Genomic DNA, 288,358 nt, shown 5'->3' on the forward strand with positions numbered 1-288,358 from the left:
ATAAATTAATTACAAAATCCAATATAATTCTCATATGAATTAAATTATTTACAAAAGTAAAATATTAATTAGAAATTAATTTAATTAAATTATGAATCATCATACTAATAAAATACATTATTTAAAATTATCATAATACTACACTTACACAATTACATAATTAATATGAACTAAATTCTCTATGTTAAGAAACATTTATACAAACTTTAATATAAAAATAATTGTTTTATAACCAAGCCCATCGAAGTTATGAGGGGCATCAGACAGTTTTTAAAATGAAGTCACATTGGACCAAAATCCCAAGGTCCGATGTATGAATAGTATTGGAAAGCATGAGGTATAGTCATCGGAACCTTAGGAAGAATGGATATTAGAACATCGGAGGTGAAGTGAAATATCGGAGATCGGAGGAATGGAGCCATCGAATATCAGAAGTATTATGAAAAATATCTGAGGTTTAAAAAGGTTCTGATGTCCGATGAAATAAAGAGGGAGATGGGACCAATGATGTTGGGCATTGGAGGTGAGTAAAATTGGAGGTTCTGAGAGTAAGCCATACCAGAGGTGAGAGAAAAGAATTTTACGATAAAAGATGTCCTGAGGTGTCACAATAAGAAGGAATGAGGGGGATGTGTGTAATAAGTTCCATGGAGAGTGGGGCCAGCCCAAAAACTACAACCACTTTGCAAATTCAAGTCCCAACATTAAAAACTTCAGCCACTTGATATTAAAGTATTGTGATTCTCTGAATTTTATTAAAATTGAAATTTGAATTAACTTTCGAAATCCAATAACACAATTTTAATTGTTCTACGATTTGGTTTCGGTGATTTTGTAGGATCATTATCGAAAAAATGAATTAATTGATATAAGTTAACTAAAGATCCATATTTACAAATAATTTACAAAAATTACCATAATAGACAGTTTGTATATCTTTTAGTCCTGGCGATAAAAATTATCAAACTTCAGCTAAGCACCATTTGCAAACCATGCAACCAAATGAGATGAAACGAGTATCGATGGAAAGTTAGCAGAAAATCGAACACAATGAGGAAATCAAAAGGGAAATCTGAAGAAAATGAAAATTTAGCAAAATGGTAGCACACTTAACCAAATGAAAAATATTAGAAATAAATTTAGCCAAAATTTACGGAAAGAGTATGCATTATTTATTTGAAATAAATAAGATAAAAATGGCTGTGTTGAGTTTTCACCTCAACAATATCTTGTGGCAAGGTTTGGAAATTCAGGGTATCCAGGGGTTTGTCATGGTAGTGGGATCAAAGGGAAGTCACCCTCAGGAGTGTGAGCTAGTATCTGCAGAGGGGGTCATCGGTACATTTGATAAGAGTGAGACAATTGAGAGGCTCTGTGATTATCCTTTTTGTGTGGTCTTCATTGGGCTTTGTGTTTATCCTTTTTGTTCTGGTAATCCTTTCTATCAGTGTCCATCAGTTGTTTTCATGGAGGCAATGAGTCATACCCATGAGGTGGCCTCGGTTTCGAGTTCCTGGGGTTGTCGTCCCCCTCGTTCGGGTAGAATGACGAGGCGCTTGGTGAAGGAACGGGGGAGGAGCCCTCCACAGACAGATTTCCCATCTCCAGATTGTGGTCTCTGTGTCAAGGAACATGTTGAACTTAGGGAGGGGTTGGCGGTTATGCAAAGATGTCTACATCAATAGCAGAAGGAGGCTTATGAAATGCAGGAGAGGTAGATGGAAAAGAACCTGAAGATTCGTCAATTAGAGGATGAAGTTGACACTCTGCGAATGCAAATTGAGGACCTCCAAATCAAACTGGAAGAAAAGAACTCTTGGTCTGATGAAGACACTACTGGAATTGATCTCAATTATCCAGCTGCAATGGAGGATTAGCCAACCCCTTGTGTTTTTGTTTTTTGATGATGAAACATAAATGTATTTTTCTTTTGAATTGGTGTTATAGGGTATATATTGGTAAACAATTAGATATGTGGTTTTTTGTCATTTTGGAAAAGAATTGGTTCTGGATGAATAGTCTGTAAATATTGTTTGCCATGGATGGCATTGTAAACAATATGTAATCCTCCTAGTTTTTGACTGCGTATAGGCGCGGATTAATATAATACTTCTACTCTTTACTGCTAAAAAAAATGTTTATAAATTTTTAAAAAATTTAAGTTTTAATTAATTTTATTTTTAAAAGTCAAATTTTCTTTAAATTTTATTTTTACTCTTTTTGTTTTTTTAAATGTTCATTTCAAAAATAAAAAATGTTTTTTTAAATTAATTTTAATATGTTTAACGTTGTATGGTGTGACATGTATGAGAAAGGTGGGGGGGGAGGCGATGGGGGAAGGAGGGGATTGGGTCGGTTGCCACCTCCCCACTTTGTGATTGCATCAGGGGTAGTAGCAACACACCCCTTGCAATAATTAATGTTGTCGAGTGTGGCCATTAAGGAAATCCTTATGTTTTAGATGAAGAGACGATGACAAAGAATGAGTAGCTCGTTCGAGAAGTTGAAGCATGTGAAATACATGGACATCTATCATAACTACATGAGGCTCAACGCAATATGGGATGCAAAAATAGATCTCTAGATGGGGAGAAGTTTGGCAGATGGAGATAATTGTGTGTGGCACTCTAGTTTTCGAATTTTATGTCTAACTGGGTTGAGTTAGAGAGACTTTGACAAGAAACATGTGTTTGGATGACTAAAGTGGTGATTTCTATCTTACTTCTATCATTGGGTGAAATATTTCTCCTTAATTATGTTAGATTCTCATTGATTCTTATCTTGGGCTTTGAATTTCACAAGTAGATATATTGATTACTCTCTAATAGTGGCCCTAGAAGTGCTTCTTTTCCCTGGTTGGGAAATAGCTATTTTTTGGTAGTTATGGCAGGTTGTACGTTAACTTGAGTTTGGGTTTTGGGCAGCTCGACAAAGGTGGGGGATCACTAGCTCCCCTCCAATGTATGTCCAATTCCATATGATTATGATTCTAGGCTATCCTTTGTTTGGAGTATGTTTCTTAGTGCCTAAGCGACTATCCTTCTTGGAAGGTGAGGAGTTGGAGCCTCGATAATTGGGTGAATTTATCTTGTTGTTATGGTGGTACATATGTGATTCCTATGGGTACATGGGAACTTCCTCGTAAGAAAGTCGAATGGTGGTGTGAGGTAAGCTCTCGTGCTACCCATCTTGGAGTTTTGGGAACTCTGTTTTCTAGGCACACTTGGGCCATTTTGGCCCATCTATTTAGTGTTTGTTTCCTGGAACCTTAGCAAATTTTATGTTGGAAAGGTAATCAATTTGGGGCTTGGTGTTGGAAGGAGGCATGGTGGGTGAAAACATGTGGCTCTATTTCTAGTTTCTTCCTTTCGTCTTGGTTTGTGGGATTGGCTTCATCTTTATTTTATTGCAGTTCCTTTGTGATTACTTTGTGTTTATGGGAGCTCCCTTGTCTACAAGACAAAAGGTGATGTGAGGTAATTTGGGGGTTGGAAATGTGGTCACAGGGTTTATTTATTTGTGTTGCTGTACTTGCTCTTATTCATGTTGGTTCCTATGTTATTTACATTGTAGTTATAGGTATTATAAATTCTAAGTAGCATTTATCCTGGGCCCTCATATCTGCTTCTAGTCACTAGGTAGAAAGGATTATCTTTGGTTTTTCAACTATCTGGTTCCTCATGTCGTGTCAGTAAGCTCAGGTTTGAAGATGGACCGCTTCTTGTCAAGAGTGGGTTTACCAGGGGCAAACTCACATGCATCATAGGAATGAATATTTCGCTTCTCGTTACTGGGAACTCATTCATGGTCTTCTTTAGGATGAACTCACCAGTATTGAGGGGGAAGCCTCTTCTCATCTATCCTCCCTTTCAAACACAAAAGTATTAGCTAAATAGGCCAACTAGGTCTTGGATACTTGGAATACAAGAGGGAGGTGTAACCAGTATATGTAGACAATGAACCTTTATTGGCAAATGAAATTTTTAATAGGGCGAACTAACCTGGATCGACATGAATCTCGTCTGGATAACATCCAATCCCATGAGAACTTACACAAGCATCTCAATAGTCTCAATAGGAGGATGGATAGGATTGAGCACCACCTTGGCGAACCCCCAGCGGTAGGACAAGCTTTGGAAGACTTGGTAGCTCCCATTTTGGTGACAAGATCAGATTCAGACTCCCTAGTATGATTGCAATATGACTGTGGTGTGTGATTCCAAAGTTCTAGTTTTTTTTGTATAAGGCCAATTAGGCCCTAGTATTAGTAGTAACCTACTTATTTTTGTATCTTTCTAGTTTTTGTTAGCTTTTTCATCCTTAAGGAGAGTGTATTTTTGGCTCTGGTCTGGTGTCCCTTGTGAGACGCTAACCTAAATTTTGAAAATTGCTATGCAATTCCCAAGTTTTTCAAATAATAGAATTTACCCCACAAATTATTTAAAGTTTATTTATTTATATTGTTAATTCAATTTTGTTTTTAAATGTTTTTTCCTATTCATTGTTCTTTAATTCTTTATTTTTCTTTATATAATAATTTTATTTATTTATTTTTTAATTATGTCGATAGTGTGTCTATTGTGGAACATGGCTTCTAGAATTTTAATTTAATTATCAATAATTATTAGGTGGATGATAGGGATTTAACTTTCATGAAATATTATAGAATATTTTCGGTAGTAATTACATATCAAAGGTTGAAATATTTCTCAAAATACTTATGCCATTTATGTCCTTTTAATTAAATTGATTAATTAAAAAAAATGTTAGATGAACATGTATCATATGAACACGAGTTATGGTTTTTTAGGCATGTAGTGTTAATAAGCCATTGTATTGACTCATGGTACCATAACAAATCCTATTTATAGGTTAAGAATCTTCATGGTAAAGTGGGGATGAATCTGCATGGTTAAATTTTTTGTTACATGTTTTTTCAAATGTATGTATGTATGTTTAACTCATAGATTATTTTAATAATAATAATAATAATCTAAAATATGTTGAAAATGCAACAAGAAAGTCTCAATTTTTCTTTTTTCCTTAAATAAAATTGAGAAAAATTGAATTTCCACATCAACAGACAACTTGGAGGAGTTAAACAAGGTGACATAGCACTTGCCACTCAGTTAAGAAAACTCAACTCGAGTTAATGAGTTTAAGTTCAGTTTAATTGAGTTGCTTCCTAAAAAATAGGAGTCTAGCTCAATTGATTTGAGTTAAGGGCACGAAGTTCAGTTGTGTGTAGTGGGTTCCTAAATTTTAGGGGCCTAGGTTGAATTCATTTCAGTTGTAACAATTTAATTAGTTAAATTGAGTTATGGTCAGTTAAACTAGATCTAACTATTGGAGGAACTACTGGAAGGTCAAGTTGTGGAAGTGGAAATTCAACCACACTTGGTGATCAACCAGATAATTGATAAATCGGCCTAAATTAGTTCATGCATGCAGATAATTTGAGTTACCTATTTGAGATGGAGATTCCAAGGCTGTGTACTATTATTTGTAGATTATTTTGAAGTGTACATATGGTGCATGCAGTCAGAGGAAGACCCTAAAGGAATTGTGCAATCCAAATGAGGGAATTTCCTAATTAATAGGGGCCAATTTCCCATAGGAACATTGCAAGGAATTAGTAGCTTGGAGGGTTTGAAAATTGGCTAAGTGTTGGCCAAATTCAATCATTCAAGTAGAGTGATAGAAGGGTGTCCTCAAGCTTGAGAAAGCATATGTATTTCATCTCTATTATCTGATTAATGCAATATAGATAGTAAGGGGTTTTGAGCAGTTTCTTTCTCGTAGATAAATCTAAATGCATGTGTGATGTTTCCTTTTGCATGTCTATGATTTTTGTTCTAGATGGTGAATTAACTTTTGCAGATCATTAGAGTAGCTTTAAGTCTTGTGATTTAGTAAATTTCATGAGAAGTTTTGAATCTACACATTAATTTCTACATGGTATCAGAGCCGGATTTACATTAGAACCAATTCTTAAAGTCCTCATGTACAATGATCATTGAATAACTAATCAACTATTAGAAAGAAGAGTTGAGCCTTAGTTCATGGCAGATCCAAAAGACCCTATGTGCAGACTTCTTAATGGAGCTAAAAGGCTGCTAGTGGGAAAATCAGTGAGCCAATGTTTAGTGACACAAAAAGGAGTTGTGACCAATGACATTGGTAGATTAAGGAGCAAATATATTTCCCAGGGGGAGATAAATACTCAGAGGGAGTCTAGTTTCAGAGGGAGCATACCTATAGAAGCTAGTACTTCAAGATCCGGGGAGATCATACTCATTATTGCAGTAGTTGCAACAACAGTGAAGAAGTAGCAGAGCAGTAGAAGCAACAGTATGACTAGATCAGAGTTCGCTTTGCATGCAGCTATACCTCTTGGTGTGAGGTTAGGTGATGTAGAGCCATCATCCCAGGAGTGTAGAAATTTTGGGCAAGGTCCATTGAGGTGTTCTCCTCATGGATCATTACCTTGCTACAGGGGCCCATAGTATTCAATAGCAGGAGGATTAGTGTCAGTCAAATATTGAGGAGTGCAGAGGAGTGTTGACAACAGAGCAGGAGGCTTAGTAGAAGAGTCAACAATAGCACAATTTTCCAAGTAGGCAGTTGCAGACACATTTGATTCGGTTTCTTTTGGATGCTTCTCAGTTGCAAATGTTACAGTAGTAGCAACAACAAAGAGAAATGTTGCATGCAGTAAATTCCACAGGTGTAGGATAGGGGTGGTTAATAATTTCTTTCTTGCTAAGAGGGATTGTTGAAAATGCAATAAGAAAGTTTCAATTTTGATTTTTGGCTTAATTAAAATTCAGAAAATTTGAATTTCCACATCAACAGACAACTTGGACAAGTTAACTGAGGTGACATAACACTTGTCGCTCAGTTAAGAACACTTAATTTGAGTTAATGAATTGAAGTTCAGTTTGCTTGAGTTGATTCCTAAAAAAAAGGAGTCTGGCTCAGTTGATTCGAGTTAAGGGCATGGAGTTTAGTTGTGTGCAGTGGGTTCCTAAATTTTAGGAATCTAGGTTGAGTTAATTTCAGTTGTAGAAATTTATTTTAGTTAAATTGAGTTATGGTCAGTTAAACTAGTTCTAACTGTTAGAGGAACTAGTGGAAGGTCAAGTTGTGGAAGTGGAACTTCAACCACACTTAGTGATTAGACAGATAACTAATAAATTAGCCTATATTAGCTCTTGCATGCAGATAATTCGAGTTACCCAGTTGATATGGAGATTCCAAGGCAACATACTATTAGTTGTAGAGTATTCTGAAGTGTACAGATGGTGTATGCAATCATAGGAAGACCCTAAAGGAATTGCGCAATCCAGATGAGGGGATTTCCTAATTAACAGGGGCCAATTTCTCAGAGGAACGTCACAGGGAATTAGGAGCTTGGAGGGTTTGAAAATTGGCTAAGTGTTGGCCAGAGTTAGCTAGTCATGCAAAGGGATAGACTATACACCTGTAGGGTGTGCTCAATCTTGAGAAAGCATATGTATTTTATCTCTATTCCGTGATTAATGAAATACAGATAGTAAGGGGTTTTGAGTAATTGTTTTCCCTTAAATAAATATTTGTGCATGTGTGATGTTTCCTTTTGCATGTCTATGATTCTTGTTCTAGATGGTGAATTAACTTTCGCAAAGCAGTAAAGTAGCTTCAAGTCTTGTGATTTAGTAAATTTCATGAGCATTTTTGAATCTACACATTAACTTCTACAAAATAAAGCTATAATTAACTAGTTTTTATGATTTTTTCAATTTTGACAATGCGAGATCTGTCATGAGGTAAGTGTTTTGATGCCTATCGGTGTTTACCAGTCATTTAACTTATATGGTTGTGCTAATATGTAGTATGTACATACATTTATTATGAAAAAAAGACTATAAATTTTATTTTTTACTAATCTTATTTAAAAACAAAATGTACTAAAAAATTTAACATTTTTCAAACTTAAACTAGAAAGTTCATTTTTCTAAATATAATAAAAATACATTTTATTAAGATTATAAAATAGAAACTTATAATTTTAATCTTTCGTTTAGGAAAATGGCATCAAAGAAGGTATCTTTGAATATTTATGGATCAATATTTGTAATCATGACATCTAAAATTTGCAATTGGAGGCTTTATAAATGTTATTCAACAAAAGGCAGTTAACCCTTATGGTCAAATTCCATTAAATGACCTCTCAAAATTAATGAAGAATGTTAGAGAATAGAAAATGGCACCAGTGGAAAATATAGTGGATTTTTCATGGCATGCCAAAGATAAACAAAGCAACAATGCAGAACAAATATATTTTTCTTGTGTTGAGTTTGAACATAAAAAAAAACTATCATATGCTAGGTATGATAGACATGTGTTTGGTGCCTCATACATATAAAAAAGGATAAAAAACCCGTAGGAATGAAACTCCTCTCCAAAAGAGAGAAAGATGGTCGTGCTCAAATAAACATGGAGATGAAATTCTAAGTCCCACAATGATCCATGGAATGGAGAAAACAAAATCTCGCTCCAATCAGGGAGTGCCAAAAACATAAAGATGAGAGCCAAGAAACCTCTATGAGGTTTCTTGATCTCTAAAGTAGAAGATGTTGTAGAAGCACAATAAAGGAAAACACTAACAACTTCCTCATAAAGTCTTCAAAGAAAAGAGGTGTTTGTAAAGAACCATGAAAAAGGCTTAAAATTGAAGCAACACTATCAACCAACAAATGAACAATGTGGCCTATAAGTATCAAAAACTTAGCTCAAACATTGTATAACCACTCCTGAAGAAAAGTGAACATTGTCACCATCAAACACCGATCAAAGATGGAAAATGACAACAAAGAAATGACACAATATATTTCATCATCAAACTCGCCCCTTCCCCCACCTGAAACTCAACTACGGGAATAGCAACAATCAACAACCTCTACCATCATCAAACCTCCCCCCAGAAAATCAACTCAAGGAGCAAGGGAAATCAATATAAAACAATAGGAACAATGTATAATTGCATATTCGATGAGACATAACAGTATGAAATCTGCGAACATTTATTCAAATGATGTTATGACCATTCATCAATCCAACCAAAATTTACATTAATGGTCGACACTAGTCCATTTTTCAACCTTGTTGTTTTTGTAGCGATCTGAATGCATAAGTATTATGTTTATAATTCTTGGGTAAATCCTCTGAGAAGAAGGCTCAAACTTTGTTGTATAAGCTCAAATTTAGGTGCAGTATTAGGAGGACAAACCTACACATAAAAAAATTTGTCATCTACAACAACATTTTTAGCCATATCATCAATCTACATAACACAATTAGTAGGGGGTTGTTCTCCCAGCAATGCAGTCTAAAGTCCACTAGCAACAAAAGGCACCCACTTGGATTCAATGGGATCAAATGTAGGTAGTAAAGAAATAGCAACAACATATCAAAGGCATGGTCAAGATATCTACATTTCATGCACAATAGGAACATAAATTCTATGTCCATTTTTCCCAAGTCCTCCTCCAATATATCTCATTTTTTCCAACAATCAGGGTCCAATACAATTAGTATGTTTTTCAAATTTGGGTGATATAAAGGCATGTGATGAGGAACTATCATCAATGCCAAACTTCTAAAAATAAAGATCATGAAATATTGAAGAGGGTGAACCTTGTATCTCAATAGCAATAGTATCCTTAGTATTTTGCAGGTGACTAACTTCATTTTCAAGTTTTTGCTTGCACTCCTACAAGTCCTAAATAATATCATTTTTCTCAATCAACTGCAACAGAAAGGCATTGTGATCTTCTTTCAAAGTCTAATATTGATCAAACATTCTCTTTTTATCTTCTTATAGAGGGACAAATACTACATAAAGCAACTCCATGGAGTCTTTTAAATAAGCAACCTCAGTTACTCATTAAGCAGTTTGCTCCCCTGGCTTGCAAATTTGCTTCTTTAAGAAAGAGTTTTCTAAGTCAATCAAGGACTTGACTTCCTCCTCCAAATCATTAAGAAGGTATACATTGGTCTGAAATTTGTTTGCAAGAATCTGGAAATACTTTCATGTGGTTGGCTCCAAAGTACCAACCTTTCAAATTTTCTTAGCGATAAAAGACCAAAATCAATTCTTGAGTGTTGCATTTTCTTCTTACAATACAACAACAACATACTGCAAGTTATGGACATGGTTACAATGTTTCTCAACCTACTTATTTCTTGAAGTTCATACAATCCTTTTCCCATCTTGATAACACCAAGTTGGAAAATGTGTGTCCACTAGCCACATAAATAAAATTGTTACAAAACAAGATTGATGATGATAAGAAAAACTATTTTGTACTTTCAATCACCACACAAATCAAACCAAACCACCTGGGTTTTCGTAACCACCAAACAAGCAACTTGTCATAATTGTTGTCCATAAGGGCATCAAGCACATTACAATGTTAACCAAATGCCAATAAAAAATATTTCCACCAAGATAGCATAAGGAAACAACCAAGTTATTCAGATCATTGTGGAACAATTGGGGCACCATATGTTAAGTAAAACTTATAGCATGTGGTTTGGCAGTAGAGGTTATCTAAACAGTTTGATCAATTTCATAAACTTTGATACTGTTGACTTTGAAAAAAAAATATTTAATATTTTAACCACATAATATATATATTTTTTAAAGAACCCAAAAAATTGAGTATAGAAGCATTATCGTTCATGCTGAAAAAAAAAAAAAAAAACCTCCTTTGCAACCTCTACTTAATGGAATCCACATATCAAGAAGTGATTCAATAAGCTAGTTACAATATGGACCAAAAATATTTTTTCCACTAGAGGGGATGTCAACATCCAAGGTTCAAACAAATCAATTAAAATTGCTTCCCAAACAATCACAAAGGCAAAAAGATAGCCCCATGGCCCATAGTTATGAGCATGTGATGGAGTCTCACAACAAAATAATGAGGAGCGATAAACTACCTATAGAAATTTATTCAAGTACTATATTTCTCTCTTAGTAATCTTACCACATTTTGAAGAGGAGGTGCAATATGGTACAATTCCTACATTCAAGTTTCTATAATGGGAACCCACGATACAACTAGAAAAATCAATATCGTAATCATGGTCTTACTCGGCACAATAACCATCTGAAGGAAATCAGATGTTATAAATAATTCCCTGTCTCTAGTAATAGACATATATTTCGATTCGATTTTATCTGATTATGGAAGTAAGACATGTACTTTCTTCTGCATCACAATGCGACATGAAATACCTTCTGACAATTAAATATATCATGATCCCTGTAAAGATATTTTGACTTGTGGATAGGAGAAATGAATAGTATACCCACACTACTAGGTCATGACGGTTGTTCTCCTTTTGATTGTTGGATCATTCAACCTTTCACTTAGCAATCATATGCCAAGAAGCCCTACCGACTCTTTGTTGCAAATAATACTGAGAGGGGGGGGGGTGAATCAATATTATCAGATCAATAATTTAATTTTCAAAACTGATTCGTATACATTACTTCAGCTTAGTGAACTAGCGTGTATACGCAACTGTACTTAATGCAACCAGTGTATATGCATAGATCTTTTGATTTACCCAAATTATCATGTATTGAACTTTAAACAGTATATCAGGAATTCATTAGACAGTGCAGTAAAAATAGATTAAAGAATCACACATGAACACCAAGATATAAGGTGGAAACCCAATGTGGGTGAAAACCACCTGCTACAATCGTCTCTGTCTTCTTGTAATAAGAAAATTCTATTTTCAATTTTTGTATTGGTGCAGTCTTATACCATTATGCAAGCTTCTACCTGCATAAGGCTACAACCTTCTGTCGCTCTCCAGCTTCTACTAGAAGGGAGCTACAACCCCCTAGCTCTTGTACTAGCTGATATGATTACTAGTATGTAGGTGTCGGCCTATAGAAGGCTACAACCTTCTCTTTTCTTCCAGGGACCATGTTTCATAAATTTTCAGACTGGATCCATCAACAACATCATTCAACCATCAAATATATTTGCATCAAGCAATCTCCTTTCGAACCAACCACAACCGAATCAATTAATAATTGATCATTCAGAATGCTATCACCAGAATACAGTAACCAGAACCCAAGCTATAACCCAAAACACTGCAACAGAAAACAGAAGCAACTAAAACATATTTTATAAGCTATACGCTACTTCCATGTGTCAAACCTGCGTGCATACGCACTTTCCTCAAGGCGAATCTGTGTACAAATATGCAAATGATGTATACACTGTTTTGATATGTAGAACCAACATGTATACATGCCTTTTCTAAAGTGAACCTGCGTACAGATCTGTAAATGATGATTTAAATATTACAACAATTCCAGACTTCAGTCATACCCAGATCATCACATTTACAGACTACAACATGCGCCAGTTATTCAGATAAATGATCAAACCACATAAAGATAATTCACTTCAAGCCTTAATATCCTAATACATCATTAGATCTTATCCTTCATCAAGTGTTAAGGTTCATCCTTGGTTCAGATCAAGAACAGCAGCATAAGCCCATAACCTGTGTATTAGATCTCACACTTTATCAGATATTCGATACTTGCACACCTGGCCTAATGATCTTCTCCTCCTTTTATAGTTTTAGACCTTTCTCAATACCATGGACCAAAACCACTTAGGACCAATATCTTGGATCAAACACCTGGGGTCAATACCTCAGACCCGATACCTTGGACCAATACCATGGATCAAAATACCATGGACCAAACACTTAGTTTTCCAAGGTATACGTGCTTTTCCTTTTATGAAAGTGCGTGTATACGTATACGTGACTTGTATACAGTGAACCCGCGTGTATACGCGGCTTGGTCAATGGTGAACCTGCATATACCTCTCTTTCTTCATTCTGTGTAGATTGATCTATAACTCTGTGTTGTTAACCTGTAGTACTGTGATCTGTCATCTGAACGGGTTGCTTTCTGAACTGATTCCTTGAATCTGTCCTGCATTTCATCACATCTGTAAACACTACTATCATGTATTCTGAACTAATTCCTTGAAGCTGCCATGCATTTCATCACATTTGTAAACACTACTGTCATGCATTCTGTCACATCTGATATTTCTTTTGTAGATTCATCTAGTTACCATATACAAGTGAGTTGTTCTGCTATAAGTGGGTTTCCATCAAGTACAACACATACATCATAATGCCAACAATCTCCCCCTTTGGACTTGATGGCAACAACAATCACACTAAGTCACTCTCCCCTTTTGACATCAAGGGAAAAGGGTCATGCTCCCCCTGAGTGCTGATTGAGCTCCCATGATCAATACCATGCTCCCCTTGAGCATAAGCAAAGTCTGCAAAAAGATGTTCTAAAAGAATAACATGACTCTATGCATACATCAAAAATGACCTTCCTATCACCAATGACTCACACATACATCCATCTCCCAACAAAGTGTGGATATACCAAAGTTTTTATACATGGAAAAACACAAACATTACATCATCCATCCCATGCATAGTGGGGTTACAAATTAGGTCTTTTCATGACCTTTACATTAAAAGATGTACATGACTTATATAACAGAGACCAAATATCTAAAACAAGACCATGATAGTCATTAACAACTATCATATGATCTGCACCATCAGCAGCATCTGTCAATCAACATCCAGACCAACAACCTGTATATGTCCATCATTAGTTCCCAAACTATCATCAACCATGTTCTCCCCCTAAACCTGTTCCACCTGTTCACTGTCAGATCTGATCATTGCATATGTCAGTAAGAGATATCAAAGCATCATCATCAATAAGATATACACCAAGATATCAACAACTTTATGAGGACCAATATATCAACAGATTGAAATCATCATCAAACAGAGCAGATAATTGATAGAACCATAGCAGACCCCTTTTTTCTGAGTCTGACCCACTGATTTTCTTCAAACCAACATATACGCGACTGTGTCCACAGATACTCGTGTATGTATGCGAATACACTTCATGAAACTCGCGTATAACCTCCTTTCTCTGAAAAATAGGATTTAACAACAAGATGATGCAGAAACTATTCCCAGCTTTTGTCTGAGATATTCAAATGTCTCTCTAGGCAATGGTTTAGTGAATATATCAACAACCTGTTCTTTGGAGGGAACATACTCTAATTTGACCTTTTGTTCAAGCACTTGTTCACATAGGAAATGATATTTGATGGGTATGTGATTGGTCTTGGAGTGCATGACTGGATTCTTTGAAATACTGATGGCACTTGTATTATCACATAGAATGGAGATGGGTGGAGTGCATGTGATCTGAATATCTTGTAAGGTTTGCATCATCCAAAGTAATTGTGTGCAGCAAGATGCAGAAGCCACGTATTATGCTTCAATTGTAGATAATGCAATTGAACTTTGTTTCTTATTGAACCAAGACACTAACCTGGAACCCATATAGAATGAACCACCACTAGTGATTTTTCTGTCATCAACACTTCCTGCCCAATCTGCATCTGTATATGCATGAAGTGTAAGATCTGTATCTCTAGGATACCATAAACCAAAGTTCTGTGTTCCTTGAAGATATTTGAAAATCCTTTTGACTGCCTGAAGGTGTGATTCCTTTGGATTTTCTTGGAATCTTCCAACTAGTCCTGCTGCATGCATGATGTCAGGTTGGGTACCTGTTAGATAAAGCAGACTGCCAATCATGGATCTGTAAGTTGGTTGATGTATCACTATTGATTCATCATTTGAGCTAAGACTACATCCTGTTACCATTGCAGTACATACTGGTTTAGAATCTTCCATGCTGTAATTTTTCAGGATCTGTTTGAGATATTTGGTTTGTGAGAGAAAAATACCATCTTTATTTTGCTGAACTTGTAGACCAATAAAGTAGGTAAGCTCACCTAGTAAGGACATTTCAAATTCTTGCTGCATTACTGAACAAAATTCTGACTCATGGATTCTTCATTGCTGCCAAAAATGATATCATCAACATACACAACAATTATTAGTAATTTAACAGTGTCCATATTTGTATATAGATTTCTATCTACTGACCCCTTTGAAAAACCCTGTTGGTGGAGATATTTGTCAAGACGGTAATACCATGCCCTTGGAGCTTGTTTTAGACCATAGAGAGCTTTTCTGAGTTTGCATACAAGCTTTGCATCATTTCCAAGAATGAATCCTTCTGGTTGTTCAATATAGACTTCTTGTTCTAAGTCTCCATAAAGAAAGGCAGATTTTACATCCATTCGGTATACTTTGAATTTCTGAAAACTAGAAAGAGCAAGAAACATTCTGATGGCTTCAAGTCTAGCAACAGGTGCAAAAGTTTCTTCAAAATCTATATCTTCTTGTTGAGCATATCCTTTACAAACAATTCTGGCCTTGTTTCTAATAACTTCTCCATTTTCGTTCAGCTTGTTTCTGAATATCCATTTAGTTCCTATGATTCTTATCATGAGGTCTAGGAACTAATTCCCAAGTATTATTCTTTTCAATGTGCTCAAGTTCTTCATTCCTGGCCTTGACCCAACATTCATCTCTGCATGCTTCATTTACATTTTGAGGTTCAGTGGAAGATAGTAATGCTAGATAGATTGAAGCTTCAACAATGGTTCTTCTATTTTGCACACTTGCCCCTTTTTCTCCTAATATTTGAGCTTATGGATGAATTTTTCTGAACATACCTGGACGGAGTCTTTTCTTCTATCGTTTTCTCTTCTTTTCGTGCTTCATTGGTTTCTTCTTCAGAATCAGTGTGATTTGATGTGGGAAAATGATCCTCATCTTCTTCATTGTCATAATCTTCGGTTTTTATCTGTTTTGGATTTTTGCATGCTTCATCAACCACAACATCAATACTTTCAATAATTTTCCCAAGTCTTTTATTGTAACATTTATATCCTTTACTTCGGGAAGAGTAACCAAGAAGAATACCTTCATCTGCTCTGGGTTCAAACTTACCAAGTTTTTCATCAGTCCTTTTGATGTAACATTTGCTTCCAAAAAATTTGAAGCATTTTACATCAAGAGTCTTACCATACCAAAGTTCATGTGGAGTTTGAGTGTTGTTTACCCGAACATTTTCTTGGTTGAGAATAGTGATGGCGATGAATGCAGCTTCACCCCAGAAGGTTGCAGGAGTTCCAGATTCATCTAGCATAGCACAAGCCATTTGTTGAACAGTTCTGTTCATCCTTTCTACCACTCCATTTTGTTGAGGAGTCCTTGCGGTGGAGAACTGCCTTTTTATTCCATGTTGTTCACAAAAGTCAAAAAATTCATCTGAGGTAAATTCCCCTCCTCGATCAGATCTGAGGCATTTGATTTTGCGATCTGATTCATTTTCAACCAAAGCTTTGAAGGCTTTGAAATTTTCAAATGCTCCACCTTTATGCTTTAGAAGACCTATCCAACACATTATGGAAAAATCATCAATGAACAATATAAAGTTTTCTTCTCCACGAGGTGATTTTTTCCTTGATGGACCACATAAATCAGTATGAACAAGTTCAAGAGGCTTACTAGCTAACCCTTCCTTTTCGATGAATTGAGATCTGGTTTTCTTACCGAATTGACATGATTTGCATATAGTATTTTCAGGAATGTTGATATCTGGAAGATCACGAAAAACCTAGAATCTGCATGCTTTTCTTATTTGAGAAAAGCTTAGATGTCCCAATCTTCTATGCGATAGCCAGTTTTCATCATTTTTGCTTAGATAGAATTGTTGTTTTCCTCCCTTGAGTATGTATAGGTTGTTTGGAGTTCTTGTCCCTTTAATCACGATTTCTCCTGTATCAAGCTCACGAACAACACATCCATTTGATCAAAACAATACTTCATTTCCTTGATCACACATTTGACTCACACTCAACAGATTATGCTTTAAGCCATCAACATAAATAACATTCCCAGCTTTAACTTTTTCTTTCAATAAAATAGAGCCTTTACCTTTTATGACAGCAGGAGTGTCGTTTCCAAATGAGACACTCTTTTCCTTTTCTAAGGCATTATATGAGTGTAGTTTTTCTCTGTCACCTATGTTTTGAGCATCCACTGTCGATGTACCACTGGTTTTCTTGTCCTTCTGCATACAAGGCTATACCACATCTTTCTGTTTGTGATTCTTTCTTTCTCCATATTTTGGGATTTAATGGAGTTTGCTCCTTTTGAGATATTTGCCAAAATTTGCTCCTGCATTAAGATTCTTTATGGCCAAAGTTGTTACAGATTGAGCATTCTATTTCATTTTCAAGTAGAGAAAAGTTATTATAGGAACTTTTCTTGATCCCTGTCACATTCCTTTCATTTCGTGCTTCTCTAGTCATGATGGTTTTGTAATCAACACATTGAGCAGCTTTGTGTCCAAAATTATGACATGAGAAACATTGACCATTAAAGAAGTTCCTGCGATTATCGAATCTATTGACCTAGTGATTGCTGTTTCTATTGATATTCATCATTGAAGAAAATTGAATACGATTTACCTGAGGTTGGTTGTGGCTTCTATTCATCCTTGAAGTAAATTGATCCTGTTTTACCTGGTGGTCTGCTTTATGCCTTTGCTGACAATTGTCAAACTGTTCACTGCTCTTTGCTGCATCAAGATAGCTTTTAGTGGAGGTTGACGGCTTTTGTGCTTGAGATGCTTCTTGAGTATATCCAAGACTTGTCTTTATCAGAGAAGAACGATGAACTTTGATAATTTCATTTAAGGTTTCTGATCCTTTAGCAAATCTAAGGTTGAGAGCTTTTGTTTTCTCAAGATCCTTTCTTAGAACCACAATTTCACATTCTAATTTTTCATTGTGTTTTTCTCTTTCAGCAAGTTGGTATGTCAAGGTATCTATAACCATATTCTTTTCTTCTAAATACATTTCGAGTTTAGAGATTTCTTCATAAAGGTCATCTTCATCTAAAGCATCCAAAAAGTCATCATCTTCATAAGCCATTAGAAGTCTATATTCATTACTATTTTCATCTTCATCACTATTTGATAAACCATCGCTATATTCATGAGTATAGTAGCTATTTTTACTTACACTTTGTTTTCTATTCCATTTTGCAGATTCCTTCCCTTTATCATATTTATCTTTATGAGGACATTTGGCAGCATAATGACCTACTCTACCATAGGCAAAACATTTGAAAGTTAGTTTACCTCTGAATCTTTTGGAACCCCGTCGAAGGTTCTTGACAAAGTTTACTTCTTCTTCTCCTTCTGAAATATGTCCTGATTCATTGAGTTCTTCTTTTCCTTTTGTTGAAGCTTTAAATGTGGCTTCTCTCATATTTTATGGACCTCCTTTTCTCATCTCAAAGGTAGTTAAGATTCCGTGCAGCTGTGTCATAGTAATAGTATGTAGATCCTGATTTTCTTCTATGGTAGATACTTTTGATTCAAACTTAGTAGACAAGGAACTTAAAACTTTTTCAACTAAAGTAACTTCCTTTATCTCTTCACCCAGATTCTTCATGCAATTAACAACCTCATATATACGTAAGAAGTAACTAGTTATACTTTCATCATTGTGCATATTGAGAGTTTCATATTGAATTCTGAGAGTTTGCAGTTTAGCACGTTTTTCCTGAGAGTCCCTTCGTAGCTTAGAATGATTTTTCCCATATTTCTTTGGCAGATTTGAGCTATATAACTTTGACAAACTCTGATTGTGACAGACTTCCCAATAATGTATTGATGGCCTTGGCATTGGTTTCATATTGATTTTTACCTGCCGTATCTGTAGGAAATGTTGATGGAAATGTATATCCTCCTTCCACAATTTCCCATACATTTGTTCCAAGAGATTGAAGATAGGATGTAGTTCTTACCTTCCAATAAACAAAGTTGCTCCCATCAAAGATTGGCGGTGTGATGGATCCCCCGCTTTCTTGATTACTCATGATGATGGATCTTCCTTCCAATGATCAAGCTTCTTATGAAGGACCTGCTCTGATCCCAATTGTTGGAAATAGTACTAAGAAGGGGGGTGAATCAGTATTATCAGATCAATAATTTAATTTTCAAAACTGATTTGTATATGCTACTTCAACTCAGTGAACTAGCATGTATACGCGACTGTACTTAATACAACTAGCATATATGCAGAGATCTTTTTATTTACCCAAATTATCATGTATTGAACTTTAAACAGTATATCAGGAATTCATTAGATAGTGCAATAAAAACAAATTAAAGCATCACACATAAACAACACACATGAACACCAAGATAAAAGGTGGAAACCCAATGTGGGTGGAAACCACCTGCTACAATCGTCTCTGTCTTCTTTTAATAAGAAATTTTTGTTTACAATTTTTGCACTGGTGCAGTCTTATACCAGTACGCAAGCTTCTACCTACAGAAGGCTACAACCTTCTCTTGTTCTCCAGCTTCTACTGGAAGGGAGCTACAACCCCCTAGCTCTTGTACTAGCTGATATGTTTACTTGTACGTAGTTATCGGCGTCCAGAAGGCTACAACCTTCTCTTTTCCTCCAGGGACCACGTTTCATAAATTTTCAGACTGGATCCATCAACAACATCATTCAACCATCAAATATATCTACATCAACCAATCTCCTTTTCAACCAACCACAACCGAATCAAACAATCATTGATCATTCAAAATGTTGTCACCAAAATACAGTAACCAGAACCCAAGCAATAACCCAGAACACTGCAATAGCAAACAGAAGCAACTAAAACATATTTTATAAGGTATACGCTACTTCCATGTGTCAAACTTGCGTGCATATGCACTTTCCTCAAGGCGAACTGCATACATATCTACAAATGACGTATACGCTTTTTTGATATGCAGAACCAACATGTATACATGCCTTTTCTAAAATGAACCTGCGTACAAATCTGTAAATGATGATTTAAATATTACAACAATTCTAGACTTAATTCATACCCAAATCATCACATTTACAGACTACAACATGCGCCAATTATTCAGATAAATGATCAAACCACATAAAGATAATTCACTTCAAGCCTTAAGATTCTGATACATGATTAGATCTTATCCTTCATCAAGCACTAAGGTTCATCCTTGGTCCAGATCAAGCACAACACCATAAGCCCATAACCTGCATATTTTTTTTTTTTTTTCTAAATAAGACTGAGCTAAAATATATTACAGCAAGAGCCAAATTACATTATCAATATTACACCAGGGCCGCGGCCCTGTAAAACTGGTCCTGGGACCGACTGTAAACACGAGAATGTTCATATCAGGATTACAAAAGCTGGAACCAGAGTGACGCTTATGTAGCCGGCACATGGACTGAGACAACATAGACACATAACCGACACATAGACACCATAGACATGATAGACACATAGACACCATTACAGAAGTAACAGATAACCGACACCATAACAGAGATGAACAGAAGTACAAAAAGACTGAGTGCAGATACATATGTGGTCGCAAAGAGAGCTGACAGAGAGAAAATTCATGCAGAGAAACCTGGAGCGCAAACTAGCCTTCATCCGTAGTCTGTGGCTCATCCTCCATCTTGCAGTAGGGAGGCTGGAGAATAGCCTTACCCTTACCGACATTGCGCTGCACAGGCTCGCTTGGACCAGCTCCAGGATCATGAACAGGCCTCAGCATATCAACGGCCGGAAATTCCATGTCCACAGTCGGGACAACCCCAGGATTCCGCGGAGGGTCAGCACGAGGAGCATCATCATCTCCCCACTGATTTCGGCAATGCTCAACTGAAACAGTGACGAAGAAGGTAGAATTGGACAGAGTGCAGGGAAGGCGATATCTAACCATTGGATGCTCAGTATGCCCGCACTCCATTCGCTCCGGAGGTTCCGCAACTCTTCCTCTTCCCGGAGGCCTTCCTCTTGGTCTTCTATGCTCAGAGGGATCTTCAATGGAGGAGGAGGGAGAAGGGGCTCTTCCACTGAAACTGCCCCGTCGACTGGTACCCCGAAGCCGTTCACGCTGCATTCTGAAGGTGTGCGGATGGCGGGCGTGTACACACAGATTATTCCCCTGAACCAGACTCCCAATTCCCCAGCAAGACTGTGGATGGAAGGTATGCAGCACCTCCAAACGACCAGGTTCACGACTGAACTGTCGGGAAGCTTTCCAATTGCTCCGGTCTATAGCACCTGAACCGTCGCAATCGCTCTCAGAGCCTGACAGAGAGCCGAAGCATTGAGCCTCCGCCACTTCCTTCAAGATCAGAATCGGTGCAGGCGAGAAATGCGGGAGAATGTCCGAGAGCTTCCGGCTATGAAGAGCCATGGTTAGCGTTTCAATGCTCGCAGTGAATGCCGAGGGGACGGCTCTGCAACCAGAATTAACTACCCTCCTTGAATACTGCATGCCTGTGTGTTTAAGGCTTGTCCGGGCGGACACCTACCCTGCTGACAAGCCATGGGCCCTATATTGCTAACAACCACCCGCATCCGGGGCCCATAACCTGCATATTAGATCTCACACTTTATCAGATATTTGACACTTGCACACCTGGCCTAATGATCTTCTCCTCCTTTTATAGTTTTAAACCTTTCTCAATACCATGGACCAAAACCACTTAGTACCAATACCTGGATCAAATTCCTGGGGTCAATACCTCGGACCCGATACCTTGGACCAATACCATGGATCAAAATACCATGGACCAAATACTTCGGACCAAACACTTAGTTTTCCAAGGTATACACGCTTTTCCTTTTGTGAAAGTGTGTGTGTACGTATACGTGACTTGTATACAGTGAACCCGCATGTATACGCGGCTTGGTCAATGGTGAACCTGCGTATACCTCTCTTTCTTCATTCTATGTAGTTTGATCTATAACTATGTGTCGTTAACCTATAGTACTGTGATTTTTCATCTGAATGAGTTGCTTTCTAAACTGATTCCTTGAAGTTGCCCTACATTTCATCACATATGTAAACACTACTGTCATGTATTCTGAACTGATTCCTTGAAGTTGCCCTGCATTTCATCACATCTGTAAACACTATTGTCATGCATTCTGTCACATCTGACATCTCTTTTGTAGATTCATCTAGTTACCATATACAAGTGAGTTATTCTACTATAAGTGGGTTGCCATCAAGTACAACACATACATCATAATGCCAACACTCTTGTCACAAAAAAATGCAAGATTTTAAATTTGTAGAAGACCAAAGAAGTGAGTTGAGATTTTGGAAGGATGAGGGATTCAAGAGATGGATCAATTGAGAAATCAAGATATTATTTAAGGCATAAGGAATTTCATGTGAGTTATGGAAGGGACAGATATAGAATCGATATTTACTTCAAGAAGAGATCGAGGTCATGCTATTTTTAATCATATTTAAGAAAATCACATGAATTAGCAAATATGGAATTAAAAATAATAATAATAATAATTGGTATACCCCATTAAAATCAAAATAAAGAAAAACAATGTTATGAGATCCCAAAAAATGATTCAACAAGGCAAGAAACACTCACTCTGATACCATGTAAAACTTTTTTTATTCACATTGTATGAAAACTACATAGAGAAATCCTCCATTTATAACAATGGAGGAGACCCAATGCGATCTAAATATATCTATGAAAATTGGGCGAATAACACCTCCTATGTAAGCTCACAACTCAATACAGTTACCTCATTGGAAAAGTGCGCATTGGAAAATACCAACACTAGCAATCATGGCATCCAAAGTTGCAACTAGACCCTCTATGAATGTTATTCAACAAAATGCAATTAACCCTTGTTAAAATAGGAAACTATGGTCATATTATACTCTATACAGTTCATTTGATGAAGATGATGGTTACATTGAATTACTCTTTCCGAGAGACCATAATCGACCTAAAGATCATCTAATTTAGATAAGGGAAAGTGTATTTTTGAATTATGATCCCACATGTGCATATTTGATTAGTTTGGCCCTAAAGAAAATTGGACACCCTTGGAAGGCTATAAATACAAGTGACCCCTACCTCATTTGGAAAACGTCATGAGACACTCTTCTTTCTTGGTTTGTGCTCACATAGTTATGAAGCATGTCCATGGAGGAATGGGTTCGCTCAAAGATGAAATTGCAGAGTCTGAAGCTCACATCTCTATTTTAGGGTTTTAGGCCTCAATTGCAGGCATGACACAGGAATATCTCGACCATAATCACTTGCTAACTGGTTCATTCATGTGACCAAAGCGTCTCAGTCACACACACAACTCATCCTCCATGTGATTACCATCTAAGGTTTCAGAATCATAGTCATAGGCTCTCCAAAGGGTAAATTCCACCGCAGTCATTGGCTTACAGGCTCAAGAGAGTGACTGGACCTTTCCAGTCGCACGCATGACTCCTCCTCCATGTGACTATGACCTAATGATGGTTTTTCAGTTATCTGAATTTTTTTCTCGTTGACCATAGTGTCAGGTAGTTGATCGCAGACAGTGACGGTTCATTACAAACTTCAGAATCAGGGTTTTCAGTATGAGCATTGTTGGGTCCATTTCATAGTTGTTGTTTAGTTGATTTTTTTTGGATAGTTGCATGGAAGAATATATGGATCATTGTACTCCCTTTTGTTGAATATTTCAATGACAATCTAATAAGAAGAAGAATTTGAAAGGGTTTTCCTCATAGTTGGTTTTTCCCTGGTCTTCGACCAATCTTGGTGTATCTATGTGTGAATGTTTTTCTTCTATTGTTCCTTAATGTTCCACTACATTGATGATGATGACGTTGTTCTTTCTACATAGTTACATAAATTTTTGAATAATGATGTAAATATGAATAATGGTATGATGTTATTGGGTGAATTTAATGTGTAAATGAATCAATGCAATTATCAAATCAAAGAACAATATATCCCTACGAAAAATTAACATGGAATCAGAGTTGGGCTAAAGAAAAGTCATGGAGATCACCATTATTATGACACCAATTATGGAAGCAAGAGAAGATGAAGTAGACCTAAAATAATTATATGATTTGAAGGAAACCATGTGCAATTTGGTTATTAGGTTTTAATGGATATTATGAGGTTAGGGTTTGAAAGAAACCCTGGTTTATGGAAATATTTGAGATATGAAATCTAGAAACCCTAGCATGGTCAATGTGAAGATGCTCAAGCACTTGTGACAGATTTGATGAAGCCCTAGATGGGATAGTTTCTATTAGGATTAGTTATTGATGAATATATATTGAAGGAAACAAGTGGACTATGGACAGTGATGACTCTTGAAGGTTGGTTGAAGAGGGATATGATCACCTCTCATTGAAGATAAGTAATTTTTGATTTATGATGTTCCTTTATTTCTTTACTTTTATTTAGACTTATAGATCTAATTATTGTTTTGATTATTACTTATACTTCTTGCATGTATATGTGCGTATTTGGATACCTCTAACTTCCTGATGAGATATGATAAGTATATTCTTCTTGAGAATCATCTGAGATGCAGGAAAGATCGATAACTAGCATTGGAAAAGGTAAAGAGGCACTTGATGAAAAAGTGACAAAGTGCTACAAGTTGTCTATGTAAAATAAGAAGGTGGACAAGTATTTTAATATTACAAAGTATGCATGGTATATCGTTTGAATGTCATGTTTCAACTACAATATTGGATGGCAATGTAAGCCCTAAGGTATGGTGAGAATGTCTCCTTCACAAATGCCTCATGTATGCATATGAAAGGAAGTTTGATTCATGATAGCTATGATGAAATGATGCAAGTATCTTTCCTCTTAGACATGATTAACCTTTTGATTTTGTGAAGCTACTTAATATTGATCTTTGATATATTGGTATACTTAACGTTTGGCTAACACTGATCAATTTGGATATCTTGATCACATAAAGAAGGCTAGCATCGTTATTCCAATAGATGGTAACTTGATACTATTGGTAATGTTTGTGAAAATCATGGTAATCATGATGATAAAAGCGTAACAATGAGATTTATATCCATGATCTTCTTGTTGGTCGTGATTAGGTTTGATGAGCTTATTAATTATGACATATGGTAAAATTGAATGACCTGACTCGATGAAAGTACTATTGTATTCATGATCCTTCAAGTATGATGTTACACATGTTTGTTGCCCTAATCATAAGACTCTAACTTTTGATGAAAGATTGAAGTCATGATGTAATGATGAATTGGTTGATGTCAGATTTATGATCTAACATAACTGTTGATGCATGAGAGTATTATAGACAAGTTGATGATGACTGAAGTGGCTTCCCATTCAGAGGAAGAATCTCTCCATAATATTACTACTCCTATTATTATATACGTTGTATGTATAGAATATTATTTACTGTTGCAGTGTGATTTATGGACATGAATAGTCAAATATATGATATTTTTTATTTGCAGCAAAGTTCTTATCTGAGAAGAGAGATTTTTCCCTTACTCTAAGCCTCAGTCACATGGAAGCAAGCCTATGGGTACGATTGTAGCCTCATCCGCATGGAATTAAGCTCGAGGGTGCGATTTTAGCCTCCCAACTGCACATAGGAAGGCCTATGGGTGGGTTATGCCTGTAGGACACAAAAGTGAAATTTTGTGCATGAAATTAGAAGTACACCTGAAGGATGACAATCCTACAAACATGGAGTAGACAATAAAATGTCCTGTGAGCAGGGGAGTTTGAATTTTTGGCTTACTATAATTTGAATATGTTGATTAAAATTGTGTTTGTAGGTGACCGGGATATGCATATCAATATGTCATTATGATTTAACCATTGAGCCTTGTGTATGAAAGTATTTTATAACAATTGCAAGAGTTTGACTAGATTTGGTTAATTGATATAAATAAGCAATGTTTGGAGTTTTGACATGATGCTTGATAATGATTTAGCACTTTTATTTGATGATTGAGATATGTTTTGGGCTAATGATCTCACTGTGATAGAAAATTTGGGATTTGACCTAATGATTAATGATTTGATTTGACTACTAATGATTTTCCTTTATAAAAATGCTATATGGGCTTTCAGTGACCTATATTGGTACTCAATAAATATTCAGTGTTGACATCATTATCTTTGACACATTGGTTGAAGTATAAACAATTGTGGTTCAATATGAAGAAATATCAGAATAAATGGATGGAACCTACATGACTTATCCTTGGTGTATGCATTTGCATATAATGAAAGAAATGATTTATATTATGATCATGAGAATGACTTGATGAAGTTTTGATGTTTCTTGGTAAATGAAAACTTATTGGCATGATAATAGATAAATTCATAACTTGATATTTGGATGAGAGCTCTACCTATCACCCGGTCTAAAGAATTTGATAATGTGATATTGATGAACTTTAATAAGTTGACTTAGTTGATTTGATTGCACAATATTGACTTATGTAAGGCTTAGCATATTGGTTCGGTAAAGTGTTATGTTTGTAGAAATCATTGTATGAAGCAAGCTCCCCATTGACAGTTACCTGGTGAATCCAATAAGATGTGTCGATCCAAACCTCCACTTCAAAATGGGTCCAAGTTATGTCTTTGATTTTGGCTTTATATGTTGACAGTCTACTCTCGACAGGTAATGAGCCTCAGATGATCAAAGTAAGAGGGATATGGCCTCTAAAGTTCGAAATCAAGAATCATGGCACGATGTATCTCAACCTGAAGTTTGGAAAAGAAAATCTGCATTACAAAGCTATTGAAGATTTTTTGGAAAATGAAAGTGGAAATGCAAATCCTTAGACACTTTGGTTGAATTTCAAGAAGTTGTGAAGAGATATTGTTGAACCTGACTTGGAAATCGATAGTTAAATGAAGCATTAATGTTCCATATGGACACCCTTCCATATGCATATATGTTGTGCATAGAACCTGAGTAAATTCATGATTAATCCACTTCATACACATTCAATTTTCGCCAAGCGCCCTTCGAGATATTTGCATGGGACGATCAATTTTTGGTCTGATACATTCTTCCTACGATATGTGACTGCATGGATGTGCTGATGTTATTTGGGATCATTTTTTATGAGATAAGAACATTTTGGTGTTGCCTTAGTATGAGATCTTCCATGATGTTTTGCATGAGAAGTTTGTATCTTTGAGCATGACCAAGGTTGAGTACAATGGTGCTAGCATGGCTAGCTATGAGGTGGGATGAAGAAGCTCTTCGAAGATATTTTTGAACATGTTTTGGAGATGTCATGGATACACTGCGATGACAAAGAGTGGGAATCGATTGGAAGAGAATCATGTATATAGTTGGGACTAAGATACCTTCATATATTGAGATAGTGTTGTTATACGAGACAATCTTAGGCTTGTGTTTGATACCTCCATGAGAGGGAGGATGAATATGGAGACTATTTTTATTGCGACATGGCGATCAAGTTGATACTATATGTGAGCATGATGATATATTTATGATCTACAGAGAGTATCATTGATCGATGACACTAAGCCAACTCTTCCCCCCTCGTTTGAGCTCCCAGGGTCTGGAATTGAGATGGAGGGCTCCTGGGGTTGAGGGATATTTGGACAATAGGGTATCACCCTTATCTATTACCCATAGGGTTGGAGATATTACTCTCCTATCTTGTTCTTTGTAGAGTATATCCCAGTTGGCATCATACCCACAAGTCAGGCTTGTTGGGATTGTCCCTCCACGTATGGTCAATGGTTTGAGGAGACTTGGGGGTGGGTGATCCTTACCTTTTGGTAAGTTGGGTATCTCGCCCAAGCTAAAATTATGATGCAGGTGTTCTACCACATGACTCTTGAGGGTCATTTATGGGAATATCAATAGGCAATAGGATGTGTTTAGATGTGCTCCCCTATATCACATATTGCTCGATATGGGGTTGTGGATGTTGAGCTCCCACATGAGATTCCAAGTTGAGATATGCTCCCAAATGTGGTTCTAGGTTGAGATATACTCCCTGATGATATGCTCTTTGATGATGATGTGGGTCATATAATTGGCTCCCCACTAATGTTTCCCAAGTGGTAGAATTTGGATCCCCATTGGAAAATATTTCAGGTGGTAGTAGTGGCTCCCCGACGAATAGAGGGTGTAGTTTAGGCTCCCCTCCGATGTCAAATTATTCTTCTTTTAGATTCGAAAATTTCCAGCATGTGATTAGGGACAATCAAGAGATAAGCATAAATAAGCAAGAAATGAATTGAGATGATCAGCGATGATACATCATGATGAGACACTTGAGATTTGATATGATTTGATGACAAGATACATATGACATGTTGTAGGTGGAATTCTTCCTAGTTGAGAGGGAGTGTTAAAATAGGAAACTACAATCAAATTATACTTTGTAAATATCCTTTGATTAATATGATGATTGCATTAAATTCTGATTTTTGAGAGGACCAAAATCAATCTAAAGATCATCTAATTTGGACAAGGGAAAGTGTAATTTTGAATTATGAGCCCACATGTGTATATTTGATCAGGTCATCCCTAGTGAAAATTGGACACCCTTGGAAGGTTATAAATACAAGTGACCCCTACCTCATTTTGATAACATCATGAGACACTCTTCTTTATTGGTTTTGGCATGCACAGTTATGAGGCACGTCCACGAAGGAATGGGTTCACTCGAAGATGAAATTGCAAGGTTCGAAGCTCACATCTTTTTTTTAGGGTTTTGGGTCTCAGTCATAGGAATTACACATGAATATCTCAACCACAATCACTTGCTAACCGGCTCATCTGTGCCACCAAAGCATCTTAGTCACACACACAACTCGTCCTCCATGTGACATGCTTCTAAGGTTTCAGAATCATATTCGCAGGCACTCCAAAGGCTGAATTCCACCACAGTTGTTGGCTTACAGGCTCAAGGGAGCGACTAGACCTTTCTAGTCATGCACATGACTCCTCCTCCATACGAACAGGACCTAAATTTGGTTTTCAGTTATTTTAATTTTTCGCTCGTTAACTACAGTGTTAGACAGTTGACCGCAAACAGTGATAGTTCATTACAGACTTTAGAATCATGGTTTTCAGTATGAGCATTATTAGGTTCATTTCATATTTTTTTTTTAGTTGATTTTGTTGGATAGATGCATGGATGAATATGTGGATGATTGTACTCTCTTTTGTTGAATCTTTCAATGACAATCTAAAAAGAAGAAAATTTGAAAGAGTTTTCCCCATAGTGGGTTTTTTCCTACTCTTCGGCCAATCCTGGTGTCTCTATGTGTGAATGATTTTCTTCTATTGTTCCTTTATGTTTCGTTGCATTGATGATGGTGATGACACTGTTCTTTCTACATAGTTGCATATTTTCTTGAATAATGATGTAAATCTGAATAATGTTATGATGTTATGGGGTGAATATAATGTGTAAATGAAGAAATTCAATTATCAAAGAAAAGAAAAATATAGCGCTAAGAAAAATTAACATATGGTCAAATTCCATTAACCGACCTCTCAAAATCAATGAAGAATGTTAGAGAATGAAAAATGGCACCAAAGAAGAATAGAATGGAGTTTTCATTGTATGTCAAAGATAAACGAAGCAATAATGTGGAGCAATATATTCGTATTGTGTTGAGTTTGACAATCAACAAGGAAATTATCAAATTCTTAGCATGGTACAAGACATATGTTTGGTGTCAGGTACAAGTATTGTTTATGCTCTTGTAAAAGAAGCCAACACAAATATCAATATTATATATTGTTTTAAAAAGAGTAGTTATAACATGGTAGAATATTTCACAAATATATGTGCAAGTGTTGTGAAAAATATTAAAAAAGGAGATGTAAGTTTCTTTATTCATATCTATGCATCATTTATTATTATAAGTATTATTATATTTTTGAAAAACTTATTTATCACTAAAATATTATATTTTATTTCCCGAAGGAAAAATTGTAGCCAAATACTCATGGGGGCTAGATAGGAAGTTGAGATGTATGGTATTTTATTAGGGTTAACTTTGGCTTACGAAATGGGAATTTCAGACCTAATAATCCTAGGAGACTCTATGATCATTATCCAACACTTGGTCAACAGTTCATATCCTAAGGAAAATCTCCTTAATCTCCTCCTCAAAAGAATTAAATATGATCTTGGCCTCCTCTCCTCATTTTCTCTCTTTCACAGCCTCTGGAATCAAAATTCAAAGGCCAATTATCAAGCCAACTTAGCTTTACTCTTGGAAGAATGACAAAAGGAAATCAATGGCACTAGTGAGTGGCACCCAATCCCATAGTTTCCTATGGTGCTCAAGGAGAGCTAATTTCATGTGTGGGAAGCTATAATATCCCGTCATGCTCCTACCTGCGAGGTACTAAATATGGCATTTTATTTTGCTCCACCACCCAGTGAATTAATGACTTTTAAGCACCTAAGCATATTGTTTTTTAATTATGATACAAAGGGGGTCACCTGAGAGGGAAGACACCACACTATCAATTTTTTGGTTTAGTCTATCCCCTCTCATTCCTTTGTCAGGCCAAGTCCTCCGCAAAAGTCCCCCCCTCCTTGCCTCCACTAGTTTCCTGAATCCTCCCATTGTCATAGTTGTGGTGCCCACTTGTTTTAGCTCTATGTGGCTTTGTAATAAGGCCCATTTGGTTGTTAGAACCACTATATATTGTGGGAAGACACTTTGTCTCCCCCACCCATGTAGCTTAATCATCTAGTGGAACTCTCTCTCAGGGACCCCTTTTGTAGTGATCAACAACAAAGCCAGTGCATGGAACAACTTTAGAAACTCGTGGTTCGATGGAATTGGGCATCATAAGGTATATTCTTGGTGCCTATGTTATGTTTTATTTGGGTCCACTTATCCTTCTATGTTGAATTATTCCGTCTTGAATTTCCTTCAACATTCTACTTCACTCTTGAATCCCTTTCATCTCTATGCTCTATTTTGGCCCACCCTCTCCACTTACTCTCTTTCGATGGTTGATGGTGGATTTGAGATTCCTTTCCCTGACACCTTTGACACCCTCTGAATTCACATTGACTCTCAATTTGGGAAATTTATAAACTTATATGCACCCCTATCCCTTTACTCCATCAAGCTCATCTTAATCCCTCGTCTCCTTCTCACTATCTCCTGCAGTTACTTTTGGTGCACAATCTTTGCTTCCTCTTGGACCCAACCATGCCTTCGAGCCTCAAAACTTTAGGTGCTTCTGGTAACTCTACATGTAATGTATGTTGTAAATAACTAGATATTCTTCAAGTGGAGCATATGGACCTAAAGTGGAAAATTCACCAACAAGATAACCTTATAATCATCATCACTAAAGAAATCCAATCCCTTAAACTAAAAACCTCTCACTAGGAAGATGAGATTGATGTCGTCAGAAGATAGCTTGATGATCTTAAAATTAGTGGAAACATTGTAAGGAATGTGTACTCTACAAGCTTTGTTCTAGGCCCGACCTATGGAAATTTGCATCTCGACTTGAACAGGCCCACCGATGAAGATACCTTTTTCCTCTATAATGGGAGCTTACTACAAATTTTCAAGCTTGTTGTTTCAATTTTTCTGAATCTATGTATGTCGGCCTGATATTATAGTCTTCCTAGTTATTAGTTTATTTATCTTCATAGATATCTCCTCTTTGAAGGACCCTCTAAAACTAATGAATCGTAATTATTTCTCAAGTATGTGTTGTGACTGAGCATAGATTTAATACAATACTTACTTATTTTTGTTTAAAAGAAAAAATATATATATTATATGTTATTTTGAGAGGATTTTGCTTCACCACTATCATTTCTGTAGGAGGGAATTTATCATACAGAGACAGATCTCCTGGAGATGATCAATGGTTTTCATACCGATAAAGTGGAAGGAAAAAAAAGGATAAACAAATTAAGAGAAACACACTTGAAACTATAACAGTAGATACACATAATCATGAAAGAAGGAATACAAATCATCATTTTAATAAGGCTATAGAGGTGAATTTTCAACATGTGGAAGTTGAAGATGAAGGGGATGATGTCATTGATGACAATGAGGTTGCCACTTTTGTTAAAAATAATAAGAGCCATAAAAAACAAAAAAGAATTATTACCAAGCATGTTTCTATTCCAATTTATTATGAGTAGATTATTGATTTAGAATAAATTCCTTTAAATTATAAGAGGATGAAATCAAATGTTTTTGGTTATTTTGAAAAAACCATGGTTTTTGTGTAAGATCATAGTGAAAGTTCTAAAGATAGCAAGGAAATCATAACATTGGGCACTGGTTTAGAGGATGGTCTTGTTAACACAAAAGAAAATGTCATTCAAAATCAATTAAGGAAGAACAACTTGGTTAATGAGGACCATATGTTTCAATTGAATATCAGGAAACTTTATAGACCCATAGAAGGGAAATATAAATACCAAATTAGAAATCCACACCATTTACATGTTCATAACTTGAAAACGTTGATTAGGTAAAATCCATATGCACATGTGGTTGACAATGTTGTTCTTATTGATCCAACAGAGGTTGCCAGCAAGGAGGAATTTGATAGATCAAAATGTTTTGTTGAGAATGCAACAAGATTATGGAACTTAGTGGAAAGGAGTCGCCTTCACTAAGTGGGCCCGCAAGCAAATTATGGCGCAAAGTCTATTTTTAGACATATGGATCACAGTCTATGAGTTGCAGGATGTTGTTTATGGATGATTGGTCATGTTGGGAAAAATAGATGGACTTCTATTTCTGGTTCACGACGGAGTGATCAAAGTCTATTTTTAGACTGCCAGGGTAAAAATAGAAAAGTCAAATATTATTGTCTCATAATAATATTTAAACTATAAACTTTATCTTATCCTCTTGGACCACTTTAGTTTGAGCTACAGATGTGGCACATGCAGCTGTCAGAAGGAAATACACTTTTCTTGTGAGTCAATTGAGCTATTTCATGCAGGACATCAGTTAGAACTCATGCATGTGAGTTCTGTGGAGTTGGATGTGGAGTTGATGGAGTTGTGTTCAGTTTGACTTGGTTAAACTAGTTGTACTTAGTCTAACTGCAAATAGACTAGTGATGAGTTATGTGAATTAATTATTAACTCATAAAGCAACTAAAGAATACATCAGTTAACTCAGTTGCATGTCAGTGCATGTACAGTTCAGTGGAGACAGGTGTTAGAGGGTGAGATTGCTATCCGTTGTGACTATAGTTGTCCATGAGATCTTGCACAATCAAAGGGATTGAGATATGCCAATGAGTATTGCGTAGTGTGGGCCAATACAAGATATTATAGCCTGTGCTCACGTGATTTCCAGGGTGAGTGATTCTCAAGCATTGTGCAATAGAGGCAGGCAAAGCAGCAGAGGAGATTTGAACCTGTGACTTGTTCGGATCTGAGCTAGTTTTGTGTGTAACAGGTGGAGATAGTGCTGGATACTTGTGAGGAGTATTGTACTATGTATTTTTACATGTTCTCAATCATTAATATATAGATAGTGTGGGGTTTTCAGTTGTAAGCTTTCCCCGGGTTACATATTGTGTTAATGTGTGCATGCGATTGATGTTTCATTGTTTTTGATGCTGCTAAATTGATGATCAACGTAGAGGAGGTTATGTATTATGCATGTATTCCGCAATAGTGTATAATTGGGATAATCTCTGTTGAATATGTGTTTATTATTCAAAATTTCTACATGTTTTGACTAAAAATATTATGTGAATGGGGGGAACCATTCTACACATGCTAGAATAGAATTAATGGAAGAGTATCCCAATAACCCACTTTTTGAAATAGTGAAATGTATCATTTAGTTGGTTTAACAAATGTGGAAGAAAAGTTATTGGCATGGTCATAATATAGATAATTAGTATAGGATGTCCATGAATTTCATCCAAATGTTCAAATTTATTCATAATGGATTTGAAGAAAATTTTGATGGGGATGAGATAAATGTTACTCCATGCATTCAAAAGAAATTTTGTATGGAAATAAGCTTCCCAATTAATGAGGAAAATGTTAAAGGAAAAAATTCACAAAATAAGTGATGCATTCAGAGTTGTGGATAAATTTTTCAAATTGGGATTTAAAATCGGGAAGATATGGGATTTTATCAATGAGGTTTTCAACATGTGGGATAGTATTGACATAAAAATCAAAGGGTTAAAAATTCTAAATCCATAACATGTAGCACCAATAAAGCAGGTCCTGAAATCAAGAATCTTCCAGAAGATATAACTATCACACCTTGGAGAGAAATGCAAGGAGTGAATAATGAAAGGCTTGTCATAACAATATTACCCCATGTAAAGTCTATTGAATTATATTTAGAAGAAACGTGTCGTGAATTTCAAAATTAAGTTTGTTCAGTTATTTTTATTTATTTTTGGATTATAATTTTTTCATTCTAACATCTTGTTGTTGTTAGTATACATACATACATACATACATACATACATATGTATGTATGTATGTATGTATGTATTTATGTATGTATGTATACTAACAACAACAAGATGTTAGAATGAAAAAATTATAATCCAAAAATAAATAAAAATAACTTAACAAACTTAATTTTGAAATTCACTACACATTTCTTCTATATATATATATATATATATATATATATATATATATATATATATATATATATATATATATATATATATATATATATATATATATCGTTAACATTATTTATCTTATTTATTCAATTACAAAGATTATATGAGAATACAAGAATAAATGGGAAAGAGATAAGTTATGGTTAGGAGACGAGAGCGAGCTTCGAGGTCTAGGGTTTAGTGCTGCAATCTTGCAGGCTCAGCAACAGTTCTGGAAGCACATAGAGACAGATTAGTGGATCTACTTCACAGAGGTCGAGGACTGACCCGACAAATGGTAAACGGGGGGTCCACTGGGACCCCATCCTTCAAGCAAGTCGTGATGCAGAAACAGAAAGCGCAGGAAGGATTTAAAATCACTGGTTATGGAGAGCGTAAGGAAAGCAACGGAACCAGCAAAGAAAGGACACAGCAGTTGCAAAAAGAAACAAGAAACAACCCAAAAATGAAAGAAAAAGTAAACAATGGACAGGAGAATAACGACAAAAGAGCAGATGCAAGCCAAAGAGACACAGTACCAATAATTATCCAAACAGAGGGCGAAGAGGAACATGGGGCAGAGAAGCACCCTCAAGAGGAAGAGGAGAAAGCAAAGGCCTCAAACCCCAGCTCCAACAAAGCAATGCAAGGAGCATGCAAACTAAAAAAAATCGAAACCCTCCGAGTGGTCTTCTCAGATCCGGACATTCAAGCTTATAGAGACCACATGACGGAACATGCAATAATATGCAAGTTCATGGGACTGTGGCCAACGGAACGAGCGCTCTGTTAATGGATCAAGCAACATTGGAAACCTAAAGGTGATGTTAAACTACACCTTGGGGCAAAAGGTTTTTTTACTGTTGTTTTTACGAACTTAGAGGACAAGGATAGAGTCTTCGATGGAGGTCCATACTTCTTTGCCTCAGCAGGACTCTATATGAGACCCTGGAAAGCAAACTTTGTGCTCGAAAAAGAAACCTTCACACAGGTTCCTGTGTGGATCCGCCTATTCTCCCTTCCAATAGACTATTGGGGACTAGCGACGCTTAAGCAAATAGGAGACCATCTTGGAACCTTCATCAAAGCTTCAGAAGCAACGATGCAACGAAGATACACTTCCTGTGCAAGAATCTGTGTGGAGATGGATGTCTCAGGAGCCCTGCATGAAGGCCTATGGCTGGAATTCAGAGATGAGGACTATTATCAAGCCATAGATTATGAGAAAATCCCCTTCCGATACAGAAGGTGTCATGAACACGAACACCTTGTCAGAGAATGCCCTTTAAACAGAACAGGGGAAGAGCACAAACTAGAGCAAGCATCAAAGAGTAAAGAAGCCTTCACAAAGCCAAAAACAAGACAAAGAGCTAACATGAAAAGAATGTACAGAGCAGAGGTAGTCCCAGGCATCACCAACAACACCTTCAGCATTCTGGAAACCGATACAGAATCAGAAGGAACAAACAGGGCAATGAAACTTAATGAAGAACCAAAAGACAAGCAAGGACACAAAACAAAGGACGGGGAGGAAAATATAATCAGAATAGAAGTCCAAATGCAAGAGTTAGAAGACGAGGCGATGAAGATACTGATATGCTAACCAACGATGGGGGTAGTGAGGAGATGGAGCTCAATGAAGTTCTAGAAAAGGAAGGGGTGAACCTCCCAGATATGGAAAAAAGTTGGAGAACTCAAGGACTGGAAAATATTCTGGAAGAAGAAATAAGGAAGATCAGTGATCTCTTCATCGCAAGACAAAAGGCGGAACTAGACAGGCAAAACAGGAGATTAGGAATAGAAAAAGGCACAGGAAATCATTCAAAGAGCATCTCTCTTAATCCAACAGGTCGGAAGCAAAGAAAAAGAAGAGGTCGAAGAACAAATGGGGAGGTATTGCACGACTTGGGGATTCTAATGATAAACTCAGGCAAAATGAAGGCCCTAAATGCCTTCCCGTCTTACCAATAATATATCTAGTTATAAATGAAAATAATTTCATGGAATGCAAGAGGGCTCAATAGCCAAGCCAAACAAAGACTTCTTAAGAGAAAGTTCCAAAAAGAAAAGCCAGATATTATGTTCATACAGGAAACCAAATGTGCCATTAATCAAATGGAGAACATCAGCAAAAGGTTGGGTAAACCTATAGAATTTATAGACGTAGCCAGTCAAGGATGGGAAGGAGGCGTAGTTACTCTTTGGGACACCAGAGTAGTAGGCATCCTCTCAATGGAAGCTACACGATCGTTCGTCACCACAGAAGTTCAAATGATAGGTTATTCTGAAACTTACCTATGCATAAATGTTTATGGACCGCAAAGATTAGAAGATAAATTTTCTTTTCTGGTAAGTCGATCCCATGGAGCAAATACTGGAAGAGTAAATATTCACCTGTGAAATTCTTTATTAAGACATTGGATGGAAATTTAAGAGTTATTCGTCCTATAAATTAGATTCTATATACAATATGTGTAATGCATAGATATAGACTCATTTATCTACACATTGATTATTCACGAGGAGCCGGATGAGAAGAAATTCTCTCATGAGTTTAAAGCTTAGACACCCCACCTCAAAGATAATCATGGGAGGGGATTTTAACATGATAAAATCTCTCCTGGAGAAGAAAGGAGGAATCAGAAGACTCAATAAAGATACAGAACTCTTTGCTGAATTCATTGAATCTGCCAAACTAGTAGACATCCTTCCCAAAAATGGTTCCTTCACTTGGAACAACAGGAGAGGAGGAGAGAAGCTGATTGCCTCTCGTCTGGATAGATTTCTGATCTCGGAAAGCATTTTACTTGAAGGAATAACAGTGGATTCTGACATTCTTCCCAGTGGAGGATTAGATCACTGGCCAATCTCTTTGGAGGCAGCCTTCCTAGGGACCCCTAGAAACAAGCCCTTCAGATTCGAAAAGTTCTGGTTAACTCACCCCAACTTTGCACATTTGCTGAAGAAATGGTGGTGTGAACCATTGGATATCAGAGGAACTAGAATGTTCAAGTTCCAAAGCAAATTAAAACACATCAAAAACAGAATTAAAGATTGGAATGCAGCTGAATTTGGGAACATCTTCCAGGAAAAAACCATCATAGAAGGCAAGTTAAATCAAATTCATAAAGAATGGGCTTCGGGGAACTACAGTGAAGACTCAAGGGAACAGGAGAAGGCATTAATGCAACAATGGCAACTCCGTTGTCAGCAGGAAGAGACACTTTGGAAACAAAAATCAAGGATCCAATGGCTAAAGGAGGGAGAACAAAATACCAAGTTTTTCCATAGATCCACGCTGGACTACAGGGGGGCAAACAAAATTCTTCGGCTCAACAATGAAGCAGGGGAAACTCTTCAAAATCAAAAGGAAATATCAACTTAGCTCACCAGGCACTTCAAGCATATAGCTCAGGAAACGCAGGAAGAAAGATCAGAGGCCATAGAGGAACTAACCCAAGCTATACCCCACATCATAACTTTTGAGCAAAACTCAGCTCTGCTAAGAGAGGTTTCGATGGAGGAGGTGGAAGACGTTGTCAAGAGTATGACGAATGATAAGGCACCTGGGCCTGACGGTTTTACAATAAATTTCTACAAAGCATGCTGGCCTACTATTAAAACAGAGGTATGGGAAGTTGTCGAAGATTCCAGACGCTCCGGTTCCATTCTCAAATCCCTGAACTCCACCTTCCTAGCTCTAATTCCTAAAGAAGAAGAAGCCAACTCCCTGGAAAAATTTAGACCTATAGCTTTATGTAATGTGATATATAAAATCATATCTAAAGTTATAGCCAATAGACTTAAGCCTATTCTTCCTGACTTAATCTCAGAAGAGCAGTCAGGCTACGTGGAGGGCAGACAAATTTTAGACAACATCCTTTTAGCTCAGGAGATGGTTCATACCTTTCAGACAAGGAAATTACCAGGCATGCTGATGCAGCTAGATCTCTCCAAAGCTTTCGACAAAGTCAACTGGAATTATCTGGAGGCCATTCTGAATGCTTTTGGCTTTGACAAACAATGGACCAAATGGATCCTTGCTTTGGTTAAATCCATCAATTTTTCCATAGTGGTCAATGGCTCCCCCTCTGAACCCTTCTCCCCCTCCGAGGCATCAGGCAAGGAGACCCTCTCTCCCCATTCCTTTTTGTGATCCTTATGGAAGGGCTTAGCAGGCTCATTCACAAAGCAAGAGAGGAAGGAAAAATCAAAGGCTTACATCCTCTCCCCTCCATACCTGCAACAACGCACTAGCAGTTTGTAGATGACACAATGTTGCATGGCACTCCAACTGTGAAAGAAGCCAGGGCTTTCAAGAACATTCTAAACCTCTTCAGCAAAGCTTCAGGTATGGAGAATAATCATGCTAAATCTACTATTTTCTTCTTTAATACTCATCTAGCCATTCAGAACCATCTATCCAACATTCTCGGCTTTCGAAAAGGCAATCTACCCTCTAAGTATCTGGGAGCCCCGCTCACGACTAAACCTTGGAAAAAAATTCATTGGGAAAAAATCTTAGCGAAAATGGAGAAAAGATGTAAGCATTGGACTCATAGGGCTCTTAATTTTGCTGGAAGATTGGTCCTCACTAAAGCAATACTGCAAGCCATTCCGCAGTATCTGCTTTCCATCATGTCGGCTCCTAGTGGAATCCTACAGAAAATTAGAGCTATTCAAAGATCCTTTCTGTGGAGTGGCAATGCTGAGAAAAAGAAATGGGCACTGGTGGCCTGGAACAAATTATGCAAATCAAAAGCAGCAGGGGGCTTAAATTTAGTAGATCCCTACACCATCAATATGACATGCGGAGCCAAGCTGTGGTGGCGTTGGCTGAAGGAAACCAATCTGCCCTGGGCCGGACACTGGAAGGAGAAATACACTCCCGACTACAATGAATAGGACTTAATAAGGTTACAGGAAGTGCCTGAGGGTTCTCCAATATGGAATTTAGCTAGAAGGAATCGCAACTTAGTTCAGGACCATAGTTTCTGGGAAATCCGCAATGGAGAAACCGCCCTCTTCTGGGAAGATGCTTGGTAGCAACTCCCAAAGCTGGAAAAACCAGAGCTCGAAGATTTTAAAAGAGAATGCCAGAACAGGGGAAATTTCACCGTCCACCACTACTGGAGTCATAGCAGCAACGACCAGGAATGGAGAGAATGGACACTCCATGACACTGAAAACCCAATTGAGGAAAATAATAATACAAGGGATCTATTAAACCATCTAAACAAAAGAAAAATCAGAAATACCACAGAAAGCGACATGCTGAGATGGGGTATGAAAGGGAGTGGTAATTTCACTCTCAAAGAGGTCAGAGAGCAGCTAGAACATTCAGAGCAATTGGAGGTTATGCAATGGAGTAACAAGGTCTGGGATCCCATGTTTTGGCCTAAAATAAAAACCTTTCTCTGGCTCCTAATGCGGCGGAAAACTCTCACCTGGGAGAACCTACGCAAAAAAGGTTTCGAGGGCCCTTCCAAATGCCCTCTGTGCAATCAAGCTAAAGAAACCATGAACCATTTATTCAACACCTGTGAATGGGCTGATCACCTTTGGCGAGGGATGGAAACCATAATGCAACAAACTAACAGAGATAGGGAATCCATTCAAAATACTATTATGAATTGGCCAAGCGAGTACTCTAACAACTTAAGAATCAACAGTATATGGAAAGTCCTGCCCGGCTTCATAACTTGGACCATATGGAAAGAAAGAAATAGAAGAATTTTTCAAAATGAGCACAGAAATATAGAGCACTCGCAAGTTACCTTAACCCAAAATATTCGTCAATTAATCTTGGTAAAATGCAGAGCTGATCCTGACAACCAAGCTTCGGCCAAGGACCAGAGAATTTTGAACGCCTTCAACCTAATCAACGAACAAAACATGGGATCCACTGAGCGCCAGCAAAAACTAAACACTATGCCAAAGGGTTGGAGTCGTCCACCGGAAGGGTTTCTAAAGCTAAATTTTGACGGTGCCTTGAGAGGCAATCTTGGCCCGGCAAGCATTGGAGGAATCATCTGGAATCATGAAGGGGAAATTCTTCACATTTACAGTAAAGCTCTAGGGGAAGGTAGCAATAATGAAATGGAATTTTCAGCCATGGAAAAAGGACTAAGGATTCTCATAATGAACCAAACAAGCAATGCAGTGGTTGAAGGAGATTCAGAAGCAGCCATAACAGCGGCCAGGAAAATCTACGGGGGAACGCCAGCCAGCAGGGTCAGAAAACATTGGTGACTGTCCAAGGTCATAGACAATATTGCCAAACTGTTAGGAGAAATGAAAGGCCTCATCTTTTAGGCGGTAAGGCGAAATGCCAATTCGGTTGCTGACCACCTGGCAAATCATGGGATTGAACACCCCAACACAATGTGGGACAGCTGTTGGCAGCATATTGACAACCCACAGTTAAGAGAAAAGTGCATGCAACTCTCCGGGTTAGATATGGTGACGGCAGAGGAGTCCGACCGGAGGGTCGAATAACTCAGCGCCATAATTGATTAGACAGGCTGACTAGACACGCTCCATTAATTTCCAGTAGACCTCGAAGGACAAGCGGGATGAGGGCAACTATGACAGAAGCAGGTGACAAAGATTTTTGCAGTTTCATGATCTGTGGTGATATGAGCCGCCGAAACATAATAAGGAAGAGGGACACTTGGCAAAATATGGGGCAAGCAGGGAGCGGTGACCATAAGGGGATACAATTATTCCATAACCCAACCAAAATTCCATCACGCAGTAATTATGGTGATCTGACGTGCAAGTTGCACAGAGATAAGCGATCACACATCGGTAATCTCCCCGGAATTCGTTATTTAACCACTATCAAAGGCCAAAGTAAAAACATTGTTTCAGCGTGTAGCAAGACAGAACCTCCTCACTCTGTAGACAAAGCTCAGGATAATGCTAGGAGAGTTAGAAATACAATGGCAGGGGAGGGCAGCCGCAATAAGTCTGCCAAAAACGACCTTCGGCAAGCGAGAGAGATGTATGAGACGCGAACCTCGCAAAGGAACAAGCGTAAGATTATCGACTTAGAAGCCATAGTCCAGGAAGATGAAATCAAGCTTTCAGACCAACAAATTGGGAAAGAAGTAGATTGGATCCAGGACCCTGGAACACTCAGCACTCGCGCCACTCAATTTGTCAGAACTCAAGCTGAGAGCTGGCGTATGAAGACCCTTCTTGCGAAAGCAATGGATATTCAGGGTGAACACGCGGAGCAGCTGCGAAAGCTTCAGCAGTTCACAGAAGCCATGACGCATGATCATATGGCGGTCGTGGAGAGCAGTGAATTCAAGCTGAGTGCGTTGCACCAACAGGTCGACACGATTGACAAGAAACTCACGGTCCTGATTAAACTTTTACGACAAGTCATCGGTCAAGACAACAAGCCTTCAGACATGTAGAAGGGAGATCCGAATGGAGATCAGCAGGGCAATCCTCCCAAGCCAAGACAGGTCAACATGTCAAGGTCTGCACCAGTCCTGGAGATGTTTAAACGTATCTAACTCTGAAGTCTCTTAGACTCCTCGTCCTCGGCGGACTTCTCTTTTGTTTCGCGGCTTGCTATCCTCGCTTCCCTCTTCTCAGCGGGTTGATATGTTCACTGTCCAGGTTTCCTCTGTTTATGTCTTTTTGTTAGTTCTAGTCCTCTGCCACCCTGCGTGGTGTGATGGCTTTCAGTTTTCTGTTACTCTGCCTTCTCTAGTTTTCAGTTACTCTGTTCTCTTCTAGGCTCCTATGGTAAGGCCTGTTGTTTAGCGGCCCGTTGTCTGCTGAAGCAGAAGTTTTGTACTATATTTTCATTTTGTTAATATCAAAAGCTGGCTTACACAAAAAAAAAGAGAATACAAGAATAAATGGTTAAAATATTGAATGAAGAGAGTTGAGATGATATTAGATACAATTATCAAGATGCAAGTTCTATAGCAACACTAAAAAGAAGAAAAAAAATTGTATTCAAAAAGATATGTTGATTTAATATGAATATTTTTTTCATTTGTAAACTAATTACATTTTATTACTTATAAATATATTTTTCTATTTCATTAAATACATTGAATAACATTGCAAACAAAGTATTGTAGATTTTCAAAAGTTTCATTCAAAAAGTTAATTTTAGAAGGAAAAGAAAGCAACGTCTTAAAAATGTTGAACACATTTCTACTCTTGATCGCTAAATTTGGAATGGGCTTAATAGTGTCTAGTATCAAATAATATTAGGTGATTGTGAAAATATTGCAAATATTGTTCCTCTAAAGGAATACTCTCTAGTTATTTTAGATACCCATCATGGTTTCAATTTTCAAAACATTGGATATGATAGTTAACATTATAATTACCATGCTTTCAATAAAGTGGTTACTATCAAGCTTCAAGGGAAAAGTGAACTCAAGGATGCAACTTTCATAATAAAACATTGAAATTATATACTTATATATATATATATATATATATATATATATATATATATATATATATATATATATATATAGATATATGATGTACAAGTTAACTGAATTTTTACTATTTCATGTTACATGAAAAAGCCAGATCTTATTAGTTGCAGAGGTCAACCAGTTACAACTGATTTTGAGTTGGTACATGGTGAATCCTAAACAAAGGATGAGAGTTGTAAATCTATTCTTCTAAACTAAGTAGATAGAAAGAGTTATAGTTAAGTAATGGTTTATAATTTTGTCCTAAGATACTAACCTATGAGGAAAAAGATATGAAAGGAGAGATCATTAAAATGTATCAAAATCCACAAGCACTAATTAATTTTCTTTAAGATTTATATTCAAATGAAGGAGATTAGGTTATGGATTTGTTCTTAGGTTCAGGTAATATTTATGATATGAAATTAAATTTCAACCTTTATTATTTTCTAAATGATACATGTTTATACTATTTTTATTAATTATTTATTTTGTACTTGGTGATTAGGTATAACACTAACACTTTGCTTATTCATGAGGTTATCAATTTCTCTCCTCCCTTAGCTCAGCCTTGGTGACTCGCCTTCTCATCACTTTTGGGATTACCAGTCCAAGTCATGAATTTTTAGGATTATGATAGCCTAGAAAATCGATGGGAGGAAAGCCAAGACTTGACTCCACACTAATGGTGAACTGAAGCTCATAGGCTGGTTCTACCAGTATTTCTCTTTGCATCCCTAGTGATTTATCTGCTTTAGGGCATCTCTTCCACGAATGATTCTTTAGCGCAGATGGAAATATCCATATAGTTCAAGACATCTTTCATTTTCTTCATCCGAGGAGCTTACAAATTCACAACACCAGTCTCTAGGCTTTCTTCTTAGGTTCATGGTTCTTCCTCTCGATTTACCTTTCTTTTTACTCTCTAGTTTCATGAGTCAAATTTTTTGGTTGTCTCTCCTCTGTTAATAAGGTTACACTCGCAAAAAATTTTCCATAATGTTCTCCAAAAATGATGGGTCATTTTTCCATAATATTCTCCTAAAATGACCCACAAACCTAGTGTCTCTGTGAGAAACAATACTTCTAGGTAATCCATGCGATCTAACTATTTCTTTGAAGAAAAATTTTGCTATGTTAGTTGCATCATTTGTATTTTTATAGCCTATAAATTGTGCCATTTTTTAGAATCTATCTACCACAAAAAATATTGAGTCACTTCCTCTTTGTGTTTTGGGCAATCCTAGTACAAAATCCATGCTTATAGAGTCCCATGTTCAATTCGGTATTGATAAGGATTGATTTATTCCAGTGTTCTAACTTCTTATTTTTGCATATTGACTTATCCTGCATCTTTCAACAAATATTCTTACATTTGCTTGCATGCGAGGCTAATAGTAGAATGATTGAAATTGTGCTAGAGTTTATCTTGCCCAAAATGACTTGTTAAACCTCCATTCTGTTTTCTTTTTAATAGATTTTCTTTCATTGAAGATCTTGGAATGAATAAATTTCTTCCTTTGAACATAATTCCCTCATGTATCATGTAATCTAACCATGGAGTTCTGTCTCTACTTACATGATTTTCACAAGATGTATAAGCTTCTTTGAAATCAGGATCATCTTTATACATATCTTTCAGCTCATCAAATCCTATGACATTCACTTGGAATTCTTGAAAAATCAAATTGATCATGCTTAATGCATCTACTACTTTATTTGACTACCCACTTTTATGCTTGATAACAAATGTAAAATTTCGTAAGAATTCAATCCATTTGACATGTCTTTAACTCAATTTTGTTTGATTATTAATGTATTGTAAAGCATGATTATCTATGTAGAGGATGAACTCTTTGGCAAAAGATAATGTCTCCATTTTTTTAAACTTTGTATGATAGATGTTAATCAAGGTTGTCATTGATGTCAATATGGCATTGTTTGTGATGGAAAATTCTTGTGATGCATGATGTTTCCCTAGATGCCCATTAATCATAATACCCTAGTGATGCAAGCCCTAGAACTAACCTTGTTGTCGGAATATGAAGATGCCATAACCTCATGTATATTATGAATCAAGGTCACTTGAAGCCCTAATGAAGAAGCCCTAATATGATATCCTTGCTCTTGATGAAGAAGCCCTAAACTTTGTCCTAGACATTTAACAAGATGATGACACACTTGATGATATGGACTTGATGATATGAATGATGGTTGGAGACCACTCTTGAAGTCCTAATAAAATTACCCTAACCCTCATTCTAGTCCCATTGACCTTATACATGAAAAATCCAAATAACCCCAAGGACTGTACTAAAAATTCCAAATAGTCATAAAGAAAATTACTTTTTTGACCTCTTAAAGACATCATTTTACAATGATTCCTTGACTATCTTGTAGAGGACTTCTTCCTCTTTCCAACGAGCTATTATTTGTCTTCTAACTCCTTCTAGATTGGGAGAAATTGAATTTTTAAGTTAAGAAAATTATTACTTCTAGTGAGTCGACTTGTGTAGGCTCATACCCCTTCACCCAACAAACGTGTCTATTCATCATAAGTCAAAACCTATATAAATATGACGTCCAACACTCCATTTTCATCATCAATTTGGTGCAAATTTCAAAGAACATTTTCGGTGAAGATAAGAACTCAGAGCATAACGCAGTAAGTTCACAAGGAGGCCGAGGAGGAAGTATTTATGTTTGGGTTACCTCTCTAAAAATCTCGGACCTGAAATAAAGTCCTGAAACCTTACCTGGCAGCCACCTATTCCGGATCTGTGGAGGGTCTACAATTTATGACAGTCTTGTGGAGAACAAGCTCGGATTGTTGAACAGTTTGGGAAAACTTCTGAACAATCCTATATATACTTATATATACCTCAAACTGTAGGATCAGACCCTCATCAGCTCGGACCAAGCTTGTGTTGAACCAGAACTCGGATTGCAAAAGATTTGTGGAAGGAGAGAATTCGGACCTGTGACAGCAAGCTGCCATACTCTCGGACCTGTGTCAAGAGACAGTCCCTTAACAGTGGAAGTGTTGTTGGCCCGGATTTAGCATTTGTAGAAGGCTTGGGCAGTGACATTGGTAAGACTTGAAGCTACAATATTTTGTGTAGACATGTACCCTACATCATTGGAAGCTCGGTGCTAGATTTGTGAACTGTACAGTGAGCCTGTGGGTGACTTGATTTTGTGCCTCGGATAATCTAACATACATCAAGTGTCTTGGTATAGTAACCAGACTACAAGAACTTGGATTTTCTTATGAAGGGATAGTTATAGCTCAGTCCTGTGGATAGGCAGTGGGCAGTGACACTTGAAGTGAAGACAAATTCAGTTTAGTGAACAGTTTGGAACTCGGATCAAGAACAATTATTGTGGAAGGCTCCTCGTGTTCATAAACAACAATAATCTTAGACTCAGTGTGACTATTGTGTGAAGGATTGTGTATCTGAACTATCGAGACTCCAGTTCATATCGCAAGCACTACCATACACCTTTTGGAGCTCGACCTTCTTGAAATATGGAAATTCGGATGAATGAAGATCTGGTATGGGCATATTATTAGAGAACACTTAATTTGAGGAGCAGTATTTTGGCAATGCTTGGGGTTAACATTAATTGAAGAAGCCAAGAAACAATTTTGTAGATTAGTTTTGGAGGACAGCTAATAAAGAGTTATCTAGAAGGCCTTGATTGAGTAGCTATTGGAGGAATCTAGTGATAGATTCATTAAAGTCTGTTGGAGCTATTGAAGTCTCGAAGACTTGTTTGGAGAGAATTTTAAAGGACATTTTTAGCAACTTGGAAAGTCTTGGGGTAGCTTATTGAATACCTTGAACCATCCTTGAAGGAAGTTTGGAAGAGAATTTGAAAGAGTTGAAGCTTTGTGAAGAAATATCTTGGAGCTGTAATTTTGAAGGCACCCTTGGAGACAAGGAAAATTTTAAGGATGGAAAATTTTCTTGAAGTTTAAAACATTGGCGAATCTCACTAATCCCTAATATGCAAATTATAAATGTTTATTGATATATTTGTAAAATTAATCAAATTTATAATTATTTTATATATAGTCTCTACATAATGTTGGCGATTTTTAAGGTAAAATAATTTTATATTCTAAAATTTGGGCGAATCGTCTTTTATAAAATTGGAAATTGGCGAATCTTTTTTGTGGAAAAATCATGGAAAATTAGCCCACTGGGCGAACATTAGCCCCTAAAATTTTCCATGCTTGGAGACATGATGCTTTGTTGAAGCCCTCATGGAGTAACCTTGGAGATCTTTGCTTTGGGTAATACGAAGAGCAGTGGCGACACCTTCTAAGAAGACATGATTTTCATTGATGAAGTTATTTGGAGGAGGCATTGCTAAATATATGTAGGGCTCGTTGAACAATCATCAAACTTATCTTGACAAATTGAAGTTTGAGGGTTGGATCCCTAGAGGTAGGAGCCCCATAAATACAAGGTCGGTGCCTTGGAAGAGAGGGTCGGAGACCTAGAGGGTAGGAGTCCTCAAGAGATCAGGTTGGAGCCTGTAATAGAGATAGTGTTGGAGCTCTAGAGGTTGGTGCCTCAAAATGACAGGTTTGGGTCCTTGGGAATTCCAAGTCAGTGCTTGGAAAAATATAGGTTGGAGCCTGGGAGATTGAAGATTGGTGTCTTCATCTAGTGTTGGAGCACTACACTATATTGTATTGGATTTATTTTAAATAATGAGTTAATAAAAGTATGTATTCTTATTGTTCATTTTGTGTTCTAATTATAAGTGATCTAACTAGTAAAAATAATGATTGAAAAGAAATATTTATTCACCCCCCCCCCCTAGTGTTTCCAACAATAACATAGTATTCTTTATCATAAGAAGAGTAGTTTTGCTTGGCTTAATTGAGTTGTTCCCTGTAGTAGGCAACTGGTTTTCCCTCTTGACTTAGAACAACTCCTATTGCAGTTCCACTGGTGTCAATCTCAACCTGGAACAACTTGTTGAAATATGGCAATGCTAAAATAGGTTGTTCTGTAATATTTTTCTTTAATAATTGGAAACGTTTATTAGTTGCTTTTGTCCAATGGAATGGTTGATTTATTTCTTTATTAGTTTCTACAATTGGAGCATATATACCACTGAAATTTTTGATAAATTTTCTGTAGAAATTTCCAATCCATGAAAACTTCTTACCTCTAAAATGCTTCTTGGGGTTGGCGAATCGATTATGGCCTTCACTTTCTCCTAACCCATCTTTAATCCTTCCTTTGAAATTGCAAAACCCAAATACAATAATTTTTTTTATGAAACTGTGCTTCTTTAAATTAATTAACAATCTTTCTTGTTGTAACTTATTCAAAACCATCTTAAGATGCCTTAAGTGATATTCTTTTGATTGACTGTAAATTAAGATATCATTAAGATAAACTATAATAAATTTTCCAATGAATTCTTTTAAGACTTGTTCATTAACGTCATAAAGGTACTAGGAGCATTGGTGAGTTCGAAGGGAATTACAAACCATTATATAAGCCATTATTAGTTTTGAATGTTGTTTTCCATTGATCACTTTCTCTTATTCTGATTTGATGATATTCACTTTTTAAATCTATTTTAGAAAAATATGCAGCACCACTTAGACAATCTATAATATCATCAATACGAGGTAATGGAAACCTGTACCTGATTGTGATTTTGTTGATTGCTCGAGAATATGTACACATTCTCCATCCACCATCCTTCTTTGGAGTTAACATTATTGGAAAAACACACAGATGAGACCCTTATCCAACAATTCTTGCACTTGATTTTTAATCTCTTCATTCTCCTTTGGAGTCATTTTGTAGGTTTCTTTGTTTGGAAGGCTGGCACCTAGAATGAGATCAATATGATGGTTGATACTTCTAATGGGAGGCAACTTATCAGGCAAGTCATCCACTACAATATCAATGAATTAATTCAACATATTTTTAATTTCTTTTGGAGGATTAATCAGATTTGTTTTTATGATGACTACTTTTGGCTTACCAATCAAAGAAAAATTTATCTCCTCATGCTTTTGAAGGAACCATTTTCCACTAAGTATCACTACCTTGGATTGGTCTTCTTCTAGTGCTTTTTCATTCTTCAAAGGTAAGAGAACATGTTTTTTTCCATCCTTTTCATAGGTGTTGCTCCTTCCATCGTGTATTGTTTTCCTGTCATATTGACATGATTTTCCAAGCAAAGTATGACATACATCCATAGGCATAACATCACAAAGAACCTTATCCTTATAACATCCTATTTGAAACTCCACTTCACATTTCTCATTACCTAATATCTGATGTCCCTTTTGCAACCATGAGACTTTGTAGGGAGTAGGATGTTTAGTTTTCCTTAAATTCAACTTTTCTACCATTTTTGTGGATACTAGATTATCAGTACTCCCACTATCAATAATTACTTTACAACATTTTCCTCTTGGTTTACAAACAATTTTGAATAATGTTTTCCTTTGTGTAGGTTCCTTTACTTCTTCAAGGGACTTTAATAAATTTATTTTTATCATTAAAGATTCACCAGTTTTAGATGCATTTTCATGTGTATAGGATTGTACACTTTCTATATCAATTTGTGCTATATGTGTGCTACCCTAAATAGAAGATATTTTTGGACATTCATTAACTTTATGGCCAACTTTATTACATGCATAACATCTAACCACAAAAGAGTGACTACCTCTTTGATATGGTCTTCGTCTTCTTTTTGAATGGGAAATATTCCACTAGGAAATCCTCTATTTGATTGTCCTCTACTTGATGATCCTCTGCTTAATAGTCCTCTACTACTTATTGTACTTCGTCCTCTTCCTCTTTGACTTTTCTTTTTCCTTGCCAATTTTTCTTCTATCTTGAGGGTTATCTGGTAAGATTCTTCAATAGTTTTCAGAGACAAAATATCCAATTCATCTTGTATTTCAAATATTAGGCCATTAATATATCTAGCTAATTTTTCATCATCTGCTTCCACATGACCAGACCTTATACTTAATCTATATATTATTTTACAAACATGAATTTCTGCTTGAGATTTTGCATCTGTCGGAAAATATTTAACTGATAATCTCGAGGAATAAATTTACCTTTAAGCTTGGCTACCATACGATCCCAACTAGTGATCTTCCCTTTGTTTTTATTTCTCCATTCGGCTTGCATGCTATCCCACCATAGTGCAGCATGTCCTTTTAATATGGTCACCGTGAACTTAACTTTCTTCTCTTCAGCTACATTTTCATAGTCGAAATATTTATCCATGGAATTGATCCAGTCGATCAGTTCTTTAGGATTTAAGTTTCCCTCATACATAGGCACGTCCAATCTCGGTTTGTTGCTTATTCTTGCGGTCATCTTGACCATTTTCTCTTCTGGAGTTTCTTTGTTAGATTCTTCTTTTGAGCTTTCTTTTGCTTCACTAATATCACCAATGTTGACGTCTCTTCTACGTGTTTTCTCCAATGCATCTAATCTCGTGCAAATATGGCTTACTTCATTGAGTAAGACTTGGTTGGTAGTTGGTCTTCCTCAACCAATTCTAGCTCCCCTGACTCCTCTAACTCTATGTGCCATTTTTTTATTATTATTAATTAAAATAAAATACAATGACAAACTCTTTACTTAAGGCCTCCTTTATGGTCCACATTTTATTTTTTTGTTAATATGGAACACTTTCCATATATAATAAACATATACGAAACTTCCTTTACTTTTACAAAACACTATGCAATATTTTAATGATTTTTCGTGGAATGTTTTTCTCTCTATGACAGCTTCCTTTTCTCGCCTTTCACACACAAACTTCAGAACAATAATGTTCCTCGCACAGGCTTTGTGTCGCTGCAATAATTTTGCGGCTTCGATGATAATGATGTCGAGTGTTGCAGTCGCTTTCTTTCTTCCACCTTGCACAAGTTAGAATTCACACATCTCTCCCCTGGCATTGCCCATAACTCGGCTCATAAGCATACCGAAAAAAACAAGATCTCAACTCACAAATCACTGCACCTTTCTAATTCACGATTTTCTTTCCAAGCCTCATAGGCTTCATGCTGCATAGATTCAACACTGGGGACACATCTTAGCTCACAGACTTCGTTATTCAACAATACAGACAACTCCTTATGAAATTCAGCATGCAATTAATCTTGCTCACAACACCTTGCAATTTCACGCTACCTCTAGTTCTATTGGCACTGACTATGTCGAAAATTAAATCAACGTTCAGCCAATGAATCTGACAGCTCCACTAATTAGCTCCAGCGCCCACCTCCATGCAGCAGGATTTCAGCAGTGGTCGAACCAGAACACCGGACATCTGTGGCTCTTTCTTTCTGTGGTCTTAAGAGTGATTTTTATGTTCGAAGACAAGAAGCGATAAAGATGGAGCAGAATTGAAAGCATTCGTGGGAGACGAAACAGTCTTGTGGGCATAAGTTCCTCTCCTGTGGGAGCTTGCTGTTGGGCCAAGTCTAATGCCAATCTCAGAAAACCAATGATGAAAACTCTTCTGGAAGGCCCCTTAGACCTACAACGGACCACGATTTCCAGACAGTATTCACAATTGTAACCACGCCATAAGCTCTCTTACAAGTTTATCTCCAACTTTGAGCTCTGATACCAAAATTTGAGGCAGAGAACAAATAAGAAAAAAAACACTCACAAACATATAATTTATTAAATTGATTTTTTCACCAAATTTCGCTTTTCAAACGCTATTTATTTTGGAGGAAGAAATTTCTCGAATTTCTCAAAGAGAAATCTCCTTTCTGGAAATTTGGCTATTTATTTTGGAGAAGAAATTTCTCGAATTTCTCAAAGAGAAATCTCCTTTCTGGAAATTTGGAAGAAGTTGAGAGTAATCCTCTCAGTTCTGGGAATCTATCCTAACTACCTAATCCCTAAAAAAATTCTAGAAATATCCATAAACTCTGGAATTGTCTAGGTGCTCCAAATTAAATAAATACATAATTTCAAAATATGAAGTGCTCCTGCATCACGAAGTCTTACTGTTCCATATACAAAAGGTAGTCATGTCATGCCAACAGGCACGAGTATCCCTGCGTATAGCCTATTATCAAGAGAGGGAATGAACCTTAGCCCAATTGTGAGTTGAAAGCTCTGCGCACAGGTATTGGGAATTAACTCTATAGCCAATACAGGATGAACTCAGCTTAGTGGAAAGACACTTGATTGTGGAATAATGTAATGTCACTGATTTTAAAGTGTTAGCAGACGTGTCATAATGGGTACCTAATGCAGGCCACACTCGGGGTAGATATATCCAATACATGTACATAGTGGACATTTTTTGGAATATGAAAATTCGTATTGGCAGGGAACTCATGGACCAAAACACTATCAAAGATGAAGCGTTACTCTCCCTTAACCACATGCAATGGAAACTAGATTATATGGACCGAAGGTTGGCTCGAATTGAAAGACAATTGGGAATTCCTCAAACATAAGCTACTCTCAAAGGAACCCACCCAAGTATAGGCCACTGAATCTGATCCTACTTCTTAAATATTTTCTGTTAAATTATCCTTAGTTTTATGTCTCATTTTTGTATGCCTTTATTTTCTAAAGACCCACAACGTCTAGATATTGATTTTAGTTTTTTAGATTTAGCTAACAGGATTAGATTTTGGAAAGTAAAAATTCTGAAAAGCTTATATTTATGCATTTGGTAAGGACTATCTAATGGAAAAATGCTCCAATTCTAAATTGTAACCCTTGTTTGCAGGCAATACAAAATTTAACTTTACAAAAAAACACTATCATACTACTTACAAAAAGGAGAAATTGCATTGCCATTGAAAATGACTCACTACAATGCAATTTTACTCATCGAATAATTAATGCAATTAAATATCTTCTAATTGTAATGTAAGAAGTTGGTTTCAGGAAAAGAGATTTAATGAATCATGTGTGGCAAAAAACTCAAAGGAACCTCAACCATCGCTAGATGGACTAATTGGAAAGGAATATTTTGGGAGATTTGCGGACATAAATGATCCAAGGGGAAGCACTAAATACCATGGAAGAAAATGATAATGAAGCCTTTAAGATGGTGAATGTGGATTATATGATATTGTTGACTAGTATTAAGTTATGCTTGAAAAACAAGCTCAATTTTGGAAAACTATTAATAAGTTATACTCTAATGTTTTGACTTTGATATTTTATTACAAGAACCAGTATTCATTTATTGTTGTTTTATGATTAATATTTTAATATGTCATATTTACTTTAATTTTTATGTGAATCACTATATTTGGGAAAAAATAAATAGAAAAAGAAATATTATTATCCTTTTAACATATATTTCATAAAAAAATTCAAAAATTTGCTTCTTTGTTTTTAACTATTTTTGTCGTTTTTGGTTCAATTTTCCTCATAAAAATATATTGTTTGACATGTCCATTTGAGAAAAAATCTCCCAAAATGTGTATTTCTTTAGTTATATCTACATTTGAAATGTATGTTTTTCTGTCAAATGTTTAAAATTATTACTTTTTTAATGACAATATTTGTTGTGTATTGAAGCAAAGAAAAAAAGTGTCAAAATGTTATTTTATAGTATATTTAAAAAACATGGCATCCTAAACAATTAACTATACATAAATATACAAAAAATAGTAACTTCAAATTATTAAAAAAAAAATTAACATTAAAAAAAATCATTATAAGAAAATGATTAAAAAATAATAATAACTTGAAAAACACTTAAAAATTTAATATTTGAGGGGGGTGGTGGGTGGGGACGGAGCAAAAGAAGACAACTTGAAAATTGGTTTAAAAACTAACGTCTTAAAAAAAGTCCATAGTTTATACAATAAGATTTAAAGTGTCAAAAAATGCCCCCCCCACCCCCCAAAAAAAAGGGTGGTGTTGCATGACCACTTTTTAAAATTAGCATGAAAATCATGAGTTAACACAACCTATAAAAAATGAGAAATCAGTCAAATTCTCATCAAGTTGGTAACTTTGTTACAAAAGGAGGGAATTGGTTATACAAAAACCTTTGCCCCAATGGAAAAGTTGGACACAATTGAGATGGTACTTACATTAACTGCATAGTATAGGGAGTGATTTTTTAGATGGATATTAAATCATCTTTCTTAAATGATTATGTAGATGAAGAAATTATATGTGGAACGACCTTAAGATTTTGAAGTTCCATGTACAAAAGATAGTGTTTCTAGATTGAAGAAGGCCTTGTATTATATGTTGCATTATATGTTGATAATTTGATTTACAAAGGGAATAGTCCTTAATTGTTTTAGAAGTTTGAGTCACGTTTGGTTGTTAAATTTGAGATGAAAACTCTTCGTGAGTTAAATTATTTTTATGGTATTGAAGTATGGAAGAAGAAGATAGCATTTTTATGTCACAGGTCAAGTATGATTGGGATATTTTGAAGAATTTCAACCTGATGAGTTGTTAGCCAATAAAAAATATATTGGAAATCAGGGGAAGCTATATATAAATGGTGACTATAATAAGTGGATAGTACTTTATATTGTCAATTGGTTGGAAATTTGATCTAAAAGAATACAACTCGAACAGATATATCTTTTGTAATTAGCATGCATTCAATATTTATGTCAGATCCCTAAGAGATACAGTAGAAAAAAGATAAGAGAACTTTGAGGTATCTACATGGTACTTGGTATATAATCAAGAGGATTTCACATTGATCAATTAAATATATTCAAATTAAATAGGTTGTATGGATGATAAGAAAGACTACTTCAAGTTTTACATTTAGCATGACTTTAGAAATAGTTGCTTGGAGTACCAAAACAAAACCTGTAGTTTCACTCTCCACATCAGAAGGAGAGTATAAAGCAACAACTACAACAACATGTGAAGTAATTTAATTAAGAATCATTTTGGAAGATCTACATGAGCATAAAGAATAACTCTTATGGATTATTTATGGTAATGAAAGTGTTATTCAGATGGCTAATAATCCAATGTTCAACAACAAAACTAAGTTAATACTAGATATAAAATATCATTTTGTTTGAGATTTGATTTGGGAAGGTTTGCTTGAGATTATGTATTGCAATATAAAAAAGCAAGTTGCAGATATTTCCACCAAGGCACTATCTAAGGAGAAGTTCAACATATTCAAATATGATTTTGGAATCTCCTCAAATGATCATTATGGGGGAGAAATGTTGGGATAATGATTCATTTGTATTATCCCCAATCTAACTTAGAGTGTTTGTTAAAATTGTTAGCTTGCTCATATATCATAGAGATAATTTTATATTGAGATAATAATTGGTAGGGTATGCTTGTTGAGTGGTTATAGGGGTTGCTTGTTTCATGAGGTGTTGATTGTTCATGTATAAATATGTGCTTTAATATTGAATAAGATTGAGAGAGGTGCATTAATTATTTATTATTTATTGAGAGAGGTGCATTAATTATTTATTATTTATTTTTTTACATGTGACTAAAGGATTGGCAGGAGCCAGGCTCATACTCACATGACACAAGGTCAATTTCAACTATTACCATTGTAACCTCTAAGTGAAAACATGTGAGCACCAACACATGGCTCACAAGCTAAATCAAGGGGCTTTGAACCTTAGCATACATACTTTACATAATACTTCATAAAATGGCCATTTCCAATTGAACTGCCCAAGGAAGTTCAGCCATGTAAGGTTAAATTTAAAGGGAATATGGGGTTTCCAATCTTCATTTTCAAGTTGTAACATAATAGGAAAAGGATCTGGAGAGCCTCCATAAGCAAACCACTATTTCATCCTAGCACTATCTTCCATCAAATTTTTAACAACAAGAAATGTTTCCAGCCTCCTTAACATGTCTGCCCTACCTCTTTTGCAATTTCTCCAAGATGGAAATATTTTGATATGTTCCATATCAATAAGTTTAGAACTTCAAAAAAAATGAGAAATTTTTTTCCAAAGAGTAACATCTTTCCACCTCTCCCTAGATATCCCTCTTATTTAGAGTTAAGTTGATATACCCTCCAATAATAGCATTATCCCCATTTAGGGTACTGTTGATGGTGTTGGATGCCGCCAACATTGTAAGGGGGTATCCCCGATGTGAAGTCCCAATTAGACCTCACACCACTTGGTGAAGGAGTCCCATTCGGTCATACAATCTGGACACAATTGGAAAGGTTTAAATATATTCCTTGGTTATGATCAAACACAAGAGAACACAACAACTCTTTGGGGTAGAAAGAATGTGAGCTTTGTGAGACACCTAATGTAAGGTATACAAGGGAGACTTCCATGACTGGTAGGGAAAATAAGCCACCTTTAGAAAATTAATAGTATTATCCTAAAAGGGACCTGGAAGAAGAAGAAAGGCTTGTTGAATACATGCATATTATTCAACATAATAAACAACAATTGTTCAATCATAACAACGCTCATTCAATAATAGCCATAGCTAAGCAACAAATTAGTTCATTAACGTAGTTCTTAATTAAAGCAGGATATACCATAAACATAACTAGAATGGTTCAACTATATCTACGATACATGTATGAAGAAGTGTTGACTCATTGAGCTTCTGATTAAGGGTGCAAGATCCCAAGTACATTTTTACATAGATGAAACATTGTATCCAATAGTGGAACATGAAGCCACAACTTTCTTCTCCAAAGAATGATCTATCTCTTATGCATTACAAGAGAATCCAAGGCAAGACCTCTAGAATCAAAGCCCTCCAAAAGCCTCTTTCTTGAGTTATGAGGAGTTATTTATAACAAGTGACAATGACTTTTCAGCGTACTCATGACTCTTTTACTTCCATGGCATATTCTATACATGGCTCATTACATTCCAATGTGTCATTATTCACATTCCACATGTATCCCTTGGACTTCATTACATATCATTTATTACATAATTGTTGATGGTGTTGGACCCACAAACATATCAGGGTACCTCCCTAGTAAGAAGTCCCAACTAGACCTCAAACCGTTTGGAGTAAGAGTCCCAGCAGTGGGTAGTATGGTGTTGCCTTGACTATGGTTGCGCGCAGAGGTAAGTAAGATGTCCTTGTTGGTAGCAAGGGTGTGACTTTGCTTCAAGTCAAGGAACGTGCATGAAAAAATCTAACACACAGAAAGGGGGAAGAGTGCACCCATTAGAAACCTATGATAGCATGCAGCTGAAAGGGAACACATGAGTAGAAAGACATTACAAGATGGAAAGAAGGATAGGTGAAGATCCAAAGTGATGGGTTATGCCAACAACACACTTCGATAAGATTCATATAAACACATACGGAATAGTCCATACATACATTCGCAAATTACAGCTACATACATCATGAAAGTAACTAGAATAGTCGAACTACAATAACAATGTATGCATGAAACGTGTTGGCTCTGTTATATTAAAAGAGTGAAAGATCCAATCATACATACAACCATGACTTCCACTAGCCCCGATAGTGGAACATTACATTCATTGCCACCTGCTCCTCCAAAGAGATGTACTAGCTTTGCACTGTGGAGAAGCCAAGGGTCGTTACAATACACTCCAAGCTTTCTCTAAGTTATCCTTATAGAAAGCTTGGCTCCCAAAAGCCCGTACAATGAGTTATGAGGTTCTATAAATAGAAAAGGGTGGGGTGACCCTTGACATTCCCCTTTGTGATTCTTCACCTACCCTCATGAATCTTCAACTTACACATGACTGTTACATTCTACTATTGACACTTGGTCTTTCACTTTTACAACATGTTTACATTACAATCTGCACATGTACCCATGTGAGACAAAAATGGGCTTAAGTAAGCCATGCAAGACATCACTAAGACTCAGACAGTTATGGAAAGACTAACTCTTTGACATCCTCGCGATGGTCGATGGTGGCGAACTAATGCGAAGCTTGGTAGTCTATTATGGTGTCTGCGTGCTCTGTGGTGACATCCTTCTGAAAGCGAATTCTTGCCTCTGTTGCACCTGGGTACACTAATTTGGAACCTTTGTCCAACTCATCAAATAATATGTGCATCATGGTCTTGAGTGCAGTCGGACCAACAACATACTAGTGCATAGTGTCTGCGCTCATTTGCAAGTCTGCACTGGTGGCTATGCGCATCAACTGATCAAAGTACATGTCCAGCTCTAGTTGAACTTGGTTCTTTGAATTTGCCTCAGTGAGTGTGCTAATGGATGCGATCGCATGCATGCACAAAATGACATCCATGCTCCTAAACACCTGTGCATGTGAAGCCTGCAAGCTGGTGATGAGCTGCAGGAGTTCCTCATAGTTCTGGATCTGACTCCAGATGCATGCCTTCAACTCCACTGCCTTTGGATTTATCATCTTTGGCAAGTGCAATGGGGCTCCCTTGTACATCATTGTCCATATTTGCATGTGGTCGACAATAGTATGTAAGTCTAACAAGATGTTGCTCTCCTAGCATAGCACTGCTCCCAACTGTTGAGATGGACAACTGAGTTATGCACAGTGACAAATTTGAATTACATCTTCCGCATGACTATCTCAAGAGACAATACTTCATCTAGTATCACTCTCCTCAACTCTGCTCTGGCGGATGCTATAACTTTCTCTGCTCATTGTTTGGCCTCTTGTAACTCCTTAGCCATGCACTTGTTCTCAACTATCAAGAATCTAACACTCAAGCTCATGGCTTCGGCATATGCCTTGGTAGCATTGGTCAATGCAGCTATATGTTTGAGCACATCGGACACTATCACTCACTCTTCAAACTGCTCAGGAGATACATGAACATTCGGAGTAGTTGTGACTCATCGAAAAATATGTTGTGCATCTCCTCTTCCGGATTTTCTTGTGCATCTCTGCTTCCGGAAACATATTGTACGGTCCCAATGGAAGTACACTTAGATTGATGTAGGCATACCATTCAACTCAAATGCACAATCTCTTACAAAATAATGAACTATTTTCTTAGTACTTGTAGCCAACTACATTAACCAATAAATTTCATGCACTTCTTTTCTCAAACCACACTTATCAACCAGGTTAGGGTTAACATAATTATAATTAGATCCAAGGTTAATAAAAATAGAAACAAATTGATCACAAAGCTTACCTTTCATCTCAATAATAGATGCCTAGTGATCTGGCTGCCTATTATCCAATGTTGTATAGATCTGAGGAATGCTCTTCCCAACATCCCAAACTATTTGTGCCTCCTGCGTATTGTATATCTAAGGCCTACCACCTTGATATGATGGATAATCCTTCTTGAGATGCTCCTTGCCACATATCCAACACTGCAATTGTCCCCTACCACTGCCTTTATTATGTTTCTCTCCAGGTTGCGACCCATGTCCCTTCTCAACTACATGAAACTTATTGTAAGGAACATCATTCTCTTTCTCACCTGCATCCTGAGGTCTTATTCACTTTGGTGGTCATTTACCTTTATTCTTGTCTTTCCCTTTCCAACCTTGTTGAGACTGTCTTACACTTCGATTGCTCAAAAAAATGTTTCAAATTCCCAATGACTTCTTCGAGTGACTAAGGCTCATCATACTCAATTCAATCCTTTAATGTTAATGGTAATCCACGGATAAACCTCTGAAATGTCGCTTTCTCATCCTTAATATACAGTACATACCCCAATAACTCCAATTAATTAGTCATGTACTCCTCATTTTTCCTTTATCCCATCTTCGGCTCATAGAACTCCTTGACTTTACTGTCGTAGTACCTCTTTGACAATTAATTCTTCCAGAAAATCCTTTTGAACTCATGCCAACTCAACTCATATTTCTTGATGTCTCTGAGGTGCTTCACATCTTCCCACTAGATGTCTTCTTTCCCTTTAAGGCTGAAAATAACTATTTTTTCCTTCATGTTCTCTGTGTAATCATGCAACTCAAAGAATTTCTTCATCCCAAGAAACCATGCCTCTACATCTTCCGGCTTCTTCAATTATCCATCAAATGTAGGTGGCTTGGCTTTCTTGAACTCATCTGGAAAATATCCCCTGTCATTCCTCTTGTAAGGATGATAGTGATGATGACCATGATACCTATCTGAACTAGAACTAGAATAGAACCCATGTCCATCACCTCTCCTGTCAGGTGTATCCAAGAACCTACAATCTCTAACCATGTAATTTTCAATCCTCTTCTTATGGAAAGTATATTATGTCAGCTAAACCAAAATATAAACATAGTCAACATACCTCAGTGAAGTTTAGGGGAGGCTAGCTCGTCTACAAAATCAGTCCATATTAGTAAGATACATGTATAATAATAATCATAATAATATGTTAACATCATGCATGACAATACTAATTGGTATTACCATCATTACCATAACAATTCATGCATAACAAACATATAGATATTGAGACGCATAAAAAATACATATACAACTGAAATGCATTCATGACAAACACATTTCGCCCATCCAGTCCAAGTGTTGAACTTGGGAGCTCTGATACCACCCTTTAACACCGTCCTCCCACACCTACCCGAGTTCACCAGTCCACCAGGGTAAACCTGTGACGAAGAGTTACTATGATATGACACAACCTCCTAATTAAAGTTAAGGAAGTGGAATCAATAGACTAAAGCCTTGTTGACCTTCCTCAAGAGCTAAAGGACCCCCAAGAGCCAACCAACCACTCTTGGTTCCATAACCCCGAGTTAACTTGCATTTTCACTAACCTAGGTTGCTAGTTGCGTGCATAACAAGGCATGCTAGCAACTGTAAGCCTCTAGTCGCATGGATAACCCTACCTCCTAGTGACTACAATCTAATTTACCCATTTTTATGCATGTGACCCCGAGATCTAGGCCACTATTTCAAGGATAGGAGCTATACCTTTGCCTAGAAATTGATAGAAATTTCTAGAATGATGAATGACACAAGGACAAATCCATTAATGCAAAACTTAGACAAGAATTTTACCTAACTAGGCATAACCATGACAGAAATTTCGTCAAATACATTGTGAACATGTAATCTACAGGTTATAAATGCATATCTGAACAAAGGGGTCTCATAATTATTTGAAAATCATCAAGAAGGCCTACTTCCCACTCACAATAGCTGCAATAAAATCTATTAGTTCATGCATTAAATAACCATTCATTTACTAATCAAAACATGATGAGATCCATAACTAAAGTCTGTCATAAAACCATGCTTATAACCAACATATAACCAGAATAATAACAGTGATAGAAAATCCATCAAAGCCACAAAATAACAAGTATAAATACTCATGAAATACAAGAGGAATTAACATATGCAAAATCCAATCAAGTCAGGGACTTCCACTTACCACCTGACCATAGATTGGGCTTAACCAAATATTTATTCCAGACAATCACACCTGTGCCATATTTCAAGCATGAAAGTGGGACTCACAACAAAACAATAAGGGATTCCTCAGGATTTACCGCATATCCTGCCATTACCAGTTAAGGGATTTCTAGGCCCAAAACCCTCACCTATACAACCAGGCTTTACTGCAATCTTGCCATTACCAGTCAAGGGATTCATAGGCCCAAACAATAACATAAATTACCAAGCTTTACCGCATTCCCACCAAAACTGGTCAAGGGATCACTAGGCCCTAAACAAGCTTGGATGACTCCAGATTTCTTCACCAATACCTTGAGTAATTTTCCCATCCCCACCCTCATGCTTTACTGCAATCCCACCATTACCAGTAAAGGGATTCTTAGGCCCTTGGGAATTTTCCTGAGACCACCTCACCTAGTTCCAAAACCATTCGGCAATCCAACCATCAACTAGAGAGAGAACTCCAGCACATTGTGGCTACTAGTAAATTTCAAGTCAAATTTGAAACCATTATCACACCTGGAAAAACCCATGCCAATGATAGCAAGAGAACCAAATACATGCATGCATGTACCCTGCATGCCAAATCTAGAAAGGAAATCATACATGCAACTCGATACCTACAAAGTAATCTCATTGTATCTTCTTGATCCAACTCTTCCTTGCTTGATCTTTGCTCTCTTGTCCTTCCTTGGCGTTCCTTTCTAAAAATTGAGAGTGATCTAAGAATGCTCTAAGTGTGCAAGAGTATGAGAGAATAAAGTGAATAAATAGAGAGCTCCATAACTAAACTGACAAAAGTTGTGAACTGATCCTCATGACCCTTTTTCTCAATGAGGCCTCTATTTTCTTCAATTTCCATTCATTTTCCTTCAATTTAATCCTCACATGCAAATTGTGACCTTTTACCTTCCTTTTCTCCTATTTTCCTTTATTTTCTATAAATAAAATGTCAAATAATGCCTCCTTTCCTTTTTAATGGCTTTGTTAATTTCCTTAGCCATAATAAACCAAATGAACACCCACTAGGATGATTTTCCCAACATTAAGCTTGGAATACGTGTCCAATGACCTTGGTCTTATTTTTCCTGTATTAACTTTATTACATGAACTTTTAACTTGAGGTTGTCACAACCTGCTTGGTAGTTCACTGCTTTCATCCATTCTCCTACTTTGAGGTGACTTCTTTTCTCCTCTAATTGTACTTTGACTACTTAAAGTGTGCATATCACTAGATGATTCCTCTTGTGTATGCTCTTGTTTTTCATCAACTTCATCTTTGACATCATCACAGTCATGAGGAATATGTCATGCATCATAATTGTCTTCCCTATGGATTTCATTTGCATGTTAATGAAACAAAACATCTCTACTTGCAAAAACTTTATGTGTAGAAGCATCAAACATCTTCTATATTTTATGATCAAAATAGCAACTAATGAAACTACACTTGTCAGCTTTCGCATCAGTTTTTCTCCTATATTCTTTTAGAACATGAGAAAAGGATTTGCTTCCAAATATTATTAAATGGCTTATTATTGGTTTATAACCATAAAGAGCTTCAAAGGGAGCCTTATGATTTAAACTTTACGTTGGACTTCTATTCTTTAAATAAACACCAATACTAATAGCTTCATCAAAAAAGCATTAGTAAGATTTTTACCATTCATCATGCTCCTCGCACATTCAACTAAGGTTTTTTTCTTCCTTTCAACTACCTTGTTTTGTTGTGGAGTATGTGGCACCATGTATTGTTGTACATTTTTTTTGTAGTGGCTACAACCAACCTCTAAATTTTTTCCTATGCTTCGATTTTGGAGCCTTCTTTCTTGTCCACAGGAGCTCATCTTGCACTCATCCATATATTCATGCTTCTATTGAGACTTATCTTTTCATTTTTTCTTGTGCTTGCTTGCTTTCACACTTAGCTAATCCTTATAAGTCACTAGTTGGTCTCCCAACTTGGTCTCACAATAGTTCTGGGCTTGCCTCTAGAAACTATGCAATCCTTGAGGGCAAGCAGCCTTGATGATCGGAATTGTGCAGTTCAGATTGGCAGTCATCCTTGAGCTTAGAAAATACACATTCATGGAAGGAATCCCAGTGTAGAGCCCAGAAACTGTACAATCCCTTTTTGAGCTTAGAAACTGTGCAGTACACTGAGCCGAAAAGTTGCCTAGTTCCCCATAATTGCGCAGTATTTCTCGGCAGTGTGCATGGCAACTTTCCCCATGAAAAGAAAAAGCTAAAAAATAAAAAAGCATCACTAAAAAATAGGGATCTATTTTTAGTATCTCGAAGGAGACACTTTCACTATTTTTAGAAACTTTTTCCAAGTGTCACTTTTTCCTTGATTTTAGGCATGCACGTCATAAACCCTAATTCACTCAAATCTATTTAATCAACACCTCTAGAGCTCATTTTCACATTCAATCTTGGAGCTATAGAATTCTCTAGGAGATCAAGGAACCTTCGGTGCGATCGTCGTCACTTTTCCAGGTGAGTTTCGCTTTTGTCATCTTTTGCTGCTTTTTCTATCGCTTTTTTTCATTTTGCTTGTGTGAGTGTTGTTTTATTTATTTCTCTTTGTAGTTTCTGGAGCTTCAACTTGTTTTAACTTGTAGAAGGGTTTTTTTAAGTTTTTGTTTTCCTTTCACAAGTGTCTCATCGGTTTTCTTGTTTTTACACCAATGGTTTCTATTGCGGCGTCTCTCCTCACACACTTAATTTTCCTTATGTTTAATTAGTTTTTGCACTTGATCTACCTTGATTTACTCATACTTAGTCAGATTTTCACTCAACCTCGCATAATCTCTCACTTCTTCTCATTTTTCATACTTTTATTGGGCATATATGCACTTGCTTTGGCTAGATCTTTCCATGCCCAGTTGGGCACTGTGCAATGCTAAGGCTCAAGCCATGAGCTTGGCCTCTGGAACTGTGTAATACAGGTTTCTCCAACTGTGCACTGTGCAGTTCCAGGAATCATCTTGTCACCTTGACCACTAAGACTATGTAATGCTCAGTCTCTGCCCACGCTGAGACTATGAATTTTGCAGTCCCAAGCCTCAAGATTTATCCTTGGCTACTAGGATTACGCAGTATGAAATTCCCATAGTCATCCAGCCTCCCTTGTTGATAAAAATTGCAAAATACTTCTCTCAAGTTTCCCGCTTGCTGCTTGATCATGATTTGAAGGTGATTTGTTGAAGCTAATGTTTAGTTTCCATGAGTGTCCTTTTCGTCCCACAGGTATCACACTTGTGAAGCACTTCTCTCCATAAGTCATTGTTACCATGGAACCAATGGGAGCTACTTCAAAAGACATCACTAAAAGAAGTACTAGGGAAGCAATTGAGAAAACATCAGTAGACTTGCCAGTGTATGCAAACAATTAGTTTTTTTATAGAAAATGGGTCAACACTAACATGGAAGCAAGTTAATGAAGCTCCTTAAGCAAAGAGACTTGAGGCATATCTAGAGGACAGGAAGGTGTATCTCAGTATATGCCATCAGGACTACACAAGGTTGCATGCAGATATCCAGCCTTCCCATGTGCAAATGTCATCAACTAGATAGTCTCACACATTGATGATAAGACCATGACATTGAGCAGTGCCAGTGGATAGAATCTTGCTACCTTTAGGGTAAAATATTATCAGTGCATGTATCACTTTCCTAAGCCAGTGAAGCTCATGGACGCATTCTTCTATGCCACCAACAATTATGTGAACACAAGAGATAATTTCAAAGGTTGGGTGAAAGAGCCATTGAAGTTTCAATAGACACCCACCCATTTATACAAGACAAAGTCCCTCAGGAAGGTCTGTTAGCTCTTGGTTGTCTTATCTTGCAGGTTCCATGGTCAGTAGAGCATAGAGACCTTTCTTGAAGGGTGGGAAGTCCCATTGAACTAGGTTGTGAATGAGGGGAAGCCTTTCAATTGGTCAAATATGTTGGCTCAATGGTTAAGATCCCATGTAGAATAGGCCTAGATCCTCCCGATGGTGAGCAAGCAAGGTTCTATATGTCTACATATTTACTTGATGCAATATGTGCACAACATTAGTTTCTTGGCATGAAATGGACATGGACACCACGAGAACCTATCGTGCATATCTATTGCAAGTTGCTTTCAGATTGCAGTCATAGAGGGTTAATGGAATAACTAACTAACCACTTCATCATCCCTCTTTACAAGCTTATATTTGAAAAGGATACACCTTGCATTTCGCGAGGAGAAATGGAGGCGATAGCAGACATCGCAGATTGGTATGCCTCACCAGGTATTGGAAGCCTCTACATGTTTTACCAGGGTATTCCAACGATAATATTGTCATGCAATAAGTGTCATATTATCTCGCCATAGGGTTGTCAACAGCTTTGCACAGGAAGAAGAAAGCACCATGGTCCACTCTTACTTTGCAATTTGGATTATACGATATAAAGAACTTGAAAGTTGTAGATACTGAGGGAAAGGAGATAGTCAAGTTTGCATTTGGTACTCAATACTTTAATCCATATGATCCCTATGGTATTTTTAGAGACCATTGTGAAAAAATTTACTTTAAGTGGGTTAGTGAGCATTTCATTGGATAGAGGAGGACCCTTGGAGGAATTTCTACAATTCCTCCAGACCCCTTGAGTCAATCATTTTAGTAAGGACTTCATAGGCTACTCCACAAATGGTAGTAATTCTAGGAGAAATAGCAGTAGAAGGTAGCAATCCTACGCAGGACAAGGGAAAGAGGAATATTGTTGACAATCCAGAGGGCGAAAAAGTTGTAAGATGAAAGCAGATCCTATTATCATGAAATAAGCTTTAGTAGCAGAAGCAAAGAGGAAGTAGAGGATATAGATAACATATCAGAGGAAGAGAGAAAAGCGAAGGTTGTGGGAATCAAAACTAAAGTTGTAGGAAACAGAACAGAAATTGAAGGAAGAATAGGAGTTAAGGAGGAGAGAACAAGAAAAGAATTAAAAGTAGGAGGAATAACAAAGCCAAGGTGTAATGATAGAAGAAATAGAATCAATACAAGTTGAAGAGTAGGAATAGAACCAACTAGCAACTGAGGAAGAAGGAGAACATATGCAAGATCGGGAGCTTGCTCAACAAATTGAGCACTTAATTGAACTGATAAACATGGATATGGAACAGGAGCCGCAGAATGAAGATGTTGATCTAATGTCGAGCGCACCATAGGTCATCACTCAGTCTCCACCACCTCTAGTAGCAGATCTAGCCCTGAGCAAGGAAGGGGGTGGTCTTCCCCTTGATTATGATCTAGTAATGGATGTGTACAATTTTTCATTCGATGAGTTCCAAAAGAGGATTGTACAAGAATATAGAAATCATTTTCCATATGCTCATGCATCACCTGCATTCATTAGAGAAAGGGTGATAGTGTCGGACACCAAGAAGCATCCAAATTCCATTTTCGAAGCCAACCTGGCCTATGCAGAAGCAACAAGATCAAGAATTCAGTATTTTACAGCCAAGAATGAGATATTGGCACAAAACTTGTAGGTTTCCAGGAAAGAGGCAGAATAACTCTGCGTCGCAACACAGAATGCAGTTTCTGTACAGGTTTACTTAGAGGAAATAAGAGCAACAATACTTGTTGATGTATCAACACTAGGAGAAACCATGCAGAATCTTTATGATGGGTTTGTCACCGTACATAAAACAGTTGTCTGTTTGCATGGATTACAACAGTAAAGAAAAGATTTTGTTAAAACTATCAAGAACATAAAAGTTTCCATTTTCTATGTAGAAGAGTGGAAAATGCGATATAAAGGGCCCCCACTTGACTTAGTGAATAAAATGAAGCCACAAGCAAAGCTAGAGAAAGTAAGAGTTCTGATGTTGATTCAGAACAACAAATAGCTCACCTCATTTATTGGTAGAATTCAAACCTCATATGTACGGTTGTTTAGTAGTTTGGATGTCTTGGTGAAAATGCAAAAGATATGATCTTCGGTTCACTCACCAAAGCCAAACCCAAGAACCAATTCTGGAAGAAGATTGAAGAGCACTTGGAGCAGCTGAGACAAATTTCCACCAAGGAATATTTGGAGCTGAATAAACAAAACATGCATAATTACATCGGTGGTCCTGTCCAAATCAAAACAATGTTTCTCATGCTTCAGAACGAACTTGAAATTGGTTCCAAGACATTATACCTAGATACCATGGAGGCTAGAACCCGCTTCTAGCCAGAAACCATCATGCATTTTAGGGACATCATCACATAGTACCGAGTTTGGCACCAATATGTGACCGAGAAGCAGCAAGTGGAGGTTATTGAGCTAGAGTTCTCCCAAACTCAAGCATCATAGTGTTGTGTCTTGTTAGGCTATCAAGTTGTCTCTACCCTATTTTGTCTTATATGGGTACAAGTGTAAATTGTAATATTATTTGTAATTATGTTGTAAGTGAAATTCCAAGTGTCAATATTGGAATATGAAGATTCATGATGTAATGTAATGAGTCATTTTGTAAATAAGTTGAAGAGTCATGAGGGTAGTCCAAAGGTCACAAAGGGGAGTTGAAGAGTCACCCCCTCTTGTTATAAATAGAACCTCATAACTCATGTAAAGGGATTTTGGGAGCCAATATTTTGGATAGGCTTAGGCTTAGAAGGATCTTGGGAGTATTGTGAAGAGCCTTGGCTTCTCCGTAGCGTAGAGTGAGTATACTTCTTTGGAGGAGCAAGTGTTCTTGACTTTAATGTTCTACTATTGTGTTTAGTGGTTCTTCAATGGTGCATGTATGAATGAAACTTTCACTTATAATAAAATCAATGCCGACATGCTTTCATGCATATGTTATGAAGATAGTAGGACTATTATTGTTGTATTTTCAATGCATGTTATTTAACTTACGCTCAATCTTATGAACTATTTCGTTTGCATTTGTATGAATCTTGTTGAATACGTGTTGTTGTATTAATTCATCTCTTTAACTTGTGGACTATTCTGAATCTTAGCTTGTGATGCCATTATGCTCATGTGTTCCTTTCAAGTTGTGTACTATTACAGGCTTCCAAGGGGTGCACTTCATTTTCCCTTCATGTGTTGGAACCTTTATGCATTTCACTTGACTCTCTGCAAGGTCACACACTTTCTCTCACCCAAAGTTACCGTAATTCACTCTGAACATTTTCACGATCAAGGCGTAACATTACCACCCACTGTTGGGACTCCTTCTCCAAATGGTGTGAGGTCTAGTTGGGACTTCATATCGGGGAGATCCCCTTAATGTTGGTGGGTCTAGCACCGTCAACATTTATGGCGCTAGAAGAAGGAACAAATGAAAAGTTGAGTCATTGAAGTCTGTTTTGAATTTCTGCAGTCATTTAATGACTTCTTCCACAATCATAACCCCGATATGTTTTGTTGGCATTATGATGCATGTGTTGTACATGATGGCAACCCACTTATAGCAGAACAACTCACTTATATATGGTAACTAGATAAATCTATGTAACTAGTTGAATCTACAGGAGAGATATCAGATGTGACAAAATGCATGATAGTTGTGTTTACAGATGTGACAAAATGCAGGGCAGATCAAAGGAATCAGTTCAGAAGTAAAGTACAATGGTAAATCACATTATAATAGGTATATTCAGAGGGAACAAAGTAATGGTACAAAAGAATAGGATGAAGGAACAAAGGACTACAAATCAGAATCAAGAAGTTGAATAAAAAGGACATTTTCAGATATGTTAAGTTGTATACGTGGGTTCAATGTAGAAAAAGAGCGTATACATGTGGGGTAATAGAACAAAAGGTGTGTATACATATACACGCACTTTCATAGGAGGAAAAGCGCATACATGTTGGAAAACCAAGGTTTTGGTCCGAGGTATTTAGTCCAAGGTATTTTGGTCCAAGGTATTGATCCAAGGTATTTGGTCTGAGGTATTGACCCTAGGTATTTGGTCCAAGGTATTGGTCCTAAGTGGTTTTGGTCCAGGGTATTGATCCAAGGTATTTGGTCCGAGGTATTGACCCTAGGTATTTGGTCCAAGGTATTGGTCCTAAGTGGTTTTGGTCCAAGGTATTGAGAAATGCCTAAAACTATATAAGGAGGAGAAGATCATTAGGCCAGGTGTGCAAGTATTGAATATCTTATGAAGTGTTAGATCATATATGCAGGTTATGAGCTTTTGATGCTTTTATTGATCTGATCTAAAGATGCACCTATGTGATTGATTATGGTTTATGGATCGGGATCATAAAGCATGAAATGAACTATCATTATGTGGTTTGATCATGGACAGTCTAGATCTGAATACTAATGCATGTTTTATTCTATAAATGTTATGATCTGAATATGACTAAAGTCTGAAATGTTTGTGAAGTTTCAAGTTAGTATTTGCAGATGTGTACACTATTTCACTTTGGTAAAAGCGCGTACACACGCTAGTTCGACACATCGAAGTAGTGTATACATTATGAACTATGATGTTTGAAGTTGTAGTTGGTTCTGGTTGTTGACGCAGAATTCTCGGTTATGCTTTATGTTTTGGTGACTACATTCTGGTGACAGTATTCTGAATATTCAGATTGATTGATTGTGATTTGCTTCAGTGATGGTGGATGAGATCTAATGATGGATCAGAATCATAATGACTTATCATTATGTGATCTGATAATGGATGGGCTAGATCTGATTGCTAACACATGTTTTATCCTTTATATGTGATGATCTGGGTATGTCTGAAGTCGGGAAGTGTAGCGAAGTTATAAGTAAGTATTTACAGATCTATACGCTGGTTCGCTTTGGTGAAGTTGCGTATACACGCTGGTTCGGCTCTTCCAAGTAGCGTATACACTCTGATGCATGGTTTTGAGGTTACAGCTAGTTTTGAATGATGATGTAGTGTTTTGGGTTCAGATCTGTGTACTGGTTATAGTGATCTATATGTTCCAGTTGATTAGTTGAAGTTGATTAAGTATGAATGAATGGTTGATTCAGTTGTGTCAGAGGTTCAGAGGTTGTCAGTGATTGATTGAGTTTGGTTGATTTAGAGAGTGATGATTGAGTTTCAGTGATTGGTTGATGCAGATGTATTTGATGGTTGCATTGCAAATGTGATTGATTCTAGGCTTCATTGTTGTTGATGGGTCCAGTATGGAAATTGGATGAAACGAGACCTTCATGTGTATTGTTGTGTACCAGGAGCATCCAGTCTGAAAATTTATGAAACGTGGTCCCTGGAGGAAGAAAGAAGGTCGTAGCCTTCTATAGGTTGGCACCTATGTACTAGTAAACATATCGGCTAGTACAAGAGCTAGGGGGTTGTAGCTCCCTTCCGGTAGAAGCTGGAGAATGAGAGAAGGTTGTAACCTTCTGCAGGTAGAATCCTGCGTACTGGTATGAATCTACACTAATACAATGTTGTAAACAAATTTTCTTATTATTAAAAGAAGACAGAGACGACAGCAATAGGTGGTTTTCACCCGCATTGTGTTTCCACCTTAAATCTTGGTGTTCATGTGTTTTGCTTATGTGTGATGGTTCATTATGTTATTAAATGCACATGGTTACTATTTAATGTTTAATAAAGTACTGATGCACAGATTAAAGATCAACATATGATGAATTAAATGAATCATAAGTTCACTAGATATATGTTGGTTTCCTTAAGAACAGTTGCGTGCACACGCGAGTTCCATTCACTAAAGTAGCGTATATAAATCTGATTATGGAAATGAAAAAGTTATTGATTTACAAATATTGATTCACCCCCCTCTCAGTATTATTTCCAACATGTTTTTCCAGAAACGAAAGACTACAAGTGTCGATGTGTATCATAGATGAATTTTCAACTCTCAAATTCAATGGCGAGGGTGAGACAACCTTATTTGAGCATACTACACATTTTCTTGATTTTTACATAGAGCACAAAATCCACTGTGAGGATGTTGGTTGTAGGTTTCTCATTCTCACGTTCGAAGGGCGCATAAGGTAATGGTGTTGCACATTGTCTAATTCCTCCATAAACTCTTTCAAACATCTTGTCACAGAACTGTTTAACGATTTTGATATGTATGATTGTAAATGTCTATGCAAGAAAATTTTAGAATTGTGAAAATCACTTGATGAATCACTGCGTCATTTTCACAATCGTTTCATGCATTTGTGTTTTGAATTTCTGAAAGATGAAGTTGATTGGAATTTATTGATAAGAATATTTCAAAATCTTTTTCACATTTCATAAAATCCACACAAACTTGAATCTTTTGAACCTCTCCCAACATCCCTCATTGTTAGAGCTTCTAAATATTCGATGGATGAGGTTGTTGTTCTAAGTGACCCTTTATCCCCTTCCCATCAAAAAAATCTAGTTCTGCAAGTTGAGGCGGGAGAAGTTGAAAATTCATCCGTTGATCTACCACCATCTGTTCCCACCTCACATACTTAGAATTTTAGCACAGGTTTGGACAGTCGGTCTACTGGTTGTGATGAATTTCTATATCCTCATCGTCCATCCTTTCATCCCTATGATCCTCTAGATTTTGATGTGTCGTGTTCATCGCTTTCAAACCTCCCTTTTTATGTTCATGAGGATCAAGTTTTGTATGGAGATGAACAACCAACCTGTGGTATCATTTTCGATGAGTATGTGTGGGAGTCTGAACAAGAATCTGCAGTGGAGGATGACCTCCTTCTATCCACACCTCTTCCACATTATCCTGACATTTTCCATGATTCTTTCATTTTGATTTAATCTTATGAAAGTTTAGTTTCAGTGGATGTTACTACTTTAAAGAATTCTCAAAACATGTGGAATGCCATTTTTTCATCTGAATGTGGAGAGGACAAATTACCTGATCCTCCCAATCTCTCATCTTATCTTTCTGGAAATATAGAGGGTGAAATTTCTCGTTTTTCATCATCCCCTCTTTACGATTCGTCAGATCATGAGGATTCCTTTGTTTGTAATCTTGAACTTTCTAATCATGGTTGTCATGATCTTTTCATTGATTCATTCGATCATGATTCTGATTTTTCCACTGTTGATCTTTCTAAGCCACTGATATTTGATGATCCATCTTCTAATGAATTGGAACTTCCCCAAGTTGTCGAGGCACTTCAACCTGAGCTGATGGTTATGTCAGGTTTTCACAGTCTTGAGGTTAGATCCACTTCCAATCAGAAATGTGTTGAATTTTTCCAGGCTCCTCATCACTCTCTCAAACACATTGAAAATCAATTCATTTTACAATTTTTGCATCCTCCATTTGTATCACACGATCCTATCGCTCAATCATTGGAGGAGTCATACGTGGCGAGCACGGTCTCAAAGTGAAAATTTTATTCTTTCTTCATGTTCGCTCGTCTTTCAAGTTTGAAATTTTGTTCCTGCATGTCTTTGACTCACAATCTGTTTAAATGCCATGATACATCCACAAAGTATCTTTAATGTGCTTTTCTTTTTTACTTTTTTGCGTGTCCATTCAAAATATGAACGTTTTGGTTTGTATTTTCTTATGATTCTTTTTTGTTGGTATGCTTGTATATATTTCTTGGCATGCATTCCCTTTCCTACATAGGCCAGCTAGTGCGTCGGTGGCTTCATTGGAAGTATCAATTTACATAAGTTTGGCATATTCTCTATTTAGGTTAGGAGTAGGAGTAGTTTTGCGTTTATCTATTGTTTCCTTTGATCTTCTTTACTTTGTTTCACTTTCACTCTGCTTCTTTTCGTTTGTTTGTTTTCTTTTCAGGTATAGGATAGCTTTTGCATGAGACCATGTTTGGATACTCAGACAAGATCGGTGAAATCCAAGAGGAAGTTGTACTGCTATTAATTCTTGGTTATCTATTTATTCCCTTTCTTTATGTGAATCTTGCATTTCTTTTAGTTGATGATACTCTGATGGAAAATATGTTCCTTTCGGAGAGAGTCATAGTGAAATCATGATGCTTGTATGTTTAACTAGTACCACCTACTATAATTAGTCTTCTATTTTTTGGTTAATACTTTTCAATTAAGTCGAGTAGACTAAGGAGGGGAGGAAAACCTTAAAAAGTATGTCTGAGGTGTATATAAATATCCTTCTCTGAAGGGACAACCTATTATTCTCTCAATAAGGCGAGATGCCTCTTCCACCCCCATAAAATAAATAAGTTCCTACGCATAGTTCTTTGAACAAATAAATGAAAAAAAATGAAAAATGAAATAATGAGTGAAAGAAGACAAAGGCTACTTGTGCAGAGAGGTGAAGCAAGCAATTCCATCAAGGTACTATCCAGGCTCTATGGAAGCGGAGCAATGTTTGTGTTCATGAATTAACTTCGTTGGGGTACTATCTAGGCCTGCTGACAGTAGAGCAACACTAGAGCTGAAAACTAAGACTTTGACAATCTCTTTTACTTGTACATTTATATACTCCTCATCCCCAATCGAAACAACTTAGACTGGCTTGGCTTGGAATGTGTGTTGTTGGTGAAGAGAATGGTAGGGACTATATGTTTAACTCAATATAAGTGAAGAAGTTGTAATAATCAATGAACTGAACAATACTTCCTGAAGAGTTAGACTTGTTTTGCATGAGACAAGATACATACAGAGAGTTGGAGTTCTACCAGTGTGTCGCCAGTGTTGTAGCGGTTGCAACCACCCTCCAAAAATTTTCCTATGCTTCAATTTTGGAGCCTTCCTTCTTATTCACAGGAGCTCATCTTACACTGATCCAGGTATTCATGCTTCAACTTAGATTTATCTTTTTATGTGTGCTTGTGCTTGCTTGCTATAACACTTAGTTTATCCTTCTAAGTCACAAGCTTATCTCCCAACTTGGTCTCACAGCAGTTCTGGGCTTACCTCCACAAACTGCACAAACCTTGAGGGAAAGTAGCCTTGATGATGGGAATTGTGTAGTTCAGACTAGCAGTCGTCCTTGAGCTCAAAAACTACACATTCATGGAAGGCAGCCCAACACTGAGCCTAAAAATTGTGCAATCCCTCACTGAGCTCAGAACCTGCGCAATACATTGAGCCGGAAAGCTGCCCAGTTCCCCATAATTGTGCACTCTTTCCCGACAGTTTTCCTAGCAAGTTTCCCTGGGAAAAGAAAAAAGAAAAAAGCTAAAAGAACAAAACACATCCCTAAAAAATAGGGATCTATTTTTAGTATCCCATTGACAGTGTTATACCTGCCAACATGTCAAGGGATCTCCCTGGTAAGAAGTCCCAACTAGGCCTCAGATCATTTGGTGTAGGAGTCCCAACAGTGGGTCATACAGTATCGCCTTGACCGCGGTTTCGCACAGAGGCAAGTAAGATATCCCTATTGGTAGCAAGGGTGTGACATATGCAGCAAGTCAAGGAAGGTGCTTGAGTGATTCTAACACACGAAGGGTAAGGTGAGTGTTCCCCTTAGAAACCTATGATAACACGAAGTTAAGAAGGGATCATACGAGCAAAGATGCACCACAACATGGAAGGAAAGTTAGCTAGCACTCCAAAGTGATGGTTAAACCAACAACACATTTCAGTAAGATACATACATACAAATACAGAAAATAGCTACACATGCATGCGTAAGAAAACATATACATATATCATTTAGAGTAAACAGATAGCTTAAATACAATACGACATATGCATGAAACGTGTTGGATCTGTTATATTAAGAAATGTAAGTTCCAGTCATACAATACATCCATGACCAACCACTAGTTCCGATAGTGGAACGTTACAGTCACTACCGCCTGCTCCTTCAAAGAGATATACTAGCTCTACGCAGTGGAGAAGCCAAGGCTCATTACAATATTGTCCAAGCTCTCTCTCCCATCAGAAGCTTGGCTGACCAAAATCCTTTACAATGAGTTATGAGGGACTATTTATAGCAAAGGATGGGGTGACCCTTAACATTCCCCTTTGAGATCGTTCATCTATCCTCATGACTCTTCAACTACTCTATGACTGTTACATTCAACTATCGACACTTGAAGTTCCACTTGACAAGACGTTACATTACAATTCACATGTGCCCATATGAGACAAAATGGCTTGAGCAAGCCATGCAAGACATCGCTGACACTCGGACCATTGTGGTGAGACCAACTCTTTGGCATCCTTGTGATGGTCGATGGTGGCACACTGATTCCAAGCTTGGTCATCCGTGATGATGTCCGTGCGCTCACTGGTGACATCTTGCTGAAGCAAACTCCTGCCTCTGTTGCATCCGGGTACACTGATATGGCTCCTCCATCCAACTCGTCTGATAACATGTGCATGGTCGTCCTGGGTGTGACCGAACTGGCAACATGTTGATGCATAGTGTTTACGCTAATCTCCAAGCATGTGTTGGGGGTCGTGCGCTTCAACTTGTTAAATACACGTACAGCTCCAGTCAAACTTGCTTCTTGTCTTCGCCTCAGTGAGTGTGTCGAATGGGTGGGATCGCATGCGTGCGCACAATGAAATGCATGATGTTGCATTCCCTTACATGCGATCAACAACACTGCTCACCTTTTCTGATTTGTGCCAGCTGTTGGGATGGATCTATAACTTGTACGGGCGCAGTTTCATCTATCTGTGCATGTTGTGCCCCCTATTATACTTGTTCCTGCTACAACTCATTCTCTGATCTGTGAAGCTCTTGTTCTTCCTTGATTTGCTGCTTCAGCACATGCAACTCCTTCTCTGCTCCTTTCTCTACCCTCACGCAATCATCTTGTCACGCCGTCACCTCATAGCCTTAATCTCCAAATCTGCTTTCGTCATGAGTGGATCTGCTTTGAACTTGTAGCTTTGCTCCACCTTTATGTTGTCAACAACCTTCCTTTTGCATTTTCCATGTGTAGGAGTGTTTCCTTCTATTTCTTCTGATGGTGTTGCTATCTTATCTTGATGTCCTTGTCTACCAACAACTTGATGTCTCCATAGGTAAGCAAGCTCATAGGCACTTGCTTGGATGCAAACGCCATTGTGTTCTCAATGGTGTCCTTTGACTTTTCTCTCCTAAAAACCATTGTACTTGTGCTTCTCAGAGATAGACGAACACTTGTGATGCCTAGAGACATAGCAACACTCATGGAAAGCAATATGTCAGTCAAAAACCAAAACAAACTTGAGGACTAAATTGCAACATCCCTGTGTGATTGATCATGAAGGTTACACAATTTCTGTCGGGAGGTCAGGGGATTAACTCCCAAAACTGCACAATGAATAGTATGGGCTGTCGGGAGGCTAACTGACTACTGGAACTGCACAATGCACAGTCTAGCTTGTCTTGCTAAGACTAAAACTGTGTAATGCCCAATTTCAGTCAGCAGTGACATGCAACCAGCAAACTGCATTGCACAGTTTCTGGGGCCAGCAGGACATTGCCTCCAAGAATTGTGCAATGAAAGCCTAGAGGTCAGTGATGGGCCAGACTTGTGCAATTTCTAGAGGGAAGGCATAGCCTTCGCTTCCGGAAATGCACAGTGCTAGCCAGGCAAGTCACGGTGTGGGCCAAGGCAACCCAGACAGGCTGACAAGAAAATGAAAACATGAGAAGTCTGAATTCATGGTGAGATGAGTGCAAACAAGAGTGAATGATCATACATGCAAACAGCAAGTGTAAGATTCAAGAAATGGGAAAGGATGCATGTGTGTGAAGTAAGTCACCGCAACGGCGACTGTTCGTGAAAAAACAGTGCCATGCATGCGACAACAGTAAGATGCGAACGAAAATTGAAACGGTGCTTCTACAAGCTAACATACATTAAAATGACAGCAAGAATTCACTGAAATCAAGTAGACAACACTCACACAAGGTGAAACACAAAAAGTGACAGAAACACAGCACGATACATGAAAAGCGGGCTTACCCCAAAACAGTTCAGTTGAATGTGCCGACAACTTCTAGATGTAGTGTGGGATGTCATAGATGCAAGGTCGATGTGAGGAATGAGCTCTGCAACATCCGTTTGATGAGTTTTGATCAAATCGAGGTTGTGACGTGCATGCCATAGATCTAGGAAAAGTGACACTTGGCGGGAGGTTTCTGAAATGATCCTTGCATGTAACCTCCAACTGCTAAAAATAGATCCCTAAATCAAGGGATGCATTTTCATGTTGCCTTGGGAGAAGTAGTCCATGCAAGAAAATCAGTTTTTCTCGGTCCCGGGTGGAACGGTTAACCCAATGGCACATGCAACAACCTGCTTGACTGATGGGAAAAATTTTTCATTTCTGGGAAGGAGCTGGGCTGGCTACCCAGAGGGATTGCGCAATTTCTGGGCTGAGTAGTTGACTGTTGCTCATAATTGTGCAATTTCTGGGCTGAGCAGTCCTGCTGGGACAGATTGCGCAGTTTTTCCAGTGAAGCTTGACAGGCAGAATTGCGCAATTCTGGATCTCAGTAGGCTACCAGCCAGGATTGTGAAATTTCTAGAGGGAAGGTTGGTTCCCCTCCAAAATTACACAATTTCTTGAGGGATTTTCTCAGCTTGCAGCTTGACCAAGTCCGGAGAAACAACGTGTGAGGGGGATGCAACAAGCTATCATGCACAAGTTGGCAATCTGCTAGAAAACTATTGAAGCTCATGTACTTGACATTGCAAGACATGCTGTTGAGGATGGTTGGTAGGGAGGCTCCAAAACGAAGCTAAGTCAGAATTTTGGAGGGTGGTTGTAGCCACTACAACATATCTTGAAGGAGACTCTTTCACTATTTTTAAAAACTTTCGCCAAGTGTCGCTTTTTCCTTGATTTTAGACATACGCGTCATAAACCCTAATTCGCTCAAATATATTTAATTGACTTCTCTAGAGATCATTTACACATTCAATCTTGGAGCTCTAGAATTCCCGAGGAGATCAAGGAACCTTTGGTGCGGTCATCGTAGTTTTTCCAAGTGAGTTTCACTTTTGTCGTCTTTTTTCGCTTTTTCTGTTGTTTTTTCTTGTTTCTCTTGTGTGAGTGTTATTTTACTTATTTCTCTTCATATTTTCTCATGTTTTAACTTATTTTAACTTGTAGAAGGGTTTTTTTTAAGTTTTTGTTTTCCTTTCACAAGTGTCGCATCAAGTTTCCTATTTTTGCACCTATGATCGTCGTTGTGGCGACTCTCCTCACACACTTGATTTTCCTTTTGTTTATTTAGTTGTTGCACTTTATCTACCTTAATTTACTCATACTTAGTCATTTTTTACGCAACCTCACATCATAACTGTTATAGCTCCAAGTCTCACTCTTATGGTTTGTGATGTTGCACTCATGGCCTAAGGCAACCCCTCCTTCCAGACCTTGTCCTAAAATTTAAAAAACAGTGTTTTATCCCTTATACGTGACATTGCCCTGAGTTAAACGCGTGTATACGCGGGTAGGCATATACCCAACCCGTGTATATGTATTAAAACACTTAAAAAAATATAAAACTCCTTATTTTTGGGCGGAGATCGTGGATTTTACCTGCGGATCACCTGTTAGTGCTCGTGGCCCAACTGTTCCCAACCAACTCCCAACTAAAAAACTACTTTGGGAGAGGTATAAAAAGACCTCAATGGGAAGGCCTAAGGGAGGAGAGAAGAGAGAGAAAGGTTATTATGCTGAGATTTTTCCCCTGACTAGGTTTGAAGACCCTTGTGCCTTCCGCACTTCCCCCATTTGTACAGGAAACCCTTGTTTCCTTGTGTGTTGATGTTCATCCATTACTTGTGAGATCATGGAGAAAGTCATGGAAGGAGTTTGTTAAAGGCTTGAGGTTGGACGAATCCGGAAGGAAGCTTTGCTTGGAGCCTGCGGAAGGTGACTCAGGTGAAATTATTCCTTTTCTATACTTTATTTTTCTATAATAAAAGAAACACATGTCTTGGTTCCTGATATGAATCTTTATGTTCATAATATTCACGTTAGAATTCATATGTGAACGGTTGTTTATATTTCATAACTAACTACCTTTCTTTATAACATGAAGATGGTTTCTTTATAAGGTTTTGTCCATATACTGTTGTGTTATTTGGAATTGGTTGTTTTGCAGGACAAAGGAGTGAAAGGAACTTGAAGAAGGGTTTGGACCCTAAAGGACCTTCTCAAACGTAGGACCTAAGGTACGCCCCCTTATCATAGAATTTGCTTATAATAGCATAATGGCTGTGTGAATGTGTGTTTCTCTGTATAGACAACTTTCAGTCTGCTAGGGTTTCAACCCAAAAGCCCTAGGGGAACATTTCCCTCAACAGAATTGGCGACTCCACTGGGGACAACACTCTTTTTGTTCCTAGTTTGGGTGTTTTCAAGCCAATCAGGGCTTAGCTACCTGTTTGCTTGCTGTTGTTGTGTGGTCTATTCTTGAATTCTAAGTTTTGCCAGTTTCTTCAGTTTGTTTTTTATTTTTCTTGAAACCTTTTATATACGTTGTTTTTCTTAGTTACAGAGGCGTATATACGCATGTTTCCTTAAGTGAACCCACGTATACGCATGTTTCCTTAGTTACAGTCGCGTATACACGCAGTCTGTACATCAGTACAGTCGCGTATATAGTAATTTTCAAGATTTCTAAATCTTTTTATCTCTGAAGGTAGGTCTGGTAGTTTGATTCAGTCTGAAACAGTCATTTTCCAGTATCAGTTGTTTGTTTTACAGCAAGCATCTTGTTCCAAATTCTCTCTGATTGTAAGGGGTATTGGTCTTGTTTTTGTTATTGCAAGCGTCATCGTTTTTGCTAAAGCACGCAAGATTTCTTGCTAGGAATCTTGGCTGCTCTGATTCATCAGGGCAGGAAGATTGATCTCAATCTTTGTGTTAAATCTTGCTTTTGGTGATTTTTTGTTTGCTTGACAAAACTGTTTTTTGTGACCATCCACTTCTTTTTTTTATGAAAGTTGTTGATTGACACTTTCTTGAAATTTTTCTTTTTGATCTTTTTGGTCTTTGTTACCAAAGCTTTCATTGCTGCTTTTGATTGTTAAGAGCATCCTTAAACACATTTCTTTTTGTTGAGTTTTCATCCATTGTGTGGTGTCAACTTGCAAAAGTGTTTGTTGCCTATTCTTCAGTCATAAAGTTTCAGTCTTGTTGAGAGCATTTTTCAAAAGACTTTTTTGTTGTTGTTTTTGAAGAAAACTTTTTGAAAAACTTAGTTTTGTTTTCATTTGGTTTCCTTTTAGTGAATGAAAGTGCTTTATGTTTGTCTTGGAACTTGTTTTTAGTGTTTAGACGAAATGAATGGTAGCATATCATATTCCATCTAGACATTTTAAGTGGACAAATAAAAATTGATAAGCAAGCAACTTTCATTTCTTGTTTTTAGAGTGGTTTTGAATCTTGCATCAGCGTATATTTGTTGCATTAGGATAGATTTGCATATCTTTTTAGGCATACATAGTTTTGTTAACTTTTGGGAGTGTGAAGCATGAATTAACGAGAAGAAAAGAAAAATTTGTTTTATTAGAAGTTCCTCTGAACCCTGTAGAAATTGCTTTTCATCGAAAAACAAAAACAAGTGCATGTGCATGTAGTTGGGTTTTTATTAATTTCTTTTATGTCAAAAAAAACCACTAGTTTCACTTCCATTATCCCGTGACTTAAAGAACAGTCTATTTTAAAATCAAGTGCTAATTAAAATTCACAAAAGCTTCTTTTTAAGTTAGATACACCAACAAGTTTTAGGATTTTAGGGCCTTGGATTAGGCGAGTGGAGAGTTAACTCTCCAAGGCCATTTAAACGTCAAACGTAGGAGTATGAATAGCGAGTGAAAATCCAATAGTGTTAGGAAGACCAGGAAAGCTCTGGATCTGGGAGTTAAGCACGAGGGTCTGTGAAGACAGGGAAGAGAGATACCCCCTCTCCTACTTGTCCGAACTTACCTCACGACTGTTCTGCCTGGCTTCTACGACGAGTTGGTATCCATAGTTGCTACTCCTAGGGATCTACACAGGTGGCTGCGGAGGGGAATCCTGTGGCACCTAAGGTCGACGTTGCATCACTGTCGACAGTACTACTAGAGGGCACCCTTGCGAAGCTGGGGGCTTGCACCAGCGCAGGCTGTTGTCAGGAGGTCAGCATAACTTCCTCTGATACCTTCGCTGATAGCACTGGGCCCTCATCATCCCAGACTATCTTCGGAAGACCCCTTAATTCACTTTCTTGTATTTTGGTGTCCGGTCCTAATCACCCGAAGCGGAAATACTTGGAAGTTGTTTGACTGGTTGTTATCTTTAGGGACTTTATAGTGTGTGCTCTGTGCTCTTAGTTGGCCTAGATTTCAATTTTTTGAGTCTTTAGTTAGATCTTAACAAGAAATTCAAAGTGGCTGACCGATCACCCAGACGGTCTCGAAGACTTCGTGGTCTTTCACCACCAAGTTTAGAGCCTTCTCCTAGAAGGCACAGAGGTAATACTGCTGGTGGGTTTCGTCCCACAACAGTTGACGCATCGGGGATTGATCCTCCTCTCGGGGGCATTAGTATTCAAGCAAGGCCTGGCACTTCCGCGGAACAAGAGAGGAACACTCCAGTTCTTTCTCGAGTTCTCTTTCAAGCGGAGAATAACATAGAGGTAGAAGAACTCTCAGAGTCGTTAGCGGCTCCGAATTCTCCCCTACCATCTAGTCATCCGAACGTATTACAATACGTTGGGACTCCGACGCATAGACCGTCAAGTCTAGGTTACGCTACGCGCTTACCATCGATGACCACGACTGGAAGCATGGCTTCTACTACAAGTGCTACGAATATGCAGACTCCAACATCAGTGCAAGGGGGAGGAACGATTTCCATCTCCTTTGCTTCTTTGTTTGGATATTTTGCTAGCACATCTTTAGTTGGGTCTACCTCCATTCCATCCACGAATGGAAAATCCCAAACCAATGCTTTTTGTTCTGGATTATTCCCATTTGGCACTCATTCACAGGGTATTCCATCAATTCCGTTTAGTGCCACCATGTCCATGATGGGTGGATCAGCTTCATTCTAGGGTTTTCCTTTCGGAAGTGGTCATATACCACATTCCAACTCGACGATAGGATCCATGCCTTTTTCTTCTGTAGGACAAAGCAGTAATCCTTTCCAAGGTTGGACTAACCCTGGGGTTAGTGGCGTGGGAACTGGGAATTCGTTTATTGGCCAACAAGGGAATAGGCTGTACTCCAAAGTTAGTTCGTTTCAAAGTATTCCTCCCTTAGCTTCGAGTTGGAATCTGTATCATGGGTTATCAACTCCTTATAATTCTTTAGGAGGAAACTTTGCTGGTTATGGAGGCTTTGCGGCCGGAGTTGGTCAGACTCCGAATTTTGCTGGATCACAAGGCTTACCTTTTGGTTCAATCGGTTTTGCTGGTTACTTCGAGTAGCCTGGTGCCTTCTAAAATCCAGGCCAATCTTTTCAGAACTTTGGGAGCTCTGCCAAATCTGGGTGGAATCCCCAAGGTCCTCCTAGGCTTCCGTTTCTGGCAACTTTGAACTTTCCAAATCTCTCTAAGTTAACAAACGATCCAATCAAGTACAATTCGGCCTGGCCTCCGGTCCCAACCAAACTCCCTTCGGAGATTCCAAAATTCGAAGGGAAGAGCAGTGAAGACCCAGGCAACCATGTAACCAGATTCCATTTGTGGTGCTCATCTAACTCCCTTATCGATGACTCGATTAGGTTGAGATTGTTTCAATGCACCTTGACTGGTAATGCGGCCAAATGGTATATAGAGTTGCCAGGGGGCAGCTTTACATCTTTCGCTGACTTAGCCAATATTTTCTTAAATCATTTCCATTTGCCTGTCTATTATGATGCCGGAACTGAACTTCTGGCCACTTTTCGACAGGATAAGGCAACTCACATTTCTGACCATATTCAGGAATGGAGACGGAGAAAGAGGCTCATTAAAGTCGAAATCCCTCCGGAGTACCGTCTCGAATGGTTTTTGAAATCTTTACAACCCGAGATCTCTAAGGATGTCTCCATGTCTGGAGTCTATTCTGAGGAGCAAGCCATTTTTAGGGCCCAACAATTAGAATTGATCTACTCTCAGTCTGAGATCCTACAAAAATACTTGCCAGATGCTCCTGGGTCTAAGGTTGACATAGCTAAGTCGAAGCCAGGTCCCCACGCGAATGGTATCGTTGGGTCGGTAGACACAAATGTGGTGAACTTGTTGAACCAATTGCAGCAGTTATCTTTACAAACTGCTTCTAACAACCAAGTCACATTGTCTAACCCTCCGGCTTCCCAAACCTCTTTGATTAATGTCGTCCAATCTGATAACCCCAAAGGAAAACAAAATTCCAATGGGAAAAGGAAAGGACGAAGTAAGAAAAAGAATCAGGATGGGAAGGCTGACGCAAATAAATCCGGCAATAATGCTGGTGGTGGTAGAAATGAGTCTAGAAAGAAAGTCAAGTTTCCATGCAAGTTGTGCAGTGGAGACCATTTAACTCACCTCTGCCCCAAGATTGAAGACGCTCAGCGCTTGTTAGGGCAGCAAGGGACTTCTAGTTCTCAAGCTGTGTTAACCAACCCTTTTCCCCAAGGGCAGCAACTTCTTGCTGGCGCGAGTTCAAATCCTAGTACCTCCGCAGGGGGCAACCAGGAAGGGGAAAAATCATCAAATGTTTTCATGATGGGTTCTAAAGTCCATGTGGCTACTTGGTCACATGATTACGGTGAAGCCGAAACTTCCAAGGACAAGAATGTTCCCGGAAGTACTGACCTTCATATTGAGCGACCCCCTGTCGAGACTATAACACGGATACCGAAAGGTTCCGCTAAATGTGCGACTATCAATCCTAATGCTAGGGCCGCCCAGAATTACTCCATTGTGGAGGATCTAGCTCAGAGTATGTGCGCCATGTCCACTTTAGAGGTTCTCCAGTCATGTCCGGCTCAACGAAGCACTTTACTTTCCGCGATTGGGGCAGTCGATCCAACTAAATCTTTAGTGCTCACTTTTGACATGTTAAATGTCAAAAAGCGACTCCCTCATCATATGGCTTTCCAAATAAAGTCTACATACCGGAAAATCAACATTTTTCATATCGTTATGGATGAAGTAGCTTCCACGTGCGTCATGTCAATGTCATGTTGGAAGGCTATTGGATCGCCTTCGGCTGTTCCTTCACCTACCGTCTTGACTGCATTTGATGGTCATTCTCATAAGCCGCATGGGATTATCCCGGCCTTTCCTATATGTGTTGGGAGTAAGGTCATCAATATTGAAGTAGAAGTCATAGATGCTAACCTAGACTACAATCTCCTCTTAGGAAGGAATTGGGTATACGAAATGGACGCCGTTGTTTCGACTCAGTTTCTTGTCTTTTGCTTTCCTCATGAGGGGAAAATCGTTAAGGTTGATCAATTGGATTATTGTCCAGTCGACCCTCAAGCAAGCTCTGACTCTACTGTTCCTTTAGTGGATAACCCTCGCCCGCCTACTGAGAATTTAGGAGTGGGGATGTATTCCTCATTGATGGGTACCTTTGATCTTCCCTCTCCTTTCGCTAAAATCAATGCCATTTCATCATCTAAGGAGTCTCCTCGAGAAGAGTTCTTTCAAACTCGTTATTTTTCATACCCTTGGACCTTGCCTTCACCTACGACCACATTAGTTGAAGGACAAGTAAATGGAATGGCATTCCCTATATCTGCAGCTGAGCTTAGATATCAGTCTATCGTTAACTCTGCAGATGACCACTCTACTCCTTTTTCCGAAGAGGAGTTAGATGGTGATGTGGCCTCGGCCTGGAGCCTTGATTCTACCTCTACCTTGGACTGCTTAGATTAAGTTTTACCTTCTGAAGAAGCAATCCTCGAAGCAATGATTGGTATAGATCGACCTTGGGAAGAATTACACCATCGTTCATACTTTCTTCCTCCATTGCAGGAGGTAGAATCTAGATTCTCCGAGCTCTGTACTAGTGATGTTTGTACGGTATCAAATCCTTTGGCTCCAGCACACGTTCGTGCCGAAGGTAATATGTCAGTGATTTCAAAAACGATACCTATAAACATCTCTAGGGACCCTAACATAATCGAGAATCTCTTCATCAGAATTGAATGTTTCCCTGAAGAAATTCAAATTTACACCAACCTGTTCAAGGAATTTCGAAATGTATTTGCTTGGTATTATGAAGAAATGCCTAGCATTGATACTTCTATAATTCAACATGAGATCAAGACGTATGAAAATGCCAAGCCGGTTCGTCAAAGGCTTCGGCCAGTTAACCCTAGGAAAGCAGCAGCTATCAAAGCTGAAGTTGAGAAGCTACTAAAGGCGAGTTTTATATACCCTGTTCCTCTTACTGATTGGGTTTATAATCCAGTCCCTGTGGATAAAAAGCAAGGAACAATCCGAGTATGCATCGATTTTAGGGACCTAAACAAGGCTTGTCCAAAAGATAATTACCCCATGCCATTCATTGATCAGATTATCGACGAGTGTGTGGGTAATGAGATTTTTTCCTTCATGGATGGTTTTTTGGGTTATAATCAAATTTCTATCCGTCCTGAAGATCAACATAAGATAGCCTTTATATGTCCCTTGGGTACCTTTGCATATAGAAAGATGCCTTTTGGTCTTAAAAATGCTGGAGCCACGTTTCAGCAGGCCATGTCATATGCTTTCCACGACATCAAACATGTCATCGAAGCATACTTGGACGATCTCGCTGCTCGTTCTCGAAAGAGAACTGATCACCCTAGTCATCTTCTAATGGTTTTTGAGCGATGTCGTTTTTATAAAATCCGGTTGAATCCCAACAAGTGCGTTTTCGCGGTTACGTCCGATCAGTTGTTAGGGTTCATTGTGTCAAATGAAGGGATTCGGGTCGATCCTTTCAAGGTTGAGGAAATAATTCAATTGCCTCCCCCGTCCTCAATTCGACAACTTCAAAGTCTTCAAGGGAAGGCTAATTTCTTAAGACAGTTTATAGCGAACTATGCCGAGATTACTAAAGGGTTCATGTGTCTACTACGGAAAGGAGTTCCATTTGTGTGGGACGATTTTGCGCAGAGGTCATTCGATGCTTTGAAAAAGCCATTAGTCTCTGCCCCACTTTTGAGTCCACCGGATTATGGTATAGACTTCCTTTTATATCTCGCTGCAGCAGAATAAACCATTGGTATGGTTCTCGTTAAGGAGGACAATGCTCTCACCGAGCATGTGATTTATTATTTGAGCCGAGGCTTAATAGGTCCTGAACTTCGCTATTCTCCGGTTGAGAAGTTGGCCTTGGAAGCTGTCCATGCTGTCCAGCGGCTCTGTCATTATATCTTGCTACGCAAAACTTTTGTCTTAGCGAAGGTCAATCCATTTCAATTTGTCCTCAGTAGGCGAGTGATTGGGGGCAAATATAACCGATGGATAGTCATTTTGCAAGAATTTGATCTCGAATTCTTGTCTGCCAAGTCTAAGAAATCTATGGTTTTCGCGGAGCTAATTTCTGAGCTGCCTTGTGGAGAGGTTATTGTTTATGAGGAAAATTTCCCCGACGAACATTTATTCCTCATCTCTTCACTTGACCCTTGGTATGGAGATATCATTGTCTATCTCCAGACTTTGAAGTTTCCCTTTACTTTCTCCAAGGATGAACGTCGAAAATTACGTCACCTGGCTAAAAATTATGTTATCATTGGTGACACATTATACCGTCGAGGGGTTGATTCAATCCTTCAACGTTGTTTAACCTTAGAGGAAGCAAAGTCAGTGCTCAATGACTGCCACAGTGGAGTTTGTGGTGGTCATCTATCAGGGCTTGCTATAGCCCAGTGCATCTTACGTGCAGGCTATTTTTGGCCTTCACTCTTTAAAGACTGTGTGGAAGTGGTCAAACGTTGTCACCCCCGTCAAATTTTTACTTGGAAGATGCGTGCACATCCAGCTCCTCTTTTTCCCATTGTCACCATCGGTCCCTTTACTAAGTGGGGTATTGACTTTACAACTTGTAATCTGCCTTCAGCGGCAAATCACAAGTACATTATCGTGGTTGTAGACTACTTTACGAAGTGGGCTGAGGCCATGCCTACTTATAAGAACGATAGTGACATGGCATCATTGTTCCTTTTCAATCAGGTTATCTCAAGATTTGGTATCCCAAGAGAGATTGTCACTGATCATGGCAGTCATTTCCAGAATCAAATGATGTCTGAATTGGCTCTCAAATTAGGTTTCGGGCAAGAGCAGTCGTCTCCTTATTATCCTCAGGCCAATGGACAGGTCGAGGCAGTTAATAAAACTCTTAAGATGATCCTCCAATGGACAATCGATAAAAATCGTTCCAATTGGCACGTTATGTTGTATTCGGCTCTTTGGGCATACCGAACCTCCGTAAAGACTACTACTAGTTTTACACCTTTTCAGTTGGTTTATGGGATGGAATCTATCTTTCCGGTTGAATGTGAAATTCCATCTCTTAAGTTAGTTGTTGAGCTCCTTCCAGAGACTTCGAGTCTCGAAGAGCGCCTCCTTCACTTGGAACATCTCGATGAGCAGCGTCGAGATGCCGCCACGATGAATGAGGCTCATAAGAAAAGGGTTAAAACGCAGTATGATAAATATGTCCGTCCTCGAGTCTTTTCTGAAGGTGACCTTGTCTTGGTCTATGACCAAGATAAAGACACCTTGGGGGCAGGAAAATTTAAGCCTATGTGGTACGGTCCTTTCATTATTAAACGAGTTTTAGAAAAAGGGTCATATGAGTTAATCGATTTTGAGGGAAACAAGCTGGCGGAGCCCCGAAACGGGATCTACCTAAAGAAGTATTTTTCTTAAGTAGGAATTAGGCAATCGCTTCTTTGTACTTTATGTATATTTGTACATATATCGTCGAGAGTTTTTTTGATATCAACACTTTTTGGTCCACTGTGGCAGGTGTTGATGGATGACTTGGTCTATTTTGGGTTCGCCGATGGTGCTAGTCGGCACACTCGGAATCTCGCTTCCGCAACTTGGGTACTTTATTATCCAACTGGTCAATTGATGGTATCAAGAGGCGTATGTATCGGTCCTGCTTCAAACAATATGGCTGAGCATACTGCCGTTATTAATTTATTATCCAAGGAAATCTCTCACGGGATCAACTCGTTGGTAGTTTATCTCGATTCTCAGTTGATAGTGTCACAATTAAACAACATTTATCGGGTAAGGGATCCATGTTTATATCGCCAATATTTAAGGGTGAGGTTGTTGCAAAGATCATTTACTTACATTAATTATTTGCACATTCCAAGATCTCATAATTGGTTATCTGATTCTATTGCTAATCAAGCATTAGACTGGCACATCAATCATTCATCACAATAAAATCAAGCATCAAAAAGTCAAACTGTATATATATATATATATATATCATAAAGTGTCTCGAGTGTACATATGTTTGTCCAAAATATATACAAAATTGGGATTCAAATGCCCATAATCATATCCGGCATATCTAATGCCCCGACTCAGGATGAGCGGCTAAGTAGGTAACTATCGCATTGGCCACATGCCAAAAAGTGTGAACCCAGTCACGTGGCATGCCAACCACATGACGCTGCATATCCTCAGGAAGGTCCTCTATGGCATCCATCAGTACTCGGTAGCTCAATCTCGCCAAGTGTCGTTGGACGTTATGTAGAGTCCGCTCTGTATTAGCAGCCGCCTCTTCGGCTCCTCGGCCGCGCCGTCCATGCCGTGGGAACCCATCTGGTCGTATCGGCCCAATATCTGGAACATGATCATCATATCAGTCATTTGAATCTCATCAAAAATATTTTTCAAAATGCATCATTATATTTGAAAAATCAAAAAAAATCATAAAATCAAAAATTCTTACCAATCTCGCCCCATGCTGCGTTCGACAGTAATGCTAGATTAGGATCTCCTCGGAAATCTAGCCCAGCATAGGAGTAGTCATCTACAGCAATGATCTGCTGATCCCACTAGGTGAAGAAGTCATCGTCAAAGGCAGTCCTTGGGACCTCCCCACCCCCGAGACGTTTCATCAGATCAATCATAAAGGCTTCCTCGTCGACGTCCCAATAATCAATGAGCATCTCAAGCATACGTGCATTTGCCTTCATATTTGGTAGTTTGAAGAATTTAAGCAAACCGCATCCCCGTAGGGCTTCCAAAGCATCAGGATCGTTCATGACTTCATTATCCACCGCTGCATGCTCCCTTTCTCGCCACATGACCGGCATTCTGAGCAAAAAATGATTTTCTACCGTTAGTTTTTGGTTTAAAAATGTTCGCGGCGTATACGCAGGTCCCTATGCACACAATCGCGTATAGGGCCCGCATGTACGCAGGTTTCATATTACCAACCCGCATATACGCCGCAGTGAAATTTTTGGCAAAAAATTAAACAGTGAAACATTAATTAAAAATCTTAAAACCAGTCACAATCAATTGCAAGCTAAGTATAAGAGTTACCTGGAGGTTTTTGAAGAATTTGAATAGTTGAATCTGGCTATGGGAAGTTTTCTCATTTTGCTCCAAATCCTTTCCTCTCAAACTCAAATGGTGAAAATGGTGAGTCTAAAATCTCTTTTATAGATTTTGAAAATGTAAAATTTTTTCAAAATTTTATTTTTCTTGGTCTCATGTGACTTTTAACTTGGGAGCTTGGAATGTCGAGAATGGTTTGATTTTCAGGACATTTTGGACGTTTTTCAACAGTTTCGAGACGGTTCCATGACTACTAACCCGTCATGGCAGGTATCATTTTCTCACTGGCATATCGGTTAGGGACACCATTCTTCTTATGCATTATGCATACTAGCCTCCATTTGCCAATACATCTGCCATAGGGTCGATCCCATCGTGTTATGGTTCGTAAGCCATATTCACTTGCTGATTTTTTAATCATGACACGATGGTAGAGCCATCCTTTACATGGGCATCGTAGTTAGCACCTCACTGACATTTGTTGCCCATGCTGCTCCGATTTGAGTAGGCTCGGGATTCCTCTGTAGTCCCGCCATGACTTATGCGTTGAAGACTCATTCCTCTTAGCTTCTTCGCTTTGTTCTGGCCTTATACCCTAGAGGCTCCATTGTGTTGAGTTGTACTACTGCATTGCATGTTGACCACTTGCACCTTTTGGCCTAGAGCAGGCTTCACTTGGACTCGTGTTTAAGCCAACTTTTGACCATGACGACTGCAAAATCAACCTTGCATACCTTTGACTTCTGCAGCTTGACACACCTTGACCCGTGGAAGGAACGCAACTTTGAGCGTCACTGACCAGTTTTCACCTCCCTGCATTGAGCATAGGAATGTTCCATCCCCAGGAACTAGATCATCTGTTTCACCGACACTTGTTCTTTCCACTATACCACAGCATTCTTTTATTCTTTTTCAAGCTTAACAGAAAAAGACAAAAAAATTAAATATTCCAAAAAAGAGCGGGAATGGGACAGTATTTCCATTTATTGTTGGCAGCTAGAGTTAGTCGTGTCGCCCTTGAACAAAGCACTCAAAGCAAAGTCTCCTCCGTTTGGGTGGGATTTAGTTTGACTTAGGTATGCCTTGACCTTGTTATTGAGTCAGTTCTCCCCCAATTGGTTATCTCTTCCAATCATATGGAGGGTTCGTTCAGGCCTCCTGCATGACAAACTTATACAGAGTCATAATATGCTGCCACATAGTCACATTGAGTCGTGCTTTTGTTCAAGGGAAGTTAGCCTGAGTTGACCTCTCTGCGGTGTCTCTTGACTCATTTTTCAGTCAGCCATCCCTGGTTGTCAGTGTCATGTCTATCATCACATCAGCTATATTGGTCCTTTACTCGTGCCATTTTGAGAAGGTCCCCATTGACTTCTTGCTGGCGGGTCTTGTCCTTATCGACGACGACATCTTGCTCTGAGGACAGGCCTAGAGCTGCACCCGGGCCCTATTTTCATTATTGATAGGTCACTTTCTGCTCAGCATCGATCAGTATCATGGGTCTTTGACTGAGTGGTTTCCCTTGTGTTCGACATCAGCTTACATTATCACACATTGGGATTCGTGCAATACCTTGGTTTCCATTTGACCCTATTGGTGGATACCTCGCCTCTGTGTCAGCTTCCATTATTGGTTGGTTCAGAGGGTTTCTGTTGTGCGCTGGCCACATCTTGTGTATGCCGAAAACGTACTTCGGTTGGGTTACTACATCTCTTTCATCTGATTCCTTCCACATTATTAGCCTACGGGTTACACTTGCGCTAGATTGATTGAGGATGCCTTAATTCCTTCCTTCTAGCGGATCTTTCCCTATCGACTCCGGCTCATTACTCTGGGGCAAAGATCTAGAGTCCATTTGGCAGTACCTTGGGGTTTGCAGTCATTAGTGGCAAATCCTTTGCTATCGACAGTGGGAAACCATCATTGTCTCCTGATCGAAATATTCTTACAGGTGTTTGACTCCAGCTCATCTATTCACACTTGTTAGATTGTACTGGGTACGTTGACGCTCATTATCATTATCGGTGAGTAGTCTCGCATTTTTTAACGGTATACATCAATGACCGGTAATCAAACGATTTCTCACATGGTCGACTTCAGATCATTTATTCCCATGGTGTAGAAATGTACCACGGCGGTCGGTGAAGACCTCGGGTTGTATCAGCATTCATTGGTTCACTTGACAGTTGCTCTTGTTGCTGCTAGTTGATACCACTCCACCTTATATGTTGCAGTCAGTCATGGAAACATTCTACATGCTGGCACCTGAGTTTGCAGTATAGTACCATCCTATTCCATCATGTTCAGTTGGTACCTTTTGGGATCAGTCTTTGATATCAGTGATCCGTTGCATCTTTCAGCATCATTGACAGTCTTATATGTGATATTCAGACATGTACTTGTTCGATCATGATCAGATGATCCATTATGTATTTTCCAGTCATTTATACTTGTATACTTAGTGGATCCACTTGTATTTGATATGCGGACATGCTTTACTTTTTCCGAGCATGGGTATGCCTGCCTCAGACAATGTTTCTTTCTAATCTCCTTTTGTGGCTTGGCAGGCTGAATTCTGGTGAAGTCCTCCTCAGTTTTTGACAGATTTCCTTTCCATGTATTTGCTTAATACATTTCGGCCATCATGTACCCCTTTTGACCTCATATATTAGGGGGCATCTGTTATAGCTCCAAATCTCACTCTTATGGTTTGTGATGGTGCACTCATGGCCTAGGGCAACCCCTCCTTCCAGACCTGGTCCTAAAATTTAAAAAACAGTGTTTTATCCCTTATACACGACATTGCCCTGAGTTAAACGCATGTATACGCGGGTAGGCATATACCCAACCCGTGTATATGTATTAAGACACTTAAAAAAAATAAAACTCCTTATTTTCGGGCGGAGATCGCGGGTTTTACCTGCTGATCACCTGTTAGTGCCCGTGGCCCAACTGTTCCCAACCAACTCCCAACTAAAAAACTACTTTGGTAGAGGTATAAAAAGACCTCAATGGGAAGGCCTAATGGAGGAGAGAAGAGAGAGAAAGGTTATTATGCTAAGATTTTTCCCCTGACCAGGTCTGAAGACCCTTGTGCCTTCCACACTTCCCCCATTTGTACAGGAAACCCTTGTTTCCTTGTGTGTTGATGTTCATCCATTACTTGTGACATCATGGAGAAAGTCGTGGAAGGAGTTTGTTAAAGGCTTGAGGTTGGACGAATCCGGAAGGAAGCTTTGCTTGGAGCCTGCGGAAGGTGACTCAGGTGAAATTATTCCTTTTCTGTACTTTATTTCTCTATAATAAAAGAAACACATGTCTTGGTTCCTGATATGAATCTTCTTTATGTTCATGATATTCATGTTAGAATTCATATGTGAACGGTTGTTTATATTTCATAACTAACTACCTTTCTTTATAACATGAAGATGGTTTCTTTATAAGGTTTTGTCCATATACTACTGTGTTCTTTGGAATTGGTTGTTTTGCAGGACAAAGGAGCGAACGGAACTTGAAGAAGGGTTTGGACCCTAAAGGACCTTCTCAAATGTAGGACCTAAGGTACGCCCCCTTATCATAGAATTTTCTTATAATAGCATAATGGCTGTGTGAATGTGTGTTTCTCTGTATAGACAACTTTCAGTCTGCTAGGGTTTCAACCCAAAAGCCCTAGGGGAACATTTCCCTCAACAATAACTCACTTTTGCTTGTTTTCACACTTCCATCAAGAAGATATGCACTTTCTTTGGCCAGATCTTGCCTTGCCCAGCTGGGCAGTGCACAATTTTAAGGCTCAAGCCACAAGGTTGGCCTATGAAACTACACAGTGCATAGTATAGGCTACTCCAACTCCACGCTGCGTAGTTCCAAGAGTCAGCCTGTCACCTTGACCACTGAGATTGCACAATGTGCAGTCTCTCCCAGTCTCTTCCCAGGCTGGGACTGCGCATGGCACAGTGCCAAGCCTCATTCTTCATCCTAGGCTACTGGGACTACGCAGTGCACAGTTCCCACAGTCATCCAATCTCCCTTATTGATAAAAATAATGCAATCCTTCTCTCCAATTTCCTGGCCTGCTGCTTGATCATGCTTTGAAGGTAGATTTTATAAAGCTCATGTTTGCTTTCCTTGAGTGTCTTTTTTGTCCCACAGGTACCACACTTGTGAAGCATTTCTCTCTAGAAGTCATTGTTACCATGGCACCAATGAGAGTTTCTTCAAAAGAGACCACTGAAAGCATTACTAGTGAAGCATTTGAACGAACATCTGTAGACTTGCTAGTGTATGCAGACACTTAATTGTTTATAGAAAAGGGGTCAACACTAACATGGAAGAAATTTAATGAAGCTCTTTCAGCAAAGAGCCTTGAGGCAGATCTCGAGGGCAGGTAGTTTTATGTCAATAATCAATAGTCAGGACTACACAAGATTGCATGCTGATATCCAGCCTTCCCATGTGAATATTTCATCAACTAAATAGTCTCACACATTGATGAGAAGACCATGACATTGAGAAGTGCCAGTGGATAGAATCTTTCCACCTTTCAGGTAGAATATTATTAGTGAATTTATCACTTTCCCGAGCCAGTGAAGCTCATGGACTCATTCTTCTATGCCACCAATAGTTATGTGAACATAAGAGAAATTTCCAAAGGATGGGTGAAAGATTCATCAAAGTTTCGACAGACACCCACCCATTTATACAATACAAAGTACCTCAAGGAGGCCTACCATCTCTTGGTTATCTTAGCGTGCAGGATCCATAGTCAGCAGAGCTTAGAGACCTTTCCTTAAGGGTGGATAGTCTTATTGAACAAGATTGTGAACGAGGGTAAGTCATTCAACTGGTTAGCTTTGTTGGCGTGATAGTTATGATCCGATGTAGCACAGGTTTGGAGTCTTCCCGATGGTGAGGAATCAAGGTTCTATATGTCTTCATATTTAGTAGATGCAATTTGTGCACAACATCAGTTTCTTGGCATGAAATGGACATGGACACCACAATAATTTTCCGTACATATCTATTCCAAGTTGCTTTCAGATTGTAGTCACCAAGGGGTATTAACAGCTAACTAACCACTTCATCATCCCGCTTTACAAGCTTATCTTTGAAGAGGATCCACCTTGCATGCCGCGAGGAGAAATGGAGGTGATAGTAAACATTGTCGATTGGTATGCCTCACTAGGTGGCACCTTCCTTAGAGTGTTCAATGGAGAGAAGCCTCCACATGTTTTACCAAGGTATGCCACCAACAAGCTTGTCATGCAAGAAGTGTCATATCATCTCGCCACAGGGTTGTCAGCAACTTTGCACAAGAAGAAGAAAGCACCATGGCCCACTCTTCCTTTGCAAATTGGATTATACAAGATAAAGAACTTGAAAGTCATGGATACCAAGGGAAAGGAGATAGTCAGGTTTGCATTCGATACTCGGGACTTTAATCTGTATGATCCCCGTGGTATTTGTAGAGACCACTGTGCAAAAATTTACTTTCAGTGGATCAGCGAGGCATTTCATTGGCCAGAGGAGGACCCTTGGAGGAATTGCTACAATGCCTCTAGACTCCGTTAGTCGGTCAATTTAGCAAGGACTTCACAAGATACTCCATAAACGACAACAATTCTGGAAGAAATAGTAGCAGAAGGCAGAAATCCTATGCATGACAAGAGAAAGAGGAAGATTGTCGATGGTCTAGAGGGAACAAAGTTGCAAGATGAAATCAGATCCTATTATCATGAAAGAAACTTTAGCAAAAGAGGAAGCAGAGGATACTGATAGAAAAGTGGAGGAAGAGAGAAAAGTAGAGGTTGCAGGAAGCAGAACTAGAGCTACAAGAAACAGAACATAAATTGAATGAAGAACGGGAATTGAGGAGGAGAGAACAAGAAGAGAAGTGAAAGCAGGGGGAAAAATTAAGGAAAGGTGCAATGATAGAAGAAACAACGTTGATATAGGTTGAAGAGAAGGAATAGAACCAGCCAGCAACTGAGGAGGAAGGTGAACAAATGTAGGATCAAGAGCTTTCTCAGCAGATCAAGGATAATTTTAGGGGCGAATGTTCGCCCTTTGGCGAAATTAAGGGGTTTTAAATTTTTAGTGGGTGAATATTTTGTATCATAGTACATTTTTACAAATCACCTGAAATAGCCCACCTTATTTTAAGGGAGAGGGTAAAAAAGGTAAATTTAGCCCTTGAAATTAGGACTTACAAACTTCCATTCGCCCATTTTCAAGAATAGGTTTTATTTAAGTGAATCCATTCGCCCATTTTCAAGAATAGGTTTTATTTAAGTGAATCCTATGGGCCAAATACCATATTTATAAAAGAGGTATGGTAAATTAATAAAAATATAAATAAATGAGAGGTATGGTAAATAAATAAAACATTTTTTATATTTACTCCATAAGTCACCTTATATACATGTAAGGGTGTAAACAAATAAAAATATAAGTAAAGTGGAGGTATGGTAAATAAATAAAACGCCTTTTTATACTTACTCAAAAGGTATGGTAAATAAATAAAAATACAAATAAACTAGACGTATCGTAAATAAATAAAACCTCTTTTTATATTTAGTCCATAACCCTCGTTCTATTTATGAAGGCTCAAGAAAGAGGTTTTATTTAAGTGAATCCTATGGGCCAAATACCATATTTGTAAAAGAGGTATGGTAAATTAATAAAAATATAAATAAACGAGAGGTATGGTAAACAAATAAAACATTTTTTTATATTTACTCCATAAGTCACCTTATATTTACGAACACTCAAAAAATGGGTGGGTTATACTTAGGTGAAACCTATGGCCAAAATACTATGGGACAAATACCATGGACTAGATTGTTATTAATACCATGCAAAAAACCATTATTAACCCTAATATTAGAATTAATAAAAATAAAAATGGCACATGGTATTGACCCATGGTATTCACCAAAATGGCACATGGTATTGACCCATGGTATTCACCTGGAATGTAGCCTATTTAAATGGGGGAATTAAACCAGCATGTAGCCTATGCTAGGATTCACTAGGAATTTACAAAGTTTTATTATTTAGTGAAAGACTCGCCAAGATCTTACAAGATTTTATAATTGAGTAAAATATTCGCCATGCCTGGTGAGAGATTCGCCAAAAAATTATATATACATATTATATTATTGATAAAATCGCCTTCCATTTTTCCTATATACCATGGAGATTCGCCCATTTATTATATTTATAAATTTAGGGGGGGTTCTTAAAATTTTCCCTGCAGCAGATTGAGCACTTGATTGAAGTGACATACATGGATATGTAACATGAGCCATAGAATGAAGATGTTGATCTAATACCAAATGCACTACAGGTCATCACTCACTCTCCACCACCTCTAGTAGCAGAGCCAACCCCGAGTGAGGAAGGGGGTGTTGTTCCCCTTGATGATGATCTGGTAATGGATGTGTACAATCTTTCATTCAATGGGTTCCAAAACAGGATTGTACAAGCACAAAAAAAAAAAAAAAAATTATGGACGATCATGCATAACTTGTATTCATTAGAGAAAGGGTGATAATGTCAAACACCAGGAAGCATCCAAATGCCATTGTCAAATCCAACTTTGCCTATGCACACGAAACAAGATCAAACATTTAGTATTTGACAGCCAAGAATGAGCAATTGGCACAAAACTTGCAGGTTGCCACGCAAGAGGTAGAACAACTTCGCACAGCAGCACAGAATGCAGCTTTTGCATAGGTTTACTTAGAGGAGATGAGAGCAGTGGTACTTGTTGAAGTATCAACACTCATAGAAACCATGTAGAAGCTATATTAGGGGGTTTGTCACCGTACATAAAGCAATTGTCTATTTGCATGGCTTACAATAGTAGAGAAAATAGTTTGTTAAAGCTTTCAAGAACATACAAGCTACCATTACCTATATGCAAGAGTGGACAATGCGATACAAAGGGGCACCACTTGAATTAATGAAGAAAATGAAGCCAGAGGGAGAGCTGGAGACATCATCACAGTTAGACACCATCACAAAGTTTGGGGACATCAGCACAAAGTATCGATCTTGGAACCAATATGTGGCCAAGAAGCAGCAAGTGGAGGTTTTTGAGCTAGAGTTCTCCCAAACTCAAGCATCATAGTGTTGTGTCTTGTTAGGCTATCAAGTTGTCTCTGCCCTATTTTTTCTTATATGGGTACAATTGTAAATTGTAATATTATTTGTAATTATGTTGTAAGTGAAATTCCAAGTGTCAATATTGGAATATGAAGAGTCATGATGTAATGTAATGAGTCATTTTGTAAATAATTTGAAGAGTCATGAGGGTAGTCCAAATGTCACAAAGGGGAGTTGAAGAGTCCCCCCCTGTTATTATAAATAGAATCTCATAACTCATGTAAAGGGCTTTTGGGAGCTAAGATTTTGGCTAGGCTTAGGCTTAGAAGGACCTTGGGAGTATTGTGAAGAGCCTCAGCTTCTCCGTAGAGTAGAGTGAGTATACTTCTTTGGAGGAGAAGGTGTTCTTGACTTTAGCTTCCACTATTGGGGCTAATTGTTCGTCAATGGTGTATCTATGAATGGAACTTTCACTTATAATAAAATCAGACCCGACACACTTTCATGCATATGTTACGAATATAGTAGGAGTATTCTTGTTGTATTTGCAATGTATGTTATTTAACTTCAGCACATGCTTATGAACTATTTCATTTGCATTTGTATGAATCTTTTTGAATGCGTGTTGTTGTATTAATGCATCACCTTAACTTGTGGAGTATTCCACATCTTAGCTTGTGATGTCATTATGCTCGTGTGTTCCTTTCAAGCTACGTACTATTACAAGCTTCCAAGGGGCTCAATTCCCTTTCCCTTCGTGTGTTGGAACCTTCATTCATCACACTTGAATCTCCGCAGGGTCACGCACTTGCCCTCACCCAAAGTTACCGTACTTCACTCTACGTGTTTTCGTAGTCAAGGCATAACATTACCACCCACTGTTGGGACTCATACTCCAAATGGTGTGAGGTCTAGTTGGGACTTCGTATCAAGGATATCCCCTAAATGTTTGTGGGTCCAACACCGTCAACAAATTCCACGGGCTTTGCAGTATTTGACAAATTCACCTAATGTATATTCTCCCCCTTGATTAGATCAGAGGATCTTGTTGTATTTTCATGTTTGCTTCTCAACCAAGCTTTTAAATCATTTGAAATATCTAAATACATCACTCTTCTTTCTCATGAAATAAACCCAAGTATATTTTGTGCAATCATCAACAAATATCATGAAATAATATACTCCTCCAAATGCTCTAGTATGCATAGTCCTGCACACAACTGTATGCACAAGTTCAAGAATATCCCTTTTTCTTCTATATATATGAGTAGGAACTCTTCCCTATACATTTTCCCTAATGCACTCCCTTCACATGTTGAATATTCATTCCTTGATAATGGAAGTCCCTTTACCGTTTTATGTTTTTGTAGTAGCAACAAGTCATGATAATTAAGGTGGTCATACCTTTGATGACAAAGATCTTTTGTTTTCATGGTTGTGGATGCCAGTGCCATATGACTTTTTTTTGTCACATCAATCTTATATAAGCCTCCAATTTTAACTCCTCTTTCTATTATGTTGTAGTTATCTTATTTACCATCGACAGCACAATGTGACTTCAGATATTCAACTTTGAGATTCTGATCTGCAATGGTGGACAAAAAGATTAGATTCTTCTTTATTCCAAGGGCATACATCACATTTTGTATTTGTCTTACATGGCCATTTGGTAAAGTTACACATACATCACCATAACCTTTGATTTCATGAGATCGATTATCTCCTAGATAAATGTGAGTACCATTATTATTTTCATGATAGGTATCAAACCATTCCTTTTTTGCATGTCATATGAATTGAAGCACCATAGTCAATAAAACATACATTATCATCATCAGTTTCTACTAATAAGGCAGCTTCTGAAATGAATAATTTTATATTATTAAGATTATCACTAGCAAAGGCTTCTTGATCAACAAAATTTCCTAAATGCCTTTTATGCTTGGACTCATCAAATTTCTTTTTATTGCAATATTTAGAAAAGTTTCCAGGCTTACCACAGTAGAAACATACATCCTTCCTCTTCATATAGGTATTTGTCCTTGGTGGTGTTGTGCCTTGATGTGGTTTTGGCTATGACTTGCCTCCTATGTTCTTGCCCCATGGCTTTCCTCTGTATGCTTTCCTCCCTTTGGTTACCATGCTAAAACTGAACTTTGGGATATGCCATTGAGATTTTTCCTTCTTTCTTCTTCTTGAAGGAAAATACTTGTTAATCCATCAAAGGTACGAGTTTTTTCCCTAGATGAATTTCCAGTGATAAACATATGATAATCATCTAACATCCCATTCAATGTAATTGTTACAAGATCGCTATTAGAAATATTTTCACCAATAGCACCAATATTATCAAAAATTTCTTTGATTCTAGAAAGAAAATTACCAATATTTTCATTTACCTCCATCTTGATTGAGAAAAGCCTCTTATTTAAAAATAGCACTCTACTAGTATTGGGAGTTCCATAGAACCTTTTAAGATTTTATCAAGTTTCTTTAGATATAGCACAATCCTTAATATGTGGAATAATATTATCCCTTATAGACATTCATAAGAGTTCCTTAGCCTTGGTCTCCCTGCGCTCTGATTCTTGAACTGCAACTGCTAGACCTACCGATTTGATTTCATCTCCTAATACTATTGACTAGATATTAGATCCTTCCATTAACATTTGCAACTTAAAATCCCAATTTATGTAATTTTCTCCATCTATCTTTGTGAACTCATTTAAATATGAATCGGCAAGTGGATTTACCATTTAAATTTTTTTTTACCAAATATCCCCAATTCTAAACACCAAATATTCCTTCAATTCTAGGAAACCATAAAATATCCAAACCTCCACTTAATCCAAATAAAATATTAAATATAAAATAATGTGTATAACGCTCCAAATGATTGTTTAACAAAAAACTTTGTCATGCAACTACACATTAAACAACCCTTTGAACTTTCATGAATTGTTAAAGGGGATTATCTCTTCACCTTTGAACTTTCCAAGTGTGCTTACACTGAACTCTTATAGAACATTTTTTTCCTACATACTTTTGTCAAAGTTGTAGCAAGTCGATCAGAAAGCATCGAACAAAGGTCATTGCACTATATTGAACGTAGAAAACTTTAAAATATCTCACAACAGCAACCTAAAACTCTGAAGCAACTCAAAATGACAGATGAAAACTTGAGAATCACTCAAATGGTTGTTCAAAACTTCAACCTAGCTTAAAATCACCGCCTAAAATTTCAAAATAGGTAAATTTTTTTCCAAAGAAATAAAGTCTTAAAGAATTTGAAAAAAAAATCAATATTGCTCAATTTAATGAAATATGGTTCAAACTGAACACAAATATGCTCAAATAATTGCTCCTTTACTATCTAGCTCGAAATACACATGAATTTCCTCTAAAATCAAAAGGACCTACCCACTCACCTACACAAACATCTTCTATTTCCACAACCTCCAAAATAACAAGGAACTTCTTGCCTCCACGCTCAACCTCTAAATACACACAAGCTTCAACTCAAAGCATATGTTTCTAGATTACTCCAAAATGAAGATTACATAGAGATATCAACTATATCGCTCATAATGGCACATCACAACCTCACTCTGATAACAACTTTAAAAAAAATGGACCACAGAGAATCAATAACATAAAGAAACCATTTATTAAATCAGGCCCATACCCAAATGCTTATACAAAGTACATGATAGTGTCTCCTTATAAATCATAATAACTCCTATTCAACTACAACTAACTCATATTGAAAACAATGAGTTCTACACAACCTAAAACATTATATTAACTTTATTTCTACACAATCTAGAACATTCACTCATGTTATACATAATCTAGAACATTCACTCGAGTTCTACATAATCTGGAACATTATATATCTCTATTAACTCTCAATCATATAAATTATGATAGTAGCAAAGTTCACATTACAATGGGGAAAAAATCCTAGTAATTTTGTGTTATACTAATCAATGGTGGTATATTCAAAGAAACAATTAGCGGCCCTAAACAATGTGCAGTCTTTGTTTCTCTACCATGTCTATTTAGCATGAAGCAGCATAGGCACTAGCCTAATACACCAACCAGCCTGTGTGCCAAAGTTTATATGAGAAACATTTGATAAATCATCCTAATATGTTTAAGTATTGTGTCTTCATGAGAACAGCTTCACAAAGACTCAACTGGACATGAGATCACCTTATCATAAGCTAAGAAGAAATATCTAGTCTAATTTAGGAAATTTCATTGATCAGCCTACTGGAAAAAAATTGAAGTCCATATTCAAATGAACAATTGATTGCCACCAATATGGTTTTTGGTTAAAAATAGATTATTTTACGCAAATATCATTACAAAATTTGTTAATAGTTGTAAATTAATTATCGAAGCCCATGTGCATGGTTAATTCAAATTCAATTTGAACAAATCTTTCTAAAGCACAGTGTTCTAGAAATAAATGTATCTCTCATAAAAATGATTACATGAAGGATGTTAGAATACCCAATCAATATTATTATTATTAAAAATAAATAATGATTCAAATAAGTTAAGTATATAATGAAAATAAAAAAGGAGAGGATTAAACATGGGTCTTCTTTAAGGTAGGTGGTCATCTCCAATATTGTAATCTAAGTCAATTTATAGCTAACAAAACTAGTTACTTATCGACAATAGTCAATTCCTAATTGAGAACATGAGTAAAGCACAACAAGTGACAATTTAAATTTAGTCTTACTAATAGTTAAAGATTTAAGTTTTGATTCAAGATGAGTCGTGACCACACATTAAGATTTGAATCATGGATTCATAGTTGAACTTTTCTTCATCATTCCAAAAGCAACCATGGCTAATACAACAAAACAATAAAAAATAATCTTTGACAGAGAACATGATACAGTAAGAAAAGTCATGATTGTTAGTAGTACAACAATAGAAGATAGAGCATTCAGTTAAGAGCATCTAAACATCCATGATTAATAAAGAAAGTGAGGAAATTTGATTAAGAAACAAATGGTTTGACCAGGTATTGTTAGGCTTACAACCCCCTATTTTTATAAAGATTCTAACTACATTAACTTTCATTATGACTAATTTTTTTATGCTTTTTTTATTAACTATAGAAACAATATCGATGTTATATCGTTGACGTATAACAGCTTCTATTAGCAATAGCTTAAATTCTCATTGCACATTCTCAAGTTCTTGTCCCTACAGACAATAGTAGTTCCTATAATCTATTCATGTGATGGGTACTTCTATGATAAAATATCTTTTTCTTTTACTATAATATTTTTCATGGAAGGACTTGCCACAAACCTCAGAGTATAAACTTTGCTATGATACATCTATAATGAGTTACCAAGTAGCAATTCTACTTGTTTTACCATGTATCTAACCTTACTCATACAATGGTTTCTTTGTTAGAAGTAATGCATCACTAGAAAACCTTATTATTTTAACTAATGGTCAATAGTGACTTTAATGCTTGGTAGCCATTCATTATACACAATTATTGGTTCACTTGTATATTCATGAATTTTTATGATTCTCTAAAATGTTTGGTTTTAAATCCATATACATTGTTCGCTTATGGTTTACTTATTTTATCATGTGTCTTGATAATGTTGATTCAATTCAAAGATATGAACTCAGCATTTATTTTGTTTGACCAAAATCTATCAATACTTGGTGAATCACTAATGCATAAAACACACCTTGTTCTTATGTTTTCTCATTTTGATTGTATTGAGACCTAGATGAGATCATATACATATGTAGAGTGTAACTCAATACATGCTCAATGGGATATAATTTATTTTATTGGTTATTCTAATCTTTGGCGTTATAAACATTCTTCTAGAGGGATATGTGTAAGAACGAGAGTTCTCTCCTGGTCACCACGTGTATCCCACTATAGCTACCAATCCAACAACCTAAAATGTTGATGGTCAGATCGACAATCACGATGTTTTAGGGTTTAATTTCCCAATTATTGACCTGGATATGGTTTGGTGTATCAGGACATTATGTTCTTGCCTCCTCTGGTAGTGTCACTTTGCAATTGAACTACTCTCCTAGTTTCTCTCAACATCAAGTCACCTATTCTCTCGATTTAAGTCTACAGATGTAACCCATTAGATTTATCCTTTGTTGTTTTAATTCCATCTTAAAAATAAGATAGTTGAATTTTTATTCCTAACAAATTTTTTGTGCATTCTACTTGAGACATGTCGATGGTATTTCCAAGTAAAAACTTTATATATTTACTTTCTTCCTAAAATGTGTTTGTTATCGTTTTCCGTGAGAAATTACTAGTTTTAATTTTCTTCTTGTTGTTTTGTTTTGTTTTGTTTTTTTTACAGGGAATTTGTGCAGTGCTCTTTAATCTTAAGGGAATGGTCCTTTGTAAGTGTACTCAGTTTCTCAATTGGAAGATTTGGCGTCATTACTATTGTTAATTATGGAAATTCTTTGTGATTTGAGATGTCAAATTCTCAATGTCTGCACAGATTCCCAAGGGAAAATGAACACGGACCTTCTGAGTGTAACCCTGGAATTTGAACCAGCTAAATTTATTAGTTGAATATTTCTTCTACAGAAATATTGTTCTTACTTGTACTTTTGTTTGTTATTATTCGGCTAGCTAATAAACCTAAAAGTTTTTACATAATCGCTAAAGTTATGAACAAGGGTTTTACCTTCTTTGGAAACCTAGGGTTTTCTTATGTTGGTTTTTCACTCACAATTCCAGTGTCGAAATTTCACAATTATTATTACTAGATTACAATATCCTACCAATTCTTATGATTAATGTCGCTTTTTCGTTTCTCAGGGATACCTTGAGATTTTTGTGAGAAACACATTTAATTTTCGTCTTGTAAATTTTTCCAATTTCAGCGGTATGTGCACCATAACAGGTTATTTTGTCAGTGGAATTCCTCTAGTTGTTTTTAATTAGTTTTAATGTTATATGGATTTCTAACATCTAGTAGATTATTTTCTTCTTACATAGGTATCTCTTGCGAGTACACAGCGGTCTTATAAGGTAATGTGTTTACTAGGACAAAACCATGAATTGTAAATTTATTAATTTATAATGGTATTTCTTAAATTAGGCCTTATATATGATGTAACATGTATATATATATATATATATGAGATGTGTTACCATTCGTTAAAGTTTATATTTGGGTTTTCCGGGAACTCTAATTTTCAAGATATGTTTTTCCCAAGACAGAAATCTTCAAACCCTTTTTCGCTTGCAATGGAAAAGGGACGAGTTAATCGTTCGTATAGAGACAATGAATAATTCTTTATATTATTAATTTTTTTATGAATAATTACTGGTTGTTTACCATTTTTTTCGAAGAACAACCATTTTTTTTGGAGAAGGAGTTGTGCAGCCCTAACCAGCAAACGCATCAAGAAGCACACAACAGCATGCAGCTACCCCTCAGTGGCATCCTACTACTGGGGACTGAGCACCATGGACGCATCAGAGGATGGAGAGCCTCTCTCAGATCAACAACAAGAAAATGAAGGAACAGCAAAAGCTTTCGCCTCTCTCAATTTTGCAATGGGTTCGGCAAAGAACAGACCATCAGTCACTAATTTGTTAAAATATTAGAAGACATTCCAATCTTCCTCCTACCCTTCCTCATAGAGAATCACTTTCTCTGGCGGAGTGTGGATTAGTGGGGCAGTTCATTGGGTTATGGCCATCGCCCAAAAATATGCAAAAGTGGGTAGAAAGGAACTGGATGGCGTCAATAGATGGGAAAATCTCAATTAGGTTTTGTGGAAGAGGTTACTACACCTTTCACTTTGAAACCAAGGAGGATCGAGATCTGATATTTAGGAATGGACCTTATTTTATGGATACAAGGGGATTGTATCTAAACAGATGGACGTCGGATTTCGATCCAGAAATGGATGTACCCAATGTCATCCCCATTTGGGTCAGACTGCCACACCTTCCCCTTCACTGTTGGGGGGATGATTCGGTCAAAGCCATAGGAAATGCAGTTGGGAAATATATAGACAGGTGCGAGCCAAAGGAAAATATGCATGCATGCACCAGAATCTGTGTAGAAGTGGATCTTGGGAAAGGGCTACTAGAAGCCATCAAAATCAAAGTGGACCAGTGGACACACATACAACAGCTAGATTATGAACAAATCCCCTTCAAATGCAAGGTATGTCATGAATATGGTCATTTTGCAAATAGATGTACAAAAAAAAAAAAAAAAAATGAAAAGAGTGAAGATCCGGAAAACAAATGGGAACAAGTTAAAAGAAAGAAGATAGTCCACAAACAACCAAATCTATCTTCCTCGCAGCCCTCCACATCCTCTGATCTCCACCCTCCATCACCAAAAGAAGATAATAATCCTCTTGCTAGCCTTAATCCTTTTGAGCCTCTGGATCCTTCAGCCCCCCCATCCCCTAGACCAAGATCCAGATCCAGATCCAGATCCCCACAACATACCCCCAACCCCCCTGCATCCCCTCTGGTATCAAACACCCATACCCCTTCCCCCCCCCCCCAGTAGACAAAATCCTAACCAGAAAGCAGTCAAAGGAAGCACCCCCAAATGTAGAATATAAAAAAAAAAGCAGGAAGAAATACAAACAAATAACTCAGGGATGAAGCAGTAGCAAAGGAAATGGCATTAGGAACACAGCAACCTATGGAAACCTTCTTAGGAAGGAGTATAGGAAACAATGAAAAAAGCCAACAAAGAGGGAAAGGAGCCATGCACCACCCAACAAGCAAATAATGATAGTGGTCTCCTAGAATTGCAGAGGAATGGGATCATCCGTTAAAGAAAATGCCACAAGAGACATTCTAGCAAAAGAAAACCCAGACATCCTTATGATTCAAGAGACAAAAACAAATAGCCAAGAAACTGAAAAAAAAATAAATAAATAAATAAAAATAAAAAAAAATCAGAAATTATGAAGGGGAAGCAATACAGGCAACAGGAGTGTCAGGAGGTATTTGCACAATATGGAAAAAAGAAACCTAGGAATTAATAAAATACAAAAAAGATCAGCACTGGATCCAAATGGATCTAATGCACATCAATACAAAAGATAAGTACAGTGTCATAAATATATATGCCCCAAATCACTACAAGGAAAAAGAGCAATGTTGGGCCACCATAAAAGAAGCACTAAAAGAAATGCAAGCTGAGAAAATAATAGTAGGAGGAGATTTAAATTTGGTAAGAAGTATAAAAGAAAAGTTTGGAGGAACATACCACACAGGCCCATCCAGGTATATTCTAGAAGAAATAATGGAAGAGCACAATTTAATAGACATCCCGCCAAGCAACGGGAAATACACCTGGAGTAATAAAAGAGTGAGCAAAAGCAACATAAAAGAAAGGTTGGATAGAATTCTAATACAAGAAAACATAGCAGTAGTGCACAGCTCCATAAAATAAAAAAATTTACACACCACAGCATCCGACCATAAACTGGTGACAATAGTCATGGGAAAAATGGAAAACCAGGGACCGCTCCCATTTATATACAACTCAATTTGGGACAGCAAGACAGTAATCAGCGAATTAGTCAAGGAAGCATGGGAGCCAAGAGTAACAAGATCACCACAGTATATTTGGGAAACGAAATTAAAAACTGCAAGAACCAAATTAAAGGAATGGGCAAGAGCAAATGAAAAAAAAAAAGGTTTACAACAGAAAATGGACAACATGCAAATTGGAAAAGAAAGCAAAGAAGAAGGTAAGCAAGATTATCTAAGAGAAAAGGAAATATTTTGGGAAATATATAGGGAAAACAAGAAAGAAGAAGAAGAGGCAAGATTGAAATCCAAAAGTTTGTGGCTCAAGGCAGGGGACAAAAACACATCATTTTTCCACAACACAATGAAGATAAGAAGAGCAAGAAACCAAATAGAAAAAATACAAGTTGACAGCCAAGAGGTCAAAGGTGCGGAGGAACTAAAAAAAGCAGCCTATCAGCACTTTAAAAACTTACTTTCAGCCAACGAAGAAATGGCTGAAAGTGAAGATTTCTTAAAGCACACAAAAAAAAAATTAAAAAAGATCAAAATGTAGCAATGTGCAAGGATCCCATAGAAGAAGAGGTAGTGGCGGCCATATGGAGCCTACATCTGGACAAAGCCCCAGGGCCAGATGGTTTCACAATAGCATTCTACAGATTTCATTGGTATACCATCAGAAAGGATTTCTTAAGAATGGTGAAGAATGTCTTCAAAAAAAAATAGGAGGCAACACAAAATCCTCCTATCTTGCTCTAATCCCAAAGGAAGCAAACCCCTCAACTTTCAACAGGTTTCGCCCTATCTCTCTTTGCAATTCGTCTTATATGATAATAACAAAAATAATTGCAAATAGAATCAAGGAAGTGCTTCCAATAATTATATCTGAAAATCAAGGAGGATTCATGCCCAATAGGGAAATCATAGATAATGTAATTATTATACAGGAACTTGTACACTCTAGTATGCTAAGGCAAGAAAAAGGCCTCATAATCAAACTAGATATGGCAAATGCATTTGACAAGGTCAGCCATCCATATCTAATGGTTGTCCTTCAGAAACTTGGGTTTTCAAGAGAAATAATGGAAGTCATACAGACATGCATTTCTACTCCATGGATTGCCCCCCTCATAAATGGAAGGCCCAGTGATTTCTTTCAAAGCACAAGAGGCCTTAGGCAAGGTTGTCCTCTCTCTCCCTTCCTATATATTATAATGGCGAAAACATTAAGTAGGGCTTTGGAAAAACAAAGAAAGGAAAGAAATATCACAGGGATCAGAATAACAAAAGGAGTAAAAACAATAAACCACTCACTCTTTGTTGATGACACATTGCTACTAGGAGGGGCATCAACAATAATAGCAAGGAGGTTCAAAAAAGTTCTGGATGATTTTTACAGGTTTCAAGAGAGCTATTAAACAATACAAAATGCAGGATATATAGATGGAATACCCCTCCCAGAACTATGCAAAGGATCTCACAAATCTTAGACATCCCTGTACAGGAAAAATGGACACATTTCTTTTACCTGGGACTTCCAATCTCAAAAGAGAACATGAAGACATAAATATGGACTAAACAAATTGAAAAAATGAAAAACAAAATACAAAGCTGGGGTATGATGTGGCTGAATATGGCAGGAAGGGTAATACTAATCAAAGCACTCCTTGCAGCACTACCTATCTACCAATATGCAATAATCGTGGCCCCAACAAGTGCCCACAAACAAATGGAGTTAACCTTAAGAAGCTTTTTGTGGCAAGGGGGAAGCAAGAAAACAAAAAATTTAGCCTGGTCAGGTGGGAGCAAGTAGTACTACCTTATGAACAAGGAGGCCTATCAATACGGATACCTGGGCTCATGAATGCAGCATTGGGAATGAAAATAGTATGGAGACTAATTACAGGAAAAGAGAGCTGGTGGAAAAATACTCTTATATCAAAATACATGGATGGAACCAAGAAAAGACCGCTTAATGGAAATATCCCAATAAGAAAATGCACCCAAGTATGGAAGCTGGTTAAAAAAATAATTCCATTAATGAGTAGATACATCTCTAAAATCCCAGGCAATGGAAAAACAATTTCAATTTGGGAGGACAGAATCATGGGAAAAGAACCACTACAAACTCATCCAGAAATTGAAGACATACAAGAATGGATGAAAGGTAAAGGTTTCAATACTTTACACTCAATCTCTCAATGGAACCAAAAGGAGTGGCAAGACTGGAAAATCTCAGCAATTCCGGCAGATCTGGAAGGGCAATGGAGCAAAATCAGGCAACTCCTAAAAGGGGTAGCGCCAATCCACCATGATGAGGAAGATGATTATCTCTGGGACCCAAGCGGTGGACATTACACAGTTAGGACTGGATATAAAATCCTTCAAGAACAACCAAATCAACAAGACTGGGATTCTTGGAAAATAGCATGGAAATCAGAAAGTCTGCCTAAGATCAAAATGTTCATCTAGACTCTTTTAAAAGGGAGAATATTGACCAGTGAAAACATAAAAAAAAGGCTTTCAAGGCCCAACACGATGCCCATTATGCATGCAGGCTGAAGAAAATATACAACATTTATTCCAAGAATGCACTTTTGCCAAAGAATGTTGGCAACAACTGATAAGTCCATTACAAATAAGAATAAATTTTGAAAAGCCCTTGCCGGATTTTCTTCAGAACTTTGAGAAGGCCTATCCATACACAACAAACAAGAAAGTCTCAATTCAAAGAATATGGAAGTGCATTCCAATAGTTCTATGTTGGCAAATTTGGTTGACACGAAACAAGTGCATTTTCAAAAATCAAATACCAAGGATAGGGAAGACCCTCTCAAAAACATGGGGATTAACTTCTGAAATCCTCAACATCAAAGGAACAACACCAACAGATTATAACACTCGTCAACAGGAAGAGAGAGATTGGCTTAGCAAAGCCATAATAAATAATAATGGACAAAAAGGACAGAGAAGATAAACTCAGGAAATACATGGAAAATAAAAATGAGTGAAGAGGAATTGACAAATTGGAGGAAAAATCAGAATAGACACTGTCTGTACTTTTATGGGGCCTCAAAGCATAATCCGAGAAAGGCAGGGGCAGGGAGAATAATCCTCGATCGTGATGGGAAAGAAAATGTCACATATGAATGGGGATTGGGACAAATCTCAAATAATAAGGCAAAAGTATACAACTTGTTGATGGGAACAAGAATAAAAAAAAAAAGAGAAATTCAAAATCCTATCATAATAGGAGACTCAGCCATTATAATCGAGGCAATGGCAAGAAACAAAAATCCAAACAATGAGTTCATGAACAGAATTTTTAGAAGAATTAGGAAGAACTTGGAAGGCTCGAGCGATGTAATCTTCCGACATGTCTTGAGAATTCACAATCAACAGATGGATATTTTGCAAACCAAGCAATGGAAAAAAATGAAGGGCATGTTCGTGAAAACTAGGAGGAACATCACAACTCTGTTCCTTAATAATCAACAAAAAGTCACAAGTATAAAGCTCAAAAAAACCAAGGGAAAAATCACAATGATAAAAGCAATAAATCAAAAAACAACAGTCAAAAAACAACAAAGGACATATCAATGCAGTAATAACCAGGAAATCACGGGAATGCAAAGGAAAAATCATGAAACTTCAGACTTTCATATGAGCAACAACAGGAAGGATGATTGCAATCCTGGTCACAAGAACCACGTTGCAATCTATCTCATCGAAGGCAGGTCTCGGGTTGCGTTAAAGCACTATAAGAATAGAGGGTGCATTCACAAAAACTGCATCAACAATCTCAGCGAAGAAATCTTCATTTTCCATGTTAGTATAGTGTTACTTTGGTTTCAAAGCCCCTCCCTGTCTTCTCTAATAGCCCGCAGTGTTTCCTCTGTTTAGTGTGCAGACTTCATCTTAAGCCCCCACCCTTCTTCTTACCCAGCTCGCTCACCCCGTATTCCTTCACTCCCTCCACTCAGAGATCCATTGCAGCACAAAGCCCTTCGAAGCATCCACACCCTCCATCTGCCCCTCCCATTATCTCAACCCTCCTCCCTAACTGTTATAACCAGATTTTGGTCTTCCTTCAATTCTTTCATTCACAGGGACTTTAACTCTATTGGAATTCACGGGAAAAACCCAACCGAGCGCTTAAACTGGACTTCAAAAAAATATTCACCCGCAACTATGATTATTGACGGGTCCACACTCCCAAGCCATTTCCGCAGCGCTTCTCCTTCCTTTCTCTGACCTCCGATCAAATCAAGACCATTGATCTGGCGCTCGATCCGATGGTTGTCGCTTAGCCTGATCAATCAAACTTGCGCGACAATCCTCCACCGTCGATCTGTACTCAATGGATCTAACGGTTCACATCGATTTCGGGTTGACATCAAGCACGAAGAATACCCGCCTGAAAAGTGGTTTTCTCTCTCCTCCACTGCTACGTGTCGCTCGATTAGTGGAATCGGGCGACCACTCCTTTTTACCACTTATGGTTTCTACCCCGCCCGAAATACCACTTCCGCATATAAATCCGCTTTTATTCTTGGTTAACGTCTGGACTTGTTCGCACCTGATGACCGTAGATTTCAACCATCGACGGCTGCGACGGCTCCTCCAGATTCCTCTTCCACCAGTGCTTCTGGTTAATCTCCACCATTCATCCCTTGATTCCAATCTACGCGATTTAATCTTGGCTGCTATTCATCTGACAACCTCGTCCATTGATCTCCGATATCCAACAGTTCCTGTGTACGACAAAAGGAAAGCGCTCAACATCAACAGAAGAAGAAGTATCTCAAGCAATACAAAATCAAGGAAGCACAGCAAAACAAGGAGCAGTAAGCAGAGCCAAAGGAAGAACAAGCAAACAAATCAAATGGAATTCAACCCCATTGAAAAGGCAGCAAGGAATGATGCATGCCCAGCATGCAAAGCGAATAAATTCGTGATCCAACGCCTACAAGAGTCACTCAAGGATGTCAGAAACGAAATGAGAATGGAGTATAGTTTCCAGAAAAGAAATATGGCAATGCAGAAAGAAGAAATCATAGAACTGAAAACCAAACGCAAACATCTTGAAGAAGCAATGGCATATTATAAAAACAATACTACGAGCAATAAAGGAGAGAACTCGGTCAATTATGACAAGAAGAACCAGTCAACTCAATAGCAATTAGTCTACAAGCCATGAAAATTTGTCAGAGAATCCATGACATGTAAATTTCTCTTTCTAGTAGGTCAATTTGTTAGGCAGTATACTAGAATACTCATAAAAATACATGAAGTTTTGAACACAAGCTTAGGAGAAGAGACTGCGTTCCTATCTCATGGCTTAGATGTTTATCATTTTATAGTCAATTTTAATTGGAGCTTGCTCCATCAAAGCTTTTGGTAATATATAAACTACCCAACCTTGTTAAAAAAAATAAAAAATTACTAGTTGTTTACCATAAATAATTATTCCCTAAGGGGAATTGTTGTCTTCAACCGTTTTCAATTTCATTTCAAACCTGGAATGGTTTGTAAGATTAATATAATACTTCTTAGAGACAATTCCAGTACAAGATATCTCTATAATATTTTTATTCATGCATTTTATTGTTATGACATAAGAATAATACTACTTAATACAAAATACTCTTTGTAATTATTGTATAGATGTCTTTCTTAAAATAGGATATATTTTTTTTATTTATATTGAGGTTAATCGCTGAGAATATATATATATACATACGCTCTCTTTTCAAGAGATTTTCTCTCTTGTTATTCTTTTAAGTCATGGCATATTGTTACATAACTGCCTGCACTATCTTCATTTTTTATTTGATATAACTCTACTGTGAGAGCTTCCTCTCTAAATGAAAATGGTGGTTATGAGTTTATATGTAACTGAAGTCTCAATAATTTATTTTTATTTCTCGAAGTGTTCATATTACGATACTTACAAAAATATATTACTTTTGTAGCACGGCTCACAGTGGTAGATAGTCTGACAATAAACACTTTGTCATTTTTTACTCTACATGAATATAAAGAAATAACTAGCAAGTTTATTTGGATAGTTTAAGAAGTAGGTTTTCTTCTGTTTCATTATTTACTTTCCTACTTAACGAATACTAATTTTCTTTTAATTTCTCCCACATTTTCCTCTTTACAGTTTTTCATTCTATCTGTAATTCGTAGTTACAGTGTCTAAATAATATGTGTTTGCGCTACATTTAGTACTCCTTTGTTAAAATGATCTATAATTGTTTCTCTTTTCTTAAATAAATATCATCCTCCTTATTTAGGATTTACTTCCCTTTTAACAAACTCAACCAATAGAAATAAAATATGAGAGTATATCTTAGAGGTAATTGTAACAATTTAATAAAAACCTTATTTTGATTCTTTATACCAAAACAAATTCAACAAGTACAGAATGGACAATTCCACATTCCAAACTCCAAATCTTAATAATGAAGTAATGATGTTAGAAATACCGACTTGAAAAAAATTTATAGGAAACTAAGAGTCAAGCACTTGGCTCCTCCCAACCGTGACACAACTAATGTTGGCCCCCTCGAGCAACTAGGCTTACAATTCCTTTTCCTATATATTATATTCCTGCTTCTCTTCAGTCTCTGTGATTTTGTCCTCATAAATTATGAAACAAAAGTCAGAATAATTCTAAATATATTATCCATCTACCACTCTTTTGGGTGATTATTAACTGCGTCCACTCACCAACAAGTGGCAGGTAGTTAACTGATCATTTATGAGCTCTTGTTTCCCACTTTTGAAGACAACTCCATTTCTTCTAGGAAACATTAAATTAATTGGCCAATAATAATTCCATAATTAAATCTAATCACCCGGATTAGATGTCTACGACTTGTTGATGGATCGTAATTTTTCATCATTAAATGGCAGCCTTTTATCTCTTTTAGCCATATCTACTTCACCCATTAATTTCCCAATCTAGTCTTTATTCATAAGATAAGAACATAATTACAAATTTAAAACAACAATTTTTAGCAGTTATTATCAGTAACATTACTGATAATTTAAATGTCTATATGTCTTTTAAAATAGCACACTAAATTTTTCCACGAGTGATCTGATTAGGAATATTAGTTTTGTTGTGCTAAGATCCTCCTCTAGATTATAAACAAAACATTATTCATGTGCTTAAGGATTCATGAGTTTATTGCAAATAAAAATGAGTTTTTATGTTAATTTTATGAGAAATTTAACAAAAGTAAGAAACCGAACAGCAGCGTATAAATGTACAGAAAATCACCAACAACACATCACAACAGGAACATGATGAAGGAGTTCACCCATCCTGGGCTACGTCTCCTTGGTCCAGCTTCTAATGGCTTGGGCCTCTCTATTATGTTTAATTGTGTAAAAAGATGTGTTTTCAATGCTCAAATCTACAACCCGCTCCAATGAGTCCAGAATGTCCAAAAACGGCCATCAAGCCTCTTTTTGCTCCCAATTTGGTCGAAAATTGAAGAATTTATGACCTCTCCTAGTTTCTCCACTATTCGCTCCACAAATTGCCCAAAATCTGGCACCGAACCCTCATTTTTTCCCCACTAACTAGCCACCAAATCCGCTAAAATGCAGGTGGATTTGTCAGGCAGATAAATTGGTCACCGAGGCCTATAATTTCAGAGATTAAGGCCATATGGAGGGCCATGCACCTAGGGGCTAGCCCCCAGCACTGGCCCCTTTCCTCTGACGGCTGCATAAACGTTGGCGGTTAGACGGCAGTGTTCACCTGGTGGTTATGTCCGTGGGCTAGCCCCCATGACCTGACCTAGCTCCAAATTGCACGCTTGTCTCATTTAAATATAATCTGCAACATTAAGGGTTAAGAAACATTGTGTATGGTGTATTAGTGAAGACTTTGTATTGGTGTTGGGAGGTCGCGGGTTCGACCCCCACTGCCTCCACCTGGACTATAGCCCAATTTTTGGTGGCCTCTTGGGATGCCACGTGGCAACCTCTAGCTGGGCCACGTGTCAGCCTATGGTTGGCCAGCATTCCAATCAATAGAAAACACAAAATTTCGACCATTCTGAATGTGCCACTTGGCATGATATCATTCACCGAGGAGCCTGTTGACCACTTCAACGTCCACATACCCTACCGAGTTAACGCCACATCAGTAGTACGAATTGTTGACTAGGCTATCCTTTTTTTTTAATTCCCATGTTTGGGAAAGTGAATAGAACTTGTTTATGGAGTCATAGGGAGTCTGTTTCGCATGAAACAAGTTGCATCGGATTCAGGTTGATGAGCACTACGCAATTGTCCAGGTTCCATTCCAATCCAACAAATTTGAATTTTGAACTATTTTTTAAGCACCTGATTAATGGGGTCTTGGATAGAAGGTGATTGGGTGCTCTGTTAAGGTACTCCTTGATGTGAATTCACCGGTTCAAGTCTCCACCCCGATCGGGGTGATATATTGGACATGATGAAAATGTAGTCCTACCAAGCTTACAAAAAAAATAGCACACTAAATTTAATCGTATACACATTTAATTACAATAAAATCCTTAAGTTGAAAGATATCACAATTTTTCTTTAAGAAAAATAGGAACCCTTCAAAAAAAATTGAGTTTTTATTTTTATTTAATAAATTGCTTCAAAAAAACATATTCATTTTGAATAATAATAATAAACACTTATATTCAGAGGTCTAAATATTGTTTTAAAACCTTTATTACTCCTTGCCTCCTGACTTCCTGATCACCCAACCTCACGAGTAGCAATTTTTTATATTTCTGACTCCCTACCTTCTCGACTCTTGACCTCCCAACTTCCATACTTTCCAACTTGGCGAGTCATTTCTTTGGTTTTTCACATGATTTATCTTTATTAGAGTTTTCTCTCATTTTCTTTAAATAAGGCTTGAAGTCGGGTAGTGGACAGATGATGTTCGTTAAAGCATTAAAGTAAAAATAAAATCTTGCCATGCTCACGGCCACTCGAGTACTTCCTCATTTCGCGATTTGATTAACGTTTGGATTTCATATCAAGTTTAATAGACATTAATGAACCAATATGTGCTTTATAAGATTTTTACTTCGCATGATTTTCGATAAACTCACCATTGCCGCTTTCGAGAAGTTGTTAAATGCAGTCATTTTGGTTTTCCGCATAAAATATCCTTTTGTTGTATGTGCATAAAATTCTTTATTTTTGCGAAAATAACAGTTAATTCTCATAAATTCTACATTTTTCTAGTTAATTTTCAAATGGTTTTCATTTGTTGAATTTAAATTGCCCATTTTCTCTTTGAAAATTCATATTCTTATTACTCTTTCTTCTTCATTACAGGTTATTTAAATGGTTAAGAAAGGAAATACACAAGCTTCCAGAGATGCATTTTCAGAAATTAAAATGAAAATGAAAGTAACAGAAACCTCAGGACCTAAAGATTCCAACTTAAATCCTTCCCTCATCTCATATATGAATTTTAGTACTCATAATGTACGTAAGCTTTCGTGGGAAGAAATATTTAGTTTTTTGAATTAACAAAATGGGTAGAGTCATAGAATTCAAAAGATGAATCTTCTTCAAACTATGAAACAATTAGGAAAACTAAATTACATCAAATCATAGCTAGGCCAAATCTTTTTCCATATTACGATATGATAAGTTGGATTTTAACTCATGCTCATATTCCAACTTGCTCTATTATTGATCATAATCAGAGTATTGTTGCCTCCTAGAAACTTGAAGTCCTTAGGGCCATTTACAGGCTTAATCCTCCAGAAATATTGTTGAACAAATAATTCTTGAATGAATTTCGTAACAATGTTCTCGACAAGAAAAACAAAGATTATAGTTTAGTCATTAAGAATTGGCTCAATGACCTAGAATAATGCAAATTAAAAACAGGAAGCAAAGATCCTTCCCTGTTTGTTCCCCTACCAAAGAAACCTACAGCAGATGGCTTGTATTCTATTGAGAATGCCTCTGGGAATCCAAGCCAAGGACATCCAATATACCGGGGTGGCCTCCAGGACACTTTTGATGAGAGTGAGTCTTCCAGCCTGCAAAAGATATTTGAGGTACCATGTGTTTAGTATTTTCTCCATCTTGGAGATGAGCCAAGTCCAGTGTGCAATTTTATAGCCCAGTGGCTTCAACTTGTACCCCAGATATTTAAGACCTTCTGCTAATTGTAGCTGAGTGAAGTGGAATCGTTGTAGAGCAAAGAATATCTCACACGGAGTACACTCAGTTGTTGTCAATGTAGACTTGCTGTCATTTATAATCATACCTGTTGCCACTTGAAAGAGGGTGAAATTTGCCTTGATGATGCTAATGTCCCCGATACTACCATTGATAAAGACCAAAATGTCGTCAACAAAAAGAAGGTGTGTAAGGGTGCAACCTTCTGTTATCTTTATGCCTTTTAGTCTGCCCCTTTGATGCTCATCTTTGATGAGATTGCTGAGACCTTCCATGATGAGAAAAAAGAGTAATGGCGAGAGGGGACATCCCTGTCTCAGCCCCCTTCCAGAGGTAAAGAAAGGAGATGCACTTCCGTTCACCAGGACACTGAAGGGGATATTAGTAATGCAACTCATGATCCATTTAATGAATAAATATGGAAAGCCCGGATGAGTTAACAACATTCTAATATAGAGCCAATTCACTCTGTTGAAAGCTTTTGATAAATCAACTTTCAAAATCATACCTTTGCCACGCCTTGAGTGTAATGTATGAATTACTTCCTGGGTAGTGCCAACAGCTTCATGGATCTGTCTGTCTTGTAGGAAAGCATATTGCTACGGTGATATGTGGTTAGAGAGGATGGGTTTCATTCTGTTGGCAATAATCTTATATATGCAATTGCAGAGTGATATGGGGCGAAAATCCTCGAAGGTGTCCGGATTGTCCTTCTTTGGGATGAGTGCAAGGAAAGTAGAAGTAATAGAATTTTCGAGAAAACCTTTGCTTCTCGAATCCTCAATTATTCGGAGCAGGTCTTCCCCAATGATGTCAAAAAAAGCCAAATAGAATTCCACCGACCAACCATCAGGCCCTGGACTTTTGTCCTTTTTGAACCATTTTAAGGTGTGTTCCAATTCCTCCAGAGTAACAGCCTTAATTAAATCTTCCCCTTCCCCGGGATCCACATATCTGGGAAAGAGTTGTGCCACCCTGATGATTTCTGCAAGATTAATATCCTGGGGGGGCTTGGTATGCATTCTTGAAGTGTGAGGAGGCAAGTTCAGCAAGTTGAGGAAAAGTATTTAATACATGCCCCTGATCATTCTGAAGCTGCCATATGGTGTTGATCGCCTTTCTTCCATTGGCAAATTTATGGTAGAATTTGGTGTTTTCATCTCCTTCCAACATCCAGATGGCTCTGCTTCTCAGGCACCAGGATTCCTCCTTTTCCTTAAGAATTTTAGCTCTCTCTGCATAATGAGAAACCATCCTATCCTTGTGTTCTTCTGAGGAGTAGATGCCTCCTAGATTATTCTCAAAAGTGGCGATATCAGCTTCAATTTTATAGAGAGTTTGATCCTCCTGTGTTCTTTTATTATGGGCCCAAAGTTTGGACATCTTCTTAAGGGTTGTAAGATTTTGAATAAATCTTCTGGTGCTGTCTTCTCTTCTCCCTGGGGGATTTGCTCTCCAGAAATCAGAGATCATTTTTTTATAAGAGTCATCTTTGAGCCAGACAGAGCAGAACTTAAAGGGTCCTTTAGGTTTTTCTCGCCCCCCTACTATTTCCAGGTAAATGGGGAGGTGGTCAGATATCCCCCCTGTACCAACCCAGTGTCTGATTTGAAGCCCCAAGTCCAAAACCTTTTCTTTGACGAGGAAACAGTCTAGTCTGCGAGCCAGACTGTCATCCCCAGTCCTGTTGTTCCTCCAAGTAGCTTGAGGTTTGGCTGAGGGGATATCTATCAGATGGTGGGCCTCCAGTTCAGACAAAAAGTAATCCGAGAGAGAGTCTCTCTGTGCCTTGTGACCCCAGGATTCAGCATGTCCAATGGAGAAATTAAGGTCGCCACCCAGGATCAGGTGGTCGGACATAAAAGAATCAGAGCTTAGGAGATTTTGCCAAAAAGCAGGTTTGTTCTGGCACGGGCCATATACATTTAAGATCCGAATATGTATCCCCAGTTCAGCCGAACTGATGTCTGCACCTAGATAACCTGACCCACCCCAGCAATTATGTAGTTTGATGGTGTGGGTGTTGTAGCCCAATGCAAGTCCTCCCGACCTCCCATGAGCATCAAGACCAAAAAAAATCCACCCAGGGAGCATATTTTGAAGGGACTATGCAATGTCTAGAATGGGTCCCAGAGTTTCTTGCAGAAAAATAATATCAAGCGGTTCATTTTTTAACAGTCTACGAAGGGCTAGTTTCTTATCCGACCTAGCCAACCCTCTATAGTTGTAGGAGAAAAACTTCATGGAGGGGGGGTAGACTGGGAACCTCTTGCTCTAAGCATCCCTGGAATGGTGGATTGAACCCCCAAAGCAATTTCATCTTCAGCAGTGCCTTGGGCTTTTGAAAGGAAGGAGGGTCGACCCCTCTGAATTTTTGGGGGAGGGGGGGAGTGTAGGATTTCAAGCCCAAATTGATCCTGGGCTTGTCTTTTTGATTGTGAGCGGGTCATGTATCTCCCAGTAGGGGGGGCTTGTAAGGTAGGAGTAGAAGACAGGGGATGAGGAGATGGATTTGGGGTGGGTGCAGGGGAAAATATGGGAGCGGATGCTATTGGGTAGGTGAGGGGAGTAGTTTTAGGGGGGATTGCACACAAATGCTGATCCAGATGATCACTTGTAGGGTTTAACACATGCAGTGATGAGAAAGTGCTAGATAAATAACAGTTAATATGAGAAGAGCTGCAAGTGGGGATAGGAATGGAAGAGTTCATACCCGTTGAGGGCAGGCCCTCAGATGGCGACTGTGGACGAGACAGTGAAGGTTGCGAATGATTTGGAGGCCGCCCGCGCTTCTTCGGCTGTGGAGGTGCCACTGCCTCAACTTCTGGGATCTTCTACTATTTGTCTGGGATCTCAGCTGCGTCCGGGTCCGGTGTGGCCAAGGGAACCTGTCTCCTGGGCTGTGCTTCCTGATGAGTATGCTGATGGGAGGCCACCTCCTATTCTGTGGTCTGATTTTTCTTCTTTTTCAGCAGAGGGCAGTCCTTAAAAAGATTCCCGACCTTATGGCATCGACGGAATCTAAAGGGAACACCCTCGTAGTCCAGCAATTTTCGTCTGGTGTGGTTCCTCCAGCGAATATCAATAAACTCCAGCAAACCCTCAGACAGGTCCAAATGTACCAAAATCCTTGCGTATGCTAACTTCCCTGAGGTCTGATAAGAATCATCAAAGGTGAGGTAGATACCAAGTGCATTTCCAATGTGCCTGAAGACATCCTCTGTCCATAAGTGTAATGGTAAACCGAGCAAATGAACCCAAATCGGACCTGCATCCACCCTCTCCCTCGCCGGGTCGAAAAGGGGAGTCCATCGACGGAGGAGAACCGGGGCCAGATCTAAGTGCCAAACCGTGGACAGCACCCAGTTGGTGTGCTCCAAGCTGCTAAAGTGTAGTGCGAACCACCCTTTTTCTAGGGTTTGAACCTTCAGAATCTCCTTCAAATTATCTCCCCAAACATCTGAAACCCATTGCTGCAGTTTGGCTACACTGTAATGTCTACCACGCACCCGGCCAACCAAGACCTTCGCAGCAATGTCCATGGTGTCGAGCAATTTGATGTCTTCAGCAATATTGAGTGGCGCTACACAGGCTCGAATCTTTGGACCCCGTTTCTTTCTCGACTGTCCTGGAACCCCAGCGTCCATCGCCTCCTATGTTGAAATGGGGAATGAAGGTCCCGGTGAAACCCTAGGGTTTTCCGACGCCTCCTGCGGGATGGTAGTGAAAATTCCAGAGATGGGACCGATGCTTGTGAAATGTCCCCGAGAGGGAACCGAGGAGGTCCGCGCAGCAGTATGACCCGAAACCACTGCCTTCGAGCCCTGAGGGGGGTCAGGAGTAATGTATCCGGGCACCACCGAGAGTGAGGTCGAAACGTTATCAAGAGCTAGGGTTTGAATAACTGGTTTGAGCGACGGAGCAGTGTGTGCCTATGTACATGGTAAGATGGACTGTGAAATGAGCACAGGGGGAGAGGCCGCTTCTTCAGGAAGGGTAACCAGCGAGATGAGAGGTCGAGTTATCGGAGGTAGGGCTTCAACCTCATCAGTCAATTCGGACATGAAGGGGAAGAGACCGGCAGCAGTGGTCTTGGTGGGGGACCATGAGGGAACATCCTCCAAAGGGTCCAGGAATTCGCCCAGGTCATCCATGATTGTCGGGGGAAGTTATGACAGCTGCCAGACGAGGATAGCAAAACGACAGTAAACTGTGGTTTATTCGCCGGGGAGTTCTATAAACCAGAGTGGGAGAGGGAAACCGTAAACAGTTTATGGCGGTCAAGGAAAAACCTGGAGCAGGTAAGAACAACGTTGGCGGGGGTTAAGGAAGAAACCTGGTTTGGGGGCAGGTGCAGGTGCGTCCATGGTTGTTAACCGCCGGAGGTCACGGCATCGAACCCCATGACTGCCTCTCATCCGACCTACACCAACGAATCGACTTGAAATCAGGATATCATCAGGTGCACATCAAAGAATAAGGTATTTACAAGACTGCATTTCGTACTAGGTATGGGCATTATGAGTTTATGGTGGTTCCTTTTGGTCTTACTAATGCTCCAACCACTTTCATGTGTTTGATGAACAGTGTGTTGTGTCCTTATCTGGACAAGTTTGTGATAGTTTTCATTGATGATATATTGATATATTCTAAGAATGAGGAAGAGCATGCAGAGTACTTAGATACAGTGTTAAGATTGTTGAGAGAGCATTAGTTGTATGCTAATATTAGCAAGTGTAGTTTATTTCATACTAAATTTCATTACTTGGGACATGTTGCTTCCAAGGAAGGTAGAGCAGTGGACCCAAAAAAGATTAATGTTATCATGGAGTGGTCGGCTCCTAGGAATGTGGATGAGGTTAGATCATTCATGGGACTAACTTGTTATTACAGGAGGTTCATCAAGAACTTCTCATGGATTTCCTATCCTATTACATATTTGCATAGGAAAGGAAATAAGTTTGAATGGAACGAGGAGTCTGCATCTAGTTTTGAGCAATGGAAGCATTTTCTTACAAATGATCTAGTCTTGAAGATTATAGATCTTGGTAAGGAGTTGATGGTATGTACAGATGCCTGAAAGAAAGGACTTGGTGGAGTCTTGATGTAGGAAGGATAGTTGGCATGTTATGAGTTAAGGAAGTTTAATGAGAACAAGAAGAACCATGTGACACATGATCTTGAGTTGGCAGTTATCATTCATGCCTTGAATATGTGGAGGAATTATCGTCTTGGCAGGAGGCTTATTCTGATGAGTGATCGCAGTGGACTAAGGTACTTGTTTGACCAACCTTATATGAATTCCAGGCAAGTTAGATGATTTGATACCCTCAGTGAGTTTGACTTTGAGATCAGATACATCAAGGGCAAGGAGAACAGGGTTGTAGATGCTCTCAGTAGGATAGTTCAGGTTAATCATATTTCAACTACGAGCTCTTATGGGACTGATTTACAGGAGTGGATATTATAGGTAGAGTAGCATGATGACAAGTACCAGCAGCTGAAGTAGAGATTGCAGCGGTAGGGTGAAGGTGATAGGGATGAAGAGTATCACCTCACGACAAATGGCTTGGTCAAATTCAGGAATAGGATTTACGTGTTGGATAGTAGTGAGCTCAAGAAGCTTATCTTGAGTGATTTTCATGTTAAGTTGTATTTGGGTCACCCATGATATCAGAAGACATTAACAACAGTTAATAAGTTCTATCATTGGTCAAACTTGAAGAAATAAGTGACTTAGTTTGTTCCAAGATGTATGGATAGTCAGTCGGTAAATGCATATGTAAGCATCCAAATGGTTTATTGCAACCTATTTCGATTCCAGAGTGGAAATGGGAGGTTATTTCCATGGACTTCATTACAGGTTTTCCGAGGACATCGAAGCAACATGATTCCATCATGGTTGTGGTTGACAGGTTAAGTAAGGTAGCTCACTTCATTGCAGTTAAGTCTACTAATTTAGCTAGTGAGGTAGCTCATATCTTTATTAGGGAGATAGTGAGACTGCATGGTGTTCCCAAGAAGATCATATCAGACAAAGATGCCAAGTTCACTTCCAGGTTTTGCAAGGAGTTATTTGCAGGTTTGGGAATCGAGTTGGCTTCTAGTACAATTTACCATTCGTAGAAAGATGGACAGATAGAGAGGGTCAACAAGATTCTTGAAGACATATTGAGAATGTAAATCATACATCAGCAGAGGAAGTGGGAAGAGTATCTTCCACTAGTAGAGTTTGCATATAATTATGGGTATCAAGAATCCTTGAGGATGATTCCATTGGAGGTTCTTTATGGGTGGAGTTGTAATACTCCTATCAGTTGGGGCCTAGTGATCAAGGTGTTTATTGGACCAAATATGTTGGTAGATATGGAACAAGAAATGAAGGTTATTAAGAGGAATATGAAAGTAGCACAAGACAAGAAGAAAAGTTATGTAGATTATCATAGAGCATTCAATTAGTTTCAGGTTGGGGAGCATGTGTAATTTCGTGTCAAGCCCAAGAGGAGCTCCTTGAGGATTGGATCATGTTCTGAGTTGGCACCTCGGTATTGCAAGCCTTTTGAGATCCTTGAGAGGATTGAACCAGTGGCCTACAGACTTGCACTGCCAACGATAGTGAAAGTCCATGATGTTATCCATGTTTCATTGCTTAATAGATATGTGCAAGATGTTGATCATGTGATTTATTGGTCTGCATTGCAAATGGAACAAGAGGGAGAATTCTAGCCAAAACCTCAGTGCATATTGCAGCGAAAACAACACATGCTCTGGAAGTGAGAAATAGAGCAAGTTAAAGTGTAGTTGAAGCACTTTGGGCCTGATGAAGCTACATGGGGTATGGTTGATCAGATGCAGGCTTTGTATCATTGATTATTTGTTGGTTCAAGTAAATGAGTTTTTGGTATATGTATATATGTATGGTTGTAAACATCGCAATGAGTTGTTTTATAAATCTCTAACAAGTGGTATGTTTGCTTTTTCTTTTCAGGAGGATGTCATTGTAAATACTACATTGAGCTATGTTACAAAGCTCCATAAGCAATATGTTTTTTTTCAACGGTTTTCTAGTCATATGTGTCACAGAAAATTGAGGACAGTGTCCCCCCAAGGGGAAGGGGTTTGTAATATCCCCAAGTTAAAGTTTCATGTAATAAAGGATAATAAAGGCAAAATAAGACTAAGGTCATGGGGAACGTATTCCAAGCTAAATGTTGGGAAAAACACAATAGTGTGAATCACTTTTGGTTTATTTATGGCTATGGAAATTGAAAAAGGCATTGGGATGGCCAAGCCCAAGGAAACTCATATTCTTATGGATGAAACCAAGCTTTAGAGGCTAAAAATGGCACCAAACTTCATTATTTGAATTAATCCAAGTACATCCCTACTAGAAATGAAAGTGGAGTTGCTAAATAACAAGTTTTTTACAAAAAGACTAAGAAATACATGCCTCTAGAGGAAAATTTGAATTGGTACTTATACAAAGTGATAAGGAAGCATTCTCCTTGAAATAAGGTAGATTTCCCCTCCAAAATCCCTCAAAAAATGGATCTAGTTCCCAACACTAGGAATTTGCATTAAATGACAGGGAACACATTCCTAGATTTTCTCAATCACTGGAGCTCTAGAATTTGTCAATAATTTTGTGATATTTTGTTCATTTATTATCTAATATTAATCCTTCTGTAGAATGGGGCAAGTCCCTAGATTATCTCCTCCTCCAAATCTTCATAATTTACCCAATATTCTCACAATATTCTACAAAAATAAATAATATTAGGAACATAATATGCAATTATCTCTAAGCCTTCCTATGAACATAAAAAAGCTAAAAAAACATTATTAAGTGTAGAAGGAGAGATTTAATACAACCTTTGTGTGCCTAGGAAAGGTTAGATTGTCCTTGATTTGTGGCTAATTTGGAGGCCCTTCAGTAACATGTTGCATGTGTGATTTTCTAGTTGAGGTGTGAAAGAATGGTACATGCATTTGTTGTCATTGGCATGGGTTTTTACTAGTTTAAAAGTGGTTTTAGCCTTGTCTTTCCATTTCCTCAATATTCATGGTGTGATGGGATTCATTCTTGGTTGGGCTTTGGATTGCCAGAATTTTTTGGAACCGGTTGAGGTGGTCTCAAGAAAATTCCCATGGGTTGGGGTTGGAGATGGTTTCATCCGGGAAGCCCACGACAGATGGGCGAAGACAAGAAAATTCCCTAAGGTATGGTGAAGAAATTTGGAGCTTGAGGGTGGAGGTGGTTTAACCTTTGAATTCCCCAATTGATTATGTCTTAGTTTATCCTAGGAGATCCCATATGCATGCTTGGAATATGGCACAGGGGTGATTCGCTGAAATAAATTTTTGGTTTGACCCAATCTATGGTTGGTTGTACACGAAAGTCCCTGACTTAGTTGTCTTTTTCACAAATTAATAAGAATTATTTTCCTACCATGATCTATGAGCACTTGTACTTGTTATTATGATGATTTTTTATGGCATATTTGTCATGGTTAATATTCTGTTTATATGTTGGTTATAACCATGGTTCTGGGATGTGCTCTAGCTATGGATCTTTTTCATGATTTGATAAGAAATTTAATGGTTGATGAATGTATGGGATAACAAGTGTTGTTGCAGATACTTGAGAGGGCATTAGACCTTCTTGGTGATTCTCAGATGAAGCTCATAGATTTAAGATCAGATATGCATTCATGACCTGTAACTTATATGTTTACCATATGTTTTGTCAGATGTCTAAAGTGTACTAGTAAGTATAGGTCAAGTTCTTTCTTCAAGTTTGAATGTTTGGCATCGTTATCGCCTTAATCATGATTCTAGAAAGTTACAGGCAGTTTTTGAAAGTTACAAGTAGTAAAAAAGATTCAACTGGGAAGATATTTTTTCTCAGAATTTATCAGAATCCATTAAGATATATTTAGCTTCCCCTCCTGGGTTTGAGCAAGGCCTTTTTAGGTATGATTATCGCATGAATGTTTTTATAACCTCGGTTCCATTTCCATTGATGGAATGGAGTAATTATTTCAATCATCAATGGGTTATTCAGGATTATTGTGCTATCTTATGGGAAAGTAAATACATACAACACTTTTATGATATAATTAATAACATCATAACTCATCTTCATAAAATATTTTTTGGAGAAACTCCCCCAAGATTTAGTAGGGATTTTTAGGAAGCCCTATCTCAAATCGGTGATTGGTTTATAGAAGAAAAAATAATATTTTATCAGGGTTTATGGAAGTGAGGTAGGACCTCACATCTTTCCAAGATATATCCCTGATAGGTTATCCATAAGAGAGATAGCCAATCAAACTATAGTTCATGAGCAAGCTAGAATTTAGAATAAAATTCCAAAGAAAATATGGCCCGATTTTCCTATTAAATTTGGTCAAGTTGTGTTAAAATATAGGGGACATGTTGTAGTTGAAGCAAAACAACTACAAAAATTTTTGCTACACTCCTTGCCTTATTTTAGATATGATCCCAAAATCTAATTATAAATCATTATAATCGATAAGCTCGTCAAAAGCTTTTCAACATCAACAACTCATTTATGATTATGTTTTTGTTCATGCTGATGATTTTGATCAAGTTGCACAAAGAGGTCATTTAATGGATGCTAAGGAGAAGGCTAAAGTACAAAAGTTCAAATAAGATATTTATGAATTTTATCTCAAATAGAGAAGTCTCTATATTGCAACTCCTCTTGAAAAGTTAAAATTGTCTGAAAATTTGACTTTTCGATTTACTGACATTCCTGCAGAGCCTAACTCTCCATCTATGCAAGAGAAAAATATTGGAGTATCAAAATCTCCAGTTTCACTTGATTTTTCTTCTTTATTACAATCTTATGACTCGTATAATTTTGGTAAAGACAAGGAGAGAATTGTAAAGGAGCGATCATAAAATTTTCAAAGCACAAAGAAGGAAGCAGTTCAGGAATAGAGTATTTCTATGCAGGATAAAATGATAATTGATGTTGAGTCACCTAATCAACTAGATCAGCGAGAAAGTGACATGGAAATGGATTCTTCACAGCCAGAAAAGGTAAAATTATTAGTTGAAGCTTAGGAAAATTATTCAAACAGATGTTCAGGAAATTAACAAAGAAGTTCAAGAGTTCACTAAATGCAACTCCAAAAGTTCATTTCATATGGAGTCAGTTTAGAATATTTTTCAGATCCCATAATCATCAATGCATATTATCAAAGATTGGTCTCCAAGGATTTCATTAACTCCAATATCAACAAATATTCTTGTTGTTTCCTCCATTTTAAACCACTTTTTAAAGTGGAACCAGTTGTTGAAATGGTTCCATCCTTAAGTGAATATTATTTTAATTCTCAAACCAAATTAGTGGTTAAGTGAACAAGGAAGAGGAAACGTGATTATATTAAGATTATTATAGAATTGAGTTGGCAAGATTCAGGTGATCATAAAGAAAAAGTTAAAGAATCAACTCAAGCGCTTTGAGATTTTATAAATTATACACAATATACATTAGATGATTTATATGAAAAATGTGAAAAAAGTTTGAGCAAAATTAAGGAACTTGAAGCACAAATGGAGAAAAGTAGATTTTTAAGTGAAGAACAATGGAAAAAATCTTTCTACAGTTCTTAGAGAGGGCTTTGCTTTTATAATTAAACAATAGAAGAAAAGTATAATTTGGATAACTCAAATATGGAATAACGGTGGCAAACAAAACTGACAAATTCAAACAATCAACATGCTTAGGAAGTTGAAGAATTAAAGAAATTGATTGTAGTTCTTAAGGAAGAATCAAATAATAATCTAGAGATTGATTACTTAATACACAAGGAACAAATTGAATCCCTGCAGAAACAATTAAAGCAAAGTCAGGAAATGGCTATAAGCATTAATTTTCTTAAGGAATAGGCCTTACAATTCAACAACAATTGAAAAGAATTCAAATCAAATTCTTCAAACAGATGGACAAATGTTTTAGATATTTTATGGAGTTAGTGTCCTTAAGTGAAAAAAATGAATTAATAATGGATGAGGACAAGCTAATCAATCATAGATTTGGTTTAATTGTTGATTCAAAAAGATAGTTTAATCCTAAGAACATTATAAATTTTTGAAATAAGGATAAAAACCTTATGCTTACCTCTTTGAACTAGAGAGATTCAAACTACAAGGAAATCAAAGAATGGATTGAAGACACAATAAACCTTTGTGATTCTGTTTGGGATTCTGGATTAAATATTACAGAGGATTTTGATATGCCTCAACCTAAATCTCTCATAGAAGCAGTACCAAGAATACTTAATCAGCAAGAAGTTGAGGAAAAGAGATCATTAGATGAAAATAATATTTAGGAAATTGGCACGTGGGATGCACAGGTTATTCAAAAGTTTCTACAATTTCCCTTTAAACATCTAAATTACAACCGAAATAAAAGGTACATCGAGAGTTTGATGTCCAAGTGTCAAATCAACATTGATAATATTGTGTAAATCCATCTCCAACATATTGCTTAAAGATATTCAAAATGATCTAGATACATCCAAACAAATACTCCAAAGAAAATGTCAGTGATTCAGCTCTAGCCCCTCAAGTTCAGGATGAAGATTAAATGGCCTACATAGTTTAGAGGAAATATCTAAGGAACACATACGATTTTCATTCTTGTTGTTATTTTTATTAAAGAAAATCTTTAAGATTTTTTATCTTTAGCAAAAAGCAAGTCTTATCCTTTTTCTATTTTTCATATTTATACAACCCTTTACATTGGTGTAAGGGTTGGAAATTGTTGAATTTTAAGACTCTCATTTTGTAATCAACCTTTTAATAGTCAATATTTTTAAGACCATTTTAGATATTGATGTGTTCCTAGTGTTGTGGGTTAAATATTGTGTGATCTATTTTAATTTCTCTATAGTCACTACTAGCATTTATCTTCTCTACTCATTTTCATATCATTTTTTGTAGAATATTAGTATGTACTTATAATTATTTCTTTTGAAACAATTGACTACATTTCTTGTCAAATTTTCATCATTACTCATATTTGTTATCTGTTTATCATTCATCGACATAAATCTTTGATATTCAAGCAATAGTCTAACAATTTGCTCTTGCTTACGAGATAGATTTGTTTTTTGTTTTTAAATTAGTTTCATTGCACGCAAATAAACATCAAAAAGCATTAAAAAATATAATCAAATTTTCCTAGGCTCTTTAAAACAAATCCCAAACATCAATATAAGTGGCTGACTGGACCCTCATTCCATTCAGGGTTATCCCCAACCCAAACATCTAAAGCATTTTTCCAAGTATTTTGTTTAAGTGATCCACCATCCCCTGTTGTTCAGATTGTTCAAACCATATTCACACACAAACAACATTTTGTATATTTGTTTATAGTTCACTGTAAAACTTAGTCTATGTCATATATTTTCCCTAATTTAGTTTTATTTTTATCATTTTCTTAGGTTGGAGTAGAATAGGCAATCAGGCCTTTGTTTCGAATAGTATATATCCATACCAAACGAATAGGGGTATGATTGGGACCCTAATCGGGCCAATACTCACTCGTTGCAAGGGGGACTTTTCCTACCTATCAACAGTAGGCAAAGCATTGGATTAAAAATATTGAGCATTAATAAGGAATTATGCGGCAATCAATAGAGCACTTCATCAGAGAACTTGCAGACAATATTTGATTGAGTATGTAAGCATTTGTAGCAAGTGACTTGAGCAAGAAAGGCATTCAAGAATAATACATCAGATAACATGAACACACATAAAGAGTTAAATGAAAAATATGATGAAAATATAATATTGAATTAATTAAGCCCCCTAATATGAGAGAGAAAAACAATTGTTTGTGTTGTGATAGAAGAAAATGGTAGGTTGGTTGATGTTGCAAACCTTTATTAATCCTATGTAAAGCCCTCCTAGGAGTGCTAAATCATTGGAACATTGGAATCATCTATGATTATGTTGTCGCTACAACAAACACCCTCCAAAGTTTTGCATACACTCAAATTTTGGAGCCTACTATGGATCTTGTGATCAGTCATTCCATAGTCACTCCTTAGTTATTTGATGCTTTTAAGCTCCCTTCTTGGATCGGAAGTATCAAAGTCACTTTCTCACACATGCTCAGTCTGCAACAAGTTCATGAGCGCATTTTTTTATGCAATATTGGACAAGCATAGTACGTTCCATCAAGACTGTGCATGTGTGATGTCCAATCCATGTCGACAGTCAGTGCGCACTAACAACAACAGTTTCTCACATTTAGTTGTGTTTGTACTTCTATTTCGGTGAGTTTTGCAAACTGTCACTTCCGCGCACTTTTTTTTGTGAGTATCACTTTCATGTTTTCGGTTGTCACTTTTGCTACCTTTCACTCTAATTAGTGTCATTTTCACGTCATATTTCCTCTGGCATGTGTTATTTTCACTGTCATTCGCACTTTAGCAATTGTCATCTTTTCACATGTTAGCCATCGCACGATGTACGAAAGCATGTTTTGGTGGTTTCAAGGGGTTGTCTATGTGTGAATGATATGGTCTAACCATGTAAACATGAATCACACCTTTCCCAAAGTTTTAAGCATTATCGCACATGTCGTTACAGTCGTCGTAAAGTGTATCTTAAGTGTCGCACTTGTCGTAAAGTTGTAACATGGAGGGAAATTCATTGTTCATGTGTCACGGATGATCTATCTTGTTGTGTCGTCAAGCATTATAAGTGTGTGATCACAGTCGAATACTTATCATTGTTCACATCAGTGTCGTCAATCCCACACTTTGCCATTTCTGGAAAGGCTTCCTAACAAAGCAACCTAGCTTCACCCAGCCTCCCTGAACTGTGCACTACACAATTTCGGTCCTCTAGTTGTAACCTTGCCTCTTGGCATTGTTCAAGGCCTATTTCCTACCTCCTAGGACTATTGCATTGTGCATTTTCTGTGCTTAAGCCCCAACCTTGACCTCCAAAATTGTGCAATTCCTTCTCCCAACCTGGCCTCAACGGCGCACTTTGCAATCTCTAGCCTCAGTTTTTTCCCTTAAGCTCCTTATATGTGCAATTTTGTAGCATCCTAGCCTCCTCTACCTCCCAAAACTACGCAATGTGTTCATTCAGTGCTCATCCCCTCAACCTGTCTCATCGGCTTCCAAAACTGTGTAGTTTTCTCCCTCAGCCTAGCCTAAACTTCACAATGCACAATCTCAGGGCTCAAGCCTCAGCCATGATCTCTTGAACTGCACAATCACTTGGGCTCCTCTCTCCTCCAGTACTTCGCAATAGGCTGATCTAGTTTCCATCCCCTCAGCTTGTCAACCTAAGCTCCCAGACTGCACATTTTTCTTCCTTAGCCCAGCCTAAACTACGCTTTGTGTAGTCTCAAGGCTCAAGATTCACCCCTGACTGCCTGAGCTGTGCAATTGCGCAGTTACTAAGCCTCTTTCCCAATCTATCACTCGATTCAGGCTCAGTCATTGGATCAGTATGCACCATCTTAGACTAGGGGTTTATCATACTAATGTCATCTTTTCATGAGTGAATTGCAGATACAAGAACTTTATCATGCTATGGAAAAATGATGGAGAAGGAGAACATGCTAGAAGACACATATGGGGCTGAAGAGATAAGATGACCATCATGCGAGAAGACAAAGGAACATCAAACTCTAACAGAAGATAAAGATCAAGATCACATGGAATACTCCTCATCTTCAAGTCATAAGGAGGAGGAAGAAGAAGAACATGTACCATATGTTCAAGAAGACACAAAGAAAGAAGCAACAAGAAGGACAACTTGGCACTATCACATCATCATGCAATCCACGTCATCAGTGTCATGCCATGTCCTGTCACAATTCATCATATGCCACATCATTATTATGGATTATGTAATTACTTATTCGAAATGTATAGTAAAGTGGAAGTCCAAAGGACACACATAAAATATGAAAAGTCATGTAAGTTGAAAATTCACAGGAATTCAAACAGTCATGAGGGTAGTCAAAGAGTCACAAGGAGGGTGAGTTACCCCTTGGTTATATATACACCCTCATTGTATGAGCAAAGGACTTTTTTTCACCTTGGCTCCTCCCACAAGGCATCAAAAAGATAAGCTAATTCTTTTGAGGAGGAAGGAGTGGCTCCAACGCTCCACTATTGGAGCTAGTGGTGTTCATTATATACATGTGTCTTGGAACTTTTACTAAATATGAGAAACCCTATGGGCCGGTACGTTCTTCATGCATGAACTATGGATATTTGTAAGACTATTTTGTGAATGTTTGTAATTCATGTTTGCTTTCATCTATGCTAAAGTAGTTGAAATATTTCATTTATTTTGGTACTTATCATATTGAGAATGTGTTTTAATTGATATTATCATTGTCACATCCTCATGGACTATTTCTCTAGATATTAGACAGATCTTCCTCATTATATTGGTTTCAATGATCGTCACATCTCTATAGACTATTCCACTTGATGTTGTATGGACCCTTCTTATTCGTGTGTATCTCTACTAGGATGGTACTACTACCTCTCTCTTAGAGCCTCACTTTTCCTCCCCTCCGCAGTGAAAGAAATTTGACACACATACGATCAAACACTCACCAGGAACACCCCCCTTGCTTTTTGAAGGCACCACACGTTCCACTCTCTTGTTGGCAGTTAGAGCCAAGGAAAATCTATAAGAATACATGGAAATCAGGCTGATATTCTAGATGGGGCTTCTACTCCAAATGGTGTGATGTCTAACTGGAAATTCACATCGAGGAGACCCCTTGGTTGACGGATTTCTAGCACCATCAACATATTAGGAATGACTGACAATACTGGAGAGGGGTAGACCCAATGGTTCCTAGTTAGAGTGATAGACTAAAAAGTTACAAACAACTTAAAACTCCCTTGGACTATAGAGAATGATTAATGAGTTGGGATTCACAATATGTACTCAGCTAAGAATTACAAGTCATTTTATACCTTGTATACATGTATATTCCTATCCAACTAGTGGTTTATGTGGCTGAGTTATCTATAAAAATCCAGTATGCATGGTTGATGCACAGTAAGGATAATTTTGCAGGAGTAGAGACCCAGGACATTCTTGCACACTTTCCCATGGTGAGCAAGGAATTGAGGTGGGGGGTGATGTTGAGAGGCATATTAGGCTTACACAATAGTCATGATTATTTACTATAAGACATTAAGTAAATTTATGTAATAAGTGGTGAATTTATAATGTAAACATAATGAGTGATTAGTTGCAAGCAAATACAACCACTCCAACTATCCTTTTAATGGATTTTTTTTGCAAAAAATGAATAATAGAGTGGTTAGATATCCTTCCCAAACATCTCTTCTTCTTTTTAAGTACGTATGTGTGTGTTTGTGATATTGATTATTGTTGGAAAGATGTGGTCTCTCTTGAATATGTGTTGAAGCCTTCCTTTAAACATGGATTCATTTTGGATCACACATCCCAATGGGGAGGCTTTTGTTCTTCAAAAGCTAATCTATGAAGGAGATAGAAGCACATGGCCTCCACTTATCTCCCAAATTCAACTACTCCGTTAGATATGAAGGACACCTACTTCTTGTTTTCCCCATTCAAGATGCTTCTCTACCCTTGTTTCCTTGATACACGAGATGTTTTTCCTCCCTATTTGTGTCCTTCAGTGAGGTGGGCCTTACAGCCTTTAGCTAAGTGATATTTGTTATCTTTCATGTAGAAGGTCAAATCCATATCCCATAGCTATGGGCTACCAAACATCACTTAACATGCATCTAGTGGTGCAACTTCATATTCTACTCCATCAACATACTCAACATTAATGGAAAACTTGATTATTTTATCTCCTAGTGAGTCTGATGGAAGATTTATCTTGGATCTAAACCAATGAAAATGGTTGTACTAGATCATGAGTTTCTAGACCAAATTCATATATTGAGGATTTACAAATCAAACTACATTGAAAACCATTGTCAAACAAGACATTTACCTTCCAGTCCTTCATGAACTTTGATTTGGAACAATGTATTACTATCTTCACTTTCCCTTGGCTATTGTAATGTGGTGTGGGTTATGGCTTCATCCACATGAGAGGTGCTTTCTACCTTTATATTTTTTGTCTTGGTAGTTACCTCTATTATTTTATTGGACTTGTACCACTTTGGATATTTTGTTATGAAGCTTTATTATGATCCATGTGCCCATCTGCATCATAGTGTTTGTGATGCTTATTTGGGATATTCCTTTTTTAGACTTTGGTTATGATCTTCTTGTATTTTTCCTTATTGGTCACTTTTATGGCCCTTTTTTGGTTTAGCCTTACAAAATCCTACCTCAATGCAGAGAGATTCCTTTCTTATCTCATCTATGTTTTTCACACTAAGGACTTGTAATTGCCTTTGAATATGAAAGAATAGTTGTACAAGGTATGTCACCACTACCCTAGGCAATTTTAAAGATCCAACCTGAGGGATTGTTTTCAAAGTTAAAATGTGTATTCTTGTATACATTATCCCTATACTTGTTGTGGGTACTCCCATTTCATGAGATATTCCTCTTTATAGCATATGGGATAGAATTGTGATTTCAACAATGCCTTGAAATCCTCCCATTTTGTAACCATGGGATTTTTTCCTATACTCAACATGTCGATGTAGCTCTCCTAACATATTAGAGAATGTCTTCACATATTCAGATTTAAAAAAGAGATCTCTTATGTTTCCTTTCTTTGGTGAGCCCAAAATAAACCTCTAATTAATTATACCACATACTTAATTTTTCATTGTTAACTTGATCACTATACCTTGGTATTTCAATGCTCTTCAACTTAAGATGTATCATTGGAAGATAAAGAGATTTATTTTTACATGTCTCCAAGCTTCTCACTTTTGGAATATTTTGTGTCAGGATTGCTTTCTTCGCTCTCAGTCTTCATTGAGTGTTCTTCCTTACCCTTCATTACTAGTAGTTATGTAACCATCTCTATCAATGTACCAATTCTTTTATACAAGTCAGTAAAGTTGGATTCTAGATCTATTTTTTCATATTATTCATGATAAATCCTTGCCATTTTTTGTTATTTCCCTCTTCTCTAGGCTTTTGAATAATGCATTTCCACTACAATTGTTTACCATATAGGTTCTTGACCAAATGTTTTTGTACCTATGATCTAGAATGTACAAGAAATGAAATGAACCACACACATAGAGAAATATAACAAAGAGTGCAATAATATATTAAAAACCAAAATTCTATTAATAAATAAAATAGTAGAATATTGTAGAGCACAAATTGGCTAGAATGTTGGTAACTATCTCTAAAGAGAGAGAGAGAGAGAGATGGAATTTATACAAATTCACAAAAGAAATTACAAGAGGCTAAAATAATGGTATTTTAACATAAAGAAATATCCCTAGAGATCCAAAACACTAACCCTAGAATATGCACCACTAAAACGTTTTCAAACCTTGAGGTTGTTAGTTGGTACATCAACTTCCTAGGGGCACAATGTTTACATACAACCTTGTTGAATATGCAACAAGAAAATCCTAATTTAATTTTTTCCATGAATTCAATTATGAATTAAATTGTAATTCCACATTTCATGACAACTTGTAATAGTTAACTAAGTCAATTCAACTTAGTTGGCTCAGTTAATTCGAGCTGAGGGTCTAACTAGAGTCATGTAGATTGTCTCCTACTTTTTAGAATCCTTGATTGAGTTTATTTTGAGTTTTAATCATTTAATTCAGTTTAACTAAGTTAAAGTCAGTTAAACTAGTTCCAACTGACGGAGGAATTAGTGGGAGATCCAGTAGTGGGCTATACCCTGCAGTAGTGGGGTGTAACCAATAGTGATCAACTAGTAAACTGAAGATTTAATCATAATTAACTCATGCATGTCAGATCAGATAAAGACCCAGTTGAGATTGGACTTCAAGGATAGTGTACTATTAGTAGTATAATCATCTAAATTGTACAGGTGGTGCATGCAATCATAGGAAGGCCTATGAGGATTGCGTAATTCATATTTGTGGAATTTCCCAATTAAATATGGGTTAATTCCCAAGGAAACCGTGAAAGGAAATAGGAGCTTGGCAAGCAGAAAATTGGCTAAGTATTGGCTTGAGCTTTTCTAGGACGCTGTCAGATAGATTAAGATAGTGCAGAGGTTGCTCGGGCTTGATCAAAGCATTATAATCTTGTCATATTTTCTGATTAATGCAATATATAGATAGAATGGGTTTTTAGTTGTGGTTTTCCCTAGAAAATTATTGTGTTATGTGTGATTGAATTCTTTCTCTTTTATGCTTTGTGATTTCATCGATCGTTTATTATTTTCGCTGATGAGTAGAGTAGATTCAAGTTAATTGTTTTAGCATATTACAATCTGTATTTTCAATTTACAAGGAATTTCTACATGGTATTAGAGTTGAAATCACTATCGAAGAGAAGAATATGAGTTTGTCTTTTGCAGTAGAAATCAAATTTACAGTATCATACTTCAGAATTAGCAGGATGTCGTTCTATGGATTGAGACTCGAATATGCCCTTGAGGGTAGTTAAAACTATACTGCTTGGATGGACAAGATAGAGGCAGTGTTGGAAGACAACGGGCTTAAGGAATTCATAGACAAAGATATTCCTAAGCCAACTGGTGCTAAGTATTTGGAAGAGTGGAGAAAGTGTGTGGCAAAGGCGAGAAGGATTATCCTAGAAGGAGTTCGAGATCATATTGTCTCGAACCTCCACGGTAAGGGAACTCCATTTTCAATGTGGAAGGCCTTGACGGACCTATTTCAAAGGAACAGTGACCACAAGAAGTTGGAAATGAAGGACAAGCTTAGAAAAGATCAAGATGGAGAAGGGCGACTCATTACCGAAGTACTTGACCAAGTTCACCCAATTTTGGGATGAGATTGGAAGTGTCAATGTTACAGTTGCTGAAGAAGATCTGTGATCCCAGCACTTATAGGCCTTCCCAAGAGCTAGCACACCTACCAGGACTCAGGTAATGGGAGGGAGAAGCTACTAGAGTTGGAGCGATTGTGGTCTAACTTGGTGTAAGAAGAGATTCGAAGAAACACCAGAGATGGGTCCTCATCCAAGCATGTGTAGGTTTTAACCCTGTACAGAAATTACCTGCATACGAATTCTTAAACAAAGAAAATAAACAATGCGAGAGCATAACCCATAAAACACATATGCACAGAGATTTTTCCCTGGATCCCAAAACCGGGACTACCATCTTGATTTTTCATTATGTTCCTTTCAATGTTACAATACATATTTATACATGCCGAAGCATCCAATACCATGGACCAAAAAACCATCGTGTCCAATACCATGTGCGAAAATCATGCACAAAACCATAGGTAGGTTCGCCCAACCTAATATAGGGTCCAAAAAAAAAATTTCCCGGGGCGCTGCCCCGGACCCCGTAGAGGGGGGCTACCCGCCCCCCTCAAACCCCCGTTGCGCAATCGGCGCAACGAAGGGGGGCTACCACCCCCCTCTAACCCCCTGTTAAACTACGTAGGTTAGTCGTGGAAAGAATATAACACAACCCAACAATCTCCCACTTGTTGTTTTCTTTCCACAGGAGAGCTTAGTCATTTTTCCAGCCCTGAAACACCCATTGTTTCTCTACACCAAGAGAACTTCTCAGAGCTCACAGATTTTTTCAATGCATCTGCAGTATTCTTCAAAGTGTCCACCTTTACCAGCAACACCTTTTTGTCTTCTATCATATCCCTGACAAAGTGATACTGAACATCAATGTGCTTTGTCTTTGAATGATAAGCAGGGTTCTTTGCCAAGAAAATTGCACTTTGGCTGTCACAGTCTATTCTTATAGCTCCCTGTACTAACCCCATACTTGAACACAATCTCTGCAACCAAACTGCTTCCTTGCTTGCATGAGTGGCTGCCATGTATTCTGCCTTTGTAGTTGATAGTGCCACTACAGATTGTTTCTTACTCATCCAACTGACTGCACCTCCAAATAGGTTAAACACATACCCACTTGTAGATCTTCTCTGATCCAGATCTCCAGCCCAGTCTGCATCAACAAAACCATGAATATCCAACACTCTGTCCAATCCTGGTCTTCCTTGGTAGCACAAACCATAATCACTGGTGCCATGCAAATACCTGAAAACCCGCTTCACTGATGTCCAGTGCTCCTTCCCAGGTTTTGACATAAACCTGCTCAATACTCCCACTGCATGTGCAATGTCTGGTCTAGTACAGACCATTGCATACATCAGGCTACCGACTGCACTTGCATATGGAACACGGGACATGTCCTCTTCCTCTTCTTGTGTCTTGGGACACTGTTCAGCAGATAACCTCACACCTACAGGAATAGGAACCTTCACCGGTTTACTATCCTGCATATTAAACCTCTGCAGTATTGTCTCGACATACTTCCTCTGGTTTAACCAGAGCTTCCTCTTTGCCCGATCTCTTTTAATTTCCATGCCCAAAATATAGTTTGCAGCACCAAGATCTTTCATGTCAAATTTGGAGGACAATTGGGTCTTCAAATCCTGGATAATTTCTTTGTCATTTCCAACCAGCAACATATCATCCACATACAAGACCAGATAAATAACACGGTCACCAATTAATTTAAAATACACATAATGATCTGCTTTGCTTCTGGTGAAGCCAAGTCCCCGTATAAATGTATCAAATTTCTGATACCACATCCTTGGTGACTGTTTTAACCCATACAGAGACTTCTTTAACTTGCATATCAGTTCTTTCTTACCCTTCACCGCAAAGCCTTCAGGTTGCCTCATGTAGATTTCCTCTTCCAAATCCCCGTGAAGAAATGGTGTCTTCACATCCATCTGTTCTACCTCAAAATCAAAAGCAGCAGCAACAGATAAAAGTAATCTAATAGAAGCTACCTTGGCAACAGGAGAAAAAATATCACCAAAATCAATTCCCGACACCTGGGAATAACCTTTTGCTACCAACCGAGCTTTGTATTTCTCCACCTTTCCTTCTGCATTAGTCTTCTTCTTGAACACCCATTTGCTGCCAATGGGTTTCCTTCCAGCCGGCAACTCTACCAGATCCCAAGCCTCGTTTTTGTGCAAAGATGCCATTTCATCAACCATGGCCTCTTTCTAGAGTTTTCCATCCTCTGAATCCACTGCTTCCTTCACAGTTCTGGGATCATCATCAATAACAGACAAAGCAAAATTTGAACTGAAAGCAGATGGACTATACCTTTCTGGCTGCCTTCTTTCTCGACCTGATCTTCTCACAGCCGGAGTTTGTGGCTCTTCATCTTCTGATTCCTCCTCTGCTGCAGAGTCTGATTCTTCCTCCTTTGGCTCAAACTCTATCTTCTCAGGTTCCTTTGGTTGGACTTCAGATTGAATAACATCTTTTACCTCTCTGAACACCACATCTCGGTTGTACACAACCTTCCGTGTGACTGGGTTCCAAAGCTTATAACCCTTTAAACCATCCTTATACCCAATAAAGATGCACTTTTCAGATTTACTATCCAACTTGGTTCGTTTCTCCTTTGGAACATGTACATATGCATCACATCCAAATACCCTCAGATGTGAAAGAGAGGGTTTCTTACCAGTCCATACTTCTTGTGGAGCCTTATCCTCCAACTCTGATGAGGGTGATCTGTTGATCAGGTAACGTGCAGTATCCACCGCCTCTGCCCAGAATTCCTATCCTAACCCGGCACCACTGAGCATGCTTCTTGCCCTTTCCATCAACGTCTTGTTCATTCTTTCTGCGACTCCATTTTGCTGAGGTGTATATGGAGTAGTCTTCTGCCGTGCTATACCACACTTCTTACAAAATTCTTCAAATTCCTTGCTGCAAAATTCTCCACCATTATCTGTCCTCAGCACCTTTATCTTCTTCTCTGTCTGATTTTCCACCAGAGCCTTAAATTCTTTAAACCTGTCAAAGACTTCAGATTTCTTCTTAAGGAAATATATCCATGTATTCCTTGAGAAGTCATCTATGAATGATACATAGTACACAGACTTACCCAGTGATGGAACCTTCACAGGTCCAAACACATCACTGTGCACAAGCTCTAATATTTGTTTCGTCCTCTTACCACCAGAGGGGAAACTCACTCGATTTTGCTTCCCATACACACAATTTTCACAGAAATCAAAATCCAGAGAGCTATCATTCATACCTTCTACCATACCTTTACCATGAAGTATTCGAAGGCCCTTCTCTCCAATATGTCCAAACCTTTGATGCCACAACATGGTCTTCTCTCCAGAGACCACTAGATTTTCTACTCCATTTTCAGGAACCATAGAACTATTGCACCCATCAACAACAGTGCTACCTTGCAGCTTGTACAGAGTTCCAATCCGAACTCCCCGCATCAATATCAGTGCTCCTCGAACCATCTTGCAGGTATCTTTCTCGAACACCGTCTTTACACCTGCATCATCCAACTTGCTTACAGAAATCAGATTTCTGGCCAATGCAGGAATATGTAGAACACCCGGAAGTGTTCTAACCCTTCCACCTTGCAACTTCAACTTTACTTTTCCCCGACCAATGATTCTAGCCTTCCTATCATCTCCTAAGAAGACATCACCACCATCGTATTTCTAATACTCACAGAACCACTCTCTATGGGGAGCGAAGTGAAAGGATGCACCTGAGTCAATCAACCATGCCTCATGATCTACATGTGTACTTGAAGAAGCCAAGTACACATCCCCACCTTCATCTGAGGTGGTTTTCGCCTCTGCAGAAGGAGCATCATCAGATCCCTTTCCTTTATCAGGAGCTTTAGATTTACAATCCCTTCTGAAGTTCCCTTCCTTTCCGCATTTCCAGCACACCACCTTTGTAGGTTTTCCTGGAGATTTAGATCTCCCTCTAGATTTAGATCTCCCACTCGATGACTTATTTTTGTTTCTGTTCTGGGACCGTCCTCGTACAGACAAGGCATCACCATTCTGGTTGTCCATATTCTTCCATCTCATCTCCTCCGTCAGCAAGGCTGAGACTATTTCATCAAACTGCAAAGCAGTTGCATTGCTACCTATTGCAATAACTAGACTATCCCACGAATCTGGTAGAGAACACAATAGACTGATGCACTTATCTTCATATGAAATTTTAATATCAACAGATAATAATTGACTTACCACAGTATTAAACGCATTCAGATGCTCTGTCACCGAATCTCCATCTTTCATCCTCAGGTTATATAGCTTTTTCCGCAGGAACAGTTTATTCACCAGAGACTTAGATTGGTACAAAGTCCCTAACTTGACCCACAAAGCCTTTGCCGTAGCTTCCCCTGATACATTCAGCAATACTGAATCTGAGACACACAATCGTATTGTGCTCTTTGCCTTCCGATCCAATTTCTTCCATTCTTCATCGGTCACTCCCGATGGTTTAGTACCCGGATCTACCGCGATCCACTGATCTTTATCGACCAACAGATCCTCCATCTTGAGTTTCCACAACTCAAAACTCTGACCTTTGAACTTCTCAATCTCAATCTTTCCACTGCTCGCCATCTTCTTTCACCACCAGAATCGATCTCACAGATCTCCCACTGAACAGGGTCTACCACAGGCCCGAGTGAAACCCCTCAGCAATAAAGGCATCCCCTTGAAGCCAAAACAGCTCTGATACCAAATGTAGGTTTTAACCCTGTACAGAAATTACCTGCATACGAATTCTTAAACAAAGAAAATAAACAATGCGAGAGCATAACCCATAAAACACATATGCACAGAGATTTTTCCCTAGATCCCAAAACCGGGACTACCAGCTTGATTTTTCATTATGTTCCTTTCAATGTTACAATACATATTTATACATGCCAAAGCATCCAATACCATGGACCGAAAAACCATCGCGTCCAATACCATGTGCGAAAATCATGCACAAAACCATAGGTAGGTTCGCCCAACCTAATATAGGGTCCAAAAAAAAAATTTCCCGAGGCGCTACCCCGGACCCCGTAGAGGGGGGCTACCCGCCCCCCTCAAACCCCCCGTTGCACAATCGGCGCAACGAAGGGGGCTACCGCCCCCCTTTAACCCCCCGTTAAACTACGTAGGTTAGTTGTGGAAAGAATATAACACAACCCAACAGCATGATGATGAGGAGAACTGGAAAATTGAAGAAATGGAAGGGAAATTCATCCCATTCCAATTAGGGCAGCAAGAAGAAGGACATGTTTAAGATTAAATGTTTTCACTATCACAAGTTGGGACACTATGCGACAAAGTGTCCACATAAGAATGTCAGTAAGAATCCCTCAGGAGGAGCGAAAGGTGAAGCTCTTGCTTCACAATTCGAGTTGGATTTCACCCTCATCGCTTGCATGGTGACATCGGTGATGGGTAAGGTGTGGTACCTAGATAGTGGAGCCTCATTCCATATGACTAGGAACAAAGAGTTATTTAGTGACTTGGACGAGAAGGACCTCAAAATGCACATCGAGATGGGAGATGATGGGAGGTTTAATGTGACTGAAATTCATATTGTTACCTTTCAGAGGGAGTATAGTTCTCCTCTCACATTAAAAGAAGTCATGTATGCTCTAGGTTTGAAGAAGAATTTGGTTTCAGTTTCCATGTTCGAGGACTGTGGCTACGATGTGATATTTAGCAAGGGAAAGGATTTCCTTTGTCACATAGCCTCACGACAAGTGAAGTAAATCGGGGTTCAGGTGAAGAACCTCTACAAATTGGATGTATAAGATTGTGTTACTTTGAGCATAAAAGCAGAGAAATTGCAAAGTTGAGACATTGGTGAGTTGTGGCATAGAAGATTGGGTCACTTGCACCACATAGCTTTGAAGATCATGCAACAAATTTCTACAGGACTTCTCAAGGGTACACTAAAGCAGAGAGACACATGCAAAGGGTGTACATTGGAGAAGTACACTAAATCTTCCTTTCATGATAAAGATAGTCGAGCACAAGTGATCCTTGATAGCATTCACTCATATGTGTGTGGAACATTCTCGATAGCATCCATGGCCAGGCACAGTTATTATGTAATATTTGTTGATGGTTTTTGTCATAAGTGCTGGATTTTCTTCATGCATAAGAAAGATCAAACGTTCGTTAAATTTTTTGAATGCACTTTTTGAGAAAGATACTAGTAGGAAAGTTAAATCTCTTAGAAGCAATAACTGTGGAGAATACGTGTCGAACAAATTCAAGAACTTATGTGCATCAGAAGGCATTCGACGGGAGTTAATAGTACCTCATAACCCATAGTAGAATGGGGTGGATGAAAGGAAGACCAAAACTATTGTGGTAGTTGCACGAGCAATGTTATATGATCAGGGCCTACCATTGCACTTGTGGGCTAAAGCATGCAACACAATTTTTTATTTGCATAACATAAGCCCTCATCGAATTCTCAGGATGAGTACACCAGAAGAAGTTTTTTCAAGTAAGAAACCAGATGTGGCACACTTTAGGATATTTGGTTCATCAGTCTACTATCATGTTACCAAGGATGCACGGAAAAAGCTAGAGCCAACAACTGAGTTGGGCATATTTGTGGGGTACACTGATACACCTCACAATTATCGGGTGTACCTACCATCCAATAGGATGACAGTGGTTCATAGAGATGTGAATTTCGATGAAGAGAAGGCCATGAGATGTTCCCTTGAGAGGGAGCTTCAGTTACATGCAGATGAGGAGCTTTTAGCTCCAAAGGAGGAACCTCAGGATGATGTGGAGCAGCCACATGCAGAGGAGTAGAGAGTGGAAGAACCCACTCATGCAGAGACTTATAGAGATGGAAGGAAGCACACTAGAGAGGTTGATAGATTGATGCATGATGCTAAAGAGAATGTGGGAGCACCCACGTCATAGCACAGGCAGAGGAGGTCACCAGATCGGTACACTGGCTACATGGCTCTGATGAGCAAGAGTGTAGAGGTTGAACCATCCTGATTCGAGGAAGCAGTGCAGCAACCAATATGGGTTGATGCCATGGTTGAGGAGTATGACTCCATTATCAGAAATAGTGTTTGGGAAGTGGTCCCAAGACAAGAGGATAAGTCAATGGTGAGTTCCATATGGCTTTACAAGGTAAAGCAATCAATATATGGGAGTGTGGAGAAACACAAGGCCATATTTGTGGCCAGAGGATTCTCTCAGGTGGAGGGAATTGATTATGATGAGACCTTTGCTCAAATAGAAAGGTACTCTTCAATCAGCTATATTCTAGCACTGTAAACGTAGATGGGATGGAAGATACATCAGATGGATGTGAAGACAACGTTCCTCAATGGTATGATTGAGGAAGAGGTGTATATTGAGTATCCGGAAGGATTTGAGACCTTCAACAGAAAGTCGCATGTGTGCAGACTCAAGCGATCGTTGTATGGACTAAAACAAGCACCCCGTGCTTGGTACACCAAGATTGACAGTTATTTCACTAGTTTGGGCTTTCCAAAAGTGAAGCAGATGCGAACCTTTACCATATTGTGGTTGAAGGTAAATTTTTTATTATAGTATTATATGTTGATGATTTGATTCTAACAGGTGATGAGAAGCTGATAACATATTTCAAAGAGGATCTTGCAAGAGAATTCGAGATGAAGGATGTGGGGCTAATGCATTACTTTCTTGGTACGGAAGTATGGCAAGGAGATGAGGAATTGTTTTTCTCTCAGGGAAAGTATGCCAATGAGATACTGAAGAAGTTCCACATGGAGAGTAGCAAACCCATGTAGACTCCTCTAGTAGGTAATTGGAGGAAGGAAGATGACACTTCAGGTGAAGTAGTGGAGGCTACTATTTATATACAGTTTGTGGGTTCACTTATGTATTTAGTGAACACACGACCGAACATGTGTTTTGCAGTTAACCAACTTAGTCAAGTCATGGTTAAGCCAACCAAACTCTATTGGAAGGTTGCTAAACATGTGTTGAGATACCTTAGAGGCAACACTCAGTTTGGTATTTGGTACAGACAAACAAAATGAGTGAAGCTTCAAGACTTCACAGATGCAGATTGGGTAGGGAGTCCATCTGACAAGAAGAGCACATCAGGGGGATATTCAGTATTGGGTCAGCAATAGTTTCTTGGTACAACAAGAAGCAGAGATCAGTTGCACTCAGTTCAGCAGAAGCAAAGTACATGGCTACTAGTCAAGAAGCTTGTGAGGCTATTTGGATGAGGAAGATCCTTATTGGGTTATTTTATCAGTAGATGGATCCCAAAGTGATTTACTGTGACAATGAGAGTTGTATAAAACTCTTTGAGAATCTATTTTTTCATGATCGGTCTAAGCATATCGACATCCGGTATCACCATCTACAAGATTGTGTGCAGAGGAGAATCATATTGATGGAGTACATTCCTACAGAGGAGCAGGATGCAGATATTTTGACAATGGCATTATCAAGATGCAAAATTGAGTTTCACAGAGGCAGGCTCAGGGTAGAAGATAATCCCTTTCGTCTTGAGAGGGAGTGTTAAAAATGCAACAATAAAATCCTAATTTTAATTTTGTCCTTGAATTAAATTAGGAATTAAATTGTAATTCCACATCTCATGACAACTTGTAATAGTTAACTAAGTTAATTTGACTTAGTTAATTCGAGTTGAGGGTCTGACTAGTGTCATGTAGAGTGTATCCTACTTTTTAGGAGACCTAGTTGAGTTTATTTTGAGTTGTGATTATTTAATTCAGTTTAACTGAGTTAAAGTCAGTTAAACTAGTTCCAAATGATGGAGGAATTAATGGGAGATCCAGCAGTGGGGTGTAACCAGCAGTTATCAACTAGTAAACTAAAGATTCACTCATAATTAACTCATGCACGTTACATCATAGAAAGACCCAGTTGAGATTGGAGTTCAGGGATAGTGTACTATCAGTTGTATAATCATCTGAATTGTACATGTGGTGCATGAAATCAGAGGAAGGCCTATGAGGATTGTGTAATTCATATTTGTGGAATTTCCCAATTAAATATGGGCTAATTTCCAAGGAAATTGCGCAAGGAAATAGGAGCTTGGAAGGCAGCAGAATTGGCTAATTATTGGCTTGATATTGTCTAGGAAGTTGTGAGATAAATTGAGATAGTGCAAAGGTTGCTCGAGCTTGAGCAAAGCATTGTAATCTTCTCATACTTTCTAATTAATGGAATAAACAGATAGCAGGGGTTTTTAGCTGTGGCTTTCCCAAAAAAATTATTATGTTATGTGTGATTGAATTCTTTTTCTTTTATGCTTCATGATTTCATTGATCGTTTATTGTTTCCACTAATGAGTAGAGTATATTCAAGACAATTGTTTTAGCATATTACAATATGCAGTTTGAATCTACAAGGAATTTCTACAAATCTCTATTTGGGGTGCATAATAGCTCGTTGGAAATAACTATATAAGGAATACACTTTCAACCAAGGCATAGACATGCCATGGCAACATTAGGCCCCTCGAATTGCCAAAAAACATCATTTAGGGCCTCAAAATGACCTCGGAAGTTTGGAACTTGAAAACTATGAAAAAATATATATAAAGAAGATAGAGAACAATTTATTTAGTGAAAGAGGTGGGTAGCCATTGATATCCACTTAGATTTTTTTGCCCCACTTATGAAGTATTGATCTCCTATGCATCAAGTTCCCTCATTAGATGGGGAAACTTCTAATGAATTTGGTTCTTAGTGAGCCACTTTCCTCAGTGAAAAAGATGCCTTGCTTTGACAACTCAATAGAGTTGTATGTGTTGTTGGTTGGAATCCTTTGTCTTGGTATCCATGATTAGATACACTGTATCCTATTCAATGCAAACAATATTGAGTTTTGTAGGGGTTAGTTTCTCAGTTGCCTTTGAGATGTCTAACAAAAGTAAAAAAAAATATGGTTGAAGTAATTTTGCATTAAATTCTAGGTGCAACCTAAGGAAAGGGGGGGGATACTCAATTAAAAAGAATTTTCATCCACAACCTTTGTGATTGTGTAAGGCCCATGTCAAAGTGGTATAAGGTTCCCATTTGGGGTTATGAAGTACTCTTTCTGTAAATGCAACCACACCTCATCACCAACCTAAACTTATGTGGAAGCTTGTGTTGGTCATGTCACTGCTTGTACTTGGCATTAGCTTTTTGTAGGATATCATGAACCTGTTTTTGGAGTTGTTGGATCCCTTCAACAAATTTGGTTACTCTATATGCCTCGAAGTGAGCATGGGAGGAATATGTCGATGAAGATGCAATGGGAATAGCTACATCAACTAGAATATGTATATTTTTATAGTTGAAATTCATATTTCTTACTACTTTTAGAGTGAAAATTGTGTGACCAAAATTTTGGATCTGTCCAATGTTTCGGGTGGTGATGCAGGGGCATCCCAAAACAATTTTATTTTCCTTGTGAGGGAAATTCCATGATGATACTTGTTTCATAGAATTTGTTTTTTATGCCTATGTGTCCCTTAAGGACAAATGTACATAATTAGTTAGCTAAGTTTCTAGAAATAGTCCAAATGTAGTCACATGGGAGGTACTGTTGACAAGTAGCCTCCCTTTTTGTTATGAGATATTCCCCTTTTATGGTAAGATATGAATTGGGCAAAACTCTTGGTAGGACAAGAGGGAAAAGAGAAAAAAAACCCCAACATTGTATGACTAGGCTAATATTTATTGAATTCCATGTATAGATGTTGAATATATAAAAAAAGAGGTTCCCATATATTTCTAAAATTGTTTGATTGATGCATAGCACACTATAATGTGACATTATTAGTTCACTACATTTGATATATTAATGCACATGACTGAAGATTAGTTTAGCATGACATTAATTGAAAGTGTATCTCTACTAGCTATTCATTTCTATAACATTAAATCTTCTTCACAACTAGATGCCATAAGATGTTGGTTGTAGGTTAGCTTGATTATAGGCATAGAAGTGCAGATGAATTTCCGTCACAAGGAATTAGGACACAGTGTTATAGTTGGACCTACGTATGTTGTGTTTTTTCTTTATATTCCACCTAAACTCAAATTGTGGTCGAGTGACACCTTTGCATGTGTGGAAGTCAAACCTTCGAGTGAAAAAAGAAAAATATTGTGACTTGTTACACAGAGGTCACTATAGGTTGTAATTTGGAAAAATCATTAAAGAGATCAACATTATCCTTCAAAGATTGGTGACATTTGGATGAGAGAATCGAATCCATGGAAATAGTGATGTCATTGAACCAAAATAGGATGACTCCTCTATGTTGTAATGGCATGATCAATATTTCTCTGCATTGAGCAATTGGAAATTCAAGGTTGAATTAAATTCTAGGTAAATATTGGTTTGGCTCAAAATTACAAATTTTCCTATGGGATCCTGAGATCCACCCAGCTCCACTACTTTAAGTGGTATTAGATCACTTGGGCTTGAAGAAATTGGTGAGAGCTAGCAAAACAACCACAACAAACATGTCACCCAAATAAGGAATTAAGATTAGAGGTAAGGTACATCCAAGCAAGGATGGAAGCCATGGAGGGAGATTAGAGAAGGGGACCTGATGCAGGAGATGTTCGTGAGAGTGAAGATAAAAACTCTAAAGAGTGGATAGAAGGAGCACCAAGAGGAGGACTGACAAAGGAAATACTGATAAATTTGGTTACCAAGGTAAGATCCAAACCAAATATGGAAGTGCCTTAGTATGATGGGAACTTAAATATCAAGGAGTTGCTTGATTAGATCAATACAATGGATAAATACTTCAATTATGAAGATGTAGAAGATGATTAAAATGTCAAATATGTAGTGACTGGGCTGAAGGGAGACACAAACTTATTGTGGGATGAACTACAGGTAGATAGAAGAAGGAAAGGAAAGGCCAAAATCAGGAGTTGGGACAAAATGATGGCCAAGTTTAAGGGCAAATTCTTGCCTAAGGATTACCAATTGAACTTATTCAAGAAATTGCAAAATTTGAGGCAGACAACTATCACAGTGAAAGAGTACACTAAATCATTCTATATAATAAACATCAGAGCAGGCCACATAGAAGAATATTTTGAAAATGTGGACAAATATATAAAAGGCATAAGGTATGGTATCTAGGATGAGATTGGCCTCTTTCCCCTGAAGACAGTGGAAGATTCCTACCAGGTAGATTTAAGAGCATAGGATAAATTTGCTAGAAACAAAGCCAAAGGAGTAGAGGGAGGAATCCAACAAAGGAAAAGGGATCTTCTAACATAGGAAGATTCCAAACTACAAATGAAGATGCAGGAAGCTCTACTATCCAATTACTTAGACGAGGGGAATCAAGGGAAAAAAGATTATTATTGAGAGGCAGAGGTAAAGGAAGAGAAACAAGATGTTATAGATGTGGGAAGACATGGAAAATTTCATGGAATTGTCCTAAAAATAAGACAACAAATCAAAGAGGAGATCACATTGCAGAAGCCAAAGAAGAGACATCAAATGGAGAGGGAAAAGGAGAAACTTCTAAGAGGGGTGAATCCTTGATGCTGAAAATAGCCTAAGTTAAAGCAGAGAAGGATATTCAATAACTAGCATAGAGGAGAAGCTTATTTAGGACAATATGTAAATCCAAAGGTAAATGTTGTAAAATGGTCATTGACAGTGGCAATACCAACATTTTGGTTTCCACAGTGATGGTGGAATGGCACACCCTACTCCATATTGAGTGCCCTAGTTGCAGAAAGGACATCAAACTATGGTGAGTGAACAAAGCAAGGCATAATTCCATATTAGTAGTTATAAAGATGAAGTGATATGTGATATTAAGACTATAGATATCTATCATATTTTGTTGGGAAGACCATGGTAGTATGGAAAGAGATTTGTCCACGATGGAATTAAAAATACATATACCCTCCAAAAGGATGGTCATAAAAACGTGTTGTTGCCATTCAATGATGAAGGGGCAAAGGAAGAACTAAGTTCAAGCATGTTATTCATTAGTGGGAAGGAGATACTAGTAGAAATAAAAAAATGAAGATGAGATACAATTCGATATAATTGATAAGCCTAAGGTTGTGCTTACTAATACCAATTTGGATGATTATTTGATGAAATACAAGCATTTTTAGGTGAATTCACTAATATTATTGTTGATGAACTACTTAACACCTTGCCACCTATGAGAAGTATTAGCTAATCGATTGATTTGATTGTGACAGAGATTTTACCAAATAGCACAACTTATAGAATGACACCCCGGGAAAATGAAGAAATTAGAAAGAAATTCTAAGAGTTGTTGGACAAAGGATTAATCCAAGAAAGCTTAAGTCCCTATGTTGTATCAACAATATTCAACCCAAAGAAATATGGAGGTTGGAGGCTGTGCATCGATTCCAAGGCAATAAACATGATAACAATCAGGTACTGATTTCCCCTACCTTGCATAGATGATTTGATGGATTATTTAAGCAATGCATTTTTTTTTCTAAAAGAGATATGAAAAATGGATATCACTAGATTGGAATAAGAGAAGGATATGAGTGGAAAACAACTTTCAAAACTAATGATGGGTTGTATGAATTGCTTGTTATGCCCTTTGGTTTAACTAATGTCCCCGGTACCTTCATGAGGCTCATGAATGAGATCCTCAAAGATTTCAATGGAAAAATTGTAATCTTATATCTAGATGATATCCTTGTGTACATCAAAACAAAAAAAGAGCATTTGATAATTTTTAAATTGGTGCTAAGAAAGCTACAACAAGTAATAATAATAATAATAATAAATTTCTCTTTCTTAAAAACTAAATTGGTTTACTTAGGGTTTGTAATATCTCTAGAAGGACTAAAGATGGACCCAGAAAAGGTGAAAGCGACTAAATAATGACCCTCTCCGAAGAATATCCATGAAGCATGCAATTTTCATGGGCTAACTAGTTGTTATTGGAAATTTATTCGAAATTTTAGCGATATATGTGCACCAATAGTTGAAATCATAAAAAGGGAACATCAATCGTTTAAATGGACAGTGGCAGTTGAGAAAGCACTTATATTACTAAAAGATAAAATAACAGGGCAACTAGTCCTAACGTTTCCTTATTTTTACAAATCCTTCCAAGTGCAATGTGATGCTAGTGGGACAACCATTGGTGCCAGTCTCAACCAAGATGAAAAACCTATTGCTTATTTAAGTGAAAAGTTGAATGAAACAAAACATAAATATTCTACCTATGATAAGGAATTTTATGCAGTATTTCAATTTTTAAAGAAATGGAGGAATTATTTTATGCCCAAGGAATTTATTTTGTATACTAATAATCAAGCCTTGTAGTTGATAACAAGGCAGGGGAAGTTAGATCAAAGACATGCCAAATGGGTATAATTTATGCAATTTTTTCCTTTTGTTTTAAATAATATTAGTGGGAATCCTAACAAAGTTGCAGATGCTTTGAGCAAGAGATGTTTGGTCTTATAGAGTTCAGGCTTCTGTGATCCATATCAAGATTGTGAGAGATTTTTCAGCGAGAATCACATGGAGTATCATTTGTCGACGCGTTTCGAACCAACTAGTGTGGTTCATCGTCAGGACAAGTTGAAGAACAGATCCAGCTTAGCATGATAAATAGCCTGAGCAGAGTCTCCAACGGCTAGATTGATTAACGGCTAATTTTGACCTTAGGAGCCAGGTCGAAATTATAATTTATTAATTTAATATTTTTACTATTTTTATTATTATTTTTCTATGGAAATAAGTTAAATTAGGTAAATGGTTGGTTTTAAAAAGGAATTTATTTATTAATATTAATAAATATAATTATAATACTAGGTTATTAAAAGTTAGGATTAATCATTTCAATGGTTGGTCTTGCAGGAGCTCCGAGTCAATACTTTGGGATATGAACATCTCAAAGAAACACACAAGGAAGATCCATAGTTTAAAGAAGTTTACGAAGCCTGTGAAAATACCATAATCAAATACCAAGGTCCTTGGGTCGAATATATGATTTAGAAAGTATTGTTGTTCAAAGGAAACCAATCATGCATCCAAAAAGGTTTGATGAGATACAACTTGTTGAAAGAGAAACATAGTGGATTATTGATTTTCCATGTTGGCCATGACAAGACTTATTCTCTGTTTAGTTCATTTTATTATTGGCTAGGTATGATATTTGATGTCAAGAAATTTGTGGACAAATGTAGAATTTGTCAATATGCGAAAATAAGACAACAAAATTCCAAGTTAAATCAGCCACTACCCATACCAAGCAAACCATGGGATGCTATTAGTATGGATTTCAATTTAGGATTACCTAGAACTCAGGGACAAAAATTTTCATTTTTTGTAGTTGTGGATAGGTTCTCAAAAATGACACACTTTTTACCCCTCTCAAAGATAAATGATGCCACACATTGTAGATCTATTTTTCAAAGAAATCAAAAACTACATGGGCTACCCATAAGTCTTAGACTGAGACACAAAATTTGTTGGACATTTCTGGAGGACTTTATGGAAGAATATTAGAACAAAACTTGCATACATATAAAGCTATCACCCTTAAATAAATGGGTAGACTGTAGTGGTTAATAGAAGCTTGGAAAACTTACTAAGGAGTTTAGTGAGTGAACATAAAATCCAATGGGACTAAGTTATTTCCCAAGTTGAATTTTCCTATAACGACTCACCTAAAAAAATCATAGGAAAAGGCCCATTCCAAATTGTGTATGGTATGCACCCAAGAGGCATCTCTGACCTCAAGAACTTATGAAAGGAAGAAATGAGGAGAATTGATGTAGAGGAATTCGTTGCAACCATTCAGATGCAACATGAATAGATTAAATGACAACTACAAGGCAACATTTAAAGATGCAAACAAAGAGTAGATCTCAAGAAGTTTTTTGAAGTGGGAGACTTGGATCTGGCACATTTAAGGAAAGAAACGATTCTGAAAAATTAATATAACAAGCTGAATTAATGAAGATAGGACCCTGTAAAATATTGAGGAAATTTTCAGCTAATGCCTCTGAAATTGAGCTACCTCTTAATAATGTGGTATATTTGTACCCTTACAAGGAACATGAAGTTGATCAGGAGGATGATCAAGAGAATGTTTACTAGGAAAACCAACTACCTACATCCATGAAATTGCAGATGGAAAATATGCTTGATCATAAGGTTGCCAAAAGAACCAGGAAGAAGGATTGTTATAAATACTTGGTTAAGTGGAAGGGGAACCCAACAGAAGATGCAATCTGGATGAATGTTTTGAAAATCCAAAAGCATTGCCAAACTATAGGAGATCTCTTGGACAGGAGCTCATGAAAACCTTTTTGTTTTGGGGGAGTCTAATGCAGGGGCATCCAAAAAGAATTTAATTTTCCTTGAGAGGGAAATTCCATGTTGATATTTGTTTCATAGAATCTATTTTTTATGCCTATGTGTCCCTTATGGGACATGTTACACAAAAATATCGTCACCATGATTATTTGCAGTCAGTATGGGTCTATCATCACTTGTACTGTCCTCCTAAGCAAGTCTCAGACCTCAGCTCTTCAAATCAAGCTTTGGAAATGAGAGAAAGACATTAAAAATCAATGTAGCTCTGGTTCCGCACTTTCTCTCATGGTCACCTACGGTCCCGCACCTTCTGTGTACAAAAACTGCGGACCTGCCTGCTCTGTCCCTAACGGTGTAGGTGCGGACCCCTGTGAAAGTCAAAAGGCGCAAGTTTTATCTTAAAAAACTCACTTTGGGTTAATTCTAGAGGTTTCTAGAAGGAATTTTGACGTGGATTGTTCGCTCTGAGGTGGTTCATGCATCCCAAAAGAGAAGGAGTTAATCCCTTGATGAGAGGAGCTATCCCTTTGAAGGAGGGCTTTATCCCTTTGAAGGAGGACCTAGTAACCTCCCTCCATTGCACTATAAATATAGGCATTGGGCTGGTTGCTAGAGAGGTTAGAAGCTGAACATTTTTTAGGGTAAATGCTGGTGAAATCAAGACTTCCTAGTTGAGCTTAAGAGGAGAGATCACATACCTTTTTGGCTTCATTGGGGAGTGAGTGAAACTTGTCAAAGTAGAGGAGACTTCTTGCTGGACCCTGGGAGGAGCTTGTACAGCGTCAAGGCAAAGGTTGTAAAGTTCTTCTTCTTTTGAATTAATACAATCAAACTCATTTTTCTCAACAAGTATCTTATGTTATTTGTTTCATGGATTCCTTGACTTTCATGTTAAATATGTTTTATGCAATTAGCTTTACAGGTGCTATTTAATTGGTTTGCCTTGTTTGTGTTTGCAGATTCGCGAAAAGGAGCTCATTTGGATCGAAGGAGCGAGGGCATCCACAAGCTTGCGTTGGACCTAAGGTAGGCCCTAAAAACACTTGTTTGCTATTGTTTATCAAAGCATATTTAGAGAAAGATAGTGTCTGGTTGGTTTGCTTGTCATTAGGTCTTCTTTAGATTCTAGGAAGGTCTATCTTGTCCGCAAGATCGACTTATTCCGTGTGACAAAATGGCGACTCCACTGGGGACTTGATTGTTTTCCTTGTTTTTACTTTGACCTGAGAAACTCTATTTTTGTTTCTGTTTTTGGCTTGTTGTGTGTAAAAGTGGGTAGAGTTTGTAGATCCAGGGTTATTTCGTTTTTCATAGCTTTGGGAGAGGACCGCACCCTAGCCGTTTGACACAGTGCGTACCTACCCGCAGCTTGGCTTTTAGCACAGAGCGGGACCGCACCTATGCCAACTGTGGGCCTGCGGACCCTGTCAAAATTTTAAAAACCCTACAATTTCCTCTGTTAGTCAGCTTAGTTTGTGTTTAGAAATTGTTGTCCACTGCCCAGACCTGCATATAACTTGTCAGAAGCTTTCCTTAGATTGATTTCGTTAGTGTTAGGGTTTTAGGTGAAATTCCTAGGAGTTTTGCTTGTTGGGTTTCTTTTTCATTTTGGTTGTGTAGTGGCTCTGAGCTTAGAAGCTGTAGGGACTTCAGATCACCTTAGTGTCTACCATCCTTCTTATGAGTCTGACCATTTATGAAATCTCCCCTTGTTTGAGGAATCCGCTTTGAGTTTTCTCTTTACAAAACTTCGAAAAGCTTGTATTTGAAAGTTTGGATTTTCATTTTCAAAAAGAATACAAAATTGGGTGTTCTTGACTTATTTGTGATTCTGCACAAATTAGTCCTTAGCTTACATCTAGCTAAGTAAAACATCCTTAAAAAAGACTTTTAGTAGGCTTTGACTTCAAATAGGTTTTTATAGTTTGTAGCTCTCAAAGTTAGTCATTTGCATAGTTTTGAGTGTTTTATTAAAAAAATATAAAAATCTCTTTTGAAAAAAGTTTGTTCTTTGTAGTGATTGAATGCTTTGAAACGAAAAAGGGAAATTTTTGTGAAATAACTAGTTGTCTCGTTTTTTAGTGCTTTGGAAAAGAAAAGGTCTTCTTTAAATTTGTTGAATTGAGAAAGATTTGTGTTTACAAAGTATTTGCATTCTCAAACTCTTTCTTAGTTTAGAAGTTCATCGAAGAGAAAAAGATTGTTTAGATCATCTTAGGTTCATTTTTTAGTGATTTTGAGTCGAGTCTTCATACCACGAGTTTCATCTCCACACCTTTGGACTTAAACAAAAACCACTAAAATTAACGCTTAAAGTAAAATTCACCTAGTAACATTTTTATTTCTAGGGCTCTGATACACCAACTTAGCTTAGGCTAGTGTCTTGGAGTAGGAGAGTAATTAACTCTCCAATACAGTAAAAACAAACAAGTAGTTGTATCTTGTGGTAGGGAAGAAATCCAATTGTTGCATTTATGCTCTGGGAAAGCTCCTCTTAAAGGAGAAGCACGAGATCGTGTCCGAACCAGTTTGGGAATCAATCCTTCCTCATTGGGAACGACGCCAGATATTCACGTATTAAAAACGGTAAACCTCGGATTAACCATTGTCGAGGAGCCTGGGGTCACTTGTTGGTAAATCTTGGATTATGTCAAGGAGCCTTCAAGGGGATTGAGATTGCTACTCTGCCCTTGTGTGTGTATCGGATCGTAGACTGTTCCCCCAGGTGTATTTGTCTCAGTTGGTAACCTTAGTGGCCATATTCTTTAGGACTCTTCCTGAGGTGACAGTGGTGGGAAGATCCCACTGTACCTAGAGCAGACGTCGGCTAGACTCACTTGGATTTTCTGGGGGGTTCACTTCACTCAAGACGGTTAAGTGGAGGAACTTGTGCCAGTCTATTCATTAAGCAGGTTGCCGGGGTAACTGTTCCAACCGCCATTTCTGTATTGAACTCTGCGATGTTGGATTTCATCACCAACTAGTGTTTTCAGTCCGGAAAGTTACTGTTTGTGTGTGTTTGATCTCCTAGATTCTTTAGGCATGTGATTCAAATTTGTTTGGTTCTTTAGAGACTTTAGGTGCTTTTCATTGAGATTTTACTTTGTTTGCGTGTGAAGTAGTTAAAAGTCTTTAACTGTGGCTGAATTACCAAGACAGTCCCGTAGACTTCGAGGCTAGTCTCCTGAGTTTGTAAACGTGGGTGAGTTACTGAGGAGGTCTCGTAGACTTCGGGGCCAACCTCCTGAGGAAGTACCGAGCCAGCTTGAAGGCTTGAAATTCCTCGTAACTCCTAGAGACAGTAGAGTTGGGTCACCTGAGGAAGGAGAATCTTCTTTGATAGTACATCCTGATTTTCAACCGTTAGTAGCAGATTATAATCCACAGTCAGTGTCTGTCTCCGAAATCGCTAGTAGCTTTTCATCTACTAGTGATATATGTGAAGAACCCGAAATATCCGAGCCTAAAAGTGAATTTGCTGCTACTTCGACATCGGGGTTTGTTTCTCCAACTTCCAGTGGTCCTGGTTCACCTAGGGTAGAAAGAGTAATCACCCAAGATCTTCCTTCTGGACTTATTGCTATTGAAGAACTTGCTCCGGAAGAAGAAGTAGGCATCCCTATCCCTAAAAATCAACCTGTTATTGAACTAAGGGAGCGTGAATCAATTTTTTACAGTCCACCTAGGAGTAGTTCTTGGTATCTTTCTTTGACTAATTTTCTAGAAAACTCAGGGTTAAGTTTTTCACCACCTCGTGCTCCTTATCACCCAACACCTAGAGGTTTTTATACTCCCGTCAATATGGCAGGACAGTCATCCATGTTTACTCAATCACCCGAATCTTTTTTGTACGGCGGTCCTTCTGTTCCCTCCGGGTATCAGTCACTTTCTGGTACTTTTTCGGGAGCATCTCCTCAACCCATTGAGCAAGGGTTATTAACTAGAAACGATGGTACTAAGCCGTTGAGCGTAGAAGACATCCTTATGATGTCAGGTTCTATTCCCAATCCTCAACCTTAAGGTGGCCAGTTACCGCCTAGGGGGCAGCCTCAATTAACGCCTGGGGGACAACCTCAAGGTACACAATTTGCATCTGGGGGGCAACCTCAAGGACAGTACATACCTATGGGACAGTACGTTCCTCAAGGTCAACCCCAGACTCAATATGTACCCCAAGGTCAACCCCAGTATCAATTTATACCTCAAGGTCAACCCCAGTATCAGTATGTGCCTCAAGGGTATCAACCCCAAGGTCAATACTCGAACCAAGGTTTCCAACCACCCCAAGGTCAAATGTTTGTTCAAGGAACGGGAAGTGTACCTTTCAATTATCAATCCTACCCTCAACCCGGTTATGGTCCTCAGTATTCTCAACCAGTTATGGGTTAGTACCCCGGAATGAATATAGTGTGGGATCCATCACAAACCCAACAGGTGTTGCAGCCAAGTGTACAGTTGTCATCTCAAACTGGACAACCCTTAGTTTCTGGTACACCCCAGCAACTAGTCCAGTTTAACATTCAAACTTCTATACCTTCGGTAGTTTCTCAGCCTGGGCCTAGTACACCTCGTACTCCACCTCAAACAACTGCTACAACTGCCGCAACATCTGTTCAATCTACTCCACCTACTTCTGGAGTATCGACAGCTCCGGTTTCTACTATTCGTGTATCTACTCCTCAAACATCTTTACCACCGTCTGGATCTATGATTCAAACTTCAGTTCAGATGCCTATAGGACAACCTGGTTTAAGTACGGTTGTCACAAGTCAACCACAATTCACCTATCAACCATACCAGGGACAGTACCAATTCGGTCCTGCTGTCCAGCAGCCAGTCTATCAGTATCAACCATATCCTGGGTACACTTATCAACAACCTCAACAACCCCAGTAGGGTCCAGTTAATCCTGGTTTTCCGGGAGGATACAATATCCCGAACGCGATTCCTATTCCTAGTTATCCTGGATATCCTCCTCTTGGAGCTGGTCTCATGACCCAGAGTTTTAGGGATCCTAATCGACAGTTACCATTTATCGCAACTTTGGACTTACCTGACTTGTCGCGCCTAATGAACGATCCCATTAATTATCTTCTGTTTTGGCCGCCAATGCCGAATAAGTTACCCAGTGACATTCCCAAGTTCGAAGGTAAATCAGGAGAGAACCCGTCGAACCATGTGATGACTTACCACCTCTAGTGTGCGTCTAACTCCATCACAGATGATTCAATCTGTCTTAGACTTTTCCAGCGCACTCTAATTGGTCTCGCGGCCAAGTGGTACATTGAGCTACCGCGAGGCACTTTTTATAATTTTAGTCAGTTAGTTACCTCGTTTTTAACTCATTTTCAGTTGCCAGTCCGATATGACAATGGCACGGAATTGTTAACTTCACTAAAACAATCGACATCCACTTACATTTCTGATCATATTCATGAGTGGAGACGTCGACGACGTTTAGTGAAGGTATTTATTCCGGATCAGATCTTGGCTGAGTGGTTTGTAAAATCTTTGTTGCCAAAGATCACTGAAGATGTTGCTAAAGCTGGAGTTGTTACCGAGGAGCAAGTAATTGCTCAAGAACAGTACCTTGACTTGGTCTATACTCAGTCGAGTACGTTACACGAAAAAATCCCCGATCTTCCCAAGCAAAATCAAATCACTGCAGCTCCTTCGGGATCTCATGCCACTGATGGTATGATTGGCACGGTTAACACTAAAAGTAAGAAGAAGTCTTCCAAGAATTCTTCCCCTATCATAACCTTGCCTGATTCCCCAACAGGAGATTCTTCTGCAGATATTTCCGCCGATATTCACGTTGTAGAGTCATCTACAGCCAAATCAAAATCTGGTGGGAAGAAGAAAGGAAAGAAGAAGAATAAAACGGACAAAAGTTCAAAGGAGAAACTTGAAAAGGTGGAATCCAATGATGAAAAGCACAAACCTCGTTATCCTTGTCTCATTTGTGACAATGAACATTTTACAAGAGACTACCCTCATCGTGCAGAGGTTGCGAAGATTGTCAAGGGTTCCCAAACTCCTGCTGTTTTGAAGGATCCTTTTCTGGCTCAAGACAGTAAGATGATAGGTTCATCCTCGAATGCCAATGAAGAACCCATACTGATGATGTCCCATGTTCGGATTGCGACTTGATCGCAAGATTATGGTAGTAAAAGTCCTATTGATGGTAAAGAAGCAGAATCTTCTCATTCTAATCCATCAACATCGACTTCCGGTTCCGATCCACTACAGATTGAGAAACCTAATCCAGACTTGGTGATCAAACCGCCCGCCAAGGGTATACTTCGAAAGTCAGCTTTCAATCCACATGCGAGAGCGGCCCAGAATTATAACATTGTTGAGGATTTAGTTGTTTCACCCTCAGCAATGTCGGCTTTGGAAGTGCTGCAATCATGTCCAGCACAACGTAAATTACTTTTGTCGGCTATAGGAGCTGTTGATGTTCAGGACCCGAACCTAATAATCTTCGATCTAGAAAATAGTACACCACGTTTGCCTCATCAAATGGCTTTCCAGATTCCAGTGATAGTCAAAAACAGGCCTATTCATCGGACTGTAATTGATGAGGGAGCCTCAACGTGTATTATGTCGATACAGTGTTGGAGATCGCTTGGTTCTCCTTCGCTAAATCAATCCCTGACGATTCTAAAGGCCTTTGATGGCCGTGGGTTTCATCCTTTTGGCATTCTACAGGATTTGCCTATAGGGGTTGAAGGAAAAACCATTAGTCTAGATGTGGAGGTGGTTGATGCCCCTCTAGATTACAACCTTCTCTTGGGTCGAAGTTGGTCTTACGCTATGACAGCGGTCGTTTCATCGGTCTTTCGAGTAATAAAGTTTCCACACAATGGAAAGATCGTAACAATAGACCAGCTGGCTTACTTTTCATCCGACCCAGCCTCTTCGGAGAGTATTCAGCATGTTGGTAAGACGACTATCCCATATAAGGATGTTGGAGTAGGATTAGTTAAAGATGTCGGTTTACTGGGAACTTTTCCTTTTCCTCCAATCAACGCATCATCTTCATTTGCAACCATTCATATGACTACATCAGACACCATTATTTATGATGATCCTTGGATTGTCCCTTCTGAATCTGAGATAGACTCACTTGGTAATACCATGCCTTTGAGTCCATATGAAATTTCCTATGAAGCCGTGCAGTCTTTTGCTGACCCATGTTCAACCGAAAATGACTTAATGAATGTGGTCCATGAGGAATCGCTTTTCACGTCAACCTTGGATTTAACTACGTTTTCTGAACTTGTTCACTCTGACGAGCAAATTCGTGAAATCCTATGTGTAGATGATTTACCATGGGAAGATCTCCATCACAGATCTTCGGTTTTACCTGAGGATGATCGTTTTGAAAATGATTTCTCATCAATTTTTACAACTGAATACCGGAATTGTTGAGAACATTCATATAGGTGCCTCATGTACAGATGACGAAATTCAATTATATAAGGCCCTATTTCAAGAATTTCGTGACGTGTTTACCTGGTCCTATGAGGAAATGCCAGGAATTGATCCCGCAATTGTTGTTCATGAAATCAAGACTTACCCGGACGCTAAACCTGTCTGGAAACGTTTGCGTCAGATTCACCCACGAAAAGCTGTTGCAATTAAAGCAGAAGTTGAAAAATTATTGAAAGTAGGTTTCATTTATCCGATCCCGTTAACGGATTGGGTATCGAATATTGTTCCAGTTAACAAAAAGCAGGGAACAATAAGAATATGCATCGACTATAGGGATATTAATCGAGCCTGTCCAAAGGACAATTACCCAACTCCCTATATCGATCAAATCATTGATGATTGTGCCGGCAGCGAAATATTTTCCTTTATGGATGGTTTTTCCGGATACAATCAAATCAATATTCTACCTACCGATCAACCAAAAATGGCTTTCATTTGTCCATGGGGACATTTGCTTATTGCAAACTACCTTTTGGGCTTAAGAATGCCGAAGCAACTTTTCAAAGGGCGATGTCTTATGCGTTTCATGACATCAAACACATTGTGCAACCGTATCTCGATGACTTGCCTGCTCATTCCTTACATCGAGCTGATCACCTCGTCCATTTACAAGCAATCTTTATGAGGTGTAGGCATTATCGGATTCGGTTGAACCCACACAAATGTGTCTTTTGTATAGAAACGGGTCGATTTCTAGGGTTTGTATTTTCGAAAGCCGGCATTCGCATTGATCCCTTGAAGGTCGAAGCTATCATCAAATTGCCTCCTCCTTCGAGTCTTCGCCAACTCCAAAGTTTGGAGGGGAAAGCAAACTTTTTACGACGATTCATTCCTAACTACGCCGAGGTTACAAAGGGTTTTACCCGGTTGTTGAAACAGAATACTCCATTCTATTGGGATGAGATAGCTCAGAAATCTTTTGATGCACTCAAACACGCGTTGACCCATGCACCGTTGTTGCATCCTCCCAACTACAACCAGGATTACTTCTTGTATCTCGTCGCCTCTCATTCCACCATTGGAATGGTCTTAGTTCAGGAAGATGAATCAGGAACTGAACATGTGATATATTACCTTAGTCGAACTTTAAATCCAACTAAGCTAAAATACTCACATGTGGAGAAATTGGCATTGGCAGCCGTTCAAGCTGTCCAACGTTTTCGTCACTACATTCTACTACGCAAAACTACGGTAATTTCAGATTGCAACCCTATGATCTACATTTTGACCAAGCAATTGCTAGGGGGCAAGTACTCTAAATGGATCGTTATCCTGCAGGAGTTCGACTTGGAATTTGAGAAATCTAAGTCTAAGAAATCTTTAGTTTTTGCGAAGTTAATGTGTGACTTCCCGCGTGCTGACACGGAAACTGTGGCGGAGGAGCCCATTGCGGACGAATCCTTGTTTCTAATCAGCACTTTAGATCCGTGGTATGGGGATATCATAGTTTATCTCCAGACCCAATCCTTTCGGCCAGAAATTTCACGGTCAGAACGTCGAAAGATTCGTTTCCAGTCCCAACAATTCAGGATTATTGGAGATACTCTTTATCGCCGTGGGGCGGATTCTGTTTTTCGACGTTGCTTAACTCACGAGGAAGCTGAAAGGGTTCTAAATGACTGCCACTCTAGAGCGTGTGGCGGTCATATGTCTGGGTATGCCACAGCCCAAAAGATATTGCGCGCTGGCTACTTCTGGCCGTCTTTGTTTAAAGATTGTATTACGGTGGTCCGAAAATGCCACAACTGCCAGATTTTTGATCGTAAGATGTGCGCTCCACCTGCTCCTCTCCACCCTATAGTTGCCGTTGGTCCTTTTTCCAAATGGGGTATCAATTTTATTACATGTAACCCTCACTCGGCCGGGGGGCATGCGTATATCATCCTTGTGGTAGATTATTTTACTAAGTGGGCCGAGGCGATGCCTACATTTGAGGCAGACGGCAAGACAACTGCAATTTTTGTGTTCAATCATATAATTGCTAGGTTTGGTGTCCCGCAAGCGATAATCACTGATCATGGGCACCATTTTCGAAACGTTATGATGACCGAACTTACAGGCCAGCTTGGTTTACGTCACGATAGTTCAACCCCTTATTATCCACAAGCGAATGGTCTGGTTGAGTCCATCAACAAAGTTTTAGTTATCATGATCCAACGAATCATTTGGATTCATCGGTCGAATTGGCACAACATGCTATTTTCAGCGCTTTGGGCGTACCGAACTTCAGTAAAAACATCAACAGGGTTCACTCCTTTCCAACTAGTCTATGGTTTGGAAGTTGTGTTACCTATTGAATGCGAAATCCCGTCACTGCAAATGGCCATCGAGTTACTTCCAGCCACTTCCGAAGTGGAGAAGCGTTTGTTATACTTGGCTCAATTAGATGATAATCGACATGATGCTGCATTGGCGATCGAGACTCACGCAAAACAAATGAAAGCTCAGTATCATCGAAATGTGACCCCTCGAAATTTTTCGGAAGGAGATCTAGTCTTAGTTTATGATCAAGCTAATGATAAATTAGGCGCTGGAAAATTCGTTCCTATGTGGCATGGTCCCTATGTTGTCAAGCGAAAGCTAGCCAAAGGGGCTTATGAATTGGTAGACTTTGACAGGGACTCTTTGGGTAAACCCAGAAATGGCCTTTACTTGAAGAGGTATTATGCTTAAAAGAATGGGTATGGAGATTTTTAGTTAGGATAGTTTTTTCTTTCTAGCTGGTGTGTTTTAGTTTAAACAGTGTGCTTAGCTTAGAGAGTGTTTTTTCGTCATTATTCCTGCTTATCTTGGTTTTACTCTTGATATTGTAGATGTCTATGCCTCTCCAATCATACATTGGTTTCGCTAATGGTGCTTGTCGTAATACACGGAACATCTCTTCCGCAGCTTGGGTTATCTATTCGCCCTCTGACAAGTTAGTATCTATGCATGGGGTAAGCCTCAGTCAAACAATGAACACATTGTCGAGTATAGTGCAGTGATTGAGTTATTGTCTGAATCTATTTCATTTGGGATTCGGAGTTTGATAGTGAGGTTAGATTCTGAACTCGTTGTATTACAGCTTAATAGAGTGTATGCCATTAGAAATCCAGTGTTATTGAGATTATTTTTGAGAGTGTGTCTCTTGGAACGTGAATTTCATTACATTGAATATCAGCATATTCCAAGGTCTTTAAATACATTAGCAGATGCAATTGCCTCTCGAATGTTAAATAGACATTTGCAATAATCATACATGTAAATTTAAAACCATTCCATAACATGATTTACAAGATAAGCCGGTAATAGTGATATATATATATATATATAGGAGTGTGTCAAAAAATACATCGTCCTCGATCATAGGTTGAAAAACACCTTATGATCGGAAAAAATGATAAGTGCAAAAAACAAAAATGTCACGTGTGCCCACAATAGGCGATCATCCTATCACTGGTGATGATCTCTATAAGAAACCACTGCACGGGCCACCTTGCAAACGCACCTCCTAAAAGGTCCCGCGACTCTAATCACATAGCGCTGAAGTCGACGAGGAATGTCGTCTATAGTGGTCTCAGGAATATCTCCTATCAAGCGCTCGAGATGACCCTCCAACTCGGCCAAAACCTCTGCTGATTCGTCCTATGGGGCTAGTGCGGGTGCAACTGGTTGCCTCCTCTCATAAGGCCGGAGAGTGGCTAGTCGCTTGGGACCCACATCTGCATTTGAAATTTTTACTATCAGTTTTGAGACGATGAAAAAATAACAAAAAATTAAAATAAAATAAAAAATGTTGAAAAGGATTTTACCTGATTCATCCCACTGCTCTCCTGGTGGAAGAACCATGTCTGGGTCACCAGGAAAATCTATCCCAGCGTAAGGGAAGTCCTGAATAGAAAAGACCTGGTTTTCCAGCCATTGGAAATACTCAAGTTTGAATCGAGCAACCTCTGTCCTCTCGTCCGGGTGACGGGCCATGACTGCGACCCATCGCATCATTTTGGGCTCTCGAGGAAGCCCAGCTCCAACAGTAAGGTGCTGTGGGATCAGCATAGGAACCCTCTCCAGGCCAAAACTCACGACTAAAGCCCCATAACCAAAGGTCTTTAGTCGTTCGTTCTCGGCCCTGGTCAGTTGGCCTTTCACATTGGCCAACACGGCATCGCACTAGTTGAAGATGGTGCCTCGAAAGCAATCAACTGCCATACGCATCTGGGATCCGGTGGCAATATGTAATGCGGCATCTCCGCAAAGTCTGGTGACAGTGAATGCAATCACCATGAGCTCAGGACGGGATATCGTCTTTATGTCTATCCCTTTGTCTCTAGCCTGGCTGTTGCAGTACTCTAGCCGGAGGCTATCGACAGACTGGCCACCTGGCCTAGTCCCGTGCAGAGTCAAGTCTTCGACTCTCTTAGGCAAACCAGTCAAGAAATATATGTCCGCCAGCTCGATTTCGAGCTGGTGGCCGCCAATGAAGAAGCACTGGTCCTGTATGCTCCATCTGTCAACCAGCCACTGTAAGAAATCCACGTGAGCCCTCATGCCAGGAATGGCCCAGAATTTGTACAATCCGCACGACCTCAAAGCATCAAGTGAAGGCTAATGATTCCATGCGGCAGCATCCACGTCCTCATGCTCTCGTTCACGCCAATCTAGCATGATGTACTCTCTGCATCAAGTATAAAGACAAATTAAAATGCTAGAAAATATTTTGTGTGGTCCATTTTTGAGAATTTTTGGGTTAAAAACCCTTGCGGCGGGGACCGCACCCTCCAGGTTAGACACAGTGCGTGGGACCGCACTTTGTCTACACGGAAGGTGTGGACCCTAAGCTTTTTCCCAATAGAGAAAGTCGAAGTTCGCAAGCCCACAATGGTAAACCTGCGGGCTCTCGCGCACGGGTTTTGTGCCTAAAAACCCTCCCAAAAATGAAATTAAGGACTAAAACAAAAACCTAAATGGTTAAAAATGAAGAGTGGGATGATGTGGATTACTTGGAGAAGACGGCGTTCGATTCCGACGGTTGGATTTTCCGGAATCTTCACGGGAAGTTTTCTGAGCAAAAACACTATTTTCTCACCCAAACTCAAATGGTAAAAATGAATTAACAAAGGCCCTTTTTATAAGTTTTTTGAGTAAATAAATTGCAAATTTGTTTATGTTTCACTTTGAAAAGGTATTTTGTGACATTTTTATCCATCTCAAACAGGTATGAGTAATGTTTGTATTTTTGTGCAGAATAAAGGATTATTCAGGCGAAATCTATCATTTTCAACGAAAAAACATGTAGAGTCATCTTTAAGCTCTTTTTTGACTCCTAAAACATGAAAAGATTGTCGAGTGTTTCTTTTAAACTCGTTAAAACGGAATTAAAAGACGGTCCATTTACAGCTCTTTTCCGACCGTAAAAACATGAAAAGATTGTCGGATTTTTGTCGTTTCAAATTCGATATTGGTTATAAAACGACGTGTCATTGATCGCTTTTTTACTTTTTCGAGTCAAGGGAACTAATAACGAAAAGTACTCCTTGGTCGTAGAAGATCAAGCGATTCTCTCAAGTATTATTTTATACTTTTACGGGCTTGGGAGAAACAAATTTACGAAAAAGGTCAACCTTGGAGTCTTCTTAAGTTTTTTCAGACTCTCTAAAATTGAAAAACGCCGAGTTTCGCCTATACTGGACTTGTTAAAATTTCACAGTAAAGGACCTGTTCAATTACAAATAGGAACGAACCACTCCTTCTTAGGGTTCGAATTTAACTAAGTTGGACTCATCCGAAGGATGAGCTTATAATCAAGCAAATGTTATCCTCCTCAAGCTTGTCAAAAATAAAGAGGTACTTGCCAGAAATGGTGGTGGAAAAGAGAGAAAAATGAGCCTGTTTGTCATACTTTGTAACCACTCTTGAACACGACACTTTCATTCACCTGGGTTGGGAAATCCTTTGCCTAACAGTGGATCAAACCACATTGAAAGTCTTCAGCCGGTTTCTCGGTATTAACTTTGGGTCAATTGTCACCAAACCATCTATCGTGTCGTTATGTGTTCAAGAGGTCACTGCCAATAAGCCATTCATCTACAAAATATCTGTCATCCATCTTGACCATCCCTAAGTCAGTCCTTGCAACTAAATTTCTTCAACTTGATCTATGATTTCGTGTTGTGGGCTTGCCTACGATGGATCGCTTTCTATCGACATCAGCTCATTATCTAGAAAGATGATCTAGGAATCGTCAGTACCTTGAGATCTGCATGCCTCAATGGCAGGTTTCTCACCTTTGACGACAGTTTACATCATTGACTTTTGATCAAAGGATTCCGTGACATGTTCAACATCAACACATTTATTCGCATCTCATGGATTGTACTGAGTAATTTGAGAGCCATTGACATCATTGGTGGTTTCTCTCACACTTGTTAACAGTTTACATCATTGACTAGTAATCAAGTGGTTTCTACCATGTTCAACATCAACACATTCATTCGCATGGATAGAATCGTATTGTTTCGGGAAGTAGAAATGAAGACCCTGGATCTAGTTTCCACACTCCAGGCTGCGAGGAATTTTGTATTCATTATATAATGGACTATTCATAAACAGATGGTTGCGTCCATACTGTGTCCACATGAGTCTATACTTGTGATGTTTTACAAGATCATTCCTGTATTAGAGCAGTAGTTAGTTTTCTAGTCAGTTTTGATCTGAGTATGGGAATGCCTACCTCAGCGATGATATGATCTCATATATATATCTTGCATTGAATGTTTTTACAGGTTCCAACTGGGCTCTCCACAAGATGATCCTCGAAATGATAAAGTACTTCACTCTTCCTAAATGATAAGAAATCCTCATCTACTACAGACTTCGCACTTTAGGGGGCAATCTGTTACACAAAAATATCATCACCATGATTATTTGCAGTCAGTATGGGTCTATCATCACTTGTACTGTCCTCCTAAGCAAGTCTCAGACCTCAGCTCTTCAAATCAAGCTTTGGAAATGAGAGAAAGACATTAAAAATCAATGTAACTCTGGTTCTGCACTTTCTCTCATGGTCACCTGCGGTCCCGCACCTTCTGTGTACAAAAACTGCGGACCTGCCCGCTCTGTCCCTAACGGTGTAGGTGCGGACCCCTGTGAAAGTCAAAAGGCGCAAGTTTTATCTTAAAAAACTCACTTTGGGTTAATTCTAGAGGTTTCTAGAAGGAATTTTGACGTGGATTGTTCGCTCTGATGTGGTTCATGCATCCCAAAAGAGAAGGAGCTAATCCCTTGATGAGAGGAGCTATCCCTTTGAAGGAGGGCTTTATCCCTTTGAAGGAGGACCTAGTAACCTCCCTCCATTGCACTATAAATACAGGCATTGGGCTGGTTGCTAGAGAGGTTAGAAGCTGAACATTTTTTAGGGTAAATGCTGGTGAAATCAAGACTTCCTAGTTGAGCTTAAGAGGAGAGATCACATACCTTTTTGGCTTCATTGGGGAGTGAGTGAAACTTGTCAAAGTAGAGGAGACTTCTTGCTGGACCCTGGGAGGAGCTTGTACAGCGTCAAGGCAAAGGTTGTAAAGTTCTTCTTCTTTTGAATTAATACAATCAAACTCATTTTTCTCAACAAGTATCTTATGTTATTTGTTTCATGGATTCCTTGACTTTCATGTTAAATATGTTTTATGCAATTGGCTTTACAGGTGCTATTTAATTGGTTTGCCTTGTTTGTGTTTGCAGATTCGCGAAAAGGAGCTCATTTGGATCGAAGGAGTAAGGGCATCCACAAGCTTGCGTTGGACCTAAGGTAGGCCCTAAAAACACTTGTTTTCTATTGTTTATCAAAGCATATTTAGAGAAAGATAGTGTCTGGTTGGTTTGCTTGTCATTAGGTCTTCTTTAGATTCTAGGAAGGTCTATCTTGTCCGCAAGATCGACTTATTCCGTGTGACAGGACAGATGTACATAATTAGCTATCTAAGTTTCTATAAATAGTCCAGATGTAATCACGAGAGGTATTGTTGGCAAGTACCCCACTTTTTGTTATGAGATATTCCCCTCTATTAGTAAGACATGAATCTCATAGACTCTTGCAAGGACAAGAGGGCAGAGAGAAAAAATGCCTAACATTGTGTGCCCATGCCAATATTTGTTGAATTCCATGTAAAGAGCTTGAATATATAAAAAAGGCTTCTTATAGATGTCTAGAACTATTCTATCGATGTGTAGCACACTGTTATGTGACATTGTTAGTTCACTACATTTGATCTATTGATGCACATGGTCAAAGCTCAATTTAGCATTACATTAATTGAAATTGTATCTCTACTAGTTATTCATTTCTATAACAATAAATCCCCTTCACAACTAGATGACATAAGATGTTGGTTGTAGGTTACCTTGATTGTAGGCCCATAAGTGCGGTTGAGTTTCCCTCATAGTGAATTAGGACATTGTTTTGTAGTTGGCCCTACTTATGTTGTGGTTTTTATTAGAGTCCACCTAAACTCAAATTGTGGTCAAGTGACACGTTGGCATGTGTGGAGGTTGAACACTTATGTAAAAAAAAAAAAAAACATTATGATCTGGTACACAAGCTCGCTATAGGTTGCAATTTGGTAAAATCGTTAAAGAGATCAACATTATCCTTCGGAGTTGGGCCACGTCTGGATGAGATGATTGAATCCCAAAAAATAGTGATATCATTGAACTACAACATGATGAATCCTCTTTGTTGTAATAACGTGATCAATATTGCTCTAGCTTGAAATATATTGCAAATTCAAGGTTGAATTAAATTCTAGGTTAAAATGGGTTTGGCTCAAAACCACAATTTTTTCCTGTGGGATCCTAAGACCCACCCAACTCTGTTGCATTAGATGGACACTCCACCCATCCTTGGGGGGGAAATTGGAGTTTCCACTTGAAACGTTAGACAGGTCCAAAATTTTAGTCACATAGTTTTTACTGCAAAAGCAATAAGCAACACATCAATTGGGGTCATGGTTGGAATCCCAAGCACATAAAGAAAGGATTGTGGAAAATAAAGCTATCGATGGATCTTTTATAGCTATGTTGAAAATATGGAAGTATTTTATCCCATGTACACTACTGCTCGAAGTTATACTTGCACAATATATGCACAATCATCTTGTTGACCACTTTTCTTTGTCCATCTATATAGGGATGAAAGGTAGTCGATTTGATCAACTTTGTATTCATCAAAGGAAATTCTTTGGACTAGAAGGCACTGAGGAACTCGTTATCCCTATATGAAATAATGGTCCGAGCTAGCCCAAAATGAACCCAAACACATTCAAAGAAGAGTTTAATAATGGCTTTGATTATGATACTTTTCTTACATGGTGCCAAAATGACCATCTTAGAGAATCAATCGACAACCACAAACACACAATTATTACCAAGATTAGTGGAGGGAAAACCTAACATGTAATCCATGGAGACTAATCCCTAGGGCTTGTGTGGGGTAGGTAGAAGAGTGTACAACCACTACGTCTTGATGTTTGGTTTAGCAATGGCATAAGGAGTGAATGTTTTAATATATATATATATATATAGGGACATCTTGTCAAAGCTTTGGCTAGTAGAAATACTTTTGAAGTACTTACAATGTCTTCTCCAAACCAAAGTGCCCTACCACTAGGTTATAATGTGCCTCCTAGATTAGCTTAGCATGCTCACATTTAACACAAAGGTGGCCCATGTAGCATTAGAGTGCATCTTGGAGGTGGAATTCTGGAACTTGTTTGCTTATTGTCAACATTTGGCATGTGGTATCAATGTTAGAGTCATTTCTATATAATTATGGCCATTGGTAGGTCTCATGCCCACAAGAGTTAGGAATTGTGGTTAGCATGACAATTGGGGGTTGACTGAGGTAGCTTGCAACATGATTGGTGTTTTCGTTCTTGTATTTAACATATCGATGGAAATGTTGTAGGTATATGGATCATTTTTTAGGGTGGTAATCATGTAATTTTCCTTGTGTTTGCATCTATTACAAAGGCTTGTGATCTGTGTGGATGATTGTATCCTTCCATGGAATATAATGCTTCCACTATTGACATGCTTGCATGATGAAGTACATTTCCTTGTCATAGGTGGGGTATCTCCAAATAGTATCAGAGTGTGTTTTACTATGATAGGCTACCATATGTCCTTGTTGAGTGAGGGCTACATTGATTTCATAGTTTGAGGCATCTATCTTGATATCAAATGGTTGTTGCAATCCTAGCAGGGTGTGGATTGGTGTAGATCACATGTGGTCTTTTAGATCCTCAAATGCTTTTTTTTGTGACTCGGAGCGGGAAAAGTTTTCCCTAGCTCTACCCTTGGTCACTTGACTTAAGGAATAAGCAATATGAGAGAACCCTAACACAAACCTTCAATAGAGTTTAATAAGGCCCGAGAGGCTATGAAGTCTGTTATAGTCATTTGGGATGGCTATTCTTGAATGACTTGGACCTTGATTGGGTCCACATGCACACCATTCTCATCCATTATGTATCCCAAATATTGAATTCTCTTATTGCCAAATGATTATTTCTCCATATGAGCATGCTACTTTTGTTGTTGCAAGGTGCAGAGGACATGTTGAATGTGTTGTAAATTTTCTACCTAGGTTATGTTAAAGATGAGGATATCATCCAAATATACAACCACAAAAAAGTTTATGAACAACCATAGGATATCATCCATCATCCTCGTGAATTTTGTTGGAGAATTATTCAAGCCAAATGGAAGTACCAACAACTCAAAAATTCCTTCTCTAGATTTGAAGGTTATCTTCCATAGATCAGTTTGTTCAAATGGAACCTAGTGGTAGCCTGACTTCAGATCAATCTTACTAAAAAACTTGGCACACTTAAGCTAATCAAGACGATTTTCAATCTATGGGTTCGGGTATCTATTCTTAAAAGTGATTTTGTTTAGGTATCTATAATCAATACAAAGTCTCCATGTCCCATCCTTCTTTTGCACCAACATACATGGATTCCCAAAAGGTGAGGAATTTGCTCAAGTGTGGCCTTTGTAAATGATATCATGAATCTAATGTTTTAATTCCTTGTTCTCCCAAAGAAAGAATCTATATATTAAGCCATTAACCAAAGAAGCACCAAGTATCAATTCAATTCAGTGTTCAACCCGGTATTATAGAGGCACCCCCTCAGGTGGAGCAAAGATGTCTCCATAATTCTCTACAATCTTGTCTACCTGCTTATGTTGTGTAGAGGCTATGGTGGTCACAATGGCATTCCTTTCACCTTCTAACCGTACCATGAAGATAAAAAACTTTTTAGTTTGAGATATTCTCTTTCATCATTGTTTTACTAAGATCAAGGAAATTTCCATAGTCAAAACTACCTCTTGTATCCTTTAGAGCCAACCTTTTAGAGTAATAATGACATGACATGAACAAGACTCACAAAGAACATGATGTTTCTGCAGATAAGGTTATCCTAAAATAAAATCACAAACTTCAAGTTGAGTAACATGAACATTGTTATAGGTCATTTTGTCGCATATGGTCAATAGGCCTTCAATGGAATCAATTCACATCCTTCAACATATTGTCATCATCCCTACAAAAAGCCCTAAGCATGACTCTGCTCAATCCCTAAATTTCTGCTCTTGACTACCGAGTTTCAAATTTTTTAAGGCCCAACACATCCTGGCACTTTAGGGACTAGCGTTGACCACCAGGTTGACCCTCTCCCCACCTGCATTGATCACCAGTAGTTTTCTCAGTCTTGGGGGCGCGCTGATTCTTGAAATTCGGGAAAAATAAAAAGAATCTCGAAGCTTCCTCTTACAAAATCTTCCTGAGTTTGTTTCAACCATTTACCTTGGATAAGAGTCTCAAATCCTATTTGATCCTACCTTGGAGTTTTCACCTCTTATACCTTGAGCTCATCCTCCCATCTCAAGTGGATCTCAAGCCTAGATTGGTAAATGGATAAGAATTCATGAACTATCTCCCTCATCTATATATTTACAACCATCCATGGGCAAGGGGTTGGCTTTTGGAGATTTATTCTACCCACATGTTTTTGCTTTGAGAGTCATTATTCCATGCATTATGGTCACATAGAGGCATACTTTGTGGCAAGGAAAGGTAAACTTGGGGAGCTCTTCTACAAGATCAACTCCTATTTTTGGTTGTAACTCTCTCCATTTCTATTAATACAAAGAGTAGCTTGTTTTCCTATATATGATGTTATGATTTCATGTATTTCAATACCATGTTGATATGTTTAATGATGTCATTGGATTATGCTACATAGATGTTGTAGATATTTGGCTTCTCTTGTTTGATTGTGTAGATTCTAATTATAGCGATCGGAGCTAGGATTGGAGCATAGAAGTCAAGGAAGGAGCGAAGCTTGTGACATATTCCAAGTAGGCTTCATCCCATCATTTAATTACTTTAAGGAATACATTGTGCCCTTTGCTTTTTATTGTTTTAGGTCAGTCCACCAGGCCTAGGGAAGGCACTTTTATCCGCAGTCGTAGATTCTGTATAACAAATTGGTGAATCCACTAGGGATCGATTCAATCCCTTGGTGGTTTTTTCTTGCCCTTAGTGTCTATTTTTTCCTCTTGTTTTGATCCTTGTACTTTCACTCAGTCCTCATTAGACATAGTAATACCTATCACTAATATTCCATTGCATTTTTTGTGTTAGAACTTGATATTCCTTTATCAATGCACCCTCTGGTCTGGAGACAATGCGTTGTAGTCCACCCTAACCTTCCTTGTACCTACTTTGCAGTGCACCTTTGCCCTCTCTATGTCTACGTTGCAGAGCACTGGTGCCTCTTAAGAACCTAACTTCTTCTGACTTCTCTTCCTTGTGTCCCTCGGTGTCTCAGTGTCTCTCAGAAGCCTCCATATGGTTTGCTTGTGGTTTTGATTTCCTTTGATGAGAATTTGTTTAGATTTTCCTTTGTTCTTGTCATTAGTTCATTAACAAACTAATTTTGTTTAGTCATTGAGTACTTGGAAGAATTGGTGTTCCAATCATTGTTCTGAAAAGTTTGCTTTTATCAGTGATTATACATGCATCTTAGTTTTCTCTCATTTTGAAAATTAAGAGGAAATTGAAAAGAAAAATCTCCTTGCATTAGCATCTATGGTTTTGTAAGTAAATTTGAATTAGAACAAATACATTTTAGGGAATTGCACTTAGTTATTGTTTGTTGCATATTATTTGTCCCTTCCCTCCTTTAGATAGATTCTCATTGAAAATGAAAGTTTCCATTTCTTTATGCTAGCTTTCATTTTAGGATATTCAGGTGAAAGTCGCAATAAGCCATGAAATTGAAACTTAATCAAAGATAAACTTTAAAATATTTTGAATCAACCTAAGGAGAATTTGTCACATTAACAAAAACATTTAGAGTTCTAGGCTAGATACATGTTTCAACATCATTAAATGTAGTAGTTGTCGTTGTTTTCCAGCATTGTATCCTGGTGGTGATATCTCATTCCACGTACGTAAGTGTATCGGTTCATACTTCACATACATTTGGGTATATTGGATGGTTCTCCATGAATGAAAAGTATATGGGAATGCTCTCATTGAACGGTTACACATTAGACAATACTACTACAAATTGTACTTCCACGTACCATCGAGTATATTTTGGAAGTCCACCAAAGGTTGTTATCCTCGCCAAAGGTAACCAACTCGGACGCATTGTGTATTGTGATACACCAAACACAACATTTGGGGAGATTGCATGCATGTATGTTAAGTCCTTGGTTCGCCAAGTGTATATTGTAGTTCACGGTTGCTTGGTAAACACTTTTTCCTAGTTACCTCTTTATTTTATTTTTGTGTGGTTAATTTCTAAAATCAATTAATTGACCGTGGAATAACATCCTCCCCATGGAACAACTCCTTAGTAGATATTAGGTTGAGACTAATGGTGATAGTTCCTGATTCTACCAATCAAGGACACCCCTCTGATGGAAACCATGGTCATTTTCCTTCTTTTGGAAATATTGGTGCTCCTTATATGTCAACGTTGTCCCTTCCTGGATTTACCATTGGTTTTCCAGTTTGGTTGTTTTCGACCACTATGGTTTTGAATGTCCAAACTGCTCCTCAACTAGATTCTCCTCCACCTAAACAATTTCAACCTCAAGTTGATCCTAAAGTTGACCCTTTGCCTTCTTCGCATGTTCGGTCTTCTTCCTCTTCGTCTGGTGAAATACTCCAAGTTAGTAACCAAGTGGATAAGGAGAAGAAGAAAAGGAGGAATAATAATAAGCAAAATAAGCAAGGGGCAAACCAAGCAACCATTTCTATGAATGCAACTAATGTGGAGAAATCTTCCAATCAGGCCCGCAAAGTTAAATTCCCTTGAATGCTTTGTAAGGGTGATCACCTTCTTAGAGATTGTCCCGGTATTCCCAAAGTATTAGAAGTGTGGTCAACAGACTCACATTTGGATTTGTCATCAGCTTATGGAGATCATGCTGATGATACGACCTCAACTAGTGATAATAAGGTCCATGGGAAAAATGGTAAAGTCAAATTTCCTTGTAAGTTATGTAAAGGGAAGCATCCTATTCATATTTGTCCTTATATGGATGAAACCTCAAAAGTGTTAGAAAACCTTACAGTTTATGAGCCTCGACTTCTGGCTGGTTATTCAAAGCTTCCCTAATCCTCCACTAGTTGATGAAGTGATTGATCAAAATCTGTCTCCAGTCAATCCCACTCTCTCTCAACATGAATCCCATGAGTTTGTTCCCGAACAACCATTCATTGAGAAAATGGTTGACTCGATTCCACCTTCAGTTGATCATGCCTTTCCTATAGAGAGTGAGGATCATACTGCTCAGGTTCTTCTTGTTTCTTTTGATTCTACTGGACAAGGGGGGAAGTTCACTCGTTCCCATGAAACCCCCTCCAACGAAACAAGCCATCGCCTTTGATTGGAGTCAATTGATAGAACCTCGTCTCCCTTCTTACATGCCTTTTAATATCATAGTAAAGGCTTATGATAAGGACATCCATCACACTGTTATAGATGAGGGAGCTTCTGTTAGTATTCTATCCTCCACTGCTTTGCAAGATTTGGGTTCCCCATAGCTTGTGTCTGTCACTCCAAATTTGTTAGCTTTTAACAGAAGAACCAGTCAACCCTTAGGGATCCTTCCTTAGTTTCCTGTTACCTTGGGAGGAAAAAATGTATGTATTGATGTTATGGTTGTCATGGGCCCTTTGGACTTAAATTTTCTCCTTGGGCAAAACTATGTTTATGCTATGAATGTTGTTTGTCGACACTCTTTCGAGTGATGTGCTTCCCGCATGATGCAAGGATTGTGACCATTGAAAAGCTTTCATTCGTTAGTCCTAATTTGACTCCCAATCAACCAGCGTCCCTAAATGGTTCTTATATGTAAGCGGTATCTCCCCCACCACAGATTAATTATGTGGCAACGTGTTCCATGCCCGCAACTACTAATGATCTAGTAGGTGATGTAGTGCATCATTTACTAGGGGCATTGGAGTCTGATATTTCCATTAGATCCTTTGATATGTATCCCTTCCAAAGCATTGTTCTTCCATTTTATGAGAACATCTTGGAAGCCATGGCTTCTTGGAGGTCATGATCAAGGCTCCCCTAGAAGAGTTCATTTTCTTATGTCAAGCTCATTAAAAAATGAAACAAGGTCTTGGAGCAGAGTTCCTTGTCTTGTGTGAAGCTCGTTAAAAAATGAAACAAGGTTCTCGGAGTAGAGTTCCTTTTCTTGTGTCAAGCTCCTTAAAAAATGAAATAATGTTCTCTTAGAAAAGTTCCTTTTCGTGTGTCAATCTCGTTAAAAAATGAAACAAGATCCTATGAGCAAAGTTATTTTCTTGTGTCAAGCTCGTTAAAAAATGAAACATATTCTCTTTCCAATTTGAGTCTTTGATTATATCTCGTAAATTCCCAGTCGAGTATTTCACTTGATCTTGTAAATGAACCTTCATTCCATCCACCTAGTAACCACTAGTCTACTTAGGTGCATGAAATGAAGCTTGGGGGGGCATGTACCTCGAATTGAGTCATTATGTTGGGGGCATGCAAACTTATTTCAAGCATAGTTTCTTTGTTTCAAGCTTGTGTAAAAATGAAACCAATCTCGAGCTTAGTTTCACTGTTTCAAGCTTGTGTTAAAATGAAACCACTCTCAAGCATAGTTTTTCTCATGTTTCAAGCTTGTGAAAAAATGAAACCATATTCAAGTATTCTCAAGCATAGTTTCCAAATGTTTCAATATTGTGTAAAAATGAAACCATTCTTATCCTATCCTTTGTGATTGAAATTTTTATCACCTTTTTTCTGCTAGATGAACCTTAGTTTTCTCATTCCATCATCACCATCTGCTTGGCCGATCATATGCTTTCACTTGGTTTTTACCCTTTCCTAAGGAACCACTATGATGAGTGGTCTTATAACTAACCTCTTGACCTCTACATGTTTTGAGTAGTTCCATCATGATCGAAATGAGTTGCTACCTTTTATACCAATCGTTCTAATCAGAATCTGGATTACGGGCAAAAATTTGCTCAAAAATCAAACTTCTTGGAATTGCTCAAAACCTGAATGACCGCGTCTGTCTCAATGATACAATCCCAACGCAACTTGTTTCACTCAAAACGGAGTTCGTATGAGGAAGTTAGAGCCTGCTTTTCGCTTTGTCAAATAGGGAAAATTCTATCACTGGGATGCCGACTAGGCATCCGTACAGCCCAATCAACAAAAAAAACATTCCTTGGAATATTCCCATAGGTGACTCAATCAAATTTTGACATTTGTCGGCACCTGATTGGTCTATGGCATTTTGGGTGGACCAACGAGAGGATTACACATGGCAAGCTCGAAGGTCGCCACGTGCCCTCTCAAAGGTCATTTTAAAAGGTTATTGGCAGGCCGGGGAGTCAAACTCATGACCTCACCCACACTAGCCCCACGCACTACCATTACACCACAACATTGTCACTTAATAAACTATGGGTGCAGTGTGTATTTAAATTTTAATACATGGCAGATTAGGGGTTAACCACTAGCATTTACCGCCAGCATGTGACTGACCTAACCCTTAACCACTAACATTTAGTGTTAACCACGCGGATTAATGCGCTAACTGGAGGTTAAATTCTAATTAAACCATGATTATCCATTAATTAATTTCGGGATTAAATTGGCGGTAATTTTTGTGGGTCCTCTAAATCCGGGACTACTCCAAATTTGGCAGAGTTAACTAGAGTTTTTCCAGTTTTGGTGGAGTTTTCCTAGGGAAAACTGAAGAGGCCATAACTTTGGCATATTTTGACAAATTTTGGCTCAGAAAGAGTCATTCCTAGATGATTTGGATGCTTTGAACACAATGGAACATGTTTCAGAGGCATAAAGGCACTTACAAAAGTGATTTTTCTACGTTGAAGTTTAAGGAAGCCTAGGGCCACCAGGAGAGGAGGTCAAGCCTAAATCAGTTGAAGTTCAATTGCAGATCTTGGAGAGTCATTTTTTGGGTTTTTGGGTCTTCTGAATCCAATGGATCAGGTTGCAAAGCATTGGAGCAATTTAGGTGCATGTAATAAGAGAATTGATCATTAATCCAAAGAGGGCCTAGCCATTGAAGCAGGTCCAAGGAGATGTAGGCCAGGAGGGGTGAACTCCTTTATCAACTTTGTGTTATGAGTTTGTTTTGTTTTACTTCTTTGCAATTTAATTGTTGTATATGTGTTTTAAACAACTAATTAATCTCGTAAATTGCTCATAAAAGACACTTAATACTTGACACATAATCCTTCACATTTTGGTTAATTTGAGACGATCCTAAACACATATTTTTAATACTGATGAGGGAGCTTGCATAACATTAACAAGTTTGCCCAACATTTCATATCAAGTTGGTATCGGAGCTCTATTTAGCTCATTTTAACCCTGAGATGGTTTGCCAATATTAGCTATAAAATTAGCTATTGGTTTTGTATTTGTGCAAGGAGAATTTAACAATGTGCAAGTTTATATGTGTAAGCTTTGTGAAGCTTTTTGATGCATTACAAGTGTGATGGCAGCTTCAACAAGTGATGTTTCTAATCCATCTTCCTTAGCAAGACTCTTTGATTTAGATATGTTGCAAGAGCTTATCATCATGAGAGATATGGTGCAAGAGATGAATGAAGATAGGAAGGAGAACACTATACTTCAAGAGGAGTTGACAGCCATGAAGGAGGAGAAGCAAGAGCTTCTTGAAAAGATGCATGAGATGGAGATTCAACTCCATGATGCCAAGGAAACCCTAGCCAAGTATGTGCATGAAAATGAGGTATGAAATTCAAGTTTATCTTCAATTTCCTCTCAAAATGAATGTTTTGGTGCTTTTGAAAGACACACTAGAGGAATAGGTCCAAATTACTGATGAATATGGGCTATGAAGATAAAGGGTTAGGAAAACATGCACAAGGCATAGTTGAGCCAATTGTTGTTGAGGAAAGGCCTAGGTATTTGGGTCTTGGTTATGGACAACATGATGGAGAATGCTCCAAAGCCAAGGAGGCACATGAAGGTGTTCCAAGAAGGAATTTCATTACATGTTCATTACCTCAATCTTGTGAAGTTTGTGTTCATGAGGAATGCAAAAGTTTTATACCCACTTTGCAAGAAGATGCTCATAAGCATGCAACTAGTGTAAATGGAAAACAAGAGGATTTTGAAATCTCTAAGGTCATTGAAACCATTGTTGGTATTCCGAATAGAGCCACTACCTCATCAAATTCGCCTCCTCAGGAAAGCGATAAAGGTGAATATGCAAGGTATAAATCTGCCTTTAATCAAGTTTCTTTTGATTATGATAAACATGGTAAATCTTCACATAAGATTTGGAGAAAATTTACATGTTCCTTTTGTGGTTTGAATAACCATATTGTTTCGAGGTGTTGGAAGAGGATAGCCATACACATGAAACTTTCAAAACAAAAGAGACAGAAATCCAAAGGTCCATTGGATAATGGAAACCATGTTGAAAAGAAGATGCAATTATTTTGCACTCATTTCCATAAGCAGGGTCATCTTGTAGACAAGTGTTGGACTTTGCATCCAACAAGTCATCCACGACATTTGAAGAAGGTGGAGAGATATTTTGGAAATAATGGAAAATAGGATTCCATAATTGATGTGGGTCAGGATGATACACATGATGAAGTGCAGCTGAAAGAAGCAACATTGAAATGGTTTAGAAAGAGATGGTTAGATTTCTTAACCAATTAAGGTCTTGCATTTCTTTTGTTAATTTATGCAAATATTGCCTTATTGATGCATTTCCTTTTTATTTAGATGAATTTTTTTTCTCCTGAAAGTATGTTGCATATTGCATGAAGCAAGATGTTGGAAAAGTAGAGTTATGTTGACTCACTTAGATGCAACAAAGATGGAAATTTTCAACTACAAATTTGCATGCATGTTGCATTCTTGAACTTGCATGTTTACGCCAGGAAGGTGTTCGAAAGTGGAGTATGTTGACTCACTTTATTGCAGAAAATTTGGTTGTTTCATCTTTTTAAATACTCGTACATACCAATGGGATTCTTGTACTTGTGATTGTTCTTGCGGGAGAGTTGAGAATTGGTATACATGCATGAGAGTTTGTGTGTGTGAACAATGGAATTTTTTATAGTTTCATTGTGCTTGAACATGCATGAGTGATTGACTTGTGTTGGTTGATTCCTTTGTTAAAATGTATGTTGTCAACTTGAGAATGTTGATCATTTGCACATGCATGAGTGTCGGCTTTATATCAACTTGGAAGAGTTTATTTTGTCTCCAAAGATGAAAGGGAGATGTGACGAATTGTTTCATGTGAATGTAGAATTCTTGTTGTAAATTGTCAAGTTGTTGTACATGCTTTTGCTTGACATCAAAGTCAGTTGTTTGAAGAAGCAAAAGGAAGACGTCATAAAGGTATATTCTTGCATGATTCTTTTTAAAGACTAATGTTGCTTCTTGTGACAAGATGTTGAAGGATTTTGGAAGGTAAACGCTTGAGCAAGAGGCTCATGATTAGTCGTCATTCTCAAATCATGACATGAGAAGCATGTTAATACTAGAGGATGATGGAATCAGCGGTGAAAGTGGACAAAAATGCCAAAAAAAAAATTGCATCCCTTGTAAAATATCAAATGGTCTACAAAGTGATTTAATGTGTTGACTCCAAGAAGCGAAAAAGATGGCGAATGCATTCTTCCAGATGTGGAATTTGGAACCGTGGAGGTAAAAGAATGGTCATTTATTTTCTTGTTATTACTAATATTGGAACTCATTATTGTAGTTCACTCAAATGGGCTTAACTTGGAAAAGTTGTTTCCAAGGAGAAGCTTGCATTGAATGCATGTGTTGCAAAGCAGGAACATGATTTTCAGTGGGAAGGCCATCAGTCATCTTTCCAAGCACCGAGGGATCGCATTAGTATTGCAGGGTGTTTAACCAGCAAGTGTTGGATTGGGTCAGTAGAAAAAGGAGAACATTGGTTGAAGTGCCAAGCCATTTGCAAGGCAAGGCATGTCAGTGAACCCAAGCAGTTATCATGGAGATTTTTCTAAGTAGAATCAATTGATAGAACTTGGGAAGGAGAAAAGTAGTCAACTCTCATCAGATGACCATCTTTTGTGGGTCCAAAATCCTGTCAGTAGGAAGGAGTGATCGGAATCTGGATTAGGGGCAGAAATTTGATCAAAAATAAAAGTCCTCATAATCGCGCAAAACATGAAAGAATGCGTTCGTCTTGGCGATATGATCCCAATGCAACTCGTTTCACTCAAAACAGAGTTCATGTGATAAAGTTAGAGCCTATTGTCTGCTTTGTCAACCAGGAAAATTTTTTGACTGGGATGTTGACTAGGCATCCGTACAGTCCAATCAGCAAAAAGAATATTCCAGGGAATATTCACAAAATTTTCCCATAGGTGGCTCAATCATATTTTGTCATTTCTCGGCACGTGATTGGTCTATGGCATTTTGGGTGGACCAATGAGAGGATGACACGTGGCAAGCTCGGAGGCCACCACGTGCCCTCTCAAAGGTCATTTAAAAGTTTATTGGAAGGCCGGGGAGTCAAACTCGTGACCTCGCCCGCACTAGCCCCACGCACTACCGTTACGCCACAACATTGTCACTTAATAAACTATGGGCACATTATGTATTTAAAGTTTAATACATGGCGGATTGGGGGTTAACCACTAGCATTTACCGCTAGCATGTAACCGACCTAACCCTTAACCACGTGGATTAATGCGCTAAGTGGAGGTTAAATGCTAATTAAACCATGATTATATTTTAATTAATTTCAGGATTAAGTTGGCGATAATTTTGGCGGGTCCGCTAAATCCGGGACTACTCCAAATTTGGCGGAGCTAACTGGAGTTTTTCTAGCATTGGTGGAGTCTTCTTAGGGAAAACTAAAGAGGCCATAACTTTGGCATATTTCGACCAATTTCGGCTTAGAAAGAGTCATTCCTATATGATTTGGATGCTCTGAACACAATGGAAAAGGTTTCAAAGGTAGAAAGGCACTTTTGTATGTGATTTTGCTACGTTGAAGTTTAAGGAAGCCTAGGGCCACCAGGAGAGGAGGTCAAGCCTAGATTAGCTGAAGTCCAATTGCAGAGCTTGGAGAGTCATTTTTGGGGTTTTTGGGTCTTCTGAATCTAATGGAGTAGGTTGAAAATCCATTGGAGCACTGTAGGTGCATGTAATCAGAGAATTGACCATTAATCCAAAGAGGGCCTAACCATTGAAGTAGGTCCAAGGAGATGTAGCCCAGGAGGGGTGAACTCCTTTATCAACTTTGTGTTATGATTTTGTTGTGTTTTACTTATATGAAATTTATTTGTTGTATATGTGTTTTAAACAGCTAATTAATCTCATAAATTGCTCATAAAATAAACTCAATACTTGACACATAATCCTTCACATTTTGGTTAATTTGAGATGATCCTACACACATATTTTTAATACTAATGAGGGAGTTTGCATAGAATTAACAAGTTTTCCGAACATTTCTGATCACATTCCTCCAAGTGGAGCCCTTTTTCATCTCTTTTCAGCCTCCCAAAATATGAAAAGATTGTCGAGCACTTGCCTTTTCAAACTCATTAAAGTAAATGAAAAGACGTCTACTCAGTATAAGTTTAACCCTATTCCAGAATGAGATAGACTACTTACGAAAAAGGAATACCTTAGTCGAAAATGGCTAAGAGGTTCTCCTAAGTATTGTTTTATGCCTTTTTAAACTCAAGAGACTATCTACAAAAAGGAACTTTTGGAGTTTTCTTTTTCGCCTCTTTTTCAAACTCTCTAAACATGAAAAAGATGTCAAGTTTTCACTTTTGTTGGCCTTGTTAAAACATCAAACAATGGTGGACTCGTCGATCATGACGGGACCGAACCACTCCTTCTCTAGGTTCGTTAAATATTCTTAGAGGGATTCATCCAAAGGATGAACTTACAGATCAAGCATATGTTATCCTCCTCAAGCTTGTCAAAAATAAAGAGGTACTGACCAGTAATGGTTGGGGAAATTGGGAAAACGGGATACTCCACTTGTTAATGGCAACGAGTCGCTCTTGAACACGACACTCTTCCACTTCATCTCTATGGTTGTTGGGTTGGGAAATATGCTTGTCTTTTGGTTTATCATACATTTTCAAAGCCTCCATTTTGGTTTTGGGTCAATGCTTCCAACTTCATTTCAGTGTTGCCATTGTGTTCAAGAGAAGTCATTCAGTCGATATCTGCTACAATACTCTTAAGCCTTCATTCCATGTCTTCCTTTCCTGATCCAATTTCATATCAACATCATTCTGATCATTCTATCTCAAATCATCATACCTGTTTTGTGTCGTTGATAGGGGATACACCAAGTCCCTCCTACAACAGGTCACTTCTTGTCAACATCATCTCATTATCCAAGAATTTCACTTAAAAACACCCCTTTGGTACCTTGGTGCTTGTATACATCAATGGCAAGTTTCCTCGCTCTCTATGATAGGTTTACATCATTAGCCTTTGACTTTGTGTGGTGTTCGACATCAACTCATTCATTCACACCATAAGGATTGTACTAGACTACCTTGAGAGCCATTAACATCATCGGTGGTTTCTCTCGCGTATGTTAACAACTTACATCATTGGTCAGTAATCAGATGATGTCTACCATGTTCGACTTCAACTTGTTAATTCACATGGTTAGACTCATACATTGGTTGGTCGTGTGAACGAGATAGAAGACCCTGGATCTAGTTTCATCCATTCAGGTTGTTATCACTTAGAGAAAACCCTGGTTGCAAGAAAAACTCTAAGGTAACCTCTAACCAATCTTTTGGATTGAAGGCTAACCCTGTCAATCTGAATGGGGGTCCCTTCTATAACTCAGTTACAATGATTGGTTATGTATTCAACACATTGATTAGATTTAACTGAATTTGAACAACGTTGGTATTAAAAAGGACAGAAAAAACCATTGGCATTGACTAGATCTAATTGGATTTGAACAACATTGGTATGGAAAAGACAAAAAAACCATTGGGCATGCAGTCTGTTTAACAACGAGTTATTGCTAACAAATTATATGAACATAATAGAAATGAAAGATAGCAACAATTTTCTTAGATGATTTATCATTTAGTTGTGATAGAAGCAAGTAAAAATAAATACCAAAAACAGAGAAATTAATGAATTTTGTTTAAGATATCTAAGTGGAAAACATATAACAATTTGGTATTAGTAAAATTGAGTTGATAAACAGATTTTAACTTTAATAACTTAATTTCCAAAATGTAGAAGACATATGGGAAAAGATTATGAAACAAAGAGATAACAATTACTAGGAGATAGACTAGAAAACCATCACACAAGAATATATGAATTTTTGAACAAATAACACTAGTTATAGTAGCTTATATTAATGTCAAACTGTATACAAAATATATCAAAGTTCTGTAAAAAAATTCCAACCCTGTTTCAATTTACAGAACTTGCCTTCATATGAAAGGCTACAAACTAAAACAAGTTTCTAGCATATTGTTAATTACAAATTGCTAAAAATAAAAGAGATAAAGTGTATCTCTCAAATACATGCATATAAAACTTTCCAATCCTATATGCATCTAAATATCATGTTGTTTCTGGAGTCATGGTTGGAGATAAGGATCACCAAGTCGAATTTGATGAGGTGGCATCCAAGTCAACAACTGTCCATGAGCTTTTTCCTCATGAATTCTTGAAAAATAGGGTCTCGTGATCCCTTCGAAACTCAAAAGCCATGATAGGTTTTAGAAACACGAGAGAGGTTTTATTAAATGCGTTTGTTACAAACAAAAACCTCTTTCGGTTTTTAAAAATAAATTCTCATTTGTTTGGAAAGCGTGCCCAAAATTATTGTGTTTTACAAGAAAAAAACAGATTTTTAACTCACCATTTTTACAAAAAAGTGCTGACACTCCCATTGTCAGTGCTTTAACCCTATTTATTACAAATTCGCGTTGACACTCTCATTGTCATCACTTTTAAAAAATTCAGACTAAACAATGTGATAACAGTTGGCTTCATGGGGATGTTGTCGATCATAGATGGCAACAAGAACCCCTATAGACGAGAGGCCTGATCCCAACTCAACAACTGCAACTTGCAACTTGCACTGTAACCTGACTCGCAACTAACTGAAATCAAACTATACAAACTAAAAATCACAACTACACATTGTCGAAACTTAAAGCTATCCTTTAAAAATCACTACTAAAAATCAAACTGAAAAATGTTGAAAACTCACTACTACTGTAATTAAATCCACACTCAAACTCTGGTATCACCCTGAACACCAACTGCTGAAAACTATAAGATAAAATGCCAAAATGAAAGGATGCTCCAACTTGTGAGCTTATTCATGAACAACTTCCTACCCTGTGCTACTAAGAACCATTTTTAAATCAAGTGATATCAAAACTCCAATGTAACCACGAAAGTAGTGAACCTCTTAACTGTATCCTACATCCATTTTTGTGGAAAAATAGGATAGGAAAAATTAATAAGGATAATAAAAAAAAATATTTGGTAGCTCATATATACAATCCTTGGATCATGTTCTTATGAAGGTAAAGGCATCTGATGTTTTAATAAAAATTAACTCCATGTAAACTGCCATAGGATCCTGGAAAGTAAAAGAAAACTCCTTTTGGTCAAATACAGGCTCACTTCTTTCTTGAAACTGATGATGAACATTTTCTTGTAGAGAAAACATAGTTGATTGATCTAGTAACTTATTATGATCTGTTAGGTCCCTACAATACTAGTGATTCCCCCATTACTATTTTCGTTGTAGCCCTTATTGTTATTGTTGTGCCCCTACTGTCCCTATATTTTTATTATTGTGCCCCATACAAGCCCACTATTGTTATTTTTGTGCTCTTATATTATTATTGTTATGTCGGCTTTGATTATATTGTGACCCCTTAGACTCCTACATATAGAAAGGATGTTTTTTCATTTGAATCATCCAAGAATTTTTCATTTTTGTAAATTAAAGGAGGTTGCTCCATCGAAGAGGTTGATTTCTAAGTCGTTGATCTATCTTTTCTATCTTTTTGTGAGTTGGTTTCATAACATTTGGTTTCAGAGGTTTGGATTCTAGGGTTTCGCTGCTCCAAAATAGGTCATCATGGCATTTTCCCTATAACTTTTTTTCTGTGACATTTCAGAAGCTAAAAAAAACCCATTTGAGCCGAAATCTCGATGATCCTTGGGTCTAAATTTCAGATTTTATCTCGCTATATTTTCGGAGATATGAGCCAAGGAAGTTAGGGTTTTTGTAGGCTCCCGAATTACATCCCAAACAGGTGACCTTCAGAAAAGCGTCATAACTTTCTCTCTGGGTATCATATTTAAATTTCGTAAGAAGTTACAGAAATAGGATGGACTTTAGTTTTTTGTGCATCATTTTCAGGTCCGAATGTTGAAACAGTGACATGTGGCACTTCGTATAAGTTCGCTCTACTAAAAAAGTGTATAATCAGGTCATCTTGGTAGATTGAGCATAACGCTTTCTTGGAGAATCCAATTTCGATCAGACTTGTGGTGTTCGAAAGAGGACTAAGAGGGCTACCACAGTGCACAATTTCAGACCTTGGAGATCCGAAATTTCAGAGATACATCAGATATAATATCGAGCTCCTACAAAGTGAAAAAAGGTGTGTAGTTTTTTTTTCTTAATTTTGCATAAGTTTGGTTTGAAAAATTAGTTTGAAGGAATTCAAAGGGCATAGTGAAGCATAATTATCATTAATTGATAGTAAGCAACCTAAAATCTCTAACATGACTCGTGAAGAAGAGGAAGAAATGCAACATGATATATCAAAATTATGAGACCAAGTGCGACAAAATTCGCTCTCACAAAAAGTAACATAAGCTAAGATGGATGGTTTAAAGAAAGACGTAGAAGCTAAGATGGATGGCATGGAAGCTAAGATGGATGGTTTAAAAAATGGCGTGGAAGCTAAGATTAATGGTTTAAATAAAGGCGTAGAAGCTAAGATGAATGATGTGGAAGCTAAGATGGACGGTTCAAAGAAAGGCGTGGAAGCTAAGATGGAAGATTTGAAGATAGATTTGACAAAGTTTCTACAAGAAATGCTTACTAATGGCGAAAGGGTAGTAAAGGAAACTCATGATGAGAACAAAATAAATGTTAATCATGATTTCATAGACTCTAACGTTGGATCAAAGACCCACCATTTTCCAAAGATCGATATGAGGAAGTTTGATGGCAAGGATCCCATAACATGGATATTACATATGGAGCAATATTTCGATCTCCATAATGTGCAAAACACACAAACGGTACACATTGCAACTTTATATTTGGAACCAAATCAATTTGTATGGTATTGATGGCTTTGCTCTCGTAAACAAATTGTCACTTGGGCAATTTTTATGGATGAAATGATAGCACATTATGAGGATACAAGAAGCAACACTTTTTTTAGCCAATTGATAAATATCAAACAAAAGGGTTCAATGATGGAGCACATTGAGGACTTCCAAAAATTGAATATAAGGGTAAAAGATATTCCAGAGTATAGGATTAATGTGTTCATAGGGACTTTAAAGGATAACATTCAACATGAAGTTCGCCTTTGGGAACCTGATTCATTCGAGAAGGCATTGAAGTTGGCAAGAAAAATGGAAAGCAAAATTATGGAAACATGGAAGCTTACCACTCACAATTATAAATATGGAAATGTTGTTGACCCTAGCCTTCCACAACCTACAAGGTTGACACCACAACAATTGGAATAAAAAATAGCAAAAGGGCTTTTTTACAGTTGTGATAGCAAATACACTAAAGGTCATAAGTGTGATGAGAATTATCACTCCTCAAACTATCAAGATAGAAGGACATATCAAGAAGAAAAAGGTAATAGAGTTGATTAATTCGGGCATTACCCATAATTTTATTCATTGTAAGATAGCCAAGGAATTGAATTACTTCTTATATCCAGCACCAGAGTGTCAAGTGGTGGTTGCAAGTGGAGGAACCATAAATTGATCTGGAAAGTGCCATAATATCAAGCTATCCATGGGAGAATATGTATTGAATAGCCCAATGTTTTCCATTCCAATGGGTGGTGCTGATGTTGTACTAGGAGTCCAATGGCTACAATCCTTGGGTACAATAGCTTTTAATTTTCAAGAACTTTTCATGAAATTTTCTTCAGAAGGAAAGCAAGTTGAATTAAGGGGTATCGTAGGGAAATCGAGAAATATAATTAGCTCTAACAGAATGACAAATCTTCTAAAGAAATAACAACGAGTTATAATTGCAAAATTATGTTCACTAGAGGTTCCCACATCGAAATAATCTATTTCTACAGACCTCCAAAAAGCCTTGGACAATCATTCAAAGGTATTTGAGACTCCCAAAGGCCTCCCACCTATTCGTGATCATGATCATGCTATTCATTTGATTCCAAGAAGTGTTCCTCCAAACATCAGGCCCTACAGATATCCCTATGCACAAAAGAGTGAAATTGAATGTATGGTTGCAGAAATGCTAGAGGTTGGTATAATTCAACCTAGTCAAAGTTCTTTCTCTGCTCCAGTATTATTGTTCACAAGAAGGACGGATCATGGCGCATGTGTCCAGATTATAGGGCGCTCAACAAGCTCACTATTAAATATAAATTTCCCATTCTTGTCATTGATGAATTATTGGATGAATTGCATGGATCAATTTACTTCACAAAGTTGGATCTTCGTTCAGGATATCATCAAATCAAAATGAAGACTGAAGACATTCTTAAAACAACATTTAGAACTCATAAGGGTCATTATGACTTTTTGGTCATGCCTTTTGGCCTTACCAATGCACCTTCTACATTTCAAGGTTTGATGAATTCCATTTTCAAACCCTTCCTTAGAAAATTTGTGTTAGTATTTTTTGATGATATACTAATCTACAACAATTCTTGTAAGGATCATGTTCAACATGTTGACAGGGTGCTCAAACTATTGGAGGAGAAACAAATATATACAAAAAGCTCCAAATGTTTCTTTGGAGTACAAGAGGTGGAATATCTGGGTCATATTGTATCTCATGAAGGTGTTAAGGTAGACCCTGGAAAAATTAAAACCATTAAGGAATGGAAAATCCCCACATCCATAAAGCATCTGCAAGGATTTCTCAGGTTGACAGGGTATTATCGCAAGTTTGTTAAGAGTTATGGGAGAATAGCAGCACCTCTAACAACATTACTGAAGAAAGATGCATTTTTATGGACTCTAGAAGCAACGAAGGCCTTTGGACATCTTAAAGAGGCAATGTGCCAAGCACTGATCTTAGCTACACTGAACTTCACAAAAACCTTTATTGTGGATTGTGATGCCTCGGGAAATGGAATTGGTGTTGTTTTAATGCAAGAAGAAAGACCCATTGCTTTCGAAAGTCGTCCAATCAAAGGAAAGTATTTACACAAAGCTATTTATGAGAAGGAAATGTTGGAAATACTACATGCACTTAAGAAATGGAAACCCTACCTAATGGGAAGACACTTCAAGGTAAAAACGGATCATGATAGTCTTAAATACTTTTTAGAACAAAAACTATCTTCAAAAGAGCAGAAAAAATGTGTCCCAAAGATGTTAGGTTATGACTTTTAAATCATCTACAAAAAAAGGGAAGCAAAATGTTGCGGCAGATGCACTCTAAAGAAAGGATGAGGATGTGGAAGCATTTCTTTGTGCCATTTCTATTATCCAACCAGATTGGATAAATGAAGCAAGGGATGAATGGAAGAATGACAAAGAAGTGTGGGCACTCATTCAAAAGATACAACAAGATCCCAATACATATTATACATTTAGTTGGAAAAATGATTCATTATGGTACAAAGATCAGTTATACCTATGTAAGAATTCCCAACTCAAACAAAATATTCTTATGGAATTGCACACCTCTCCCTTAAGAGGGCACTTAGGATTTCTAAAAACTTACCATAGGGTTAAGAACGAATTTTTTTGGGATGGCCTTAAATCGGATATTCAAAATTTTGTGGCAGAATGTTCAGTTTGCCAACAAAATAAAGTTGAAACAATTACAATACCGGGTCTATTACAACCTTTATCCATTCTAAGCCAACGTTGGGAGGAGGTTTCAATGGATTTTATCACAGGTTTACCCAATTCCGAAGGAAAGAGTGTTATCATGGTGGTAGTTGACAAACTTACCAAGTATGCACACTTTTTTGCATTATCTCATCCATTTAAAACGAGTACATTTTCTACTGCATTTATGGAAACAATTCAAAAGCTACATGGAAACCCAAAGATTATTGTAAGTGACAGAGATCCTATTTTCACTGGAAATTTTTGGACAAAATTATTTTCTGGTCTTGGTACTCAGTTAGCTCATAGCTCATCTTATCATCCTCAATCTGATGGGCAAACTGAGATAGTAAACAAATGTCTGGAAGGATATCTTCGTTTCTTTGTATCTTATAAACAAACACAATAGGTCAATAAGGTTGCCTCTCGCTGAATGGTGGTATAACACTTCCTTCCATACTACAGCAAAAATGACCCCATTTATGGCACTTTATGGATATCATCCATCGTCCATCACATCATATTTAAGAGAAAATTCTAAGGTTCAAGCAATGGAAGATCACATCGAGTATCAACAACAAGTTCTCCAACTCTTAAAGGATAACCTCACTTTGGTGCAGAATAGAATGAAACAACAGGCAGATCAACATCGCAGCAAAAGAAGTTTTAATGTAGGTGATTGGGTATTCCTATGGCTACAACCATATAAACAAATGTCCCTCAAGCAAGCTAAGAAGGATAATAAATTATCACCAAAGTATTATGGTCCATACAAGGTGTTGCAAAACATAAGTACTATGGCATACAAATTGGAGCTTCCTGCAGCTTCTCAAGTGCACCCAGTTTTCCATGTTTCATGATTAAATAAGGTTATAACTGACAAGCTCCTAGTTCAAACAATATTTCCAGAACTTGATGAGGAAGGAAAAATCATATTGGAACCTAAAGCAGTCACAGAAACAGGAACTCGAAAAACTACGAAATCGATCAATTTCAGAGTATCTAATCAGATGGAAGAACTTACCCGCTGAAGATTCCCCATGGGAGGATGAGAATTTTATACAGAAGCATCCAAAACTACTCAAGCGTTGAGGACAACACTTTTTTGAAGGAGAGGGGCATGCTAGGTCCTTAGAATACCAGTGATTCCCCCATTACTATTGTCATTGTAGCCCTTATTGTTATTGTTGTGCCCCTATTGTCCCCATATTGTTATTATTGTGCCCCATAGAAGCCCACTATTGTTATTTTTGTGCCCTTAAATTATTATTGTTATGTTGGCTTTGATTATATTGTGACCCCTTAGACTCCTATGTATAGAAAGGAGTTTTTGTCATTTGAATCATCCAAGAATTTTTCATTTGTGTAATGTAAAGGAGGTTTCCCCCTCGAAGAGGCTGATTTCTAAGTCGTTGATCTCTCTTTTCTATCTTTTTGTGGGTTGGTTTCATAACATGATCTTCTTCACTACCTTCCTATGAGTTTTTTTGATAGTTGTCATACTCTGGCTCATTGTTTTCATAAGGTTGATGCAAATGAATACTTCTAGATAAAGGGAATTCTATTGGTTGCTTGTGTCAATCATCCTCATCATAATCATCATACTTATCATATATGGGTAAATCAAAATCCTTTGTATAATAAAAATAACCTCTTGATCTCCCATTCCTACTTCTTCAAAAACTGAGTGTGAATGATTTTTAACAAGCCATTGTTCTTCATAGGAATTTGCAATAGTCAATCCTTCATCAAGTTGACAACTCAAATCATAACAAAAAGTATGTGAAGTATCTAGAAAACTATCACATACATTTTCAGCCTCACTTTTTAGGAGAATATCTTCATTTTGATGTTGAATAGAATTTCCTAAAGAATGACTCTGATAAGACAAATCCTAATGCTTTCTCTGAATCAACAAGGCTTCTTGTTCTAACTTAAATTCTTCAACAATTATCTCTAAACAATTAATCTTATCTTCTTGATTAAAAATGTTACATGAATCGAAAAAAGAAGATATAAATGAAGAGAAATCTTCATGCAATTCATCATTGGAAAACATATTAATCCATTCCTTAAAACCTTGAAGAGAACCAGGGTCTGGAACATACTCTGTTATCTCAATTGATCAAGTACTTATATCAGCAGTTAAGCTCGCCATTCTAGAACCAATAGAGTCACCGGTGAGACTACGACTCCGGGAAGGGTTCAGTTTCTAAAGTCAATGCGTAAGTGGATCTTCCCAGATTTCTTATGTGGAGGATTTAAATCAGAAAACCAAGTGTGATGACGAATTTTACACGTAATCCAAACACTTAAAATGTTAATCAATATATTCAATGAAAGGAGTACAAAAAACATGCATGCGTTACTTGTTCTTTGTTGTAATGGCTTGTCTTCTCCTTTACCTGTAATCTCATGTTGGATTGTTCGCATGTAGTGGGTACTCAGGTCATCATCTACTCGTGCAAGCCCATCCTGGTATTGTTCGATCAAGTAGTCAACGATTGGTCGCTACTGCAGTGTGTAACTTGTACCGATATTAGCCATCTTCGAATCATGGTGAATCCCCAAGTTGCTCTGGCTGTTCATAGTGTTGATCTTTCGTGTGTTCAGCATGAGTGCTTCAGCATCATTGTTTGTGACTCCGAACTTCAAACAGCTCGAAATCATGCATAGTTCATTATTTTGGATGACTGAGATGCACTCGGTCCTTGAGTCATCATGTGTTCCTGATTTATCAAGACTCATGGTCCACAACTTCTTTGTACATGGACTGCTTGGCGTGTTGGTACTGCTGCTACTACCATTGTTGCTACTACTGCTACTAACAAAAAAAAAAACAAAAACAAAAACAAAAACAAAAAAAACAAAAACAAAAACAAAAACAAAACAAAAACAAAAACAAAACAAACAAAAACAAAAACAAAAACAAACAAAAAAACAAAAACAAAAACAAAAAACAACAAAAAAAAAAACAACAAAAAAAACAAAAAAAAACAAAAAACAAAAAAACAAAAAACAAAAAAAACAAAAAAACAAAAAAACAAAAACAAAAACAAAAAAAAAAACAAAAAAAAAAAAACAAAAAACAAAAAAAAAACAAAAACAAAAAAACAAAAAATAAAAAAACAAAACAAAAACAAAAAAAACTGTACAAGTTTCATTATCATCAGTTGGGCGAGGAAGGAGTACCAACTGCTTGTCTGATGGGGTTGGGGTTGGTCGTGTAAGATAACACTCCAATGTCTTTTCCAGGAAGAAGTTGCCAAACATGAGTTCTGCAAAGGCCAATGGTTCGTTCTCGTCATCAAGGGGAGTGACATTGTGTTTCATATACCTCTCAAATAACACCCAGATTTGGTTGCATTTTCCCTTGTACAGAAGCCACAGGTGAGACCAGTCTATAGCAAAGTATCCATCTAGCTTGCTGGACCAGTCTCTACTGAGCAATAGACCATATGCTTCCGGTATGTCCACAACAATTATGTTGATGCACTGGTGGACTCGACTGTCATGGGATAGTCGGATGATCACGTCTCATAGTTCACCAATGGCTAGTATTGATGTTCTATCAAGTTGGATGATTATCGCAAATGTTTCGCTCCATTGTGCATTGATCTTTTTGGTAATGGAGAGTGCCATGACATTGGCTGTCGTGCCATAATCAACCAAACAATTGTGGACATTGTAGTTGAAAACTTTGAATGAAAGAAGGAATGGAGGGCAACCTGAGTTTGCTTCTTCCATGAGGAGTGTATTGAGCACAGTGGATAGTGATCCAGGAGGTGTGCATGCTCCCTTGCTGGTAGAGGCCACGTTGTCTGTTTCCATTTTTCCCAATGCACGCAGCAGGACATCTCACTGGCTCTGGACTTTGGCTAACTCAAATAAACTTATGTTCACTCGAGTTTTCTTCATGTCATCGACTATGATGTAATACAGAGGTGGTAGACTCACCGAGGTGTTTGGGGTGGAACAGATGCTTGTGTTGTCTGGTAGATTGTTCTACAACTTGTTGCTCACGAATGTGTTATTATCCGTCTCTTTCTTCCTGAACTTGCTTTGTGTTTATTGCTTTGAGGCAATTGGTGGATCGGCCTTCTTTATCAGCCGTCTCACTTTCTCTTGCATCTCCTCAAGTGTCGGGGGAGCCCCTTTACTCCTAAGATTGTAGCGATCATTTTGCTTTTGGGGCTGCTTCTCGGTGTTCATCTTCGAGACTACTTGTGAGCACTGATATGCATTCACCACATGCCCAGAACTTGGTGCTTCATCAGGTGCAACCTCTTCGTTATCATCAGTGTCTTCTGGTTGCTCCTATATGTCGCCATCTGCATCGAGTGTATGAGTATAGACAAAGGTAACAACTCGCTTCCAATCTGAACAAGAGTTCTTGGGATGAAATTCTTCATGGAAGGAATAGTACTTAGGATCAGTGCATTGATCGAGTTGGAACATAGGCTTCTGTGTAGATTTGGAGCCGAACCAGTTGTTGCTTGATGATTCGGTTGATGAACTACTTTCTTGTCTCTTTCTAGGCGGATGATTATTCGCGAATGTGCCAGTCTTCCATTGCTTGAGTTCGAACATTTCGGTGGTCAAGTTCTTGACAAGGTGAGCAAGGGTCTCAATGTTAGTTGCTTCCTTGTCTCTACCTTTGCTCGTCATTTCTTGGGGCTTTCTGCTCTCATCCTTGGATTCTTTTGTTGATTCGTCATCCTTGATGACTCTAATGGCACACAAGTCTTTCTCAACAGCAATAGCCTCTTCGCATCTTTCTAACAGTGTTGGCTTCGCAACTCACTTGACGAACTGCGCAATGGTGGTTGGCAGTGCAGACGTGTAATAGTCGACAGTGATGGAGTCATGAGGTTTGGTGTCTGCTGAAAACTTTTTCAAGATACGCGTAAACCTCTGATTGAAATCTTTCACTTTCTCTTTTCCCTCCATCTTGAGGCTTCCCAATTCTTTGAGTAGCATGGTTGGAGTCTTGTCATCAGCAAACTTTTCAAGGAACATATGTTTGAAAGAACCCCAGTTCTATATAGAGTTGGGTGGAAGGTTGTGATACCAAGTAGTTGCCCGCCCATCCAAAGTAGATGGAAACAATATACATGCTATGTCGTCATATCATACTTCAAGGGTCTACGGCTGTAGGTAGAAGTTGTTTAAGTGGTCCTCTGCCTTCACCACGCTGTCAAGGTTAAACTTGATGTTCATTCTCTCTGCTCGCTTCAACATCTTGTGCAGAACAGCCGGGAGAGCCAATGGTCCCTGAGTCATCCATTCAAGATTTGGGTTAGCCATCTCTTCATCCTCTTCGTCTTATTCCTCTCCTTCGGAATCTCATGGTTCTGGATTTGAGTTTGTCAGTTCGTCTCCACCTCCACTTCCTCCACTGCCTTCCCCTCCGCCTCCTATACTAGAGTTTGATCCCAAGACCAAAAGAGTGCCTTGTTCGTCTTCAAAGAAGATTGGAGGTTCCTCTCCGTATTCAATAGCTTCTTCCAAACCTTCAAGAGTACTAAGGAATGCTTCTTCCACCGATGATACAACAACCCCTGTGGGAGTGGCTTTTGGCTTCTTCGATGTGTGTGGAAGATATTGTATGCCTGGGATCAGTCTGACTGCTTTCGCAAACTGGCGAGTGATGGGACAGACGGAGCAAAGGTGTTGATATGAAATCTCATGTTCAATTCTGGGAGGTGAGGAGTAACCAAATGTTGAGTCATGAGAGAGGGATTGCAAGTTACTGCCTTGACCAGATGGTTGATGAGTGAGTGTGAGGGGAATTTCAGCCATGTACAACTGGTTACCCTCCTTCTAGTGCCAGAAATGTTGACGGTGTTGGACCCGCCAACATTCAGGAGATCACCCCGGTATGAAGTCCCAACTAGACCTCACACCATACTACAAGAAAAAAGGTCATTGGTGAGGGTCATGCCTGTGACGGAACCCTAAGGTCAGTCACCAATGTCGCATATGGTGACGGTCTTTAAAAAATCATTGTTGTAAGTGTATATAGTGATGGTCCTTTAAGGTTTGTCACCAAAGCCATTTTCAATGACACTTTTGGTGAGGGTCGTTTAAGGCCCGTCACTAATTCTCTCTTTGGTGACACTTTTGGTGAGGGTCGTTAAAGGTCCATCACTAATTCTCTCTTCGGTGACACTTCTAGTGACGATCTTTTATTGGTTACTTTTGGTGACGGTCAATAAATGTTCGTCATTATTGATCATTCCAATGAGTTTTTTATGACGCTTCATGCCTGTGACGAACCTTTAAGGCCTGTCGCCAATGTCTCATATGGTGACGGTCTTTAAAAAATCGTTGTTGTAAGTGTATATAGTGATGGTCCTTTAAGGTTTGTCACCAAAGTCATTTTCAATGACACTTTTGGTGAGGGTCGTTAAAGGCCCGTCACTAATTCTCTCTTTGGTGATACTTTTGGTGAGGGTCGTTAAAGGCCCATCACTAATTCTCTCTTTGGTAACACTTCTAGTGACAATATTTTATTAACCTTCACCAATGCTCTTTTTGGTTACTTTTGGTGACGGTCAAAAAACGTTCATTATCATTGATCATTCCAATGAGTTTTTGATGACGCTATGTACCTGTTACTATATTTTTTCTCAAAATATAACGAATTAAGACCATTATTGTGGAGTATTTTTCATTATGTGTCCAGGGTCATAGTGGTTATAATAGTCAGTCAAATAGTTAAGAAGTAATTAGTGTGTATCATTTCCCTCAATTCATAAGGATATAGTTTTCCTATGAGTCAACACATGATTCATCTCTATTAGGTTTATTATATAGCAAATTTCATTTAAAGAAAGTTCCACTAGTGTGTTTAGGAACTATATTATTTAATACATAATAAAGCTTTGTCAGTTATATTAATGAGAGAGACATAGCACTCTTCAACACTCATGGCACACCTTAACATGTTTTGGAATAGTACAGTAACATTCCTTGGAACCTTGCATGTCTTGGAACATCTTTGTACCTGGATCATCTTTGTACCTAGAACATATTGTCATGAGTAGGACGCCCAAGCACATGTTGGCATGCCCTAGTATAGCATATCACTCCCCTATCATGTGTTGGCATGCCCTGTAGTCCCTAGCATGCCCTGGAACACCTTGGCATATTGCATTGACAAACATTAGCACTTGGCACACATTGGCACTTGGCATGTATTGGAACATATTATTAGTGTGCCTAGCATGCCCCTTTTGAAAAAGATAAAGTCCTAACTTATTAACCCTCTTATGTGTTCATTTCCTTGCATTTTAGCTTGGTTATTCCTTTTGTTGCCTTGAAACTCCTTGACACATATTGGCATACTCTGGCACCCTGCACATCCTAGCATGTCTTAGCACCTAGCATGCCTTGGCACTATTTGGCATATGTTAGCACACCCCGGAACTACCTAGCACACTCTAGCACTTCTTGACATTCCCTGATATTCCCTGGCATGCCTTACCCATGCTTAGCATACCTTGTCACTCCCTCCTTGGCATGACAGCTAACACTCATTGACACTCCCTGACACACCCTCATATTCATTCACTTCCATGCATTTTGACCTAGTGCTCCCTTGTGTTGTCCTAGTACTCCCTAACACTCCTCAACATTCATTGGCACTCTCTAGCACACCTTAGCACTCTTTGATATGCTCTGCCACTTCATAACATGTTGTAAATCTAGCTTGTCATTGATGTCAATATGGCATTGGACGAGATGGAAATCTGTTATTGTCCCCACACAACTCACATCAACAAACATCCACCACTACATTATGTTGAACAAATTATATATCGTATTCACCAAAAAACATATGTCGGCCCCCATTCCAACGACTAGTCGGCTACATAAAAATAAGTAAATAAAAAATAAAAAATTCACGATTTCTATTTACATATATATGTGATTTGATTTTGGGGAAAAGGGATAAGTGATGCGGAGAAGAAAACAGAAGAAAATCGGATAAAAAAATAGGAAAATGTGTTCACATCTCGTGAACTTAAATGAAGAAATACCGTAAATGCATATCTCGGACAGCCTGTGGATAAAAGCATATTTCTGGGTAAACGTAATTTCTGGATAAAATACAGTGAACGCATATTTTTGGGTCAACTAATTACAGTGAGCGTGAAAAATCTCAGACAACCTGCAGATGAAGTTTCTGAGACAGCGTGATTTATGACAGCGTGTGGTTTGGAATTTTGCTGAGGGTGCATCACCATCGCAGATCCATGTATGGGATCGCAGAGGGTGGAGGAAATATTTCAGAATGGTCTACAGGATGCATGATCATTCGAGTGCATTTTTCATTTTCGGATCAACGAAGCAAGAAATGCGAAAGGGATCTAGGTGAAGGAAAAATTCAAGTTCGCTGTGGTGGACAGGACCCGAGTCTGTTGTGATAAAAACCTTGAAGATCTGTGACAGTAAATCCGAGCTCGAGAATTTGTTTCTCTTGAAAAGTGTGGCTTGTCACAAAGACCGAGTTCTTGTGATCTGATGTGTGAAAACGTCATGGAGGTTCGTTGATTGTGGAGGCTCTGTTACTTAAACCTTGTGGAGGCTCGTTTTGCTCATACCTATTGTAGCGGTCTCAGCTAGGGTGCTAGACTGGACTCTATATTTAATATCGACCGAGGTGCGTAAGCTTAGAGGCATGGTCTAAGGTATATAGACATAAAGAATTACCGCCCAGGTGATTATGAGGTAAATTGCAAGGCTTCTTTACGGAAGACCATGATATGCAGCCTATCCTTCACACACCTAGATTACCCTACTGATGTATCTGACTACAAGACATGCATCTATCAAAGCAAACTGTGAATCTAAAGACTGTGTATGATTGTGGCAACGATTCTAACCCCCTTACAGAGGTATCACTTAGAAAACCTTTGCTTAGTAAACACACACAGCATGCAAGATATTTCCACTATGAAACTATAAAAAAGGAACATGAATAGACTGTGAAATGAGGCAGAGTTTATGAGCATGCATCTGTAAATCACACAAGGACCAAATCCCTTACAAGATTCTCGTTCCAGATCCTAGTGCTGACCATTCAACATAACAGTAAACCCTTCGGATGCGCACACCATATACATGTAATGAAACTCAAAACATAAAGGAATCGAAAGCTCATATGACTGCAGCATATATACTATGTGAATCAACAGTTATATAAATCGAAACTATGATGCAACCTGTGATACATAAATCGAAACCAATACAACGCTGTGTAAGCATATAGAAAACTAATCCAACGCTGTGCAAACATATATGTATAAACTGAAATGAAATGTAAACAAAACGAAGAGTAGTATACCAAACAAAGGATGCAGGGCCCGTACGCGCCTAAGGGTATACTGACTACCACCGTTCAGCAATCAACCAATGCAAAGGAGTGAACACACGTTGGGACTGTAACCGGTTCTGTGTATTAACTAAACTCTGTTCTGAGCGAATGTTTCAACAACTGATTAATTAAAATTCAAAAACATTGAACTACTGTATTTACACACGCGTACATACAGCCATGTCATTAATGCAGTGAATGTACATAGTGTTGTTGCCGCGTTTTTACATAGCCTTTTTGCAAAATGTTTCCATACCATAAGTTTCAAAAAGAACAAAAAATCAAAATGAAAATAGAACAATGTTGTTGTTGCCTTTATGCGCCAGAGTATCCTGCTTTGACTGAAGTTGACCGCATGCATAGGAGGCTCGATTTGGATGGAAGATAGGTGTTTGCCCATCCTTGGACATTTCACTTTTCGCCCATGCTTTTCGTTCTCGCTCATCCGCTGCACCACATGTCAAACGGTAAACTCATTACAAGTTGTGGGTACTTCCTGTAGTCAAGTCATCAAAAACCTCTAATTTTGGAACATAAAACCCCTAAATTAATTCTTATGCAATTTAATAACTATAGAGAAATTAATAATCAACATTCAAGGATTTTGAGGGATAAATGATGAAAATGTATGGATAAATGATGTGAAACTGGGAAGGAAAAAGGGTCTTAGGATGATACCAACATCTCTCCCCGACTTAAGGACTTAGCATGTCCTCATGCTACCCCAGAGGTACTCCCTTTGAACTCTGTGCCTGCATGGACCTCTGCTGCCTTGAGCAGGGTATCTACATTCTCCTTCACCTGTTGATCCTTCTGTCCCTTGAGCTCTTGCTTCAGCTTTTTATATTTCTCTTTAAGAGCCTTTTTCTGGTTGTACCACTTAGTGGCCCAGTTGGAAATCTCATATTGCTCAGTCTCTAACTCACTGATCCTTTCCTTTAGCTTTTCATTTGTCTTCTGTACTTCTTTGCTTTGTGCCCTGAGCAGTTCATTTTCTATTTTGATAACCTTTTCCAACATGTTAGCTTCCATGAGCTCTTCTTTCAATTCCTCAATTTGCTTTTCTAGCTTCTTCTGTCTCTTGGTAGGAGGTGGTGAACATTTCTCCTGCTGGTTATGGCTTTCCACCTCTATGTCAACTTCTGGTGCTGGAGGTGAATGATCACCACTTTCAACATCCAAATGGGCAGGGGCAGGAGATTAAAATTGGTCTTCTTGCAACTGAGTTTTTGATGTCCTCCTTGATCTTCGGGAGTAGGTGGTGAAGATTTTGTCTTTCTCAGCTCTCTTGACATCCTCTTTTTGCATGTTTCTGGTTCTTATGCTGCCCTCAGGTTGAGGTGCTCTGCTGGCCTTAGACACTGGAATTTCCTCATCTATATCCTTCATAAACCCAGAATCTTCTTGCAGCTCTTCTTTTTCCTCCTCATCTCTGATCTGGTTGACAGTTAAGAATTCTTTCCATGGCTTCCCTCGCTTTTGCAACTCATGTTCAATGAGGATTTTAACCAAGCCAAAATGATATAGACTTTTGTCCTCATTCCCTTTTTGTTTCTGGATAGTTTTGGCCATCTTTGTTAAACTTTGCAGCAGAAATATGGCACACTGATTTCACATTGTTTCTTTAGATGGAGGAGTAGCTTGATGTGATAGAGATAAACAATGCTGTATCTACCTTCACATGTTATAAACTTTTGGATAATGTAGACCATTTCATCCCAAGGATGAACTAACCAGCTTCTTGGAACTCCCTTTTTCCAGTTTACTGAGGAAACTCTAGACCTGGACATGAACTGTGTCCATGATTTCTCCTTGAATTGTTTAGTCTTAAAGTACTTTTCTCCCTCAGGGCTGAGTCCAATTGCCTGGGCTATGGTGTCCTCTGAGATTCTGAAGGAGAAGGTGCCTATTAGGGCCTTTTCTCCATTAAAAGTAAAGGCAAATTGTTTTGTGACTTCTTCATTGCTCCCATGGAATTTTTCGAGAAAGGGTAGCCACTGTGCTTCTCTAAGGATCTCAATACAATCTTCATGGTACTGTGAGCTATCGAATGTACTAGGTTCAACTCTATTAGTCATGGTAATGGCCGAGGGTTATACCTCTAACCCTTCTCTGTCTATACTTTTAGAATTTAAACACAGAGATGTCAAGTTGGTTACCTGGTATATGTAGCTTCCTTCAATCTTTAATTATGGTGCTTAGCTGGTCGATACAACTGCTGTGGGTGTTGGAAGTAGAATGGTGATGCTTCCCTTTTCGGCGCTCACCGGTTTCACTGTGTAAACCGACCCCAAACAGTGATACTTTCCTCTGCGCTCTTTGTTCAAATTTCACTTTGTAACCCCACTCAAATGGTAACAATCGCCTCGGCGTTCCTTGCTTCACTCCTTTACGTTGTAACTCTACCCATATGATGACAATCTCCTCGCGTTCCTTGCTTCAAACTTTCGTTGTGTAAGTTATGGGAATCGAGGATGTGAAATACCCTGTACTCGCCTTACAATGTAATCATACAATTTAAAAACAGAGGGTTGTACGCTTATATGCACATTAGCATAAGGACGCTGAGAGCGTACCGAAAGTGCTGAGCTATAATGCTGGGTAGCAATGCTGGGTGGCGAGGTTATAATTCGGGTGTGTGTGTGGTGTAAAACATATAGGCCGTTTGTTATGATTCGACTGTATGGAGTAAAGAATATATATATATGCCGCTTCTATCTCATCCTTTGTTATTTGTTTTTTTACAAACACACAGCTTACCACGTGTCCTTTTTAATTATATTCAATCATGTAGAGAATGTTGGTATGCCTGGAGGGTATATGTGTTGGTGATGGGTGTTAGGGATAGGTGGATGTAGGGAATGATGAAACTTGGTGGGATAAGGGGTGGTAAGTGGATGTATGAAGGTGTCCTTGAAATTAATTACAATAGCTTATAGTCACCAAAATTACATTAAAACTAATCTAGGAAATTAAATGCCCAAAAATAGAAATACATTACTCCTTTGTTGATCATTTGACATGCTGAGTTGCTAATTCTTTTGACTGTTCTTTTGACAGGTCCTCTTGAGAAAAGTTTTGAAGATATAACAGGTCCCTTAAAAAATTTGAATGTACAGGTCCCTTTTTGAAGACTGAAAATGTAATAGGTCCCTTGTGAAAACTGAAGATGCAATAGGTTCCTTAGGAGGATTTGAAGATACAGGTCCCTTGAGAAAATTGTAACAGGTCCCTTGAACAGCTGAAGATGTTCATGCAGCTCTTTGTATTATTGCAAGTTTACTGAGCTTGCAATTTGCTGGAGTGTTGGTGGAAGTCTGTTGAAGTAGCCTTTGATGTCGAGAAATTTTTGACAGGTCCCAACTGAATGTTTTAAACAGGTCCCTTACTGTTGATTGGAATGTCTCAAACAGGTGTCAATTGCTTTAAACAGGTCCCTTCTGAATATCTTAAATAGGTCCCATTGCACTGATGGTATTGATAGCATAGGTGTCTGAACAAAACAGGTCCCCCTGCAAACTATTTACAACCAGGTCCCTCTGAAAATCATGACAGAACAGCTTATTTTTTAAAGTCTAGAATGCTGGTAACAAGCTGTTGTGGGAAATTTATAGAATAAGAAATCTGAAGAATTTACAAGGGAGAGATAAAAGTAACAGAACAGATGTCTCCCTCTCCCCGACTTAAGGTTTGACTTGTCCTCAAGTCATGAAACAACTGAGAATTGAAACAATGAACAACAGAAATAGAATTCATGCTCGCCAATAAATTGGTTTTCAGGTAGGAATTCAGGGTTAGATTGTGCCAGATACTGGTTTTCACATCTAACCCATTATTATTTTTTTTATTTTTTTATTTTTTTTATTTTTTTTGAATTTTTGTTTTATTTATTTATTTATTTTTATTTTTTTATTTTTATTTTTTTTTTTTTTTTTTTATTGTTTTTGTTTTTTTCTTTTTATTTTTTCTTGATTTTGAAATTGAAAGAAAATGAAACTAAGGCAGTGATAGTGCAGCCGAGGGCTGCAGTACCTCAACCTCTTCTTGCTGAGATAACGTATTGAAAAAATCTTGTTTGCTGATGGGCTTGTTGTACAGCTTCAGGCGATGACCATTGACTGTGAAATAATGACCTTTGCCATCAATAGTTTGGAGTTTTACTGATCCATTGTCATAAGCCTGAACGATTTCATAAGGGCCCATCCAATGGGTGGTGAACTTAGCTTTATGATCCTTGAATTTTGAATCAAAAAGCAGAGCCCAGTCACCTTCTTTGAAGTGTTTCTTCTTAATGTGTGAATCATGCCATTGCTTCCTGTGCTTTTGCATGAGGGTGGTGGTTTGTTCTGCTTGTTGCCTCATCTCATCCAGCTGGTTCAACTGCTGGATTCTCTCTTTCTGTGCTTGATCCAAATCAATTAGTAAATCTGCAGCTAATTTAAAAGTGTGAATTTGGAATTCAATAGGAAGCATGACATCCTTACCGTACACCAACTGGTATGGTGTAAATCCGGTGGTATCTTTCCAAGTAATCCGGTAAGCCCAGAGTGCCTCCTTGAGCTTTTCCTCCCAGTTTTTGCGGTTCATTGCAACAGTTTTGGTAATGATCCCCTCCAAAGTCTTGTTGGTCGATTCCACCTGCCCATTGGCCTGTGGATGGTAGGGGGTACTTTTTCTATGCTTTATCTGGTACTTGTCTGTGATGTCCTTCATGAGCTTGGAGGTGAATTGGGTACCTTGATCAGTGACAATTTCTCTTGGCACTCCATACCTCACAAAGATCTCCTCAAAAAGGAAATTGACTACTGTGTGTTCGGTTGCTCTTACCAGTTCTTTTGCTTCTGCCCACTTTGTGACATAATCAGTACACACTAAGATGTACTGCTTACCATTAGAGGTTGGGTTGATTGGTCCTATGAAGTCCAGAGCCCACTTATCAAATGGTTCTAAGTGAACTTGGGGCTGAAGTGGCATCTGATCCGTAGCTGTGGGTCTGCCCATCCTTTGGCAGCTGTCACAACTCTTTACATACTTCTTGGCATCCTTGAAAATGGATGGCCAATAGTATCCAAGAGTAAGAACTTTGAAGGCTGTCCGCTTCGCTGCAAAATGCCCACCACACGGTTCATCATGGCAAGATTTTAAAATGTCAATTACCTCATCATTTCGGACACATCTCCTAATGATCATATCAAAACCAGTGTAAAAGAGATCGCCATTGAGCCATGAATATCTAACACTTTGTTTGATCAGTCTTTTCCTTTCCTTTGCAGTGAAATGTGGAGGTGTCCTACCTGTAGACAAGTAATTAGCTAAATCAGCAAACCAAGGAGTTACTATGGAAATGGCGAATAAGTGCTCATCCGGAAAAGAGTCCTCAACAGGAACAATCTCACCTGGATTTTGCAGTCTAGAGAGGAAATCTGCCACCTGGTTTTCTTTGCCTGGTCTATCTAGCACTGTGATGTTAAATTCTTGCAGCAATAGTAACCATCTGGTAATTCTGCCACTAGTTATTGGTTTATTCATGAGATGTCGAATGGCAGAGTGATCAGTATGTACAAAGACTTCATAACCAGTTATGTAATGGCGAAATTTGTTCACAGCATAAATGATGGCAAGTGTTTCCTTTTCTGTAACTGTATAGTTAAGCTCGGCAGGTGTGAGATTTTTACTAATGAAATAAATTGCATATGTACAAGATTCTTCTTTTTGGCCTAAGCATGCACCTATGGCAGTGTCAGATGCATCGGTAAAAATATGAAATGGTAAACTCCAATTAGGCCCTCTCAGGACTGGTGCAGTAGATAGCTTCTTCTTAAGTTGTTCAAATGCATGTTGGCAGTTCTCAGTCCAATTAAAAAGTACATCTTTGGCAAGAAGTTTAAACAAAGGTAAGGCTATCTTGCTAAAATGTTCAATGAATCTGCGGTAATAGCTAGCATACCCAAGAAAACTTCTTACCTCTCGCTGGTTCTGTGGAATAGGCAAATCGGCAATAATCTGTATCTTGGCTGGGTCAACCTGGATGCCTTGAAAAGAGATATAATGGCCCAACACTATCCCTTCATTTAGCATCATGAAGCACTTTTCGTTGCTGAGGGACAGGTTAGCTTCAATACACCTTTTCAAAACTCTTTCTAGATTATCTAATGCATGTTCAAAAGAATTGCCATATACTGAAAAATCATCCATATACACTTCAACACAATCATGAATCAAATCAGCAAAGATAGCTAACACAGCTCGCTGAAATGTAGCTGGAGCGTTACAAAGTCCGAATGGCAAAACATTGTAGGCATAGGTGCCCCAAGGACAGGTGAAGGTGGTTTTGTCCTGGTCTTCAGAGGCAATTCGGATCTGATTGTAGCCACTGAAACCGTCAAGAAAGGAAAAGGATGATTTGCCGGCTAGGGTGTCTAACACTTGGTCAATGAATGGCAGTGGAAAGTAGTCTTTGAGTGTGGCTTTGTTCAGCTGTCTGTAGTCAACACAGATACGCCACTTGCCATTCTTCTTAGGCACAATAACCAATGGGGATACCCACTGACTGTCAGAAATAGGATATATAAAGTTGACTCTCAAGAGTTTTTGCAACTCTTCTCTGACAATGTCTTGGAGCATGGGGTTCATTCTTCGTTGTGGTTGCGTCACCGGTTTAATGGTGCTATCAGTGTAAATGTGGTGAGTGCATGTGTCGGGGTGAATCCCATGCATGTCGGTGTAATCCCATGCAAAGGCTTTTTGGTACTTTGTCAAGAGTCTAATCAATTTTTCTTGTTGAGATGAGTCAAGGTGGTTGCCTATATTCAAAGTTTTGCCTGGACTGATCTCTATGACTTGACTCTGAGTATTGGTGATGGATTGAACTGGAAAGATATCATGAAATGTAGATTGCAAGGAGTGGATAGTGCATGTTTCTTGAAAGTTTTGAGCTAGAAGTACATCTGCAGCATTATATTGTTCATTTCTCAAATTTTCAGATATATCAGGCTGTGAGAGAAATAATTCTACCAAATCAGTATTATCTTCATGGAAATCATAGATCTGGTCAATGCTAAAAACAAGTTGTACCTCCTCTTTGTCATTAAATTTGTCATCAAGCCACAAGTTATGGGTGACTGCAGGTGATTGTGTTGATGGATAGAGGGTGAGCTGTTTCCTTTCGGTCCCTCTAGAGATAATCATGTTACCTGATCGGCATCCAATAAATGCATCAGCAGTCGCTAACCATGGTCTGCCTAGAATGATAGGATGTCCTCCTAGATTGGATTTGGGTTGAAGGACTAGGAAATCCACCGGATACTCCCAAGAGTCCAGTGAAACAATGATATCTTCCAAAATCCCCTCAGGAATGACTTTGGACCTGTCAGCTAGTTCAAGAACAATTGTGGTATGTTGCAAATTCACAAGCTGGAGTGTTCTCATAGTTTCAAGGGTCATGACATTAATTGCAGCTCCAAGATCTATCAAAGTGTTTGGGATCTGTACGTTGTTAATGATGGTGGTCACTTTTGGAATGCCCGGATCAACATACTTCTCCATGGAGATGGTATTGGTCATAAGGCCTGCTAAATTTCCTAGAACATGAATGGTCTGAGGATCAATCCTCTTCCTAGCAGGTTTCTTTAGACACATATCTTTGATGGCTTTGGTGTAAATAGGAATGTCCTTTATAGCTTGCAGCAAAGGGATTTTTATGTAGACATTTTTAAGTTCATCCAAAACATCAAATTGTGGTGGAGGCAATGGTGATTTGACTTGGACCAAACGGTCCGGAAAAGGTGGTTGCAGTGACTGCATGTGTTTGTCTCTGGTTTCACTGCTTGGTTGTGTTTGAGTTGTCATTTCATTTTCTTTTTCTAAGTTTTCTCCTTGCTGATCTGTTATTGGAGAATCCTTTTGGAGCACCCTACCAGACCTCAGGTTAATGTTTTGTAAAGGCAGTGTGGAGTAGGAAGTTCCTTCCTCTACATTATAAGCTGGCCTCTCTGCTCTATTGTTCGGATTTGGGACAGTTTGAGCAGGTATTTGTGTGGGTCTGGGAGGTTGTGAATTAGTTGGAAATTGAAGTTGTGGGACATTTATTTGTGGAGGAGCAGGCAAAGTTTGTTGAGAAGGTTGGGGCTGATAAACAACTGGCTGAGGGTGCTGCTGATATGGCTGTGAATGTGATGGATATGACTGAGGGTACTGCTGATATGGCTGTGAGTAAGGTGGGTATGATTGAGGATACTGATGGTAGGATTGAGGATATTGTTGAGATGGTCTCCATTGATTTTGTGATTGGTTTGCATGCTGCCATGGCATAGGTATATTCCATGAGTTTTGTGCATACATCTGATCATTTATAGGAAATTGCATATTTTGATTAGGAAACATACCTTGGGGTGCTTGCCTTGGTTGCCATGGTCGCTTTGCACCCATGTAGTACACGTTCTCCATCTCCGTGCTGGCTGCCATGTTACAGTTCTGCACAATTTTAACTTTAGGACAGTCAAATATATCATGATGCTCAGTACAGAAAGCACATACTTGTATATTGTCTAGAGGACAGTCTTTTAATGCATGCTTCTTGCGACACTTGGGGCAGAAAATGGCCATGATATTGTCTTCTTCCTCTTGTTTCTTTTTGGCTTTTAAGGTATCAATTTGGTTTCCTAGAGTACTCAACAAATCCATTTTGAACTCTTCTAAAAGATTACCAATTTCAGCCTGGGTGACACTAGCATAGGCAGTTTTTATGACCCTAGATGACAAGGTCCTCTTTCCCATTTTGGCTTTACTTCTTGAATATTTTTCACACAGTTCAGCTATTTCTTCAAAGGGTAGGGCAGAGATATCACCTTTGCCCATTAAGTTGAGATCATCCATGTATTCTTCCCTAATACCTTTCAAAAAGATCGTGCGGACTAGATCAGGAGGCATGGTTCGGTGTTTAGATTTTTGCAAGTTATAGACAAACCGTTCTAGATATTCTTCCAAGGTTTCGTCCTCCTGCTGGCTCATTCTAAAGATGTCATCTTTAGAGTCTTTGGATCTGCAATAAGGCTGATATTTCCTCAGAAATATCCTCCTCATGCCATCCCAATCTACTATGGCATGTTCCCCTAGCCCCATAAACCATTTCAAGGCTGCTGCCTTTAATGTGGCTGGAAACAATCTCAGTCTGTGAGCATCATCTGTATAACCATAAGTGCGACACACAATGTCGAATTCAAATAAAAATGAGTCCGGATCCTCTGATGCCATACCATAGAAATTGGGCAACACGGATGGGGGTATATTTTTCATTTTAATCTCCTCATCCTCCTGTGGTTCTTGTATAGGGAATTTAAAAGTGGATTCCTCTTCCTCCTGATGGGGAACTGATCCAGATCCCTCCTCAGCCATTTCGCTTGTTCTCTTAGTGTCTCTTGGTGGAAAAGAGAGAAAGGAATATTGTTTGGTAATGGTGCTACTTTTCCCTTGGGTAGAGGATTTAGGAAAAGGTTGCTGTTGTGATTTATGTGCAAACAGAATTTCTCTCTCAGCAAGAGTAATGTGTTGTCCTGAATAGAATTTCTCAGCTAATGTTTGAATATCCTCCTCAGTTGGTGTTGAGTCTGCTCCTGATGATGATGGATTAGTGTTGAGATGGTGGGGGGTTTTCACAAATCTCCCTTGATTGTCCCTAAGTCTAGGCATATATGAACATGATTCTAACTGTGTTTTTTTTTTGGTTGTTTTTGTGTATTTGAAATTTTTTTCTTTTTGTTTGAATTCTTTACGTACGCCTCCCCGGCAACGGCGCCAAAATGTAGCGGTCTCAGCTAGGGTGCTAGACTGGACTCTATATTTAATATCGACCGAGGTGCGTAAGCTTAGAGGCGTGGTCTAAGGTATATAGACATAAAGAATTACCACCCAGGTGATTATGAGGTAAATTGCAAGGCTTCTTTACGGAAGACCATGATATGCAGCCTATCCTTCACACACCTAGATTACCCTACTGATGTATCTGACTACAAGACATGCATCTATCAAAGCAAACTGTGAATCTAAAGATTGTGTATGATCGTGGCAACGATTCTAACCCCCTTACAGAGGTATCACTCAGAAAACCTTTGCTTAGTAAACACACACACCATGCAAGATATTTCCACTATGAAACTATAAAAAAGGAACATGAATAGACTGTGAAATGAGGCAGAGTTTATGAGCTTGCATCTGTAAATCACACAAGGACCAAATCCCTTACAAGATTCTCGTTCCAGATCCTAGTGCTGACCATTCAACATAACAGTAAACCCTTCGGATGCGCACACCATATACATGTAATGAAACTCAAAACATAAAGGAATCGAAAGCTCATATGACTGCAGCGTATATACTATGTGAATCAACAGTTATATAAATCGAAACTATGATGCAACCTGTGATACATAAATCGAAACCAATACAACGCTGTGTAAGCATATAGAAAACTAATCCAACGCTGTGCAAACATATATGTATAAACTGAAATGAAATGTAAACAAAACGAAGAGCAGTATACCAAACAAAGGACGCAGGGCCCGTCCGCGCCTAAGGGTATACTGACTACCACCGTTCAGCAATCAACCAATGCAAAGGAGTGAACACACGTTGGGACTGTAACCGGTTCTGTGTATTAACTAAACTCTGTTCTGAGCGAATGTTTCAACAACTGATTAATTAAAATTCAAAAACATTGAACTACTGTATTTACACACGCGTACATACAGCCATGTCATTAATGCAGTGAATGTACATAGTGCTGTTGCCGCGTTTTTACATAGCCTTTTTGCAAAATGTTTCCATACCATAAGTTTCAAAAAGAACAAAAAATCAAAATGAAAATAGAACAATGTTGTTGTTGCCTTTATGCGCCAGAGTATCCTGCTTTGACTGAAGTTGACCGCATGCATAGGAGGCTCGATTTGGATGGAAGATAGGTGTTTGCCCATCCTTGGACATTCCACTTTTCGCCCATGCTTTTCGTTCTCGCTCATCCGCTGCGCCACATGTCAAACGGTAAACTCATTACAGGTTGTGGGTACTTCCTGTAGTCAAGTCATCAAAAACCTCTAATTCTGGAACATAAAACCCCTAAATTAATTCTTATGCAATTTAATAACTATAGAGCAATTAATAATCAACATTCAAGGATTTTGAGGGATAAATGATGAAAATGTATGGATAAATGATGTGAAACTGGGAAGGAAAAAGGGTCTTAGGATGATACCAACACCTATGGAAGTTGATCTCGTGGCACAGTAGTCTCGGCTCTATAATCTCGGGATAGTGATTTATCTCTTGCAATTACATATTATGCAAACTTCAGCAATTGAACAGCAACTGAACAACAATTGAACAACAATTGAACAGCAATTAAACAACAATTGAACAGCAACTGAACAGCAATTGAACAACAACTGAACAACAATTGAACAGCAATTGAATAGCAACTGAACAACAATTGAATAGTAATTGAACATCAATTGAACAACAACCGGTCCCACGTTGACTTCCCACGTATTTTTCCATAATCCTTCTTTGGACAGTGAAGAACTCTCTCATCAACAAAGACAATTAAGTGAAGCTCGGAATTGAGGATGACACAGTGAAGAATTATGTCATGGTCAGACAAGTAAGAACTTCTCATATTCCCTATTAAAGAAAGACAACAAGATTGGTGTCCTTGGAATCGGTGCTCCTAAACACAAGGTAGGTGCCTTGGATTAGATAGGGTCGAAGCCCTAGAGGTCGGAGCCTCATCAAAACCAAGTTGGTGCTTGGGAATATTTATCATACATTGTATCTATTTTTTTTTTATTCAATAAAATTACTCTTATATGGTTCTTTGATTAAAATTGCAAAGAATCTAACTGGTTATAATAACAATTGAAAGAAAATATTGATTCACCCCCCTCTCAGTATTTCCAACACATGCATCACACTCCCTGACGCACATTGGCACTTGGCACGTGTTGCAGGCACTTGGAAAGTCTTAGCATGTTTGGCATGTGTTGAGATGACTTGGTATGCTTTGGCATGGTTTAATATTAAATTTATTTGAGATCAATTATTGGAAACTAGATGAGAAGAAACAAAGGAATATTTGGCACTTAGAATGCATTGACACTTGGCACTTGGAACCTATTGGCACCTAGTGTTGGTGTGCCTAGCATGCCCCTCATGGAAAAGGTAAATTGATGACTTATTAACCCTATTATGTGCTCATTTCCTTGTAGTTTAACTTGTTCCTCCCTTCTGTTGCCTTGACAGTCCCTGGCATGCATTGTCACACCCTTGTACATCTTGGCATGTCTTAGCACTTGGCACATCTTAGCTTGTTTGACATGTCTTCGTACTATCTAGCGCATGTTAGCATGCCCTAGCATTCCCTTACACACCTTGGTAGTCATGACCTCACAACTAGAATTACATTTTTCCATGACTTTGGAACCTTACATTCACTAGAACACCTTGGCACTCCCTAGTTGTCATGCCCTCTATTATCCTCCACAATGTCCCAAGCTGATGAGGAGATCGACAGAGGTAACCACAGACCAAGATTTTAGTTTGGTAGCTAGCCCTACCAAACCAGAGAGGGCTCTCTCTATGAAATCACAGCCAAGAGATGACTGGAATGTAAAGGATTTAAGGCTATATAGCTAGGCTCAGGTGGGTTTTGGAAAATTTAGGGTTTTGTTGCTGGATAAGGGAGAAAAACCAGGTAGCTAGGTCAGAGGATCAAAGGGTTAAAATAACAAAGATATAAAGGAGCAAGGTAGAATTACTTTTGTGATGGACCTTAGGGTTTGTCGATGTAGTGTAGTGTTTAGAAGAAGAAAAAGGTCTTAATGAGCATGAAACATGAATTCATTAAGCAAGAAAGAAAGTAACACATGATAATGATTTTTCCATCAAAATAGAGCTTTATGCAAATAATTTTGTTTATAAACAGTAAGGAAAACCATTGAAGAATTTATTAATGGAAATATAAGATGAATATATTTCATATAAAGCTATAACAGAGAAAAAATAACATCACAAACTTACTGCACGTGAATTCCTAGATAATAGTTGCAAATTGTGTCCTTTGATTTCCATAAAATGTCCAAGTACAAGCTACAATAGTTCTCTCCTCTGAAATCCAACCCATTCTATCACTCAAAAACTGATACATAAATATCAAAACAACATCTCCCCACTCTCAGGGGTTGAATCCATGACTCTAGGAATTGTTCCATGAGGTGTTCTAACCAAACCCTAATGTCTAGGTAAGTTAAAAACAACTTCTACAATTAACTTTGACTCCAACCTCTCTCATAAATGAGGTAAAATTTACATCAAAACAACTTACAAATACTAACCACCCATTATTTACATTTACTTTTACCCCTCACATTCATCTACTTCACCCTTTTGACTTTTACCAAAGTCAAACTAGGAATTACAAAAAATTACACAGTGAAAATTTTACAAACATCTCAGAAATTTACAGGTGTGCAGCGAGCTGTTGGAGGCCATTTTTGATTGCCTTTATGAAGTCCAAATCTAGATCTGAAGCCTTTTATGGAAATCTAGGAGAGTGTAGATGTCTTTAGAGTATTTTTTCACTCAAAATGACCCATTTTTTGCTGATATATGGCCATTCTCCCAAGATGTCTCCAGGTGCGCAGTGAAATGGAAAAAGAGGGGCAGAAAGGTGATTTTTGGCCTCTTTTTTGAAAATTTCTCAAAAACTAAGCCCCAGACCAAGAAAGTGGGAAAATGGGTTTTGAGAGGGGGTCATAAGCTTTCCAAAAATGTTGAGTTTCCATCATTTGGAGCCCTAAGGAAGAAGCGTAGCGTGAGCTCGCTGCATTCCTAGACAAAAAATTGCCCAAAAATTGCAAGTCTGCACCAGTCTGCACCAAAACACAAAATTTTCTCCAAATCCTCCCAAAATTTTTCCAGAGATGCCTAATGAGGTATGTTATGCAATCATGGATTCATCAGCAAGTAAATCTAACTTACCCTTCTCCTCTTGTCTGATTAGGGTTTCCTTGAGTTTTTCCTTCAACTGCTTGATTTTGACCTTGGCAACCTGATTCCTTGTGTAATAATGGATGGCCATTTTCTTTTGCAACTTGTTATCCCTTTTGGCCTTGTGAAGGAGTTTCTCAAGGTGACAATTTAATTTTTCAAGCCAAAACTCCTTGTCCTCATTTATTTCCATGGCAATCCTATCTTCAAAGGTCAATTCTTCCATTGGTGGCTTTTGTTCTCTTTCCCTCTGAAGTGCCTTCCTAAGACCCATTGTCCTTGGTATCTTCCTTGCCACATGTCCTTCATGTTGCTCAATGTCTTCATGGTCCACCACTGACTTTCCTTTCATCTCTTGTTTCTTTGCTTTGAATTTCTCTTTCTCCATGACTAGTTGTTTTGCCTTAAGTTGACTGTTTTCTTGCTCAAGGAATGTGTCACACGGAATAAGTCGATCTTGCGAACAAGATAGACCTTCCTAGAATCTAAAGAAGACATAATGACAAGCAAACCAACCAGACACTATCTTTCTCTAAATATGCTTTTATAAACAATAGCAAACAAGTGTTTTTAGGGCCTACCTTAGGTCCAACGCAAGCTTGTGGATGCCCTCGCTCCTTTGATCCAAATGAGCTCCTTTTCGCGAATCTGCAAACACAAACAAGGCAAACAAATTAAATAGCACCTGAAAAGCCAATTGCATAAAACATATTTAACATGAAAGTCAAGGAGTCCATGAAACAAATAACATAAGATACTTGTTGAGAAAAATGAGTTTGATTGTATTAATTCAAAAGAAGAAGAACTTTACAACCTTTGCCTTGACACTGTACAAGCTCCTCCCAGGGTCCAGCAAGAAGTCTCCTCTACTTTGACAAGTTTCACTCACTCCCCAATGAAGCCAAAAAGATGTGTGATCTCTCCTCTTAAGCTCAACTAGGAAGTCTTGATTTCACCAGCATTTACCCTCAAAAATGTTCAGCTTCTAACCTCTCTAGCAACCAGCCCAATGCCTGTATTTATAGTGCAATGGAGGGAGGTTACTAGGTCCTCCTTCAAAGGGATAGCTCCTCTCATCAAGGGATTAGCTCCTTCTCTTTTGGGATGCATGAACCACCTCAGAGCGAACAATCCACGTCAAAATTCCTTCTAGAAACCTCTAGAATTAACCCAAAGTGAGTTTTTTTAAGATAAAACTTGCGCCTTTTGACTTTCACAGGGGTCCGCACCTACACCGTTAGGGACAGAGCGGGCAGGTCCATAGCTTTTGTACACAGAAGGTGTGGGACCGCAGGTGACCATGAGAGAAAGTGCGGAACCAGAGTTACATTGATTTTTAATGTCTTTCTCTCATTTCCAAAGCTTGATTTGAAGAGCTGAGGTCTGAGACTTGCTTAGGAGGTCAGTACAAGTGATGATAGACCCATACTGACTGCAAATAATCATGGTGACGATATTTTTGTGTAACAGATTGCCCCCTAAAGTGCGAAGTCTGTAGTAGATGAGGATTTCTTATCATTTAGGAAGAGTGAAGTACTTTATCATTTCGAGGATCATCTTGTGGAGAACCCGGTTGGAACCTGTAAAAACATTCAATGCAAAATATATATATGAGATCATATCATCGCTGAGGTAGGCATTCCCATGCTCAGATCAAAACTGACTAGAAAAACTAACTACTGCTCTGATACAGGAATGATCTTGTAAAACATCACAAGTATAGATTCATGTGGACACAGTATGGGCACAGCCATCTGTTTATGAATAGTCCATTATATAATGAATACAAAATTCCTCGCAGCCTGGATTGTGGAAACTAGATCCAGGGTCTTCATTTCTATTTCTCGAAACAGTACGATTCTATCCATGCGAATGAATGTGTTGATGTCGAACATGGTAGAAACCACTTGATTACCAGTCAATGATGTAAATTGTTAACAAGTGTGAGAGAAACCACCAGTGATGTCAATGGCTCTCAAAGTACTCAGTACAATCCATGAGATGCGAATAAATGTGTTGATGTCGAGCATGTCATGGAATCCTTTGATCGAAAGTCAATGATGTAAACTGTCGTCAAAGGTGAGAAACCTGCCATTGATGCATGTAGATTTCAAGGTACTGACGATTACTAGATCATCTTTCTAGATAATGAGCTGATGTCGATAGAAAGCGATCCGTCGTAGGCAAGCCCACAACACGAAATCATAGATCAAGTTGAAGAAATTTAGTTGCAAGAACTGACTCAGGGATGGTCAAGATGGATGACAGATATTTTGCAGATGAATGGCTTATTGGCAGTGACCTCTTGAACACATAACGACACGACAGATGGTTTGGTGACAATTGACCCAAAGTTAATACCCAAAAACCGGCTGAAGACTTTCAATGTGGTTTGATCAACTGTTAGGCAAAGGATTTCCCAACCCAGGTGAATAAAAGTGTCGTGTTCAAGAGTGGTTACAAAGTATGGCAAACAGGCTCATTTTTCTCTCTTTTCCCCCACCATTTCTGGCAAGTACCTCTTTATTTTTGACAAGCTTGAGGAGGATAACATTTGCTTGATTATAAGCTCATCCTTCGGATCAGTCCAAATTAGTTTAAATTCGAACCCTAAGAAGGAGTGGTTCGTTCCTGTTTGTAATTGAACAGGTCCTTTACTGTGAAATTTTAACGAGTCCAGTATAGGAGAAACTCGGCGTTTTTCAATTTTAGAGAGTCTGAAAAAACTTAAGAAGACTCCAGGGTTGACCTTTTTCGTAAATTTGTGTCTCCCAAACCCGAAAAAGTATAAAATAATACTTGAGAGAACTGCTTGATCTTTTACGACCGAGGAGTACTTTTCGTCATTAGTGCCTTTGACCCGAAAAAGTAAAAAAGTGATCAATGACACGTCGTTTTGTAACCAATATCGAATTTGAAACGACAAAAATCCGGCAATCTTTTCATGTTTTTACGGTCAGAAAAGAGCTGTAAGTGGACCGTCTTTTAATTCCATTTTAACGAGTCTAAAAGAAACACTCGGCAATCTTTTCATGTTTTTAGGAGTCAGAAAAGAGCTTAAAGATGACTCTACATGTTTTTCTGTCGAAAATGATAGATTTCGCCTGAATAATCCTTTATTCTGCACAAAAACACAAACATTACTCATACCTGTTTAAAATGGATAAAAACGCCGCAAAATACCTTTTCAAAGTGAAACATAAACAAATTTGCGATTTATTTACTCAAAAAACTTATAAAAAGGGCCTTTGTCAACTCATTTTTACCGTTTGAGTTTGGGTGAGAAAATAGTGCTTTTGCTCAGAAAAATTCCCGTGAAGATTGCGAAAAATCCAACCGTCGGAATCGAGCGCCGTCTTCTCCAGGTAATCCACATCATCCTACTCTTCATTTTCAACCGTTTAGTTTTTTGTTTTAGTCCTTCATTTCATTTTTGGGAGGGTTTTTAGGCGCAAAACCCACGCGCGGGGGCCCGCAGGTTTACCATTGCGGGCCTGCGGACCCCGACTTTTTCTCCATTGGGAAAAAGCTCGGGGTCCGCACCTTCCGTGTAGACAAAGTGTGGTCCCACGCACTGTGTCTAACTCGGAGGGTGCGTACCCCGCCGCAAGGGTTTTGAACCCAAAAATTCTCAAAAATGGACCAATCAAAATATTTTCTAGCAATTTAATTAATCTTTATACTTGATGCAGAGGGTACATCATGCTAGATTGGCGTGAAAGAGAGCATGAGGACGTGGATGCTGCCGCATGGAATCATCAGCCTTCACTTGATGCTTTGAGGGCGTGCGAATTGTACAAATTTTGTGCCATTCCTGGCATGAGGGCTCAGGTGGATTTCTTACAGTGGCTGGTTCACAGATGGAGCATACAGGACCAGTGCTTCTTCATTGGCGGCCACCAGCTCGAAATCGAGCCGGCGGACATATATTTCTTGATTGGTTTGCCTAAGAGAGGTGAAGACTTGACTCTGCACGGGACTAGGCCAGGTGGCCAGTCTGTCGATAGCCTCCGGCTAGAGTACTGCAACAGCCAGGCTAGAGACAAAGGGATAGACATAAAGACCATATCTCGTCCTGAACTCATGGTGACTGCGTTTACTGTCACCAGACTTTGCGGAGCTGCCGCATTACATATTGCCATCGGATCCCAGATGTGTATGGCAGTTGATTGCTTTCGAGGCACCATCTTCAACTGGTGCGATGCCGTGTTGGCCAATGTGAAAGGCCAACTGACCAGGGCCAAGAACGGACGACTAAAGACCTTTGGTTATGGGGCTTTAGTTGTGAGTTTTGGCCTGGAGAGGGTTCCTATGTTGATCCCACAGCACCTTACTGTTGGAGCTGGGCTTCCTCGAGAGCCCAAACTGATGCGATGGGTTGCAGTCATGGCCCATCACCCGGACGAGAGGACAGAGGTTTCTCGGTTCAAACCTGAGTATTTCCAATGGTTGGAAAACTAGGTCTTTTCCATTCAGGATTTCCCTTACGCTGGGATAGATTTTCGTGGTGACCCAGACATGGTTCTTCCACCAGGAGAGCAGTGGGACGAGTCAGGTAAAATCCTTTTCAACATTTTCCTATTTTAATTTTTTTTATTTTTCCATCGTCTCAAAACTGATAGTAAAAATTTTAAAATGCAGATGTGGGTCCACAGCGACCAGCCGCTCTCCGGCCTTTCGAGAGGAGGCAACCAGTTGCACCCGCGCCAGCCCCACAGGATGAATCAGCAGAGGTTTTGGCCGAGTTGGAGGGTCATCTCGAGCGCTTGACAGGAGATATTCCTGAGACCACTATAGACGACATTCCTCGTCGACTTCAGCGCTATGTGATTAGAGTCCCGGGACCTTTTAGGAGGTTCCTTTGCAAGTTGGCCTGTGCAGTGGTTTCTTATAGAGATCATCACCAGTGATAGGATGATCGCCTATTATGGGCACATGTGACATTTTTGTTTTTTGTACTTATCATTTTTGCCGATTATAAGGTGTTTTTTCAACCTATGATCGAAGACGATGTATTTTTTGACACACTCCTATATATATATATATATATATATATATCACTATTACCGGCTATCTTGTTAATCATGTTATGGAATGATTTTAAATTTACATGTATGATTATTGCAAATGTCTATTTAACATTCGAGAAGCAATTGCATCTGCTAATGTATTTAAAGACCTTGGAATATGTTGATATTCAATATAATCAAATTCACGTTCCAAGAGACGCACTCTCAAAAATAATCTTAATAACACTGGATTTCTAATATCATACACTCTATTAAGCTGTAATACAATGAGTTCAGAATCTAACCTCACTATCAAACTCCAAATCCAAAATGAAATAGATTCAGAAAATAACTCAATCACTACACTGTACTCGGCAATGTTGTTCGTTGTTTGACCAAGGCTTACCCCATGCATAGATACTAACTCGTCAGAGGGCGAAAAGATAACCCAAGCTGCGGAAGAGATTTTCCGTGTATTACGACAAGCACCATCAGCGAAACCAATGTATGTTTGGAGAGGCATCGACATCTGCAATACCAAGAGTAAAACCAAGATAAGCAGGAATAATGACAAAAAAACACTCTCTAAGCTAAGCACACTGTTTAAACTAAAACACACTAGCTAGAAAGAAAAACTATCCTAACTAAAAAATCTCCATACCCATTCTTTTAAGCATAATACCTCTTCAAGTAAAGGCCATTTCTGGGTTTACCCAAAGAGTCCCCATCAAAGTCTACCAATTCATAAGCCCCTTTGGCTAGCTTTCGCTTGACAACATAGGGACCATGCCACATAGGAACGAATTTTCCAGCGCCTAATTTATCATTAGCTTGATCATAAACTAAGACTAGATCCCCTTCTGAAAAATTTTGAGGGGTCACATTTCGATCATACTGAGCTTTCATCCGTTTTGCGTGAGTCTCGATCGCCAATGCAACATCACGTCGATTCTCATCTAATTGAGCCAAGTATAACAAACGCTTTTCCTCTTCGGAAGTGGCTGGAAATAACTCAATGGCCATTTGCAGTGACGGGATTTCGCATTCAATGGGTAACACGGCTTCCAAACTGCCGGATTTTTTCAAAATATGACCGGAATTTCCATAACTTTCAAAGAAAAAAACATAATCGTTAGACTACGATGTTAATATTCCCCTTATGTGTAAACCTCATGTTCTCTTTCCCTCTTTATATAAACATACTAAAAAAATCTTTTATACTTTCATGTAATAGATCCTAAAAACATTTTTCAAAATATTTTTTTTTATAAATTTTATTGATACCTCAATACAAAATTATCATTTTGGAGACCCCCTCTAAAAGGAACCTCCTACTCAATAATAGCAACATAAACAATGGAAAAATTATTAAAATCTAATTTTGGGCCACTCTAAAATCTAAAATTTAAAATTGACCCATTAAAATTTAATTTCCTGCAAACAAATTTACAAATTGCTAAAATCTAATCATTTAATTTCCCTCCTTCCCCTTCCGTGCTACTTTTCTTCCTTAGCAGGTTGGGAGAGGGCTCAAAGCCAATAACACTGAGTAGCTAGGGATTTTACTATAAATAAATTCTATTTCGTACTAGGCTTCCGGGTAGACTTAGCATTGTAGTCCCTTCTTGGTTTGTAGTGCCAAATGCGGAAAGAGAAATACTGGAAGGTAGGCAGCAAATGATACTTGGGGCCCTTAGCAAAGCATCCCCTGAGGGGTGAAAAGATGATTGTGCTATCCCATAATATGAGGGGCATAGGGATGGCCTCCCAACAACGATCCATGAATAGGCTGATTCAAAAACATCGACCATCCATTCTGTACATTCAAGAGACTATGTGTTCAGCTAAAGCAGCTCAGAAGGTCCTCTCTAGGTGGTCGAGGATGGGTAAGTTGCATCCTCCACAATAGTTATACAATTCTGGAGATGTAGAATGCTATCCAGGTCAAGAGCGTATAATGAGAAAACAAGAAATAACCTCCCAACCAGATCCTCTGCCTGTAAATAGCAATACAACCCTCCTCTTTTTCAATTTATTGCAGCTGGGATGATTTGACGAAGGCTCAGATATTACATGGTTATGGTGATATTAATGGCCACCTGGAGCCTTCAGAGAGTGCAGGGATGAGACACTTGGCAAGAATGGCTACTACTTATGCTAAGTGATACATACAGACCAAAGGCACATTGTTCAGTCTATATGGAGAGAACATATACTGGGAGTGGAAATGATTGGCAGCCTTATTATGCATTGTTTTATGGCTTGTAACACCATTTACTCTGCAAATGAAGTGTTCTGGAATTGTTGAAAAGAAATAGAGAATTGATAAGGCCAAGACTGAGACAGATGAATATTGAAATGATCCTTCAAAATTGAAGCAACAAGGTGATCACATGAGTGAGAGTTTAGTAAATGAAACCCTGAAGATCGATGACAAACTATCTTAAGGAAGTGGATTCAGAATATGAGGATGTGGAGGATGTTGATAAGTCTGATCTCTAAATTACTCTCTGAATCGCTCAACTGATGAGGATGAAGACGACTTTGAGCTGAAGGAATCAAAAGAGGAGTTTTAAGCAGATGAAGATGATGCCTTTCAATGTGGGCATGAGGATTTGTTCAGCCCTCGGCTTGGTGATTCTACAAGCCTTTCACTAGTCTTGCCAGGATAGAGAGATTTCCAATATCTCCAAAATGTTTGCATTCACTGTCATCATGAAGAATTGTTTCAGGCATCCATTAAGGAAAAAGTTTCGTGATGAACCTGTTTGGGGCCTTGGGCATCACACTGTAAGTTTCTCTTTCTGTCTATTTCATTTATGTTGGATGTAGTACATGTATTATAATGAAGAGGATCCATGTCAGTCTATAGAAAAACTATTGCCACTTATGGATTTTAATGAAAGAGAGATTCAGATGGGTTATGAGATTTCGAGTGGAGGTTTCCTCGAATCAATAGTTACAACATTTACCTTCAAGAAAGAATTGAAGTTTGCCTCATCATTATGAAGTTTTTGGAAGGAAATTGCTGCAAATAAAGACAAGTTGTTGAGTCAATTAGAACCTGAAACCTCCCATGTTGTACTGCATTAAGGCTTGCACTAAAAATAAGTAGAAAATCCTCTGCTTGTAAGCTATGTCACAAGGTTCGTCAAACTTTAACCTTGAGGTTTGAATTTTGGCGAACCTTAAAAAAAATTTGAGGTTCGGCAAACCTAATCAAACCTCATAGCCATTGACCAAGTTCATAGATCAAAACTCATAACCTCATGTCACAACTCGAGCTTGTAATTTATCCTTGCAGTTTCCATGTTCGTGATAACTTTTTTGATGTTTACTGATGTTGATTTCTTACTATTTTATCCTATAATTCATTATATATATATATATGAACCTAATGGTGAACCTCATTCGAACCTCATCAAAAAATTTGAACTCAAACCGAACCTAATCATTGTCGAACCCTAACTCGAACACGAACCATGTGACATTGCCTGTAAGTAGCAATATGACCCTCCTCTTTTTCAATTCATTGCAGCTGGGATGATTTGACATCCTCGTCAACATTGGTTTCTTATTGCTTTATCTGGAATCCAAGCACTTTCATGGATTGTATTTGGGGCAGTAAATTGGACATGAGAAGAAATTCAAAGCTACAACACGTCCAAAGTCTCTATATCTCTGGTGGCTTATGAATTTCATTCTGAATACAATATTCTTGATCTCTACAATCATCAGGTTCACATCCACAACTCCTAATCCATATAGTATTCTCCCTCTTGATGACCTTTTTGCATTGATTATTTTCCCTACTCGTGGATTTTTGCTGGCATTAGCCCTTAAAGGGACTACAAGAATCACCATTGTTGAAAAAAAAAAATAATAATAATAATAATTACATGAACCTCTTCTCGATGGTAGCACTTTGAATTCTAGCACTGAGAAGAATTAATAACCCCTTATGCTATAGCAGGTATTTTGTCAAGGGCTACATGGTTATGGTTGAATCCTGTATTGAATAAAGGTTACATAAATGCTTTGCAATTGACAGATGTTCCTGCACTGGCACCTGGTGATAGCGCTGAAAATATGTTTGAACTTTTTAAATCAAACTGGTCTAATGACATAGTGGAACACCAACACCCTGTACACCTTACATTGCTTCGATGCTTTTGGCCAAATCTTGCACTTACTGCATCCCTGGCCATTGCAAAACTGTGTGTGATGTATATTGGCCCAGTTTTGATACAAAAATTTGTTGATTTTACATTTGGAGATCAAAGCTTTCCTTATGAAGGCTTTGTCCTTGTATTGATACTATTTCAGCAAAATCCATTGAGGTTCTTTGTTCCCATCAATATAACTTTCAATGTCAAAAGTTGGGCATGTTGATAAGGTCTACTCTGATCACAACTTTATACAGAAAGGGTTTAAGATTGTCAAGCTCCACTAGGCAAGCTCATGGTGTTGGCCAGATTGTAAATTACATGGTCGTGGATGCTCAACAACTTTCGAATGCGATGTTGCAGCTTCATTACATCTGGATGATGCCTCTACAAGTTGGGGCTGCTTTATCAATCTTGTTTGAGGTTTTGGGCATTTCTATGTTGTCTGGTTTTGTTTACATGGCACTAATAATGGGCATTGTAGCTTGGGGATCCAAGAGAAATCTGAGATATGAGTTCCAATTTGTGAAAATGTGTGATCTTCATACAACTAATGAGTTTTTGAATTATATGAGGGTTATCAAACTTCAAGCATGGGAAGACCATTTCCAAACACGTGTAGAGTCTTTTAGGAATTCCAAATATGAATGGCTCTGCAAAACTATGTATTATATTTTAGTGAATATAATTGCTCTATGGAGCATGCCTTCACTTGTTTCAGTAGTGACATTCACTACAGGGAGCATGCCTTCACTTGTTTCAGTAGTGACATTCACTACATGGAGCACGCCTTCACTTGTTTCAGTAGTGGCATTCACTATATACATTTTTGTAAGAGAAAAACTTATAGTAGGGAAGGTGTTCACTGCAAAATTGGTTTTCAAAATTCTTCAAGAACCCATTAGGAACTTTCCTCAAGCTTTAATATATATCTCACAAGTAATGGTGTCCTTGGATAGACTTGACAGGTATATGACCAAGAAGGATCTTGATCCTGAGGCAGTCGAAAGGTTACCGCCAGGCAAAGAGATTGTTGTTGTAGTTGAAAATAGTACTTTCTTTTGGGATGAAGAGGAATCCAAATCCACTCTTCAAAATATCAACCTTGAGGTTCGAAGTGGATCTTTGGTGGCAATTTTTGGCACAGTTGGATCCGGGAAGTCCTCTTTATTGTCATCCATTCTTGGGGACATGCCAAAACTCTCTAGCGTGGTATAACTACTATCCCTACTATCATATTTACTTTCATCTCCATCTTCCTCTTTTAGTCTTCCACTACATTAAAAATATGTATTTATAACTTGATAACATTATCAAGATAATTGTTACAAAATTTGTTATAGTTTCCTATTCAAACTCAGGCCAATAGAGAAAACAAGCCAAACTGACTTGCTGGCAAGTCAAACTTGCTTCTTGGCCAGTACAAAATTGTCATTCTTGTAAGAAAAAATTAGCCTAGTTTGCCTGAGTTTTTCCCGTGTTTGAGCCGATCACTTACTCTCTGGTCTCGCCCAAGTTTTCACGAAGCCAAGTTTTGTAACTATAAGAACCAAAACATGGGAAAGCTCCTCCTACCAGAGAAATGTGAGATTGCAATAGGTACAAACCAAGGACAAACGTATATTGAAAAGAAGAAACTTGTACCCATTAGAAGTTTTGATTGCGAAGGACTCATATGACTAGTTGTTCTTAGTACGCTAAACTTAATTTATTGCAAGATAACTTTTTAATTTTGGGTATGTTCTATGCTAGAGAAATTTATTTCAATTTTCACAGTTAGCTCAATATCTTTTCCAGATTAGAAATCACATTAGCATTAAATTAAACTACAAATAGAACATAAATATAAATTGCAAAATACAAGCCAAGACAAGAGGACACAAGATGTGGCGCTAGCCAAGGACAAACCCCAATGTGGGGAAACCCTTGATCAATTCTTCTTATATGTTCTTCAATAGTTCAACACAGAGAGAGAGAGAGATAGTACGTTTACAACAGAAGTCAACACTTTGACTTATCTAGATAAGAGCATAGATCATCTCTAAGAAGATGATACATGAGATCAGTTGAAGACATTTTGCTTCAACTAATTCTCCAAGGTGACTCCTTCACCTATCGTTGTGTTGAATTTCATCATCATGCTGCACCTCACCGTGTTGCACCATGCTGCACCCATCATCACTATGTTGCATCTCATCACGCTTCATTAATCATGATTGTACCCATCACTGTACTACATTATGTGCCATTTCTACACCATGTTGCCATACTGACCTATGCTTTGGCTTCACCTTGCTTGCTTGTTGTCACTTGCTTACTTGTTGTCCCTTGCTTGCTTGTTGTCCTTAGCATGCTTGTTGTCCTTAGCATGCTTGTTGTTTCTTGCTAGCTATCCCTTGCATGCTAGTTGTAACATTGCACGCTTGGTGTATTTGCTACTAAGTACCATACAAATGTCTCAATGTTATTTAGTTGTCCCTTGCATGCTGCTCTCCTTCAGAGATAAATGCTCCGACAGTTCCCGACAGTTCCGACAGTTCCCGCAGTTCCCAGCAGTTCCGGCAATTCCGACAGTTCCGAGCAATTCCGGCAGTTCCTGTAGTTCCCAACAGTTCTGGCAATTCCCGGTAGTTCAGACAATTCTGGTAGTTCTCGGCAATTCTCACAATTCCAACTGTTCCGACTATTTCGACAATTCCTTGCAGTTCCGACAATTCCCGACAGTTCCCGCCAGTTCCGACAATTCCCGCCAGTTCCGACTTCTGCCCTCTAGATTAGGGCAGTGTTATCCCTTAGGATCTCTCCTCCTACTAAAACCCAAAGACAAGTAGAGAGGAAGAGATCCCAAGTGTGTTGAAAATGACTTGAATGCCACCTCTATTTATACTAGAACGTTGAGCACAAGTGGGGTTTATTTGGTTGTTGGCCGACCTTGACAAATTGTCCCATAACACAAATAAATTCATATCTCCATGAATACTTATCGGAATCAGATGATATTTAGATCAATCCTACACCTCTCAATGAGAGGGATCCAAGAAAAATATCAACTTCCATTAATAAGATGACACACGTGGATTTTGGCCCTAGTTACCAATTTTAACACTCCCTCTCAACTAGGGAGAACTCCATCCACTGATCCATATGTCCAACTGTACTATCTCTGCCATTAGTGCCCTGCACTACTCTGCTCTACTGAGCTCTGCTCTACTCTATTGAACCATGAAGAAGAAGAATTGGTTGAGAATGTCTCATACCATTCTCTACTGACCTGAAGTCAGTTTCATCTGAAGAGAGTTTGTCACATCACTCTTACTAACCCGAAGTCAGTTTTATTGATCCCAGATCAATGGAGGTCATCCTAGCATAAGGAGTGCGGTAGATACAACGATGCATCCATTGATAGTACTACTATGGTCCCTAACCCCATTTCCCTGCTCATTGATCAGATGAGAGGTACTTCCCATGAGTCCCAGACTGCATGGGTAGAATGCCTTGACAGGAGAACTAATCATCCTACCCCATAGCCACCACGGGAGAACTAATCATCCCGGCCCATAGGAGAACTAATCATCCTATTTCATAGTTGCCACAGGAGAACTAATCATCATGTTTCACAGTTTCCACAGGAGAACTAATCATCCTAGCCCACAGGAGAACTAATCATCTTGTTTCACAGTTGCCATGGGAGAACTAATCATCCCGACCCACAAGAGAACTAATCATCTTATTTCACAGTTGCCATGGGAGAACTAATCATCCCAGCCCACAGGAGACTAATCTTGTTTCACAGTCGCCACGGGGTATCACAGGGGAAGGTTGAACGTATCATCCTCTACATAGCGCACCACCAGGGGACGGTGAGTCACCCTGTGGTCGTATGTTGCTCCAGTAAGTACCCCAATCCCCCCAGAGCTCCCAGAGCTCAATGCATGCAACATGTAGGACCCTTATAATAAGGTCTCTCAACGACTCCAAGTCGTTCGGGAAAGTCATAGATTTGACCTTTCCCGAGGCTCTGACAAAATGTCTACGACCTGTACATCAGCCTCAATGCGATGGAGCCTCCTTGCTCATCGACTTACCATATCCCAGATAAGGGAGTATCTAATGTCTATCTGCTGGAGCAATCATCGAATACAGAATTCCTCAATAATCGAATCCCCCTTCTGGTTGTCATAGAGAATCATAGTGGTATTCATCATGTGTACAAACAGCTCACTGAAGAGCTTCCACAACTAGGCAGCTTCATACGAGATCATACTCGTAGCTATGTATTTGGTCTCAGCAGTGCTTATAGCAACCAACTTCTGCTTCCTACTCATCCATGATATCGAAGCAGAACCCAAAGAGAACCAACGCTGAGAAGTGCTCTAGTGATCCTCCACACTGCCTGCCTAGTTAGCATTCAAATAATCATGCAGCTTCATATTTCCGACAATGTATCTCAATCCATGAGAGATTGTGCCCTGAAGATATCTCAGAAGATTCTTAGCACCAATCTAGTGAGGCTCAACCAAATGTGATCTCACCATGCTAACTGCAAAACATATGTCTGGACGGAAGTTCACCAAGAACATCAATGCAAATGAGTTTATGGAAATCAGAGGCATTTCCCAAATCTGGTCCTGCATCATCACCATATAGCTTCTGAAAGTTAAGATCCTCGAGGTAGTCACAGGCTTGCAGTTTACCATTCCACATCCAGAATCTAACTCCCTCTTACTTCTGCAAGTGAGAGGATCCGCACCTGTTTGAAATAGGTCATCCTCAGAAGGTGCTAGTATGAGAGGTCTATCATCCACAACCTTCAAACAATGGTTTGGATTGGCTTCACTCTTATTGAATCTCAACTTCATCTGACAGTTATCAATCCTCTCATACTACGGCTGGGGAATTTTTCTTCAAGCCATAGAGGGCCTTCTTCCACCTATATACATGAGATTCCTAATCATGAATCTCAAACCCCTCAGGTTGTTCCAAACTTGTGGACCTTCTACATGATGGGAATGGTCCCCTTGTAAGATTTTCCTTTGGTACATCTCAAACATGTACTTTCATGCTCTTTTTTGAATTCAAGCATCCCTGTCACCATCTGACTCACAGACCTCCGATGCTATGTGTCAATGGACGTGGTCCCCAGTGGACTTCTTGCAACTTGATACAACCCTGAACTCAAAAACATCTTTGAAAATTCTATTTTCAAACACGTACCTTTCCATCAATGAGTGCCACCCTGTAACCTTTGACTTCCATTGCCGAAATGGACACCAGGTTCTTCTTGCAATCAGGTACATAAAAGAGATTCTGTAAATGAATTGAGTTACCCTCATTCAATTGAGGGGTAACATTCCCTACACCCTTTCCGGGATAGGTGGCATCAGCTCCAAGTATAATCCCACGATTGTTTCCATCTCTACCAAATTAGAAAGTGCACCCTACTATCTGATGAAGTGCCTTGAAGCACTACAATCAATAAGCCAGATTCCCAAAGAATCTAAAGGAGAGGGCCAGTACAAGATAACGCTTCTTTATCTTATCAAAAACAACATTTGATTCTTCGTACCTGGGGTTCCTTGCTTTCTTTGAAATGTCGGCCATTTCCTTGATGACCTGCATTACCTGTCATTCTTTTGATCATTGAATATGTCGCTGGAATGATTTTTATCTTCATCAAGAGATGTGTCTCTGCCATTCGGACACTCCTTCGCGTAATGGCCGAACTTATTGCAACCAAGGCATTTGCCTTTCCTTCCACCCTTAGATCCAGACTTCCCAATGAAGTGATCTTTAGGTAGACCATCAGAAACTTTCGCTATGCCATTCTGATAATATTCTCTTCTTCGACTTCACCCTCGGTGAATTTGAAGAGGGATGAGGAATCCACTGATCCTTTTGTCCTTTCCCAACTGTCTTCAGTGATTGCTCTTTCACTCTTGCTTGGGCATTGTCTTCACCTCAGCTCTGATACCATGTTAATTTTGGGTATGTTCTATGCTAGAGAAATTTATTTCAATTTTCACAGTTAGCTCAATATCTTTTCCAGATTAGCAATCACATTAGCATTAAAGTAAACTGCAAATAGAACATAAATATAAATCGCAGAAGACAATCCAAGACAAGAGGACACAAGATGTGGCGCTAGCCAGGGACAAACCCCAATGTGGGGAAACCCTTGATCAATTCTTCTTATATGTTCTTCAATAGTTCAACAGAGAGAGAGATAGTACGTTTACAACAGAAGTCAGCACTTTGACTTATCTAGATAAGAGCATAGATCATCTCTAAGAAGATGATACATGAGATCAGTTGAAGACATGCTGCTTCAACTGATTCTCCAAGGTGACTCCTTCACCTATTGTTGTGCTGCATTTCATCATCATGCTACACCTCACCACATTGCACCATGTTGCACCCATCATCATTATGCTGCATCTCATCACGCTTCATTAATCATGATTGTACCCATCACTATACTGCATTATGTGCCATTGCTACACCATGTTGCCGTATTGACCTATGCTCTAGCTGCACCTTGCTTGCTTGTTGTCCCTTGCTTTCTTGTTGTCCCTAGCATGCTTGTTTTCCTTAGCATGCTTTTTGTCCTTAGCATGATTGGTGTTGCATGCTAGCTGTCCCTTGCATGTTAGTTGTAACATTGCATTCTTGGTGTATTTGCTGCTAAGTACCATACAACTATCCCAATGTTAGTTAGTTGTCCCTTGCATGCTGCTCTCCTTCGGAGATAGATGCTCCGACAATTCCCGATAGTTCCCACAGTTCCCGCAGTTCCGGGCGGTTCCGGCAGTTCCGGGCAGTTTCGGCAGTTCCCAGTAGTTCCTGAAGTTCTGGCAGTTCCCGGGAGTTCCGGCAGTCCCCATTAGTTCCAGCAGTTCCCGATAGTTCCGACAGTTCCGGTTGTTCCCACAGTTCCGGTTGTTCCAACTGTTCCGGCTATTTCGATAGTTCCCGCTGTTCTGACAATTCCCGACAGTTCCAGCAGTTCTCGGCAATTCCGGCGGTTCCCGACAATTCCGACTTCTGCCTTCTAGATTAGGTCAGCATTATCCCTTCGAATCTCTCCTCCTACTAAAACCCAAAGACAAGTAGAGAGGAAGAGATTCCAAGTGAGTTGAGAATGACTTGAACACCACCTCTATTTATACTAAGACGTTGAGCACAAGTGGGGTTTCTTTGGTTGTTGGCCGACCTTGACGAATTGTCCCATAACACAAATAAATTCATAGCTCCATGAATACTTATCAGAATCCGATGATCTTTAGATCAATCCTACACCTCTTGATGAGAGGGATCCAAGAAAAATATCAACTTTCATTAATAAGATGACCCACATGGAGTTTGACCCTAGTTACCAATTTTCACATAACTAGATGAAAGAAACGATAGTCAAAAGTAACAAAGACAGTAGTTGACTTGAAAAATGACACTTCAAAGGTATAATAGACTTGTTTTCTGTTAATTAATGATTCATTGATTCATCAAACATGATTTGTTCTCTTATATTTCTTTCCCTCATTCAGACTAAATAGGTCTATTAGATTGAACTCTAGTTCTCACCAATTTTGTTAGAAATCACTTAGATCTAGGATCTCTGTCTCTTTAATAGAAACAAAATAATTTTACTAGAGATGCAAATTTTGCAATGAAAGCCCTTACTACTTGTATGGAAGTTTTAAAACTGACTTTACATTTTGTTTGTGCTCAATTTCAACTATTTTTTCATCTCTTCTTAGCATTCTTTTCCTTTTCCTTCCTCTTTTTCCTAACTAAAACTTTATTTTGTTGTACCTCTTACCTTGCAGTTTGTTTGTTGAATTTTTTCCTTCTTGAACTCATAGTTGATGATGCTTTCTTCTCTCTTGTTTTGCGACTTTCTTTCTTTACATTTATTTTTATTCCAATTAGAGTTGTCTTCCAAGTTCAATTCAGTATTTGATGGGGGTTTTCCTTGATCATTCACTTTCTTAGGTTTGTTGCGTAACCCATTCTCCTTTTTCCCTTCTCCTTGCATCTCAAAACCCTTCTTTCCTTTAGCAATTAGGTTATGGATGTTGAATTTCCACAATCTTTGGTCTAGGATAGAATCTTAAAATCTCTGATGCTACCAAACCAAGAATCTCAATGATACTACTTTACGCAACAGAATATAAACAACAGTAAATCACACATGCACAAAATATAGACAACTTTTTATAATTTTTAACCCAACTTCGTTATATTAAACAAAATATAATACAAAAATATAACGGCTCCCGTACTAGGGATAATGGCCCTCATACATCCACTAGTACAAGATACAAACTGGGGCTTGGTGTCAGCCTGTCGACAACCAATATACCCTCAACAACATACTTTGACCATCTGGTTGATGTAGTCAACTCTCTCAGCTCCCCTCACTCGTACCCTGTACTTGTCGGGTCCTTTGGCTACCGATCTACAGCTCTTGCCTCTATCAATGATCCAAGTCCATCTAGCCACTAAACCTTGGTTGTCAATCTGCTCTCTTGTTGTGCCATAGTCCATAAAGGCCACAACACATCGAGACTCCTATTGAATTGTTCACAGCTCCGCTTGTGAACAACTCTCAACTGCCTATTGCTGCTCCTCAGCTACTCAAGGACTTCAGCCCACTTGGGTCTTCCTACGTTGCATTGATGAAGACCAACATAGGGCACGGAGGGCTACCACCTATCACTACAAGATGTCCATCTCCCACAATGAACATAGGCTAGGAGGACTTCCCATCATATGTTGTATAAGTCCTTCTCCACACAGAAGTCTCGGGCTCCACAACTGCTCCTAGTTGATCAGACCCTTGAGCTCAACAACTGCCTCTCTCGTAACTACCTTTGTCCATTAAGGTGTTGCTCACCAGGCTCCAACTTGGACACTATCATGCTGTCCTCCAACAGACCATAAGTGCCCAATCCATGTCCACACTTGTTCCATTCTCACGCTTCCCTCCAAAAGTGCACGAGTGACCAAGTCCACAATATAGCATGTGCACCTAGTTAGGGCATCCCCACACCTAGGAGACCCTTACACACAGTTGCCCACAGACTTCTCCACATCCGCCCTTTTCTTTGCAATAGAGGAGCTATTGCACAAATCTAGGATCCAAACTTCACTGTGAAACTGCCCATTGGTTAGGGCTTCTAACATGCCATGTCAACCCTACCTCCTTGGCTTCCACAGGCTGCAACAATCTGTCCACACTAGGACACCTACATCACTCCATAGCGGGATCTACTCCTAGTTGGAGTTCCTTCATGCCCAAGGAAACTCCAAAAAATGGCTCCCAATAAACTGTAATGTAGATTGATCCAAATACTAGTCAAAACTTTGACCCAACACAAGGCAAACTCAACTTCAGTTCTGATATATTTCTGTTGTCCCTGGTTAGGGCGCTTGCATGCTACAACAACCCTAAATATACCACCCAAACAACCTCGAATCAATGTGATCTAACCATGGGATCGTGCCCACCTATTGTGTTGTTGTTCTGGGCATATACCACCCCAAACAACCTTGCGTAGATGCCTTCCTATGGTGGTATGGCCTGCGGCCTACCACAGTTAAGCTCCAACACCTACAACCCACACAAAACAGGGTTTAACTCACCTCGTTGCTACCATATCAGTCCTGCGTTCAGCCTTTAACACCCTCAGCCTAGCTGCAACATGGGATAATCCTCAATGCAGTCACAAGAGGCTCCAAAATGACCCTTCTGCTCCTCGTTGTTTTGCCCTAGTCTCCTACGGCTAATCAGAGGCCTCTTCCCCTTCTACACTGCCCTTTTGTTGTCCTTATGTTTCACAAAATGGATGATCAAATGATCACATATCACCTCTTATTTATACCAAACAAGAGGGCTTCTTCCAACATCATTCTAGGGTTGTCCAACTTGTCAAGAGGCTTATTTAACTCAAGCCAACCTTGACACATATGGTGTAAACCCACTCATGACCTTCAAAAATTCATATCTCAAGTTCTAGAGCTCCGATTTGGGTGATCTTCAAAGTGTTGGAATCAACACGCCAAGCCCTATCACCTCAAATTTTCCCATGCTCAAATTCTTGATGGTTTTGGCCCAAATCCTGATGGGTGCAAAACCCCATGCTTGGGTTCCAAGCCCATAAGCCTACTTGTGGCGCTTTACCCTCCAAACCCCAAACCCTAGGGCTTGGAGTATCTCCCAAGCTACACAAAAATCAACACTCCCTCTTAGCGAGGGAGGTACTTCCAAGACTAGGAAGTCACCATCATCATCTCTGGCGACACTAGCCCATTTGACATCCATCACTGCAACATACCCTGTAGAATGAATCCGACAATCTCGGTAGTGCCTCTGCCTCATCACATCTGAACCTGAAGATCCTGAACCTCCATAGGGCTGCTCCCTTTGAGGTTAGACTCCCTCTGAGCCTAAACGATCTCCACTGGCTCAGTCCTATAAGCACTCATCCTCCTGGATCAAATACCAATCGTGAAAATCCCTCCAATCTCGGATATGCAACATCACGATCCGATGAATATTCTAGCCTGCCAATATCTAGTCCATCACATGAATCCATCTTGATCAACCTGATCTCGTCCATGCCAAAGAAACCCTCGAGTTGTCCCAACCATCCATGACAAGACATATGAAGTCCATGATCTACAAACCACCACACAACATACTAAAGTGCACTAGGTTCACCACCGATCCACCAGAACTCCCAACCCAGATCATGTAGTCTATCGAGACCACATCTCCATGTCTTTAGCTAAACCCTCTGCTCCATGATCCAAACACCCACAACTCCCTCTAAGTTGCTTCGTTGTGCACACTCTGATTCATTGTCCCTCAAAGTAGCTCAGATACACTATGATACCATGTTGAATTTCCACAATCTTGGGTCTAGGATAGAATCTTAAAATATCTGATGCTACCAAACCAAGAATCTCAATGATACTACTTTGCACAACAGAATATAAACAACAATAAATCATACATGCACAGAATATAGACAACTTTTTACAAATTTTAACCCAACTTCGTTATATTAAACAAAATATAATACAACAATCTAGGGCTCCCGTACCAGGGATAATGGCCCTCATACATCCACTAGTACAAGATACAAATTGGGGCTTGGTGTCAGTCCATCGACAACCAATCTACCCTCAACAAGATACTCTGACCATCTGGTTGATGTAGTCGACTCTCTCAGCTCCCCTCGGTCGTACCCTGTAATTTCCCGGTCCTTCAGCTCCCGATCTATAGCTCCTGCCTCTATCAATGCTCCAAGTCCATCTAGCCACTGAACCTCGGTTGTCAATCTGCTCTCTAGTTGTGCCTTAGTCCATCAAGGCCACAACACATCAAGACTCCTGTCGAATTGTTCATAGCTCCACTTGTGAACAACTCTCAACTTCCCATTGTTGCTCGTCAGCTAGTCAGGGACTTCAACTCACTATGGTCTTCCTACACTACATCGATGAAGACCAACATAGGGCACGAAGGGCTACCACCTATCACTGCAAGATGTCCATCTCCCACAATGAACATGGGCTAGGAGGACTACCCATCATCTGTTGTAGAAGTCCTTTTCCACACACAAGTCTCGGGCTCCACAACTACTCCTGGTTGATCAGACCCTTGAGCTCAACAACTGCCTCTCTCACAACTACCTTTGTCCATCAAGGTTTTTCTCACCGGGCTCCAACTTGGACACTATCACGCTGTCCTCTAGCAGTCCTTTTTTGCTCAATTCACGTCCACACTTGGTCCACTCTCACGCTGCCCTCCAAAAATCCGCAAGTGACTAAGTCCATGATGTAGCATCTACACCTAGTTAGGGCATCCCCACACCTAGGAGACCCTTACACATGACTTCCCACAAACTTCTCCACATCTGCCCTTTGCTCTGCAATAAAGGAGTTATTGCACAAATCTAGGCTCCAAACTTCACTGTGAAACTGGCCATTGGTTAAGGCTTCTAACATGCCACGTGAGCCCTACCTCCTTGGCTTCCATAGGCTACAATGACTCTGTCCACACTAGGACACCTACATCACTCCATAGCGGGATCTACTCCTAGTTGGAGTTCCTTCATGCCCAAGGCAACTCCAACAAATGGCTCCCAACAAACTGTAATGTAGATTGATCCAAATACTGGTCAAAACTTTGACCCAACACAAGGCAAACTCAACTTCAGTTTTGATATATCTATGTTGTCCCTAGTTAGGGCACTTGCATGCTGCAACAACCCTCAATATACCACCCAAACAACCTCCAATCAATGTGGCCTAACCATGGGATCGTGCCCACCTATTGTGTTGTTGTTCTGGGCATATACCACCCCAAACAACCTTGCGTAGATGCCTTCCTATGGTGGTATGGCCTGCGGCCTACCACAGTTAAGCTCTAATGCCTACAACCCACACAAAACAGGGTTTAACTCACCTTGTTGCTACCATATCAGTCCTATGTTTAGCCTTTAACACCCTCGGCCTAGCTGCAACATGGGATAATCCTCAATGCAGTCACAAGGGGCTCCAAAACGGCCCTTCTGCTCCTCATTGTTCTGCCCTAGTCTCCTGCGGCTAATTAATGGCCTCTTCCCCTTCTACGCTACCCTTTTGTTGTCCTTATGTTGCACAAAATGAATGATTAAATGATCACATATCACCTCTTATTTATACTAAACAAGAGGGATTCTTCCAACGTCATTCTAGGGCCGCCCAACTTGTCAAGAGGGTTATTTAACTCAAGTCGACCTCGACACATATGGTGTAAACCCACTCATGACTTTCAAAAATTCATATCTCAAGTTCTAGAGCTCCGATTTGGGTGATCTTCGAAATGTTGGAATCGGCACACCAAGCTCTATCACCTCAAATTTTCCCATGATCAAATTCTTGATGGTTTTTGCTTGAATTCCGATGGGTGCAAAACCCCATGCTTGGGTTCCAAGCCCATAAGCCTACTTGTGGCACTTTACCCTCCAAACCCTAAACCCTAGGGCTTGGAGTACCTCCCAAGCTACACAAAAATAAACAATGGAGAGGGAAATAGTAGGGCTATATGCCATATTCATGGCAAGACCGACACTAAAGGGTAACCTTTTCATAATCTAAACCTTGTTTCTAGGTAAAAACATTGAATTTCATAGGAAGCCCTATATGAAGATTCATTTCCAAAAATAATAGTACAAGACATGTGACCAACTATGGGAGGCTGCATTGTCAGGTAGTTTCTTAGAAAATTTCCAATACTCTTCAAGGCTGATTCATACCAAAATTGTGTTAACAAATTTAGGAGTCAAACTCAAAATTACATAGTTTCAAATTTTTTATGAAAGGATTGAAATTTGAAATTTGTATGCCATGGTTTCAACCGAGGTTTTCCTTCCACAATTAACATGGCCCAACTTTCAAAACAACTAGTTTGTTTTCTTGTAACTCAAAAATCAGAATAGAGAAACCCCTACCATAGTATTGTATATTCATAGAGCCAAGCATTTTAAACACCAATCCAAAACAGTACTGAAATGAATTGACCAATGCAAAAATCTAGAGCTCTGGACAGCTAGAAGCTTCTAAACCTGTAGATCTGATATGTGCACAAAAGACAACAATGAGAGAACACTCACATAACAAGAAAATGCAAGAGAAGAATTGTCGCAACTATACACATTGTACCAGTGTAGTTTGACTCATCCAAGACTCTTTTGTTGAGTCTTGTGGAGTCTTATCTAGCCCCCACACTTACTAAAAAACTCACCAACAAACTCACCACTTTCTATACTCACCATAAAATTTCCATGCTCATCGAGACTCGCCATATTTTTGGGCACTGAATTTATTGTATTTTGAGGTTCATTTGTATTTGTTGAGTCTTTCCCAAGTCACTGAGTCATGTCAAGTCATTGAGTTTTTTTGAGTCCTAGGCTAGTTGAGCCTTTGTCAAGTTTGAGTGTGACAACATTGCATTGTTGTTAGGGTTCCACAGCCACCTTAATTTCCATAGTTAGTGGAATATATTGACAGCTATCTTTATTAAATAAGGCTCTACACAGTAGTATAGTGTGAAATCAATAAATGTAAGTGAACTTGTTAAAGAAGGTCCATTAGTTAGTGGTTGAGGCCTCATTAATGGAAGTCCATTAGGTGGTTACAGTTTTCGTCAATTAGAAACTATATATATAGTAGTAGAAGCTATGTAATGGGTTATCAAGTGAATATTGTAGTATTTGGAGCTCCTCATGTTGAATATTTCCCCTAGAAAAGGCAAGTGAACATTACATTTAGTTTGGAATATCAATAAAGGATTGCTTAAAGTGTTATTTTAATTTTAGTTCTATTATTTGCTTTCCACAGTTGCATTCCATGTATCTTATTTAATTGCTTCCTGAATTTATATTATGCCCTTATTGCTCTAAATATTCTATTTCAACTAACAAGAAACACCACAAATACAAGTGGTTCCAGAGCACTTTCTCATGCCAACACATGTTCCAATTTTAGAAAAACATTATTTAGGTTAGAGATGTGTTTCAACATATTTAAATAACACAAATATCTATCATTCAATGGGCAAGCTTATAATTGGGGAAGAATACATGTAGAAAATAATAGAGGCATTACCTTGTTGAACACCTTTGTGACATCTATTGGCACCCCTTTGTGTAGCACTGTATCAAATAACACCTACATATGGAATTATCTTTCATGTTCCTTCAGGTATATCAAAATCCCCCTCAATACACTTGAAACCAACCTTAATTAACCCTATTAGTCATCCTATTAGCATGAGTACATGGAGAATAACACTTGGGAGATAACTCTCACATACTAGGGAATTGGGTAGTATGACTAAGGGTATAATTTATCACCATTAGTTGGTGCAATGAAAGATTCGGTTGATTACTATTGATGGAAACCATAGGTATATTAAGATCTATAGAACTTGACACTCCTCTATCCTTAGGACCCTACAAATCCTAGCCTCTTCCTCTAAACCATAGCTTTTGCAACACATGTAACAAAGTTCCTACACATTTTATAGTATCAAGAGTTTTGGAATTTCATCACTGCAGTAATACTCCCCTCAAATTGAAAAAATATGTCTAGGGCCTACCAATACTATTACAGGAGACCTAGCTCAACAAAATCCTTGTGCAACATTGATTGTTTTGGTGTCACTTTACAGTAACTAATTTTTCATTTTTTGTGGACCAGCTCATACCATTACTTGTGGCCCCTCTCAACAAATTCCTTTTGGTACACTCATTATGTTGGGCTAAAATTTGGCTAACCCCTTTGATGGACCCAATGGTCCCATGATAAACACCCGTAGCATGTCAGCCATGAGGAAGTATAGAAAATAGTTGAGTCTTTCGCCTAGTCAATTAGCAAAATGGAAACCAATATGTCTTCCCTCACGTTTCACATATCCCCCATTTTCAAACCAATGGCCCTTTTTCAGAAGCTTTTCCATACAATGGTAGTTGATTATTTCTGTAGTGGTTGCTTTGAAACCTTTGAGCATGTAGGAATTTCCATTCTCTTGAAAACTCATGTATAATTCCAAGAAATCCATGGTGATAGGTCCTAGTGTTCTTACCCATTCATCACCCAAAGAAATATCACAGCCACCCATTTAGAAATTGCCATTCTCTTGAAAACTCATGTATAATTCCAAGAAATCCATGGTGATGGGTCCTAGTGTTCTTACCCATTCATCACCCAAAGAAATATCATAGCCACCCATTTCAATGGAAAACATGTGGCTTCCTTGTGAGGGAAGACATAATGGTTTCCATTTGCTAATTTAGGGAACAATTCCTTGCAAGCAAGGAGGAAGAGGTGAGCATAATACTAGGTGACAAGTGGCAAGTGGGAATGTATCAGTGTATTTGTAAACATCTAATTGTAACTCCTGTGTTTAGGAGACAAACAACCACCAATGACCCTGTTGATTTCTCCATCAATTATTCCATTAATTGACTTCATTATATTTTGGATTTTATGTACTACAATATATCTGCATTTGTGGCATTCCTCTCTTGTAGTCTTCCTTTTATTTTTTAAATGCCACCTATATTACTTCAAGGAAAAGGAGAAATTAGTTACACTTTTTATCATCATCTTATTTTCGTAAGTATTCTCATCTTTGTTTGTAAGAACATATAAGATATTGGGCAAAATCTTACCATCTTCTAGCAACAGTCTAACCTATTGTCAAGTGATTAGCACAAGCTAATGCGCATATTTCAACCATCCAAGCTAATGTGTGTTGGGATGAGTTGAGGTTCGTAACTTGAGTTTCTTTTCCAATTGAAGCAAGATAAGGTTATTTTGGTTGCCATTATCAATTACCATATATGTTAGTTTGTGCTTGATTTGACAGTTCTATGTACAAAGAGATTCCTTGTTGCTGGTAAGGCTATCTTTGGGCATTAGCATCAAGTTTGGATCAATGTAGCTGGGATTGTTGACATCAACCTCTAAGTCTTCAACCTCTCAATAATGCTTAGAAAGGAAGTATTTTCTTTTTGGAGCTCTTTGGCCTAAATTTTTGACATTCCTCGTTGGAATGGGCAAGCTTCCTATGATAGGTGCCATATATCTTCTTCCCACAGTGGGTAGAGGATACAGAATTGGTTTCTCCTTTGTTCTACCCAATATTGTTGGGCTAAGTAATTAGTAGAAAGAAAATGAGTACAAAATTCCCTTCATCTAAAAGAATTGAATGGTCTTATGTAACTTGGCTTTGATATTGGAACCAATTTGCAATTTTGCATAAAATGCTTCGAGGAGGAAATAGAATAAACTCTAACTTATTTCTAATACTAGGGAACAACCCACAAAATAATTTGGTGTAGAGGTTATATTTTGGGCCCTTTGAGACTCTACCTTGAGTTGGGAGAGAGATCCATATCTGGCTCTCCATTCCTTTCCTATAAAGATCTAGTCTCCTTGGGTCATTCTGGTCGAAGGAAATATTGAGACTTTGAGGCCACTTTTTTTCTTCATTTTGCCATTATCTCCATTTATTGACTCCCTACTTTATAGGTTCCCTTGAATTCTCCCCCCAAGGCATAGAATAATGAATCAATCAAGGAGGACATCTAATGGCAGTACATTCTAATCACCTAGTTTTCTCCCTCACAATGTCTTAGATCTAAGCTAGCATTTTATGCTAAGCATTTTTTTGCAACTTAACAGTCAATTGTTTGTCCAACTACATATGAAGGCACTAATCCCATGGACTCAAGATTCCCATCATCAACTAAGATCATGCTACCACCATTTACGTGTCAAGATATGTATCATTAGATTCCCTAAGAGGACAAGATTTGTCGACACTCCTCCTTCTAGGAGGTGGAGACTAAAGAGCACTTCATGTTTCAAGTGCCCCATCTAATACAAGATACTAGGGAGATTGCACTGCTTCTATAGAGACTCTAGCAAGTCCCTTGTGACCTTTTTTTTTAACCCAAACCATGGATGCTTACCCCAATAATGCAAGTTGTATTTACTAATAGACAATGTGCCCTACAAGGACCTTCAAGGCCTACTTGGTTGACAACTCCACCTCTCAAACATCAAAGGAATGAAGAGACTAGATATAGGGTGTCACTAGCATGGACAATGACAGATTATTGAAACAGAGGCCATCAACATGAGATATCATGAAACCGCTTCATCCCATTGCTCTCCACATATGGCATAAAGGGACTACCACTCACCCTTGTTCTTAGCATAGAGGTCATGGAAAGATTCCTGCTGAAACCTCCTTTAGGGATTTAGGAGGCTTGGATAGCACCATAGCACGCTTGAAGCTTGAAGTGTGGTGGTTACTCTTGTAAAAAAAATTCATGACAGTCTTGATGTGGATGAGAACTATAGCTCATCTGAGTTTGAGTCATCACTTTCTTCAAAGTGTCACTACCCTAGGAAAGTTGTGGATGACATGACAGCAGTTATATATGACAACCATAAGCGAATGTGCAATACAGCAGTGGTGAATTCTTTCTATGCTCATGGTACAATTAAAAGTCTTTTGACTACTTTTGAAGCAACAACAGGTCATTCTCCATGGCAATGTAGTTTCTTGAGAGGGGTGGATTGTCTTCACATTGCTCTTCAAGATTTCAGCTTTGCTCCAAAACTCCAAATTCTCACAAATGCTATGTGAGAAAGGTGTGAGACAAATAGAGGGGTGGGAGATCTCTTTATAGCAATTTGCTCAGTTTAATGCTTTGCTTTTTTGAGTTTTTTAATTTAATACTGAATTTTTCTTGGATTTTGTATGGGGTCATGATGCATCTTCTTGGCTAAGTTGGGCTTATTTGGTACCAAATCGGCCCATTGAGCCAAGTCAGACCAAGTTTTAGAGCACTAGTGTTGGGCCCTTGTCCATTGTCTCGTCAAATTCAAAACAGGGACAGATTTCAGATGATTTGCATTTGTAATTTGAAGAGGCACATATTTGAATTTTGAAGAGAAAAAGATTAAAAACATGGACAGATTTCAGAGCATATACATTTGCAATTTAAAGAGAGGGAAAACATGCCTAGAAATGAAAATAATGGGCAGTGGACACAAGAATTTGGTCCACAACTCCTCCAAGCTTCAAGATACATTATAGCCTTTTGATTAAGCTGCCTAAATCCATAGCAAACAACCTCAAACAAATGCCAAACTAGCACCAAGCTCAAGCATCACATTGTTCTTCAAGATTTTAGCTCTACTCCAAAACTTGAAATGCTCACAAATGCTCTGTGAGAAAGGTGTGAGACAAATAGAGGGGTGGGATATCTCTTTATATAATTTTTTTCTTGGATTCTGTATGGGGTCATCATGCATCTACTTGGCTAAGTAGGTCTTATTTGGTACCAAACTAGCCCATCGAGCCAAGTCGGACCAAGTTTTAGAACAATAGTGTTGGGCCCTTGTCCATTGTCTCGTAATATACTCAAAAGAAAATAATACTAAGTATAATTGGGTTGTTGTCCACTAAATATAATAGAATCAATACATGCCAGTGTTGTATATAGCTTGGCTACTAGCCACTAAATCCTATGTTATTAGAACAATAGAAATAAAATATATAAACTAAACCCTCATAGAGAGGGGGACCTAAGATTCTTCATGTTATTCATTCACTTCAAGGAAATGGGATGGTGGATGTCTTCTCCAACCTCGTGGTCTTCCCTTTGTCTCTCATCCCTAGCTTTTGGAGCAAGCTCTGAACCTTGGAGGGCTTTCAACAAGTAGTATTCATCATTGAATTGTTGTAGCTTTCCTTTGATACCATTCAATAGGGGGTTCTTCTTTGAGGTTGATTCCATGTGACAGGTTATCATTTCTTTGGCATGCTATTATAGATCTATGGTCAAAGAGGGGTTGTTCTTCTTGTTTCTTGAAAACTCTGCATTGGGGATGATGTGAGACAAGTCCTTTTCTATATGCTTATTGTTGGTAGCAACTTTTTGTCCATTAACCTACTCCTCCAGTTTGCCAAGATTATGAACTGTGTTGTATTTGTGCCACTTATTGAAACCTTGTGCTATACATTGAGACTCACCTTTTTGCATTTGGTTCCTGTTCTTTCAACAGAATCTTCTTGAATGCTTATCTTTAGTGAATTTATATCTGTAAATTCTTTGGCCTAAACATATCTTTGAATCTATAATAAATAAGGCTTGTCAATATTTTCTTTTCAATTATTAAGTTATATGTATCATGTTTTATAAACGTTAAATTTAATATATTTATTATTTGATATATGTTATATTGAAAAATTATATGTATGTTTTTTATATAGATATATTTTAATTTAATGGTGAATTTTATTGCATTTTTGTATGGGGTGATTTTTTTTTTAATTTGATTTTCAAACATGAACACAAACCAGGTAACTATGATTCTAGGAAGATGTACAAGGTGAAGTGTGCTACTGATGATAGTGTTGACTACCCTTCCACATCTCTTCTCTGCTAGAGCTTTATGAGTCAAGCATGTGGTATCATGGGTTTAGTGCAATAGCATTAAACCTTAGTCGAAAGAGGCTTCAATCTGCCTAGCCACTTTGACTTTACCAAAAAACCATTTTGGATCGCTCAACTTGAGTAATTAGTGATCTTCTCATTCTATACATGCAAACCTTGAAGATGGGGTGTAACTCTTACAACAACCTTGGGATTTCACCATTGTCTAATGCATGCTAATTTATGGAATCTATCTGATCAAACATCATTTATATGAAAATCTTGGTTGAGTATCATCCATGGGATTTCACCAATGGTATTGGGTGGAATCCCTCTGATCAAACATCATTTATATGCAGGTCCTGGTTGAGTTTTATTCTTGTGTCTCCAATGGATTCTGGAAAGGCAAGCAGGAGCCTAATGGCATGAATTCCACTGTCTTTCTATGGCATAAGGTTTGGAGTGTGGTTTACAACATTCTCTTGTGTGGATATATTGACATGACTGTTCTTGAATGTTTCAACAATATGAGAAATAAACCAATATCCAAAATTAAAGACAAACAATATCATTTAGCCAACAATGAAGCTTTCAAGACCTTGCCAAATTTTTAAAATACAACACCCTAGAGTCAAGGTAACGATAATGTGGATTCCTTTCAAATATTGTTCGTTCAGAACGCCTATCTATATATGAATCTATGCATTTATGTTAGTTTAATACTAACAAAAAGATATAATGCTTAGAAGATCCATGGGATTTAAGCAGATATGTGTTATGCAATATTTGATTGGCTTCAAGGAACTGCACAACAAATGTATTGATCAAGACAAACAAACAATGTTTTAGAAGTTGGAATTGGTATTGAAACTGAAGGGTCAGACTGGACTAGAACCATCTAATAAACTGGTGACTCTAATAATTTATGAAGGATTTGGGTTGTGTGATTCTCTTAGAGCCCATCAATAGTCATTTATTGGAGTTTGAGCCCATACACATCAGCAAGGGAATTATGTTCTATGCAATACATAGTAGTCTTCTACCCTTTCATTGTTCAATTTGATAAATGCTTGTAGGCAGCAAACCATGTGTACCAAGTTCAAATTTATAGGGATTATCTGGTAGCCAACTGTTGGGCTCAACCCCCACAAGTGGTTTTCGAAAACAACTTTAGCATACCCTCAGAATTCATGGTAAGCTGACAAGTGGCATAGTGGTTTGATATCTGAAATACGTGGATGACATGATAAGCATAATAGTGCAGCTTTGAGGTTATGCATGGCTATTCATGCTAATTGGTATGGTTGCCCAAAGTGTCTGTAGCAGAATTTGCAACAACAACTTCACAAATTATTGGATCTCTTTTGACTTTGAGATCCATTCATCACAAAGAATACAATCCGTTTGCTAGAGTCATTTCTTATATGGAGGAACAACAAGTTATTTTTCTTTCTAGTCTAGTACTTCTAACATTGATGTCCAAGGTGGAATTTTACACATTTATTACATACATGGCTACTTATTTGGGAGAAAGCACACTTTTAGCGCACTAGGTCATGGTTTGGATCTATTCCATGTGCACCGTTTATGGAGAACCTTTGGCAAAAACAATTCAATTATTCATGCCTAACTTGACTTCTAATGTTAACTACAACATAAGAAAGGCACAATAAAAGCTTCACTCACTAATCCTCATTGGAACAACATTTGGCTTTTCATTTGTTTCTACTTCATAGGTCCCTGCTCAAAGGTTTAATTAATGCCCGATGTTACAAAATACTCAACTTGGACAAGCATCACAAGGAAATTCCTCACCCCACAATCTTTCCATCCCTGATGTATCAAGTAGAAACATTTGGCATGTGAAGGGTTAATTGTTGTAGGTGGAGTTGTGATTGAAACAAGACTGCAAGCTAAGGAAAATTGGAGCAATAATATCAAATTAGATGTTTCCCAATATGAACTCTCTCACCTCTCAAAGAGTATGACATGACGATATTGGTCACTTTCGTAGTTCTCCTAAACAGAAGCTTGAATTCTGGATCATTGATTTTGGGTTGTAATGCATTACACCAAAGCCAGTTAAGTTCCATTTTGCACAATTGTTTTTCTTTGGAAAATGCTCAGTGTGCAAACTTGACTATGGTTAGTGCTAGTGGTGTCATGGAAGTAGGCACAGAAGGTGCTACTAATATTGCAGTGGGAAATTTACAGTCTCCATTTCCATTCCCATTGGTGGCATGCCTAGAAAAACACTAGGCATGCCCCATCTTTCATCTTCTAATTTGAAACAAACCAGTAGTAGTAGTCTTGTAGAAAATTTCATTAGCACTGACATGCAACAGGCCAAATGGGAAGGTGTTTTGTTTGAAAATAATGGTGATGTTGGAGGATCATCTGATTATGGAAATAATGCATCTAATCATGTTTTTCTGATAACAGAAGCAACTTCTTGTGCCCCAAAATTTTAAGTGCCACCTTCACTCCTTCTAGTTACAACACAACCAAATTCTAATTCTATGGATCACTATAGTAACACTCCAAGTGTCATTTACTTATTTGATGATGACTAGAGCTATTGTAAAATATTTTTTGTTTATTACTTTTGCAGCTAATGCTAGAAAGCCTCCAAAGATTTTATGTAAATATACATTTTTTGTGATTGCTTGCTAGAAAATCCTATTTGTTAGATTAAGAAAGTGGATAGAGATGTTGGAATTCCAAATTGCTAACAAGTTCTATGTGAGGTAGCTACCAAAATTCTATATTCAGGTTTTATAGTTATTGGGAAAGTGTTGTTACAAACACATTGTCACCAGGAAATCGAATCATTTCATTTTTTGTGGATTAATCAAACGAGGCACCTCAACTTTGATGTTGATGTTGGGAACATGAGTGGATGTAGCACTAACACACTGTTAAGAAAGCTTATCCCTAGCCAACAGGGCTTGGTATTGTATGTGCAATCCCAAAGGCCTTAGAAACAACAAAGACTACAAAGTTGTTGAAGGTATTTTAACTGGAATGACCATTTAAAGTTCTATAAGTTGAAAACATATTTTCCCTACATATCGAGACTCCGAGTAGTACTAGATCTTATATTTAATGAAGAATTAGGGAGCATCATTACAAGGAACACTTAATTAGGAACTCTTGCATATGGAAGGAAATAAGGCTTATTGTGTAAGAATGGGGATTGAATAATTGTACTCAAAGGAAGGAATAGATGAAGGAAAGTCTAGAATTGATATTTTTTTGTGGATACTAAAAAAAGGCCTGCCAAAACCTCCTCACTTACATGGAATAAAATGTCATTAAGCTCACTTTGTTTTGCAAGTGATGAAACACTAATTGGTTTAGCTGTAGAGTCATCTAGAAGAGCCCTTGAAATGGCGAAAGTCAAGCCAGAGGATGTTGACTTGGTTTTGATGTGTACGTCTACTCCAGATGATCTTTTTGGTGGTGCTCCCTAAGTAAGTATCATATGATATTTATTCGATCTATAGCTGAATAATTATCGTTAACTTTGCTATGACACTTTAATGTATTTGTACTCCATATTTTTTTGTTTTCCCATGTTTCTGCTTGGTTCAAATTGTTTGAGTTAATGTTTTCCATAATATGGGAGCTACTTGGACTAGAGATATTATGCTATATCGTTAGCATTTTTATGGGAATTTATTAGTTATAGAATCTATATCATGATGGTATCATATTTTATTGATGTTATAGCAGTTAACCTGGAGTTTAGATGCATTTCATTGAGTGGCAAACAATTCTTTTTTATCATGTATTGATTGGCTTGGTGAGCAATTGCGTTTGTATAGGCTAATCTCAATTCAGAGGTGTTGGATTTTCAAATTATACAATTCACAATTTTGTTGATATCAAAACTCCTCGTATTGTCGTGTTTTTTGTTTTGAGATGATGTTTGTAGCCAACATTTGGGCTTTGTTGTGACAATTTTTGTGTATAATTTGATATAAGGGAATGCCTTTAAAGTTTAAACTCATTACCTTTGTTGCATTGATTAAAAGAGAAGAATCTGCCTAACCTAAAAATGAACTGTAGTGACAATGAAGTTAAATGTGAAGTTCTGCATGCATTTATTCGTTAACTTGTTAATGTTAGTTTCTGTTGTAGGGAATCACTTTGATGTTGGGTTGTTTTGTTATAATTACCATTTCAATGGCTAGAAATGTGTCTTGAATTCATGTAAGTGTTTCCTTGGGGTGTGTTGAAAATCCTTGGAAATAGGCACATGGGGGAGCAGGGAAATGCAGATTTGATCAAGCTTAAAGGAATAGAAAGGGATATGGTGAGAAACTGGAGGCCAATCATTTTACTTAATGTTTTGTACAATTTCAAGGTTTGAGAAGGTTTGATCTATCATCATGTTCAAGGTTTGTTCTCAATGTCTATTCTACCCTTATGTGCTATGATGTTGGTCACTTCACTAACACTATTATTTAGTCTTGCCATAGTCTTCAAGACACCCCTTTATTCACTGTTGATATGGACATGTGGATGTTGCTTACAAAAATATTGTTATGAATTGTGATGTTCTCATGCCGAGATGGTCTTCAAAATTATCAATAGTCAATGGTGGTTATGACTTATGAAATTATCAATTATAATACATGGATGGCTAATAGTAACATGCATTAGAATTTTCTTTTTTTGGTTTTGGTTATAAACTTGTAGTTTTACTCTTGTCATTCCTGAATGGTTTTGATTATTGACTGTTTTTTTTAATTGTCTCTCTTTATATATATTACAAAATATTTTTGTACTTGCCATTTTCCTACTATATCTGGATCTTGGCTTTTCAAAAATTTGGCAAATTTGTGTCCAGATCCCTATCTGTATCCTGTTGAACTTAGATTGTAATTTATCTTTGCATCATGTCACCATCTAGCCATGCATTCCCAAGCAACTTCCTCCATTTGTTATCAATGGTGGGCTAAGAACTAAGGGTGTTGTTGCCTGTTGGATACAAAGATTGAGTCAACTCTTTTCCTGTTAGGATTGTGTTCTTTGTGCCATAATCACCCTCATGTTTTGGATGGATTGGGATTCTAAAGGTATCCCTAGCAGGATGAGTAGTGGAGTCTTCAGAACTATGGGTTTCATTATCATGATCACTTCCATTTCTTCCTATTTCTTCTTGCATATATTTTGCCTCGTGTTATAGCTTTCAATAGCAGCTTGCATGTCAGATTATAATTTGGCTGAGTTTTTAGATAAATATTGAATTTTCCCTAGTATATTTTCTAGGTGTTGTTTCGACTGTCAGTCTATGTATAACCACCGCCCCACCAATTTCCATGGGACAATAGTTGCATAACATTTCATCCCCAACTATTTGGCAATGGTTCCATGTAGGATCCTTTTTATGTTTGGGAGCCATGGCATTTTTTCTACCACATAAATAATTTGCAAATAAAGCCTTACATTTAATTTCTAGATTTTTTTTAACAAACTCTCTTAAGAGAAATAGGGTTTGAAGAATATTTGTAAATACCTTTACAAGTTCTAAGTCTTCACTTTGAATCAGTTCGAGGAGCAGATCTAAATCAATTGCAGGAACATATTGAATCAACATCTGGAATTGGCAAAAGAGTAGCTCCAAAAACCAGTGTTGCAAACATTGTTATTATCATGGTCCTGGTATTATTGCAATGTCACAAATTTTACCCCCGAACAATATTATTGCTGATAAACTGTGCAGTGTTTTCATTCTCGAAAATAGCATGATAATATTGTAAATATCTCGATATTATCATGAGATGCATGAAATTATTTTCCCTACTCATCGATGAAGGGGCATAAAGTCAATTATTTGTCTTTGAATAATTTTGTATTTTTTAAATTTGCCTATATTTTGTGATATTTTCCTCATGTTGTCAATATTTTATTTTCTTGATTCTTGGTGATATTTTTGCTGACATGATGTTTACAACATTACCAAAAACACAAGAAGCACCCCAATCAAATCAATAATCCAAGTCTTAATCCAAATAAGGTTTAGTAATAGATCCAAGAAACTCCCCAATCAAATCTTGAGTGCTCCAAATTATCGGATGAAACTCTCTGAATCAGATTGAGAAGCATTATGAATCAGCACAAGAATATTGTTGAATCAACGCTCTTTGCTACTTAAATGATCAATGAGAAGGTTGTGAAGCAAATATAGGGGGAATGATTAAATAGATGGGAAATGAGGTTTATGGCAGTTTTAGGATTTTTTGTAGGTTTATTTTTTCCTTTTTCTAGGGTTGGGGCTGCAATGGTACAAAATTGGTCAAACTGTCCAGTTTGATCAGTTTTTTCCTGAACTGGAAGTTTTGGGAAAAACGTTTGGATTGTCCATTTTCAAATTTCAGCAACATTGAGCTGAACATGGATCTAAAGATGTTAACTACAAGTTGATGATAAAATGGTTGACATTATCCTTTTCTATTCTTGCGCGCCCACCCCCCACAAAAAAAAAAAAAAAAAAAAAAATAAATAAATAATAATAATAATAATAATAATAAATAATAATAATAATAATAATAAATAAAATAAATATATATATATGAAAATATCATACCCATTGTTCTGGTTTTTTTGGGAGTAAGGAAATGTCCCTTTGTGCGATGGATTTCATTGGGGATGAAGGGACTTGCTGGCCATACCCGAGACATTCCTGGAAAATTTCAGGGACGTTCTTGTATATAATTTCTCTTATATAGGGTAGGTCTTGTATATAATTGCTCATATCAAAATTCTTTTGTTGCATACGGAGGAATCTGTACATGTGAAAATTTCTGACTTAAAGCATATGATTGTTATCCTAGTTTAGTCTGTTGCTTCTCACAAATAGTTTGTATTGCCTTGTGAAAATCCTTCTGCTTTCTGAATGAACTTGTGCCTCTTGTTTGCAAATCTATGAGTCAAAAATGATCATTCTATCATATTTTAGTATGTTATTCCTTGCAATTAGTTTATAGTGCCTTGTCATAATATATGCAAAGCATCCTTATTTTCCACATGCTAAGCATCCCTATTTTCCTTATTTTATTAACTTGCTTCTTAGTGTCTTAAGAGACTTTTTTATAACAACATCACTATCAATATCCTATATCCTTTTGGAGCATACCTGTATTTACCATTTAGCCACCTATTCATGAATTTGTTTGAGTTGAGTCTCACAGCAGTTCAAAATCCGATCAAAAAATCATTAAGGAAATAACCTATAAGACGTATAGAAAAGAAGCTTGTAATTGTTTTTTCATTCCCTAAGGAGACTTTGTTGTTCCCTTTTTTAAAGTTGAATTTTTAGCTGAGAGTTGCCACTTGCCAGCATATCCAAAGAGGTTTTCAATACCTTTGCAGATCAAATAGGGCATGTCTATATCACCATATATAAAATTCTATAAAATTTATAGAATTTTATATATGGTGATCTAGACATGCCCTATTTGATCTGCAAAGGTATTGAAAACCTCTTTGCATATTGCATAAAGACAAAAAATTACAAATGGTTGATACTAGATGGAGGTTAGAACACAGGCAAACTAGAAGCAGACCATAACCAAGACGAGAAAGTGAGCATATTTTTCATGACTAACTAGACTAAGCGACACAACATATGAAATATCACAGTTAAGCAGATTCTATTTTAATCATTCAACAGAATTTGATGGTCCTCTAACCCACATGTCCCATGGTCAGTAAACCACACTTCAGTCAATAATTAGGTTTAATGTTTTGAATTTTCAACAAATGAGCTTCCTTCAATGTTGTGGGCCTTGTGATTGAGGCTACATTTGTTACCTATGCAAGGTAGCAACCAATTTCAAATGTATTTACACAGACTTAATCAAAGAACTTCATTGTAAGAGTTTCTCATTGGGATACATTTTGCAATCACTTGCATGATTTGGTGTCTTCAAAACTTGTTCTTGTGTGCATGTGTGTATTATGTTTTTTAAAAATTGCCAGTTCTCTGTTAGTAGTATTTGCTTCTCACATATGTAACAAAATGGTACCACAAAGTATTCCATCTATATCAATAATTATGTTGGTATATGAACATCTTTCTGCAACTACATTCCTATTGGGTTTGAATGAAAATTGCATGCGGTAGCCACCACAAAGTGGATTGCCTCGTGATATCCAAATGAAAAGTAATTGATATTAGTGATTGTGCATGTGTTGATTTTATGGAAATAAATAATTGTTCCAGTTTTAAATAGGATCCAACCAAGGGTCTATAAAATATTTTGTTTTTCAACTCTCAAAAGTTCCATTTTTTTTGAATTTCATGTTAATGTTAGGATTAAGTTTTTGTATGTTGACAACCTATGTCTTTAGGACATAACCTTTTTTCGCCTTAACCATATTAAATTAGTATTTTTTGTGTCAATTTGTATATTTTTAACAAATATAGTTTACTACATGTAGATTTTAGATATTTTTCTGTAAAGTTTTGCATTAATTATTCATACTCATGATTCTATATTAGAAAAAAAATGCAATTTTGATATCAGGTACAAAGTGAGGTGGGTTGTATAAAAGCCTTGGCTTTCGACATTACAACTTCTTGTAATGGCTTTGTGTTGGGTCTTGTAACAACTACATGTTTCCTAAAAGGTGAGTTGTTGTGTCTATTCTGATTGCTGATAAATCCAATTTTTTTTGTATAATTCATTTACTTATGGTTAGTATTATTGGAACAATGACAGGTGGTGGATTTAAACATGTTTTGGTTATTGGAGCAGATGCTCTTTCTAGATATGTTGATTGGACAGACCGGAGCTCCTGTGTTCTTTTCGGGGATGGAGCTGGTGTTGTGTTGTTACAGGTAGACATCCTTTTTTAGCCTTGCAAATTAAATTACCTTTACAAAAGTCTCACTGCTTTGACTACAGTAGCTCCCATATTTATTAATCCCTTTCTGTTGTTAAACATGATTTTATACCTTTCTATTTATATGTAAACTAAAAACTTCTTAAGTATTTGACATATCCTTTCAAGTGTTGGTATTTTTACCTTGTTGTCGCTATAATCTTACACACTGGAATACATAATTAGATGTTATATTGATTAGCTCATTGTGGTTGTCGCAATAACTATTAAGGCTGAAACATCAACCATTTTGAAATAATGGCTACTTGCATAGCTTGCACAATTTGCATGATGACAAACTTATAGTTTTCAAAGCTCTTTTCTAAATCTATTTTCTTGAGCAAATTTGTCTTTTTACTTTAGGTACTGTAAATTGTCACTGTGTGACATATGCTATGATATAATTGCCTGGATATTGACAGAAGTGTTGTGCAACATAGTCTTTTTTAAATATAAAGAAACAGTATTTCCAAATACAAAGTTTATTAATTAAGAACATATTTTAGACTTATTTTTTAATTTATGATTATATTTCGGTAGGGGATTTTGTGTACGCTGATATTGTGTTGTCTCTTTGGTTTCTATCGGGTAACAATGGTTAATAAGGAATGTGTTCTTGAGCTTCAAGCACACATATTATTCTATTATTGATAGGAAACTCCATGATTTTCAGGCATGGCAACAAAATCGCAAATGTTAGTGGGATATCTAAAGTTCGTGTTGGATGATTTAATACTAGTGATGATTTTGATTCCTTTTTAGATAAAGAATGTCACGAGTCAAATTCAAATAAACAGAAGTAGCTCAAGAATGAAGGTGAAGCTATTGCTTTCTGTCCAAGTCAATTTCTTTTATTTGTTGGTTGTTGTTATGTTTTGAGTGCTTACTTGTGAAATTCCAAATTGCATGTTGGTTTATGTAAAGGGGATATATATATTAAAAAAACTTTATCATATGTTGTTCATGGTTTTCGGAGATCCGTGTTACATTTGCACATAAGTTTAGATATCATTCAGATATCTAAATGCCAAACAACAACAACATTGAGATTTTTCTTTCACTCAACCTATAACATATTGCATCTATCTTCATCAATGTTCTTCTTCCATATGCTATTCACTTATGACATTTCCTTTGCAATATTTGGTGCATTTGCTAGTTATAGGTCATTTATAGATTATAAATGTCTTCAGAGTTTCACTTCTAATTGAGTATTCAACTGAACATATTGATTCTTTTATACATAATTATTTTTCCCTCCACCCACTTTTCATAACTTCCATAACCATTAGGCAGGGAATTGCAACTTCAATGTTGCTTTGCTTATTTAGTAAAATATTGTCGAGACTTCAATTTATTGAAAGTTGTAGAATTTACAATTTATGAAGTTTCAAGGTCTAATTTTTAAAAGTATAATGCTTTAAAGGGTTCTAGCTCAATGGAAGAGCACTTGCTTCACAAGCAGGAGGTTGGTGGTTCAATTCCATCGTGCCCTGACATCCGTATGGAATAGCAACTATCAATTTTTGGTGACGGAGGCTCTTTTGACCGTCACCAATGAGCTTTGGCGACATTTTTTGACCCTCACCAAAATATGAAATGGTGACGGTCAACGAACGCCACCATATATACGCATAAATATTGACGGCCCTCAAAGATCCGTAACCATAAATCGTTGTTGTTGATATGAAATAGTGACGGTCGATGTTCGTCATTATAGTCATTATTCGTGACGGACCTTGAATGTCACCACAACACCTATACTTTTGGCAATGCGGCTTTTGGTGACGGCCATCAAATGTCACCATATATATGCACTAATAGTGATGGCCATGGAAGATCCATCACAATAAATCGTTGTTGTTCATATGAAATGGTGACGGTCACTATCCGTCATTATAATCAATATTCGTGACAAACCTTGAATGTCACCATAACATATATTTTTGGTGATGCCACATTTGGTGACGTTCAGTTTTTGGTGATGGAGGTTATGTTCTGTCACCATTGCTCGTATGAAATGGTGATGGTCGCTATCCGTCATTATAAATCATTATTGGTGATGGACTTTGAATGTCACTACAACACCTATACTTTTGGTGACACCACCTTTGGTGACGTTTAGTTTTTAGTGATGAAGGCTATGGTCCGTCACCATTGCTCATATGAAATGGTGACGGTCGCTATCCATCATTATAAATCATTATTGGTGACAGACTTTGAATGTCACTACAAAACCTATACTTTTGGCGACGCCACCTTTGGTGACGTTCAGTTTTTTGTGACAAAGGCTCTTTTGATCGTCACCAATGAGCTTATGGTGACATTTTTCGCCCCTCACCAAAGTTCTTTTTTCTTGTAGTACCGTTTGGTGTGGGACTCTGATCCAGTATAATGGCCCGGTTGCCATTGTCTTAAGGATTTGCCTCAACTCTTGCTTGTCAGCACAGGAGAGTGGTTTGATTTGTCTTCGAGAAGTGAGGTTCGTGTGCCTGGTGAGTGTAAGTGTACTTGTGTTAATGGTTCTTTCACTGTGAGGGGGAAAAGGTGAAGGTGAGTTCTAGCTTGAAAGGGACCAATCCCAACTCGGCTAGGAACACACAACACAAAGGACATACACAGCTTCCGGTGGAGCAGTCCACTTGGATGCAACAGTCACAACATACAAGGTAAGATAACACGTATAGCACTCACGGATCAGTCTGAGACAAGTGCAACGGTTGTTATAGCAAGGTTCATGTGAAAGGTTTTTCTGATGTCCGATAGAGCAGTCGACACGGACAAGACAAAATTAACAGCATATACAACACATTTCCATTAATAGATTATGCATTACAACAAATGAATCAATTCAGATGTAGAACACATGGTTAAAGCAACATGCATTACAAGTGTTAAAGATCAGTCTTACAACAAATACAATACATGTGTGAAAACGTGTTGGCCTGTTGACAGGCTTCTGAATTAAGTGAAAATTCCAAGACACATCGTTACACCATACATCACTAACCCCGTCAGCAGGGCGTTGGAGCCACTACTTACTCCTCAAAGAAAATATTACAAACTCTCTTGGCTATGTGGGAGGAGCTGAGGTGAAAAGTCCTTTCATGTACAAATGAGGGGGGTATTTATAGCCAAGGGTGAAACTGACCCTTGTGGCTGTTCGACTACCCTCATGACCATTCGACTTCCATGACTTTCCAACTTACATGACTCTATGTTCACAAGTGGGTCTCTTGGACTTCCATGTTACATCACATTGATTGAAAATAAGCCCATAGTGGAGATGTGGGCAACATGACTCATGACTTGACTTGACATGACTTGACAAGACAATGACGGTACATTCATGCTATTGCTAGAGTGCATGTCGAGCTATAGTGCTGCTAAGTGATGGTTGTCTTCATGGTGAATAATAGCTTCACTTCCACATGGCGAAGTGCGCGGAGTCTTCGATGGTCCTTGGTTCGCTTGATGAAGCTTTAGCATGTTGTTCCTTGCTTTCATACTGGAAGGCTTGACAGGCTCACTTGTTCATGAAGGTGCATGTTCGTCGCGTTCGTCGACTTTGCATGCTTCGCTCATTCGTCCATTGGTGAACCTGTCCATCTGCATGTGCTCCCTTCGTTCATCTCGTTCATCGCCTTGACATGTTTTGTTGGTGTACCTGTGGTAACTCATGATGAGACGACATCAAATCGAAAACTTCCTAGTCTACCATGACACATGATCATTCGAATGCAAGTGACCGGGAGAGGCAATAGGGTTGCGATGTAGGATGATGGCTACGGGAAACTATTAATGAAAACTGCGCAAGAGTCACTAAGAGATGGATACATGTGATCTAAGTCGACAGTGACTGACTGTAAGGTCTAGCTCGGCTAGGAGGTAAAATTGCGCATTTGGGAGGAACAGTCCGGGCTGCTGGAGGGAAAGGCAGGCGTGCTCTGCGCATTTTCCCGAACGAACTGTCAGGAGGGGCTAGGCAGCCAAATTTGCACAATTTTCCAGAGGAATGGGTCGGGCCGCATGAGGGGTCAATAGGCAGGGATTACGCAATTTTTCTGGGGAACTTCCTGGGAGACTAGAAGCCAAATAAGTGCAATTCCCATAGGGAACTGCCAGTTGGCTGCTAGGGTCACTGGCAGCCAGATTTGTGCAATTCCCAGAGGGAAATGCCAGTTGGCTCCTGGGTCACTAGTAGCCAGATTTGCGCAATTCCTAGAGGGAACTGCGAGTTGGTTGCTGGGGTCACTGGCAGCCAGACTTGTGCAATTCCTACAGGGAATTGTCAGTCTGCTGCTGGTTGGGAAAATTGCATTAAGGCCGGGAAGCCGGCTTGCTGATCATCTCTACGCAATTTCAAAACTGAGCTGACTGATGGGCAGTGGGAGGCCTTCTCATGAGCACTGCACAATTTCTGAGATGAACAGTCGGTCGAATTTCCAGGTGGCCAGCATGAGTGTTGATTGAATTGCTTGCGGGTAGCATAGCTTGAAAGAACTAGCTTGGTTCTTTTATGTTGTTCTGGTTGATAGTCGATCGAGTCAGAAGCAGGGTGATGATCCGACTATTAGTGAGGAGCTTGGTCGTCAAAACTTCAGCAAAAATGACTAAGTGTGTGAATAGTCGAAAGATGCATAGGTGATCATACGGACACACACTCGCATGACTTGACGACGAAATGACCAAACCATTCGGACACACATGTTCAACATGACTAACCGACGGTGCAAGTGACAAGCGCGACACTCGTGATTAATCGTTCATGATCGAGATGACACTTGCGCAACAGTGAATATGACTCCATGTGTGAGTGTGACAGATGCCTTCATGGCGAACACAACAAACACATACGAAGCAAAGACTTTGAGCATAACCAAAAAACAGTCGCAAGCATGACTTAGACATCAACATGCAGAGACTTGAGTGCAATAAACAAGCAAGGTGAATGTAAAGACTCGCACGAGCTCACAGAGTGAACCTGAGTGTGTGCATTCATCAAGTGAAACTCTCCAAGGGAGGCTCTGAAATTGGTGCAGGCCAAAATTTTGTAGAGTGTTTGTAGCCGCTACAACACTTGGTGACACACTGGTAGAACTAGAGTTTCTCTGTTTCAGTTAATTGCTAGCACAGGCCTTGGTCTTTCAGGAAGTATTGAATCGTTGTGCAGGTTACTTCAGTTTCCCCACTTACCCCATGGACATATATGGTTCACCCTTTGCCAACTCAGTCAAACACAATCAAAAGTTCATCTTAGATCTCAGTGTTTCGAATTCGGGAAGGGTAGTTTAGTTCGCGAGTTGAAGATTTTTAGAGTATAAGTTTTCATCTCTGGTGTTGCTCCGCTGCCAGCAGGCCTGTACAATACCCTGGAGGAGTCACGCATGAACACACACATTGCTCCACTGCCAGCGAGCCTGGTCAATGCCCCGGTGGAGTTGCATGCTTCACCTCTCTGCACAGGAAGCCTTTCTCTTCTTTCGCCTTTGTATTTTTTTAAGAGAACTGTGCATAGGCAATTATTTATTTTTGGGGCGGAAGAGGGATCCCGACTTATTGAGAGCAGAAGAGGTTGTTCCTTCATAGAAGCATGTAAGACCTCTAACATAGGTTTGCTCGTTTAGATTTTTCCCCTTCTCCATTTCTACTAATTGGATTAGCTTCAACACACAGAGCATAAGGCTGAGTACAAGCATGGGGCTTCCCAGTGTGGACACAGGTTCATGGTTGGACCAAAGCTTCCCTTACAGACGGTTCATATTTTCCACCAGGACTTTGTCGGTCGAAGGTTGTAACCAAGCACAGAGAAAATGGACACGCTACTAGCCAAGTGGTGCAGTGTCACAAGTCTCTTCACATTTCAGCCACATACTCTATTCAAAATCCACAACATAGTAGTTGGAAGCACTTATTTCCAGAAACAAAAATAGTAATATATCGAACAAACAAAATGGACGTGAACAAAAATAGTAATCATAATAAAACAAAGCAAAAGCAAAGATAATAAGAAAAACAAACCAAATAAAAAAAAAGCAGCAAGCAGACTATATAGAAGGCACAGGCGCAGCCCGACCTACTGAACTAATGTTTGAGGACTTGGCCGTTTGACAGGAAGATTATCAATCCTCCCATCGAGTGATTGCAAATGATAGGTGTGTTTGCCAAGTTTCTCATGGACCAGTGCCGGTCCACCGGGCTCTGCTACCGGAACCTGGTGGCATTCCAGAAAACCTTCAAGTGAAGACAACACTACTTTCTCAGGTATTGTGTGCAGCATGGGCTCAGATGATGGCACGGGGTAATTGTTTTTACTCCAGGAAGGGTTCAAGTTTCTAAAGTCAATGCGTAAGCGGATCTTCCTAGATTTCTAATGTGGAGGATTTAAATCAGAAAACCAAGTGTGATGATGAATTTTGCACGTAATCCAAACACTTAAAATGTTAATCAATCTATTCAATGAAAGGAGTACAAACAACATGCATGTGTTACCTATTATTTGTTGTAATGGCTTGTCTTCTCCTTTACTTGGAATCTCATGTTGGATTGTTTGCATGTAGTGGTTGCTTAGGTCATCATCTACTCGTGCAGGCCCATCATGGTATTGTTCGATCAAGCAGTCAATGATTGGTCACTGCTACAGTGTGTAACTTGTACTAAGATTAGCCATATTCAAATCATGGTGGATCCCCAATTTGCTCTGTTTGCTCATAGTGTTGATCTTTCGTGTGTTCAACATGAGTGATTTAGCATCACTGTTTGTGACTTCGAACTTAAAACAACTCGAAATCGTGCATAGTTCATTATTTTGGATGACTGAGATGCACTCGGTCCTTGAGTCATCATGTGTTCCTAATTTATCAAGACTCATTGTCCACAACTTGTCTGTACATGGACCACTTGGTGTGCTAGTATTGCTGCTACTATCATTGTTTCTACTACTGCTACTAACATAAAAAAAAAAAAAAAAAATTGTACAAGCTTCATTATCATAAGTTGGTGAGGAAGGAGTCCCAACTGCTTATCTGATGGGGTTGGGATTGGTCGTGTAAGATAACACTCCAATGTCTTTTTCGGGAAGCAGTTGCCAAACATGAGTTCTGCGAAGGCCAATGGTTCGTTCTCGCCATCAAGGGGAGTGACATTGTGTTCATATACCTCTCGGATAACACCCAGATTTGGTTGCATTTTCCCCTGTATGAAAGCCACTAGTGAGACCAGTTTGTAGCAAAGTATCCATCTAGCCTGTTGGACTAGTCTCTGCTAAGCAGCAGACCATATGCTTCTGGTATGTCCACAACAATTATGTTGATGCACTGGTGGACTTAACTGTCATGGGATAGTCAGATGATCATGTCTCGTAGTTCACCAATGGCTGGTACTGATGTTCTAACAAGTTGGAGGATTCTCGTGGATGTTTCACTCCATTGTGCATTGATATTTTTGGCAATGGAGAGCAACATGACATTGGCTGTCGCGCCAAAATCAACCAAACAATTGTGGAAATTGTAGTTGAAAACTTCGATTGAAAGCAGGAATGGGGGGCAAGCTGAGTTTGCTTCTTCCATCTGGAGTGTATTGAGCACAGTGGATAATGATCCGGGAGGTATGCATGCTCCCTTGTTGGTAGAGGTCGTGTTGTCTGTTTCCATTTATCCCAACGTGCGCAACAGGATATCTCATAGGCTTTGGACTTGGGCTAACTCAAACAAACTGATGTTTTCTCGAGTTTTCTTCATGTCATCAACTATGTTGTAATCCAGAGGTGGTAGACTCACCGAGGTGTCTGGGGTGGAACAGATGCTCATGTTGTCTGGCACATTATTCTACCACTTGCTGCTCATGGATGTGTTATTATCGTCGCTTTCTTCCTGGACTTGCTTTGTGTTTGTTGCTTTGAGGCAGCTGGTAGATCGGCCTTCTTTATTTGTTGTCTCACTTCTCTTGCATCTCCTCAAGTGTCGGGGAAGCCCCTTTACTCCTAAGATTGTAGCGATCATTTTGCTTTTTGGGCTACTTCTCGATGTTCGTCTTCGAGACTACTTGCAAGCACTAATATGTGTTCACCACATGCCCAGAACTTGGTGCTTCATCAGGTGCAACCTCTTCGTTATCATCAGTGTCTTCCAGTTGCTCCTGTATGTCGCCATCTGCATCGAGTGTATGAGTACAGACAGAGGTAACAACTCGCTTCCAATCTGAACAAGAGTTCTCGGGATGAAATTCTTCATGGAAGGAATAGTACTTAGGATCAACGCATTGATCGAGTTGGAACATAGGCTTCTGCGCAGATTTGGAGTTGAACTAGCTGTTGCTTGATGAGCCGATTGATGAACTACTTGCCTGTCTCTATCTGGGTGGATGACTGTTCGTGAATGTGTTTGTCTTCCATTGCTTGAGTTCGAACATTTCGGTGGTCAAGTTCTTGACAAGGCGAGTGAGGGTCTCAATGTCAATTGCTTCCTTGTCTCTGCCTTTACTCGTTGTTGCTTGGGGATTTCTGCTCGCATCCTTGGAGTCTTTCGTTGATTCGTCATCCTTGATGACTCCAATGGCGCGCAAGTCTTTCTCAACAACAATAGCCTCTTCATAGCTTTCTAACAGTGTTGGCTTTGCAGCTCGCTTGATGAACTACGCAATGGTGGTTGGCAATGCAGATGTGTAATAGTCAACAGTGATGGAGTCATGAGGTTTGGTGTCTGCTGCAAACTTGTTCAAGATATGCATAAACCTCTGATTGAAATATTTCACTTTCTCTTTTCCCTCCATCTTGAGGCTTCCCAATTCTTTGAGTAGCATGGCTAGAGTCTTGTCATCAGTAAACTTTTCAAGGAACATACGTTTGAAAGAACCCCAGTTCTGTATAGAGTTGGGTGGAAGGTTGTGATACCAAGCAGTTGCCCAGTCGTCCAAGGTACATGGAAACAATCTACATGCTACATCGTCATAACATACTTTAAGGGTCTGCGGCTATAAGTAGAAGTTGTCTAAGTGGTCTTCTGCCTTCACCACAATGTTAGGGTTAAACTTGATGTTCATTCTCTCCGCTCACTTCAGCATCTTGTGTAGGACAACCGGGAGAGCCATTGGTCCCTGAGTCATCCTTTCAAGATTTGGGTCAGCCATCTCTTCGTCCTCTTCTCCTTCTTCCTCTCCTTTGGAATCTGATGGTTCTGGATCTGAGTATGTCAGTTCGCTTTGGCCTCCACTTCCTCTATTGCCTTCCCCTCCGCCTCCTATATCGGAGTTTGATCCCAAGACCACAAGAGTGCCTTGTTCATCTTCAAAGAAGATTGGAGGTTCCTCTTCGTCTTCAATAGCTTCTTCCAAACGTTCAAGAGTAGCAAGGACTGCTTCTTCTACCGATGATACAACAACCCCTATGGAAGTGGCTTTTGGCTTCTTCGATGCGTGTGGAAGATACTGTATGCCTGGGATCAGTCCGACTGCTTTCGCAAATTGGAAAGTGATGGGACGAATGGAGTGAAGGTGTTGATATGAAATCTCGTGTTCAATTCTAGGAGGTGAGGAGTAACCAACAGCTGAGTCGTGAGAGAGGGAGCGTGAGTTACTGCCTTGACCAGATGGTTGATGAGTGAGTGTGAGGGGAATTTCAACCATGTACAACTGGCTACCCTACTTCTAGTGCCAGAAATGTTTACAGTGCTAGACCTGCCAACATTCAGGGGATCACCCCGATATGAAGTCCCAATTAGACCTCACACAGTTTGGTGTGGGAGTCCCATCCAGTATGCTGGCCCGGTTTTCATTGTCTTAAGGATTTTCCTCAACTCTTGCTTGTTAGCACAAGAGAGTGGTTCACTTTGTCTTCAAGAAGTGAGGTTCGCGTGCCTGGTGAGTGTAAGTGTACTTGTGTTAATGGTTCTTTCACTCAAGGGGGAAAAGTTGAAGGTGGGTTCCAGGTTGAAAGGGATCAGTCCCAACTCGGCTAGGAACACACAACACAAAGGTCATACACAGCTTCCGGCGAAGCAGTCCACTCGAATGCAGCAGTCAAAACATACAAGGTAAGATAACATGTACAGCACTCACGGATCAGTCTGAGACAAGTGCAATTGTTGTCACAGCAAGGTTCATGTGAAAGTTTTGTCTAATGTCTGGCAGAGCAGTCGACACGGACGAGACAACATTAACAGCATATACAACACATTTCCGTTAATAGATTATGCATTACAACAAATGAATCAGTTCAGACGTAGAACACATGGTTAAAACAACATGCATTACAAGTGTTAAAGATTAGTCTTACAACAAATACAATACATGTGTGAAAACGTACTGGCCTGTTGATAGGCTTATGAATTAAGCGAAAGTTCCAAGACACATCGTTACACCATACATCATTAACCCCGTCAGCGGGGCGTTGGAGCCACTACTTACTCCTCAAAGAAAAGATTACAGTCTTGCTTGGCTATGTGGGAGGAGCTTAGGTGAAAAGTCCTTTCATGTACAAATGAGGGGGGTATTTATAGCCAAGGGTGAAACTCACCCTTGTGGTTGTTCGACTACCCTCATGACCGTTCGACTTTTGTGACTTTCTGACTTACATGACTCTATGTTCACAAGTGAGTCTCTTGGACTTCCACGTTACATCACATTGATTGACAACAATCCCATAGTGGAGATGTGGGCAACATGACTCATGACTTGACAAGACAATGCGGATACGTTCGTGTTGTTGTTGGAGTGCATGTCGAGCTACAGTGCTGATAAGTGATGGATGTCTTCATGGTGTATCATAGTGTCACCTCCGCATGGCGAAGTGCGTGGAGTCTTCGATGGTCCTTGGTTCGCTTGATGAAGCTTTAGCATATTGTTCCTTCCTTTCATGCTGGAAGGCTTGATAAGCTCACTTATTCACAAAGGTGCATGTTCGTTGCATTCGTCTGCTTCACATGCTTCACTCGTTCGTCCGTTGGTGAACCTGTCCATCTGCATGTGCTCCCTTCATTCATCCCGTTCATCGCCTTGACATGTTTGTTGGTGTACCTGTACTTGCAGTCACTCATGACGAGATGACATCAAATCCAAAACCTCCTAGTCTACCATGACACATGATCATTCGAATGCAAGTGACCGGGAGAGGTAGCAAGGTTGTGATGCGGGATGATGGCTCCGGGCAACTGCTGATGAAAACTGCGCAAGAGTCACTGAGAGATGGAGATAGGCAATCTGAGTCGACAGTGACTGACTGCAAGGTCTAGCTCGGTTGGGAGGAAAAATTGCGCAAATTTTGGGAGGAACAGTCCGGGTTGCTGGAGGGAAAGGCAGGCATGCTCTACGCATTTTCCGGAACAAACATTCATCTGGGGCTAGAAATCCAAATTTGCGCAATTTTCTAGAGGAACGAGTTGGGCTGCATGAGGGGTCAGCAGGCAGGGATTGCGCATTTTTTTCTGGGGAACTGCCCGGGAGACTGGCAGCCAGATCTGTGCAATTCCTAGAGGGAACTACCAGTTGGCTACTGGGGTCACTGGCAGCCAGATCTGTGCAATTCCCAGAGGGAACTTCCAGTTGGCTCCTGGGTCACTGGCAACCAGATCTGCGCAATTCCTAGAGGGAATTGCCAGTTCGTTGCTGGGGTCACTGGCAGCCAAACTTGCGCATTTCCCAGAGGGAACTGCTAGTCTGCTGTTGGGAGCTACTTGCTCGGAAAATTGCATTAAGGCCGAGAGGCCGGCTTGTTGATCATCTCTGCGCAATTTCAAAGTTGAGCTAACTAATGGGTAGTGGGAGGCCTACTCATGAGCACTGCACAATTTCTGAGATGAACAGTCGGTCGACTGTCTAGGTGGCCAGCATGAGTGTTGATTGAATTGCTTGCGGGCAGCACAGCTTGAAATAACTATCTTGGTGCTTCTGCGTTGTTCTGGTTGACATTTGATCGAGTCAGAATTAGGGTGATGGTCTGGTTGTCAGTGAGGAGTCTCGTCGTCAGAACTTCAATAAAAATGACTAAGTGTGTGAACAGTCGAAAGATGCATAGGTGATCATACGGACACACACTCGCATGACTTGACAACGAAATGACCAAACCATTCATACACACATGTTCAATATGACTGACCGACAGTGAAAGCGACAAGCGCGACACTCGTGATTGATCATTCATGATTGAGACGACGCTTGCACGACAGTGAATATGACTCAGTGCGACAGATGCCTTCATGGCGAACACAAAAAACACATACAAAGCAAAGACTTTGAGCATAACCAGAAAATGGTCGCAAGCATGACTTAGACATCAACATGTAGAGACTTGAGTGCAATAAACAAGCAAGGAAAATGTAAAGACTCACACAAGCTCACGGAGTAAACCCGAGTGTGTTCAGTCATCAATTGAAACTCTCCAAGGGAGGCTCCGAAATTGGTGCAGGCCAAAATTTTGGAGGGTGGTTGTAGCCACTACAATAGGTTGTTTCAACCATTTACCTTGGATAAGAGTCTCGAATCCTATCTGATCCTACCTTGGATTTTTCACCTCTTAACCCTTGATCTCATCCTCCCATCTCAAGTGGATATCAAGCCTAGATTGGTAAATGGATAAGAATTCAAGAACTACCTCCCTCGTATTTATATTTACAACCATCCATGGGCAAGGGGTTGGCTTTTGGAGATTTATTCTACACTCATGTTTTTTCTTTGAGAGTCATTATTCCATGCATTAGGGTGACATAGAGGCATACTTTGTGGCAAGGAAAGGACAAGTCAACTTGGGGAGATCTTCTACAAGATCAACTCCTATTTTTGGTTGTAACTCTCTCCATTTCTATTAATACAAAGAGTAGATTGTTTTCCTATATATGATGTTATGATTTCATGTATTTCAATACCATGTTGATATGTTGAATGAAGTGATTGGATTATGCTACATAGATGTCATAGATCTTTGTCTTTTCTTTTTTAATTGCGCAGGTTCAAATTATAGCTATCAAAGCTAGGATTAGAGCACACAAGCCGAGGAAGGAGTGAAGCTTGTGACAGATTCTAGGTAGGCTTCATCCCATCATTCAATCACTTTAAAGAAGACATTTTGCCCTTTGATTTCTATTGTTCTAGATTATTCCACCAGGCCTAGGGAAGATACTTATGTCTGTAATCGTAGATTCTGTATAACACACAGTAATTCATCCTTGAAGTACTTGATGTCGTGAGATGAGAAACATTAATGGTTGACACAAATGTCTCTTCCATGCCTTAACAAACCAATGGTGTATGGTTGAGGGCATGGCATTATCAAAAGCTTCAATATCTTGATGACTTGAGTTCTTCAACCTCTCACTATCAACAATGAAATGTAGTGGGGTCCCCTCCGCCCACATCTCTGAATGGAAGAGGTGCTCTGCCTATTCAAGCTCATATGGATCTTTTGGTTTTATCTTTGTTGTCATAGTGGTAGCACTGGGTTTTCATTCAATGATATGCTTGCATTTATCCTATTTTGAATCAAAATTAGAGCAAATATCCATTTCTTTCTCTTTTCCCCACAACAATGATTGTTGCAAGAAGCATTCATTAGTGTTGTGTCAAGGGTTTTTGTGGAACTCAAACCATTTTCTAGTGTCTTTTTCAACTTCCAATTATCCTTATTTACTTATGAATTGGGTTAGTTGTCTTGAGATTGGATCTCCTTGCTCTATCTTTTGTTATAGGAGTTTTGGTTACCTTTTCTAGGCTTCTTTTACAGTGGATTTGTAGACCAGAATTCCAACTTATTCCTCTACTTCAATTTCTACTTAATTTTGACAGCATATCAATAAGCGACTCCTAGTGAAGAGATTTCTAAGAAATCCATCTTCGTTTTGATGTACCTATGTATGCCACTACAGTACCTCAAAAATAGGTGTCATTCGAAATCTTTCATACCCAAGTTTGAGTACAGGGTATGGAAAATATTGGTGTACTATAAGTTAACTTGGGGTCTTGGATATCAAAGTTAAATTGAACGGTGTTTCACCTCTAAAATTGCTATTAGTTGAAGGTAACTTGGCGGCTATTAGAAGTTGTTGAAGGATTTGGGAAAAATTGTCGATCATCTCTTTCCTCTTTCACACAAGTGCTTCCTCGAGCAACAACTTGATAAGATCTCATACTCTGTCATCTCTCTTTTCTTCCACCATGAGAAGGAATTTGAGTTGGAAAGAGAGATCACTCCCAAGTGAAACTAGCTTGAGACCTAACTTTCTATACCCTAGCCTCATCAAGGACCTACACTAAGAAGCAACAGGGAGTAGATTGCTTTGATACCATTGATCTAGGGTGTACAAGGAATCCAAATGAAAGGCTAAGACAGAAAATAAAACATCCACATAGAGAAATGTAATAGAGTGAACAAAAAAATGAAAACCCAACTTCCATTAATAAATATAATAGTAGAACACTATACAACACAAACAAGTTATAATTGTGGTATTTACCTCTAAAGGGAGAGATATGGTGGCCACACACATTCATAATGGCTATTACAAGAGGTTGAAATAATGATCTTTTAACATTAATAAAGAACCCTAGAGATCCAAAACTCTAACCCTAGATGATCAAGCACCAAAAGGTTTATGACCCTTAGTTGGTACATTGACTTCTCAGGGGCACAACTTTTGCATACAGTCCCCATTTACGGTGCATAATATCTCATTGGAAAGATCTACATGAGGAATAAAACTACCTTGAATTGCTAAAGAACATCATTTAGGGCCTCGAAATGGCCCTAGAAGTCTGGGATACAAAACCCATGGAAAATCTACCAAGAAGATATAAAATCATTAAGTCAATGGAAGAGATTGGTTGCCACTAATATCCATCTTGATCAACTTGGGCTCTAATACCATATGATCTATAAATAGTATTCCTATGACCCATCAATCTTGCCAACATAAATCTCCACTTAGAAATTAAAATATATTGTCTTTGTGATTCACAATTAGGCCAAGTTAAAGCTTCCTTATATGAATTTGTCAACTAGGAAGAATGGTCACATTTATTATTTGATTTCTTTACTCATATTATTTTCTTCAGGTGCCAAGACCAATGTACAACCACAAATTCAATTACACTTTGATTTCATTGTCAATAATAGAATATGTTATGAATCTTTACATGTTAAGACCTGACTCCCTAAGAGTATTATGTTAGTCGTATAACGCACTACAATTTTATAATTCCAAATAAACAATGCATTTTACAATTTAAATGTGCATGCACATCACCCGAACAAGCCACCTTTGCCCATTGAAAATAAATATATATGCACATGTTCAAGAAATATATATTTTGCAAACACAAACCGATAACTCATTTGTTATTGCAGTATGCATTCAAGAAAAGAGCATGGGTATTAGCACTTCTTTTGACATTATTTTCTCATGAAAACTAATGCAATCCACTTTTATGTTCATATGTGATGCCTATTAGTGATAAATAAAATGCACAAGTAGGGGAATACCTTGGATGCATCCATCTTGGAATTTAACGTGCATAACAACTCAAGCAATGGTTGTTTCTATTCATAATTGGTTTGCACGATAGCCTAAGATATTAATACATACATGATTTCATGCGCATAATATGATAATAGCAACTACTCAACTATATAGTTGAAATATGTATGAGTTTTGGCTTATAATATATGGATATAACGCAACGTGGGCTATAAGAGGTATTCCCTAAAGAATTTAACAAATAATTCAATGCACATATCGCAACACACAAACTTATTCCCTATGCGAACAATCCAATCAAAGGATAATATAGTCATGGGTAAACCAACATTGCACTCAAGGACAAATCAAGTTGTAGCATGTGCTTTTCATAAGGCACAAGCATGAAGTCAAAACATCCTACAATCAACTAATAGGTTGTGAAAAACCAACCAATGATTCTATTAAAGATGAAATTGAGTTGTGGGTAGTTTGTATGCTTTGTGAAAAGAGTGTAATACACAATTTAATGATATGCATATGCTTTACACAACACACAAGCAATTAATTGATTATGATAATTATTACACGCTATAATTGAAAAAAGTATACAAGGAATACACCAGACAACAATTGAACACCATAAGATAATAAAATTGCCTTTAAGAATGATCAGACAATGATCAAGGACCTTAATGATAGCTCAAATTTCAAAGTGTTTGAAAGAGTATCGAACTTGAGCGACTGGATAGATCTCGTCTTCCTTATTCCAGTGCCGCGAATGGTTCGAAAAATCGACCCATATGAAGGAGTTATCGCAATTTGAAAAAGTCCAGTAAACTGCAATTTATGGACATTTGACCAAGATTAATTTGGTTTTTGAAAATATTAAAAAGATTAATATTCTCTGGAATATTCCCTTTTGGGGTAAGCGCTGAACCTTTCCTTAAACATCTTTCTTTAAGTTCTGTATTGAGCACGTGGGCAATAATCATAAAGTGGGAAATGGTATCTCGCGCATACAAAAAGTTGTAAATGGTATTCTACGATTTCACGCGATTAACCTTAGCAGGCGACACGTAGCACAAGAAAACCACTTTTCTCGTGCACTCTCTATCTGATATCTATCATGCAAGAATTCACGGTAGATTGCGTGACAGTCGTTCGATTGGATAGGTCACACCGACGGTGGAAATCGTCCGGGTTAGTTGGTAAGCGGACGACGCGCTATCGGTTGGATCGAGCGGGATAGATCGACGGTGGAGATTCCGCTATTTGAAATACATTCGTGAGGATTATACCGCCTCATATGCGCACCCAAACAGTTAATGTAACAGTCACCTCCGACGGTTTAGTTTGGTGGAATGGATAAAAAGGGCGGTTATGCTAAATTTAATTGGAGTTAGGTGCAGTTCACCAAATTTGGTGGAGTATCCCTAGGGGATATTGATTAAATTCACTCCAGGAGAAGTTTTCGACCAGAAAAAGAGAGAGAGAGTGAAACAAGAGGCTAGATAGGCTAATTGGAGCCTTCTGAAGCCAATGGAACAGTCCAAAGAAGCTGAAGAATTCATCTTCATAGAGATTTTCATCCAGGGAGATTTTGGAGCTCAGGGCCACCAAGGGTTGGAGCCAGTTGTAGGAGCTACCAGTACTCGTTCTCAGCAAGCCAATAATAATTCCTAACTATAAATAGCATTCAGAATCCATTTCAGGGATTTGCGGAAGCATTTGGAGACTTCTAAAAGGTCGAGATGCTACAGGCAATTTCAGGTAGCCCAGTACCAACCGTGGAGGAAGGCCTAGTTTGGGGATGCAATGCTCATTTTGAGAAAATGATCAGTCTATTGTTGGTGCCTGATATGTGTTGGAGACAGTAGATGAGGTTTCAGTGATAGTTAAAGAATTATGAAGGAGTTAGTGCCATCAAGAAGCTCAGGGTAGCTCAGAGTACTAATTGAAGGAAACAAGTCTAAGGGAGCTTAGATCTGTTTGCAGAGTGACGACAGCCATGACAAGGATATAGATGCTTTTCTGAGCCCATTGGTTCAATTCAGTAACCTTTCAATTTAAGTGTGGAACTTGTAAAGGAAACTTTGCCATAATCCCAAAGAGCCAAGTCGAGATGACAAAATCTCAAGGAGACGTAGCCCACGATATTCGAGTGAACTCCTAGATTAAATTTGTTGTTATGTGTGGTTGTTTATTCGCTGCATCATATTGTTGTTATATGTGTTTAATATCAGCATAAACAAATGGACTTAAAGCACTTAAACAATTAAAAGAAAAAAAAAACACACACTTGTTTCAAGTATTTAATTCTACAAATGTCATATATAAGCTAGATCATTTATTTGTTTAACTGAGTGGCAGCATAACAAGTTATCAAACCCCCATTTTAGATCAGGTGGTATCAGATCAAGTTGCTTGATTTACAGAGCAATAGGTTGCTTGTTTGAATTGAAAGGTGTTTAAACAGTACAAAGAATTTGATTGCTTAATTGTTTGTAAATTGACTATTGCTTGAGTTTAAGAAGGAAGAAGGGCTGAAGGCATTCTCCTTACCCAAAGGACCTCAAGGCAGCCCTTGAAGCACAAGAGGGTTTGTTTGAAAAAAGCTGCTTGAATAAGATTTTGACTCTACAGCCATTAGTTCTTTGAAAGCTTTGTGAATTTTGTTGAAGTTCTTTTGTTCATTTTGATAATGAAAACTTCTACAAGCGAGTTTTCAAAATCCTCCTCCTTCACAAGATTCTTTGATGAAGACATGAAGCGAGACTTGTTCATCATGATGGATATGGTGAAACAAATGTATGAAGATGAAAGGAAGAGAACCAAACTTCGAGAGCAGTTGAATTCCATGAAGGAAGAGAAGCAGTTGCTTTTTGACAAGTTGCAGGAAATGGAGAGCCAACTTCATATTGCAAATATGAACCTAGAAAGGATGCATGAGTTGGAGACACAGCTCCTTGTTGCCAAAGAAGCCTTATTCAAGCATCAGTTTGAAGAAGAGGTAAACAATCCTAGTTTGTCTTCAATTTCCTCTAAGAATGTTTATGTTGGTTCTTTTGAAAAACATACAAGAGGCATAGGGTCCAAGTTGATGTCAAAAATGGGCTATGAAGGAAAAGGATTGGGCAAACATGCATAAGGCATTGTTGAGCCAATAATGGTTGAGGAAAGGCCTAAGTATTTGGGCCTTGGCTATGGACAATCTTATGGAGAAAGTTCCAAAGCAGCCATGAAGGCAATTGAAACAGTTCCTAGAAGGAGTTTCATTTCAGGTTCTCTACCTCAAGTTTGTAAAGATTGTATTCATGAGGAATGCAAATGTTTGAAATATACTTTGCAAGAAGAAGGTGTTTATAAGCATGCACTTGAGCAAGGGAGTTGTGAAAGCTCTAAAATCATTGAAGAGATTGATGGTGTTCCGAAGGGAGCCACTTCTTCATTCAATTCACCTTCTCATGAAGGAAACAAAGGTGAAAGAGAAAGGTATAAACTTGATTTCGATCGCATTTCTTTTGATTATGTTAAGCATGGTAAATTTCCACATAAGCTTTGGAAAAAAATTGCATGTTCGTTTTGTAGTTTGGTTAACCATAGTGGTTCTAGATGTTGGAAGAAAATGGCCATACACAGGAAACTTTTGAAGAAAAGGAGGCAAGAAGCCAAACGTCCATTGGACAAGGAAAATTATGTTGTAAAGAGGATGAACATGTGTTGTAATTATTGCCATAAGCAAGGACATATTGCTGAAAAGTGTTGGGTTTTGAATCCAACAATGCTTCCACGAAATTTAAAGAAGGTGGAAAAAGAGAATGGCAAGAATGGAAAGGAAGTTTCCATAATTGATGTGTTTCAGGATGATTCACATGTTGATGTTGATGTGCAGTTAAAGAAAGCGCCTTTGATGTGGATTGGTAAGAAATGGTTAGAGTTCTTATCCAAATAAAGGTTGCATGTATTTTGATTTGATACATTTCTTTGCCAATGGAATGCAAGTTGCAGGGTTTTACCAAAAAGGTGAATGAAAAAGTTGAGTATGAGACTCACTTTATTGCAGCAAAATTATGTTCATTTCAGCTTTGTAAGTACATGTACATATGATTGAGGATCTTGTACTTATGATTGTGCTTGAGAGAAAGTTGAAGAATGAAATACATGCATGAGAATGGTATGTATGAACAAATGAATGTTGATGATTTCATTGTATTTGAACATGTATGTGTAATTGACTTGATGGTCGATTGCTTTGTTTAAACATGCATGCAATGTCATATCGACTTGGAAAAGTTGATTTTGTCTCCAAGATTGAAAAAGGGAGATAATGATGAAGTGTTTCACAAGAGGTGGAATTCTTTCTACTTTGAAAAAGAATCGTCAAGTTCTTTTTGTACATGCTTGACTTGGAGAGTCAGTTGTTTGAAAAAGGTATGTTTTGTCGGCTTGTGATTTAGTCGATCATTTGTATACAAGATGTAAAGACATGATGATGATTCACATGATGTGAATTTATGTCATCAAGTTTTTTTTTTGCATTATGTTGTTTTTGACAAGATGTCAGAAGAAGATTTGCAGCAGCAAAAGTCGCCATAGAAGTGGCTTGGTAAGAAGTGGTTTGACTTCTTGACCCAGTAAAACATACTTTCATTGGTACATATGCAAATTTCAGTTAAGTATGCATATATTTATGATGTAATCTCACGTTTTTTTGAGCCACCTTGGGTCGATGATCAAGGAAGCGATGTTCAACTACCTTCTGTAAACTTCTCAACAGAAATTCTGAATGAGTTCAAGGAAGACAATTCTTAATAGAAGGACAAACACATCCAAGAAGGGAAGTGTTGACTACCTTCGAGTTTTGGTTCAAAGGAACTAGCCATGCAAGGCAAGTGTATGGAGGTTGAAAAGAAGAGGGTGTTGTACTCTCATCTACTGTACAGATCAGTATATCAGTCTTTTGGGGTCCAAAAGATTCCTAATGGGGAGGAGTGATCAGATATTGATCAAGGACCTTAATGATAGCTCAAATTTCAAAGTGTTCAAAAGAGTGTCGAACCTGAGTGACCAGATAGATCTCGTCTTCCTGATTCTAGCACAGTGAACGGTTCGAAAAACCGACATCGTATGAAGGAGTTATCGCAATTTGAAAAAGTCCAGTAAACTGCAATTTATGGACATTTGACCAAGATTAATTTGGTTTTTGAAAATATTAAAAAGATTAATATTCTCTGGAATATTCCCTTTTGGGGTAAGCACTAAACCTTTCCTTAAACGTCTTTGTTAAAGTTCCGTAACAGGGAAGTTTCAGGTAGCCTAGTGCCAACCGTGGAGGAAGGCCTAGTTGGGGGATGCAGTGCTCATTTTGAGCAAATGATCAATCTATTGTTGGTGTCTGATATGTGCTGGAGACAGTAGATGAGGTTTTAGTGACAGTTAAAGAATTATGAAGGAGTTAGTGCCATCAAGAAGCTCAGGGTAGCTCAGAGTACTGATTGAAGGAATCAAGTCTAAGGGAGCTTAGATATGTTTGCAGAGTGATGACAACCATGACAGGGATATAGATGGTTTTCTAAGCCCATTGGTTCAGTTAAGTAAACTTTGGAGTTAAGTGTGGAACTTGTAAAAGAAATTTTGCCATAATCCCAAAGAGCCAAGTCAAGATGACAAAAGCTCAAGGAGACGTAACCCACGATCTTCGGGGTGAAATCCTAGATTAAATTTGTTGTTATGTGTGGTTATTTATTTGTTGCATCATATGGTTGTTATATGTGTTTAATATCAACAAAAACAAATGGACTTAAAGCACTTAAACAGTTAAAAGAAAAAACACATACACATGTTTCAAGTATTTAATTCCGCAAATGTCATATATAAGCTAGATCATTTATTTGTTTAACTGAGTGGGAGGTTCTTGTAAGCATAACAAGCTATCAAACCCCCATTTCAGATCAAAGAAACCCAAGGGAAAAACTCTAACATCAAAAGACTCCAATTTACTTTATTTCTCAACAATTGTGTAATTACAATGGCATTTTCGCTCTATGAAGCACTACAAATTTCAAGTTTTTCTCAACAATTGCAAAATTACAATGAAATTTTCCCTCTATGAAGCACTACAAATTTCGAGTTTAGGATTTTTCTTAGTAATCACTTTGCCTCTTCTAAAGAACCCCTTACTCAATGTTGTGAATGAGATTTTACAAAGTGTTGGCTTTGTTGGGATCAACTAGAAGGTTAAGCATCCTCAACTCTTTAGTTGCCTAACTCTAGTCCTCCTCTTCTCATTTTTTCTTTTTGTTGCTAATGTTCTTATCAAAGCTCCCTTTGTTATTTGCATTTATTTTCATTGATTTTTGAATTCATTCATGCTTCCGTTGGTAATAAGGCACTTTAGAGGTGAGGAATAATGTCTTGAACAAGCATGGAGCCCTTCACACTATTACAATACTCTAACCTCGTCATCAAATTCATATCCTCGAGGTTCTCTTATGTAGACAATCTTATAGTCTTGTTAAGTTTACTGAGATGAGCCATTTGTTGAAAATGGCAATAAGAAAATCCTAATTTGATATTCCCTTGAATTAAAATAGGAGAAAATTGTAATTCCACATCACAATACAACAAGAATGAGTTAACTAAGTTAGTTTCACTTAGTTGGCTCAATTAATTCAAGTTGAGGACCTAACTTGAGTCATGTAAAGTGGTTCCTAAATTTTAGAAGCCAAGGTTGAGTTTAATTTGAGTTGTAATAATTTAATTCAGTTAAACTAAGTTAAAGTCATTTAAACTAGTTCTAATTGTTGGAGGAACTAGTAGGAGGTCTAGCAGTGGGGTGCAACTTCGGTGTTGAACCAATTAACTGATAAATCATCCATAATTAACTAATGCATGCATGAAATTTGAGTTACCCAGTTGAGATTGGATTTCAAGGGAAGTGTACTATCAGTTGTATAAGTTTATGAGTTGTACAAGTGGTGCATGCAGTCAGAGAAGGCCTTGTAGGGATTGTGCAATTCTAATTAGGAATTTCCCTAATTAATAGGGGGCTAATTCCCAAGGAAACAGTGCAAGGAAATCGGAGCTTGGAAGGTAGCAGAATTGGCTAAGTATTGGCCATAGTCAACTTGTGAGGGAGTGTGATAGATTATACTTGTGCAAAGATTGTTCATGCTTGAACAAGCATTGTATTTCTTCTCTATTTGCTAACGAATGCAATACAAATGGGAAGGGTTATGAACAGTTTCTTTCCCCTTAGATAAATCTCTGATCATATGTGATTGAATCTTGTCTCGTGTTTATTTTGTGATTTCTCGATCGTTTAATTGTTTCCGCTGATGAGTAGAGTACATTCACGTCTTTTGTTTTAGAAAAATACACAAGTAGTTTGAATATACAAGGAATTTCATACATGGTATTACATCTAGAATAGAAACAGAAGAGAATATAATTTGAAGTTTGTGCAGGAGGTTCAAATTACAAGATCAGTGTTGCAGGTTTTCTCCAAGACTGAGAAGATGACTTCCACCGAACTCAGGCTCGAGTATGCTCTGGAAGGAACCAAAAATTTTGTGGCATGGAAGATCCGTATGGAGGTGGTATTAGATGATAACGGGCTACTATATTACATCAAGACAGATGTACTTAAATCCCCAGCAGGATGCCCAGGATATCGCTCAGTGGAACAAGGATGTGGCTAAAGCGAGGAGGATCATATTGGAGGGAGTTTGAGATCATATTGTCTCGAATCTCCACGGGAAAGAAACTCCATTCGCGATGTGGAAAACATTGACCGACTTGTTTGAGAACAACAGTGACCACAAGAATCTGGCACTGAAGGACAAGATTCGTAGCATCAACATGCAAAAGAATGACACAATTTTGCAATACCTGAGCAAGTTTACACATTGTCGTGATGAACTTGGCAGGGTTGGTGTGACCGTCCCTAAAAAATATTTGGTAGTTGTTGGTCACTTTAATTGTTATTAATTAAACAGTCGAGTGCCACATAAATTATCAACCCGGGAAAGTTTGATTATTCCAAAGGTGACTACGTACTGTATGTACTCAATTTTAATAGTATTAAAATCTGTAGTATAAACAGTTCACTCTCTGTTAAACCCCTACTATGTGTTACAGCGGTTATAGCCTATTGCAGGAATGGAATAAGAACAGATAAATAATTAAAGAAAACAAATCTGCAAAAGGAAGTGATTGTTGTCCTGTAACAAAGGATCAAGACCCTATCCCCAGAGTAAGGACATTCAGCACCTGCCTCTGTTATCCAGTTCGCCAATACACTCTGTAAATCCTAGTCATCGGTGAGGCACTCATATACAGCATCAATCAGTTAAAAGGAAAACAGAGTCTCAGCAAAAGTAAAATATCATTAGAAGCAGTACTCGTGAATAAGATATAAACAGAAATCACACACAACACACAACAGAAAGAAGATGGGTGAATCTTGTGATGAAGGTGGGCCCTGTCCTTCTCACAAGATTCCCCAGGACACAGAAACTAAGATGAAATACTCATAACAGAACTTTATTCATCTGTCAATATACCATATTACAAGAAAGATTCAGTCTCATCCTTTCACTACAATTCCTGTGTTACAGCTTGTTCATCCTCTCTCCATACATCTATATCCCCCTCCTCTAATGTAGATGTCTCCTCTTTATAGAGGAGACATCTATTACAAAATATTTTCATTATACATTCTAGTTCGACCCTTTGTACCAAAAATAGGGAAATCAGTTCCCGTTAACAGAATGTTGTTACAGTAATGTGGATCATGATCGTTACGACCAATGTAGTAATCGATCAGATTCCTTTGTTGTTGCAGATTTGATACGCAAATCTCAACTGTCTCCTCGAGGTTCGCATGTTGTTCTTGTTGTTTCAGCTTCGCGGTTCGTGTTGTTCTTGCTGTTTCAGCTTCGCGGTTCGCGTTGTTTCCGCTATTTCAGCGACTACAAAATATGGTCCTACCAAATTTAGGCAATTTCAACAATTGTTCAGCAACTTAGTCAACTTCAAGGATCAATTATAAAGATAGCATGATTATGTGTTGAATAATTAAACATATAGCAATGAGGAGAGTTATTGTATACCTTTTGGAATGATTAAGTCAAAACACTAGCAAAGGCTTTCAACTAAGGGTTGAAAAGGGTAATATTATGACAAAATATAAGGTCAAAAATAGACAATATGGGATCCTAACATCCCCCCCAACTGAAAATGTTGCATGTCCGCATGCAACGTCTACTCTGAATCTGAGTCGAAATACTGGGATGAACAGTGTAAATTGCTTATGCAGTAACTCTAAAAGGTGTTGTCAACCATGTCTCTAAACCCATGGACACTCTGAAGTTTCTTCCATGCTACCAACTCTTCCTGTTTGGTCAATTTAAATTGAGCCTTATATTGTTATCCAGGAAGCCATAACAGAGGGAAATGAAAGTGGTAACCAATCCATCGTTCAGCACATTGTCTAATGCATTTAAAATAATCAGGTATGCGTGAGATTGCCGCCTGAAGATTGAGGGGATTGTAAGGATGATATTCCCGTCTTTCTTTAGGACAGTGTTCCTAGAATAGATTATTTGCTTTTATAGCCAGAGCTCCTTTAGTTTTCACATAATGTTGGCAGTCTTCCAAGACTGCTGCTTGCAGTTTCCTGATATGATCTGTCATCCCTGGTTCTCGTAGAATTCGTTGATGTTTTGCAATGAAGATGGCTGCATTCTGCGGTTCAGAACAAATCCAGAGAAGACAGTTTTCCTCATTGTGTGCTGCAGACATAAAAGCATTCTGCCAAGTAAGCTGATTCGCCAAGAAGGAAATAAAGGCTCTTATTTGGATATCGCCACAAAGAGGAAGTTAACTAATCTTTCTATCTTCAGGAATAGCCTCATTGTGAAGATAGAGTTCACACAACAAGTTCTGGTCACTGTTTGGTGCTTCTGCAAAGTCTCAATAAATTGTTGTGGTGTAGAGACCTGTTGGGGTCTTCCATCCTTGATTGCTTTTAATTGGAGGAACGTTAAGCCTTCTCTCAAAAATACAGAATAGTTAAAAGAGGGCTTCCTTGTAGCGTGTAACCGCTGGACCAAGTCAAAGATGAGGGGCAGTCTGGCCTTTAATTTCTTATTCTCCTTATGTTGTGCATGAGACTATTCAAGCACTTCCCAATTTCTGTATGCATAGTTAAGCCATAGTGACTTCTGTTGCTGAAATGCCTTTCCTTGTGAGAGCTCATATTCTGTCCTCCATGTGTCACTTAGTTCTTGAAAACTGGAAGTCTGTGCGTGAGCATTGCTGACACAGGAAGGTTCAGTCTGTGTATACATAGTTGTAAAAGACTTTGGTACTGGTTTCTGTTCATTAACAACTTGGGTAGGCCGGGGTAGTTCTATTTCTTCCTCTAAAATTCTTGAAGACCTTGCTAGTTCTTGTGTAACAGCAGGGTGTTCCTTTTTGACTATAACAGGACTGGCTCCAGTCAACGGAACTGCAACTATCTTATATCCTGCTCGAGTATAGATATCACCACATTCACTGCACATGTATTCACTGTATTGATCCTTTTTTTCACCCTTTTCAGCTGCAGATGCTACCTGAGCTAACATGTACAGATTGAGTTCCTTTTTATAGGTTTCCCTGGCCATTGTTAACTCTTGCTGATAAACCTTAATTTCTGATTTCAAAAACTCATTTTCTTCCTGCACAGAGGCTAGAGTAACCGGGGCTTCTGTAGTTGCAGGTTCCAATGGAGGAGAGAATTGTTGTTCGGCATCAACTTCATCATTTGCGTCCACAACAGGTGGTTCTTGTGTATCACCTGTTGGGTCAGTGGCTGGTTCTTGTGTATCAACCACATCTAGGGCATCTGCTTTTTGTTCCCCAACGGGTGGTTCTTGTGTGGCACCTGTTGGGTCAGTGGCTGGTTCTTGTGTAACAGCCACATCTAGGTCATCTTCTTCTTGTTCGCCAACAGGTGGTTCTTGTGTGGCACCTGTTGGGTCAGTGGCTGGTTCTTGTGTAACATCCACATGCCCTATATCGTCTTGGGTGTCTACTTTAGATGTATCGGCAGTTGGTTCTTGTGGAGCAGCTACCTCTGTTGAAAAAGTGATGTCACAAAATCGTGAACACTCTGCATTTCGGCACCTAAGGGTGAGGAAGGTGAAGGTTCAGGGCTATGCGGGATATGGGGATTTAGAATGATAGGTGGGGCATTTGGGATAATGGCCTCAATTGCTGTAGACGACCTTGTTCGTTGTCGTGGTAGGGAATCAGGAGAAACAATAGTTTTTCTCTTACGAGCACTTTTCCTCGGGGTAGGGGAATTATCAGGAATGGTGGCTTCCTTAACTGAGGCCCTGGTTCTTCTTTTTAGTGGGGTTGTAGCTTTCTGTTGCTTTTTCCTCTTAAGGAAAGTGATGAGGGTATCGTCATCCGAATCATCGGTGGGGATATGGACTATGGGAGTGGATGGTTCGGCTTTATCAAGGGGTGGGGTCTGCTGTAGATTTTTAGTGCTCAATTGGGGTGTCTCTGCTGCTGGTTTCTAAGTTTTGGCAGCTTGCAGGGAGTTTTCATCGGATTGCTGGGAATTTTCTTCATTTTGTTGAGGATTTTCCTCAGCTTGTTGAGGGGGGTTATTGAGGGGAGGTGGATTGTGCAGGGTGAAGCCTCTATTTATTAAGAGTTGGACCAAACGATGGTGCGTGAGGCAGAGGAGTTGGTGCCTTGCGTTCACGGTATAGTGTGCCATATTTTTTAGACAGCCAAGCAGATAATAGGGCATATTTATTAGACGACCATGCCGCAAATGATTTAATAAAACAAAGTCGTGTTGGTAGACTACCTGATAACGGCCCTCGCAGGTGAAATAATGCTTAACAAATTCTGCAACCTTTGGCCATGGTGGTGGTAGTGATCGAAGTGCAACACCCCTGCCTTTGGTTTCAACGTGCTCCCCTGGTAACAGGAAATCTTGCTGTGCATTGAGAATGAGGTGTTTCCTGCTGAACCAGCGAATACCATTGGTTGGAAGCCCCGAAACTTGCGCTATGTCCTCTTCTGTTGCTGGAATTCGCACCCCTTGGACAGTGGAGTATCCTTCCCTCAAATTGCATGCAAATTCCAGAACCTGCTGTGAATCAAAATCCGGAAGTCTTCTGAAGTAATCCACCCATCCTGCTTGTAGAAAGATTTGGTATGCCTCCTGGTAGAGTTCCAGTAATGCCGTCGAGCCAGGTTCATGTCTAACAGCATCTCCTCCCATAGTTACTGGTTCAGACAAAATACAAAGTGCAGAGCCGAGTTGCCGAGGTCGAAACAGAGCAGAACGTTACAAATGAAATTATGACGTGATAAGGTACAGACGAGGTGGATTAGATACTACCGCGAGAAATAGAGATGGCGGTGATTGGCGTGTCATATAATGATTACAATATTTCGGTAATCCCCCCCAACTGCGGCTGAATGATATGGTTGGTGGTATGACGCTTTCGGCAGTCGTATCAATTATCTCCTCATTAACTACAATTTAATATTCACACTTAAACACACATACCTTTACATTTACCTTTGGTTGTTGCGCCGAAAAGTGTTATCTCATCCTTAATAGGTCGATGATCATTATAGAAAGGGTCTGTAAAGTATGAGGGTTTTTATACACAAGGTTTTCATTATTCACAAGAAGTAGTAGTGAAGGAACATAATTAACAGGATGAATGGCTTTATAAAGAATGATATGTTTCTATCGGAGTAATAGTTCATTCTCGGGAGCAAAAATGGGGAAATTGGTGCTTTTTAGGAAAAATGGAAAAGATTGGTGTTTAAGCACTGGGATTTGGTGTTTCAGCAACGGGAAATGGTGTTTCAGCAACGGGAAATGTAAGAGGGAATGAATTATGATCTGAAGTGACATGGCAATGCTTCCCAATCTGCAAATTAGTTCTTCCTATATTGGAATTTTTCTTTTCAGCCACCCTCCGAAGCTAAGATCTGCAAAATAATTAATTGTAACATGGCAACCCTTGATAGGGATTATTAGTTAAGAAATCTAATCTAAAAATAAATACATAAACAGAAAATTAAGTGCATTGAGGGATAGCAGGTTCCCCCAAAAAGGCATAGTGTATGTCTGTCATGCAAGTAGCTTTGAAATCCTCTTTAGAAATAGGTTGTTGATACAAACGGAGTCGATACCCATTCACTAATAATGGTGTTCTAGAATCATCAATCGTTAGAAGTCTGACTGTTCCATTTGAAAAAACAGTATCTACTTCATAAGGTCCTAGCCACCTTGTTCTTAATTTACCTTGAAAATTTTCAAAATGGGAATCATACAGTAGAGCCCAATTACCTTTTTGGAACTGCTTATGTTTAATAGTTGTGTCATGCCACCTGGTTCTTTGTTGTTGTATCATGGTTGTTTGATGGATGGCATCCAACCTCTTTTCATCCAATTCCTGAAGCCGCTGCAACCTAGTTGTCTGTGCATCAGTCAAGTCAAGGTTAACACCTAAAGCAGTCCTTAAGGTTTTGATTTCAAATTCCACAGGAAAAACAGCACTTTTACCATAAACTAATTCATAAGGTGAAAAACTCGTAGTGTTCCTCCAAGTAGTTCTGTAAGCCCATAATGCTTCAGGCAACCTTTGAAACCAGTCCCTTCTATTTTCCTTTACTGTTTTTGTTAAAATGGCTTCTATGACTTTATTCGTACTTTCCACCTGCCCATTTGCCTGGGGGTGATAAGGTGTAGTCATTTTATGCTTAATGTGATATTTCTGGAGTGTATCTTTGAAGCCATGAGAGTTAAAAGGAGGTCCTCCATCTGTGACTAGCTCTCTAGGCAACCCAAACCTAACAAAGATTTCTTCAAATAAAAAAGTTAACACTGATTCTTCATTAGCTTTGATGAGTGCCTTAGCTTCTACCCACTTAGTCATATAATCTGTGCAAACCAGTATATAAACTCTTTGATTGGATGGAGGATTGATGGGACCTATAAAATCTAGTGCCCATCTTTCAAAAGGTTCAAGTATTACCTGGGGGTTGAGTGGCATTTCATCCCTGTGATTAGGCTGGCCCATTCTCTGACAGCTATCACAGGCCCTAACATATTTCTTTGCGTCCTTGAAAAGTGAGGGCCAATAATAACCCATTCTAAGAACTTTGTGTGTTGTTCTTTTATCCGCAAAATGCCCTCCACAAGGGCCATCGTGACAAGCCTTCAATATATCATAAACTTCATCTTCTCTGATGCATCTCCGAATTTCCTGATCAAGTCCTGTGTGAAAAAGACACCCGCTTATCCAGCTGTACCTAGCACTTTGCTGAACGATCTTTCTTTTCTCTCTGTGCGATAGGTGTGACAGTAGCTTCCCTGCAACTAAGTAATTGGCAATGTCTGCATACCAAGGTGAGTGAGCAAATGCTGCAAATAAATATTCGTCAAGAAAAGAATCATCTACTGGAATATTTTCATCAGTTTTTACCCGAGAAAGGAAATCAGCAACTACATTTTCTTTACTTGGTCGATCTACGATTGTGATATCAAATTCTTGCAATAATAATAACCATCTGGTAACTCGAGCATTTGTAACTGATTTGTTCATTAAATATTTAATGGCCGAGAGATCAGTATGAACAAAAGTAGTGTAACCGGTAATATAATGTCGAAACTTATTAATAGCATAAATGACTGCTAAGAATTCTTTCTTGGTGACTGTATAATTAAGTTTAGCAGGGGTCATATTTTTACTAATAAAATAGATAGCATAGGGAAGATTGTTTTCTTCTTGACCCAAGACAACTCCAATTGCAGTATCTGAAGGATCAGAGGATATATGAAAGGGGAGTGCCCAGTCAGGTCCTCTTAAAATGGGAGCTGTAGACAATTGATGTTTAAGTTCATTAAATGCTTTTTGACAACCATCAGTCCACTTAAATTCAACATTTTTCATAAGTAACACAAACAAAGGAGAAGCTATTTTAGAAAAATCCTTGATAAATCTTCTATAATATCCAGCATGTCCTAAAAAACTTCTTACATCAGTTTGTGTTTTAGGGATAGGAAGAGTCTGAATTACTTGTACTTTAGCTGGATCAACTTGAATTTCTAGGAATGAGATGAAGTGTCCCAATACAATACCTTGATTCATCATCATATGGCATTTTTCAGTACTTAAGGCAAGATGTGCTTCTATGCATCGTTTAAGTACTTTTTCAAGGTTCTATAATGCATCTTCAAAAGTCACACCATAAGGAGTAAAGTCATCCATAAATATCTCTAAGGAATCATTAAGCATGTCAGAAAAAATTCTTATCACTGCTCTTTGAAATGTTGCTGGGGCATTACATAGTCCAAATGGAAGAACTCTATAGGCAAAAGTCCCCCATGGACTAGTAAAAGTGGTCTTGTCCTGATCTTGGGGTGCAATCTTGATCTGATTATATCCACTAAATCCATCCAAAAAGGAAAAGAATCTCTTACCTGCCAAATTGTCTAGTACCTGATCAATAAATGGTAAGGGAAAATGATCTTTCTGAGTGGCCTTATTTAGAGCTCTATAATCTACACACACTCTCCATTTCCCATTTTTCTTAGGTACAATTACTAATGGTGAAACCCATTCACTATCAGATATAGGATATATAAATCCTGCATTCAACAATTTTTGAAGTTCTTCCTTCACAATTTCCCTTAAATTGGGATTCATTCGTCGTTGGGGTTGACAGACTGGGTGAGATCCTTCTTTAATATAAATACGATGAGTACATAATTCAGAAGAGATTCCCTTCATATCTGTGTAATCCCATGCGAATGCTTCTTTATTCTCACGGAGTAGCTTCATTAACTGTTGTGTTTCAGCATCTGTTAGGTTAGGGTTTATATTTAATGTTTTGCCAGGCTCGATTTCGGCTGTTATACTCTTGGAGGAGATACCAGCTGATGTCTGAGATAAATCTTCAGTTCTAAGGTTTTGCTGGGATTCAGATTCCAAGATTGTAGTCAAGTGATCATGTATTTCAGAGTTAACCGAAGAAGGTTCAGAAATAAAGTTGCTAATCCGACAGTCAAGATGGGTTGGGTCTCATCATCCTCATAATCTATCCACGCAGAATTATCATTATTAATCATAGGTGTAGCATGAGGATAAAGAGTAAGCTGTTTGGTTTCACATCCATTAGAAATTGTCATTGAACCTGATCTACAGCTGATGAAGGCATCTGCTGTAGCCAGCCAAGGTCTCCCTAAAATCAATGGATGACCCCCCAACTTTGTTTTGGTCTGTAATACAACAAAATCAGTTGGGTAGTTCCAAGATTCGACTGAAATTATTAGATCTTCAATGACTCGTTCAGGTTTGATTGTGGAGCGGTCAGCTAGCTCTAGAATGGTTGGGTTTTCCCTAATTACATTCTTTAACTGTAGTAACTGTGTGGTTTCAAGTGTCATGATGTTTATTACAGCACCTAGATCTACTAGAACTCTAGAAACAAAAGTTTTTCCAACCTATACTGTGACCGTAGGATGACCAGGGTCACCATATTTCACGGGAGGGTTTTTTTCTGACATTAGAGCAGCTACATCACCCATCACATGAACTGTGAGGGGATCCTTAGCTTTTCTTCCAGGTTTCTTAATACAAATATCTCTAACAGTTCTAGCATAAATTGGTACATCTCTTAGTGCTTGTAAGAGTGGAATTTTAACATATAAATTTTGCAGTTATCCTAAAAGATTAAAAACAGGTAGCTCAAGTGTTTTGGTAAGAGCCAAACGTTCAGGGAATGGTGGCTCTACTGCTCCAGCAGTCTTATTAGAGGATGTTTCAACTGTTTCAACATTGTTATTAGAGGATGATTCAACTGTTTCAGCATTGTTATTAAATGACTTTCCTTTTCTAGTTTCTTCTCTATCAGAATCGGAAGAAGTAAGGTCATCAATAATGGGTTCAACTATTTTCCCAGAGTGTAAATGAATATCATTACATTGCATAGGGGAAACAGGTTGGTTTTGAATATCAATTACCTGCAGAGCTTTATTGTTATTTGGGTTGGGGTTAGGTTGTACAGGCAGTTGGGGTCTCATTGTCTGATTATTCGGTGGAGCATTTGATGGTAAGGAGAGAGATTGCTGATACTGAGGTAATTGGTTTGGAAATGGGATCTGTTGAGCTGTCCAATTTGGGTTCCATTGATTAAAATAGGGTTGCTGTAGAGCCCAGGGATTCCATATTGTAGGATCAACAAAAGGAGGATCTGGTTGTTGCATGGGTGGGAAATTCATTTGATTAAAGGGTGATTACTGCATTTGATTGAAGGGCGGGTAATTTGCTTGAAAAGGACGATGATTATTCCAACGATTAAATGGCATGTTAGAATTCATACCTTGTCCTCGTGGTTTCCATTGCCTCCTCTGTGTCAGCAAGTACACTGCTTCAGCTTCTTCTTCAGTTGGCTGCAGTGCTGCTTTTATTCCTGGCAAAGAAGGGCATTATTGAGTCTCATGGTCCTTTTCACAGATAGTGCAAATTGGTACCTTGTCCAGTGGGCATTCCCTTAGTGGGTGTTTTTCTCTGCATTTAGAGCAGAAAATAGCCAGAGCAGCTTCTGCTTCTGCCTGCTTCTTTTTAACCTGCAAGGTATCAATTTGTGAAGCAAAAGAGCTTAACATTTCAGTTTTAAATTCTTCAAGTAAGTTACCTATTTCGGCCCATGTTGCTCCTCCACTTGCTGATTTCTGGACTCTTGAGTATGTACTATCTTTGCTTTTTGGTCTGCTTGCTGCTCCTCTTGAACATCTTTTACAGAGGTTGACAATCTCATCATATGATTCCTTAGATATGTCCCCTTTTCCAAGCATATTCAACATATCTAAACAATCATCTCGTACCCCTTTTAGCAGTATTGACTTAAGAATATCCTTACTCATATCAGGATGATCAGATCGCTACAAATTATACTGTAGTCTTTCCACGAAGTCCTCCAGACTTTCGTCCTCCTTCTGAGTCATCTTAAATAATTCCTCCTTCCTTTCTCTTGTTCGGCAATAATCTTGGTATTTGGCCAGAAATTTCTCCTTCATCTGGTCCCATGTCGTAATCACATGAGCTCCCAAGCTCATAAACCATCTTAGTGCGTTCCCTTTTAATGTAGCTGGAAACAACTTCAATTTCTGAGTAGCATTAACATAGTCATAGCTTCTACACAATATATCAAATTCAAAAAGAAATTCGTCAGGATCTTCTGAGGATAAACCATGGAAATTGGGTAATGCTGAAAGTGGGATATTCTTCATAGGAGTTGCTCCTCTGGGGAGATCCCCAATAGGGAATTCTAGGATGGAGAAAGAATTCTCTCCCCTTCCTTCTACTCTGCAACCTCCACCGAAAAGTCCTTCATTGTTATCCTCCATTGGTTGTTTTCCTGATGCGCTTGCCCGGTCTTCGGAGTTTTCTGTTGGACTTTCAATGTCCTGCACTGGTTCCTCCACTTTAATCTCCTCTATTGGCTCCTCTACTGGTCCTTCAACTTCTTCCACCGGTTCCTCAGTATATTCTGATGGTTCTATAACCCTCTCTGGTCCCACTACTTCCTCTGTCTGATAGTCTGTCTGGAAAGAGTGTTGGGTCTGTGGCCTTCGAGAGCTTAACCTCTGGGATGTCTCAGCTTTTGAAATAATATCGTCAATAAAAGTTTTTCTTCCTCCTCCTTTGCCCTTGCCGCCTGTAAGGTTAGCCTTCCTGCGTCCTCTCATGCATCCTGCATCTCTAAAAGAAAATCGTTAATACTTTTAAAATCTTCAGTCGCCTTCCCCGGCAACGGCGCCAAAATGTTGGTCACTTTAATTGTTTATTAATTAAACAGTCGAGTGCCACATAAATTATCAACCCGGGAAAGTCTGATTATTCCAAAGGTGACTACGTACTGTATGTACTCAATTTTAATAGTATTAAAAGTTGTAGTATAAACAGTTCACTCTCTGTTAAACCCCTACTCTGTGTTACAGCAGTTATAGCCTATTGCAGGAATGGAATAAGAACAGATAATTAATTAAAGAAAACAAATCTGCAAAAGGAAGTGATGGTTGTCCTGTAACAAAGGATCAGGACCCTATCCCCAGAGTAAGGACATTCAGCACCTGCCTCTGTTATCCAGTTCGCCAATACACTCTGTAAATCCTAGTCACCGGTGAGGCACTCATATACAGCATCAATCAGTTAAAAGGAAAACAGAGTCTCAGCAAAAGTAAAATATCATTAGAAGCAGTACTCGTGAATAAGATATAAACAGAAATCACACACAACACACAACAGAAAGAAGATGGGTGAATCTTGTGATGAAGGTGGGCCCTGTCCTTCTCACAAGATTCCCCAGGACACAGAAACTAAGATGAAATACTCAGAACAGAACTTTATTCATCTGTCAATATACCATATTACAAGAAAGATTCAGTCTCATCCTTTCACTACAATTCTTGTGTTACAGCTTGTTCATCCTCTCTCCATACATCTATACCCCCCTCCTCTAATGTAGATGTCTCCTCTTTATAGAGGAGACATCTATTACAAAAGATTTTCATTATACATTCTAGTTCGACCCTTTGTACCAAAAATAGGGAAATCAGTTCCCGTTAACAGAATGTTGTTACAGTAATGTGGATCATGATCGTTACGACCAATGTAGTAATCAATCGGATTCCTTTGCTGTTGCAGATTTGATACGCAAATCTCAACTGTCTCCTCGAGGTTCGCATGTTGTTCTTGCTGTTTCAGCTTCGAGGTTCATGCTGTTCTTGTTGTTTTAGCTTCGCGGTTCGCGTTGTTTCCGCTGTTTCAGCAACTGCAAAATATGGTCCTGCCAGATTTAGGCAGTTTCAACAATTGTTCAGCAACTTAGTCAACTTCAAGGATCAATTATAAAGATAGCATGATTATGTGTTGAATAATTAAACATATAGCAATGAGGAGAGTTATTGTATACCTTTTGGAATGATTAAGTCAAAACACTAGCAAAGGCTTTCAACTAAGGGTTGAAGAGGGTAATATTATGACAAAATATAAGGTCAAAAATAGACAATATGGGATCCTAACAGTAGCTTTGGCTCTGTTAGGTCTTCCCAAGAGCTGGCACAGTTATCAGGATTTTTGTAATGGAAGAGAAAAACTACATTGTTGGGAGTGGTTATGGTCTGATCTAGTGCAAGAAGAAATAAGGAGGGATAACCTAGATGTGACCTCATCCAAAGAAGAGAAAGAGGACCTTGCATTAGTCAGCAAAGGAAAGAAAGTCACAGAAAATACTTCCCAAGGTGAGGA

General features: G+C 38.5%; 1 protein-coding gene and 1 pseudogene across 1 annotated transcript; one reads left to right on the forward strand and one right to left on the reverse strand.

Annotated features, from left to right (window-relative positions):
* Nucleotides 1–120,558: 120,558 nt before the first annotated feature.
* LOC149191456 (uncharacterized) lies at nt 120,559–121,266 on the reverse strand. The gene has a single exon (XM_089406655.1). The coding sequence runs from the start codon at nt 121,264–121,266 to the stop codon at nt 120,559–120,561; it is 708 nt and encodes a 235-aa protein (XP_089262781.1).
* Nucleotides 121,267–121,892: 626 nt separating this feature from the next.
* LOC149191457 (ABC transporter C family member 14 pseudogene) lies at nt 121,893–224,893 on the forward strand (annotated as a pseudogene).
* Nucleotides 224,894–288,358: the final 63,465 nt, after the last annotated feature.

Source organism: Pinus tabuliformis, chromosome 2_2, assembly GCF_031772625.1.
Source record: "Pinus tabuliformis cultivar Carrire ecotype Pingquan chromosome 2_2, CPIR1, whole genome shotgun sequence".
Lineage (NCBI taxonomy): Eukaryota > Viridiplantae > Streptophyta > Pinopsida > Pinales > Pinaceae > Pinus > Pinus tabuliformis.

Bases quoted from the DNA above. Each gene is read 5' to 3' on its own strand.
- LOC149191456 (XM_089406655.1), bottom strand. From the start codon at position 121,266: ATGGACGCTGGGGTTCCAGGACAGTCGAGAAAGAAACGGGGTCCAAAG.